The sequence below is a fragment of the Hemiscyllium ocellatum genome, chromosome 6, assembly GCF_020745735.1.
Source record: "Hemiscyllium ocellatum isolate sHemOce1 chromosome 6, sHemOce1.pat.X.cur, whole genome shotgun sequence".
In the NCBI taxonomy this organism is placed as follows: Eukaryota; Metazoa; Chordata; class Chondrichthyes; order Orectolobiformes; family Hemiscylliidae; genus Hemiscyllium; species Hemiscyllium ocellatum.
The window spans coordinates 14040821-14329178 of NC_083406.1; the positions used below are offsets into that span (position 1 = coordinate 14040821).

A 288358-nucleotide genomic window follows, 5' to 3' on the forward strand; every position below is an offset into this window, starting at 1 on the left:
TCTTTGCCCCAGGTTGGGAGCAATATTCACACGTATGGCTCCAAACGATTTTGACAGTTCAGAGATAGCCAGACTCCCACTGATTTCCGATCTCAGCCTGTCAAAGGAGAGGACAACCACCTAAAGAAGGAGCAGCACTCGGAAAGCTAGTGTGCTTCCAATTAAACCTGTTGGACTATAACCTGGTGTTGTGTGATTTTTAACTTAATCATTGTAAGATTGAGTAATACCTGTTTTAACAATATAATAGCACTCAGCCATGTGATGTTAAGAACTCTGTATTAGTCACACCCCAACAAGATATAAAATATACTGTTTGCATGTAATGTTCAGAGATTCAATGAGGGTTGCCACCACAAGGGGGCTATGAGACTCCTTTGGTGTTACCCAGAATCTCTCGCTGACCATTCAGTAATGAAGTGTCTATCTTTAAACAGAAATTTGTGTCATCCAGAGTTAAGAGTCAACAATAGTTCAAAGCAATGCCAATTATGTTTATCTGAGAGAGTAGCTCTATGGTCTGGTAAGGCTATGATGACTTTATCTTTATTCTCTGATTCAACCAGTCACTGATCACTGCCATAACTTTGGATGATCATCAGCCCCCAGAGCCCTCAAGTGGCCATGCAATGTCATGGCAGTTGAAGCAAATGTTATTTATCATTGGCTCTATAACAACAGTCACATATGCCATAGAATCCCTACAGTGTAGATACAGGCCATTTGGCCCACCGGGTCCACACCAATCCTCCAAAGAGCGTCCCACAATCCTAGCCCTGTAAACCTGCATTGCTCATGGCTAATCCACCTAGCCTGCACATCCCTAAACACTGAGCAATTTAACATGGCCAATCCACCTAAACTATACACTTTGGAATGTGAGGGGATACCGGAGCACAATCAGTCATCGGAGGCTGGAATTAAACCCAGGTCTCTGGTGCTGTGGGGCAGCAATGCAAACCTCTTTATGCATGTTCTCCCTGTGTCTATGCGGGTTTCCTCCAAGTGCTCTGGTTTCCTCCCACAATCCAAAGATATTCAGGTCAGATGAATTGGCCATGTTAAGTTGCCCATAGTGTTAGCTACATTAGTCAGGGGTAAATGTAGGGGAATGATTCAGGGTGGGTTACTCTTTGGAGGGTCGGTGTGAACTTGTTGGGCCGAAGGGCCTGTTTCCATACTGTAGGGAATCTAATCTAATCTAATTTAACCACTGAGGAGAAAGTGAGGTCTGCAGATGCTGGAGATCAGAGCTGAAAATGTGTTGCTGGAAAAGCGCAGCAGGTCAGGCAGCATCCAAGGAACAGGAAATTCGACGTTTCGGACATAAGCCCTTCTTCAGGAATTTAATCACTGAGCCAACATGCAGAAATTGTTGGGAAAACAAACTGAGTTCTATGATAGCTGAAGATGGAGGTATGGAGTCAATGTTTTTAAACTGATGTGAATATTCTTCATAACTGACAAGTTGCAAAGGTTTAGCAGGTTCCTTGGTTTAGTAAACAGGGAAGAACTGAAGATGCCAAAGGATAGCTATATGAGTTTTGAAATGCTAATTCTCGCTCCCTGGATGATCCCATAGCTGCTGAGTTTTCCAGCACTTTCTGTTTTTATTTCAGATTTCCAGTTCCACAATGTTTTGCTTTTTACAATGGATTTCCTTGTTCTGTCAGTTATAATGTAATATGGAGGATCTATATGCACAGAAACTGGCCATTTGGCCCAGCAAGTGCATGTTCCTGTATCTGAAACATAGAATCCTTGCGTCTTTCCAAATCTAATCCTATTACGCTTCTACGCTTTGCCTTCTTTAAGATATATCTTTTTTTCTTTTTCCTTATTCTTAAGTTATTCAAAATGGCAGAAAACATGGCAACAAATGAAAGCTTTTCACTGTATTTTGTTGTATTCTTACTGTAAAATACACATCATAATAAAATCATTCATTCTTTCATTCCTCACTCATGTGAAGAACTGCTTTCCCGTAAATACATCCACAATTTTCACCTCCCTTACTCCCCATGGTAGTAAGTCACAAATTCAAATTTCTTAGGGTAAAGAATTTTCTCTGCAATTCCCTTAGAAGAAAGAAACTGAACATTGGACGTAGAACATTACAGCACAGTACAGGCCCTTCGGCCCTCGATGTTGCACCGCCCTGTCATACCAATCTGAAGCCCATCCCACCTATGTCCATATGCCTGTCCAATGATGACTTAAATGCACTTAAACTTGGTGAATCTACTACCGTTGCAGGCAAAACATTCCATACTCTTACTATTCTGAGTAAAGAAACTACCTCTGATATCTGTCTTATACCTATCTTCCCTCACTTTAAAGATGTGTCCCCTCGTGTTTGCCGTTCCCATACTTGGAAAAAGGCTCTCCCTATCCACCCTATCTAACCCTTTGATTATCTTATATGCCTCTATTAAGTCACCTCTCAATCTTCTTCTCTCTAACGAGAACAGCCTTAAGGCCCTCAGCCTTTCATCATAAGACATTCCTTCCATACCAGGCAACATCCTAGTAAATCTCCTCTGCACCCTTTCCATAGCTTCCACATCCTTCTTATAATGCGGTGACCAGAACTGTACACAATACTTCAAGTGTGGCCGTACCAGAGCTTTGTACAGCTGCAGCATAACCTCCTGGTTACGGAACCCAATCACTCTATTAATAAAGGCCAAAACACTGTATGCCTTCTTAACAACCCTGTCAATCTGGGTGGCAACTTTCAGGGATTGTGTACATGGACACCGAGATCTCTCTGCTCATCTGCACTCCCAAGAATCTTACCATTAGGTGAACGGTGAACTATAGTCACAGAGGAGATGATTCAAGTACAGACGAGGGACATTACATTTGTTTGTCCTGCATTTCCTAGTTGAGGCTGAAGTTCCTGGTTACTAAGGAGAGAGAAAGTAAGATGAAAAAGAAAAAGTGTGCTTATGACAGGTATCAGATTGTTAATACAGTTAAGAATACCAAGAGGAATATGAAGATTCAGAAGGAAAGTGAAAAAGCAAATAAGAGAAGCAAAACAAAATTTTGAGAAAATACTCAGGCAACATAAAGGAATGTATTAAAGTCCTTGAACCCGCTGTGGATGCAGGCCATTCAGCCAATCAAGTCCATACCAACCTGAAGAAGAGCTACCCACCCAGACCCAACACTGCATATTCCTGTTAGGGTGAAAGGAAAGCCTGGTAGAAATAGGGAATTCTGGATGTCTAGAGAAATGGAGGGTTTAATTAGAAAAAGGAGGAAGTATATGTCAGGTATTGACAGGATAGATTGAGTGAATCCTTACAAGAGTATAAAGGCAGTACAAGTATAAGTAAGAGGGAAATCAGGAGGGCAAAAAGGGGACATGAGATAGATTTGGCAAATAAAGTTAACGAGAATCCAAAGAGTTTTTACAAATACATTTACTAGGGTCACTAGGGAGAGAATAGGAACCCTCAGAGATCACTAAGGCAGCCTGTGTGGAGCTGCAGAAGATGGGGAAGATACTAAATAAGCATTTTGCATCAGTGTTCACCATGGAAAGAGACATGGAAGATATAGAATGTAGGGAAATGGATGGTGATATCTTGAAAAATGTCCATATTACAGAGGAGGAGGTGCTGGATGTCATGAAATGCAAAAAGTGGATAAATCTCTCAGACCTGATCAGGTGCACCCTATAATTCTGTGGGAAGCTAGAGAAGTGTTTGCTGGGCCTCTTGCTGAGATATTTGTATCAACAATAGTCACAAGTGAGGTGCCAGAAGACTGGAGGTTGGCTATTGTGGTGCCACTATTTAGGAAACATGGCAAGGACAAGCCAGGGAACTATAGACCATTGAATCTGATGTTGGTGGTGGGCAGGTTGTTGGACGGACTCCTGAGGGACAGGTTTTACATGTATTTGGAAAGGCAAGGATTGATTAGGGATAGTCAACATGGCTTTGTGTATGTTTAGTGAACTTGACTGAGTTTTTTGAAGAAATAACAAAGTTGAGAGCAGAGCGGTAAATGTGATCTGTATGGACTTCAGTAAAGCATTTGACAAGGTTCCTCATGGGAGACTAGTTAGCAAGGTTAGACCTCATGGGATACAGGGAGAATTAGCATTTGGATACAGAACTGGCTCAAAGCTAGATGACAGAGGATGGTGGTGGAGGGTTTTTTTTAGACTGAAGTCTATGACCAGTGGAGTGCCACAATGATTTGGATGTGAGCATAAGAGATAAAGTTAGTAAGTTTGCAGATGACATCAAAATTGGTGGTGTTAGTGGACAGCGAAGAAGGTTACCTCAGATTACAACAGGATCAGGACCAGATGGGCCAATGGCTGAGGAGTGACAGATGGAGTTTAATTCAGATAAAATGTGAAACACTGCATTTTGGGAAAGCAAATCAGAGCAGGACTTATGCAATTAATAGTAAGGTCCTAGGGACCGTTGCTGAACAAAGACCTTGGAGTCAGGTTCATAGCTCCTTGAAAGTAGAGTCACAGGTAGATAGGATGGTGAAGAAGGTGTTTGATATGCTTTCCTTTATTGGCCAGAGTATTGAGTATAGGAGTTGGGAGGTCATGTTGCGGCTATACAGGACATTGCTTAGGCTGCTTTTAGAATATTGTGTGCAATTCTGGTCTCCTTTTGATCAGGAGGATATTGTGAAACTTGAAAGGTTCAGAAAAGATTGACAAGGATGTTGCCAGGGTTGGAGGATTTGATCTATTAGCAGAGGTTGAGAAGGCTGGGCTGTTTTCCCTGGAGCGTTGAAGGCTGAAGGGTGACCTTATAGAGGTTTATAAAATCATGAGGGACATGGATAGGATAAGTAGACAAAGTCTTTTCCCTGGAGTCCATAACAAGAGGGCATAGATTTAGGGTGAGAGGGGAATAATATAAAAGACACCTAAGGGACACCTTTTTCATGCAGAGGGTGGTGCCTGTGTGGAATCAGCTGCCAGAGGAAGTGGTGAAGACCAGTACATTTGCAACATTTAAAAGGCATTTGGATGGGTATATGAACAGGAAGGGTTTGGAGGGATATGGGCCGGGTAGTGGCAGGCAGGACTAGATTAGGTTGGAATAACGGGTCGGCATGGACAAGTTGGACTGTACTATGCTGAACTATGATTCTCTATGACTTTGAGAGGGTGGTTAGATAAGATATCACTAAGGGCAGATAACCATTGTGGCATTGATGTCAAGCAGTGGTTAGGGTGAGAGAAGGGGTTGTATGTGCGAGAGAGTGTCAACCATACCAGCTGTGTGCCTTAGTAGGACAGTTTGTGGCTGCTATGCCATAACATTGCAGTGAGTGACAATATCAAATGATAATGCTGCAGGTGCACAGCAGCCCTTCAAACCTGCTGACCTCTGAGACAGCAATGGTGACTGTGAAGTGGAGCCTCCTTTGTGACAGTCGTGGGACTGGCACCATGCCCAGCAGCACTGCCAAGCCCCTTTAGTAAAGTATTTGTGCATGCACTTGCACCCCGTGAGCCGCATAGTGAGGAAATTGGCGTCAGACACCCCAACACTCATTTTGGCCCCCTGTTCTGGGGCGTTTTGTTCTGGAATGAGACAGTGGGGGGTGGGGGAGGTGTTCAATGAAATGAAAGTCACTAGAACAGCTGTGAGTGTTGGTGAGGTGTCCTGAGTGAGATGGCACCACAGAGGGCATGCAGGATGAGTCAGCTGGGGGACTGCGGTGGGGGAGAGTGATTGAGGGAAGATGTTGCATGCAAGACTGAGTGCTGGCTTTGTGGGAGGTAAATGGAGTCCAGGGTAAGGGTAGTATCCTGCTAATGCACGCAAATAGGCCTCTCACTACTCGCAAATGTCTTGTCTTTGTAATTAAACCTCTGCTGCAGAATTGGACTTTTCTTCTCAGTTCTGAGAATCTAAACTTTTCTGAACTCACCGTATTCTTACAGCAGACTCAGCACTGCCTCATATTTCAGGGACTAGGAAAGACTGCTCTTGGCTCTTGGAATGGGTAGATCAGGTGACAGTCGGTGTTACATTTTGGGGAACTGGAATGATTGTATCATAAGGATTAGAATAACTGTGGAAAAGACTATGCAGAATAAGGATCAATTGAGGGAGTGTTGACTTCAAAGTAGCAAGAACAAAGTTTAGCCAAACAGACAGGCATGAAAAGTAGCTGCAGAAGAGGCTACCTTCAGAGGAGATAGTTCCAGCACAATTGAGCTGCATACCCTCAAAATGCAAAGCTGGTGCAAACAAATCCAGAGCATGCTGGATGAAAATTGACAGACACTAAGATAAAGATGAAAGTATGCTTAAGACAATTGTCAGATATGGAACACAAAAGAGAACCAGGATGAATGTAGAAGGTTCAGAAGGGAGATGAAACAGCAAATAAGTCGAGAGAGAGATTATGTAAAACCCTGGCTATTAGCTTATAAGGGATCTCAAAGTCTTCTACGGGACAAAAAAGATGTTAAAAAGAAAAGTAGAGACAATTGACACCACAAAGGTGATTTATACGTGGAGACAGAGACATAGCTGAGGAATTAAATTAATACTTTCCTCATCGTTGCCAAGGAAACAGGTCATGTGGCTGGAGCTAATTCAGTCTCAAAGGTCCACATTGATAAGGCAGATTGTAATTCAGATTGACAAGGGACTGGGACCAGACGCCATGCATCCAAGCAAACTGAAGGAAGTGTGAATGGAAATTGGAGGTGTGTGGCCATAATTATTTATATCTCGCCTCAATGGTGCGAGAAGTTTGGGAAACTGCAACATTTAACAATAAGTGTAAGGGTAAGCCCAGCAGCTGCAGAGAGCAGTCAGTTTAACTTCAGTGCGAGATAACATTTAGAAACAATTACCCAGATATTCTGATGATCAGACAGTCATTGAAGCAGCAAAGAGTGGAGGTGTGTATCAGGGTTATACAGAATCTCCAGCATAGCTGATGTGGAAAATACTCAGGAAATTAATGCGACCTCCCTGCATCTCCCCCCAGAGTCCATTCAAATAAGGGAAATTTAGAAAATACAGAGTCACTTAAGCTTAACAGAAAACATTAGAGTCCCACAGCCGGTCTAATTGCTGGTTAACTGAGGGAGGGCCACCATTTCTGGAAAAGGTTGTGGAGGAGTTCAAGAACAAGGAATGCTCCACAAATCCCAAAACTAAAGCCACTGTGGGAAATGAGGCAAATCAAAGAAGGTAGTGTTGAATGAGAGACCATTTTCAGCTGGGATGGGAAGAGAGTGCTGCTGGATCTGGATAGTTCAGCCTTCCACTTGAAGAAGTTGCTCAGATCAACCTGATAATGTATGGGGGTGGAAAGGGACTGGGTACACATGGTGAAGAGGTAGTTAGAGCCAGGAAACCAGAAACTATTGGAATACCATGGAGTGTCAAGAAGAATAACAGATGTATCCTGGAAGAGGCTGAAAAAGAGGGAGAAAAGTTAGTGAAGGTGTCAGGAAAAACGTTCAGTGAGGCATGAATATACCGAGGGAGGGGATGGTGGCATAGTTAGAGTGCTAATGGACAGTGATCCAGAGTCACAGGTAAAATTTTGAGGATGTAGGTTTAAACTCCATCATGGCAGATGGTGAAGTTTCAATTTAAAAATACAGAATAACAAACAAGTCTCAAGGCAACTGTGTAACCATTGATACCTGGTATATTAAAAAATTGTTTTACTGAAGTCCATTACGAAAGGAAATCTGCCCATCCTTACCTGGCTTAGTCTACAGGTGACTCCCAACCCACAACAATGTGTTGATACTTGGAGCTCGGTGGGATGGTTAACACGTGCTGGCTTAGCCAGTGGTGCACAAATCCTCTGAACTAATAAAGACAATGGATCTACTGGGGCAGCAGTGTTTGGGGAACTAAATAGAGGTGGGAAGTTGTGGGGGAAAGGCCTCCAGAGAAAACAAGGTCTGTGACAGTCTTGTAAAGAATGACTAGGGGCTCAGTAGTGGGATCATGGTCCGGGGGAAATTGGGAAAAAAGTATTTGAGAGTTTGTACTCACTCTTTTCAAGATAGAAGTCCAAATTCCACAGAAGATCACCCTTGTCGGTAGTTTTGACAGCAAAGTCAGGATAACACCCGAGGGAAGTGAGTGCAGGTGTAACTATGAAAGATAAGTGAGTGGGAAAGGGAATGCAGAGAAATGGTGGATGCTTACAACCTAGATGAGAAGATCAAGAGTGGGATCAGAGGCCAGAGGGAATGGTTCAGGGGTTTCAGAACAATCTTTGAAATGTGTATAAAGGTCTGTGGAACTTGATGAGGAGCTGCCCAATGAAAGAGGTGTTATGTTATTCAGGTGGATATCCTCAATAGGTATGGGTTACTACCGGATTAAACTACAGTACCTCGGGCATATACCTGAGGCCGTTACCTGTCAAGTTTACCAGTGGTCCCTATTGACTGTATGGTCCTGATAGCTACAAACTCGGCTGGGTTTATCGCAGGTCTCTAGGTCCCTTCAGTTTATCCTTTCACCTAGGAGTGAGAGGGATTCACTTTAAGTCAATCCTAATGCCTTCTCAGCTAAGTTCTAGACTTAACATACCAACACAAAGGTAAATATATCTTATCAAATAAAGGTTCGGCGAATACGAAGTGTGTGGTGTAAAATATAATAGAAATTTATCAATATAATAAGTTGAATACTCACAATCAGATGTTTTCAGTTAATCACAATCGTTACAGCCTTTTTGAATGTTCTTAAAAGATACCTAGGATAAAAGCAGAGCTTAATACCTGAGTGTCCCAAATGGGATCTTCATAGACTAGCGTGTATCAGCTAGTTGGTTCAGATTGTATCTTCTTCAGGCTAGAATGCAGTGCCTCAACCGAGAATCTTTTAGGCAGGCGTATTTCAGCAAGCTCTTAGCCGTCCGTATGTTTCATCCGATCGGTCCGTATTTTGCACAAATGTGTCTTTTCTGCAAGCCTGGTGGTTCAGAGGATGGTTGGGTGACTCATTGTCTGTGTTTCAAGACAAGAGTGAGTTCTGTCTGTTTTAGCTCTGCTTTATATCCCTTACAGTCTAAGTTAAGCAATTACATCATTTGTTTAAAGAACTGGAATCTCAAACTGTGCCTCGGTCAGCATTGTTTAAAGGTCGCGTTAAACACTTAATTAGCTGAGAAAACAATAAGTAGCTGATAAGTAGCTGGTAGAGAGCAGTTGCCACATAGTCATAGTTATACTTAATTGTTGCTAGGCTAAAATACAATAAAGAGTTAATAGTATCATTGTTGCTACAATCTAATATAATCAGGTAAAATTCCACAGAAGAATTGAGTCTTTTCATGAAGAAGTAGACAGATCCCATGACACTTAACGAGTTAATAGCATCATTGCTGTTAAGCTTAATCTTATACAATATAATATAATCAGGTAAAATTCCACAGAGGAATCGAGTCTTTTCATAAAGAAGTAGACGGATCCCATGACACTTAACGAGTTAATAGCATCATTGTTGTTAAGCTTAATCTTATACAATATAATATAATCAGGTAAAATTCCACAGAGGAATCGAGTCTTTTCATGAAGAAGTAATGGATCCCGTGACATCCCCCTCTTGAAAAGCGAGATTTCCCCATGTGTCTTTAAAAAGTTCAAATGATAGCTGAACAGAGTTCTACAACGATTGTTGTACCAATAGCAGCATGTATCAGGAGTTTTTCGTTTTTCTGCGCTCCATTATTATTATCTTCACTTTATTCATCAGCGGTGTAGTTTGTTGCAGTTGACGCTCTTATTATGAGAGCTATTGTGAGTAAAGCGGAAAAGGCAACATTAAATCAACGCATACATTTCATTTAATTATGCGAAATCATTCTGAGTCAGACTTCCCATGGCGGGTTTCATGATCAGATTCAGTTGTTGGGGTTCCGACGAATTTCATCAGTGGATTTCGTTTCCAATCATGTTGGTGGTCAAAGAGCCGGACCTCTGGTTTCCATGTTGGTTTTGGTTCGGGGCCTTGACAGCCATCGTGTTTCCAACTGTACCATGAAGTTTGTTGGACCATCCGTTTTGGTCTTTCATTCAGAATCCTCATTTTGTACTCATGGTAGTCTTTGAGATCCTGTTTGCGGTCTCTTTCGCATGCCATGTAGGGGGATATTTTGTGTTTTCTCCGGAGTTCCCTCAGGAGGCAGTCATTGTATCCAGGTGGGTTCTTATATTCTCTTTCCGTCCATTTCCAATCATGGGTCGGTGATGTATAAGTTACCACCGTTTCTATGGCTTTAGGTGACCATGTCCATTTTGACCATTCGGTTATCATATCGATTTGTGGATGAGGTAACGGTCTGTTGGCTTCTCTGGTTACGTAATTAAACTCGTCTTGTTTTATGTTGGATCGGAGCATGTTTAGGTCAGTTAGGTTTTCTTCATTCCGCTTTTGTAGTTTTGCAACATAGTTCAGACAGTCCACAAAGGTATATTTTCCTTTGGAGAGTATCATTAAGTGTTCAGCCAGGTTATGGCCTCTTCTACGGTCATACTGTACCATATATTCTTTTGAAAGGGGTGTTTGTCGAATGCGTTCCCCTTTGATCAAATCTGGGTCTGGCAACATCTTTGTTGGTTTGCATACAGAAAGTAATATGTTCATATTCAATTCTTCGAATAGCATTGAGCAAAATGTGCATATTAGTCTCTGTGCCTTTTTACGTCCATTACAATTTAAACATTGTCCAATGTTGTGTTCTTTTAGAACTGTTCTTGGCTCAGTCCACCATCCGTATTCCGTGTGGTGTTGGTTTCCTTCTTTCTAGTTACCCATTCTTTAATTTTTGGATATTGATAAAGGAATATTGAGGTTGTTTTTTTTTCGCATAGATGCAGAGGGTTTGTTGAGTTCCAGTAATGTAAGTTTTTGGTTCCATTTTGGTACGCAGGTTTTCTGTGGTTTTGGTTTCTTCCAAGGTGGTAGCTGCTTGGACTTATTTTGTTTTTCTGATTTAGCGTCACCCAAAGACGGGTCGCGTCTGTGTTTCAAAGGTTTGGTTTGGTTTTTGGTTTGGACAAACGAAGGTTTATCCTTGTTTGAGGTCTGTGTTAAGACCGAATGACAGACAATTAATGTCTTTAGAATCAAGTGAATGGTAGCACAAGAAATGGCCCATTCTGGTTCGTAATTAAAAGATATGATTATGGTTGAGGAGATCAGTGTTAAAAACGATCCCCATTCTCCCTTAGTAATTTCAAATTTTCTTCGTTTAAATTCAAAGCCAATCATAATTGTGAGAATTAGTCCTATACCTAGGGTCAAATGGACCCATTTATATTCTACCAAGCCCCAAAGGAGCTGGAGTCCTTTCAGAATGTTTCCTCCTATAATGGGTAGGTGGTGGCAGTAGGCGTCCCATAGACTTACGGGCATGACTACAGGGCTAAATTGTTCTTTCATGTGGGAGAAAATATCACATTGGTTCGAGAAATTCCCGTTCCTTCACAATAGTTCAGAGTCCCAAGTAAGTCTTGGTTTTGTTTTCCCAGGAAGTCTAGGACTTCTTGGTATTTGGTTGTGGTTTCATCCATGCTTGCCGGTCGAGGAAGCAGAATGTGGTTTATTTTCGTTCTGGAATCAATCCCTTGATTAATGGCTTGAGAAATGGCCAAATTACGACCACAAACACCCAGAGTAGGATAAGTCTCACTAAGAGCGGTGTATGTTGTTCTAGGCCAAGCCATGATAGAATCCAATAAATCCAATCATAGATTTGCACCCAAATGTTTGCAGTAGTTTGTAATACTGACATAGTCCCTGCATTAATATGCAAGTTATCATACCAATTTTTTCTTGATTCTTCTACACATATTTTTATCTCTTCCTGTAGAGTTTTTTGGTCAGCCTTCCTTTCTTTTGATATTAGGTTCTGGAGGGTCTTTAGCTTCTCGTCATCCGTTGGGCCCGAGAAGGTTATCTCCATCCATTGCTTTTCTGAATAGATGGTTAGCATTCTTTCAAAATGTTCTAGGTCAGGTTTGGGTTTTTCTATTTTTAGATTAATTTTTTCTGCCGGGTACTTATAAGTTTCTCTGTTTTGTCTCATAATTTTGCCATTACATCCGACATGTCCTGTCGTAACATTAAATTCTCCTGACTGGTTTGTTAGCCAGGTATTTCCAGATGGAAGTACTCTATCTGGCAATCTTTTTTAACATATTGAACCGTGTTATTATCACAGGGTTTTAATAGGATTAAATTAGAGAATTCGATCAGTTGAGGCTGATTGTTAATTTGAATACATTTTTCCTTTTTCAGCCACCCATTTTTTAGGCTTTGCCAAATTGGTTGTTTTATTTTAGTTTCGTAATTTTCGTTTGTGAGAATGGATTTGATCTCTACTAGTGAGATCTTTAGTTGCTGATCTTTGTTTTCCACGTGGGATCTGTATACCCTTGAGGTTAAATCAGCTATTGTCCTGTTTTCTGTTCTTACGGTGTTATGCAACCATCGTCTAGTTATTACATTTAATCGATTTCTAAGATCATTAAAGGCAATTTGCCAGGCTTGGTCTTTTTTGATTGTTATCACTTCTATTATTAGGTTTTTTGAGTTTTCCCATTGTATTTTCTGATTTTTGAATAAATCCTTAATATATGCTTCTGCCTGTTGTTGTCTATTATTATTATTATTATTATCATTATCGTTGCTGTTACTGCTTTTTTTGATTTGTGGTTATCACCAGCCATCTATCAGGAGAAGATTGTTCCCAAAAGGTGGCATTCTGCTTTGTTTTGTAGCAGTACATCCTGCCCCAATGGTAGCAGTACAGAGTTGTATTTTCTACTTTTATTTCAGTTCCCTGTCTTTGTGGGTCTTTTAAGAAGTATTTTAATTTTTTCCAGTCTTGATATACTGATTTCCATTTAGATGTTTGATTTCCATCTGGGTTTTCTGCCTCAGTGTTATACTTTTTGGTATTATTTTCATAGTAATTATCCTAAGGAACTTCATAAGTGTATCCACATTTAAATCTACCGTGTTCTATATATACTACTTTTCCTGAGTTGGGAATTTTGCAGGACCATGGTCCATGGGTTTCATTTCTTTTTGCTCTATTATCATTTGGGCAGTTTTGGAGGAGAGCGGTATTGTATCCTGATGGGCTATAACATTGTGTGGCTTTATCGGTGCATCCAATTATATGGGTGTTATTTTTATAATAATAGGATAGGAGCAGTTATAGTGGTTTTTTGATCCTGGATCTGATAGTCTGAACGGTTATACGTTTTGTATAAACAGTAGAGCCATCTATCTCTCTCTGAGGTTTCTTCATTTGTTGTAACATTTTGTATACTATAAGATAGTAATTCGTCTATCCAATTTTGTATAAGATTATCTATTCTTTGATCTTGTTCTTGGTTTTCATTCACAAGCTCCTGTTTTAAGACTATTATGTCTAAGGTGTATGTGTGTCCTATAATTTCTTCTCCTATTATTTCTGCTGAGGGTCTTGGATCTGTCCAAGTTTCATATTTTTGAGCTTGCGCAACATTTATCGTAATTAGTCCTAACATTACTAGGGCCATGTTGGATAGGGTTAATCCTCCTATTATTAGAGGCATTCCTGCTGAATTTGTCGAGTTACTGTTGCTGTCGGGGTTATTACCTGTGTTACATTCCAGGCTGCGCTTTATTACTGCCTGAAGTATCCATCCTATAGTTAGAAAGGCTAATACTATAAATAGTAGGGTGTGTTGAACTATATTACACTTAGAGCAGCGTTCTGCCGTGAGTTTCTTTTGTTTAATCGTCTTAGTCTCTTCTTTCTTGGTTTTTTTTTTTCTTTTTTTTGATTTAAGTTTAGGAGGGTTTCTTTACTTTTGGTATCCTTTTGCCTTTCCCTAATTGTCCTAACTCCATATTGTTCTGTTTTTGTTTTTTTTTTCTTTAAATATTTGTTTCCAATTTTTTTTTCATTTCTGCTGTTTACATCTCTCTTGGAGGTTAAAAATCCCTCCATTTGTTCCCTGTGTTTCTCTTCTTCTCCTAAATATACAGCCATCCAATCTGCCATGTTCTTAGTCTTTGTTAACTGGTCGTATATTATCTACAGATAAAGTCCTTTCTTTACCTTCCTTCCCGACTGTCACTGTCCTATTTCCTACTTGGATTATCTGTTGAGGCAAATGATAGCGGGCTTTAAAGGCTCTTCCTGATTTATTTTGTTTTTTCTCTTGTACCCAATCTCCTACTTTAGGTTGCCAAAATTTTCTGTCTTCTTGAATTTTCTGTTCCCTTTGTTGTCTTAATTCTTCTTTTTTAGTTTTTAGGAGATCTATCCATTCTTTTTTAAGTTTAGTTTGGGTTTCTATTTCAGGCTTATTTTCTGTATTCATTTGTACTCCATATCTCAAATAGTGCGGAGTTATATGGTTCTCTGCTCCTAAGAGATCTATGGGTGTGTTATTGATGGCCAGCTGCACCTCCTTCAACCATTGACTCCAACTACCACCGCGAGTGCACAATAATTTTGCCAAGGCTAGTTTGACATCTTGGTTTCTCCGTTCTACCTTTCCTGCCGATTCAGGATGGTAAGGTGTGCTAAACTCAAGCTGTATCCCATGAGCGGTACACCACATGTTAAAGTCCTGGTTTTTAAAGCCAGGTCCTTGGTCTGTATGAATTACTCTGGGAGGCCCGTTAGCGACCAGAATCAACTCACTAGCTTCTATAGCATCTTGTGTCCTACAACTCTTTGTTGGGATCAGGGTGGTGAATCCGGTACATTCATCAATACATACTAGGCAATATTTATTCGGTCTTTTAAATGGCTTTTTCCCGTGAGAGGTCGGCAATGGGCCGATAAAATCCATTATCCATTTATCCCCGGGCTCCATATTTTGTGACTGAATAATTTTCGGTTCTTTTTTAGTTCCTCCCTTGATATTATATTTTAGGCAAGTTTTGCATTCATTACAATATCTTTTAACTTCTGCATTCATCCCAGGCCACCAGTATTTCTGCTTTAGGTGTGACTGAGTGGTTTTTATTCCTGGATGCACGGCCCCTAAGCCTTCGTGGGCCGTCTTGATAAGTTCTCTTCTCCCTTTTCTAGGGGGTATTATCTTAGCCTGTTCTGTGGTTTGATCTTTAAATTTGGTTTTGACTACCCCATCAGATTCTTCCCAGTAGTCCTGATTTTTAGGGTATCCTTTTACTTCCTTGCCCTGAAGTAAGTCTTCCAATTCTTTGTCCTGATTCTCTTTTTGCATTTGCCTAGTTATTACTCTTATTTTATATTCTTTTCCCAAACTTGCGGCTTTGGCTGCTCGGTCAGCTAGATCATTTCCTTTTTTGTGTTCACCTTCTTTCTGGTGTCCTCTGACATGTATTACTTTTACATTTGGGAGGTTTTCTTTTAATCTAGCTATTTCTTCCCATATTTGTCTATATTGTATGGGGTGATTCCTACAATCATGGAATCCTTTTTCACTCCATTTATCTAGTTCCTCGTTATAGCCTCTACTGGCATAAAAGCTATCTGTACAAACGAGAATTTGGAGTTCTGCAGGAAATTGGCTTGCTTCTTTTAAGGCTAATTCTAACGCCTTTACTTCTGTTTTCTGGGCTGAACCTCCCAGTGGTCCTTTTATTTCTAAGACCTTTTCTTCTTGGAACTCATTGTTTAGTTTTGTACCGATTACTATTCCTATTCCTGTTAATTTTTCTTCTTTACCTTGTTTATCCAGGCCTCTTTGGGCACTACCATCTGTATAGATGTACATATCTGGATTGAATTCAGTTTTTTCTTCAGTAGCAGCTAGTTTATATTTCGGTGTCCACCAAGTATCTGTTTTTCCTGTAAGGGGCTGTATTTCTATAGTGGGGTCAGCTAGTAGGATATCCCATTTTTCATACCTGGCCGAGTGGACCCTTTGGCTCCTTTCTATTTTTTGTTGTTTGGATTGTAATTCTGCCAATTCCGTGAGGATAATTATCTTTCCTTCCCCTTGGATTTTTCTGATGGGTTCCACTGCTCTAGTTATGGCTACCCATGTTTTTTCTATTTTTGGGTATTTCCTCTCTGTTTCTGTAAAGTTTAAAGAGATATATTGGAAGGGTTTGTTCTGTCCTTGACTGGTTACTCTTACGGTGGCACTTTCTTGCCCTATAATTACTTCTAGTGTAATGTCTTTCCCTGGTTCATGCTTTCCCATGTTTTCTGCTTTATTTAATTGGTTGATTAGTTCATTTAGGTTATTTTGATCTTCTTCAGTCCATGAGAATACTTTCTCGGTTAGTTTTTTGTACAGGGGTTTAGATATTTCTGCATATCCTGGGACAAAGTCTCTGGCATAGTTACATAGGCCTAATATTGCTTGTAATTCTTTAATTTTGGTAGGAGGTTGAATATCAGCTATTTTTTCACTGTATTCTTCAGTTAGTCCTTTCCCTTCATTGGTTAGTTCCACTCCTAAGTATTTTACCTTTTCTCTGGCGATCTGGGATTTTGCTAGTCCAATTATATATCCCTTATGGTACAGGTGTTCCATTATTCTATGTAGGCAGGCAAAATGTTCTTCTAGGTCACCATGAGTGATATAAATATCATCTACATAGCATTCTATTTGTCCTGGCGGAGCTAAGTTTTGTACTGTTTTTCTGACTTCTGCAGAAAATATTACTGGGCTGTTTAGGTATCCCTGAGGGAGTCTGGTCCAAACTAATTGTCTCCCTAGGGTGTCTGTTATGGCTGTATATGGCCACTCTTCTTTTGGGATTGGATGACTCCAAAATCCATTTGATAAGTCTAGGGTAGTTTTATATTTCTCCCTTCTTAAGGTATTCAATGTAGTCTGAGCTCCTTTAAAGTATGACGAGAAGGGCACTGATCCTGAATTCAAGTCTCGGTAGTCACAGACAAGTCTGTACTTTCCTGGCTTATCAGGCTTTGGTATTCCAATTATGGGTGTATTGTATGGGGATCCTTTTTCTATTAGGACTCCCTGTTCCTCAAGTCTTTCTATGACTTTTTGGATTTCCCTAGCTATCTCTGGTTTGTTGATGCCATACTTCTTTTTGATTTTGAAGTGTCCCATTCCTGTGGGAGTGGGATCAATGTTTAGATTACCGCAATGGTATGAGTCTTTTTGCCAGATTTCCCAGTGAGTTTGCACTAGGTGTTTTATTTTTGCTCTGATTTTGGGGTTGCTTTCTTTATCTAAAATTTCTTTTAAGTCTTCTGTTCTTTTGTCTTCTGTTTGTTCTAGTAGTTTGTGTCCTTTAATGTCTTCCCATCCTAATATTACTGGTTCTCCCTGGTCTTTTAGACCTTCTATAATTAGAGCTTTAGTCTCTATTTGTTTTCCATTTTTTAGGATTAATTTGATTTTTCCTACATCTGCCCATTTTACAGGTGCTCCTATGCCCTGATAAGGTTCTGTTCCTACTTTTGGTATGTTTAGTTTTTCTGCCAAACTTTTGTCCATTAATGACATTTCTGCCCCTGTGTCTAGCATTATTGTGAGCCATTGCTGTCTGTGGGGTTTATACCCCTCTATTTTTCCTTGTTCTTGAGGGTAGCATGGTTCTGCTGCTGTCTGTCTGGGTTTTCTCACCATCCCTGTCTGGTGGATTCTTTGCCCTTCTGTATTCCTTTCGTCCCCTTGTGTTTGCACTCTGGCTGATCCAGAGGTTATTGCTTGTCCCTGACTGTTTCTGGGTCTCAGGTTGTATCGTTCTTGTTGAACTTGTCCATTTGGAGGCCTAGGTCTAAAATTTTGTTGGGGTGGCCTGTATTCCCGAGGTTGTTGTGGTTGCTGGGCTGGCTGTAGTGGAGGTTGGTATCCCCCTCTAGCTCTTGGGTCTTGATAATTCGGAATGGGGTTTCTCCCTAAATAGTTTGGGCTTACTCCTGGAATTGGTCTAGGAGGTAGCTGCTGTCGGGGAGGTCCCTGGTTTCTGGGTTGGACTTTTTCCACTACCTGAACCAATGGTTCATATTGGGGTCGGTATGTCCATGGTTTTCTTTGGTTTTGTTGGCGTCCTTGCGCCTTGGATTTCTGGGTTTCTGATTTAGGTTTTTCTGATTTCCTTTCCTTGGCTTCTGGTTGAGGTCCGTGGGGATTTTGTTTTCCTATTCTATCTAGGGATAGATTGAGGACTTCTCCTAAGTTGATTAATTCTTGTCTGAATACTTGCCATGGGTTTTGTCCCTGTCCTAGTGCTCTGTTTGTGGCTTCCCTGAGCCTGTTTGCATGGCCTTCGTTCTGGAATTGTCTGAATAATTGCGACCTGACTTGGACATAGTTTATTTCTAGATCTTCAGCGGATTGTGCTACCTGGAGCATTGTTCTCCCTGATTCCAGGAGTGTTTTGAATATCTTGTTGGCTGCTTCTGCTCTTTGGGTTCCATATACCCGGTTGTGGGCTTCATGGAGTATGGTAACTAGATTTATGGTGGTGTGCGGTTCCTGATCTAAAGCAGGACAATCCAGGGCTTTAAATAAATCTGAATTTTCTTGGGGGGTTAGTCCTTCCAAGAAGGCTTTTAGTTTTTCGAAATGTTGAATTATATATTTTATTGCTGCTCTGTCATCTGAGGGAAAGTCTAGGAAGCAGATTTTAAAATTCTTCAGTGAGGGATCACCGTACACACGGCGGGCTGCTACCGGTTGTGGTGCTTGTCCGGCTTGTCCGGGCCTGGGATTATTGATTAGCCATCGGGCTTTTTCTACAGCATGTTGCGCCACTAGGACTTGTGCTGCTACTCTATTTAGTTGGGGTATTTGGAGCACTCTGTCTGCTGCCACTATAATTTGCTGAGCTATATCTTCTGCCCAGGCATGTTCTGACATGCCTGGTACTAGCGGTACTTCTCTTCCCCTTAGGTCTGTTTCTCTTCTAATTACTGTTACCGTATGTTGAGCTGGTAGAACGCCAGTGGTATGCTGGTGGGCTGGTTCTAGGGGGTTTCCAGTTCCATCTGCTGGTATGCATCCATCATAGTGATGGTGAGTTCCATCTACATATTCTATTCTGAACCTGTATCGGAGTCTTGCTGCTATAGGTTCTCCATTGAGTCTGTTTAGTCCTTCTAGGACTGACTCATCTGCCCTCAGTCTTACCTCCTGACCTCTTAGGTTAGGTGGGGAGACTATATTGTCGTTTCCTGCTGCGACTATTTCTGCCCAATCATTTCTAAAATAACAGGCAGGTATATTGGCCATTTTCTTTTTCTTTTTGAGGGGCTTTTATTTTTTTTTGTACTATTCGCTATATCCCTACAGAAGGAGTTTATTTGGTGACAAAGATAATATTTACGCCGTGAGGTTCAAGATAGTGCAATCTCTCGAGCCCCACGTTGGGCGCCAATTGTTATGTTATTCAGGTGGATATCCTCAATAGGTATGGGTTACTACCGGATTAAACTACAGTACCTCGGGCATATACCTGAGGCCGTTACCTGTCAAGTTTACCAGTGGTCCCTATTGACTGTATGGTCCTGATAGCTACAAACTCGGCTGGGTTTATCGCAGGTCTCTAGGTCCCTTCAGTTTATCCTTTCACCTAGGAGTGAGAGGGATTCACTTTAAGTCAATCCTAATGCCTTCTCAGCTAAGTTCTAGACTTAACATACCAACACAAAGGTAAACATATCTTATCAAATAAAGGTTCGGCGAATACGAAGTGTGTGGTGTAAAATATAATAGAAATTTATCAATATAATAAGTTGAATACTCACAATCAGATGTTTTCAGTTAATCACAATCGTTACAGCCTTTTTGAATGTTCTTAAAAGATACCTAGGATAAAAGCAGAGCTTAATACCTGAGTGTCCCAAATGGGATCTTCATAGACTAGCGTGTATCAGCTAGTTGGTTCAGATTGTATCTTCTTCAGGCTAGAATGCAGTGCCTCAACCGAGAATCTTTTAGGCAGGCGTATTTCAGCAAGCTCTTAGCCGTCCGTATGTTTCATCCGATCGGTCCGTATTTTGCACAAATGTGTCTTTTCTGCAAGCCTGGTGGTTCAGAGGATGGTTGGGTGACTCATTGTCTGTGTTTCAAGACAAGAGTGAGTTCTGTCTGTTTTAGCTCTGCTTTATATCCCTTACAGTCTAAGTTAAGCAATTACATCATTTGTTTAAAGAACTGGAATCTCAAACTGTGCTTCGGTCAGCATTGTTTAAAGGTCGCGTTAAACACTTAATTAGCTGAGAAAACAATAAGTAGCTGATAAGTAGCTGGTAGAGAGCAGTTGCCACATAGTCATAGTTATACTTAATTGTTGCTAGGCTAAAATACAATAAAGAGTTAATAGTATCATTGTTGCTACAATCTAATATAATCAGGTAAAATTCCACAGAAGAATTGAGTCTTTTCATGAAGAAGTAGACAGATCCCATGACACTTAACGAGTTAATAGCATCATTGCTGTTAAGCTTAATCTTATACAATATAATATAATCAGGTAAAATTCCACAGAGGAATCGAGTCTTTTCATAAAGAAGTAGACGGATCCCATGACACTTAACGAGTTAATAGCATCATTGTTGTTAAGCTTAATCTTATACAATATAATATAATCAGGTAAAATTCCACAGAGGAATCGAGTCTTTTCATGAAGAAGTAATGGATCCCGTGACAGAGGCATGACCATGATGAAAGAAGAGTGGAGAGTGAAGTGCTAGAAGAGCACGGCAGGTCAGGCAGCATCCGAGATGCAGGAAAATCGACGTTTTGGGCAAAATCCTTTCATCAGGAATGGGGCTGGGAGGCACAGGGGTGGAGAGATGAAGGAAGAGTTGAACATTGTGCTTCTTCTGAAAACCATTGATAGGGGAATGTAAGGGATAAAACAGAACTCTTTGCTGAGCATAGACTATTCAGCCATCTCGTAAACTAAGCTAACCAAGGGAGAAAGGAATCACTTGAGGGGTGATTGGATAAAATAGAAAGTAAAACACAACAGAACAGTGTACAATGTTGACATTGATAACCCAGAATGTGTCAGGGTGTGCAAATTTAAGAGCACACCAGTAGATAGGGTCACAGATTTACAAATATTGAAACAAAAATACAGAAGTAAAGCCTGTGGCTTGGAATAGATGTAGAATTCCATCAGAAAGTGAACGTATTGGTAGGACAAACCGAAAATAATGTGTATGGACTTATAGCTATTTCAGAGAATGGTTGGTTGCAAGATGACAAGACTGGCCCCTAGATTGTCAATGTTATTTGCTATTTTGGAAGGAAGGAAAGCTTGGAAAACATGGTGGTGTAGCTCTGTTTATTAAGCATAACATTATTTAGTTTTGGGACCTTAGTTTAGAAAGTCAAGATGCAGAATCATTTGGATAGGGAGATCGGGACACTGAAGGATAGAGTAAAAAACTTCATAACAGGTGCTTTTAAGAAAGGTCAAAATCTCAAGCCCTGTGTGCTAAAGAAGAATCTCACTGAAGTCCAAACATTGGCTGTTTCTCACCCCACAGATGCTTCCAGACCTGGGGTTCTTCAACATGTCCTGCTTTTGTTTCAGATTTCTAGCAGCTGCAGTATTTTACTTTTACTTTTAATCTAGACTGCAAAAATCAGACAGACAATGGGCAAAGTATATACAGGACAACTTCTTAGAACAGCACAGTTTAACGCTAACCAGTAAACCAGCTAGTTTACTCACTGAATCCCTACAGTGTGGAAGCAAGTCATTTGGCCCATTAAATCTACACCAACCTGCTAAAGAGTACCCGACCCAGGCCCTATCCCTATTCCCCTACATTTCCCATTGCTAATGTGCCAAACCTGCACACGATGGGCAATTTAACATGGCCAATCCACCTAACCTGCATGCCTTTTGGACTATGGGAAGAAACTGGAGCACTTAAACAAAACCTGCACAGACACAGCGAGAATGTGCAACCTCCATACAGACATTGTCCAAAGGTGGAATTGAACCCAGGTCCTGGTGCTGTGAATCACAATAGTGCTCCACTATACCCTCATTAACCAAAGAAAACAAAAATGCACAGATATCAGGAGAAATGCCAAACTAGTTTTTCTGCAGAAATAAACTATTTGCCAAAGCTATCCCATGTCTACTTTTTGCCCTACCCTTATTTACTTTTATGCATTTAAAGACCTCCTGCACCTCCTCCTCTGTATAATGGACACTTTTCAAGATATCACTATTTACTTCCCCAAATTCTCGAGTCATAGAGTCATAGATATGTACAGCATGGAATCAGACCCTTTGGTCCAACCCATCCAGGCCGATCAGATATCCCAACCCAAACTAGTCCCACCTGCCAGCACCCGGCCCATATCCCTCTAAATTCTTCCTATTCATATACCCATCCAAATGCATCTTAAATGTTGCAATTGTACCAGCCTCCACCACTTCCTCAGGCAGCTCATTCCATACACGTACCACCCTCTGGGTGAAAAAGTTGCCCCTTAGGTCTCTTTTATATCTTTCCCCTCTCACCCTAAACCTATGCCCTCTAGTTCTGGACTCCCCGACCCCAGGAAAAAGACTTTATCTATTTAACCTATCCATGCCCCTCATAACTTTGTAAACCTCTATAAGGTCACTCCTCAGCCTCCAAAGCTCCAGGGAAAACAGTCCCAGCCTGTTCAGCCTCTCCCTGTAGCTCAGATCCTCCAACTCTGGCAACATCCTTGTCAATCTTTTCTGAACCCTTTCAAGTTTCACAACATCTTTCCGATAGGAAGGAGACCAGAATTGCACGCAATATTCCAACAGTGGCCAAACCAATGTCCTGTACAGCCACAACATGACCTCCCAACTCCTGTACTCAATACTCTGATCAATAAAGGAAAGCATACCATACGCCTTCTTCACTATTCTATCTACCAGCAACTCCACTTTTCAAGGAGCTATGAACCTGAGTTGGGTGAGGCTGATTTCCTGTTGCATGTCACATTGTAAATACAATGTAAAATCCCATATCAGTGTTAAATTAAGCTTCACAAAATGTATGCTGTTAAATTTTATCAGCTTATTAAACTTTGTTGTTCTCTTCAACTGAATCCCCCAAGGCACTGATGCATGCGTACAGGGGGTACTTCTTCCCTTTTACAGTTTAGGATCCTGTCACTTCCTGGTCTGTAGTTACCTGTGAAATACAGCTTGTGCTCAGCTTAGAATCATTAAATTATACAGTGTTAAAGAGGCCTTCTGGCCCATCACATCTGTACCACCAAAAATACATTGCTATGTACACCAGTCCCAATTTCATTCAATAGGCCTAGAGCTTTGAATGTGACAACACTTTAATGTTCATGCAAACAATTTTTAATGGTTGTGAGGTTTCCCTTCTCAACTACCCTCCCAGAGACTGCGTTCCAGATGCCCACCATTCTCTGGATAAAAATATATTTCCTCAAATTCCCTCTAAACATCCTGCCTTTCATTTTACCTTATTTTTGACATGACAACTTAGGGGAACAGCTACTTCATGTTTACCTTATCCATGCCCCTCATTACTTTGTATATCCTTATCAGGAACCCTTCAAACGTCTCTGCTCCAAAGAAAACAATTCAATTTTATCCATAGCTCTTGGTAGCTGAAATGAGCTATCCCAGGGAACTTCCTGATGAATTTCCTCTGTACCTTCTTCCTCAAGTGTAACCACATCCTCAAACTTAACTTCAAAAAGTGACTGGTCTTGTCCTGCATTCTAATTTACATCAGATATTTAAAGTGTTTCTTCTTCTAAAAGTTAATAGAATTTTTTTTCAGTTAGTGGTAACTCTTGAGGTAAAACTGTCTTTTCAAGCAAAGTTCCATCTTATAGGGTTAATTTTATTTTGTTTACCATTGGAATTCACCCTCTTACTCGAGTTTAGTTGTATGGTTCTGGTCTTACGCTGTGTACTCAATAACACTGGGCTAGTGTGTGCTATAATCAGGTTTCTTACCAAGACTCGCCAATATATGTATACTTACAAAACTGGCAAGGGCACTTGTAATGCAGTGGTAATGGTCTTGCATCTGGGCCAGAACACTCGGTATAAAGTCCTACTTGCTCCAGAAGTGGATAGTAACATCTCTGACTAAATTGATTAAAGACATTCAGAAGACAGGTCATTGGTTTTCCCATGTTACAAGTGTCCATCCTTGATTGGTCGAAGCACTGATTGAGACCTTTTCATGACTTCAATAGTTGACCAAACCACTTATTTCAAGCTCCTGTTTATAAAGTGAAGTATATTATGCATCACAGCCACTTCAGAATGTTAGAATTGAACCTTCAACCCGAAACAAAAATACCTTTTGCATTATCTTATTATTCAGGACTTCTTAAAGGTAAATAATTTCAATTCTTATCTGGCTTTGCCCACTGTTGTAGATCAAAAAGCATAAAAACATCCCTTCTAAACTCCTTGTCACCATAAAACACTCATAAATACACACACACACATGTGCACACGTGCACACTCACACACGCACACTTGAAGCTTTTATTTACTAGGACTCAAAACACTAAAAATTAATTTAAAATCAAAAGTGAGCTGATTTAAATCTTCCGTATGTAAATGATAAACATTAGTTTTTGTAAGTGACCGAGAGATGAATCTTACATTTTTTTTTGTGAAGTGTCATGGGGAGAATAGGGATTTCTCTTGTTTCCTGAAGAAGGGCTTATGCCCGAAACGTTGATTCTCCTGCTCCTTTGATGCTGCCTGACCTGCTACGCTTTTCCAGCAACACATTTTTCAGCTATTTCTCTTGTCATGTCTTATCAAACTTGTCTCATTAATGACTCACCCTCCCAATGGTGTCCCTAATGTTCAATTCTACCATCTAATCAATAACTATTCCTGCATATCTGCCAAAAAACATGTTTGAAGGGCTGCTGTGCATCTGCAGCATTATCATTTGATATTGTCATTCACTGCAATGTTATGGCATAGTAGCCACAAACTGTCCAACAAAGGCACACAGCTGGTATGGTTGACACTCTCTCACACATACAACCCCTTCTCTCACCCTAACTACTGCTTGACATTCACACCACAATGGTTATCTGCCCTTAGTGATATCTAACCACCCTCTCAAAGTCATAGAGTCAGAGATTCATAGTTCAGTACAGCATGGAAACAGACCCTTCTCTCCAACTTGTCCATGCCGACCAGGTATCCCAACCTAATCCAGTCCGACCAGCCAGCACCCAGCTCATTTCCACCTGGCACCACATTCCCTAATCCTATTCATATACCCATCCAAATGCCTTACAAATGTTGCAATTGTACTGGCCTTCACCACTTCCTCTGGCAGCTCATTCCACACAGGCACCACCCTCTGCATGAAAAAGTTGTCCCTTAGGTCTCTTTTATTCCTTTCACCTCCCACCCTAAACCTATGTCCTCTAGTTCTGGACTCTCCCACCCAAGGGAAAAGACCTTGTCTATTTACCCTATCAATGCCCCTCATGATTTTATAAACGTCTATAAGGTTACCCCTCAGCCTACTTCAACCTCTCCCAATTGCTCAAAACCTCCAACCCAGGCAATATCCTTGTAAATCTTTTCTGAACCCTTTCAAGTTTCATAACATCCTTCTGAAAGGAAGGACACCAGAATTGCACACAATATTCCAAAGACTGGCAAACCAATGCCCTGTACAGCCACAACATGACCTCCCAACTCATGTACTCAATACTCTGACCAATAAAGGAAAGCATGCCAAACACTTTCTTCACTATCCTTTCTAACTGTGACTCCACTTTCAAGGAGCTATGAACTTGTACTCTAAAGTCTCTTTGTTCAACAGCACTCCTGAGGACCTTTCCAGTGAATGTATAAGTCCTGCTAAGAGTTGCTTTCCCAAAATGCAGCACCAAACTCCATCGGCCACTACTTAGCCCATTGGCCCATCTGATCAAGGTCCCATTGTAATCCGAGGTAACTTTCTTCGCTGTCCACTGCACCTCCAGTTTTGGTGTCATCTGCAAACTTACTAATTATACCTCTTATGCTCACATCCAAATCATTTATATAAATGATGGAAAGTACTGGACCCAGCACCGATCCTTGTGGCACTCCACTGGTCACAAGCCTCAAGTCTGAGAAACAACCCTCCACCACTACTCTCTGTCTTCTACCTTTGAACCAGTTTTGTTTCCAAATGGTTAGTTCTCCCTGTATTCCATGAGATCTATGCTTGCTAACTAATCTCCTATGGGGAGCCTTGTTAAACCCCTTGTAGATCACGTCTACCACCCTGCCCCCATCAAGCCTCTTTGTTACTTCTTCAAAAAACTCAAATAAGGTTTGTGAGACATGATTTCCCACACACAAAGTCATGTTGACTATCCTAATCAGTCCTTGCCTTTCCAAATACATGTCCATACTGTCCCCCATGATTCCCTCCAACAACGTGCCCACCACTGACGTCAGGTTCACTGGTCTATAGTCCCCTGCCTTATCCTTACCACCTCTGTTAAATTCTGGCACTACATTCCCTAATCCAGTCTCCAATGCCCACTCTAGGCCCATCTTGTCATTCTGAAAAGGGGAATGTCAAACATAGACACCAATGGGCAAATGCAAACATTGAAGTTTTATTTGTAGTCAGCAAAAAGTGAAAATAAACAGAATGAACAGAGGCTGTAGTTCACCCTCATATTGCAAACCAAATGCTGGCGTGTTGGCCAGTGATTATATCATGATACATGATAATCTGCTGCACCCAGCTCTCATTTACTAGAATCGGGTGTCAATCAAGCCCTGTCTGTCTTGCAACATTTGACACAGCTGTACTCTGTCAGTGTCTTCATCCTACTGTTTGGTAAATGTTCTCATTCCAGAGTTATGGGGGATTATGACTTGTTCAGAAACATGGTAACTGAGAATCTGTGAAATCTTCCTTCTTCACCGTCTACCATGAGCAATCAACATGTTGAGAATTCTCAATTGAAAGTCTGAACAGGTACCAGGTGACTTCAGATTTCTGCTGGCTCTGAAGAGCTTCCATGCTGGACACTAGGTGACTCCCTGGGCACCAGCCAAATAGATCCACAGACATTGACATCTGACCTTTCAGCCTCTAAGAGCCTTCTTGACACATCACTGATTCACTTACGATGCTTCTGCATTTCAATGCTGTTTCATGGGTAGCACCAGTAACTATCACTGTAATGCAGAAGTAAGGACACTGTGTACTCAGAGACACACACCCAGCTCGTGGACTGTGGGGCTACATTTCTGGGTTCTTCACTTGCTGTCATAGCATTTACACACTCTCACCATCCCTGTATTGCCTTACCCTGTTTTTTTGCAATTGGCCCCTCAGCCAGGGAAATCAGACTCCTGGAACCGCAGTCTTGTCTAGATCCCTAGCTTTGATACAAATGCAGGAAGTATGTCATAATTGTCAGCAGTCTTCAATTATTTTAAAGGAGATAACCTTTTGTCAGAGAGTCCTGGCACAGTCTTATTGGAGGAGAAAGTGAGGACTGCAGATGCTGGAGATCAGAGCTGAAAATGTATTGCTGGAAAAGCGCAGCAGGTCAGGCAGCATCCAAGGAGCAGGAGATTCGTCGTTTCGGGCATGAGCCTTTCTTCAGTCTTATTGCAGTCTAATGGCTTGGACATGGTCATCAGCCACTCTGGGTGGTCAGAGTCAGGATCCTCTCCTCATAATGACTGAGAACCTAAATACTGGGTGGCTCACCACCTACCTTGACTCTTTCAGCCCTATTGTGGGCTTTTTCCGCATGGAATATGACAGCTACAGGGATTCTGGGACATGAAAGTGAGTAGCACATCTGTTACTGTTGGTGCAACTTGGTAGCGGCTCCAAGCAAATGGGCAGCTAGCAAAGAGGGCGTGCAGAGTTAGTAATGTCAGGGGTTGGTGTGAGTCACAGAAAGAGGAGGAAATTGTTACAGGAAACAGTAAGAGTGGTAGAGCATGAGCTTGGGAGGAGTTATACAGTTATACAACACAGAAACCGACCATTTGTTCTAACTTCAGACCAGGTTGCTTAAACTGAACTATTCCCATTTGACTGTATTTGGCCCATTTCTTTTGAAATATTTCCTATTCATGTACCTATTCAAATGTCTTTTAAATGTGTAATTGTACTCGCCTTTACAATTTCCTCTGGCAGTTTGTTCCAGATGTGCACCACCCTGTGTGTGAAAAAGTTGCTCCTCAACTCCCTTAAAAATCTTTCTCCTCTCACCACAAACCTATGCCCACTAGTTATGGATTCCCTTATCCTGTGGAAAATACCTTGGCTATTCACCATATCTATGCCTTTCATTTTATAAATCTCTATAAGATCAGCCCCCAGCCTCATACACTACAGTGAAGAAAGTCCAAATACATCCAGCCTCTCCTTAGAACTCAATAATTAGGTATTGGTGGGAATATGGTGGCTCTTACACTGGCTGAGTAGAGAAGGGGCCATTGAGGTACCTACTACACCATTGTGCATTCCTCCAGATGGCTAAGACTGCATTGACTTGGCAACCTCAGTGCAGGCTGCCGTAGTTTGGAGTTACTACATCCTCTGCTGGTCTTAGGGGAAAAGGTTGTCCCGCCTCTGTAGAAACAGGCCACGAGGACTAACAAGTCCTTATCCAGGAAGCAAGGTATCCATTTTCCTTCTTTTCATGCCCAGGACTAATGTTAGGAGCAAAGCATGGAAGCTCTGAACTAACAGAACCTTTTTGAGAGGTTGGTGCCAAGGATTCTGGTGATTTCAAGGATATCATTGGCGGGGGTTAGTTGTTCCAGGTATTGTACGTGGCAGAATGGAATTAGAATCACACAACAGCAGCACGGAGGCAAGTAGTGAACCAAGTCGAAAAGTGTGGTGCTGGAAAAACAGGAATCTTCCTGATGAAGAACTCTTGCTCAAAACATCGATTCTCCTGCTCCTCGGATACTGTCTAATGGGTCATGCTTTTCCAGCGCTAGACTTTTTGACTCTGATCTCCAGCATCTGCAGTCCTCACTTTCTCTGAGTTAATAATCTGAGTTTGGTGCTGTGAGAAAACTTGCCAGGCCTCCATGAAACTGACAATTAGAAAAAAAACACTGTAAAATTTAGAGTTATCTGAGTTTTTGAAAGGTCAAGAAGGAAGAAAGGTGTGATGGAGTAACTTTATTCACAGCAATGAGGAAGAATTGATGGAGTGTATTCAGCATAGTTTCGTAAACCAATACAATGTGGATCCAATCAGATTATTTCAATGAGGCAATGTGTAATGAGGCAGGTTTAGTAAATGATCTCAGACTAAAAGATCCCCAGGAAACTGTGGACATAACATCCTAGAACTTAGCATTCCCTCTGAGGGTGGGAAACTGGCTAGGAAACAACTGTGTTCAATTTAACTAAAGGTCATTACAAAGAAATGAGGCAGAAGTGGTTGGAGTGAACCAGGAAAGGAGTTTAACAGAAAAGGTGGTTGAGGAACAATGCCAGGTATTTAAGCAAGAGTTCATGACCCAGAATAATATATCTCAATGAGGAAGAAGGATTCCAGGAAGGGAAAAACTGACAGTGGTGAACCAAGGAAGCTAATTTTATACTAAATTGACAAAAAATATACAATTGGCAAAGACTAAATTCCCTACATTGTGGAAACAGGGCCTTCAGCCCTCCAAAGAGTAATCCGCCCAAACTCATTTTTCCCTCTAACTAATGTATCTAACACCATGGCAATTTAGCATTGCCAATTCACCTGTCCTGTGGGAGGAAACCCACACAGAGACAACATGCAAACTCTATGCAGACACAGAGAGAATGCACAAACTCTACACAGGCAGTCACCTGAGCTGGAATTAAACCTGGGACCCTGGTACTGGGAGGCAGCAGTGCTAACCACTGAGCCACCATGCCAATTAGTGGTAAGTGAAAAGACTGCAACCATGTTTTTAATATCAACAAAATGAAGAAGAAAATACATTCTATGAGTAAACCAGCAGCAATACGAAGAGACTCGGACTTGAGGATGCAGCGTGCGAAGTGAAGGGATAAACCCTTTAGAACTGAGATGACAAGGAATTTCTTCAGTTAGAAGGTGGTTAATCTGTAGAACTCATTGCCGCAAAAGATGGTGGAGGTCAAGTCATTGAGTGTATTTAAGAGAGAGACAGAATGGTTCCTGATTAGAAAAGGGATCAAGAGTTACAGGGAGAAGATAGGAGAATGAGCTTCAGAAAGACACTTGTCATTAACACACGATGAAGCATTCGATGGGTTGAGTGGCCTATTCTCTTGCAAATCATTGCAGGCATGAGGAGAAAGACCACAGAAAAGCAACATTCTCACCAGCACAACAATCTGGCAGCATCTGTGGAGAGAAATCAGAGGAAGGGTCACTCAACTCAAAACATTAATTCTAATTTCTCTCGCAACACAGGCTTAAATCCAACAGGTTTATTTGAGAACACAAGCTTTCAGAGACTATTCATTTCTTCTTCAAATGCTAGCACGAAGAAATAAAACTAAGCAGTACTAAGTAGGAATGACTATTTAGTTCAATTAATTAGGCTATAGGTACAGGAAAACAGTAGAACCAGACCCAACCCTAGACTTGTGCTGCCTACTTTGCCCAGGAGTTTATGGACTGCCCCCTGATATGCCCACTGATTATTAATGACCAAACACACACAAGTGACCAGGGCCCAAACCAGACTGACTTGATAGGACTGATCTGATCACCCTGGCCCTCTTCCAACAGCACCTTGAATAAATTAGATGTAAGCCCCTCTTTCTCTCCTAAGCACTGATTGCAGCCTCAACTCGGACTGCAAGGGCAGTAATCTCCCATCACCTGATCAATGGCCTGCACAATCATTGAGTGAGCTGCAACAAGTACTGATGATGTAAGTTGTCAGGTATGCTCGCTGTTTTACCAGTTGCATTTTCATACCATCAATTTGCTCAGTAGTGGAGATAAAGGTTGGATGTTCAATGTTGGGAATATCAAGATGGAAACACAAAGAAAAAAGCTTCTCATCGCCTGATGACAAGATTCTGAATTATTTTTCTAAAGTGTGAGGATTTAATTGGAAAAACCTTTCCTTGATATCAAGAATTTGATTTTTGACTCTTGCCCAAATAAGCTATCTCACAAACCATCATTCCCACCACCTCAGAGAATGTGAAGAATTACTTTCGAAGTATGAGTCCTGTTGGCTCAGCAAGGAATTCCAAAAAGAATACCGTGATCTTGGCATCCAGTTCACATTCAAAGAAGTTAACAAATTTGCAGATGGATTGAACATCATTTCAGTGAGCCATCCAGCACGGAAACAGACCCTTTCGCTCAACCAGTCCATGCCAACCATAATCCCAACCTGAACTCGTACCACCTGTCTGCCGTTGGCCCATATCCCATCAAACATTACTTATTCATATACTGATCCAAATGTCTGTTAAATGGTGCAACCTTCGCTGCGCACACCACTTCCTCTGGAAGTTAATTCCACACATGAACCACTTCGTAAAATCATTCCCCCACAAGTCTTTTTAAAATCTTTTTCCTCTCACCTTGAAAATAAACTTCCTAGTCTTGAAATCCCCAACCGAGGGAAAAGATACCTATTCCCCTCATGATTTTATAAGTGTCTATAAGGTCAACCTCCTATGCCCCAGTAAAAACAGTCCCAGCCCATCCAGCCTCTACTGAAATTAAAACCCAACATTCTCTGCAACATCGAGGTAAATCTCTTCTGAACTCTCTCCGGCTTAATAATGTCCTTCCTCTGACAGGGTAGATGGAACAGGACACATACCTCGAGAAATAGCCTCACTGTGGAGAAAGTGAGGTCTGCAGATGCTGGAGGTCAGAGCTGAAAATGTGTTGCTGGAAAAGCGCAGCAGGTCAGGCAGCATCCAAGGAGCAGGAAATTCGACGTTTCGGGCATAAGCCCTTCATCAGGAATGCCTCACTGTCCCAACTCCCATACTTAATGAACTGAGCAAGGAAAGCAATGCCTTATTAAACACCCCAACCGTATGTGACTCAGAATTATATGCCTGACTCCTCAGTGTCCTTATTCTATAACACTATCCACGCTTCAGCTTTTAATTATATAAGTCCTGTTCTTGTTTGTTTTACCCCACGTTTATCCACATTAATTACCATCTGCCACATCACTCTCAGAGACACTGGATTTCAAAAAGCCATATTCCAGACTGTGCAAATTTTATTTTTTGATTTATCCTATTTTTCTTATCAACCAGTTGAGGGATGTTATCAAACATTATCTCTGGGTCAGATGGGACTTGAACCTGACGCACACCAGCTGAAAACATAATGTCATGAGACTCGCTAGATTTCCATCAGTTGGAGCAAGTTTTCGAGGTGGAGCGAAGGGTCTGTTTGTGTGCTGCACATCTGTGTGACTGCACTGTAAATGCTGGAGATCATAGCGGGTCAGACAGCACCAATGGAGAGAGAGAGAGAGAGCTCACATTCAGGGTGTGAGCTCCAGCATTTGTTGTTTACTCTCAGTGACGTACAGACTGTGTTGGTGCTTTTCACCGCCTGGTTCAGTGGTTTGGAGAATACACAAGTGCAGATATGCTCAACAGAACTCTCTACAGAACATTAACAACCAAAACGAAACATGGGGAAGTGTTTTTGTACATGTTCTGCCGCTGAGAGTTTGGCTCGATTATCGCTTCATCCCTGCGAAAAGACAGTGTGTAATGGCGATTTGCAGGAGTTGGGTCGCTCTTGTTTTGCTGTTATTCGTGTGGAATCCTGGCTCCGAGGCTGCAGGTCTGTGGGGAAGCGGCGAGGGTGGAAGATGGGCAGTGTGATCGGGATAGACACAGCAAGATGTTTTATCTAATCTGATCTTTTTCTTTATGGACAATTAACGGTTCGTGTTTCTGGTTTACGACATTAATCTTCACTTTATGTGTGGAATAATTCATGCATGGAATAAACCAAACCAATTGAGATCAGGTCTCTGGTTGAAGAATCTGGGGGGAAAAAATGCAGCAATTTTACCTGGAAATTATGTCTCCTCCTCACATCTATCGGAGTCTCTTGTAATCAAAAAGTGTAAAAGATACAGGAGTGACGTGAGGAAGAATTTCTTCATTCACAAAGTGTGAACCCATGGAATTCTCAACCACAGAAAACTGTTGGGGCCAATTCGCTGGATATATTCAAGGAGGTGGAGGTGGTGAAAGGGATCAAAGGTGGTATGTAGGGAGCAGAAATTGCATAGTGATTTGTGGTGCGGGCTGGACGGTCAAATGGTACTTCTGTACAAATTATTTTGTATTTCTACACAAATTATTTTAACAAAGGAGACAAAGGGCCTGGGTGATAACTTTATTTCTGTTGGTTGCCTGTGCAAAATGGATTCAGGGAAAATGCAATTTCTGCAATTGTTTGTACCAACTTAACAGAAACAAAAAAAATTGTGCTGATGTAATGAAAAATTAACAGAATTTAACATTCACCGTGAAATCTGAAAGAGAATGCTTTGCTAAATTGAATACTTTGCTGAGCTTTGCAAACACTTTGCTGAATTCTGCAGTTGAGGAGACAGCTTATCTTTGTTGAAGTTCATAAACATTCAACTTGGCCTTGCCAGCAGCCTAAATCAGCAAAAGCTAAAGAATAACTAAAGACAGTTATGTCTACAGCAAGAGAATGAGAAACTAAGAATTGGAATATTCCCAGCCCTTGTCCTTGAGAGCGTGATAAGAAGGGTATAAGAAGAATAGGCGAATTACCCTTACATGCGGTATTTTTGCCAAGTGTATCAGGCCTGCACGCAGCTTTAATATAAAACTTTTTTCTTTGTACTTGCTAGCAGTTGAGTCGAGTCAATTTAGTTTCCACGACACTGAAGAAATCCAGTGATATCGCTATGCTCCAGAAAAAATTAATTACCGTTGTGATGTCCTCTGTTGTGCTTTGTTTGTAAGTTGTTGAGGAAGCCAACAATTTACAAACAGTTTTTTGCCAATATTTTTGAAATTAGCTCATTGTTGTAGTCGAATATAAATAGGAGATTGATCAGTGTATTTCAAAAATATTTTCTGCAATTTACTATTCCGTAGGTAAATAAGTAACCACAATGGAATGAGGTCGAGAAATAATGCCAAATATCTGTAATTCTGGCATTCAGAGTAAGAAATACTATTAATTTGGAGAGCTTAATTCTGTTAAACCCACTTTTAACTGTACTAATCAAGCTGAACCTGATGTTTAAAAATGGCCTGACAGTCGGAGACAGAGGGCAGTGTTGGAGGGTTGCTTTTTGGATGGGAGGTCTGTGACTAGCCTATTCCACAGGGATCGGTGCTGGGTCCATTGTTGTCCAATAACAAATGTCATTTGTATCAACAATTTGGATGAGAATTTAGGAGGCACGGTTAGTACATTTGCAGATTACACCAAAGTTAGTCATATAGTTGACAGTGAAGATGGTGATCTAATGGAAGTAAGTTTGCTCGCTGAGCTGGAAGGTTCGGTTTCAAACATTTTGCCACCATACTAGGTAACATCATCAGTGAGCCTCCAGATGAAACAATGTTAGTGACCTGCTTTGTATGTGTTTAGGTTTCCTTGTGTTGGTGATGTCATTTCCTGTTTTGTTTTCTCAGAGGGTTGTAAATGGGGTCTAAGTTAATGAGCTTGTTGAAAGAGTTCCAGTTGCAATGCATCTAGGAATTCTCGTGCATATCTCTCTTTGACTTGTCCTAGGATGGATGTATTGTCCCAGTCAAAGTGATGTCCCTCCTCATGTGTATGTAAGGATACTAATGAAAGAGGGTCATGTCTTTTTTTGGCTAGTTGATGTTCACTAACACCATCCGACAGCGCCACCGTGAACAGCTATACCCCCTGCATGAATGCCTGAGGAAACAGGTACTACCTGAACGTCTTAAATACATACCTCCCCTTAACACCCCACTAGGCAAAAGAATAGCAGAGCAAAACGGTGGCACCAACCCCAAACATTACAGTGACACCGACCCCAATCATTACAGGAACACCAACCCCAATCATTACAAGGGCACCAACCCCAATCATTACAGGGGCACCAATCCCAATCATTACAGGGACACCAACCCCAATCATTACAGGGACACCAACCCCAATCATTACAGGGACACCAACCCCAATCATTACAAGGGCACCAACCCCAAACATTACAGGGGCACCAACCCCAAACATTACAGGGGCACCAACCCCAATCATTACAGGGGCACCAACCCCAATCATTACAGGGGCACCAACCCTAATCATTACAGGGGCACCAACCCGAATCATTACAGGAGCACCAACCCAACAAAGCGAAGCAAAGAGGCACCAACCCCAATCATTACAGGGGCACCAACTCCAATCATTACAGGGGCACCAACCCCAAACATTACAGGGACACCAACCCCAATCATTCCAGGAACACCAACCCCACAAAGTGAAGCACAGATACAAAGCACAAACATTCACTTACCAACAAGCAAATGTGCATCCAAACCAAATCTCAAAGGACTAAGCTTTCTGCACGCAGCAGAGAGTTAGAGCTAAGTCTCTGTGTGCCTATCTCGGTTGCCCACTCGCTCTCTCTTGCTCTCTCTCTTTCTCTCTCACATATGAACAATAAGACTAATGATATCTGCGAAGCATTCTCGACATTCCAAAACTCGACAGTTTCTGTATTTAGTGCCTATTTAAATGATCTCATTTTGGCTTCCATCAGTGGACTGTGAGAGTGAAATGGGGGAAGCCAGACACAACGATACAGACCGAGAGCAATCAAGGTATAATCTTACATTGTGGGCCCATTGGTCTCAGGTCTGACCGTTAGGTGAAGCTCCTCTTTTCCAGTTATACTCCAACGTAGCCCTTGTTGGAACCCTGCTCGCCGCGCCAAATTGTTAAAGTACGGATTTCAGACGGCCCAAGGAATCCCTTGTGGACTCAGACCTGTAAAGCCTCTCTCTTGGTTCGTCCCGGAGATTGTATTGGTTGGAAGTCTGGAATAAGAACCTCTTGCAGACAGATTAGTTTAATTTTAGTTATCCCTTTTATTCACTAATAGCATCCCTGTTGCAACATAACACCGACACCAATAAGCCAAACTAACTAGGTTCTAATAACCTAGGAGAGTAGGTACCAGCTCTCCAAGTACCCCAGTAGGCTACTCTGATGTACTGATACAAAGTGGCTTCCTTTTGTACAAAAGTTTGAAAACAACATTGCATATTCTTAATTAGACAGATACCATGAAAGACAATAATTTGTAAGGAAGAAATATTAATTGACAGGTCTGTGTACGCTTGACTAATCACTCCTACAGGCCCAAAGCTCTTCATCAGGTGGGAAAAACATACCCAGCCTGCTAACGAGATAAACTGCTATCATAAAGAGGTACCAGTCTGAGCTAATTGAAGAGTTTATAAAGTAACCTTGCACAGCTCGCATGTCTGATATCATTGTTTTACAAATCTGCTTCTTAGAAAGGAGGGCAAACTTTTGACCATAAAATAGCTTCCTGACAGACTGTGTCAGAATCTCTTCAATATTAGGTTTAGAATAATTTTAAACTGGGAGCAGATTCCTGCTTTTTATCTTAAGCACAGAATCATTCTGTACCTGAGGCTGAAATGTTACTGCAAAGTTGTATTTAAAATGATTAATTAGTCTCAAATTAAACATGCCTTCTTTTCAAGTTTGTGATTCAAATTCAAATAAGACATAAGATCTGATTAGTTCAAGTTGACAGTGGGGCAGTCTGTAAGGTCTGTTGAGTGGTCTGCAAGAACAGCAAGTAAGTTAAGGCTTCATCAATATTACCTTCAGCATAGCTTGTATTTAATAACTGATAATGGCTACAGAATATCATTGTAAAGTCCCAAAATGCAATTAAATTCAATCCATAGCACATAAGCACTAAGAGTTAATTTTCTACTGGCTTCAACAGCCTCAGCATTAAAATGGTCTCTCTCTCTCTCTCTCTAGTGTCTTTTTGAACTGTCAAGTCTGGATTTTTTATCAACAAAGAATTTTTTGTCTCTGTGACTGCCCTGCTTGCAAGGAGCAATAAGAATCCATTATAATTGGCAGCATCTGACCATTAATTACAAAGTTTTTGATAGTACCGAGTTTCAGGGTCAGAATCAAACAGTGATATTAATTTCACAAGGGAACGGCTGCGAATGTTCACACTTGATGTCCTGTTCTCAGATTCACCGATGCTAAGGCAAATGTTCTTAATTGTCTTACAGCATCCTGTTATCACTTGGTGAGCTCAGATGTCGCTATCTATAAGATCCCCCCTTTTTTCAGAGCCTTCCAGCCTGTCTATTTTCTAGCGTAGTAAATGTGTCCTACAATTCGGCATTACATTTTAGTCTAAATGTTTAAAGGCGAGGTTTAAGGCTATGGATGTTCAGTCATTCTAAATCAAAGAGACTACATTGAGAAAGTGAACACACTGCTTGCAAATATCAACACTTACCAAGTGATGAGAGACCCGACCCCACATCTAGAGAACTGAATCAGAGCCCTACTCAAAAAACTTCAGAAATCTGGAGAAATAAATAAGACCAACTTCCAAAAATGAAAACAGATGCATCCAAAACACCACACTTCTACGGACTACCCAAATTCACAAACGATTTGGGTAGGTTTGTTTAGAGGTTTGCGTGCTCCCTGCAACACCTCTACTTTGTCTCTGCACTCTCCTGGTGTGGTCACAATGATTTTTGGTGCTTTCCTGAATGAGTCTTCTCCATTTTGGTTGGCTATAAGCCAAGTCCTCACTAAGTGAGCCGGGATGTTTAACTGTTGTGGTTCTGTTCGCCGAGCTGGGAATTTGTGTTGCAAACGTTTCATCCCCTGTCTAGGTGACATCCTCAGTGCTTGGGAGCCTCCTGTGAAGCGCTTCAAAGTAGGCTCCCAAGCACTGAGGACATCACCTAGACAGGGGACGAAACGTCTGCAACACAAATTCCCAGCTCGGCGAACAGAACCACAAAAACGAGCACCCGAGCTACAAATCTTCTCACAAACTTTGAACACCTGCGGGATGTTTAACTCTCAGTTCAGATATAAACCAATTGATTGGCAGAAGATTCTCGGGGCTGAATAGCCTACTCCTGTTCCTATTTCTCATGGCCGGTGCTTTGGAAACATTGTTCAAAATACTCCACTATCCTTCTGCGGGTCTCCTGCCAAGAGGTGCCTGCCCACAGCTATTGCCATTTTGTTAATGATGATTTGGATCTGTATTCCTAATCATCAGATCATGCATTGTTAATACAATCATGAATAGTGATGCCTTGGAACTACCAACATGATGTAAACATGAATGATTTCCAAATCAAATTAGTTTGATTTGAAATCTAATCTAATAGATATCATTGGAATCCATTCAACGGCATCAAGGGAAATAAAATTACAGGGAAGACAGCATGGGAATGATAATGACTAGATTGCCCCACAGAGAGGTAGAATAGATTTAATTGGCAGATTGGACTCTTCGTCCTGAATGGCTCTGACCAAGGTGAAACTTAACATTAGAAACAATCCTGCAGTTCTCTCCCATCGTCCAGCAGCAACTGTAACCCTTTTCCTTGTACTAAACAGTCATTCATCCACACAGTGCACCATCCCGGCAGATAATGACAATCATGCAACAAGGTGAAAGGTGTTGATAAAAGTAAAACAATAGGTAGGGGATGGAAGTGGTGCTAAACATTTCATTGAGATGTTATAAAAACTCAGAATCCTTTGTAAAAGCATGCATACTTATATAATGTCAACTGATGTTATTACCAGACAAGTAGATCCCAGACTGAAAATTTGGCTTGACAAATAAAAATGGTAACAAGATGATGTTTCATTCATAACAACTACAAACCAAGAGTTGGTTTTAACAATATAATATAATAGGAATCAATGTGCAAAAGAAATTATAACTAGAATAACTAGAAATTATAACGAGAACAAACCACTATTTTTACATAATTTGAAAGGTTTAAAAACATTCGAAGATGATCCTGTCTGTCACAGCACTATTACTTTACAGTACTTGAACACCTTGGAGGGAGATTTCCATTCCCTGTCACTCACAAAGAAATGATGTATTAGTTAATTTCAGTTCTGGTCTTGAGAGCTAATAGCCCTTGATTAGTCACACACTAAGCTTAGTTTCCATCAGCTTCAAATAACTCGTTCATGATTCCAACCAAATAAATCTGATCTAGAGCTTTCAACTCAAACCCTCACACAGAGATAATGTATTTAACTGTTTGACACTAATTCCTTTCTGCACACAAACATTTGACCTAACTTCAAATCAAAACTTCTGCAAATTGAAATGAAAAGCTTTTGAACAATAGGTCACCTCCGCCCCAACTGAAACACCTATTCAAACTACAACCAATCGTTCAGTTAAAACATAGGATCAGGGAAGTGATTATTTACAGATTGCAACCCACGACACGACATGACCAAGATTGAAAACTACTAACAGAATTAGATTTTATTGAAACATTATACTCAAGTACAGTGATACAGGAGTTCGGTGTAATGTTTACAATGTCACCATTCATGGTGCCATTTCAGGTACAAGGCCAGGACTGTGATGGAATACTCTCCACTTGTGAAGAATGGGTGTAACTCCGATAACATTCAAGAAGCTTGACACCATCCAGGACAATTTGATTAGCATCACATCCACATACACCCATTCTCTCCAGTAACAACACTCAGCAACAGCATGTACTGTCCACAAGATCCTCTGCAGAAATTCACCAAAGATCCCTCGACAACACCTTCCAAACCGACAACCACTTCTAACTAGAAGGACAAGGGTAGCAGATACATGGGAACATCACCTTGAGGTCCTGTCCAAGCCACTCACCATCCTGACTTGGAAATATATCACTGTTCCTTCACTCTCTGGATCAAAATCTGGAATTCCCTCCCTAACAGCATTTTGGGTCAATCTACAGCGTGTGAACTGTAGCAGGTCAGGAGGGCAGCTCACTACCACCTTCTCCACAGCAGGGTGGAGTCTAGAACAAAACTCTTGAAGGAAGGATGTTTGGAAAACTATTAAGCAAAAGGCTGACAAGTTTGTGGAGAATGTGGCCTATATCCTGATGTCTGCAGTGGCTCACAATTATAGATTTTTTTTTGAATTCAACTTATTTAGATGAGTTATGAGACACATCGGTAAGAGATGGCACCTGAACTCAGGACTTCTGGCCCAGAGATAGGGATACCACCCAGATCCATGCATACATCCCATGCATTGTATTATAATCTTCTAAAATTCTATAGATTCTAGAAGGATCACAGTGGATTGGATAAAAGTTGATATAACACCTTTATTCAAGAAATGATGGGACAGAAAGCAGACGGTAGGTCAGTTAGTCTAACAGAGGTAAGGCTGTCTTGCTGCCCTGGAAGGAAAAGAAAACAGGAAGTTATGCAAATGGTTTCTCCTGGTCTGGCTGTACACTTCAAAATAGAGCTCCAGTAAGCCCAATGCATCCATCATTAAGGTTTTATTAAAACTATGTTTCCTGCGATAGCTGTACATGTGTAGTCTTCCCAATGCCCTGGAGTATTATCTGGTGTTTTTATCTCTTCAACCAAGAAGTTACATATTAGTCGGAGAGGGTTCCAATGATAATTCACTCGGTAGATTGCTGAAATAACAGGCTTTTCATACCAGGAGGGATTGGGTTAACAAGGCTTGTAGTCACTGAAGATTGAGAGGGTATCTTGTTGAACTGTATAAAATTCTGACAGGGCTGGACTGATTTTATGCAGGTTGATGTTCTGGGTCATGGGGGTCATGGTGTCAGGACACAAGGTAGACCATTTGTATGTGCAACTAGGAGGAACATCTCTACTCAGGAGATATCCCTGGAAAATTCACAATCACAACAGGACAATATATTTAAGAAATAAATAGCTTTTTAGACACTGATAATGTCAAGGGTAGAGGAACAGAGCAGAAGTACAACCTGCACATTGATTTGGATGAAGGAACCAACAGCTAGATTTGCTGATGGCTTCAAGATAGCTATCAAAGTAAGTTGTTTGGGGAAGGTAGCCTGTCTGCAAAAGGATAGATGAAGTGAATGACCAAACAAATAAGTACATGGAGTACAAAGTAGGAAAAATGTGAACCTGTCCACTTTAACAAGAAGAATAAAAAAGCAGTATACTATTTAAATAGAAAGAGATTGTAGAAAAGGCAGAGGATTTTGGGTGCCCTGGTGCTATAAAATCACAAGATACTATGCAGATGTAACAAGTCATTAAAGACAAATTGGACAATGTCATTTATCACAAGCAGAATGGAACATATAAAGTACAGACATTTTTACTGCAGTTGTGCAGGCCTTGGTCAGACCACACCTAAGATGTGATGTTCCATTTTGGTTCCCTAATTTGAAAAATTATAGTTGTGTCAGTACTTCAGAGACAGTCTATTCCTGAGCTAAAAGGGTCATCTAGAAAAATGTTGTAAAAGTTGGGACAATACCTATTAGAGTTTGGACGATCAAGAGGTGATTGTAATGAAACCAGATCATGAAAGGACTTGATTGAGCAAAAACAAGATGGCTCCTTTATGGCAGACTCCAGAACCAGGAGAGCTGGAGATTAAAATAGTTTTCAGAGGATCGCTAGCCTGTAAAGTCTGCTTCCTAGTAAACAATACATGCTAAAATTTAATTCACAGCAGGATCAGATAGAATTTGATAGGACAAAGGAGTAGAGATTGTGAAGTGTAGACAGGAAGTTCGAATCGAGACCACAATCAGGTTATTAGCTTTTTGATTGGTCGAGTAGCATCTGAAGACCAAATAGCCAATTGCTGCTCGTGACCCATTTCTTATTGAAATGTCCCACATCTGTCAATTAGGAGAAAGACAAGCCTGATCAGATCATGCTGCCTTACATAGTCATGTGTGGGCCTTAAGGCATCACCTCAATACCTGTAAAAGGCTCACTACCTCAAACTACCCTGGAATAGGCGCAGTATTTCAAGCGACTGTCAATCCTGCTCACAAAGGATGCTATCTATTCCCCTAATTAAACAATCCCCTACAACTACCATTTGACTTTTTGCTTCCTTCTCTTGAATGGTCTCCTGTACCACGGGGGCACTGTCAGCTGGCTCATTCTCCCTTCAGCTCTGTTCCTCATCCACAAAGGGAGCAAGTACATTGTACCTGTTGGGCAAGGAAAAGAGCTGAGGCTTCTCTGTTCCTGAATATAGGATTTCTCTACCTGCCTCGTTTGCTTTCACACACTGCTGTCCCTGCCCACTGACCGAATCTGAGGTACTTAATCTGCCAGGTGTGACCGCCTCTTGAAACAAAGCATCCACGTAACTCCGGCTCTGCTGGATGTGCCACAGTGTCTGAAGCTCGGGCTCCAGCTTATCAATTCTGAGTTGAAGTTCCTTCAGCAACACATGCTTGCTGCAGATGTGGTCACTGCAACTCGCAACACGATCTGCCAGCTCCCACATCATACAGCTACAGCACATCATCTGCCCAGCCATCTCTACCTAGTTAATTTGGTGTAGTAGTTAATTAATCCCTCATTAGTAAATTAATTTATTAATTAGTTTTTCAGCATTTTTATTTCCAATTTATGACAGATTTCTTATCAGCCAATCAGAACACAGCTTTCCTGAGACTCACATTTTCCGTTTGGCTTCAGTTTCTCTGTGTGCTCCTCCCTCTAACTCCGCTCTCAGGCCACAAATCCCTGAGGTAAATTAGTTTTTAGACTCACCGCTTCATGTGCTCCTTTCTCTATTCCTCTCATTTGTTGGGCAAGGAACTCTTTCAGGACAATAAACTTGGAAATATTCTCCACATCATATCCCAACATGATAGCTTTTGTTTAACACCCCACACTCAGTGCATTCTTTCAATGGGTGTTTCTTCTTGTCTTCACTGTACTATTGGGCATAGATTCTCCATGAGGCATCAGCCTGTGGCCTTTTTCTGCCTTGGAGTGGGAGTCAGAAAGAAGAATAGCAGTGCAAAGAGGGATTCCTGGTCACAAACTGGACAGTAAGTTCAGTGATGACCTCCACTCATATATATTTTCCAGGTGAATGCATTGCCTGGACATGAGAGCGAGGTCACACATCAAATGTTCAGGATGATGACAGGTGAGACCGTGCAATTCATGTGTATGCCATAGCACAGCCGACATGATAAACAGGAGGAAAGTGACAGTCTATCAGTATTTGGGAATTCTTGTTCAGAAAGCAGGGCCCAGCTGGTACCAAATGGAAATGCATTGGGAAGAAAACGAAATGTTTTGGGAAGGCGGTTTTAGAATTCCATGGGAAGGAAAGCAAAGCTTAAATGTTCCAAGTAGAACCCAGATTCATACTGCTTCTACTCCTGACCCCAATCGATGTTTTTAAAATGTCTCTTCTCATCCTGTGTTATTCATAATCATTAGCAGCTGTGAGGAGTGAATGCCATCCTGTCTCAGACCACAATTAACATTACAGCACGGGATTGATGGTATCATCAAAGCCAGTATGAAAGAGGATTACAGTGAGTTCTTACCAGTGCCTGAGTCACCTGATCAGTCGTGTGGGTTACAGTCAATTTCAATCCAATACAGCAGAAAGCAGGAAAGGGGATATTTTAATTGTCTTTCATCCAGCCTTGCACCAAGATGTTGGGTTAAAAACCCTCTTCCTGCCTTTGATTTGCCACGATTCATTAATCCAATTTTTCTTTTTCAGATCCAAAAAAACTGAACGATCCCCAGATTTTGAGATCTGTAGGTGATGATGCCCTGCTGCCGTGTACAATTAATACTGAACAAACTGTCTCACAATTCATGTGGCAACACAGGCGTGGTCAACAACAATGGAACTTTTTCACAGCAATTTTCAAAAATGGAAAGGATGAAAGACCTGACGATATATTTGACGGCAGAATGACCTACGTTGGCCAAAGTTCCAAAAATGCATCGATGTATTTGAGAAATATTACCCCAAGTGATGAGGGGATATACAAATGTATTTTCACTTTATTCCCTGATGGGCCTGTTGAAGAGGACATACAGCTAATCGTAAGAGGTGTAGAACCTTTCCATTTTAATGTCTGACTTTTAATATCACTTTTAATGTTGCACGCTTTGCCTCTAAGTCAAAGTCCAGACTGGAACACAATTTTGATACTACAAAGTAGCACTGACAAATGTACATGGCAAGTGTTGTCTTTCAAAAGCACGTTGAGATTGTCCTGGGTGGGTGTAAAATATTTCATGTTACTGTCTCAAAGCAGAATCAGGAGTTCTCCAGCAACATCACAGACAAAAATCAGGTAACCTCTCTTCCTCCTTCTCTCCAGAGAGAAACATCCAAGCTTAGTCAACCTCTCTTCATAAGACTCGCCCTCCAGTTCAGGCAGCATCCAGGTAAACCTCCTTTGCATCCTCTCCAAAGCCTCCGTATCTTTCCTATAATAAAATGACCAGAACTGGACACAATATTCGAAGTGTTGTCTCATCAGTGTCTTGTAGAACTGCAGCAAAACCACGCAGCTCTTAACGAAAGCCAAAACACCATATGCTTTCTTAACAACCCTATCCATTTGGGCGGCAACTTTGAGGGATCGATGTACTTGCACACCCAGATCCCTCTGTTCCTCCACACTGCCAAGAATCCTGTCTTTAATCCTATATTCAGCATTCAAGTTCAATCTTCCAAAATACATCACCTCACATTTATCCAGTTTAACTCCATCTGCCATTTCTCAGCCCAGCTCTGCATCCTGTCTATGTCGCGCTGCAGCCTGCAATAGCCTTCAATACTATCAGCGGCACCTCCAACCTTTGTGTCATTGGCAAATTTACTAACCCACCCCTCAAACTCCTCATCCTAGTCCTTTATAAAAACTCCAAATAGCACAGACCCAAGAACAGAGCACTGCAGGACACCACTCACCACTGACCTCCAGGCAGAATGCTTCCCATCTACAACAACTCTCTGCTTTCTATCATCAACCACTTCTGAATCCAGACAGCAAAATCTCTCTATATCCCATACCTCCTGACTTTATGAATGGGCCTGCTATGGGGAATCTTATCAAATGCCTTGCTGAACCATACTACTAGCACATAGAGAAACTGATAAGACCAGAAAGAAATCCCTAGTCAAGATTCCACAGTTAATAACTGACCTTCCTCAGATTTCTTCATTAACAATGAAGGATGAGAATTGTTCTTTCTACAGATGACTTTGTGTTATGCAGTTATCATTGGACTATTCACTGTCCCTCCAACACAGTGTTGTCATGTGTAATCTTTATTTAGTTGTTCGTTTATAACAATTCATTTCCTGAATTTACTTTTTTCCTAAAAAAAACTAAAATTCTTTTCTGCAATTTTTCAAGAGAGTTAATTCACCTCCTCTCACTTGACCTTGAAACTGTTAAAATGTAAACTGCTGTCCTGATACCCAGGATGCTATTCATTAAAACACACTAATACAATTGCATGGTGAGTTTCTCCAGCAGAAGTTGAAGATCCCATTAGTCCATGCTGTACAGGACTGCCCAAAAACAGAGTGGTCTTGCAGTTTATTGGTATTTTACAACAGAGGTTTTCATTGTTATCTCCAGTCCTTTTACACCATTTCTTTCTGTGCTATCCTCAAGGTAAGTAAGAAAATTCTTTCATCTTTCATTTGGATAAACCTCTTTCATTTGACTGAGAGGATGGATTGCAAAACTTAGGGTGTCATTGTGATGTCTAGTTGAACTAGGTTCAGTGTTTGATGTTGGTGAATCATTCAGAAAGGATCATAACATCTGAATGTTCTAAACTACACTTCTTTGTCTCAATTTAGCTCCTCCGACTGTTACCATCAAAACATATCCAGACTTTTCTCTGATTGACTGCTGGAAACGCCTCGTTGTCATCTGTACAGCAGCAAATGCAAAGCCAGCCGCCAGTATCACTTGGCAAACCCCTTTTGTTGTACATACCAATGAAAATATTGGGCCTCCTGCTGAAAATGGGACTGTGACTGTCTCTAACAGGTTTCAACTGTGTCCGAATAAATCGCTTCATGGGCAGAAGATTGTCTGTGTTGTGGAACATCCAACCTTCATAGCTTCAAAACAAGTTCCTTATCAGCTGACCATTGACTGTAACTACAATTCTATCCTATTTTTCATTATATTTGTGTTATGTAGTAAATACACAATGAGGTGCGAGAGTGAAATAGAATTTGTTGTGGCTCCATTTTAGCTGTACAAATGTGGGGCTATTAAAAAAGCAGAAGCCACTTCTTTTACTCCTTCTTGTTGTGCCTCCACATTCATCTTTTTCGAACAGGCAAACAGGACACCCTCCAGAAGGAATCAGCAATCTGTTTGAAATATACAGCCTAGATTCGACAATGTTGTCAGAACCTATTCTGCTGTATTAACTGGGGCTTGAATGAGAAGGCGGCTTTGACAAATTTACTGTGAAGGGAAATCCTCAGTGAATTGAATCCTGAATTAAAAAAATACATTTTAAGCTAATATTGTAAAAGGACAGGCATGAATATTTTGGTGTTTTTACAAGCATATGACAAAACTCTGACATACTGCTCCCACCCTTGATATCAAATTTCCTTCACCTCTAACTGCCAGACTCCTATCACCATGTGTACATTTAACTACTCTCCTGCCAGTTACAAGATGCACTGCAGAAATTCACCAAAGATCCTTGGACAGCACCTTCCAAACCTGTCACTACTTCCACATAGAAATTTAAGGGCAGCAAAATATATGGGAACACAACGTCCTTAAAGTTCCCCTCCAAGTCACTCACCATCTTGATTTGGAAATGTATTGCAATTCCTTCACTGTCACTGGGTCAAAATCCTGGAATTCCCTCCGTACCGGTATTGTGGGTCACCTCATAGCAGGTGGACTGCAGCGGTTCAAGAAGGCAGCTCACCACTACCTTCTCAAGGGCAACTAGGGACAGGCAATAAATGCTGGCAAGCCAGTGGCACCCACATCCTACAAATGAGTAAAGAAAAACAAATGGTTTGTGCTGTTCCTGAATGTCTACCAGCTCCACTGTATTACAGACATCTGTAGTGTTTAATTTTGCTGAGGGTCTGTTGTTAAGCTCAGCAGTGCCTCTTGATCTCTGGCCTTGCTCGGTCCATGTACTGCTCTGCACACTTCCCGCTTATCCATTAACATCCGAGCCATAGAATAATGTGACGCCTTATTTCTGTATTATTTATTGAGAGACTTCCCACCCATTAAATTTTTTCCCACCTCTTGGAAAAAGTTACCCAAATTATAAGCGAGTAAAAAATACTCATGTCCTTTTTAATGGTTTTGCCAATTACCTGATGGATGTATCATCTTCAGTTCCCCTGCCAGAGGAAACATTCATCCCAATTGACCCAAATTAAATCTCCCCCAATTATTTTTAACATTTCTATTACATCTGCTCTCTGTTATAATCTCCATAGATGTGCAGCTTGTAAAAGGAGATTGGAATTTCAGTTGATAGTTGAAAAAAATGACATGACGTTACATTTTTGAACTTATATTATGCAACACATTGTCTTTTTGAGAGCAACTTACAATTTAAATTCTTGAGAGGAATATTTCTGTTTTCTACTTATAACTCATCACATTCTCCCTGGAATTACAGTCCCTTCAGCAGAATCTACGCTTGCTCCCAGATTCCAAAGTATTTTTGTATTTCTCTTTAGCTGACTAATAACTTCCAGGAACCATTTCCTGTGACTTTCTGCAGTTACTGCTGAGTTTCTATCTCCCACATGTGCAACATCATTGAAAGAAAAGAAACACTCTGAAAATGGCTGTCCAACTTTCTAACATTTGTTTGTTTATCTTTTCATTAAACACCCTTGACCTATGACATATGACCACACAAATTCAAAGCAGACGGTAGCTTCAAGTCTACTCCACCAAGATCATGACTGAACTGATTGTAGTTTCAATTACACATTCCCGCCTACACCCCAACCAAACATTGACTCCGTTGTTTCTCAACACATTCCACAAATACCATCTTAACTGCACTAATTAATAGAGGATTTTTTATATTTCATTCAGCATATGAGTATCCCTGACTAAATTGTCTGCCGTTGCCTTCAGGTGTAATTCATAGAAGGAGAGACAGAGAGAGAAGTTGAAATTAATCTTGGGTGTAGCACAAATCTGGTGATAGCAAGTTTGCAATATATTTTACACTCCATAAAAATGTTCTTTAAGAAAACGAAGATTAGGGAATATGGAAACTCGGGATTAGAATTGCATTCTTCATGTGGCAGATAACCTCTAGGACAATGAGCCAAAAAACATGTTCTGAAATGTTATTGCAGCCTGATAATCTTTCCTTAAATGTGCATGTTTGAATTACTGATTGTTTTTAGTCATTTCGAAAATTCAATTCTAATGAAAAATTTTTTTTTCAGACATGTCATCAGCTTTTATTGACCATCAGATGACTGAAGATGGCGGCTTATACCTGATTTGTATTGCAGACGCTAATCCACCTCCGACTGAATACATCTGGACAAAGTAAGAACATTTCTGTTTTATTACCCAAATACTAGGAGGAGCTAGCATTGCAGCATAAATACGCTACAGGCTTCACATTCATGTGACGATCAGTTCAACCAATTCCTGCCTTGTACGTTTCTCTAGCCTTTCAAATCACAAACCAGTAACTCGTGCAAATTCTGGAATGGGAGCACTGACCATTTGCAAATTTCCAACCTGAGCTTCCATTCGGCGAAACTCTGTCAAAGTACTCAATTGTAAACTTCACTGCAATGTATCTTGCACTTTGGAGCTGAGATTAAATTCATATGTAGTGAAATTCTGCTGCTCTCTGCTGAGTGCAATTGGTTTGCTCAGTCCCTACTTTTTAATGGATGAGAACTCCCAACATAAAATTCCACATAATTCGAAACTTGATAATCACAATAAAGATGGACATAGCTGACAGACAAATTAAAAGAATCCCATGGATCTGAAAATGCAGTTTTTTTTAGATTAGATTTCCTACAGTGTGGAAACAGGCCCTTCGGCCCTACAAGTCCACAACGACCCTCTGAAGAGCAAACCACCCAGACCCATTCCCCTACATTTACCCCTGACTAATGCACCTAACACTACGGGCAATTTAGCATGGCCAATTCACATAACCTGCACATCTTTGGACTGTGGGAGGAAACCCACGCAGACACAGGGAGAATGTCCAAACTCCACACAGACAGTTACCCGAGGTGGGAGTTGAACCCGGGTCCCTGGCGCTGTGAGACAGCAGTGCTAACCACTGAGCCACCGTGCTGCCCTTATATTTATGTTACCTTGTATAAAAATATATGGAATTTAGCTGACTTGGATTCTGCAATTATGAGAATGGGGTTAAGAGAATAGGAGATGAATGCTTATGTGAATCCCATAATAATACAATGTGTTTAGAGAGGTCATAAAGGTGGATAAAAGAGAAACTGAGGAAAAATACAAGTTTAAGGTTTGAGTTGAGAGAAGCCTGACATAAGTTAGGGCTGCTAGGTGAGGGAGAAGGAAGAATTGATGGATCAACTGGGAAGTTGGGGAGGATTAAAGATGGCGGTGATCTGAATAATCAGCCGTGCTGAACTCTGCACCTCAACCCAGGGTATTAATTTTTTTTATCCCTCCACCTTAGTTTTATTTGAAAAAGCTACCGTTTAAATTTTTAATTGAGCGTGCGAGGATGACGAAGGGGAAGCAAACGGCCAAGTCTTAACACTTGGGACACTCACCGAAAACATCAGGTGGGCCCGAGACTACAACTGCGGAAGCAGCTGGAGGTGCCTCGCCAGCTGTGAAAGAAATGCCTGCGCAGCAGAGCATCGTGGAGGAACCGGAGCAATCCAACAGCTGATCCAGGAGATGAGGGAAGAGATTCGTAATCAGCTGGAGCCAATGTCGGCCATGCTGCTAAAGCATGAGAAGGAGTTGGAAGGCCTCAGAAAGCGAGTTGAAAAGGATGAGCAGCAGACTGCGGCAGCGTCAAAGACCGAGTTCAAGTCCTCAGCAGGGCAGATCCATGCCCTTGAGAAACAGGGTTGGGCCCTGTTTGAAAAATATCAAGGTGGAAGAAAGAATATCTGGGCCGTCAGCCAGCCAGAGGGAGTAGAAGATGAGCAGCCAGCAAGTTATTTTTAAGATTGATTGCCACAATTTCTTGGCTGGGATGCCGAGGCCGTCGGAATGACGGTTGACAGAGCTCTCCGGGTTGCGGTGCACAGATCCAGTCAGGGCCAGCACCCCGCCTGATTCTGATACGATTTCAATGCTCCAGGGACAAGCAGAGAGTCATGGAAACTTCTAGAAGTTTAAGGAGAGATCCGCAGGCCCTGACCTATCAGGGAACTAAGATAATGTTTTTCCAGGACATTTCTGCGGCAGTGATTCATAAGAGGAATTGTTTGGTGAGGTTAGGAGAAGGTTAAAGGACCTTGGTATTCTGTATTTGACGAGATACCCAGTGAGGCTTTGTATTGCTTAGGAGGAGACTGTGCAGTCGTTTGATTACTCGAAACAATATCTTGGACACTTTAAAATAATGCAGAAGTATTTATGGATGTGGACAATGATGTCTGTGTTTTTTGTCTTGCTTTCATTTCTTGTTCTTTCACTCTTTCCCCATTGAAGTTGTTGGTGGGTTTTTTTCTCTCCGATCTGGAGTGGTATTGATATATTGTGGGGGTGGGCAGTGTACTCACTGTTTTTGTTATATCTTTGTGTTTACAATGTCCTTTTTTAGTTTCTTCCATTGCTTGGGTTTGGGGTGCGGTTCGAGTTGGAAGGGGGTCTGGAGGGATAAGTGGAAAATGTAAGTGCCCTCTGTGGGCAGCGGGTAGAGTCCCCAGTTAAGTATTGTTTGGGTTTTGTCGTTAGTTTACTTTTTATTTCGTTTTTTTTGTAAATAGACTCTGAGTCTTTTGAATATGCTCAACATGCTGCAAGACAAATTCTTTCTCTCAGCAGGTCAAAGGTGATTGTTAAGGATCATGGTTAGCAGCATGCTTAAATGCTGCACTTGGAATATCAGAGGGATTAATTCGCCAGTTAAAAGAAAAAAAGGTGTTGTTGAGGTTTGAAAAGGAGAGGGTCGATGTTGCCCTGTTGTAGGAAACTCACCTTAATGACAAGGAACACTTGAAGTTGAAGCAGGGTGGGTTTGATCAGGTATTTTTTCGTCTTTTAGTACTAGAAGCAGCGGAGTGGCTATACTCATCCAGAAGGGTCTCCCATTTTATTTAATAGATTTAATAGATGTTAAAGATGAGTATGGTCAGTTTGTTATTCTTAAGGCCCTTCTACGTGGTGAGGAATATGGTATTTTGAATGTCTTTAGTCCTCTGGCCCACCCTCTTAAATATCTGACTGATGTACAATCTAAGCTGATGGCTTTGGCATCGCTACACATTATGATCAGGGGGGTTGTTGTGGTTCTGTTCGCCGAGCTGGGAGTTTTTGTTGCAAACGTTTCGTCCCCTTTCTAAGTGACATCCTCAGTGCTTGGGATTCTCCTGTGAAGCGCTTCTGTGCTGATTCCTCCGGCATTTATAGTGGTTTGAATCTGCCGCTTCCGGTTGTCAGTTGCTGTCCGCTGCAGTGGCCGGTATATAGGGTCCAGGTCGATGTGTCTGTTGATAGAATTTGTCGATGAGTGCCATGCCTCTAGGAATTCCCAGGCTGTTCTCTGTTTGGCTTGTCCTATAATAGTGGTGTTGTCCCAATTGAATTCATGTTGTTTGTCATCTGAGTGTATGGCTACTAAGGATAGCTGGTCGTGTCATTTCGTAGCTAGTTAGTGTTCATGGATGCGGGTTGTTAGCTGTCTTCCTGTTTGTCCTATGTAGAACAGCCAGGGAATTCCTAGAAAGGGGACGAAACGTTTGCAACAAAAACTCCCAGCTCAGCGAACAGAACCACAACAACGAGCACCCGAGCTACAAATCTTCTCATAAACTTTGATCAGGTGGGTCTTTAACTGCCTTATGGATCTTGGGTAGAATGTGCAAAGGCACCCCAAAGCTTTCTTCACAATCTAGGCAGTTGGATGATTTATGTGTGGAACTAGAGTTAGTAGACATTTGGAGAAGTCTCCAGAGATCTTACGTTCTTTTCCAATCCTCATAAATGCCACACAAGGATTAATTATTTCCTTACTCCCACGGCTTTTTTCAGATTTGGTGGTATCCTGTTCAATTGTGAATATTGCCATCTCTGATCATGCAGCGGTGTATTTAATGTTAAAATTAAGGGTGATGCAAAGGGCTCACGGTACTGGAGAATGGATCCCTTCATCCTCAAGGACAGCAAGTTTGTAGAAAAGTTCTCCAGGGAATTTGAAGCTTTTTTGGCCACCAACTCAGGTACAACTAGTAATCCATCCATTCTTTGGGAGACTGCTATGGCCTATGCTAGAGGGATAATTATCTCATATTCTGCCAGTCAGAAGGGAGAGCAGCAGTGTCTGCTTCAAGTACAATTGAAAGCAATTGAGACGGTTTAAACAGTAGACAGTCAGTGACTAAGCTGCAGCGGATCACAGCTCTCCGATCCCCCTTAAACCCATTCTCACACATACAGCAAGGATGTGTGAAGCAGATGCTGTCTGATGATAAGCCAGGTAAATACTTGGCATATTTGGTCAGGAAGAAGAATGCCTCCTAGTCTATTGCTTCCATCAGGGAAGGGAATAGGACTCTTACCTATGATGCTAAAAAGATAAATGAGGCATCTTGGAGATTTTACTCTGAACTTTACCAGTCTGAACGCTGTGAGGACAGACTGGATAAGATGGAGTCTTTTTTAGGAAGTTGGATCTTCCTGATGTGTCTACTGAACAAGCGTCTCTCCTTAGTGCTCCGTTAACAGCTCAAGACATACAGGAGGTGGTGAGGCAACTTCAAAGTTGGAAGGTGCCTGGCCCTGATGGCTTGCCCAGTGAATTTTATAAAGAATTTGTAAACATACTGGCGGGGCTGATTCTAAATGCATGTAACTATTCGTATAACCAAAAGAGAAAATGCTGGAAAATCTCAGCAGGTCTGGCAGTATCTGTATGGAGATACTGATGCAAAATATTCATTTAGTATCTCCCCCATTTTCTGTGGCTCCACACAAAGGCCGCTTTGCTGACCTTTGAGGGACCCTACTCTCTCCCTAGTTACCCTTTTGTCCTTAATATGTTTGTAAAAATCCTTTGGATTCTCCTTAATTTTATTTGCCAAAGCTATCTCATGTCCCCTTTTTGCCCTCCTGATTTCCCTCTTAAGTATACTCCTACTTCCTTTATACTCTTCTAAGGATTCACTCGATCTATCCTGCCTATACCTGACATATGCTTCCTTCTTTTTCTTAACCAAACCCTCAGTTTCTTTAGTCATCCAGCATTCCCTATACCTACCAGCCTTCCCTTTCACCCTGAAAATGTGTTGCTGGTTAAAGCACAGCAGGTTAGGCAGCATCTCAGGAATAGGGAATTAGACGTTTCGAGCATAAGCCCTTCATCAGGAATGAGAGAGAGTAGCCAAGCAGGCTAAGATAAAAGGTAGGGAGGAGGGACTTGGGGGAGGGGCGATGGAGGTGGGATAGGTGGAAGGAGGTCAAGGTGAGGGTGATAGGCCGGAGTGGGGTGGGGGCGGAGAGGTCAGTAAGGAGATTGCAGGTTAGGAGGGCGGTGCTGAGTTAGAGGGAACCGACTGAGACAAGGTGGGGGGAGGGGAAATGAGGAAACTGGAGAAATCTGAATTCATACCTTGTGGTTGGAGGGTTCCCAGGCGGAAGATGAGGCGCTCCTCCTCCAGCCGTCGTGTTGTTATGTTCTGCCGGTGGAGGAGTCCAAAGACCTGCATGTCCTCGGTGGAGTGGGAGGGAGAGTTTAAGTGTTGAGCCACGGGGTGGTTGGGTTGGTTGGTCCGGGCGGCCCAGAGGTGTTCTCTGAAGTGTTCCGCAAGTAAGCGGCCTGTCTCCCCAATATAGAGGAGGCCACATCGGGTGCAGCGGATGCAATAGATGATGTGTGTGGAGGTACAGGTGAACTTGTGGCGGATATGGAAGGATCCCTTGGGGCCTTGGAGGGAAGTGAGTGTGGAGGTGTGGGCGCAAGTTTTACATTTCCTGCGGTTGCAGGGGAAGGTGCCGGGGGTGGAGATTGGGTTGGTGGGGGGTGTGGATCTGACGAGGGAGTCACGAAGGGAGTGGTCCTTGCGGAATGCTGATAGGGGAGGGGAGGGAAATATATCCTTGGTGGTGGGGTCCGTTTGGAGGTGGCGGAAATGACGGCGGATGATACATTGTATGCGGAGGTTGGTGGGGTGGTAGGTGAGAACCAGTGGGGTTCTGTCTTGGTAGCGGTTGGAGGAGCGGGGCTCAAGGGCGGAGGAGCGGGAAGTGGAGGAGATGCGGTGGAGGGCATCGTCGATCACATCTGGGGGGAATCTGCGGTCCTTGAAGAAGGAGGCCATCTGGGCTGTGCGGTGTTGGAACTGGTCCTCCTGGGAGCAGATGCGGCAGAGACGAAGGAATTGGGAATATGGGATGGAGTTTTTGCAGGGGGCAGAGTGGGAGGAGGTGTAGTCCAGGTAGCTGTGGGAGTCAGTCCGTTTATAGTAGATGTCTGTGTTGAGTCGGTCGCCCGAGATAGAGATGGAAAGGTCTAGGAAGGGGAGGGATGAGTCTGAGACAGTCCAGGTGAATTTCAGGTCGGGATGGAAGGTGTTAGTAAAGTTGATGAACTGTTCAACCTCCTCGTGGGAGCACGAGGCAGCACCGATACAGTCATCGATGTAGCGGAGGAAAAGATGGGGGGTGGTGCCAGTGTAGTTGCGGAAGATGGACTGTTCCACATATCCTACGAAGAGGCAGACATAGCTGGGGCCCATGCAGGTGCCCATGGCAACTCCTTTAGTTTGGAGGAAGTGGGAGGATTGAAAAGAGAAGTTATTCAGGGTGAGGACCAGTTCAGTCAGTCGAAGGAGGGTGTCAGTGGAAGGGTACTGGTTGGTGCGGCGAGAAAGGAAGAAGCGGAGGGCTTTGAGTCCTTCGTGATGGGGGATGGAGGTGTACAGGGACTGGATGTCCATAGTCAAAATAAGGCGTTGGGGACCGGGGAAGCGAAAATCCTGGAGGAGGTGGAGGGCGTGGGTGGTGTCCCGAACGTAGGTGGGGAGTTCTTGGACTAAAGGGGACAGGACCGTGTCGAGGTATTGGGAGATGAGTTCAGTGGGGCAGGAGCAGGCTGAGACAATGGGTTGGCCGGGGCAGGCAGGTTTGTGGATTTTGGGCAGGAGGTAGAAACGGGCGGTGCGGGGTTGTGGGACTATGAGGTTGGAGGCGGTGGATGGGAGATCCCCTGAGGTGATGAGGTCATGGATGGTCTGGGAGATGATGGTTTGCTGGTGGGAGGTGGGGTCGTGGTCAAGGGGGCGATAAGAGGAGGCGTCCACGAGCTGGCGTTTGGCCTCAGCGGTATAAAGGTCAGTGCGCCAAACTACCACCGCGCCTCCCTTGTCTGTGGGTTTGATGGTGAGGTTATGGATTGGAGCGGAGGGAGTGGAGGGCTGCACGTTTTGAGGGTGAGAGGTTGGAGTGGGTGAGTTTTCTCTGCACTCTTGTTATCTCATTTCTAAACGCTTCCCATTTTCCAGCCATCCCTTTACCTGCGAACATCTGCCCCCAATCAGCTTTCGATAGTTCTTACCTAATACCATCAAAATGTTCTCATTTTTCTTTTGAATCTAGTAGTTTTGGTGTCCTATTTGGTACAATGTATTAATTCATTTGGCTTTTTCTCAGTTAGAAGGTTAATTTTTCAAAATCAGAACCTTTGCCAATGTTGAAGGTGGGTTCCCCTTTAAGTGGGCACAGGGAGGTTTTCTTTATTTGGGCCTCTCTGTTACCCTAGTTTTGATCAATAATTTACGGCTACTTTTGTTCATTTGTTTGACAAGATTAAACAAGATCTTCAAATATGGGGGTCCTTCCAATATCATGACTCAGTCAAGTTGCTCTTTTTAAAATGTTCTTCATCACTTATTATACCTCCTTTGGATACCTCCTTTGCTTTTCCCTCGACAAACATTTTGGAAATTAAGTGGTTGGTTTAGTTCTTTTATTTGGCACCACAAGATGCCCCTTATCAAGCTTACAAAGTTGCAAATGCCCCAGGGGTTAGGCGGAGTGGATCTCCAGGCATCACAAGATATCAGTTGAGCTCTCTTCTATCTTTTGTGAGTGTTTGGGCCTGTAGGTACTCAGCATTGATATGGTTGGACATTGAAGCCTCCCAGGCAAAGTGTCCTCTTATTAGCCTGTTGTTTCTGGACAAAATGAGGACAGTTGCGGAACATTGCCGCAATCCAATATTTATTAATACTGTCAAAGCATGGAGGGCAATGAGACAGATGGAGAGTAATACATCTAAAACATCTTTCCATACTCCCATAGTCGGTATGCCAGGTTTTTGACCAAGAACAATGGATCCCAGGTTTAACTCCTGGGTGGATATGGGAGTCTCTTATTTAGATGATCTGTTTGAACATGAAACGTTGATATAATTTGATCAAATAACTATTTGATTATCGAGTAGGGACCTCTCTCGTTTTGTTCAGATCAGAGAGATTTTGTCTGAAAAGAGACTATACTTCTGACTGAGCATTATAGATCAGGTACGGAGTGGAGAGTGCTTCAGGCTAAGAGCACCCTTTCATTGCCCCAGATCTCTTGCAAATTTAAGCAGCGAGCATCTTCAATGTGGCCCAAATGTAAGATAAAAATGGGTACCCATACTCTTTGTTTGTGGTAATGCGCCAGGCTCTGTGCGTATTGGAGCGCTGTGGCAGGAGCAATAGAGAGGGTCTTGGGGACCGAAGTCAAGGTGGACCCAGTTTCTCTTTTCCTGGGTTCACCGAATTTATCTCCCTGAGATGTACATGGGGAAAAAGAGTGTTAACATCTCACTTTTTGTGGTAGGAAGAATATTCTGATGTTGCGGGTGTCTGAGAACCCCCTGGGTCTGTCGGGGTAGCATAAGTTAATTACAGAACATATTCCTTTGAACTTTCTTACAAACGTGGTGTACCAGAAAATGGACAATCTTTATAAGACATGGCAGCACTTTTTGAATTATTTGGAAGAAGATCTGCCCGCTATTTTAATTAGGGCTTTTGTCTAGCCATGATGGTTTGGTTTAATAAGCCTAATATCCTGAGAGGAAAAATTTCGAACAAGAGTGGGTTTAATAATCGATGCTGTCAAAGGTTGAGAGCTGTTGTCTTGTTTCGCTGAGTGGCATTATTTATTATCTATTTATTGATGTATAATGAGTGTAGTTGTGAGTTCTTTTGTAGAGTAGTATAGTAATTGGTTTATTGTTTATTGTTGTTTTTGTTATAATGTAATAGTTTTATATTTTTGTAATTTTATTATTTGATAAAGAAACATTTTTTCAATAAAAATATGTTTTTTTAAAAACTGGGTGGTTGAAAAACAAAGGCTTTTATACATAGACCATGTTTCATGATCATCAGATGTGTCAAAGCACTTGATAACCAAGGGAGTTCCTTTTGAAGTGTAATAATGAATATGATGGATGAAATATTATAGCTCATGTGCATTCAGCGAACACCCACAAGCAGCAATGTTATAAATGCCCAAATAATACTTTTTTTTAATATGATATTGATTGAGAAATACATTTTAGCCAAGACACCAAGGATAACTGTCCATGGAATAGTGGCATTGGATCTTTTACATTTGTAGAATAAAGGCCTAACTTTTATGCTCTTCTTAAAATAGCTACTGAGTATCTACATAAAGGAGGTATGTCATATTGTGCTGATGAGAATCAGGAGAATCTCATCAAGGAGCAATGACTGTGATAACCTTGTGCTTAGTAAATCTCTATATCATTATCAGTGTTTCACTTCAAAGGTTACTTTGAAAATATCTTTGCCTCTAGTCAGATCTCTTGCTAAAAGAATGGTACCCAACATCTTCGATATGAATGTAGGAGGTAAGGTTAGTAAGTTTGCTGATGACCCTAGAATTGGTGGTATAGTGGACAGCCAGAAAGATTATCTCAGAGCACAACAGGATCTTGATCAGATGGGCCAATGGGCTGAGGAGTGACATATAGAGTTTAATTTAGGTAAATGTGATTTTCTGCATTTTGGAAAGGCAAATAAGGGCGGGACTTATACACTTAATGGTAAGGTCCTGGGGAGTGTTGTGGAACAAAGAGACCTTGGAGTGCAGGTTCATATTTCTGATAAGTAGAGTCGCAGGTAGACAGGATAGTGAAGAAAGTTTTTGGTGTGCTTGCCTTTATTGGTCAATGCATTGAGTACAGGAGCTGGGAGGTCATTGTGGCTGTATAGGACATTGGTTAGGCCACTTTTGGAATACTGCATTTAATTCTGGGCTCCCTGCCATTATGAAGGATATTGTGAAAAGGTTCAGAAAAAAAATCATAAACGTGTTGCCAAGGTTGGAGAGTTTAAACTATAGGGATTACCATTTGAAAGGCATCTGAATTGGTATATAAAGAGGAAAGATGTAGAGGGATATGGGCCAAGTGCTGGCAAATAGCACTAGATTCATTTAGGATGTCTAGTCAGCGTGGACGAATTGGACCGAATGGACTGTTTATGTGCTGCACAGCTCTGTGACTCTATGATCCGAGGACAACATCAAACTATTCATAGCCTCTGGTTTAACATCTCAGTCTCGGTGACAAATTGATCAAGGAGCTCCTCAAACTTGTCAGAGGGGAGAGTTGGGAAGACAGTGAGCATGCTTAAAATAAATGCAATTTACCTTTGCATTCTCGGATAATCTTAGTGGACAAGAGCAAGACCCACTGGTGCTTTGTGTTCTCTAACCTGATATGGAGAATGGCTAAACGACATATCTGCAATACCATTTCAAGTCTGCTCTCCTGGACAAAAAGAAGTGGGATTAAGAGACTGTTTCCGCAAAAGAGTCAAGTGGAAGTGAATAATGATTTTAAAATGGGATGAAGAAATAGAAATTACAGGTGAGGGTTTGTTGAGACTGGAGAAATGTGGTGAATGGAGGGCCAACCGTAATATGCCTTTGAGATGGCAGTGAGTTTGATATTGGCTATTTACATCTAAATCTGGCTTACAATTCAGTCTGGATATTCTCCATATGCCAAGATTACTAAACAAAGTAAATTTCGAAACAAAATAAACAGAATACTGCAAATATTTAAAATCTGAAAGAAGCAGCATTCGGACTTCAGGTCAATGACCCTTCATCAGAACTAGGAAAAGCAGAAGTAGTAAGATTTGAGTGAGGGATGAGTGTGAGGTTCTTAGCCAATGTGAATGTCATGAGACTCAGCTGTGTATAACATTAGCTGACACTTGGTTACTGGACCATGGTCAGGGAATTCTTGGTCAGGGCGGCCTGTGCCTCGACATTCCAGGAATTGAGTCGGTCAGTCCTGTGGCACCATAATGGTCAGTTTGGGGTTTGTAGGGTGAACACAGTGGGGGAGATATCCTGCCATCAGTCAGGGATGTGGACTTTTCATGTGCAGGCTATTTCATTAGGTCACTGAAGAAGGTGCACCAAAATCAGTCTGTTTAGTCCATCCACAGGAACTAATAGGAACTGATGGACAGTGTATGACCGCACCCGGCATTGCCATTTCTTATGGCAGGGGCTGTGGTGGAAGATTGAACACATGAAGGTTTGTGTGGACGTGTTAAGAGGAAATCTGGGAAGTTGCAAAGCGTGTGAAGCTGATTGGAAAAGCTCTGATACCGTGGAGCTGGACGTTCACGGTCTCACCAACACATAGAGGGTGAAAGCTGGCAGTGAGTGACCAAAGATTGCACACTGCACACCCTCACTTGTGTTGTGCTGGAAATTGAAAATGCTCAATGGAGAAGAAAATGGCTGTGCCTGCACTGGGAGTGAGTGGTTAAATGACTCAGCGTGTAAGTGAGAGGGGCTGCAGGACCGACTGATTTAAAGCCCTTGAAATGGAAACACTAATACACACAAATACATGCACTATGGAGGACAAAGACTGATGTGGTCCCTAATCCCTGAGTATCTGAAGGCAGTGGCTCCCTGTTTGCTCTCCACCTCCCTGCCCTACACATTGTAGACCATCTCACTCACACCAACAGTGTTGGACATAGATGCCAGTGATTGTGTAGGAATGTTGTAGGGTGAAGGGCAGATGTGCCATCAGGACCCATTGTTGAAGAGTGTGGTGCTGGAAAAGCACAACCTGTAAGTCAGCATCCGAGGAGCAGGAGAATCAACGTTTTGTGTGTAAGCCCTTCATTGGGAATGAGTCTTATTCCTGATGAAGGGCTTATGCCTGAAGCATCAATTCTCCTGCTCATCGGAAGCTGCCTGACTGGCTGTGCCTTTCCTGCACCACACTCTTCAGCTCTGATATCCAGCATTTGCAGTCCTCACTTCCTCCATCAGGATCCATTGCCTTGCATAAGCCTTGGTTTTGTAGTTTCCAAATATTGCAGCAAACTGTCGACACAGACGTTGATCCATGATACATCAGGTGTCATCATAAAGTTAGGCATCATGCCGACGCAATTATATTCAGTGCTACAGTGTGGGTCAAACAGCCACATGTAAGGTCAAAGCTGTTAACCTGATAGAAAGTAATCAAAAATGTATAGTGATTTGTCACCTATACCAACAAAGTGCCCTCAGTACGTTTCTTTCATCCTATCTCACCCACTAGGTATTAGTGTAATCCCAAGTTCTGTAGATGGGTTGCAGAGATCCTTTTGGGTCTGGACGTTTGGCTCTAGGTTAGAGTGGTACTGGAAAAACACAACAGTTCAGGCAGCATCCGAGGAGTAGGTAAATCGACGTTTCGGGCAAAAGCCCTTCATCTGGATGTTTGGTTGGATGAGTGCAGGAGCATTTGTGTCTTGATGCTTCCAAGTGACCCTTCTGTGGATGCAACTTGCAAGGATTATGGGAGGACAGGTCGTGTAGCATTGGAGGACCTGGCCATCTCCCAGTGTCCTGAGAGAATGTTTCTAAGGGGCGTTAGTTCATCCTCTAGCTACACTGTCTTGTCTCCTTGTGTTCATGGGACACCTGGAATGTCCGCCAGTTCCCTGTGTTCTTGTTGCTGTGCCTTTAGTTCAGAGGACCAGTACCTCGGGTGACGCAGTGGAGGTTTGTGCCTCTCCAGCAGACCTGAAGATGCTGTATCTGGGTCTCATGACAGTCCCAACCTGTCCCTGGTAACAGCTTCACGGGTTACATGTCTTGTCACATTGCAACAGCTTCTGGGCAATAAGGACCATTGCATTCCACATACCTGCTGCTCCTGTGCGTGCAGATGAAGTTCCTTATTCCAGGCACCACAGGGTCCTCTCTGGCTTGGGCTCAGCAGCTGCCTGGCCTCTGGCAGCCTTGGAGTAGCAGCAACATGGGCTGTTTCTTCCTTGACTAGCTGAGAATCTGTTCCTGCAAGGTGCTCTCACAATTATGTGCTCCCTGACGTTCCAATACCAACATTCCCATTGAGGATCAGTATCTGAGCCTGCAGGGACACCTTTGCCGATACTTCCTCGGAGATCTTGTATTTTCATTCTCAGGGGACCAGCGGATGGTTTCTGGGGAGTTGGCCATTTCTCCAGAATGGTGGTGATCCAGATGCTGGCCGTACATGCAAAACAAAGAAAAAGATAAGGCCAGTGGTTAGAAATGGTGTGTGTAAAATCAAACTGATAGTAAGATTAAAATGAGAGATGTAGCAGATTGAAGAGTGGTGTTGACGTGGTTAGCAGGACAGGTATATCACGGCATTTCTGCAGGGGCAGACCCAGTCTTCTGTGAAAGACAGGATTCTCTCCCCATTAGGGGTGAGGAGCTGAATGTCGAACAACCTTCCTTCAATGGGAATGAGATAAAGGGAGACATCGAATGAGATGAAAGTCATTGGCTTGGCTATTAGAATAGGTGCAGGTCAAAAGATGAGGAGGTGACTCAGACGAGTGAGTACCCAATGCAGAAGCCATGCAGGTTAAATAGTTTGAGAGTTTGCTGGGGGGAATACAAAGATGGACATAGATATTGCATGAAAATAATGAAGGTGATACAAAAAGGTCCTGATGAAGGGCTTTTGCCCGAAACGTCGATTTCACTGCTCGTTGGATACTGCCTGAACTGCTGTGCTCTTCCAGCACCACTGATCCAAAAAAGTCCACCAATGACTCAGCAACACGGCTTATCAAGTAATCAACACATCACAGGCATTAGAGACTGGCAGAGCATGAGCCTGGTGGTGTGGGTGCAGTTTCAGAGAGAGAGAGTGAATGTGAAGTTGGAGGGAGAAGAGTGTGGTTCTTTGCCTGATAAACCGGAGAAGCTAATTGACTTCCTAAGTTACTGTTGGTTGCTCCTCCTCACCATTTAGATAGCACTGACCCAGGTGATGACCTCAGACTGGGCTGCCAAGATCTGGTGGCATGGGCTCTTCTCCCATTTCTCTAGGAGGAGGACTCCTCTCCTTTGTGCCACCCCACTGGTCAGGCCTTTTGGGTTCTTGTTGGAGAATTGCAGCACTATCTTACCTTTCTCAATCATGTTCAGATTTCCTCCTTGACCAAGCGGAGCACCTCTGGAATGCCAATGTCAGTCTGGGTACATAAAAGCTTTTAAAATAGGACGCAAGTGCCAAGGGATACCAGTCTGTCAGCGGATCTTTGGTGAGTCATGAGTTAGACAGAAAACCGGAGGTGTTAAGATGGGAATAGTTTTGAATCTGAGGAGTGGGGGTAGGTAGTTAATAAGTGTGTAAGGTAAGATATGATGTGAAATCTCGCTGGGTTCCAGAGCAAACGTCCCTCCAAAAAATCAATTGCTGCTTGCACAATTTTACTAAATATATAGCCTGTGGCATAATGGTAGTGTCCCTACTCTGGACTCGGTGATTTGGGTACAACCTGACCAGAGTTGTGTTGTAACAACCCTGAAGATGTTGATTAGTAAATATTTATAAACTGCATGCAATTACCACAAAACCTTATGCCATTTGATTGAAGCAAATGGAATATTTTATTCTCACTCTGCAATTGAACTTTTGTTTTAATTAGGAAGAATGACTCTATTCCAGAAGGTGTGATAATACAAAATGACAAAATTAAATTCTCCAAGTTGACTCCTGGACTTAATGGGCTTTATATATGTGAAGCAAGCAACACCGCTGGGACTGCATCAGGATCCTTTTATTTTTTTCCAAGTAAGAATCTTTTACTCTGATCGACATGAACATATGAAGGAGCAGCAAGAGTAGGCCATTCGGCCCCTCCAGCAATTCAGTCATACAGTGATTCATATGATTGTTCCTAATTTCCATTTTTCTCCCAATGCCTGATAACCTCCTAATTAGTCAAGAATTGATCTACCTCTGCCTTAAAAATACTCAAGGATCCTGCCCGTGGTGGAGAGTTCCAAACAATCATTACCCCCGGAGAAAATGATCCTCGCCTCCCTCGTCAGTGAGGAAACCCCTTTTTATAAACTCTGTCCCCTAGTTCTTGCCTCTCCTCAAGTACGGGATACATGAACGCTGTAGTGGTTTTTAAGCTCAATTTCAAATTGAACAATAAACACATTTTGCGACTAACCATTGTCAAAATCACAACAATTCACAACTGAAAAATTAAACTCATATATTACAATGTGTCTATACTTGGAAATTTATCTAACACCAATTGCCAATATTATTGCAAAAGTGTCTTGCTGCAAAATTATATTTATTGCTTATTATGGCCTTTTCAAAAAAAAGGAGTTTTTTTGTCAATATTGAATGTCTGTTTAAAGCCATGTGTTTAAAGCCAGCTTGTTCAGTCTCTCCCTATAGCTCAAATCCTCCAACCCTGGCAACATCCTTGTAAGTGTTTTCTACACCCTTTCAAATTTCACTACATCATTCTGATAGAAAGGAGTCAGACAAGAATTGCATGCAATATTCCAAAGTAGCTGAACCAATGTCCCATCCAGCTGCAACATGACCTCCCAACACCTGTACTCAATACTCTTGCCAATAAAGGAAAGCATACCAAACGTCACTTTCACAATGGGTTAAGTGTTGGAAAAGGTTACAAGAGATAAGATTTATAATCATCTGGAAAGGAATAAGTTGGTTAGGTTTAGTCAACATAATTTTGTGAAGGGTAGGTTGTGCCTCTCAAACCTTATTTAGTTCTTTGAGAAGGTGACCAAACAGGTGGATGACTGTAAAGCTGTTGATGTGGTGTGTATGGCTTCAGTAAGGCATTTGATAAAATTCCCCATGGTAGGCAATTGCACAAAACATGGAGGCATGGAATTGAGAGTGATTTAGCAGTTTGGATCAGAAATTGGCTAGTTGAAAGAAGACCGTATGGTGGTTGATGGGAAATGTTCATCCTGGAGTTCAGTCACTAGTGGTCTATGGCAAGGATTTGTTTTGTGGCCACTGCTGGTTATCATTTTTATAAATGACCTGGATGACAGCATAGAAGGATGGGTTAGTAAATTTGCAGATAACACTAAGGTCAAAGGAATTGCGGATAGTGCCAAAGGATGTTGCAGGTTACAGAGGGACGTAGATGAGCTCTAGAGCTGGGCTGAGAGGTGGTAAATAGAGTTTAATGTAGAAAAGTGTGAGGTGATGCATTTTGGAAGGACTTAATTAAAACATATAAGATAATCAGAGGGTTAGATAGGGTGGACAGTGAGAGCCTTTTTCCTTGGATAGTGATGGTTACCATGAGGGGACATAGCTTTAAATTGAGGGGTGATAGGTACAGTATAGACGTCAGAAGTAGTTTCTTTATTCAGAGAGTTGTAGGGGCGTGGAACTCCCTGCCAGCATCGGTAGTAGACTGTCTAACTTTAAGAGCATTTAAATGGTCATTGGATAAACATATAGAGAAAATGGAATAGTGTAGGTTAGATGGGCTTCAGATTGGTTTCACAGGGCAGCACAACAACAAGGACCAAAGGGCCTGTACTGCGCTGTAATGTTCTATGATCTATGATGCTCTTTCCCAGGACTAATTATCTGCAGAACCTTGATCAGGAACCAACCTACAATTAGCTTCCAAATGTGGCTTTATGAATCAAGGAAAGCTTGTTTGGTCTGTTTTCCTTTTCCCACAAGCTGTTGTTTACAGTCCACAAGTCACGTTTAGGTTACCATATCTAGTTATAGAGTCACAGAGTTAGAGATATCCAGCGTGGAAACAGACTGTTCGGTCCAACTTGACCAGATATCCTAAACAAATCTAGTCCCATTTCCAGCATTTGGCCCATATATTCTCTAAACCCTTCCTATTCATACACCCATCCAGATGCCTTTTAAATGTAGTTCCACCAGCCTCCACCACTTCCTCTGGCTGCTCATTCCATATACTCACCACCCTCTGTGTGAAACAACTGCCCCTTAGATCCCTTTTAAATCATGCCTCTCTCACCCTAAACCCATACTCTCTAATTTTGCATTCTCCATATCCTGGGGAAAAGACCTTGCCTACTTACCCCATAAATCTCTATAAGGTCACCCCTCAGTCGCAGATGTTCCAGGGAAAGTAGCCTCAGTCCATTCAGCCTCTCTCTATAGCTCAAACCCTCCAACTCTGGCAACATCTTTGTAAATCATTTTTGAACCCTTTCAGGTTTCCCATCATCCTTTGTAAAGCAAGGAGACTAGAATTGCACGTGGTATTCCAAATGTGACCTAACCAATGTCCTATACAGCCGCAACATGACCTCCCAACTCCTATACTCAATGTACTGAACAATAAAGGGAAACATACCAAACGCCTTCTTCACTATCCTAACTTACAACTCCACTTTCAAGGAGCTAAGGACCTGCACACCAAGATCTCTTTGTTCAGCCACACTTCCCAGGACCTTACCATGAAGTGTAGAAGTCCTGCCCTGATTTGACTTTCCAAAATGGTGCACACCGCACGTTTATCTAAATTAAACTCCATCTGTCACTCCTCGGCTCATCAGCCCAAATGATCAAGATCCCGTTGTACTCTGAGCTAACCTTTTTCGCTATCCCCCACATCACACAATTTTGGTGTCACCTGCAAACTTCCTAACCATACCTCCTAAGTTCACATCCAAATCATTTATATAAATGATGAAAAGCAGTTGACGCAGCACTGATCCTTATTGCACACCAATGGTCACAGGCCTTCAATCTGAAAAACATCCTCTATCACAACCCTCTGTCTTCTAACTTTAGCCAGTTTTGTATCCAAATAGATATTCCATGAGATCTAACCTTGCTGACCAGGAAACCATGAGAAACCTTGTCGAACGCCTTACTGAAAAACATTTTGATCAGACCCACCACTCTGTCCTCACCAATCCCCTTCATTACTTCTTCAAAGAACTCAATTAAGTTGGTGAGACATGATATCACCATGCACAAAGCCATGTTGACTATCCCTAATCAGTCCTTGCCTTTCCATTTCATGTAAATCCTGTCCCTCAGGATCCCCTCCAAAACCTTGCCCACCACTCAAGTCAGGCTCACCAGTCTATCATTCCCTGGTTTTTCCTTATCCCCTTTCTTAAAGAGTGGCACCACATTAGCTGACCTCCAGTCTTCCAGGACCTCACCTGTGACTATCGATGATCCAAATATCTCAGCAAGGGGTCCAGTAATCACTTCCCTAGCTTCCCACAGAGTTCTAGAGTACACCTGATCTGTTCCTGGGGATTTATCCACCTTTACGCGTTTTAAGACATTCGGACCTCCTCCTCTGTATTATGAATATTTTTCAAAATGTTATTATTTATTTCTCCATGTTATTCATAGCTCTAAGCCAAAACTGATACAAGAATAAAATACAAATAATGAAAAAAACTATCGTGGGCTCTAATAGTGATGCTATGTTGTTGTTGGTATAGCATGATAGAATCTTTTAATGTGTTTAGTTGCAGATGATCAGCAGCCACGTCATTACAAGGTGCCCTTCATCATCGTAATCCTGATGCTGATAATTCTGCTCGGCGTTCTCAGCTATCTTTATCATAGAGCACGTAAAGAAACATACACAAAGAAATAGTGACAAAGAAACTTCCCCAGAAATGTAAGTATTTTCATCGAATATATACCCTGGGATTTAACATGTTGATATTATTTAATACTGTTGGTTGAAATGTTTCAGTCTAGTTTTTTTGCTATCCATACAACCAGAACACACTCTGGTCAAAATCACGAATGGGTAAGACCACAGCAAACTATCCTTGCTTATTCTGTTTGATTTGTTCATGGCTTTAAACACAGTTCTTTTTAGTGCCTGTCTTCTGTGTTTCATCTCCTTGGCATCAACTCGTCCTGATTCCAGATCATCTTGAACCAACAGAGTATTTTCCCTCTTTTGGTGACTCTTCACTTGCCTCATTCACCTCTGACAGAGACATACTTAATGATTTAGTCAGCTCAGTTATTAATGGTGCAACTGAACCATTCCTTATGACTGCCATTGAAGTCACTGAGTATATTCTAAATCCCAGCAACCATCAATCTTTGTTCAAATGCTATTCACAGAATTCCTGCAGTGTGAAAACAGGCCATTTGGCCCATCAAGTCCACACCAAAACTCCGAAGAGCATCCCACATGAACCCTAACATTGTGTCAAATACGATTGATTCAGAATATGTCTAGTAGTTCAAAACTAGGTATCTTTGAAACCCTGTGGTCTAAATGCAGAGACAAAACCACAATCTGCAGGATAATGTCCAGCATTATAATGATTTTATTCTCTCCGTGCATGTCAGAGTCACCGGTAAGGCCAGTATTTATTGTCTTTTCCTAATTGCCCTTTATAATTTGGTACCTTGTTAAACCAATGCAGTCCATGTGCTGTATGTACAGGTGTAATGTTATGAGAAAGTGAGTTCCAGGATGTTTCTGTATCCTCTGTGTCATATTTGCTCTGCTCAGGACACTTTCTTCCCAAATTAAAGAGGACTAGATTTTACCCTCCCGAACGGGTGAATTTAAAGGGGGTGATGCTCACACAATTCAGCTTGTGACCTACTAACCATCTGTCATTTGCTTTCAACTTATTAATATATACAGGGTGTAATGAGGTGTTGAGACCTTTCTGTGACAAAATAATGCCCACTTAATGGACTTCTCCTGTATCCACTGCACTTTCTCCTACAGCAAATGGAGTCTCATGCTTTTTGGGAAGTCCAACAACTTTAGCTGTGCAGTCTGGAGTCATGCATGTAGAAGCGACCCTCCTTTAAGGGTTCCCTATGGCCTCCACCTCCAAGAAGATGCTCCTCTCCCATTTAACACTACTCACCAGGCCCCTCAAACCTAGCCCCTTATCTACCTCAGGCCCCTGATATCCCTCAGGCCTCTTGTCAGGACTACCAGCCTAGCCATGCTGACAGCTCGAACAATAAGAATTTGTCTTCATGCTGTGGAATCCACCGTACTGACAGTTAATTGTTGGCGTGGGGGAATTTAGTGCAAGTCCAAATTGTAATAAACCTTGAATCTCTGAACTACAGTAGATCAAGTACTTTTGAATGAGTTGTAAAGGCAGTTTAGCAAAGGCCATACAATTGAGGCAATCTAAGTTTCAGAATTTGCAAACAGCATGAGTCATAGGTGGGACATTACAGGCAATGCAGATTCTGAGAAAATCGAAGAGCACCTGCAATTGAACAGCTTAAATCTATTGATATAAATTCATAGTGCAATGCAATCTTCATTTGCTGATTTCTACACTACATTAAGCATGTTCTGGAGTGGACACTGGCCAGATGCTTTTCGGAATGCCTTTTTTTCTGGTTGGGTCTAACCTATTTGTCTGTTAAACATATCAGACCTGATGATTAACCAAGCTCTCTCTCTCCTGTTTTCCACAGTGTATGGAGTTAATATTCTCACCAATGTCTCCACATTTTAGTGTCTAATTTTCCTGATGCTTCTCAGGATGCTTTTTCACATCACTGAGCTCATTACCAACTGACAGACACTTTTGTCTTTCTGTTTATTAGAAACAGGATTTTTGTGTTTTGCAAATTGTTTGCCTTGCACTTCTGTGTGGAATCTCTTCTTATTCATGCCTAATGACATAATATTGGGTAGCTGCTATCCTGTGGTAGGTGGCTAAAATATTGAATTGGATGAAAATATGCAATGTTAATGTTACAGAATTTAATTATCAGTCTTGTAATTTCTTTCCCCCCATTCCCAAAGGGATGTCCCTGAGACGTTCCCAAGGCTCCAAACAGAACGTGGTGAGGTAAGAGCTGAAATATTCAAAAGATGTTTTAGACATATGCTCAATATTTTCAGCTTTAGACACAATGCTGCCAAAGATGTTAGGAAATTGTAAATTCCACTGATGTTCCCAACAGTTCTTGTCATACTGACTTGGCCTCATGAATTCCATTTACGGCATTCCTGGAAATTGGATTCTGCAAAATTTATCTTTCAACCTTCTTTCAAAATTTTATACATTCTACACAGTTTTCTGCAGATTGAGATATTGTAAATGTAAGCCCCCATGATTTAAGAATGGAGGGAGAGACAAAATGGAGAACTACAGACCTGCGTGACTTTAGTTTTAGAGAAAATGTTGTATAGAGTGTGATAACTAGACACTGAGAGAATAATTATATGATTGTACAATATCAGTCAGAATTTAGACAATAGGTGCAGGAGTAGGCCATTCTGCCCTTCGAGCCAGCACCACCATTCATTATGATCATGTCTGATCATCCACAATCAGTATTCTGTTCCTGCCTTATTCCCTGAACCCTTGATTCCACTAGCTTTAAGAGCTCTATCCATCTCTTTCTTGAAAGTATCCAGAGACTTGGCCTCCACTGCCTTCTGGGGCAGAACATTCCATATATCTACCAATCTCTGGTTGAAGAAGCTTCTCCTCAACTCTGTTCTAAATGGCCTATCCCTTATTTTTAAGCTGTGTCCTCTGGTTCTGGACTCATCCATCAGCGGAAGCATGCTTCCTGCCTCCAGAGTGTCCAATCCTTAATAATCTTCATGCATCTCAATGAGATCCCCTCTCCTCCTTCTAAACTCGTGTGTGCAAGCCCAGTCACTCCAATCATTCAAAATATGATAGTCTCACCATTCCAGGAATTGACGTCATGAACCTACGCTACACTCCCTCAATAGCCAAATGTCCTTCCTCAAATTTGGAGACCAAAACTGCACACAGTACACCAGGTGTGGTCTCACCAGGGCCCTGTACAGCTGCAGAAGGACCTCTTTGCTCAATTCCTGTTGTTGTGAAGGCCAGCATGCCATTAGCTTTCTTCACTGCCTGCTGTACCTGCACGCTTGCTTTCATTGACTGATGTACAAGAACACCTCGATCTCATTGTACTTCCCCTTTACCTAACTTGACTCCATTTAGATAGTAATCTGCCTTCCTGTTCTTGCCAACAAAGTGGATAACTACACATTTATCTACATTAAACTGCATCTGTCCACTCAGCTAGTTTGTCCAAGTTATGCTGTATTCTCATAACATCCTCTTCATGTTTCACCCTCCCACCCAGCTTTGTGTCATCAGCAAATTTGCTAATATTACTTTTAATGTCTTCATCTATATCATTGATGTATATTGTAAATACCTGCGGTCCTAGCACCGAACCTTGTGGTACCCCACTGGTCTCCGCCTACTATTCCGAACGGGACCCGTTTATCACTACTCTTTGCTTCATTTATGAAAGGGAAATCATGTTTACTATTCTGTTGAGGCTTTTTGAGAATTTTACTTATTACATAGATGAAGGAAAACTCATGGATGTAGTGTATTTGGATTTTCAAAAAGCAGAAAGTTAGGAAATAAAATTCCTAACAGCTCATTCCTCTGGGTGAAAACATTTTCCCTTAGGTCCCTTTTATATCTTTCCCCTCTCACCCTGAACAAATGCCCATTTGTTCTGGATTCCTCCCCCACCCCACGGAAAAGACCTTGTCTGTTTATCCTTTCCATGCCCCTCGTGATTTTATAAAACAGCCCCAACCTATTCAGCCTCTCCCTATCGCTCAAATCCTCAAATCCTGGCAGTATCCTTGTAAATCCTTTCTGAACCCTTTCATGTTTCACAATCTCTTCAGGGCCCTCTGTCAAGGTTCCTGATTGTCCTCAGGGTCCTCTGTACAGGCTCCGGACTGTGCTCAGAGCCCTCTTTACCAGCTCCCGATTGTGCTCAAGGCCCTTTGTACCTGTTATAGATTCATAGAGATGTACAAAATGGAAACAGACCCTACAGTCCAACTCATCCATGCCGACCGGATATCCCAACCCAATCTAGTCCCACCTACCAGTACCCGGCCCATATCCCTCCAAACACTTCCTATTCATATACCCATCCAAATGCCTTTTAAATGTTGCAATTGTATCAGCCTCCACCACTTCTTCTGGCAGCTCATTCCATACACGTACCACCCTCTGCATGAAAAGTTGCTCCTGAGGTCTCTTTTTATCTCTTTCTCCTCTTGCTCTAAATCTATGCCCTCTTGTTCTGGACTCCCTGATCCCAGGGAAAAGACTTTGTCTATTCATCCTATCCATGCCCCTCATAATTTTGTACACCTCTAAAAGGTCACCCCTCAGCCACTGACGCTCCAGCCTGTTCAGCTTATCTCTATAGCTCAAATCCTCCAACCCTGACAACATCCTTGTAAATCTTTTCTGAACCCTTTCAAGTTTCACAACATCTTTCCAATAGGAAGGAGACCAGAATTGCACGCAATATTCCAACAGTGGCCTAACCCATGTCCTGTACAGCTGCAACATGACCTTCCAACTCCTGTACTCAATACTCTGACCAATAAAAGAAAGCATACTAAACACCTTCTTCACTATCCGGTCTAACTGTGACTACACTTTCAAGGAGTTATGAACCTGCACTCGAAGGTCACTTTGTTCAGCAACACTCCCTCGGACCTTACTATTAAGTGTATAAGTCCTGCTGAGTTTTGCTTTCCCAAAATACAGCATCTGGCATTTATCTGAATTAAACTCAATCTGCCACTTCTCGGCCCATTGGCCCATCTGATCAAGATCCTGTTGTAATCTGAGGTAACCCTCTTCACTGTCCACTACACCTCCAATTTTGGTATCATCTGCAAACTTACTAACTGTACCTATTATGCTCGCATCCAAATCATTTCAGTAAATGACAAAAAGTAGAGGACCCAGCACCGGTCCTTGTGGCACTCCACTGGTCACAGGCCTCCAGTCTGAAAAACAACCCTCCACCACCACCCTCTGTCTTCTACCTTTGAGCCAGTTCTGTATCCAAATGGCTAGTTCTCCTTGTATTCCATGAGATCTAACCTCGCTAATCAGTCTCCCGTGGGGAACCTTGTCGAACACCTTACTGAAGTCCATATAGATCACATCTACTGCTCTGCACTCATCAATCCTCTTTGTTAATTCTTCAAAAAGCTCAATCAAGTTTGTGAGACATGATTTCCCACACACAAAGCCATGTTGACTATCCCTAATCAGTCCTTGCCTTTCCAAATACATGTACATCCTGTCCCTCAGGAATCCCTTCAACAACTTGCCCACATCGACATCAGGCTCACTGGTCTATAGTTCCCTGGTTTGTCCTTAGCATCTTTCTTAAACATTGCTGACTCTTCACTGAAATCTTGGTGAATGTATATCACTGTTAATCGCTGTTCAGCTTCTTGAGCCTTTACTGTATTCCACTAAATTCTGCATTATCCGTATTTCTGTTTACCCACAGGTGGAAGGAAATGAATCATCTGTTTAATCAAATTGATGACAGATTCAACTGGAGCATCAAAGAACAAAGAAAGAACAAAGAAAATTTACAGCCCAGGAACAGGCCCTTCAGCCCTCCAAGCCTGGGCTGATCCAATACCACTGGCTAAACCTGTCGCCCAGTTCCTAAGCACCTGTATCCCTCTGCTCCCCACCTAGTCATGCATCTGTCCAGATGCATCTGAAATGAATCTACCATGCCTACCTCTACCACCTGCGCTGGCAACGCATTCCAGACACCCACCACCCTCTGTGTAAAATACTTGCCACATGTATGCCCTTTAACCTTTCACTTCTCACCTTGAAAGCGTGACCTCTCGTTATTGAATCCTTCACCCTGGGAAAAAGCTTATGTCTATCTATCCTGTCTAATACCCTTCATGATTTTGTAAACATCAATCTCCTTTTCTCTCATGAAAACAAACCTAACCGACACAACTGCTCTTCATAGCTAGCACCTTCCTTACCAGGCAACATCCTCGTAAACTTTCTCTGCACCCTCTCCAAAGCATCCACATCTTTTTGGGAATGTCGCAACGAGAAATGTACACAGTATTCGAAATGCGGCCGAACTAATGTCTTGTACAATTTTAATATGACCTGCCAGCTCTTATTCTCAATACCCCGTCCGATGAAGGCAAGCATACCATATGCCTTCTTGACCACTCTATCCACCTGTGCAGCAACCTTCAGGGTACAATGGACCTGCACTCCCAGATCTCTCTGCTCATCAACTTTTCCCAAGGCTCTTCCATTCACTTTGTAATTCGCTCTAGAACTAGACTTGCCTAAATGCATCACCTCACATTTGTCTGGACTGAACTCCATCTGCCACTTCTCCGCCCAACTCTCCAGTCTATCTATATTCTCCTGTATTCTTTGACAGTGCCTTATGCTTTCTGCTACTCCCCCAATGTTCGTGTCATCTGCAAACTTGCTCATCATACCAACAGTGTCTTCTTCCAAATCATTTATGCATATCACAAACAACAGCGGCCCCAGCACCAATCCCTGTGGAACACCACTGGTCAGCTTTCTCCATTCCGAGAGACTCCCTTCAACTACTACTCTCTGTCTCCTGTTGTTCAACCAGTTCTTTATCCACCTAGCTGGAACACCATGCACACCATGTGACCTCACTTTCTCTATTAGTTTACCATGGGGAACCTTTGTCTTATCAATGAGTCTGAAGACCAAACCACTGTGACAGTCAGCCTTCCAGAGTCAGAATTCCTACAGTCTAGAAACAGGCCCTTTGGCCCAACAACTTCACACCAACTCTCTGAAAAGTATCCCACCCAGACCCATTACCCTACCTTGTTAGTGTACATCTCCCCTGACTAATGCACCTAACCTACACAACCCTGAACACTATGGGCAATTTAACTTGCCCAATACACCTAACCTACACATGTTGGAGTGTGGGAGGAAACTGGAGCACGAGATGAAATCCACACAGACACGAGGAGAACATGCAGACTCCACACAGACAATCACCTGAGGCTGGAATCGAACCCTGGTCCCTGGCAATGTGAGGGTACAGAGCAAACCACTGAGCCACGGTGCCTCACAGTTATCCTGACATTGCTTTTGATTTGTTTGTATGTGAATTTCTTAACTGTACAGTCAATTTTATTTATAATTTTGTGTACATTTTTTGGACATCAAAACATTTAGTTTTCTGTTTTAAATCTGACACTAGATATTTTAAAGAAATATCACATTATCTGACATGCAAAATTAGTTACTGAATAAGATCATAATCACAGTGCAAGATGAGTGTTAACTTGAGCTGCAGCTCTGAAAGCACCCAGGGCGAAAATCAACCAGACCCCATGAATGACCCAAAAACACTCAGGAAAATTCAATTAGAAAGTGACCATTGGGAGAAAAGTTGTGCTTCCCACTCCAACACAGATCAAGCAGCTTGAGTTCCTCTGCTCAGTGCTCTCTCCCTATTGACGCTCAAGAGACAGTGTGTGTTTGGAGCTGGGGAGGAGAAGGAAGGTTTGTTTGTTTTCTCCAGAAACACACAAACTAAGATAGAGATGGACAGCAAACTAACACTTGAGTTGGTACATCGGTAGCGGTAGGAGGAAAGGCAGGTGGGGTTGTAGTTGTAGGGAGGGTGGAGTGGATAGGTTGGAAGGAAGATGGACAGTTAGTACAGGTCAAGAGGGTGGTGCCAAGTTGAGGGTTGGATGTGGGATGAGGGTAAGGGGAGGGGAGGTTTGGAAATGTGTGAAGTTGATGCCATGTGGTTGTAAGGTGCTGAGGAGGAAGATGAGAAGTTCTTCCTCCCAAGATGGAGGTTCCATACAGAGAGCTGCTCACATACATTGTTTCTTTTAAACATATTGTGTTGAATTTAATTCTGTTCATAAGTATATTTTCAACCTACATTCAGGCTTTGCTATATTTTACAGTCTAAACAGTAGTTTTAAGATGGCTGGATTCCTGGACAACTTTCGCTGGCCGGAGTTTGAATGTATTGACTGGGGAGAAAGCAGAAATGCAGTTGCTTCTATAGTAGCTGGGGTGTTGTTCTTTACTGGTTGGTGGTTAATTATAGATACTGCAGTGGTTTACTCAAAAAATGGAGAATTGGATCCTGCTTTTCACACATGTGGAGTTATGGTCAACTGTAGCTTTTTTCATGATAAATGCTGTGTCTAATGGACAGGTCCGAGGGGATGGATACAGTGATGGCTGTTTGGGAAGAACAGGTGCACAAATCTGGCTTTTTGTTTGCTTCATGCTAATGTTTGGATCTCTCATAGCTTCCATGTGGATCCTGTTTGGGGCAGATGTTGTACTTAAGGTTAATGTGTATCCAGGCCTGGCTGTGTTCTTTCAGAATGCATTAATATTTTTTAACAGCCTAATCTATAAGTTTGGAAGAACAGAGGAACTCTGGGCATAACCTGTATCATCTCTGCACTGACTCAGGATATTCTGCACATGAACGATAACTGCAAATACACATTGCTTCTAATTGGCCAAATATTAATTCAAGTTGATTTTAGATAAAATGTAATGTATTATTAAAAGATAATTTTGAAAGACTTATCTTTTTATTTTATGAACATTTTAGTATTTTATATTCCAATACTGCTTTGCGAATACTAGTTATATTGAGTCATATAAACAGAAGATGATGCGCTGTTTGGGCTGATAACTGTCATATGACCTCTGTTAAATTCAGTGTAAAATATATGGATAATATATCAGATATGTTGCTAATATTATTATTATTGCTCTAATTATTGCAGCTTTGCATTTTGTAAAAGAAAATCAAATTCTCTACACCCTCAAAGCAGTATAAGCTTGTAAACTTTGGATTTGTGCAAAATATTTGTAAGGTTTAGAATCATAAGATATAATCATAGTTGTCTGTTAAATTCTTTTAAATTTCAAAATCACTTCATGCATATTGCTTTGAATCAGAATGTTTGCTGCAACTCTGTTGTGAATTGTCTGAGGAGGGATTGCCACCATTAGCTGGGTTTACTTTTTCCTTTTGGTTATTTATGAAATAAACCTCCTCAACAGTGTATTTTATTGTGAATTTCACTGTTCAACAAAATTTGTGAAATAAACATATCTGTTTTCCACATATGGAGTCAGATATTACGAGAGGGCATAGCTTTAAGTTAAGGGGTGGTAGGTATAGGACTGATGTTAGGGGTAGATTCTTCACTCAGCGAGTCGTGAGTTCATGGAATGCCCTGCCAGTAACAGTGGTAGACTCACCCTCTTTATGGGCATTTAAACGGGCATTGGATAGGCATATGGAGGAAAGTGGGCTAGTGTAGATTAGGTGGGCTTAGATCGGCGCAACATCGAGGCCGAAGGGCCTGTACTGCGCTGTATTTTTCTATAATACCTTTATCCCAATCCTCTGGACAGCCTTGACTAAATACCCTCAATATGGTATTTCAAGTTTGATGCCAGAGTTCCATTTCTCACTCTGATTCTGTATAGTATGCATTGAATTTGAATTGTTTTATTTCTAAGCTATCCATGATTTCCTTGAATGATATTGATTTCAAATTTGACCCTCCTTCTGATTGTTTCCCTTTAGGTGGCCTGCATCTCGTAAAACATTTGAGGAGCTGTTCTACTGTGCTTTAATCATGATACTGTGTAATGGAATGGTCTCTGTAAATCTGGTAGGCATTTCTATTATGGTCAACAAATACTGATTCACACTTATTGTTTTATGTAGGAGTCCAATGCAATCAATTTCACTCTTGTAAAAGGTTCTCCAAGTGCAGGAATAGATATTAGGTTTGCTGGTTTTATTACTCCCTGAGGTTTTCCAATTACCCGATATGTAAGACATGTCCATCAAAATTCAACCTCCTCAGTTTGCAGTCCAGGCCAATAAAAATGTTTTTGTTTTTTGACATTCAGTTTTCCTTCTTCCCAATTACCCTCCTACTGTTAATTCATGAGCTACCTGCTTCACCTACTTTCTATAACCCACCAGTAATACAAGTTGATGAACCTCTGCCCATTTCCCATCTGGTTGAATATATAATAGTCTCCATTTTAAGGAATAACATTCTAGAATATACTCTGTGCTTCCACATGATTTTTCATTACTTCAGGAAGTGAAATTTTGAACTCCTTCAAAATAATCATCTTTCTTAGAACATCATGTGTTTGATCAATTTTCAATGTCCTTATCCACCTATCAAAATTGCTTTGTTTGATCCGTTCAAGCTCAATGCACATTTGACCAGGTTCCCTCTTTAGATTCCTAAAATATTGCAGGTTTCTAGTACGAGCCCATTTACACTGAAGATGGAATTTTTTCATGTCATCACTTTCCTCAGCTACCTCCTCTGATGCCGATGCAAATACCTCACGAGCTCTATCTTCCACCTTTGCCTGAATCAACAATACTCACACGGCCACTGGCCATTTCATTTGTTTAACCACTTTCTCAAATGAAACGAAAATGTTTTCTTTCTCCTTCTCATTGAACTTAGGCAATACATGGACATATTTAAACAGATATCTATCAGGCCTTTGGCCAAGATGAGATTGCTCTCCATCACTGTTCTTATCACGTTACTTTTCACCTCTACCTCTGCCATTTTAAGTAAACTTTGAAAGCTCAAAAACTCTCTCTTTTTCCCTTTCTTCTGCCAGGGCCTTTAATTTTCTTTTTCCTCTGCTTTTCATCATAATTCCAACTGTTTTACTTGCAATTGAAGTTAGCCACCTCTGATGATTCCGATGGCATTCCTGGCAATACTGCGCAGTTGCCCATCCCTTTCTTCACAGATTCAGGCAACCCCAACTCCATCTTGTTTGCCAACACCAAAAGCTTTGCCTTACTCACTTTCTGTAACGCTACTGAAGTAACTTCTTCCACTCCCAGAAGAAATCAAAGTTAACTTTTTGGTTCTGAAGAAGGGACACTGCACCTGAAATGTTAACTCCGGTTTCTCAGCGCAAATGCTGCCAAGATCTGCTGAATTTTTACCGCAATTTCTGTTTTTAGTGAAAATGGATTGACTGTGCTGAAAGCAGCATGTCATGACAGGTCTGGCGTGTTGGGGTGGGTAAAGGACATGGAAGAAGGTATTCAGGACCTCAAATCACTAACCTTGATATTGATCCTGAAAGCTGCAGAGTTCCCAAGTGGACAATGAGATGCTGTTCTTTCAGCTTTACTGAACCTCGCTGGAGCACTGCAGCAGGCCCAAGACAGAGAACATGGTAATCCTGAAGAAGGGTTACACCCAAAACGTCAACTTCCCCACCTCCTGATGCTGCCTGGCTTGCTGTGTTCTTCCAGCCTCCTGCTGGTCTACCTTGGATTCCAGCATCTGCAGTTTATTTTCCCTCTAACAGGGTGTGTTGAAGTGGCAGGCAACAGGAAGCTCAGGGTCATTTTTGCAGAGAGAAGATGGATGTTCAATAAAGTGGTCACTCACTCTACATTCTGTCTCAGTGGTGTACAGGAGATCACACTGTGAGCAGCAAATACAGGAGACTAGATTAAATGAAATGCAGGTAAATTGCTACTTTACTTGGAAAACGCATCTGGGGCTTTGGATAGTGAGGAGGGAGGAAGAAACTGGTACTTACTGCACCTTCTGCAATTTCATGGGAAGGCGCTGTGGGAATGTGGGTAGATGCTGACAGTGAAAGAGAAGTGGGCCAGGCTGTCCATAGGGAATGGTCCCTGTGGAATGTTTACAAGGAAGGAAATGGGAATATCCGTATATGTCCACCACCTCCAGCTGGCTGCCACAACTATACACATACCAGTCAAGACATGGGCTACTTTCAGCACAGCCAAACTATTTTCACCTACCTATGGCTCCCATTATCAGCTTTTCCTTCTCCCCGGCAGACTATCATTCATTTCTTTGTCTCACTAACTGTCATTCCCTTTCTCTTTGAGTTCGATCACTACCTTTCCACTCACTCCATCCTTGTCAAACCCGTGTCTTCAACATTGAACACATTTGCTTGGATGCTCTCAGTTCTGAAGAAAGATCACTAGACTCAAAACTCATTTGAATAGTGCACCTTCTAAACATCTTTTAAGATACCACACAACAGATTTAGAAATATTGAACAGATTTTAGTCTGTACTTTTCACATAGGCCCAGTTTTCTGGGTCAAAATGCAAATTGTTGGATATGATTTCAGAATTGCAAAAATACCTCAGCAGATGGGATGTCTCCATAGTTGATCTGTCAGAGATTGCTTTCAAATGTAACTGCAAGATGGAATGAGGTTTTGAGAGAAACTGCAGATGTAGTCCCTTTAAAGCCTGGTTGATTATGTCAGTCTGATAGATGGCAGTCTGTCAGGGAGGAAGAGTAGCTGATAATGAGGACCATAAGTAGGTGAAAGTGGATTGGCTGTGCTGAATGCAGCCCATGTCAAGACTGGCATGTGGCTGGCAGTAATTGCTTTTTCTGTCCCTGAAATGTCGAATAACATTGAATTCGTGTGGAACCAGGATCATTCAAAGTTATAGTAGTATCCAGCTGGACGAGCTGACAGCCCTGGGTAGATTAACTGCCACCAACCCTTCTTACTGTTAAAAAGTCTATTGATAAATTGATGATACAATGTAGGAAAGAATGCCCGTATAGAATGCTCAGAAGATTAGCCCAATCTTGATAAACAGTATGATATATTTATTAAATTGCACTTAATAGCTCTTTACGTTGCATCTGATATACATGAGAGTCCTTGGTACAACCTCATGCTTCACTTTACAATAAGTAGACATTACTGCTACTGAAACATCTGAGACAAATCAAAAGCTGCAGATGCTGGAATCCAAGGTAGACAAGCAGGAGGCTGGGAGAGCACTGCAAGTCAGGCAGCATCAGGAGGTGGAAAAGTTGACATTTTGCGTGTAATCCTTCTTCAGGACTGTGGTGGGTATTAGGGGAGCTGTAGAAAAAAGGGGTTTTGGTGGCCGGGTGGTGAGGTGGGGACAGGTGAAGACTGGTAGTGGGTAAAACCTGATTGGTCAATGGGAGGGATGAATCCAGTACATGGCTGAGAGGTATGGAAGGGAGGGGCGTGGGCTGGGAAGGGATTCAGGGGATGGGAAGGGAGGATATTTGAAATTGGAGAACTCAGTGTTGAACCCTCAGGGCTATAGGTTGCCCAAACAGAAGATTGTGTTTTTCCTCCAATTTGCGGTCTGATTCATTTCGGCAACAGAGGAGGCCAAGGATGGTCATGTCAGAAAGAAAGAGAGTGGGAAGGGGAATTAAAATGGGCAGTGACTGGGAGGTCCAGGTGGGCATGGCTGAGATGCTCAGTGAAACATTCCCTTAGTTTACATTTGGCCTCCCCAACATAGAGAAAACCTGGAAGAAACATCTGGAATACTTTATATTCAGATGGGCAGAGCTTACTTCATGGTATCACTTAACCCTTTTAGATACTGTCTTATACAACATGGAGGAATTCAGTCGGCTTGGAGTATCTGTCAGCGTGGAGTACTTAAATGGTTAAAACATTTCAGAACAGTTTAAGGGCCATGGTACAAAAACAGAAATTGTTGGAGACGTTCAGCAGGTCTGGCAGCATCTGTGGAGAGAAAAACAGAGATTAATACTTTAAATGTAGTGACTTTGACATAGTTTATCAAAGTTTTTCATCTTGAAATCATGAAGATCTCTGACACTCCCAGTTATGTCTGTCAGCTAGGGCTCCCTCATTGGACCAGATTAACAGCCCAATCATGGAGCTCATAAATGATGAGGTCCACCTGGCTGGCCTCATTACAATCACTGCAGAATACTTCACAAAATTTTCAATAAAGGGAAGCCAAAATTTATGCTGTATGAAAGGACAGTGCTGACAGGCTGGCAAGTGGTCTCTGGTTGAGACATTGCCATGGAGATTGTTGCTTGGTAACTGCCAAGTTTGGTTTAGATTTTAAAACTGACAGGTTGATCTTGATTGGTCAGTGTGTTGCCATGAGAAATGAATCAGCAGGTATATGTTATTTATTTTGTTGAGCTGAAACAAGTATGGTATATGCACATGTTCTTTTTGTCTACACAAAACATGGCCCTGTGTACTGACTGAACCATGTATCTTGCAGTCCACTGTGAAAGTGACTGACAATCCTAAATTGTTTGCCAGTACAATTCTTCACACATTTACGGTTGTCCTACAAACCTTGTCCAATCGAAGAATCATTTCTAATATTGGACACAACTGTTGCTGATTTTGCAAGCAAGGAGTGGACAGTCTATGTGATGTATCTATCCATGACAGTATCCATAAGTAAAATAGACTGTCTCACATGCAATTCTAGAAGCAGGAAGAGAACCCCAACTTTTAGCTGAGCAGAGAGAAGAATAACACCTTCTACATCTAGCTTCAAGACTCCAGCAACAGCGACTGAAGGCTAAAACTGAAAGAAGTTCAAGTTCTTTGGGAGCTAGACCTCACTCATTCAGGCTGTTTTTATTTTTCCAACTTTAAAAAATAAAACCCAAGGCCCCACAGGGCTGTTTATTACATTGGCTTTGAGAAGACTGCTTGACACTTCTTTTTCTGTTTGGCTTGCCCTAGAACGGATGTGTTGTCCCAGTCGAGTGGTGTCCTTTCTCATCTGTATGTAAAGATGCTAGTGAGAGTGGGTCATGTCTTTTTGTGGTTATTTGATGTTCAAGTATCCTGGTGGCTAGTTTTCTGCCTCTTTGTCCAATGTTATGTTTGTTACAGTTCTTGCAAGGTATTTTGTAAATGACATTAGTTTTGCTTGTTGTCCTTATAGGGTCTTTCAAGTTCATTAGCTGCTGTTTTAGCGTGTTACCCAGCATGGTGATGAAACGTCTGAAAATGAACCTTCCAGCTCAGCGAGCAAACTTACATCCAGAACCTGAGCTACAAATCTTATCAAAATTCGCTACTCCTCTTAAAGCTACAATATTGTCACATCCTTAAACAGAGATCACCGATTCATCCAAGTCGGTATGAATATTTAAAGTCAGAGATTTGTCAGGAGAGTGGATACTGGTAAACAATATATTCCTGAATTCAGTAGATTAACTATACAGAAACAAAGGGTTGGGGGGAGGGGAGATGCTGTGTAAGATTGTTGCCATGAAAAGTTTGTAAAGACTGGATGTTTTTATTGTTCTGTATTTTTCATTGTGGACTGAAAGAGGAAAGACTTAAAACTAGAATGGTAGAAGGGATTGCTGTACTTCTTAAAAGTAATTTACTGACACTGAGTACAAGTTACTTGTCGAAGCAGTGGGCTGAGTTACTGCAGATAGGCTGGAACCTCAGTGTGTCTACGAAGGGAGATTTTGCAAAGAACAAATAGCTGATTGGTGACCAGTCTTCAGTGATAAACGTCTTCGTCCACCAAGCAGATGTGATATACAGATAAACTAAAGTGAGAAACTTTCAGACGTGCAGAAAAGGCAGGTGGTCTCTCTCTCTCTCTGCTTCTTTGCAGCAAAACAATACCTGAAGCCTCAAGAAAGCCAGAAACTAAAACATAAATAGCTGTAAAAGCTCAGCAGGTCTGGCAGGATCAGTGCAGAGAGAGCAGAGTTAACATTTCAGGTCCAATAACCCTTCTTTCCTCGTGAAGAAAATCCTGTAAAACAAACAGGAAAATATCTGGATACTGGAAATAAAAACAGAATAAAAACTTCATGAGGACAGAATGTGCTGGAGAAATTCAGCAGGTCTGAAAGCAATACATCCAACAGGATAAATAAGACAAAACATTTACCAATGGCAGAAAAGTTAAAAACTAGAGGAGCCAGTATTAAAGTGTTTAGTAAAAGAACCAGAGACAGCACAAGGAAGAAAAATATGTAGCGAGTTATCATAAATCATAAGATTACACAGTATAGTAGAGAACCTTCAACACTTGACCACCATGCTATAGTTTGAATGCATTGCCTGAGATGGTGGTGGAAACAGATTCAAGTATTAGGTTCGAAAAGAATTTGAATATTTGCTTGAAATTTGAAAGAAGTTTTTGTCATTAGCAATAGAGCTGGAGAATGAAAGCAATTGGGGAGCTGTTTCAATGAGCCACAAGATGGCATGATGCACTCACAAGCCTCACTCTGTGCTGTGTTACTCATATCTTCTGGGGCGTTCAGTTAACTCTGTACATTGGATAATTAGTTTGTGATGAAAATGTGTTGCTGGTTAAAGCACAGCAGGTTAGGCAGCATCCAAGGAATAGGAAATTCGACGTTTCGGGCATAAGCCCTTCATCAGGAAGGGCTTATGCCCTGCTGTGCTTTAACCAGCAACACATTTTCAGCTCTGATCTCCAGCATCTGCAGACCTCATTTTTTACCCCATAATTAGTTTGTGATGCATAGTGATGCTAACAGCTTGGTTTCAATTCCTGTATTGGATGAAGTTACTTTAATGGACTCTCCTTTTCTCCTTGCCTGAGATGTGGTGACCCTTAGAAATCTCCTGAGGTTAAAGGAAGCCAATCATCTGTCTCTGATGGAGGAGAAAGTGAGGACTGCAAATGTTGGAGATCAGAGTCAAAACGTGTGGCGCTGAAAAAGTGCAGCCAGTCAGGCAGCATCAGAAGAGCAGGAGAGTTGATGTTTTGAGCATAAGCTCTTCATCAGGAATTGGGGGGAGGCAAGGGGGCTCAGAGAGAAATGGGAGATTGTGGGGCTGTGGGAATATGATAGGTGGATGAAGATGAGGGGTGATGGTGATAGGTCGGCGTGGAGGGAGGAGTGGATACGTGGGAAGGCAGATGGACAGGTAGTTCAGTTCAACAGGGTGGTGCCAAGTTGGAGGGTAGGATCTGGAATAGGGTGGGAGACATTGATTTCATGTGGTTGGCGGCTCCCAAGGCGGAAGATGAGGTGTTCTTCCTCCAGTCGTCGAGTGACTAGGACTGGTGTTGGAGGAGATCCAGGGCTTGCATGTTCTTGGTGGAGTGGGATGGGGAGTTGAAGTGATCGGCCACAGGGTAATGGAGTTGTTTAGTGCAAGTGTCCCAGAGATGTTCTCTGAAACGTTCCACAAGTAGATGTCCTTTCTGCACAATATCGAGAAGGCCACATCGAAAGTAATGGACACAGTAGATGAGGTGTTTGGAGGCGCAGGGAAATCTCTGCTGGATATGGAAGGATCCCTTGGGACCTTGGATGAAGGTGAGGCGTAGGTTTTCCAACTCTTGTGGTGACTAGAGAAGGTGCCGTAAGTGAATTTTGAGTTTGTGGGGGGTGTAGACGTAACGAGAGAGTCACGGAGGGAATGGTCTCTGCGGAATGCTGAAATAGGCGTGGAGGGGAATATATTTCTGGTGGTGGGGTCTGATTGTAGGGGGTGGAAATGGCAGAGGATGATGCGTTGTATCTAGACGTTGGTTGGGTAGAAGGGGAGGAACAGGAGCAGGGCAGTTCTGTCGTTGTTGCAGTTAAAGGTGGAGTTCAAGGGCGGAGGAGCAGGAAGTAGAGGGGAGCCAATAGACCAACGATGAGTTTTGCTTTTTTAAATTTACACTTGGTTCAGTACAGTTACAAAAACAAAATGCAGAGAGGCATAGACATCAGGAGAAACACCCAACTCGTTTCTATGCAGAAATGAATAACCAATGTGAAACACAAGGAATTCATTCTTGTTATACAATACATTCGTTCATTGGGAGTCTGAGTCTGGATTGGAGTCAGGATCATTTGTCGTTTAATCTCAGCGCGGAGAAGGACTGTGTCTGATGCTGAGTTTTAGGAGCCGTGCGGTCTTGTTCTTACTCTTCTACTGTGGGGAATCAGGGGCTGCAGGTTTGTAGGGGGCGGGGGGAGCACCGTGGGACCAGGACCAGAATGAGTGCACCCTGGGATAGACAAAGCATTATTTCTTTTATTTAACGTGAACCCTTTCTTTACTGACAATTAACAGTGCTTTTTTTGAAAAAAAAAGGTGCTGTTTGGTTTATGAACAGATAAGGGCAAGAAAATAGACGAGAGTGAAAGTTTAATTTAAAGAGGGAATAAACCAAACCAATTGAGAACTGGTTTGTGATTTAAGAATCCGGAAAAAGAAATGAAGGAAATTTACCTGGAAATTAAATCTCCCCCTTACATTTTTCAGAGAAATAGCAGAGCTGTTGTAATCAAAAACTCAAAGTTCCAATTTGTTTATAACAAAGGTAACAGAGGTTTGAATGATTGCTTTATTTCAGGTAGACAAACAGGAGGCTGAAATAACACAACAAGCCAGGGAGGATCAGGAAGTAGAGAAGCCAACATTTCGGGAATAGTCCTTCTTCAGGATTGGATATGGGCTAGGGAGGATATGGGGGTAGGAGGAGCTACAGAGAAAGGGGAGGGTTGGTTAGGGAGAGTAGCAGAGGTGAGGTAGTGATAAGTGGACACAGGTAGTGGGTACGACCTGGTAGGTCGATGGGAAGGATAAATCTAGTTAGTAGCTCGAAGGAATGGTCAGTAAGGGGAATGGAAGGAAAGAGACGGGGCTGGAAATGGATCCAGGGGATGTGTGGGAAGGTAATTTAAAATTAGAGAACTCACTGTTGAGTCCTCCAGACTGCAGGCTGCCCAGGTGGAAGATGAGGTATTGTTCCTCCAACTTGCGGTCTAATTCACTGCGACAATGGTGGAGGCCAAGGATGGACATGTCGGAAGGGGAGTGGAAGTGGGATTAAAATGTGCAGTGACTGGGCGGAGAGGTTGGTCAGGAGTGTGGTGTAAACCAAGGAGTGGTGAAGGGAATGGTCCTTGAGGAAGGCAGAGAGGGGTGGGAAGAGGAAGGTGTTCTGGGTAATGGGTTTAATTGGAATTGGTGGAAGTGTTTCAGGATGGTACGTTGGATGCAGAGGCTGGTGGGGAGAATGGTGAGGACAACGGGAATCCTATCTTTACTATGTTTGGGCAGTCGAGCAGAGATTGGAGGAGGTGCAGTGGAGGGCTGGATGACACGGGGAGAAAAATGTGATTGGAAACAGAAGGTCATCTGGAATGCTTGGGAGTAGAACATCTCATCAGAGCAGATGCAACGGAGACGGAGGAATTAGGAAAATGGGATGGAGTCTTTGCAGGATACAGGGTGTGAGGAGGAATAGTCCAGGTTGTTATGGGAGTCCGGTTTATGCTAAATGTCCGTCCGTAAACCTGTCGCCAGAGGTAGAAATGAACAGGTCAAGAAAGGGAACAGAGGTGTCCGAAATTGACCTAATGAATTTGAGGGTGTGTTGGAATTGTGAACAAAGTTGATGAATTGCTACATTTCTGCTGATTGCCTGTTCATAATGAATTGAGGGGAAGTACAATATGTACAATGCTTTGCCCCAGTTTAACACATTTTTTAAAAATAGACATTGTGCAGAACTAACTCACTAACGTCTTCATGCTCCAGAAGGAATTAAACTTAACAAAAGTTTGGAGGCAGTATGTTCCTGTTAATTTGAAGTGCAAGGCTGGTAGGGAATCTTGGATGTTGAGAGAAATTGAGGCTCTGGTGAAGAAAAAGAAGGCATTTGTCAGGTACAGAGATCTGGGAATGAGTGAATCCCTGGAGGGGTGTCAGGGCAGTAAGAGTATTCTTAAGAGGGAAACCAGGAGGGCAAAAGGGAACATGAGATAGCATTGGCAAATATAGTTAAGGAGAATCCTAGAGTTTCAATAAATACATGAAGGCAAAAGCCTAACTAGGGAGAGAATAATGCCCCTTAAAGATCAACAAAGCTCATCTATGTGGGGAACCACAGGAAATGGGTGAGATATTTCATGTCAATATTTACTCAGAGAAAATTGAAGCTCGAGAATTTGAGGAAGTAAATAGTGATATCTTGAAAAGTTTCCGTTAAACAGAGGAGGAGGTGCTGGAGGTCTTAAAATGCATAAAAGTAGATAAGGGTGATAGGAGTATATTTACGAGGGAAATCAGTGGGGCAAAAAAGTAGACATGGGATAGCTTTGGCAAATAGTTTATTTCTGCAGAAAATTTAGTTTGGCATTTCTCCTGATGTCTGTGTCTGTGCATTTTGTTTTTTTGGGATTAATGGGGGTATAGTGGATCACTCTCGTAATGCATGGTTGCCTCACAGCCATCTCAGACTCCTCCCTCCCCTTCCTAGACCTTTCCATTTCTATCTTGGGCGACCGAATCAACATGGACATCTACTATAAACCGACTGACTCCCACAGCTACCTAGACTACACCTCCTCCCACCTTGCCCCCTGTAAAAACGCCATCCCATATTCCCAATTCCTTCGTCTCCGCCGCATCTGCTCCCAGGAGGACCAGTTCCAATACTGTACAGCCCAGATGGCCTCCTTCTTCAAGGACCGCAGATTCCCCCCAGACATGATCGACGATGCCCTCCACCGCATCTCCTCCACTTCCCGCTCCTCCGCCCTTGAGTCCCGCCCCTCCAACCGCCACTAGGACAGAACCCCACTGGTTGTCACCTAAAACCCCATCAACCACCGTATACAGCGTATCATCCGCCGTCATTTCCGCCACCTCCAAATGGACCCCACCACCAGGGATATATTTCCCTCCCCTCCCCTATCAGCGTTCCGAAAAAACCACTCCTTCCATTACTCCCTCGTCAGGTCCACACCCCCCACCAACCCAACCTCCACTCCCAGCACCTTCCCCTGCAACTGCAAGAAATGCAAAACTTGCACCCACACCTCCTCCCTTACTTCTCTCCAAGGCCCCAATGGATCCTTCCATATCCGCCACAAATTCACCTGCACCTCCACACACATCATCTATTGCATCCCCTGCACCCGATGTGGCCTCCTATATTGGGGAGACAGGCCGCCTACTTGCGGAACGTTTCAGAGAACACCTCTGGGACACCCGGAGCAACCAACCCAACCACCCCGTGGCTCAACACTTTAACTCCCCCTCCCATTCCACGAAGGATATGCAGGTCCTTGGACTCCTCCATCGCCAGAACATAACAACACGACGGTTGGAGGAAGAGCGCCTCATCTTCCGCCTGGGAACCCTCCAACCACAAGGGATGAACTCGGATTTCTCTAGTTTCCTCATTTCCCCTCCCCCCCACCTTGTCTCAGTCGATTCCTTCGAACTCAGCACTGCCCTCCTAACCTGCAATCTTCTTCCTGACCTCTCCACCCCCACCCCACTCCGGCCTATCACCCTCACCTTGACCTCCTTCCACCTATCACATCTCCATCGCCCCTCCCCCAAGTCCCTCCTCCCTACATTTTATCATAGCCTGCTGGACACACTTTCCTCATTCCTGATGAAGGGCTTACGCTCAAAACGTCGAATTTCCTGTTCCTTGGATGCTGCCTGACCTGCTGCGCTTTTCCAGCAACACATTTTCAGCTCTGATCTCCAGCATCTGCAGACCTCACTTTTTCCTCACAGCACCAGGACCGGGGTTCATTTCCACCTTTGGACAATTATCTGTATGGAGGTTGCAAATTCTCGCCGTGTCTGTGCAGGTTTTGTTTAAGTGCTCCAGTTTCCTCCCATCGTCCAAAAGGCATGCAGGTTAGGTGGATTGGCCATGTTAAATTGCCCATAATGTGCAAGTTTGGCACATTAGCAATGGAAAGTGCGGGGTTATGGAGATAGGGTCTAGGTAAGGTACTCTTTAGCAGGTTGGTGTAGACTTAATGGGCCAAGTGGCTTGCTTCCACACTGTAGGGATTCAGTGAGTAAACTAGCTGGTTTACTGGTTAGCGTTAAACTGTGTTGTGCTGAGAAGTTGTCCTATGTACACTTTGCCTGATTTATGTAGTCTAGATTAAAAGTAAAAGTAAAATACTGCAGATGCTGGAAATCTGAAACAAAAGCAGGGCATGTTGAAGAACCCCAGGTCTGGAAGCATCTGTGGGGTGAGAAACAGCCAATGTTTGGACTTCAGTAAGATTCTTCTTCAGCACACAGGGCTTGAGATTTTGACCTTTCTTAAAAGCACCTGTTACGAAGTTTTTTACTCTGTCCTTCAGTGTCCCGAACTCCCTACCCAAATGATTCTGCATCTTGACCTTCTAAACTAAGGTCCCAAAACTAAATAATGTTATGCTTAATAAACAGAGCTACACCACCATGTTTTCCAAGCTTTCCTTCCTTCCAAAATAGCAAATAACATTGACAATCTAGGGGCCAGTCTTGTCATCTTACAACTAACCATTCTCTGAAATAGCTATAAGACCATACACATTAGTTTTGGTTTGTCCAACCAATACGTTCACTTTCTGATGGAATTCTACATCTATTCCAAGCCACAGGCTTTACTTCTGTATTTCTGTAAATCTGTGACCCTATCTACTGGTGTGCTCTTAATTTTGCACAACCTGAAACATTCTGGGTTATCAATGTCAACATTGTACACTGTTCTGTTGTGTTTTACTTTCTATTTTATCCAATCACCCCTCAAGTGATTCCTTTCTCCCTTGGTTAGCTTAGTTTGAGAGATGGTTGAATGGTCTATGCTCAGCAAAGAGTTCTGTTTTATCCCTTACATTCCCGTATCAATGGTTTTCAGAAGAAGCACTATGTTCAACTCTTCCTTCATCTCTCCACCCCCGAGCCTCCCAGCCCCATTCCTGATGAAGGGCTTTTGCCCAAAATGTCGATTTTCCTGCGTCTCGGATGCTGCCTGACCTGCCGTGCTTTTCTAGCACTTCACTCTCCATTCTTCACTCTTCACTCACAGCGCTAGGGACCTGGGTTCAATTCCCACCTCAGGCGACTGACTGTGTGGAGTTTGCACGTTCTCTCCGTGTCTGCGTGGGTTTCCTCCGGGTGCTCCGGTTTCCTCCCACAGTCCAAAGATGTGCGGGTCAGGTAAATTGGCCATGCTAAATTGTCCTTAGTGTTAGGTAAGGAGTATATGTAGGGGTATGGGTGGGTTGCGCTTCGGCGGGTCGGTGTGGACTTGTTGGGCCGAAGGGCCTGTTTCCACACTGTAAGTAATCTCATCTTCTTTCATCATGGTCATGCCTCTTTCATTGGGCAGCTCCTCATCAAGTTCCACAGACCTATATACACATTTCAAAGATTGTTCTGAAACGCCTGGACCATTCCCTCTGGCCTCTGATCCCACTCTTGATCTTCTCATCTAGGTTGTAAGCATCCACCATTTCTCTGCATTCCCTTTCCCACTCACTTATCTTCCATAGTTACACCTGCACTCACTTCCCTCGGGTGTTACCCTGACTTTGCTGTCAAAACTACTGACAAGGGGTGATCTTCTGTGGAATTTGGACTTCTATCTTGATAAGGGTGAGTACAAACTCTCAAACACTTTTTTTCCAATTTCCCCCTGACCATGATCCCACCACTGAGCCCCTAGTCATTCTTTACAAGACTGTCACAGACCTTGTTTTCTCTGGAGGCCTTTCCCCAACAACTTCCCACCTCTATCTAGTTCCCCAAACACTGCTGCCCCAGTAGATCCATTGTTTTGATTAGTTCAGAGGATTTGTGCACCACTGGCTAAGCCAGCACGTGTTAACCATCCCACTGAGCTCCAAGTATCAACACATTGCTGTGGGTTGGGAGTCACCTGTAGACTAAGCCAGGTAAGGATGAGCAGATTTCCTTTCGTAATGGATTTCAGTAAAAGTTTTTTAATATACCAAGTATCAATGGTTACACAGTTGCTTTGAGACTCGTTTGTTATTCTGTATTTTTAAATTGAAACTACACCATCTGCCACAATGGAGTTTAAAACTACATCCTCAAAAGTTTACCTGTGACTCTGGATCACTAGTCCATTAGCACTCTAACTATGCCACCATCTCCTCCCTCGGTATGTTCATGCCTCAGTGAACGTTTTTCCTAATACCTTGACTAACTTTTCTCCCTCTTTTTCAGCCTCTTCCAGAATACATCTGTTATTCTTCTTGACACTCCATGGTATTCCAATAGTTTCTGGTTTCCTGGCTCTAACTACCTCTTCACCATGTGTACCCAGTCCCTTTCCACCCCCCGTACATTATCAGGTTGATCTGAGCGCCTTCTTCAAGTGGAAGGCTGAACTATCCAGATCCAGCGGCACTCTCTTCCCATCCCAGCTGAAAATGATCTCTCATTCAACACTACCTTCTTTGATTTGCCTCATTTCCCACAGTGGCTTTAGTTTTGGGATTTGTGGAGCATTCCTTGTCCTTGAACTCCTCCACAACCTTTTCCAGAAATGGTGGCCCTCCCTCAGTTAACCAGCAATTAGACCGGCTGTGGGACTCTAATGTTTTCTGTTAAGCTTAAGTGACTCTGTATTTTCTAAATTTCCCTTATTTGAATGGACTCTGGGGGAGATGCAGGGAGGTTGCATTAATTTCCTGAGTATTTTCCACATCAGCTATGCTGGAGATTCTGTATAACCCTGATACACACCTCCACTCTTTACTGCTTCAATGACTGTCTGATCATCAGAATATCTGGGTCATTGTTTCTAAATGTTATCTTGCACTGAAGTTAAACTGACTGCTCTCTGCAGCTGCTGGGCTTACCCTTACACTTATTGTTAAATGTTGCAGTTTCCCAAACTTCTCGCACCATTGAGGCGAGATATAAATAATTATGGCCACACACCTCCAATTTCCATTCACACTTCCTTCAGTTTGCTTGGATGCATGGCGTCTGGTCCCAGTCCCTTGTCAATCTGAATTACAATCTGCCTTATCAATGTGGACCTTTGAGACTGAATTAGCTCCAGCCACATGACCTGTTTCCTTGGCAACGATGAGGAAAGTATTAATTTAATTCCTCAGCTATGTCTCTGTCTCCACGTATAAATCACCTTTGTGGTGTCAATTGTCTCTACTTTTCTTTTTAACATCTTTTTTGTCCCGTAAAAGACTTTGAGATCCCTTATGAGCTAATAGCCAGGGTTTTACATAATCTCTCTCTCGACTTATTTGCTGTTTCATCTCCCTTCTGAACCTTCTACATTCATCCTGGTTCTCTTTTGTGTTCCATATCTGACAATTGTCTTAAACATACTTTCATCTTTATCTTAGTGTCTGTCAATTTTCATCCAGCATGCTCTGGATTTGTTTGCACCAGCTTTGCATTTTGAGGGTATGCAGCTCAATTGTGCTGGAACTATCTCCTCTGAAGGTAGCCTCTTCTGCAGCTACTTTTCATGCCTGTCTGTTTGACTAAACTTTGTTCTTGCTACTTTGAAGACAACACTCCCTCAATTGATCCTTATTCTGCATAGTCTTTTCCACAGTTATTCTAACCCTTATGAGACAATCATTCCACTTCACCAAAATGTCACACCGACTGTCACCTGATCTACCCGTTCCAAGAGCCAAGAGCAGTCTTTCCTAGTCCCTGAAATATGAGGCAGTGCTGAGTCTGCTGTAAGAATGGTGAGTTCAGAAAAGTTAGATTCTCAGCGCTGAGAAGTCCAATTCTGCAGCAGAGGTTAAATTACCAATACAAGACATTTGTTTGCGAGTAGCGAGAGGCCTATTTGCATGCATTAGCAGGATACTACCCTTACCCTGGACTCCATTTACCTCCCACAAAGCCAGCACTCAGTCTTGCATGCAACATCTTCCCTCAATCACTCTCCCCCACCGTAGTCCCCCAGCTGACTCATCCTGCATGCCCTCTGTGATGCCATCTCACTCAGGCCACCTCACCAACACTCACAGCTGCTCTAGTGAGTTTCATTTCATTGAACCCCCTCCCCGTCTCATTCCAGAACAAAATGTCCCAGAACAGGGGGCCAAAATGAGTGGTGGGGTGTCTGACGCCAATTTCCTCACTATGCGGCTCACGGGTTGCAAGTGCATGCACAAATACTTTACTAAAGGGGCTTGGCAGTGCTGCTGAGCATGATGCCAGTCCCACAACTGTCACAAAGGAGGCTTCACTTCACAGTCACCATTGCTGTCTCAGAGGTCATGACCCAATGACTCATGCGGTCACCATTGAGGAACCCTAACGTAAAGTATACTGCAAATAATCATCCCAATGTATATCAGGTGAATGTAGAAAAAGTTGCAAATTTCATGTATAAGATTCACTGATGACCAGAGTCTTCTCTCTGGCCTACGTATGACTCCAGACCCATGGTAACCCATCATTGGCGAACATCTCCACTTTTGACCTTATGATGGAGGGAAGATCATTGCTGAAGCAGCGAAACATGGTTGGGCTTAAAGCACCATCCTGAGGAACCACTGCAGAAGTGTCCTGAAGCTGTGGTGACTATGGTGGGATTTGAACACAGGTCAGCAGAACATTACCTGGGTCCCTGGATAAACAGTCTGGTGATAATACTGGGCTATCACCATCTCCAATATCTACCAAAAAACAGGCATCCTTGTCACCTGTGTCATTTTAAATGCCTGCAGTGCTCCCAGACAAGGGCTATCATTCCAGAGTTTCCCTGTGTGCCTCATATGCAGCAGACATTTATGTCAGCCAGATCTCCTTGATTGAAGCAGATTGACAGCTCGATTCAAGGAACTTATGCTATGATGTGCAACTGACCGACCTCATCACAATCACCACACTCTCCATCCCAGAAATCTTCATTGAGCTGATCTGAATGCAAGCTTTCCCTTCTCCAGCAGGCATATTGAAACTGCACTTTGGTTGTGGTGTCACTATGCTTGTACAGTTCCATCAGCATTTATAGTCATACAACATTGCTGGGAAAAAACAATTATTTAGAGAGTGGCTCGCACACAACGGTCAATTTAGAAAGTAACACGCACGCAAGCCTTGAGTATTGACACGTTTATTCGTGACATCTTGGGATGAAACAAGGAGACCAGCTCAATGGGATGGTCCAAATCACTCCAACGGGTTACAGAGATTCGTGCGACTTTGTGGGTTACAATTAGCTGACTGTTGATGACAGACTAATGGGTAGGCATAGGGCAATATGCCCAGCATTGGCTCCAGTCATGTAGCATCTGGACAGAATCGGTTAGAAGATGATAAGCAGGTGTTAGTATACAATAGGTTCTTGCAAACAGAAGAACAGCTTCATGCAAAGAGAAGAACTCGTTTATCAAGTATTTGCACAGCTGCAAGGCAAACCGTTTCTCAGGCAGACATGGGTAAACAAGCTTTCTCCAGAGCAGGCACGGAATGTGAGGCAAAATGGTTTCCACACATTGTATGTGACAAAAGGGTTTCCACAAACATGGAAACAGGCTGTTTGGTTCAACTCATCCATGCCTACCAAATTTCCCGAACTAAGCAAATCCTATTTGCCTGCATTTGGCCCATAACCCTTTAAACCTTTTCTATTCATGTTCCTGTCTAAAACGTCTTTTGAATGTTGTAACTGTACCTGCACCTACCACTTCCTCTGGCAGTTTATTCCACACATGAACCATCCTCTATGTGAAATATTTACCCCCCACGTTCCTTTTAAATCTTTCTCCTTTCACTTTAACATTTTTCCCCTCGAGAATCATAGAATCCCTATGGTGTGGAAACAGGCCATTCGGCTCATACTGACCCTCCAATGATCTCCCCACCCTATCCCTATAACCCTGCATTTCCAATGGCTAATCTAGCTAGCCTGCACATCTCTGGACACTATGGCTAATTCAGCATGGACAATCGAATTAACTTGCTCATCTTTGGTCTGTGGGAGGAAACCGGAACACAAGGAGGAAATGCCCACAGACATTGGGAGAATGTGCAAACTCCACACAGTCATCCAAGGAAGATATCAAACTGAGATACCTGGCACCGAGAGACAGTAGTGCTAACCACTGAGCCACGGTGCCATCCTCTAATGTTGAATCTCCCTGCCTTAGGGAACAGACCATTGCTATTTACTTTATCCATGTTCGGTATAATGTTATATATCTCGATAACCTCAATCTCCTGTGCTCTAGTGAGAACAATCTCAACCTCTCCTGCCACTCCTCATAACTCAAACGCTCCTGTCCTGATAACGTGCTTGACAAAGCTGCTCCTTTAACAAGGCTATGGCCTCACCAACATTCTGTACAACCGCAACATGACGTCTCAACTTCCATAACTCAATAGTCTGAGCAATGGAGGCAAGCAACCTACCTTACCACTCTGTGTACACTTTTGAGTAATGTGTACAGTGTTATGGACCAGGCCAGACCACTCAAAACATTTCAAGAAGGTATCCCAGACCATAACTTTGCTAGTTGTTTTAAACAGATGTAAAGTGGATATTCCAGAAGAGAATCAGCTGGTCAAACCACTTAGTTTTAAACAAAACAGAATTTATTTCCAAGATTACTGAATGAAACACAAACAACAGAAAACAACATACCCAATACCTTAACCTCTCCGAAAACCTAACAGATCAGCCCAACTGAATGATGCTGTTCCAAATACTTGCATCAATCCCATGAAAGCACCTTAGCACAAAAAGGTAAAATCAAACCCAAGTTCTTACAGAATAGAAATCAGAGAGAGAGTACCAGCCTGGACCTGCTTCTGTGTGTCCAGCAGCTTCTTTTTCACACAACTACTAAAAAAAGAACCAACCAGAGCAAAGCTGAGCTTGGAGAACTGGCCACTCCTCTTTCATTGTCCAAGTTTTTTAATTAAACTTGAAAGCCTTTGCATGAGGCAGTATCTGTTAGCTATTATCAAACAGGCCCTAAACACTGTACACCCCAAACTTTTTGGTATCTGTGTCATTTACAACCTCAAAAAAAACCAAGAACTCATAGTCTTGTTAAAGGAGCAGTTTTATCACAATCTTGTTATAGAAGTGGTATTATTAAATTGGAAAGGGTGCAGAAAAGATTTACAACAATGTTATCAGGACTGGAGCATTTGAGTTATATGGGGAGGATGGATAGATTGGGATGTTTTTAACTGAAGCATAGGTGATTGAGGGAAGACCTTATAGAGATTTATAAAACCATATGGGACATAGACAAGATGAATAGCAATGGTCTTTTCCCAAGGGTAGAGGAGTTCAAAACTAGAGGGTGGCACTGTGGCACAATGGTCAGCTCTCAGAAGGTTGTTAGTGTTTGGAAATCTCTTCCCTCACGAGCAGTGAAGACGGATTATCAAATATTTTCAAGGCTTTTTGACCAATGAGAAGATAATGGGTATGGAGATTTTACAGGAAAGTAGAGTATAAGTCTTAATGGAATCAATTATTATCTTAGCAAATGGCTGGGCAGGTTCAATAGGCTGAATGACTGACTCCTGTTCTTAATTTTTGTGTTTTTGTGCTAAGTTTCTGTTTTTATTTCAGATTGACAGTATTTTTGTGTCATATCATGAACACCAGCTAATGTAGTGCTTATTGACTGTAGGTCCTTGTGAGCAAAATAATTGACATGTTTGCTTTCTTCTGATGGCAACAAAGTGGCTGTTTTTGCAACTTCTTTTATATTCATCTTATGTTAGTTGTCCTGAAGTGTTAAATTGACAAGGTCTTCTTATCCTATAAAAGTCTCTCCTAAAGAAAAATTAGTGCATTGAACTGTACGTTTGAACCATGAAGTGAAATTCCTACATGAATTTATCAGTATTTCATCGGTCTCTGTTATCTAAAATGCACAGACATGCCTTCCTTGACTTATTCGCTTTCCCTTAGTCATTTGGTGGGCCTCACAGCCAGAATTCATATGGTTCTTCCTTCATGAAAAGGCACCTTACAGATATTTTTATAATTTTTGGCCTTACAAAGTAGGTTGTTTAATAAAATTTATTCAGCCTTTATGTTTGGATTAATTAATAGCCAAGTATTTTAGTTCATCTATAGCAAGCATTCCTCCCACATTTAATTTGAATATATTAAGCTGTTGATTTATCAAGCTTACACATCCTGTGCACAAAGCTGTCATTATCTTTTATCTGACTTTAACAGTCTATGGGTTCCGTTACATGCAAAAATTTGCAACATGCTTAGAGAACGGAAAAGTATCTACACTTGGAAATGAATACTGATCAATATTCGATCTCTGTATTAAAGCGTATAAGATGAGTCGGATTAGTGTAACTCATTCATCACTTGTGCTGGTTTTTCCTTCTAGATTGTATCTTGGGGATTTATTTTCCTGTGTTTAGATCTCATAGTTCCATTTGTACTAACCATATTGTCTGTTTTATTAGTTGCGTCAAATAATAAGCTTAATATTTCACAATGCAGCAATTTAGCAAGTTTTACAAAAAAGTTACCAAACAATGTTATCTGAAACCACATGATGGACATACACTCCCTACAGTCTCCTGAGCCACATGCGTAACGTCATGTTGTCCTGTCCAGATTCCCCTTATTCTGTATTGGTGTCAATCTATTTGGGATTCCTCATCTGCTGTCCAAAAGCCCCATGAAGTTCCTCAAAATCTTCTGAATTTCAATAAGATCGTTATTTTTTTGTTGATTCACAGGATGTGGGAGTTTCTGGCTAGGCCAGCATTTGTTGCCACCTCTAACTGTGAGTCTGGAGTCACATGTAGTCCAGACGAGCTAAAGATGACAGATCTATTTCCTGATTCGAGAACCAGATGGGTTTTTCCCTACAATTAATAATGGATTCATGGCCATCATTATGTTGTTAATTTCAAATTTTCATCCATTCAAATTCCACCATTTGGAATACTGCAGTATTCAAACCCAAGCCCAGAGTGCATTATCTGGGCCTCTGTTTCAACAGTCTAGTGAGAATACCATTAGGCTCTAGCCTTCCCATAAATCAGACTAGTGAATCTCTTTGAATTGCCTGCAATGCCAGGATATTCTTTCATAAATACAGTGACTGAAACAGTACACAGTACTCCACCGTGGGCTCGCCATCACTCTACAGTTGTAACAAGACCTCCTTATTTTCAAACTCGTTCCATTTAGCATCTAATTACTTGCTTTGCCTGCATGCTAACATTTTGAGATTCGTGCACAAGAACACTCAGATCACCCTGTGCTGCAATTTTTAATGTCCTTCGCCATTGAAATAGGGTCAGTCTTTTGATTATTCCTACCAAAGTGCATGACCTCACATTTTCTGAGCTTAAACTCAATCTGGTTCATTTTTGCCGAATTCACTGAAGTCCTGTCTGATGTCTTGAAAGTCATACCAGTAGATCAGATGATTTGGATTTGGTTGGAGATATATACCATAGGTTCTGAAGAAGGGTTACACCTGAAACGCTGACTTCTCCACCTCCTGAAGCTGCCTGGCTTGCTGTGTTCTTTCAGCCTCCTGCTTGTCAACCTTGCAGTCCAGCATTTACAATCCATTTGTCTTTCAGAATGATACAACTGGCCTCCCGTTTTAATGCCATCTAGAAAGCAATGGATAGGAATATGCCCTTCTCTTTAACATCTCAAATGCTTCTATAAAATTATCAAATTTCTGCATTGGATTATTTTTTGTAACTTTGTATTTATTTATGTACAGGCCTACACACCAGTTTTTTTTATTTTGTATAATAATTCATTCTTTTTACATTTTTGGTCTGTCATTAACTTTGGTTGATTTTCTCCGAGAGCAGTAAATTAAACTCTTCTCGGTTTACTGATAGGTGTTTGCCACCACCATAATATGTCTTCCCATTGTCTTCTGATTCCCATAATTATATTTTAGACTTAGAAAAGTCAAAGCTCTTTGTTTTTAAAAACAATTTGCTATGCTGTTTGGTAAGAATGCTTTAGACATTTTCCAGATCAACTTGTTCAGAGATGTTATGACACACTGCTGACGAAAGATTAGTGAGGCTGGTCTCCTGTTACATATCACACTGTCAATAAAATGTAAAATCCCCTATCAGTATTAAATTAAGCTTCTCAAATTTTATCAGCTTATTAAATTTTGTTGTTCTCTTCAACTGAATCCCCCAAGGCACTGATGCAGGCGTACAGGATGGTACTTTTTTCCTTTTACAGTTTAGGATCCTGTCTGTAGTTACCTGTGAAATACAGCTTGTGCTCAGCTTAGAATCATTAAATTATACAGTGTTAAATAAGTCCTTTCACCCATCACGTCTGTACCACCAAATATACATTGCTATGTACACCAGTCCCAATTTCCCACAATAGGCTGAGAGCTTTGAATGTTGTGACATTTCAATGTTTATCCAAACAATTTTTAATGGTTGTGAGGTTTCCCATCTCAACTACCCTCCCCGAGACTGCATTCCAGATCCCCACCATTCTCTGGATAAAAATATATTTCCTCAAATTCCCTCTAAACCTCCTGCCTTTCATTTAAAAATTTGACCCTTTGTTTTTGGCACGACAACTTAGGGGAACAGCTACTTTGTGTTCACCTAATCCATGCCCCTCATTAGCTTGTATATCCTTAACAGGAATCCTTCAAATGTCTGTGCTCCAAAGAAAATAATTCAATTTTATCCATCGCTCTTGGTAGCTGAAATGTTCTATCCCAGGGAGCTTTCTGATGAATTTCCTCTGTACCTTCTTCCTCAAGTGTAACCACATCCTCAAACGTAACTTCAAAAAAAGTGACTGGTCTTGTCCTGCATTCTAATTTACATCAGATATTTAAAGGTGCAATAATGTGTTTCTTCTTCTAAAAGTTAATAGAATTTTTTTTCAGTTAGTGGTAACTCTTGAGGTAAAACTGTCTTTTCAAGCAAAGTTCCATCTTATAGGGTTAATTTTATTTTGTTTACCATTGGAATTCACCCTCTTACTCGAGTTTAGTTGTATGGTTCTGGTCTTATGCTGTGTACTCAATAACACTGGGCTAGTGTGTGCTATAATCAGGTTTCTTAACAAGACTAGCCAATATATGTATACTTACAAAACTGGCAAGGGCACTTGTAATGCAGTGGTAATGGTCTTGCCTCTGGGCCAGAACACTCAGTGTAAAGTCCCACTTGTTCCAGAAGTGGATAGTAACATCTCTGACTAAATTGATTAAATACATCCTGAAGACAGGTCATTGGTTTTCCCATGTCATAAATGTCCATCCTTGATTGGTCGAAGCACTGAATGAGACCTTTTCATGACTTCAATAGTTGACCAAACCACTTATTTCAAGCTCCTGTTTATAAAGTGAAGTATATCATGCATCACAGCCACTTCAGAATGTTAGAATTGAATCTTCAACCAGAAACAAAAATACCCTTTGCATTATCTTATTATTCAGGACTTCTTAAAGGTAAATAATTTCAATTCTTATCTGGCTTTGCCCACTTGGCAATAAGCTGTTGTAGATCAAAAAGCATAAAAACATCCCTTCTAAACTCCTTGTCACCATAAAACACTCATAAATACAAACACACACACACACACACACACACACTTGAAGCTTTTATTTACTAGGACTAAAAATTAATTTAAAATCAAAAGTGGGCTGATCTAAATCTTCCGTAAGTAAATGATAAACATTAGTTTTTGTAAGTGAGCAAGAGATGAATCTTACATGTTTTTTGTGAAGTGTCATGGGGAGAATAGGGATTTCTCTTGTTTCCTGAAGAAGGGCTTATGCCCGAAACGTTGTTTCTCCTGCTCCTTTGATGCTGCCTGACCTGCTGTGCTTTTCCAGCAACACATTTTTCAGCTATTTCTCTTGTCATGTCTTATCAAACTTGCCTCATTAATGACTCACCCACCCAGTGGTGTCCCTAATGTTCAATTCTACCATCCAATCAATAACTATTCCTGGATATCTGCCAAAAACATGTTTGAAGGGCTGCTGTGCACCTGCAGCATTATCATTTGATATTGTCACTCACTGCAATGTTATGGCATAGTAGCCACAAACTGTCCAACAAAGGCACACAGCTGGTATGGTTGACACTCTCTCATACATACAACTCCTTCCCTCACCCTAACTACTGCTTGACATTCACACCACAATGGTTATCTGCCCTTAGTGATATCTAACCACCCTCTCAAAGTCATAGAGTCAGAGATTCATAGTTCAGTACAGCATGGAAACAGACCCTTCTCTCCAACTTGTCCATGCCGACCAGGTATCCCAACCTAATCCAGTCCGACCAGCCAGCACCCAGCTCATTTCCACCTGGCACCACATTCCCTAATCCTATTCATATACCCATCCAAATGCCTTACAAATGTTGCAATTGTACTGGCCTTCACCACTTCCTCTGGCAGCTCATTCCACACAGGCACCACCCTCTGCATGAAAAAGTTGTCCCTTAGGTCTCTTTTATTCCTTTCACCTCCCACCCTAAACCTATGTCCTCTAGTTCTGGACTCTCCCACCCAAGGGAAAAGACCTTGTCTATTTACCCTATCTATGCCCCTCATGATTTTATAAACGTCTATAAGGTTACCCCTCAGCCTACTTCAACCACTCCCAATTGCTCAAAACCTCCAACCCTGGCAACATCCTTGTAAATCTTTTCTGAACGCTTTCAAGTTTCACAACATCCTTCTGAAAGGAAGGAGACCAGAATTGCACGCAATATTCTAAAAACTGGCAAACCAATGTCCTGTGCAGCCACAACATGACCTCCCAACTCATGTACTCAATACTCTTACCAATAAAGGAAAGCATACCAAACACTTTCTTCACTATCCTATCTACCTGCGACTCCACTTTCAAGGAGCAATGAACTTGTACTCTAAGGTCTCTTTGTTCAATAGCACTCCCAAGGACCTTTCCAGTGAATGTATAAGTCCTGCTAAGAGTTGCTTTCCCAAAATGCAGCACCAAACTCCATCTGCCACTACTTAGCCCATTGGCCCATCTGATCAAGGTCCCGTTATAATCCGAGGTATCGTTCTTCGCTGTCCACTGCACTTCCAATTTTGGTGTCATATGCAAGCTTACTAATTATACCTCTTATACTCACATCCAAATCATTTATATAAATGATGGAAAGTAGTGGACCCAGCACCAATCATTGTGGCACTCCACTGGTCACAAGCCTCAAGTCTGAGAAACAACCCTCCACCACTACTCTCTGTCTTCTACCTTTGAACCAGTTTTGTTTCCAAATGGTTAGTTCTTCCTATATTCCATGAGATCTATGCTTGCTAACTAATCTCCTATGGGGAACCTTGTTAAACCCCTTGTAGTTCACGTCTACCACCCTGCCCCCATCAAGCCTCTTTGTTACTTCTTCAAAAAACTCAAATAAGGTTTGTGAGACATGATTTCCCACAAACAGTCATGTTGACTATCCTAATCAGTCCTTGCCTTTCCAAATACATGTCCATACTGTCCCCCATGATTCCCTCCAACAACGTGCCCACCACTGACGTCAGATTCACTGGTCTATAGTCCCCTGCCTTATCCTTACCACCTCTCTTAAATTCTGGCACTACGTTCCCTAATCCTGTCTCCAGTGCCCACTCTAGGCCCATCTTGTCATTCTGAAATAGGGGAATGTCAAACATAGACACCAATGGGCAAATGCAAACATTGAAGTTTTATTTGTCGTCAGCAAAAAATGAAAATAAACAGAATGAACAGAGGCTGTAGTTCACCCTCATATTGCAAACCAAATGCTGGTGTGTTGGCCAGTGATTATATCATAATACATGATAATCTGCTGCACCCAGCTCTCATTTACTAGAATCGGGTGTCAATCAAGCCCTTGCAACATTTGACACAGCTGTGCTCTGTCAGTGTCTTCATCCTACTGTTTGGTAAATGTTCTCATTCCAGAGTTATGGGGGATTATGACTTGTTCAGAAACATGGTAACTGAGAATCTGTGAAATCTTCCTTCTTCACCGTCTACCATGAGCAATCCACATGTTGAGAATTCTCAATTGAAAGTCTGAACAGGTACCAGGTGACTTCAGATTTCTGCTGGCTCTGAAGAGCTTCCATGCTGGACACTAGGTGACTCCCTGGGCACCAGCCAAACAGATCCACAGACATTGACATCTGACCTTTCAGCCTCTAAAAGCCTTCTTGACACATCACTGATTCACTTACAGATGCTTCTGCATTTCAATGCTGTTTCATGGGCAGCACCAGTAACTATCACTGTAATGCAGAAGTAAGGACAGTGTGTACTCAGAGACACACACCCAGCTCATGGACTGTGAGGCTACATTTCTGGGTTCTTCACTTGCTGTCATAGCATTTACACACTCTCACCATCCCTGTATTGCCTTACCCTGTTTTTTTGCAATTGGCCCCTCAGCCAGGGAAATCAGACTCCTGGAACCGCAGTCTTGTCTAGATCCCTAGCTTTGATACAAATGTGGAAGTATGTCATAATTGTCAGCAGTCTTCAATTATTTTAAAGGAGATAACCTTTTGTCAGAGAGTCCTGGCACAGTCTTATTGGAGGAGAAAGTGAGGACTGCAGATGCTGGAGATCAGAGCTGAAAATGTATTGCTGGAAAAGCGCAGCAGGTCAGGCAGCATCCAAGGCGCAGGAGATTCGTCGTTTCGGGCATGAGCCTTTCTTCAGTCTTATATCAGCCACTCTGGGTGGTCAGAGTCAGGATCCTCTCCTCATAATGACTGAGAACCTAAATACTGGGTGGCTCACCACCTACCTTGACTCTTTCAGTCCTATCGTGGGCTTTTTCCGCATGGAATATGACAGCTACAGGGATTCTGGGACATGTAAGTGAGTAGCACATCTGTTACTGTTGGTGCAACTTGGTAGCGGCTCCAAGCAAATGGGCAGCTAGCAAAGAGGGCGTGCAGAGTTAGTAATGTCAGGGATTGGTGTGAGTCACAGAAAGAGGAGGAAAATGTTACAGGAAACAGTAAGAGTGGTAGAGCATGAGCTTGGGAGGAGTTATAGAGTTATACAACACAGAAACCGACCATTTGTTCTAACTTCAGACCAGGTTGCTTAAACTGAACTATTCCCATTTGCCTGTGTTTGGCCCATTTCTTTTGAAATATTTCCTATTCATGTACCTATTCAAATGTCTTTTAAATGTGTAATTGTACTCGCCTTTACAATTTCCTCTGGCAGTTTGTTCCAGATGTGCACCACCCTGTGTGTGAAAAAGTTGCTCCTCAACTCCCTTAAAAATCTTTCTCCTCTCACCACAAACCTATGCCCGCTAGTTATGGATTCCCTTATCCTGTGGAAAATACCTTGGCTATTCACCATATCTATGCCTTTCATTTTATAAATCTCTATAAGATCAGCCCCCAGCCTCCTACACTACAGCGAAGAAAGTCCAAATATATCCAGCCTCTCCTTAGAACTCAATAATTAGGTATTGGTGGGAATATGGTGGCTCTTACACTGGCAGAGTAGAGAAGGGGACATTGAGGTACCTACTACATCATTGTGCATTCCTCCAGATGGCTAAGACTGCATTGACTTGGCAACCTCAGTGCAGGCTGCCGTAGTTTGGAGTTACTACATCCTCTGCTGGTCTTAGGGGAAAAGGTTGTCCCGCCTCTGTAGAAACAGGCCACGAGGACTAACAAGTCCTTATCCAGGAAGCAAGGTATCCATTTTCCTTCTTTTCATGCCCAGGACTAATGTTAGGAGCAATGCATGGAAGCTCTGAACTAACAGAACCTTTTTGAGAGGTTGGTGCCAAGGATTCTGGTGATTTCAAGGATATCATTGGCGGGGGTTAGTTGTTCCAGGTATTGTACGTGGCAGAATGGAATTAGAATCACACAACAGCAGCACGGAGGCAAGTAGTGAACCAAGTCGAAAAGTGTGGTGCTGGAAAAACAGGAATCTTCCTGATGAAGAACTCTTGCTCAAAACATTGACTCTCCTGCTCCTCGGATACTATCTAATGGGTCATGCTTTTCCAGCGCTAGACTTTTTGACTCTGATCTCCAGCATCTGCAGTCCTCACTTTCTCTGAGTTAATAATCTGAGTTTGGTGCTGTGAGAAAACTTGCCAGGCCTCCATGAAACTGACAATTAGAAAAAAAAACACTGTAAAATTTAGAGTTATCTGAGTTTTTGAAAGGTCAAGAAGGAAGAAAGGTGTGATGGGGTAACTTTATTCACAGCAATGAGGAAGAATTGATGGAGTGTATTCAGCATAGTTTCGTAAACCAATACAATGTGGATCCAATCAGATTATTTCAATGAGGCAATGTGTAATGAGGCAGGTTTAGTAAATGATCTCAGACTAAAAGATCCCCAGGAAACAGTGAACATAACATCCTAGAACTTAGCATTCCCTCTGAGGGTGGGAAACTGGCTAGGAAACAACTGTGTTCAATTTAACTAAAGGTCATTACAAAGAAATGAGGCAGAAGTGATTGGAGTGAACCAGGAAAGGAGTTTAACAGAAAAGGTGGTTGAGGAACAATGCCAGATGTTTAAGCAAGAGTTCATGACCCAGAATAATATATCTCAATGAGGAAGAAGGATTCCAGGAAGGGAAAAACTGACAGTGGTGAACCAAGGAAGCTAATTTTATACTAAATTGACAAAAAATATACAATTGGCAAAGACTAAATTCCCTACATTGTGGAAACAGGGCCTTCAGCCCTCCAAAGAGTAATCCACCCAAACTCATTTTTCCCTCTAACTAATGTATCTAACACCATGGCAATTTAGCATTGCCAATTCACCTGTCCTGTGGGAGGAAACCCACGCAGAGACAACATGCAAACTCTATGCAGACACAGAGAGAATGCACAAACTCTACACAGGCAGTCACCTGAGCTGGAATTAAACCTGGGACCCTGGTGCTGGGAGGCAGCAGTGCTAACCACTGAGCCACCATGCCAATTAGTGGTAAGTGAAAAGACTGGAACCATGTTTTTAATATCAACAGAATTTATTTTCTTCTTCATTTTATGAGTAAACCAGCAGCAATACGAAGAGACTCGGACTTGAGGATGCAGCATGCGAAGTGAAGGGATAAACCTTTAGAACTGAGATGACAAGGAATTTCTTCAGTTAGAAGGTGGTTAATCTGTAGAACTCATTGCCGCAGAAGATGGTGGAGGTCAAGTCATTGAGTGTATTTAAGAGAGAGACAGAATGGTTCCTGATTAGAAAAGGGATCAAGAGTTACAGGGAGAAGATAGGAGAATGAGCTTCAGAAAGACATTTGTCATTAACACATTATGAAGCATTCGATGGGTTGAGTGGCCTATTCTCTTGCAAATCATTGCAGGCATGAGGAGAAACACTACAGAAAAGCAACATTCTGACCAGCACAACAATCTGGCAGCATCTGTGGAGAGAAATCAGAGGAAGGGTCACTCAACTCAAAACATTAATTCTGATTTCTCTCGCAACACGGGCTTAAATCCAACAGGTTTATTTGAGAACACAAGCTTTCAGAGACTATTCATTTCTTCTTCAAATGCTAGCACGAAGAAATAAAACTAAGCAGTACTAAGTAGGAATTACTATTTAGTTCAATTAATTAGGCTATAGGTACAGGAAAACAGTAGAACCAGACCCAACCCTAGACTTGTGCTGCCTCCTTTGCCCAGGAGTTTATGGACTCTCCCCTGATATGCCCACTGATTATTAATGACCAAACACAAGTGACCAGGGCCCAAACCAGACTGACTTGGTAGGACTGATCTGATCACCCTGGCCCTCTTCCAACAGCACCTTGAATAAACTAGATGTAAGCCCCTCTTGCTCTCCTAAGCACTGATTGCAGCCTCAACTCTGACTGCAAGGGCAGTAATCTCCCATCACCTGATCAATTGCCTGCACAATCATTGAGTAAGCTGCAACAAGTACTGATGATGTAAGTTGTCAGGTATGCTCGCTGTTTTACCAGTTGCATTTTCATACCATCAATTTGCTCAGTAGTGGAGATAAAGGTTGGATGTTCAATGTTGGGAATATCAAGATGGAAACACAAAGGAAAAAGCTTCTCATCGCCTGATGACAAGATTCTGAATTATTTTTCTAAAGTGTGAGGATTTAATTGGAAAAATCTTTCCTTGATATCAAGAATTTGATTTTTGACTCTTGCCCAAATAAGCTATCTCACAAACCATCATTCCCACCACCTCAGAGAATGTGAACAATTTCTTTCGAAGTATGAGTCCTGTTGGCTCAGCAAGGAATTCCAAAAAGAATAATGTGATCTTACATCCAGTTCACATTCAAAGAAGTTAACAAATTTGCAGATGGATTGAACATCATTTCAGTGAGCCATCCAGCACGGAAACAGACCCTTTCGCTCAACCAGTCCATGCCAACCATAATCCCAACCTGAACTCGTACCACCTGTCTGCCTTTGGCCCATATCCCATCAAACATTACTTATTCATATGCTGATCCAAATGTCTGTTAAATGATGTAACCTTCGCTGCACACACCACTTCCTCTGGAAGTTAATTCCACACATGAACCACTTCGTAAAATCATTCCCCCACAAGTCTTTTTAAAATCTTTTTCCTCTCACCTTGAAAATAAACTTCCTAGTCTTGAAATCCCCAACCGAGGGAAAAGATACCTATTCCCCTCATGATTTTATAAGTGTCTATAAGGTCAACCTCCTCTGCTCCAGTAAAAACAGTCCCAGCCCATCCAGCCTCTACTGAAATTAAAACCCAACATTCTCTGCAACATCGTGGTAAATCTCTTCTGAACTCTCTCCGGCTTAATAATGTCCTTCCTTTGACAGGGTAGATGGAACAGGACACATACCTCGAGAAATAGCCTCACTGTGGAGAAAGTGAGGTCTGCAGATGCTGGAGATCAGAGCTGAAAATGTGTTGCTGGAAAAGCGCAGCAGGTCAGGCAGCATCCAAGGAACAGGAAATTCGACGTTTCGGGCATAAGCCCTTCATCAGGAATGCCTCACTGTCCCAACTCCCATACTTAATGAACTGAGCAAGGAAAGCAATGCCTTATTAAACACCCCAACCGTATGTGACTCAGAATTATATGCCTGACTCCTCAGTGTCCTTATTCTATAACACTATCCAAGCTTCAGCTTTTAATTGTATAAGTCCTGTTCTTGTTTGTTTTACCCCACGTTTATCCACATGAAGCACCATGTGCCACATCACTCTCAGAGACACTGGATTGCAAAAAGCCATATTCCAGACTGTGCAAATTTTATTTTTTGATTTATCCTGTTTTTCTTATCAACCAGTTGAGGGATGTTATCAAACATTATCTCTGGGTCAGATGGGACTTGAACCTGACGCACACCAGCTGAAAACATAATGTCATGAGACTCGCTAGATTTCCATCAGTTGGAGCAAGTTTTCGAGGTGGAGCGAAGGGTCTGTTTGTGTGCTGCACATCTGTGTGACTGCACTGTAAATGCTGGAGATCATAGCGGGTCAGACAGCACCAATGGAGAGAGAGAGAGAGAGCTCACATTCAGGGTGTGAGCTCCAGCATTTGTTGTTTACTCTCAGTGACGTACAGACTGTGTTGGTGCTTTTCACCGCCTGGTTCAGTGGTTTGGAGAATACACAAGTGCAGATATGCTCAACAGAACTCTCTACAGAACATTAATAACCAAAACGAAACATGGGGAAGTGTTTTTGTACATGTTCTGCCGCTGAGAGTTTGGCTCGATTATCGCTTCATCCCTGCGAAAAGACAGTGTGTAATGGCGATTTGCAGGAGTTGGGTCGCTCTTGTTCTGCTGTTATTCGTGTGGAATCCTGGCTCCGAGGCTGCAGGTCTGTGGGGAAGCGGCGAGGGTGGAAGATGGGCAGTGTGATCGGGATAGACACAGCAAGATGTTTTATCTAATCTGATCTTTTTCTTTATGGACAATTAACGGTTCGTGTTTCTGGTTTACGACATTAATCTTCACTTTATGTGTGGAATAATTCATGCATGGAATAAACCAAACCAATTGAGATCAGGTCTGTGGTTGAAGAATCTGGGGAAAAAAATTGCAGCAATTTTACCTGGAAATTATATCTCCTCCTCACATCTATCGGAGTCTCTTGTAATCAAAAAGTGTAAAAGATACAGGAGTGACATGAGGAAGAATTTCTTCATTCACAAAGTGTGAACCCATGGAATTCTCAACCACAGAAAACTGTTGGGGCCGATTCGCTGGATATATTCAAGGAGGTGGAGGTGGTGAAAGGGATCAAAGGTGGTATGTAGGGTGCAGAAATTGCATAGTGATTTGTGGTGCAGGCTGGAGGGTCAAATGGTACTTCTGTACGAATTATTTTGTATTTCTACACAAATTATTTTTAACAAAGGAGACAAAGGGCCTGGGTGATAACTTTATTTCTGTTGGTTGCCTGTGCAAAAATAGATTCAGGGAAAATGCAATTTCTGCAATTGTTTGTACCAACTTAACAGAAACAAAAAAAAATTGTGCTGATGTAATGAAAAATTAACAGAATTTAACATTTACCGTGAAATCTGAAAGAGAATGCTTTGCTAAATTGAATACTTTGCTGAGCTTTGCAAACACTTTGCTGAATTCTGCAGTTGAGGAGACAGCTTGTCTTTGTTGAAGTTCATAAACATTCAACTTGGCCTTGCCAGCAGCCTAAATCAACAAAAGCTAAAGAATAACTAAAGACATTTATGTCTCCGGCAAGAGAATGAGAAACTAAGAACTGGAATGTTCCCAGCCCTTGTCCTTGAGAGCGTGATAAGAATGGTATAAGAAGAATAGGTGAATTACCCTTACATGCGGTATTTTTGCCAAGTGTATCAGGCCTGCAAGCAGTTTTATTATAAAACTTTTTTCTTTGTACTTGCTAGCAGTTGAGTCGAGTCAATTTAATTTCCACGACACTGAACAAATCCAGTGATATCGCTACGCTCCAGAAAAAATTAATTACTGTTGTGATGTCCTCTCTTGTGCTTTGTTTGTAAGTTGTTGAGGAAGCCAACAGTTTGCAAACAGTTTTTTGCCAATATATTTGAAATTAGCTCGCTACTGTAGTCGAATATAACTAGGAGATTGATCAGTGTATTTCAAAAATATTTTCTGCAACTTACTATTCCGTAGGTAAATAAGTAACCACAATGGAATGAGGTCGAGAATTAATGCCAAATATCTGTAATTCTGGCATTCAGAGTAAGAAATGGAGTAGAATACTATTAATTTGGAAAGCATAATTCTGTTAAACCTATTTTTAACTGTACTAACCAAGCTGAACCTGATGTTTAAAAATGGCCTGACAGTAGGAGACAGAGGGCAGTGTTGGAGGGTTGCTTTTTGGATGGGAGGTCTGTGACTAGCCGTATTCCACAGGGATCAGTGCTGGGTCCACTGTTGTCCAATAACAAATGTCATTTGTATCAACAATTTGGATGAGAATTTAGGAGGCACGGTTAGTACATTTGCAGATTACACCAAAGTTAGTCATATAGTTGACAGTGAAGATGGTGATCTAATGGAAGTAAGTTTGCTCGCTGAGCTGGAAGGTTCGTTTTCAAACATTTTGCCACCATACTAGGTAACATCATCAGTGAGCCTCCAGATGAAACAATGTTAGTGACCTGCTTTGTATGTGTTTAGGTTTCCTTGTGTTGGTGATGTCATTTCCTGTTTTTTTCTTTCAGAGGGTTGGAAATGGGGTCAGTTAATGAGTTTGTTGAAAGAGTTCCAGTTGAAATGCCATGCATCTAGGAATTCTCGTGCATATCTCTGTTTGACTTGTCCTAGGATGGATGTATTGTCCCAGTTGAAGTGATGTCCTTCCTCATGTGTATGTAAGGATACTAGTGAGGGAGGGTCATGTCTTTTTTTGGCTAGTTGATGTTCACCAACACCATCCGACAGCGCCACCATGAACAGCTATACCCCCTGCATGAATGCCTGAGGTAACAGGTTCTACCTGAACATCTTAAATACATACCTCCCCTTAACACCCCACTACTCAAAAGAACAGCAGAGCAAAACGGTGGCACCAACCCCAAACATTACAGTGACACCGACCCTAATCATTACAGGGACACCAACCCCAAACGTTACAGGGGCACCAACCCCAATCATTACAGTGACACCAACCCCAAACATTACAGTGACACCGACCCTAATCATTACAGGGACACCGACCCCAAACGTTACAGTGACACCAACCCCAAACGTTACAGTGACACCGACCCTAATCATTACAGGGACACCAACCCCAAACATTACAGGGACACTGACCCTATTCATTACAGGGACACCAACCCCAATCATTACAGGGACACCGACCCCAAACATTACAGGGACACCAACCCCAATCATTACAGCAGTACCAACCCCACAAAGACAAGCACAAGGGCACCAATCCCAACATTACAGGGGCACCAACCCCAATCATTACAGGGACACCAACCCCAATCATTACAGGAACACCAACTCCAAACATTACAGGGGCACCAACCCCACTCATTACAGGGGCACCAACCCCAAACATTACAGCGGCACCAAACCCACAAAGCCAAGCACAGGCGCACCAACCCCAATCATTACAGGGGCACCCACCCAATCATTACAGGACCACCAACCCCATAAAGCGAAGCACAGGGGCACCAACCCCAGTCATTACAGGGGCACCAACCCCAATCATTACTGGGGCACCGACCCCAATCATTACAGAGGCACCAACCCCACAAAGCCAAGCACAGGGGCACCAACCCCAAATATTACAGGGGCACCAACCCTAATTATTACAGGGACACCAATCCCAATCATTACAGGAATGCCAACCCCACAAAACGAAGCACAGGGGCAGCAACCCCAATCATTACAGGAACACCAACCCCAGTCATTACAGGGGAACCAACCCCAATCATTACAAGGGCACCAACCCCAATCATTACAGGAACACCAACCCCAATTATTACAGGAACACCAACCCCAATCATTACAGGAACACCAACCCCAAACATTACAGGAACACCAACCCCAAACATTACAGGGACACCAGCCCCAAACATTACAGGGGCACCAACCCCAAACATTACAGGGACACCAACCCCACAAAGTGAAGCACAGATACAAAGCACAAACATTCACTTACCAACAAGCAAATGTGCATCCAAACCAAATCTCAAAGGATGAAGCTTTCTGCAGGCTGCAGAGAGTTAGAGCTAAGTCTCTGTGTGCCTATCTCGGTTGCCCGCTCGCTCTCTCTTGGTCTCTCTCTTTCTCTCTCACATATGAACAATAAGACTAATGATATCTGCGAAGCATTCTCGACATTCCAAAACTCGACAGTTTCTGTATTTAGTGCCTATTTAAATGATCTCATTTTGGCTTCCATCAGTGTACTGTGAGAGTGAACTGGGAGAAGCCAGACCCAACGATACAGAACAAGAGCAGTCAAGGTATAATCTTACATTGTGGGCCCATTGGTCTCAGGTCTGACCCTTAGGTGAATCTCCTCTTTTCCAGTTATACTCCAACGTAGCCCTTGTTGGAACCCTGCTCGGCACGCCAAATTGTTAAAGTACAGATTTCAGACGGCCCAAAGAATCCCTTGTGGACTCAGACCTGTAAAGCCTCTCTCTTGGTTCATCCCGGAGATTGTATTGGTTGGAAGTCTGGAATAAGAACCTTTTGCAGACAGATTAGTTTAATTTTAGTTATCCCTTTTATTCACTAATAGCATCACTGTTGCAACATAACACTGACACCAATAAGCCAAACTAACTAGGTTCTAATAACCTAGGAGAGTAGGTACCAGCTCTCCAAGTACCCCAGTAGGCTACTCTGATGTACTGATACAAAGTGGCTTCCTTGATACAAAAGTTTGAAAACAACATTGCATATTCTTAATTGGACAGATGCCATGAAAGACAATAATCTGTAAGGAAGAAACATTAATTGACAGGTCTGTGTACGCTTGACTAATCACTCCTACAGGCCCAAAGCCTTTCATCAGGTGGGAAAAACATACCCAGCCTGCTAACGAGATAAACTGCTATCATAAAGAGGTACCAGTCTGAGCTAATTGAAGAGTTTATAAAGTAGCCTTGCACAGCTCGCATGTCTGATATCATTGTTTTACAAATCTGCTCCTTAGAAAGGAGGGCAAACTTTTGACCATAAAATGGCTTCCCGACAGACTGTGTCAGAATCTCTTCAATATTAGGTTTAGAATAATTTTAAGCTGGGAGCAGATTCCTGCTTTTTATCTTAAGCACAGAATCATTCCGTACCTGAGGCTGAAATGTTACTGCAAAGTTGTATTTAAAATGATTAATTAGTCTCAAATTAAACATGCCTTCTTTTCAAGTTTGTGGTTCAAATTCAAATAAGACATAAGATCTGATTAGTTCGAGTTGACAGTGGGGCAGTCTGTAAGGTCTGTTGAGTGGTCTGCAAGAACAGCAAGTAAGTTAAGGCTTCATCAATATTACCTTCAGCATAGTTTGTATTTAATAACTGATAATGGCTACAGAATATCATTGTAAAGTCCCAAAAAACCCATAAAGTCCCGGGTTTCAGGGTCAGAATCAAACAGTGATATTAATTTCACAAGGGAACGGCTGCGAATGTTCACACTTGATGTCCTGTTCTCAGATTCACCGATGCTAAGGCAAGTGTTCTTAATTGTCTTACAGCATCCTGTTATCACTTGACGAGCTCAGATGTCACTATCTTTAAGATCCCCCCTTTTTTCAGAGCCTTCCAGCCTGTCTATTTTCTAGCGTAGTGAATGTGTCCTACAATTCGGCATTACATTTTAGTCTAAATGTTTAAAGACAAGTTTTTAGGCTATGGACATTCAGTCATTCTAAATCAAAGAGACTACATTGAGAAAGTGAACACACTGCTTGCAGATATCAACACTTACCAATAAGTGATGAGAGACCCGACCCCACATCTAGAGAACTGAATCACAGCCCTACTCAAAAAACTTCAGAAATCTGGAGAAATAAATAAGACCAACTGCCAAAAATGAAAACAGATGCATCCAAAACACCACACGTCTACGGACTACCCAAATTCACAAACCAGGAGCCCCACCCAGACCCATAGTCTCACTGCCTGGAACACCAATGTACAGATTAGCCAAGGAGCTACTTCACCCAAGAATTCCTGAACACCATCAAAGATACCAAGAAAGAAGAGGATGATATAATGGTCTCCTTTGACGTAACAGCCCTGTTCACATTCATCAGCATCAACCTGGCCAAGGAAACACTGACTACACGATTAGAAGAACCAAAGACATACACCAAGAGCCATGTACTTCATCAGCAAGGACAGTATCCTCAAGTTCGTGAACTTATGCCTTACCACCCACTTCACTTTCAAAAACAAAACTTACACACAAACCAACAGAACACCCGTGGTATCTCCAATATCAGGGTTCTAAGCAGGGACAATAATGCAGAGACTTGAATGAATAGCTCTGCCAACCATTTAACCCAAACTTTGGTCCGCTACGTGGATGACACATTTGTTCCAAAGTGTGTAATAACATCTTTGAACAGATTGTTTAGGAAAAGAAAATAGGAAAGCATCTCTCATGGTAGTGTCCCCACCTCTGGCTCAGTGGTTAGCAGTGTTGCTGCACAGCGCCAAGGACCTGGGTTCGAATCCAGCCTTGGGCAACTGTGTGGAGTTTGTGTGTTCTTACTGTGTCTGAGTGAGTTTCCTCTGGTGCTCTGGTTTCCATCCAGAGTGCAAAGATGTGCAGGCTAGGTGCATTAGCCCTGAAAATTTCAGGATTACAATGATAGGGTCAGGGAGGTGGATCGGAATGGGAAAGTCTTCGAAGGATTTGAATGGCCCGCTTCTGCACTGTAGGGATTTAATGATTGTATAAAAGAGCCAGGTTCAAGTCCCACCTGCTGCAGAGGTAAGTGAGGCATCTCTGAATAGGTTGATTAGAAAAATACAAAAACACATGTTGGGGGTTCTCTTGTGATAGTGTCCCTCCCCCTGCATGGGGAGGATCGGGTTCAAGTTCCACCTGCTCCTGTGGTTAAATAATATCTCTGAACAGGACAATTAGAAAAATAGGTTAAGTTGGAAAAAAAATGTGAAAATGCCTATAGCAAAGCCAGTACGTAATGGCTAAATTACTATTTAACTTGTTGGGAATTTGTATTTGCATCTTATATTCAACTGATTTGCATGAAAGTCCAAATTTAAACAGCTCATGAAAATACTTGCCTGAATCATTTTTTTGTAACCTTGTTATTCTGAATTTAGCACCCCAGATGTTACTGCTTTGCATGGTTGAAACATTGCAAAACCAGAGGCTAAAGAAGCAAGTGCAAAGAGGCAATTAATGTTGACCTCTTTGCCTTGAACCAGACATAGGAGACAGTTTTTTAAAAAATTTATTCTGCTCAAACCCTTGTAAACACCTATTAAAATTATTAACTTGCTGTATCCAGGGCAACCAATTATGTTTCATATTCAGATCAGACAAAGATGTTTAAAAAGACTCTATCATTGCTCTTTAGACAGTCCCTCAGGATCAGGGATGGCCTACTTCCATTTGGGTTCTGGAATGGCTGATGTTTGGATTTAGACTTGTCACATGTCAGGCTTGACGATTTGGGTAGGTTTGTTTAAAGGTTTGCGTGCTCCCTGCGACACCTCTACTTTGTCTCTGCACTCTCCTGGTGTCGTCGCAATGATTTTTGGTGCTTTCCTGAATGAGCCTTCTCCATTTTGGTTGGCTGTAAGCAAGTCCTCATTAAGTGACGGCACGGTGGCACAGTGGGGCGGCACGGTGGCACAGTGGGGGCGGCACGGTGGCACAGTGGTTAGCACTGCTGCCTCACAGCGCCAGGGACCTGGGTTCAATTCCCGCCTCAGGCGACTGACTGTGTGGAGTTTGCACGTTCTCCCCGTGTCTGCGTGGGTTTCCTCCGGGTGCTCCGGTTTCCTCCCACAGTCCAAAGATGTGCGGGTCAGGTGAATTGGCCATGCTAAATTGCCCGTAGTGTTAAGTAAGGGGTATATGTAGGGGTATGGGTGGGTTGCGCTTCGGCGGGTCAGTGTGGACTTGTTGGGCCGAAGGGCCTGTTTCCACACTGTAAGTAATCTAATCTAAAAGTGAGCCGGGATGTTTAACTGTTGTGATTCTGTTCGCCGAGCTGGGAATTTGTGTTGCAGACATTTCATCCCCTGTCTAGGTGACATCCTCAGTACTTGGGAGCCTCCTGTGAAGCGCTTCAAAGTAGGCTCCCAAGCACTGAAGATGTCACCTAGACAGGGGACGAAACGTCTGCAACACAAATTCCCAGCTCGGCGAACATAACCACAAAAACGAGCACCCGAGCTACAAATCTTCTCACAAACTTTGAACACCTGCTGGATGTTTAACTCTCAGATCAGATATAAACCTATTGATTGGCAGAAGATTCTCGGGGCTGAATAGCCTACTCCTGTTCCTATTTCTCATGGCCTATGCTTTGGAAACATTGTTCAAAATACTCCACTATCCTTCTGCGGATCTCCTGCCAAGAGGTGCCTGCCCACAGCTATTGCCATTTTGTTAATGATGATTTGGATCTGTATTCCTAATCATCAGATCATGCATTGTTAATACAATCATGAATAGTAATGCCTTGGAACTACCAACATGATGTAAACATGAATGATTTCCAAATCAAATTAGTTTGATTTGAAATCTAATCTAATAGATGTCATTGGAATCCATTCAACGGCATCAAGGGAAATAAAATTACAGGGAAGACACCATAGGAATGGTAATGACTAGATTGCCCCACAGAGAGGTAGAATAGATTTAATTGGCAGATTGAACTCTTCGCCCTGAATGGCTCTGACCAAAGTGAAACTTAACATTAGAAACAGTTCTCTCCCATCATCCAGCAGCAACTGTAACCCTTTTCCTTGTATTAAACAGTCATTCATCCACACAGTGCACCATCCCGGCAGATAATGACAATCATGCAACAAGGTGAAAGGTGTTGATAAAAGTAAAACAATAGGTAGGGGATGGAAGTGGTGCTAAACATTTCATTGAGATGTTATAAAAACTCAGAATCCTTTGTAAAAGCATGCATACTTATATAATGTCAACTGATGTTATTACCAGACAAGCAGATCCCAGACTGAAAATTTGGCTTGACAAATAATGGTAACAAAATGATGTTTCATTCATAACAACAACAAACCAAGAGTTGGTTTTAACAATATAATATAATAGGAATCAATGTGCAAAAGAAATTATAACTAGAATAACTAGAAATTATAACGAGAACAAACCACTATTTTTACATAATTTGAAAGGTTTAAAAACATTCGAAGATGATCCTGTCTGTCACAGCACTATTACTTTACAGTACTTGAACACCTTGGAGGGAGATTTCCATTCCCTGTCACTCACAAAGAAATGTTGTATTAGTTAATTTCAGTTCTGGTCTTGAGAGCTAATAGCCCATGATTAGTCACACACTAAGCTTAGTTTCCATCAGCTTCAAATAACTCGTTCATGATTCCAACCAAATAAATCTGACCTAGAGCTTTCAACTCAAACCCTCACACAGAGATAATGTATTTAACTGTTTGACACTAATTCCTTTCTGCACACAAACATTTGACCTAACTTCAAATCAAAACTTCTGCAAATTGAAATGAAAAGCTTTTGAACAATAGGTCACCTCCGCCCCAACTGAAACACCTGTTCAAACTACAACCAATCGTTCAGTTAAAACATAGGATCAGGGAAGTGATTATTTACAGATTGCAACCCACGACACGACATGACCAAGATTGAAAACTACTAACAGAATTAGATTTTATTGAAACATTGTACTCAAGTACAGTGATACAGGAGTTCGGTGTAATGTTTACAATGTCACCATTCATGGTGCCATTTCAGGTACAAGGCCAGGACTGTGATGGAATACTCTCCACTTGTGAAGAATGGGTGTAACTCCAATAACATTCAAGAAGCTTGACACCATCCAGGACAATTGGATTAGCATCACATCCACGTACACCCATTCTCTCCAGTAACAACACTCAGTAACAGCATGTACTGTCCACAAGATCCTCTGCAGAAATTCACCAAAGATCCCTCGACAACACCTTCCAAACCGACAACCACTTCTAACTAGAAGGACAAGGGTAGCAGATACATGGGAACATCACCTCGAGGTCCTGTCCAAGCCACTCACCATGCTGACTTGGAAATATATCACTGTTCCTTCACTCTCTGGATCAAAATCTGGAATTCCCTCCCTAACAGCATTTTGGGTCAATCTACAGCGTGTGAACTGCAACAGGTCACTACCACCTTCTCCACAGCAGGGTGGAGTCTAGAACAAAACACTTGAAGGAAGGATGTTTGGAAAACTATTAAGCAAAAGGCTGACAAGTTTGTGGAGAATGTGGCCTATATCCTGATGTCTGATGTGGCTCACAATTATAAATTTTCTTTTGAATTCAACTTATTTAGATGAGTTATGAGACACATCGGTAAGAGATGGCACCTGAACTCAGGACTTCTGGCCCAGAGATAGGGATACCACCCAGATCCATGCATACATCCCATGCATTGTATTATAATCTTCTAAAATTCTATAGATTCTAGAAGGATCACAGTGGATTGGATAAAAGTTGATATAACACCTTTATTCAAGAAATGATGGGACAGAAAGCAGACGGTAGGTCAGTTAGTCTAACAGAGGTAAGGCTGTCTTGCTGCCCTGGAAGGAAAAGGAAAACAGGAAGTTATGCAAATGGTTTCTCCTGGTCTGGCTGTACACTTCAAAATAGAGCTACAGTAAGCCCAATGCATCCATCATTAAGGTTTTATTAAAACTATGTTTTCTGCGATAGCTGTACATGTGTAGTCTTCCCAATGCCCTGGAGTATTATCTGGTGTTTTTATCTCTTCAACCAAGAAGTTACGTATTAGTCGGAGAGGGTTCCAATGATAATTCACTCGGTAGATTGCTGGAATATTCACTGAAGATTGAGAGGGTATCTTGTTGAACTGTATAAAATTCTGACAGGGCTGGACTGATTTTATGTAGGTTGATGTTCTGGGTCATGGGGGTCATGGTGTCAGGACACAAGGTAGACCATTTGTATGTGCAACTAGGAGGAATGTCTCTACTCAGGAGATATTCCTGGAAAATTCACAGTTTTTCAGCATTTTTATTTCAAATTTAGAACAGATTTCTTACCAGCCAATCAGAACACAGCTTTCCTGAGACTCACATTTTCCGTTTGGCTTCAGTTTCTCTGTGTGCTCCTCCCTCAAACTCCGCTCTCAGGCCACAAATCCCTGAGGTAAATTAGTTTTTAGACTCACCGCTTCACGTGCTCCTTTCTCCATTCCTCTCATTTGTTGGGCAAGGAACTCTTTCAGGACAATAAACTTGGAAATATTCTCCACATCATATCCCAACGTGATAGCTTTTTTTTAACACCCCACACTCAGTGCATTCTTTCAATGGGTGTTTCTTCTTGTCTTCACTGTACTATTGGGCATAGATTCTCCATGAGGCATCAGCCTGTGGCCTTTTTCTGCCTTGGAGTGGGAGTCAGAAAGAAGAATAGCAGTGCAAAGAGGGATTCCTGGTCACAAACTGGACAGTAAGTTCAGTGATGACCTCCACTCATATATATTTTCCAGGTGAATGCATTGCCTGGACATGAGGGCGCAGGTCACACATCAAATGTTCAGGATGATGACAGGTGAGACCGTGCAATTCATGTGTATGCCATAGCTCAGCTGACATGATAAACAGGAGGAAAGTGACAGTCTATCAGTATTTGGGAATTCTTGTTCAGAAAGCAGGGCCCAGCTGGTACCAAATGGAAATGCATTGGGAAGAAAACAAAATGTTTTGGGAAGGCGGTTTTAGAATTCCATGGGAAGGAAAGCAAAGCTCAAATATTCCAAGTAGAACCCAGATTCATACTGCTTCTACTCCTGACCCCAATCGATGTTTTTAAAATGTCTCTTCTCGCCCTGTGTTGTTCATAATCATTAGCAGCTGTGAGGAGTGAATGCCATCCTGACTCAGACCACAATTAACATTACAGCACGGGATTGATGGCATCATCAAAGCCAGTGTGAAAGAGGATTACAGTGAGTTCTTGCCAGTGCCTGAGTCACCTGCTCAGTCGTGTGGGTTACAGTCAATTTCAATCCAATACAGCAGAAAGCAGGAAAGGGGATATTTTAATTGTCTTTCATCCAGCCTTGCACCAAGATGTTGGGTTAAAAACCCTCTTCCTGCCTTTGATTTGTCACGATTCATTAATCCAATTTTTCTTTTTCAGATCCAATAAAACTGAACGGTCTCCAGATTTTGAGATCTGTAGGTGATGATGCCCTGCTGCCGTGTACAATTAATACTGAACAAACTGTCTCACAATTCATGTGGCAACACAGGCGTGGTCAACAAAAAAGGAACTTTTTCACAGCAGTTTTCAAAAATGGAAAGGATGAAAGACCTGACGATATATTTGACGGCAGAATGACCTACGTTGGCCAAAGTTCCAAAAATGCATCGATGTATTTGAGAAATATTACCCTAAGTGATGAGGGGATATACAAGTGTATTTTCACTTTATTCCCTGATGGGCCTGTTGAAGAGGACATACAGCTAATCGTAACAGGTGTAGAACCTTTCCATTTTAATGTCTGACTTTTAATATCACTTTTAATGTTGCACGCTTTGCCTCTAAGTCAAAGTCCAGACTGGAACACAATTTTGATACTACAAAGTAGCACTGACAAATGTACATGGCAAGTGTTGTCTTTCAAAAGCACGTTGAGATTGTCCTGGGTGGGTGTAAAATATTTCATGTTACTGTCTCAAAGCAGAATCAGGAGTTCTCCAGCAACATCACAGACAAAAATCAGGTAACCTCTCTTCCTCCTTCTCTCCAGAGAGAAACATCCAAGCTTAGTCAACCTCTCTTCATAAGACTCGCCCTCCAGTTCAGGCAGCATCCAGGTAAACCTCCTTTGCATCCTCTCCAAAGCCTCCGTATCTTTCCTATAATAAAATGACCAGAACTGGACACAATATTCGAAGTGTTGTCTCATCAGTGTCTTGTAGAACTGCAGCAAAACCACGCAGCTCTTAACGAAAGCCAAAACACCATATGCTTTCTTAACAACCCTATCCATTTGGGCGGCAACTTTGAGGGATCGATGTACTTGCACACCCAGATCCCTCTGTTCCTCCACACTGCCAAGAATCCTGTCTTTAATCCTATATTCAGCATTCAAGTTCAATCTTCCAAAATACATCACCTCACATTTATCCAGTTTAACTCCATCTGCCATTTCTCAGCCCAGCTCTGCATCCTGTCTATGTCGCGCTGCAGCCTGCAATAGCCTTCAATACTATCAGCGGCACCTCCAACCTTTGTGTCATTGGCAAATTTACTAACCCACCCCTCAAACTCCTCATCCTAGTCCTTTATAAAAACTCCAAATAGCACAGGCCCAAGAACAGAGCACTGCAGGACACCACTCACCACTGACCTCCAGGCAGAATGCTTCCCATCTACAACAACTCTCTGCCTTCTATCATCAACCACTTCCGAATCCAGACAGCAAAATCTCTCTATATCCCATACCTCCTGACTTTATGAATGGGTCTGCTATGGGGAATCTTATCAAATGCCTTGCTGAACCATACTACTAGCACATAGAGAAACTGATCAGACCAGAAAGAAATCCCTAGTCAAGATTCCACAGTTAATAACTGACCTTCCTCAGATTTCTTCATTAACAATGAAGGATGAGAATTGTTCTTTCTACAGATGACTTTGTGTTATGCAGTTATCATTGGACTATTCACTGTCCCTCCATCACAGTGTTGTCATGTGTAATCTTTATTTAGTTGTTCGTTTATAACAATTCATGTCCTGAATTTACTTTTTTCCTAAAAAAAACTAAAATTCTTTTCTGCAATTTTCCAAGAGGGTTAATTCACCTCCTCTCACTTGATCTTGAAAGTGTTAAAATGTAAACTGCTGTCCTGATACCCAGGATGCTATTCATTAAAACACACTAATACAATTGCATGGTGAGTTTCTCCAGCAGAAGTTGAAGATCCCATTAGTCCATGCTGTACAGGACTGCCCATAAACAGAGTGGTCTTGCAGTTTATTGGTATTTTACAACAGAGGTTTTCATTGTTATCTCCAGTCCTTTTACACCATTTCTTTCTGTGCTATCCTCAAGGTAAGTAAGAAAATTCTTTCATCTTTCATTTGGATAAACCTCTTTCATTTGACTGAGAGGATGGATTGCAAAACTTAGGGTGTCATTGTGATGTCTAGTTGAACTAGGTTCAGTGTTTGATGTTGGTGAATCATTCAGAAAGGATCATAACATCTGAATGTTCTAAACTACACTTCTTTGTCTCAATTTAGCTCCTCCGACTGTTACCATCAAAACATATCCAGACTTTTCTCTGATTGACTGCTGGAAACGCCTCGTTGTCATCTGTACAGCAGCAAATGCAAAGCCAGCCGCCAGTATCACTTGGCAAACCCCTTTTGTTGTACATACCAATGAAAATATTGGGCCTCCTGCTGAAAATGGGACTGTGACTGTCTCTAACAGGTTTCAACTGTGTCCGAATAAATCGCTTCATGGGCAGAAGATTGTCTGTGTTGTGGAACATCCAACCTTCATAGCTTCAAAACACGTTCCTTATCAGCTGACCATTGACTGTAACTACAATTTTATCCTATTTTTCATTATATTTGTGTTATGTAGTAAATACACAATGAGGTGCGAGAGTGAAATAGAATTTGTTGTGGCTCCATTTTAGCTGTACAAATGTGGGGCTATTAAAAAAGCAGAAGCCACTTCTTTTACTCCTTCTTGTTGTGCCTCCACATTCATCTTTTTCGAACAGGCAAGCAGGATGCCCTCCAGAAGGAATCAGCAATCTGTTTGAAATATACAGCCTAGATTTGACAATGTTGTCAGAACCTATTCTGCTGTATTAACTGGGGCTTGAATGAGAAGGTGGCTTTGACAAATTTACTGTGAAGGGAAATCCTCAGTGAATTGAATCCTGAATTAAAAAAATACATTTTAAGCTAATATTGTAAAAGGACAGGCATGAACATTTTGGTGTTTTTACAAGCATATGACAAAACTCTGACATACTGCTCCCACCCTTGATGTCAAATTTCCTTCACCTCTAACTGCCAGACTCCTATCACCATGTGTACATTTAACTACTCTCCTGCCAGTTACAAGATGCACTGCAGAAATTCACCAAAGATCCTTGGACAGCACCTTCCAAACCTGTCACTACTTCCACATAGAAATTTAAGGGCAGCAAAATATATGGGAACACAACGTCCTTAAAGTTCCCCTCCAAGTCACTCACCATCTTGATTTGGAAATGTATTGCAATTCCTTCACTGTCACTGAGTCAAAATCTTGGAATTCCCTCCGTACCGGTATTGTGGGTCACCTCGTAGCAGGTGGACTGCTGCGGCTCAAGAAGGCAGCTCACCACTACCTTCTCAAGGGCAACTAGGGACAGGCAGTAAATGCTGGCAAGCCAGTGGCACCCATATCCTAACAAAGAGTAAAGAAAAAAAAATGGTTTGTGCTGTTCCTGAATGTCTACCAGCTCCACTGTATTACAGACATCTGTCGTGTTTAATTTTGCTGAGGGTCTGTTGTTAAGCTCAGCAGTGCCTCTTGATCTCTGGCCTTGCTCGGTCCATGTACTACTCTTCGAGGAGAAAGTGAGGACTGCAGATGCTGGAGATCAGAGCTGAAAATGTGTTGCTGGAAAAGCGCAGCTGGTCAGGCAGCATCCAAGGAGCAGGAGAATCGACGTTTCGTGCATGAGCCCTTCTTCTGCCCTTTCCTCCCAATTGATCCAATTTAAATTTCCTCCAATTATTTTTAACATTCCTTTTACATCTGCCCTTTGTTACAATCTCCATAGAGACCTACAACATGTAAAAGGAGATTGGAATTCAAGTTGATAGGTTTAAAAAAAAGACACTACTTTACATTTTTGAACTGATGTACTGCAAAACAACGTCTTTTTGAAAGCAACTTACAATTTAAATTCCTGAGAGGAATATTCTGTTTTGTACTTGTAACTCATCAAGTTCTCCATATAATTACGGTCCCTTCAGAAGAATCCACATTTGCTCCCAGATTCCAAAGAATTTCCATATCTCCCTTTTGCCAAATAATAACTTTGAGGAACCATATCCTGGGACTTCCTACAGTTCCTGTTGAGTTTTTCAACCTATCAACAACATTAATACTTTTTCTGAGAACTATTCCTACCCTGATCATGCTAGAATACATCTCTTAGAGTTTCTGCAATGGTGTAGTAAGTTTAACTCAAGACCATCTCCCTCACATAACAGGCTGTGGAAGCTTGCAAAGGCAGGCTGCCTATACTCTCATCTGACCATATAGAACTGGAGATGTCCTGGGATATTCATTGGTTGATGGAGAAGCTTATAACCTCAGCTCATGAATGGTTTCCTCTGCTTTCTTCCACATGCCAACAGGAAACATATTAACTGGGTATCTTGTGAGCAGTGAGAACTAGCTCCTTGAGAAACTGCCTTGCTTCGATTTGGAAACAATTAAACAGCTATGGCATAATTATAAAATCATAGAGATGTACAGCATGGAAACGGACCCTTCATCCAACTTGTCCCTGCCGATCAGATATCCTAAATTAATCCAGTTCCTTTTGCCAGCACTTGGTCCATATCCTTCTCAACTCTTCCATTTAGTATGCCCATCCAGATGCCTCTTAAATCTTGTAATTGCACCAACCTCCACTACCACCTCTGGTAGCTCATTTCATACATGCACCACCCTCTGTGTGAAAGAGTTGTCCCTTAGGTCCCTTTTAAATCTTTACCCACCCTCTAGTTCCAAAAGGTGTTTTAAATTTGGTGTCTTCAACACCTTTCTGTGATGTTTTGAAATCCAAAAACTGCTTATTGTAAACTCAGAAGTGTCTGCTATTGGTTCGAAGCATAAATAGGTTACACCTTCTCAGTAAACCATCTGAGCATTCCTTTGATCTCTAACAGTAGAAGCTTTGATGGTCAAATTCACTTCAGAATAAGAGACCTTCATTTGCTAGAAATTTAAAGCTACACTCCCAAAGTATTATAAGTTTATATCTCTTAAATCATATTGCCTTGTACTGTTGCAGCAAATGGAAACAGCCATAATCTCATCACTCTCTGCCTGATTTAAGATCCTCATCCTTGCCCTGTTCTGATCAATCTCCTTTATGTGCTGTCTCAAGATTTCCTCGGGTGAGGGACCGGACATGAGAGTCGTTCATCAGCTGAGGTTTCAATTGTGTTTTGTAATGATTTGTGTTAGCCTCTAGAATCTTATAATCAGTGTTTTTTCTGGAACAAAGAACTAAGGATTCCATGGGCTAGAAATTGGGTTGCCTTGGTCTTGGTTGCAATTTGTACCCTGTCTACATGCAATCAGATCAAGGTGATGGACACATAATTCACAACTAGATCATGACATGGGCAGATATTTCCTGTGTTGTGAAATATCCAACCCTTAATGTTTCAAAATAAATTTCTTGTAAGCCGAATGCTTGCTCAAATTACACCTTCCCTCCATGACTAGCTTTTGGCTGTGTGGGTCTCACACTACCTCTACTGACAGCAGGGGCGAAGGCCACATTGTTCACTTATTGTGTCGTTAACTAGCCTTTGCTAAAAGGCAATCTGTGATGAGAGTTAGGTTCAAAACAAGATGAGTGGAAACTACTTTTCTCAGTGTTGTGAATCTGTGGAACTCACTGCCCCAGAGTGCAGTACAGGCTGAATTAATCGACAGATTTAAGAAAAAATAGTTATGTTTCTGATGAAAAGTGGGATAAAAGGCAATGGAGAGCAGGCAGAAGATTGGAGTTGAGACTAGGATAAGATCAGTCATGATCATGTTAAATGGCAGGGCGGGCTTGAAGGGTTGAATTGCCTCCTCCTCCTAATTCCTATATTCCAGTCTTGTCATGCTGTTCAACTAACCACACTCCCATCACTTGCCCAGCAACATTTCCTGGCATTTAGGAATCTCATCCAACTTCCAGATGCCTCATCTCACACATCAGTCTTCACCTTCTGTGTTCCTGCTTTCAAATACCCAATGCTTAACACCTACACAATCTCAGCAGTCCATGTTCTGATCCCAGTTCTGCATAAGCTTCAATGGAAATGCTTAGAGCATGAGCTGGATTTGCTTTTGCAATCCTTCTGGCAGTGTGTCTATCTTGTATACATCACTGAAATTTCCAAAAAGCAAATGCAGCAGTTCAACTGTAGAGGTCTGCAACTTCATGAAAATTATTGTTGTAGCAATGTACAATGGGGATTTGAAATGTCCAGCATAATTAACCCTTGGGATGTGGGTGTTGCTGGTGAGGCTAAATTTATTGACATCTCTTGTTAATCTTGAGAAGGTGTGGTGAGCCACCTTATCGAAACCGCTGCAGTACAAATGGAAAAGGTGCTACATTGATGCAACTAACTGACAGGATTTTGGCACAAAGACCAATAGCAAAATGTTGAAACCAAGATGGATCAGTTGTTCAGATTAAGTTTTCACTTTTATTGGATTTGCTTCACTCATTGAAAAATGTTGGGGTTAATTTTCAACTTCATCACCAAACCATATTAAACGTTCCTGTTTTTAATTAATTTGCACAGAACAGAAGAAAAATCGAGTCACAGTAACATTGGCAACTGCAATTCTTTCGGTAATTTTCAAAGAAATATTGACAATTTAAGTATGTAAAAACATGTCTTGATTTTTTCTTATTTCAGATTTGTACAATGTTTTGCTTTTGTTACTAAAATAGGGGAAGTGTGATTGTGACTTCCCAGCATTCACTGAGTGGGCGATACTGTGCAGCAAGAACTTACAGTATGTTTTATTATTTCATCTGTGACAATACTATGACTTTAAGAGGTGTGTTTTATCCTGGTAATTTGCTGAAGAGAAGTTTTAAGACCAAAGTACTGAGTTGTCTATTTGGATGCACAGCTTGTGAGACCTTGGGGTCCTTCTTAAAGTTGGAACATTAGTATCAGCCTAAATGGATGGGGTCAAGCTCCCACACTGCCAAGACTTTTAGGTTTTCAGTAGCAGATGCTGGGTCTTGAAACTGGGTGGATGCTCTCGTACATCACTCCTGCTACTCTCTGAGATTTCTCTCAGTGCTTTTTCCTCTTGAGACTGGAGAATTGCCCGTGAGATAATTAATTTTTCTTAACTTGCGTTGGCCAGGGGTGTTAATTGTATGTTCCTATATTGGACCAGTTAATTAGTAGTTAAGTGATCTATTATTTGTGAAGTTTTCTAATGGAGTTAAATTATTCCAGTCTGGTAGCTTGACCAATCCAACTGCATCTGGAACACAATGCCTGACACTTTCCTTTTAAAATAAGAAAATGTTAGGCTCGAGTCTATCTTCTGAATATATTTTGAGGGGTTTGGTCTGGTGCATAACACGTCCCATTGTGAAACTCCAATCCATTATGAGCCAAGTCAATCACAGCTTTCATAACTTAATCCTGGTTTTATTCTGTGCTTCATGTGCTGTCTTGGTTTCTTACCACTCGTCAAACATTGCAATTTATCAGAGACTGGTCAATTGACAGTTTCCTGTAATTCTGGAATTATTCAGCCTCTAAGTAATTATGCCTCTGCTGCAATATTAGCAATTGAATGAGATTTTTGAAATTGACATTCATGTTCACAATTTCTGCATCTGTTACTTCTATTGCTATTTCATTTTTGTGCCTTTTGTATTGCTCTTTAATTCTGATTGTCTTCTGTAAACGAATGCAAGTTCCAGGGTTGCTGTGTCTCCTCTATTTTAGCATGGAAGGATAGAAGCCTTCTGATCATTTGTTACACCAGCCAAGCCCCAGGGTTATTTCAGTTTCTGAGCTCTGAGCTTTACTGTCTCCCCTATCTCCTCCCACATGTGCCACAGCACTCCACTAGGCCAGAACCCTGTTGCTAAGCAGAAATGTATTGAAGGAAAAGATATGCTCTGAAAATGCCTGTTCAACTTTCTAACACTTGTTTATCATTATAACTTTTCATTAATCATCCTAGACGCATGGCAACATGTGACACACAGATTCAAAGCAGAAGGCGGCTTCAAGTCTACTCCACCAAGATCATGACTGAACTGATTGTAGTTTCAATTACATATTCCCGCCTACACCCCAACCAAACATTGACTCCGTTGTTTCTCAACACATTCCACAAATACCACCTTAACAGCACTAATTAATAGAGGATTTTTTTATATTTCATTCAGGATATGAGTATCCCTGACTAAATTGTCTGCTGTTGCCTTCAGGTGTAATTCATAGAAGGAGAGACAGAGAGAGAAGTTGAAATTAATCTTGGGTGTAGCACAAATCTGGTGATAGCAAGTTTGCAATATATTTTACACTCCATAAAAATGTTCTTTAAGAAAAAGAAGGTAAGGGAATATGGAAACTCGGGATTAGAATTGCATTCTTCATGTGGTGGATAACCTCTAGGACAATGGGCCAAAAAACATGTTCTGAAATGTTATTGCAGCCTGATCATCTTTCCTTAAATGTGCATGTTTGAATTACTGATTGTTTTTAGTCATTTCGAAAATTCAATTCTCTTGAAAAATCTTTTTTTCAGACATGTCATCAGCTTTTATTGACCATCAGATGACTGAAGATGGCGGCTTATACCTGATTTGTATTGCAGATGCTAATCCACCTCCGACTGAATACATCTGGACAAAGTAAGAACATTTCTGTTTTATTACCCAAATACTAGGAGGAGCTAGCATTGCAGCATAAATACACTACAGGCTTCACATTCATGTGACAATCAGTTCAACCAATTCCTGCCTTGTACGTTTCTCCAGCCTTTCAAATCACAAACCAGTAACTCGTGCAAATTCTGGAATGGGAGCACTGACCATTTGCAAATTTCCAATCTGAGCTTCCATTCGGCGAAACTCTGTCAAAGTACTCAATTGTAAACTTCACTGCAATGTTTCTTGAACTTTGGAGCTGAGATTAAATTCATATGTAGTGAAATTCTACTTCTCTCTGCAGATAGTAATTGGTTTGCTCAGTCCCTGCTTTTTAATGGTTGAGAACTCCCAACATAAAATTCCACATAATTCTTCACATGATAATCGCAATAAAGATGGAGTTCATAGACATTTGGAGACGTCTCCATCCTACAGGACAGAGATTTTACATTATTTTCCAATCCTCACAAATGCCACACAAGGATTAATTATTTCCTTACTCCCGCAGCTTTGGGTTTGGTGGTATCCCGTTCAGTTGTGAATATTGCCATCTCTGATCATGCAGTGGTGTATTTAATGTTAAAATTAAGGGTGATGCAAAGGGCTCACGGTACTGGAGAATGGATCCCTTCATCCTCAAGGACAGCAAGTTTGTAGAAAAGTTCTCCAGGGAATTTGAAGCTTTTTTGGCCACCAACTCAGGTACAACTAGTAATCCATCCATTCTTTGGGAGACTGCTATGGCCTATGCTAGAGGGATAATTATCTCATATTCTGCCAGTCAGAAGGGAGAGCAGCAGTGTCTGCTTGAAGTACAATTGAAAGCAATTGAGACGGTTTAAACAGTAGACAGTCAGTGACTAAGCTGCAGCGGATCACAGCTCTCCGATCTCCCTTAAACCCATTCTCACACATACAGCAAGGAAGGAACTGTCCTTTGTGAAGCAGATGCTGTTTGATGATAAGCCAGGTAAATACTTGGCATATTTGGTCAGGAAGAAGAATGCCTCCTAGTCTATTGCTTCCATCAGGGAAGGGAATAGGACTCTTACTTATGATGCTAAAAAGATCAATGAGGCATTTTGGAGATTTTACTCTGAACTTTACCAGTCTGAATGTTGTGAGGACAGACTGGATAAGATGGAGTCTTTTTTAGGAAGTTGGATCTTCCTGATGTGTCTACTGAACAAGCGTCTCTCCTTAGTGCTCCGTTAACAGCTCAAGACATACAGGAGATGGTGAGGCAACTTCAAAGTTGGAAGGTGCCTGGCCCTGATGGCTTGCCCAGTGAATTTTATAAAGAATTTGTAGGCATACTGTCGGGGCCAATTCTAGATACGTAGAACTATTCATATAGTCAGAGTTGCCTGCTGAAATCCTTGAGAGAGGCTAATATCTCTCTTATCCTCAAGAAAGGATAGAGCCTGGAAACTGTGCTTTTTGCTGATCCATCTCGCTTTTAATCTCTGATTATAAAATTTTGTCTAAGACTGTAGCATTGTGGTTGGAAAGTGTGTTGCCTTCTATCGTTAAGGAGGATCAGACGGGCTTTATAAAGGGTCACAGATCTTCTAATAATGTTAGGAGACTGCTTAACATGATTCAAGTGTGTCAGCAACAGTCAGTTCAAGGGTTGGTGGTTTCCTTCGACTCTGAGAAGACATTTGATCAGTTGGAATGGCTGTATCTTTTTTATACGCTGGAACAGTTTGGCCTGGGTGAAGTGTTTACTCGATGGGTAAGAGTCCCTTACAGTAATCCTCTGGCAGCTGTTCTCACTAATGGTATACGGTCTGATAATTTTAACATCGATAGGGGCAGTCAGCAAGGCTGTCCCCTCTCATCTTTACTCTTCACATTGATGATTGAGCTGCTGGCAGAGGCCATTCGTGGGGACCCCAATATAACTGCCCCAAAGGTAGGGTCGAAGGTGTATAAGATTACATTATATGCTGATGATGTTCTCATTTATCTTTTGAATTTGGCAGTTCGGTGCCCTATTTGGTACAATGTATTAATTCATTTGGCTTTTTCTCAGGTTACAAGATCAATTTTTCAAAACCGGAATCTATGCCTCTGGGAATGGTCTTAGGGGAATACCGGGTATTGGAGGTGGGTTCCCCTTTAAGTAGGCTCAAAGAAGCTTTCTTCATTTGGGTCTCTCTGCTACCCTTGTTTTGATCAGTAATTTACGGCTACTTTTGTTCATTTGTTTGACAAGATTAAACAAGATCTTCCAAGATAGGGGGCCCTTGCAATATCATGGCTCAATCAAGTTGCTCTTTTTAAAATGAATGTTCTTCATTGCTTATTATTCGGTCTGTAGATGTTTCCCTTTTTCCTTGACAAATGTTTTGAAAGTTAAGTGGTTGGTTTAGTTCTTTTATTTGGCACCATAAGATGCCCCTTATCAAGCTTACAAAGTTGCAAATGCCCCAGGGGTTAGGCGGAGTAGATCTCCCGGACATCACAAGATATCAATTGAGCTACCTTCTATCTTTTGTGAGTGATTGGGCCTGTGAGGACTCATCATCAATGTAGAACATTGAGGCCTTCCAGGCAAAGTGTCCTCTTATTAACTTGTTGTTTCTGGACAAAATAAGGACAGTTGCGGAACATTGCCGCAATCCAATATTTATTAATACTGTCAAAGCATGGAGGGCAATGAGACAGATGGAGAGTAATACGTCTAAAACATCTTTCCATATTCCCATAGTTGGTATGCCAGGTTTTCGACCAAGGACAATGGATCCCGTGGTTAAATCCTGAGTGGATACGGGAGTCTCTTGTTTAGGTGATCTGTTTGAAAATGAAACATTGATGTAATTTGATCAAGTAACTCGTAAGGATGGATTATCAAGTAGGAACCTGTTCCATTTTGTTTAGATCAGAGATTTTATCCAAAAAGAGACCATACTTCTGACTGAGGGTTATAGATTTGATATGGAAAAGGGGGTGCTTCATACGAAGAGCCCCTTTCAGTGAGTACTCTCTGTCATTTGTTGGCAGGAGGTTCCTTGGTATAGGAGAGAGAGTCGGGGTGGAGATCACTCCGGAAACTTGGGAGGACATTTGTGAGAATGTGAGGAAGATTTCAAAATGTAATAGGACCCATGCTATGCAGTTAATGATTCTTCAGAGGGCTCAGATATCTTGCAAAATTTAAGCAGAGAGCATCTTCAATGTGCCCTAAGTGTAAAATAAATGCAGGTGCCCTCACTCTTTGTTTGTGGTATTGTGGCAAGCTCAGAGCATATTGAAGCGCTGTGGCAAGAGTAATAGAGAGGGTCTTGGGGACAGAAGTCAAGGTGGATCCAGTTTCTCCTGGGTTTACCGAATTTATCTCCCTTAAATTTACATGGGAAAAAGAGTTTTAACATCCTTAGTTTTTGTGCAAGTCTGAGAACCCCCCTGGGTCTATTGAAGTGACATAAGTTAATTATGGGACACATTCCTTTGATTCCTGAAGAAGGGCTCATGCCCGAAACGTCGATTCTCCTGCTCCTTGGATGCTGTCTGACCTGCTGCGCTTTTCCAGCAACACATTTTCAACACATTCCTTTGGACTTGCTTACAAACATGGTGTACCAGACAACGGACAATTTTTATAAGACGTGGCAGCACTTTCTGAATTATTTGGAAGAAGATCTGTCTGCCATTTATATTAGGGCTTTTGCCTAGTCATGATGGTTTAGTTTAATAAGCCTAAAGACCTGGGCGGAAGAATTTCGAACAAATGTGGGTTTAATAATTGATGCTCTCAAAGGTTGAGAACTGTAGTCTCGTTACGCTGAGTGGCATTATTTATTTAATTAATTATTGATGTATATTGAGTGTAGCTGAGAGTTTTTGCAAGGTTTGTGAAGGTTTATTGAGAGTTCTTTTGAAAAGTAGTATAGTAGTTTGTTTATTGTTTGTGTTGTAATTATATTATATTTTCATATTTTTGTAATTCTATAATTTTGGAAAGAAAAGTTCTTCAATAAAATTATTTTTTTTAAAAACTGGGTGGTTGAAAAACAAAGGCTTGTATACATAGACCACATTTCATGATCACCAAATGTCTCAAAGCACTTTATGGCCAATGGAGTACCTTTTAGAGTCATAAAGATGTACAGCATGGAAACCGACCCTTCGGTCCAACCTGTCCATGCCGACCAGATATCCCAATCCAAATCAAGTCCCACCTGCCAGCACGCGGCCCATATCCCTCCAAACCCTTCCTATTCATATACCCATCCAAATGCCTCTTAAATGTTGCAATTGTACTAGCCTCCACCACTTCCTCTGGCAGCTCATTCCACACATGTACCACCCTCTGTATGAAAAGGTTGACCCTTAGGTCCCTTTTATATCTTTCCCCTCTCACTCTAAGCCTATGCCTTCTAGTTCTGAACTCCCCCACCCCAGAGAAAATACTTTGTGTAATTATCCTATCTATGCCCCTCATGATTTTATAAACCTTTATAAGGTCACCCCTCAGCCTCCGACGCTCCAGGGAAAATAGCCTCAGCCTATTCAACCTCTTCCTATAGCTCAAATCCTCCAACTCTGGCAACGTCCTTGTGAACCTTTTCTGAACCCTTTCAAGTTTCACAACATCCTTCCGATAGGAAGGAGACCAGAATTGCATGCAATATTCCAAAAGTGGCCTAACAAATGTCCTGTACAGCCGCAACATGTCCTCCCAACTCCTGTACTCAATACTCTGACCAATAAAGGTTACTAAAGCCTTCCTAAAATGCATCCTTCACTATCCTATCTATCCGCGACTCTACTTTCAAGGAGCTATGAACCTGTTCAGCAACGCTCCCTCGGACCTTACCATTACGTATATAAGTCCTGCTAAGATTTGCTTTCTCAAAATGCAGCACCTCGCATTAATCTAAATTAAACTCCATCTGACACTCCTCAGCATATTGGCCCATCTGCTCAAGATCCTGCTGTAATCTGAGATAACGTTCTTCGCTGTCCACTACACCTCCAATTTTGGTGTCATCTGCAAACTTACGAACTATACCTCTTATGCTCGCAACCAAATCGTTTATGTAAATGACAAAAAGTAGAGGGCCCAGCACCAATCCTTGTGGCACTCCACTGGTCACAGGCCTCCAGTCTGAAACACAACCCTCCACCACCACCCTCTGACTTCTACCTTGTAAGGTCAAAGCAGTTAAACTGACAGAATGTAATCAAAAATGTATAGTAATTTGTCAGCTGTGCCAACAAAGTGCCCTCTATATGTTTCCTTCATCCTCCCTCTCCCACTATGTCTTAGTGTAGTCCCAAGTTCTGTAGATGGGGTGCAGAGATCCTTTTGGCTCTGGACATTTGGTTGGATGAGTGCAGGAGTGTTTGTGTCTTGATGCTTCCAAGTGAGCCCTCTATGGATGCAACTTCCAAGGATTATGGGAGGACAGACAGTGTGGTGTTGGAAGGCCTAGCTATCTCCCAGTGTCTTGAGAGAAGGTTTCTAAGGGGTATTAGTTCATCCTCTAGCTACACTGTCTTGTCTCCTTGTGCTCATGGGACACCTGGAATGTCCACCCAGTTCCCTGTGTTCCTGTTGCTGTGCCTTTAGGTCAGAGGGCCAGTACCTTGGGTGACACAGTGGAGGTTTGTGCCTCTCCAGCAGACCTGAGGATGCTGTATCTGAGTCTCCTGACAGGCCCAACCTGGTAACAGCTTCACAGGTTACATGTCTTGTCACATAGCATTCTGGGCAATAAGGACCATTGCATTCCACATACCTGCTGCTCCTGTGCATGTGGATGAAGTTCCTTATTGCAGACACCACAGGGTCCTCGCTGGCTTGGGCTCAGCAGCTGCCTGGCCTCTGGCAGCCTTGGAGTAGCAGCAACATGGACTGTTTCTTCCTTGACTAGCTGAGAATCTGTTCCTGCAAGGTGCTCTCACAATTATGTGCTCCCTGACGTTCCAATACCAACATTCCCATTGAGGATCAGTATCTGAGCCGGCAGGGACACCTTTGCCGATACTTCCTTGGAGATCTTGTATTTTCATTCTCAGGGGACCAGCGGATGGTTTCTGGGGAGTTGGCCATTTCTCCAGAGTGGTGGTGATCCAGATGCTGGCCGTACATGCAAAACAAAGAAAAAGATAAGGCCAGTGGTTAGAAATGGTGTGTGTAAAATCAGACTGATAGTAAGATTAAAATGAGAGTTGTAGCAGATTGAAGAGTGGTGTTGATGTGGTTAGCAGGACAGGTATATCGTGACATTTCTTCAGGGGCAGACCCAGTCTTCTGTGAGAGACAGGATTCTCTCCCCATTGGGGGTGAGAGGAGCTGAATGTCGAACAACCCTATGTCCCCATCTCAGCCCTTTCAGCTTCCTTCAACGGGAATGAGATAAAGGGAGACATTGAGTGAGATGAAAGTCATTTGCTTGGCCATTAGAATTGGTGCAGGTCAAAAGATGGGGAGGTGATTCAGACAAGTGAGTACCCAATGCAGAAGCCATGCAGATTAAATGGTTTGAGAGTTTGCTAGGGTGGATGCAAAGATGGACATAGATATTGCATGGAAATACTGAAGATGGGACAAAGAATTCCACCAGTGACTCAGCAACTAGGCTTATCAAGTAATCAACACATCACAGGCATTAGAGACTGGCAGAGCCTGAGCCTGGTGGTGTGGGTGCAGTTTCAGAGAGAGAGAGTGAATGTGAAGTTGGAGGGAGAAGAGTGTGGTCCTTTGCCTGATAAACCGGAGAAGCTAATTGACTTCCTAAGTTACTGTTTGTTGCTCCTCCTCACCATTTAGGTAGCACTGACCCAGGTGATGACCTCAGACTGGGCTGCCAAGATCTGGTGGCATGGGCTCTTCTCCCATTTCTCTAGGAGGAGGACTCCTCTCCTTGGCGCCACCCCACTTGTCAGGCCTTTTGGGTTCTTGTTGGAGAATTGCAGCACTATCTTATGTTTCTCAATCATGTTCAGATTTCCTCCTTGACCAAGCAGAGCACCTCTGGAATGCCAATGTCAGTCTGGGTACATAAAAGCTTTTAAAATAGGACACAAGTGCCAAGGGATACCAGTCTGTCAGCAGATTTTTGGTGAGTCATGAGTTAGTCAGAAAACCGGAGGTGTTAAGATGGGAATAGATTTGAATCTGAGGGACACCATTGGAGTGGGGGGTAGGGAGTTAATAAATGTGTAAGGTAAGATATGATGTGAAATCTCGCTGGGTTCCAGAGCAAAAATCAATCGCTGCTTGCACAATTTTACTAAATATATAGCCTGTGGCATAATGGTAGTGTCCCTACTCTGGACTAGATGGTTTGGGTACAACCTGTACCAGAGTTGTGTTGTAACAACCTTGAAGATGTTGATAAGTAAATATCTATAAACTGCATGCAATTACCACAAAACCTTATGCCATTTGATTGAAGCAAATGAAGCATTTTATTCTCACTCTGCAATTGAACTTTTGTTTTAATTAGGAAGAATGACTCTATTCCAGAAGGTGTGATAATACAAAATGACAAAATTAAATTCTCCAAGTTGACTCCTGGACTTTATGGGCTTTATAGATGTGAAGCAAGCAACACCGCTGGGACTGCATCAGGATCCTTTTATTTGTTTCCAAGTAAGAATCTTTTACTCTGATCGACATGAACATATGAAGGAGGAGCAAGAGTAGGCCATTCGGCCCCTCCAGCAATTCAGTCATACAATGATTCATATGATTGTTCCTAATTTCCATTTTTCTCCCAATGCCTGATAACCTCCTAATTAGTCAAGAATTGATCTACCTCTGCCTTAAAAATTTTCAAGGATCCTGCCCGTGGTGGAGAGTTCCAAACACTCATTACCCTCGGAGAAAATGATCCTCACCTCCCTCGTCAGTGAGGAAACCCCTTTTTATAAACTCTGTCCCCTAGTTCTTGCCTCTCCTCAAGTATGGGATACATGAACGCTGTAGTGGTTTTTAAGCTTAATTTCAAATTGAACAATAAACACACTTTGCGACTAAACATTGTCAAAATCACAACAATTCACAACTGAAAAATTAAACTCAGATATTACAATGTGTCTATACTTAGAAATTTTTAACACCAATTACCAATATTATTGCAAAAGTGTCTTGCTGCAAAATTATAGTTCTTGCTTATTATGGCCTTTTCAAAAAAAAAAGTTTTTTTTGACAATATTGAATGTCTGTTTAAAGCTGTGTGTTCAATTCAGGAATCAATAGAAGCTGATAATGGCCTATGTGATCCACAAGTTTGGCTGAATGATGGGAGACCGAGTGTAACGGGTCAGTGGATATTTTTTGGGCTCGAGGCATGTTTGTAGTGGAGTTCCTGCTGAGGCAGTCCATGTTGCCACCAAGGTCTTAAAGCTCACCACACCGAGTGAATAAATTATTCTTAAGTTCTTTATTTGATTTATTAGTAGCTTTCAACATTTGCAACCTCTTTTTCTGGATTTATGCAGTTTACCTGCATCCATACTTATTGAAGTACTTCAGAAATTCCTCGGCTCATCACTCCTCGGCTCATCAACCCAAATGATCGAGATCTCATTGTACTCTGAGCTAACCTTTTTCGCTATCCCCTACATCTCCCAATTTTGGTGTCACCTGCAAACTTCCTAACCATACCTCCTAAGTTCACATCCAAATCATTGATATAAATGTTGAAAAGCAGTTGACCCAGCACCGATCCTTATGGCACACCAATGATCACAGGCCTTCAATCTGAAAAACATCCTCTACCACAACCCTCTGTCTTCTAACTTTAGCCAGTTTTGTATCCAAATAGATATTCCATGAGATCTAACCTTGCTGACCAGGAAACCATGAGAAACCTTGTCAAACGCCTTACTGAAAAACATTTTGATCAGATCCACCACTCTGCCCTCATCAATCGCCTTCATTACTTCTTCAAAGAACTCAATTAAGTTAGTGAGACATGATATCCCATGCACAAAGCCATGTTGACTATCCCTAATCAGTCCTTGCCTTTCCATTTCATGTAAATCCTGTCCCTCAGCATCCCCTCCAAAACCTTGCCCACCACTCAAGTCAGGCTCACCAGTCTATCGTTTCCTGGCTTTTCCTTATCCCCTTTCTTTAAGAGTGGCGCCACATTAGCTGACCTCCAGTCTTCCAGGACCTCACCTGTGACTATCGATGATCCAAATATCTCTGCAAGGGGCCCAGTAATCACTTCCCTAGCTTCCCACAGAGTTCTAGAGTACACCTGATCAGTTCCTGGGGATTTATCCACCTTTACGCATTTTAAAGTGTTCGCACCTCCTCCTCTGTAATATGGACATTTTTAGAAATGATATTATTTATTTCTCCATGTTATTCATAGCTCTAAGCCAAAACTGATACAAGAATAAAATACAAATAATGAAAAAAACTATCGTGGGCTCTAATAGTGATGCTATGTTGTTGTTGGTATAGCATGATAGAATCTTTTAATGTGTTTAGTTGCAGATGATCAGCAGCCACGTCATTACAAGGTGCCCTTCATCATCGTAATCCTGATGCTGATAATTCTGCTCGGCGTTCTCAGCTATCTTTATCATAGAGCACGTAAGAAACATCCACAAAGAAATAGTGACAAAGAAACTTCCCCAGAAATGTAAGTATTTTCATCGAATATATACCCTGGGATTTAACATGTTGATATTATTTAATACTGTTGGTTGGAATGTTTCAGTCTAGTTTTTTTGCTATCCATACAACCAGAACACACTCTGGTCAAAATCACGAATGGATAAGACCACAGCAAACTATCCTTGCTTATTCTGTTTGATTTGTTCATGGTTTTAAATACTGTTCTTTTTAGTGCCTGTCTTCTGTGTTTCACCTCCTTGGCATCAACTCGTCCTGATTCCAGATCATCTTGAACCAACAGAGTATTTTCCCTCTTTTGGTGACTCTTCACTTGCCTCATTCACCTCTGAAAGAGACATACTTAATGATTTAGTCAGCTCAGTTATTAATGGTGCAACTGAACCATTCCTTATGACTGCTGTTGAAGTCACAGAATATATTCTAAATCCCAGCAACCATCAATCTTTGTTCAAATGCTGTTCACAGAATTCCTGCAGTGTGAAAACAGGCCATTTGGCCCATCAAGTCCACACCAAAACTCCGAAGAGCATCCCACATGAACCCTAACATTGTGTCAAATACGATTGATTCAGAATATGTCTAGCAGTTCAAAACTAGGTATCTTTGAAACCCTGTGGTCTAAATGCAGAGACAGAACCACAATCTGCAGGATAATGTCCAGCATTATAATGATTTTATTCTCTCCGTGCATGTCAGAGTCACCGGTAAGGCCAGTATTTATTGTCTTTTCCTAATTGCCCTTTATAATTTGGTACCTCGTTAAATCAATACAGTCCATGTGCTGTATGTACAGGTGTAGTGTTATGAGAAAGTGAGTTCCAGGATGTTTCTGTATCCTCTGTGTCATATTTGCTCTGCTCAGGACACTTCCTTCCCAAATTAAAGAAGACTAGATTTTACCCTCCCGAACTGGTGAATTTAAAGGGGGTGATGCTCACACAATCCAGCTTGTGACCTACTAACCATCTGCGATTTGCCTTCAACTTATTAATATTTACAGAGTGTAATGAGGTGTTGAGACCTTACTCTGTGACAAAATAATGCCCACCTAATGGACTTCTCCTGTTTCCACTGCACTTTCTCCTACAGCAAATGGAGTCACATGCTTTTTGGGAAATCCAACAACTTTAGCTGTGCAGTCTGGAGTCATGCATGTAGAAGGGACCCTCCTTTAAGGGTTCCCTGTGGCCTCCACCTCCAAGAGGATGCTCCTCCCCCATTTAACACTACTCACCAGGCCCCTCAAACCTAGCCCCTTATCTACCTCAGGCCCCTGATATCCCTCAGGCCTCTTGTCAGGACTACCAGCCTGGCCATGCTGACAGCTCAAACAATAAGAATTTGTCTTTATGCTGTGGAATCCACCGTATTGACAGTTAATTGTCGGGATGGGGAAATTTAGTGCAAGTCCAAATTGTAATAAACCTTGAATCTCTGAACTACAGTAGATCAAGTACTTTTGAATGAGTTGTAAAGGCAGTTTAGCAAAGGCCATACAATTGAGGCAATCTAAGTTTCAGAATTTGCAAACAACATGAGTCATAGGTGGGACATTACAGGCAATGCAGATTCTGAGAAAATCGAAGAGCACCTGCAATTGAACAGCTTAAATCTATTGATATAAATTCATAGTGCAATGCGATCTTCATTTGCTGATTTCTACACTACATTAAGCATGTTCTGGAGTGGACACTGGCCAGATGCTTTTCGGAATGCCTTTTTTTCTGGTTGGGTCTAACCTATTTGTCTGTTAAACATATCAGATTTAATGATTAAACAACCTCTCTCTTCTGTTTTCCACAGTGTATGGAGTTAATATTCTCATCTATGTCTCCACATTTTAGTCTCTAATTTTCCTGATGCTTCTTAGGATTTTTTTTCAAATCACTGAGTTCATTACCTGCTGACAGACATTTTGTCTTTTCGTTGATTAGAAACAGGATTTTTGTTATTTGCAAATTGTTTGCCTTGCACTTCTGTGTGGAATCTCTACTTATTCATGCCTAATGACATAATATTGGTAGCTGCTATCCTGTGGCAGGTGGCTAAAATATTAAATTAGATGAAAATATGCAATGTTAATGTTACAGAAATTAATTATCAGTCTTGTAATTTCTTTCCCCCCGTCCCAAAGGGATGTCCCTGAGACGTCCGCAAGACTCCAAACAGAACGTGGTGAGGTAAGAGCTGAAATATTCAAAAGATGTTTTAGACATATGCTCAATATTTTCAGCTTTAGTCACAATGCTGCCAAAGATATTAGGAAAATGTAAATTCCACTGATGTTCCCAACAGTTCTTGTCATACTGACTTGGCCTCATGAATTCCAGTTACTGGCATTCCTGGAAATTGGATCCTGCAAAATTTATCTTTCAACCTTCTTTCAAAATTCTATACATTTTACACAGTTTTCTGCAGATTGAGATATTGTAAATGTAAACCCCCATGATTTAAGAATGGAGGGAGAGACAAAATGGAGAACTACAGACCTGTGTGACCTCAGTTTTAGAGAAAATGTTGCATAGAGTGTGATAACTAGACACTGAGAGAATAATTATATGATTGTGCAATGTCAGTCAGAATTTAGACAATAGGTGCAGGAGTAGGCCATTCTGCCCTTCGAGCCAGCGCCACCATTCATTATGATCATGGCTGATCATCCACAATCAGTATCCTGTTCCTGCCTTATCCCCATAAATCTTGATTCCACAATCTTTCAGAGCTCTAGCCATCTCTTTCTTGAAAGTATCCAGAGACTTGGCCTCCACTACCTTCTAGGGCAAAGCATTCCATGTATCCACCACTCTCTGGGTGAAGAAGTTTCTCCTCAACACTATTCTAAATTGCCTACCCCTTATTTTTAAGCTGTGTCCTCTGGTTCTGGATTCGCCCCTCAACAGAAACATGCTTCCTGACTCCAGAGTGTCCAATCCTTTAATAATTTTATACGTCTCAATGAGATCTCCTCTCCTCCTTCTAAACTCAAGTGTATGCAAGCCCAGTCACTCCAATCATTCAAAATATGATATTCCCACCATTCCAGGAACTGACCTTGTGAACTTATGCTACACTCCCTCAATGGCCAGAATGTCCTTCCTCAAATGTGGAGACCAAAATTGCACACAATACTCCAGGTGTGGTCTATCCAGGGCCCTGTACAGCTGCAGAAGAACCTCTTTGCTCCTCTGCTCAATTCCTGTTGTTGTGAAGGGCAGCATGCCATTAGCTTTCTTCACTGCCTGCTGTACCTGCATGCTTGCTTTCATTGACTGATGTACAAGAATACCTCGATCTCATTGTACTTCCCCTGTAATATAACTCCTTTAGAGAGTAATCTGTCTTCCTGTTCTTGCCACCAAAGTGGATAACCACACATTTATCCACATTAAACTGCATCTGCCATACATCTGTTCACGCACCTAGCCTGTCCAAGTCACGCTGTATTCTCATAACATCCTCCTCACGTTTCATCCTCCCACCCAGCTTTGTGTCATCAGCAAATTTGCTAACATTACTTTTAACGGCTTCATCTATATCATTGATGTATATTGTAAACACCTGCAGTCCCAGCACTGAACATTGTGGTACCCCACTGGTCTCCGCCTACCATTCTGAATGGGACCCGTTTATCACTACTCTTTGCATCATTTATGAAAGGGAAATCATGTTCACCATTGTGTTCAAGCTTTTTGAGAAAGTTACTTGTAACATAGATGAGGGAAAACTCGTGGATGTAGTGTATTTGGATTTTCAAAAGGCAGGAAGTTAGGAAATAAAATTTCTAACAGCTCATTCCATACACGCACCACCCTCTGGGTGAAAAAGTTCTTCCTTATGTCCCTTTTATATCTTTCCCCTCTTACCCTAAACCTATGCCCACTGGTTCTGGACTCCCCCACCCCACGGAAAAGACCTTGTCTGTTTATCCTATGATAAGGTCACCCGTCAGCTCCAGGGGAAACAGCCCCAGCCTATTCAGCCTCCCTCTACAGTTCAAATCCTCCAATCCTGGCACATCCTTGTCAATCTTTTCTGAACCCTTCCAAGTTTCACAATCGGAAGGAGGCCAGTTTTGCATGCTAATAATATTCCAAAACTTGCTCAACCAATGTCCTGTACAGCTGCAACATGACCTCCCAATTCCTATACTCAATGATCTGACCTAGAAATGAAAGCATACTAAACACATTCTTCACTCTCCTATCTACCTGCAACTCTACTTTCAAGGAGCCATGAACCTGCACTCCGAGGTCTCTTTGTTCAGCAACATTCCCTTGGATCTTACCATTTAGTGTATAAATCCTGCTCTGATTTGCTTTGAGGTATACATTCATCCTCAAACCTCCATTCCCTAATCTTCACCTCTTTTTTTCAAGCATTCCATTCCTCTTCCATAACCTCTATGTGTCCATCTGAGTCATGATTCCTCAATCCCCAATTTTCTTTCTGCACCTATTGTACAATCTCCTCTTCCTGATACCCTTCCTATTCTTCAGTCTCCTCAGTCTTCATTCCTCAGAATCCCCTTCTCAGCTCCTCAATCTCCAGTCTTCAATTCTCTCCAAATGCCCACTCACTAACTGTTGTAACCCTGAGGACATTCAAATTCTCCCTAAACTCAACACAATATTCTAGTTGTTGCCCAGTTTATTAAAGGTTCAGTGGGACCTTCATTTTTTCATAACCAGTACCTTTGTTTATAAAGCCCAAGGTACCATACATTTTGCTAATTAAGGTATTAATCCATTTTGCCACGCCCAGGTATCTTAGCAAATAAACCCTCAGGTCATTCTGTCCTAACTATTCCACTATGTCTTCTTTAATTCTCCACATCCCCTCTGCCAAATGCATTGCCTCACATTTCTCCGCACTGAATTCAAGCAGCAACTTCTCTGTCCATTTTACTCGCCTGAAATATGTCCTGCTGCAGTCAATTGGTATTATTATCTCTTTATCAGACCCTCGACAATTCATTTATAGGTCTTCAAAACAGCAGTGAATGTGGCACTGAACCTTGGAAAACAGTGCTATCAATCTTCATCCAGTCTGAAAAACCATCATTTTCCATGACATTCTGGTCTTAGTCATATCTTAATTCAAACAGTCGGTGACACTTTTTTTTCCCCAAGACATTCAGTTCTATTGACCTGTCTTTTGTGTGCTACTTTGCCAAATACTTGCTTAAAATTGACATGCATAATACCCACTGCATTCTCCTCATTAGCCTTCCCAATTAGTTACTCAAAAATTCAATTAGATTTTTCAAGCATGTTCTGCCTTTTACAAATTAGTGTTAAACCTCTGACACTGCAAATAGATGGCTTAGATCATCTGAAGATAAGCTCGAAATTGCAGCCATTCAGACAGGAGTTCCAAACTGGGATCATGTAGACGTCCTTAAGCCTACTTCTTGGGTATTGTCCAGGAGGTTGAAATTTTTAACAGTTAGCCAGTATCCAGATACCTTCAAATAAGCCCCTAGCTTTGGAGGTAGAGTCAGAAGCTGCTGAGGGTTCCGAATGACTTAGCTTAAAGTCACTCGAGACAAGTTAAAGGAACCCATCAAACTTCTCAAAGGAGGCAATGGTGCAGTGGTAATGTCACTGGGATTGTAAATCAGATACCAGGCTCATCATCTGGTGTTGCAGGTTCAAATCTGATCAAGGAAGATGGTGAAATTGAGGGCAGCACGGTGGCTCAGTGATTAGCACTGCTGCCTCGCGGACCCAGGTTTGATTTCAGCCTCGGGTTGGAGTTTGCACATTCACTCTGTGTCTGTGTGGGTTTCCTCTCAGAGTCCAAAGATGTGCAAGCTAGGTGAATTAGCCTTGCTGAATTGCCCATAGTGTTCAGGAATGTGTAGGTTAGGTGCATTAGAGGTAAATGTTGAGTGATAGGGTAGGGGACTGTGTTTGGGTAGGATACTCTTCAGAGGGTTGGTGTGGACCTGTTGGGCCAAATGGCCTGTTTCCACAATATAGGGATTCTATGATTCTACCTTGGGATAGCTTTTATCACTGGTCCAACTGGCAATGCTGCATCCAGCAAATAAATAAAGAGAAACCTGCTCTAACTCCTGGTGAACTATTAAACTGACCAACTTCACCTCCACTCAACTCACTTCTTACACCTTCTTTGACCACTTTCCTGTAACAACCCAATCCTTGACTTCACCTAACTGCCCACAGTTATGCACGTAGAACAACGTAGTCCACTGCTGGTCCTGACCCATCACCAATTTTCAAGGACCCTTGGACCCTCAACCAACCTGTCTGTCCCCTTGCAACTCCACCTGATCCCTTCTGACTATCCATAGACCCAATTCCCATCACCCAACCTGACTCAGACTCGATCCTCATAATTCCTGAGGTCCACTACCCAGACCAGGCCCACAGTACAAAACTGTTATCTCCTGATATCCCTCCCCAACTCCGACCTATACTAAGCGTCTACCTACTCACCTGCTTCTATTATTCTCTGAATCAGCTGTTATACTACTTCCTCATTGGCTTGACACCCCAACACCTTACCTAGGTGCCATCCTACTTCCTTCATCTGCCAGTCACCCCAATCCCCATCCACTTGGTGTTCCAACCCCTCACCGGCCTAGCACTCCAATCCTTCATCCCTAATTGCTCAATGCAGCAATCCATGCAGGCAAGCGTGGAGAGTGTCAGCATGGAAAGTATTGGGCAGCGGAATAACACCCAGGAAGCTATTGCACTCCATGTGACAGCCTAAGGTGGTGTGCCAACTCCTGTGGCAAGTCAGGACAGATTGTTGCCATCTATGACAGTCCAGGGCAGGCAGCACAACGTCACCTTCAAGTATGTGACTTGATTCAAAACATAGTCTTCACAGATTGAAGAATAATTTCATTAAGCTGCTAAACGCAAACAAGAAATGAAATCTAGACAGCCTTAAATAAAACTGTGCTGTTAATTTGTTAGTTGCCAAAATATTGTTGTTGAGAAAACATGGTTGCTTCATGATCAGGAATCTCTGTGTGAACGGATTTTTCAGTGCCCTCTGTACTGCTCCGGACTGTGCTCAGGGCCCTGTGTACCGTTTCCTGGCTTTCCTCAGGGTCCTCTGTACAGACTCCTAACTATCAACAGGGCCCTGTGTACTGATTCCTAACTGTCCACAGGGCCCTCTGTACCAGTTCCTGACCCTGCTCAGGGCCCTCTATACCAGTTCCTGACTGTCCTCAGGGCCCTCTGTACAGGCTCCTCACTGTCCTCAGGGCCCTCTGTACAGGCTCCTCACTGTGCTTAGTGCTCTTTGTACAGGCCTCTGACTGTGCTCAGGGCCCACTGTACCAGTTCCTGACTGAGCTCAAGGCCCTCAATACCGGCTCCTGTCTGTGCTCAGGGTGCTCTGTACCGGCTCCTGAGCATGCTTAGAGTCCTCTGTACCAGTTCCTGATTGTCCTCAGGGTCCTCCCTACTGGCTCCTGACTGACCTCAGGGCCCTCCGTACCAGTTTCTGACTGTGCTTCGGGTCCTCTGTACTGGCTCCTGACTGTGCTCAAGGCCCTTTATACCAGTTGCTGGCTCTTCACTGAAATCTTGGTAAATATATATCACTGTTAATAGGCTGTTCAGCTCCTTAAGCCTTTACTGTACTCCACTACATTCTGTGTGATCTGTATTTCTGTTTACTTACAGGCATCAGAAGACATGGAGGAAGGTGAACTGTCTCTTTAATAAAATTGATGACAGGCCCTGCTTGTTCTAAGATTGAGATGGACAGCAAGCTAACACTTGAGTTGGCATATAGATAGCTGTAGGTGGGAAGGCAGGTGGAGTAATTGTGGAAGGTCAATTGGGAGGGTGGAGTGGATAGGTTGGAAGGAAGACGGACAGGTAGTACAGGTCAAGAGGGAAGTGTCGAGTTGAGGGTAAGGGGAGGAGAGATTTGGAAACGTGTGAAGTTAATGTCATGTAATTCTAAGTTGCTGAGGCGGAAGATGAGAAGTTCTTCCTCCCAATTTAGATTTACTTCTGTAAATAAAGTATTTTTTCTCTACGTTCAAGCTGTGTTGTACTTTGTTTTAGACTTTTGGGTAATTTTTAAGTGAACATGAGTGATATTTTTTATTGGTCAGCCCCAAACCCCACTTTTCTCATAGCCCCCATTATTTCTATTAAGTGATGTTTCCCTGGAATGCAATTATGGAGTTACAGGAGAACTACCTGTACTGGATAGTAACTATTCCAATGCAGTAACATCACATAAACACACCCTTAGCAAATTTACCGAACTTATCTCCATGTACTTTGACATCGTCCTGTTCCCCTTAGTCCAGGAACTCCCCACCTATGTTCAGGACACCACCTACATCCTCCACCTCCTCCATGACTTTCATTTCCCCAGCCCCTAATACCTTATCTTCACCATGGACATCCAGCCCATGTACACAAATATCCGCCATGACGAAGGCCTCCAAGCCTTCCGTTTCTTCTTCTCACGCCTACCCAACCTGTACTCGTCCACTGATACTCTCATTCGACTGGCTGAACTGGTCCTTACGCTCAACAACTTTTCCTTCCAATCTTCCCACTTCTTGCAGACCAAAGGGGTGGCCATGGGCATAGGCCCAGCTATGCCTGCCCCTACGTCATTTACGTGGAACAGTGCATCTTCCACAGCTACACCTGCATCATTCCCCACCTTTTCCTCCACTACATTGATGACTGTATCAGCGCCACATCATGCTCCCATGTGGGGGCTGAACAATTCATCAACTTCCCTAACACCTTCCACTCTGACCTCAAGTTCATCAGACACAACCCTCCCCTTCCTGAACCTCTCCATCTCCATTTCCGGCGACCAACTCAACACAGATATCTACTACAAACCCATTGACTCTCACAGCTATCTGGACTACACCTTCTCCCACCCTGCCTCCTGTAAAAATGCTATCCCGTATGCCCAATTCCTCCACCTCCACCACATCTGCTCCCAGGAGGACCAATTCCACCAGAGAACAAGGTCTCCTTCTCCAGAGACTATAATTTCCCCTCACACAAGATCCACAATGCCCTCCAGTGCTATTTCCCATACCTCCTCCCTTGAACTCCACCCCTCCAACCACAACAAGGACAAAACTTCCTAGTCCTCACCATCCACCGCGCCAATCTCCAGATACACTACCTCCACCATTTCTGTCACCTCCAAACAGAGCCCATCACCAGAGATATATTTCCCTCTCCATCCCTATCTGAGTCCTCTCTTGTCAGGTCGATGCCCCCCACCAACCCACCATCCCTTCCTGGCACCTTCTCTGCCATTGCAAGAAGTGCAAAACCTGTGCTCACACCTCCCCCCCCCCTTACCTCCAACCAAGGCCCCAAAGAATCCTTCCACATCCAACAGATATTTGCCTGTACTCCCACGCACCATCTATAGGATCCATTGCAGCCGATGGGGTCATATCTACATTGCGGAGACAGGACGCCAACTTATAGATCGTTTCAGAGAACATCTCTGGGACACCCTCACCAACCAACCCCACCGCCCTGTAGCTGAACACTTTAACTCCCAACCCATTTTGCCAAGGACATGTAGGTCCTGGGCCTCCTCCATCGCCACTCCCTAACCACCTGACACCTGGAGAAATAATGCCTCATCTTCCGTCTTGGGAACCTTCAACCACATAGAATCAACGTAGATTCACCAGTTTCCTCATTTCCCCTTCCTCTTATCCCAGTCTAACCTCCCAACTTAGCACCCCCACTTGAACAGTCCTACCTGTCCATCCTCCTTCCCACCTATCTGCTCCACACTCCTCTCCCACCTATCACTTTCACCCCCACCTTCATCTACCTATTGCATTCTCAGCTATCTTTCCCCAGCCCTACTCCTCTCTCATTTATCTCTTAGCTCCCTTGGCCACAGGCCTCATTCCTGATGAAGGGTTTATGCCCGAAACATCAACTCTCCTGCTCCTTGGATGCTGCCTGACCAGCTGTGCTTTTCCAGCGCCACACTCTTCCATCCTTGGCAAAAGTAACTTCAGTAAATTGATTGTCTCACGTGAAATTCTCCAGTTCATGAGGAAAATCACAAAGACAAAACTCTGGGCAAGAGAGTAATAGGAATAGATGTACTGCGGCTTCCACCCAGCCTCAAGACTCCAGCCTCTGCTACTGAAAAACTAAAATTAAAAAGCCTGGTTCTGTGGGAGCCTGACTCCACCCACTCAAATACTGCTTATACTGTTCCAACTTTTAAAAAGGCCCCACAAACTCTTTAATGGCTCTGAGTAGTCTGATTAGCGCCTCTGCTGCAACCTTTCTTCTTAAAATAAACAGGACAGACTCTACCTCTTAAAGCCCTAGTATTGTCACACCTCACTCCATTAAAAACAAACCATCAATATACAATGATGGCTTCATTTTTATAAACCTTTAATCCTATGCAAAATCTTATGGAAAAAATGGACTGAAATGTTTGTATACATTAGATTGATTCCAAGTATGCAAACATTTCAGTCCATTTTTTTCCCATCACTGAACGCCTCTGTGTTCCTTCATCATTTACGATAATGTGTTGGATAACCCTCATCCTACCACGTGTGTCACTTTCAAGTTGAATGGCTGCAATAATAAGCTCCATTTAAACAGTTTGGAAGTTTTATCCTTATTTCTTTCAAAGACCTTAAGCTGTTATGATCAGTACATACAATTGACTCAGACACATTCCTGAAGAAGGGCTTATGCCCAAAACGTCGATTCTCCTGCTCCCTGGATGCTGCCTGACCTGCTGCGCTTTTCCAGCAACACATTTTCAGCTCTGATCTCCAGCATCTGCTGTCCTCACTTTCTCTTGGACACATTACTGGCAAGATAAATGTTGAAATATTGCAATGCCACCACCAAGGTCAAGATCTCCATCTCAATCCTCAAATATTTCTATGTTGATATTGATTCCATTTTCTGGAAAAATACTCAGTAGGTTTTACTGTCTTCTTGTCGTCGTCTTCCAAAATACAGCACCAACACCCACATCACTTCAATCAATAGCTACCTTGAATGGCTAATAACATGTGGCTAATACTGGGGCAGTGGTTAACACAGCTTTCAGATTGTCAGATGCCAACTGACATTTCTCTGTTGACTGAAATTTTCTGTACTTCTTCAACAAGTCAGTCAGTGGAACAATCACACACATAAAATTTGGGACAAGCTTCCAATACAAATCACATAGTACCAGGAATTATAGTACGTCCCTCTTCTTCGATGGTATGGGAAACTCTGCAATAACCTTTGTTATAACATACCATGGTGCCATCGTTCCATGTCCAATGATATGGTCCAGGAACATGATTTGGATTTATGCAAACCGACTCTTCACCAGGTTTATTATCAAGCCGTCCTCTCAAAGTCAAACAGTTCCAATGGAAGAAACATTTGAAGCATCTGTGCATGACTAAAAATCACCCGATTGCCAAACAATGTGATAATTCTGAAATGGCATTATTGGTTGATCTTTGAAATATGCCTGACACGTTCTTCATTCCAAATTGCATAACTTTATGTCACAAAAGCTCTTTGTATAAAGATGCCTGCCAGCATCCTCTGAATAAGTTCAACTTTGAAATAGAAGTTGCTTGCCCCACCTCAACACAGTTTTCCAAATGTGGAATAGGATATGAATCAGATTTTGTAGCTGCATTGATTTTGTGATAGTCCAAACATAGTCAGTGAGTACCATCTGACTTTGGCACCATTACTCACTTTGATTACCATGTCTCTGAGTATACATTCAATCTCTTCTTGAACCTTTGCCAACTTCAGAGGGTTAAGTCTATAAGGATGTTGGTTAATTGGAATATTTCTTATGTTTACATCATGCCTAATTAGAATAATCCTTCCTAGCTAATTCCCATACCTCCTCATATGATTGCAATAACTCTTCTAGGTCATGTCAGTTTTTCTCTGGAAGGCATCTCATTAATTTATCCCAACTGTTGAGAACCTCCTCATTATCCAATTTAATTTGAGGGATGTCCAATTCAGAATCATTTGAATTTGGTTATTTCCTCATGTTCTAACCAGTACCACATTCGCCTTTTGCTTTGCTTCCCTATCAAAATAATTTTTGAGAATAGTCAAATGACACACTCTGAGAATCCTGCGAATCTGGCATTCTTATCAAATCGTTCTTCTCATCCAATTTCCTTTGATTTAATAAGGCCTATTAAACCTTGCCTTTAACAGTTCACCTACCACTGGAAGTAAGTCTAATTCTTTATCTCCATAGCAAAGTTACAATGCTTTGATTTGTCTGCTTCCTGTTTCACCACGTACTGTACACCTTTCAAATGCTGTCTAGTCGACTTGCTTGCTCGAGTTAATCTTTCCCTAAAATTTGATATGTCTAGATATGTGGAGTTTAACTTTGGGCAAAACAATTTCTCAATTAATTTCAGTAGTCCTCTCACCTCATGCCAAAACACTAATGCAAATGAACTTAATTTGGTAGATTCATTAAGTGCATCTCCAATTGCAAAAAATACAAATGGAATTTCTTCATCCCAATCCTCTGGACAGCCTTGACTATAAGCCCAGAACATGGTCTTTCAAGTTTGATGCCAAAGTTCCAATTCTCACTCGGATTCTGGATAGTCTGCAGTGTATTTGGATTGTTTTATTTCTAAGCTTCCTTGAATTTAAAATTTGACCCTTGATCTGATTGTTTCTCTGTGGGTAGTCTGCATTTCGTAAAACATTTTAGGAACTGTTCTATCCTTTAATCATGATGCTGTGTATTGGAATGGTCTCTGTAAATCTAGTAGGCATACTGATGTTTAGCGCTGCTGCCTCACAGTTTGATCCTTTCAAACTCAATGCACATTTGATATGCTCCCTCTTTAGATTGATAAAACATTGTAGACTTTTGGTACTGTATAAGAAAATTTTCTGATTCAATATGTGGATGTACCTACTAGAGAAGGTGCAAAACTTGACTTACTCTTGGGAAATAAGGCAAGTCACTGAGCTGTCAGTGGGGGAGCAATTTGGGGCCAGCAACCATAATTCTATTAGTTTTAAAATAGGGAAAAGGATAGACCAGATGTAAGAGTTCTAAATTGAATTTGGCTAATTTTGATGGTTTTAGGCAAGAACTTTCAAAAGCTGATTGGGGGCAGATGTTTGCAGGTAAAGGTATGGCTGGAAAATGGGCAGCCTTCAAAAATGAGATAACGAGAGTCCAGAGACAGTATATTCCTGTCAGGGTGAAAGGGAAGGCTGATAAGTGTAGGGAATGCTAGGTGACCAAAGAAATAGAGGGGTTGATTAAGAAAAAGAAGGAAGCATATGTCAGGTATAAACAGGATAGATCAAGCGAGTCCTTAGAAGAGTATAAAGACAATAGGAGTATACTTAAGAGAAAAATCAGAAGGGCAAAGAGGGGGCATGGGATAGCTTTGGCAAATAAAGTTATAGTGAATCCAAAAGGGTTTTACAAATACACTAAGGACAAAAGGGAGAGAATAGTGCACCTCAAAGATCAGCAGTGTGGCCTTTGTGTGGAGCCGCAGGAGATAGGGGAGATACTAAACGAGTATTTTGCATCAATGTTTGCTGTGGAAAAAGACATGGACTGTATAGACTGTAGGGAAATAGATAGTGATATCTTGAAGAATGTCCATATTACAGAGAAGGAAGTGCTGGATGTCTTGAAACGCATAAAAGTGGATAAATCCTAGAACTCTGTGGGAAGCTAGGGAAGTGATTGTTGGCCCCTTGCTGAGATATTTGTATCATCGATGGTCACAGGTGAGGTGCCGGAAGACTGGAGGTTTGCTAACGTGGTGCCACTGTTTAAGAAGGGGGTGGTAAGGTCAAGCTAGGGAACTATAGACCAGTGAGCCTGATGTCGGTGGTGGGCAAGTTGTTGGAGGGAATCCTGAGGGACAGGATGTTCATGTATTTGGAAAGGCAAAGACTGATTAGGGATAGTCAACATGGCTTTGTACATGGGAAATCATGTCTCACAAACTTGATTGAGTTTTTTGAAGAAGTAACAGAGGATTGATGAGGACAGAGTGATAGATGGTGATCTATATAGACTTCAGTAAGCCGTTCGGCAAGGTTCCCCATTGGAGACTGGTTAGCAAAGTTAGATGTCACAGAATACAGGGAGAATTAGCTATTTGGATACAGAACTGGCTCAAAGGTAGAAGACAGAGGATGGTGGCGGGGGGTAGTTTTTCAGACTGGAGGCCTGTGACTAGTGGATTGCCACAAGGATCAGTGCAGGGACCACCAGTTTTCATCATTTGTATAAATGATTTGGATGTGAACATAGGAGGTATAGTTAGTAAGTTTGCAGATGACACCAAAATTGGAGGTGTAGTGGACAGCAAAGAAGGTTACCTCAGGTTACAACGGGATTTTGATTAGATGGGCCAATGGGCTGAGAAGTGGCTGATGGAGTTTAATTTAGATAAATGTGAAGTGCTGCATTTTGGAAAAGCAAATCTTGACAGGATTTATACACTTAATGATAAGGTCCTGGGGAGTATTGCTGAACAAAGATACCTTGGAGTGCAGGTTCATAGCTCCTTGAAAGTGGAGTCACAGGTAGATAGGATAGTGAAGAAAACGTTTTGTACGCTTCCCTTTATTGGTCAGAGCACTGAGTACAGGAGTTCGGAGGTCATGTTGTGGCTGTACAAGACATTGATTAGGTCACTGTTGGAATATCGTGTGCAAATCTGGTCTCCTTCCTATTGCAAGGATATTGTGAAACCTGAAAGAGTTCAGAAAAACTTTACAAGAATGCTACCAGGGTTGGAGGATTTAAGCTGTAGGGAGAGTTTGAATAGGCTGGGGCTGTTTTCTCTGGAGCATCAGAGGCTATGGGGTGACCTTATAGAATCATGAGGGGCATGGATAGGGTAAATAGACAAAGTCTCTTCCCTGGGGTAAGGGAGTCCAGAACTAGAGGGCATAGGCTTAGGATGAGAGGGAAAGGATATAAAAGAGACCTAAGGAGCAACTTTTTCACACAGAGGGTGGTACGTGTATGGAATGAGCTGCCAGTGGAAGTGGTGGAGGCTAGTATGATTACAACATTTAAAAGGCTTCTGGATGTGTATATGAATAGGAAGGGTTTAGAGGGATATGGGCTGGGTGCTGGCAGGTGGGACAAGATAGCAATTTCTGTTTTTAGTGACAATGGATTGACTGTGCTGAAAGCAGCATGTCATGACAGGTCTGGCATGTTGGGGTGGGTAAAGGACATGGAAGAAGGTATTCAGGACCTCAAATCACTAACCTTGATATTGATCCGAAGGCTGTAGAGTTCCCAAGTGCACAATGAGATGCTGTTCTTTCAGCTTTACTGAACCTTGCTGGAGCACTGCAGCAGGCCCAAGACAGAGAACATGGTAATCCTGAAGAAGGGTTACACCCAAAACGTCAACTTCCCCACCTCCTGATGCTGCCTGGCTTGCTGTGTTCTTCCAGCTTCCTGCTGGTCTACCTTGGATTCCAGCATCTGCAGTTTATTTTCCCTCTAACAGGATGTGTTGAAGTGGCAGGCAACAGGAAGCTCAGGGTCATTTTTGCAGAGAGAAGATGGATGTTCCATAAAGTGGTCACTCACTCTACATTCTGTCTAAGTGGTGTACAGGAGACCATGAGGACTGCAGATGCTGGAGATCAGAGCTGAAAAATATGTTGCTAGAAAAGCGCAGTAGGACAGGCAGCATCCAAGGAGCAAGAGAATCAACGTTTCGGGCATAAGCCCTTCTTCAGGAACTACACTGTGAGCAGCAAATACAGTAGACTAGATTAAATGAAATGCAGGTAAATTGCTGCTTTACTTGGAAAATGCATCTGGGGCTTTGAATAGCGAGGAGGGAGGAAGTAACTGGTACATACTACACCTTCTGCAATTTCATGGGAAGGCGCTGTGGGAATGTGGATAGATGTTGACAGTGAAAGAGAAGTGAACCAGGCTGTCCATAGGGAATGGTCCATGTGGGAAGATGGGAATATCTGTATATTTCCACCACCTCCAGCTGGTTGCCACAATGATACACATACCAGTCATGAAGGGCTTTTGCCCGAAACGTCGAATTTCCTGTTCCTTGGATGCTGCCTGACCTGCTGCGCTTTAACCAGCTTTTTTCAGCTCTGATCTCCAGCATCTGCAGACCTCACTTTTTACCCAGTCAAGACATGGGCTATTTTCAGCACAGCCAAACTATTTTCACCTACCCATGGCTCCCATTATCAGCTTTTCCTTCTCCCCAGCAGGCTATCATTCATTTCTTTGTCTCCCTTACTATCTTTCCCTTTCTCTCTGAGTTCCATCACTACCTTTCCACTCACCCCATCCTTGTCCAAACCCCTGGCTTCAACATTGAACACATTTGCTTGGATGCTATCAGTTCTGAAGAAAGATCACTGGACTCAAAACTCATTTGAATAGTGCACCTTCTAAACATCTTTTAAGATACCACACAACAGATTTAGAAATATTGAACAGATTTCAGTCTGTACTTTTCACATAGACCCAGTTTTCTGGGTCAAAATGCAAATTGTTGGATATGATTTCAGAATTGCAAAAATACCTCAGCAGATGGGATGGTCTCCAAAGTTTATCTCCCAGAGGTTGCTTTCAAATGTAACTGCAAGATGGAATGAGGTTTTCAGAGAAACTGCAGGTGTGGCCCCTTTAAAGCCTGGTTAATTACGTCAGTTTGAGAGATGGCAGTCTGTCAGGGAGGAAGAGTAGCTGATAATGAGGACCATAAGTAGGTGAAAGTGGATTGGCTGTGCTGAATGCAGCTCCCTTCCTGATGAAGGGTTTATACCTGAAATGTCAATTCTCCTGCTCCTCGGATGTAGCCTGACCTGCTGTGCTTTTCCAGCACGACACTCTCTACTCTGATCGCCAGCATCTGCAGCACTCACTTTCTCCCCTGAATGCAGCCCATTCAAGACTGGCATGTGTCTGGCAGATCTAGTTTTTTCTGTCCCTGAAATATCTAATAAATTTGAATCCAAGTACAACCAGACTGTTATCGTGTCCACTTGAATGATCTGACAGCCTTGAGTAGATTAAATGCCACTAGTCCTTCTTACTGTTGCAAGACTACTGATAAGTGGCTGATACAATATGGGAAAGAATGAGCACATAACATCTATGGAAGATTAGCTCAATCTTTATAAACCATTCAACAGGTTTATTAAATTGCACTTAATGGCCATTTACATTGTATCTGGGGTACATTACAGTTTCTGGTACATCCTCATGATTCACAAACAGTGAGGAGACATTACTGCTACTGAACATCTGGAACACACAAATCACAACTGGAGGGCTAGTTATCTACTCTCAGGAACAATCCTTTATATCCGGATTGGTGCAGCTTATCTCATGATATCAGCTAAGCATTTCAGATACTAACTGTCTGATACATCATGGTGTAATTCTGTCTGCAGAGAGAATCTGCCAAGTTGAAGCAGTCTGCAGTATTTAAATAATTTAAAAATTTCAGAACAGGACAAGCTCTCACGATACAAAAACAGAAAATGCTGGAGAGATTCAACAGGTCTGGCAGCACCTAGTCATAGAGTCATAGAGATGTACAGCATGGAAACAGGCCCTTTGGTCCAACCCGTCTATACCAACCAGATATCCCAATCCAATCTAGTCCCACCTGCCAGCACCCGGCCCATATCCCTCCAAACCCTTCCTATTCATATACCCATCCAAATGCCTTTTAAATATTGCATTTGTACCAGCCTCCACCACATCCTCTGGCAGCTCATTCCATACACGTACCACCCTCTGTGTGAAAAAGTTGCGCCTGAGGCCTCTTCTATATCTTTCCCCTCTCACCCTTAACCCATACCCTGTAGTTCTGGACTCCCCGACCCCAGGGAAAAGACTTTGTGTATTTATCCTATCTATGCCCCTCATAATTTTGTAAACCTCTATAAGGTCTCCCCTCAGCCTCTGACACTCCAGGGAAAACAGCCCCAGCCTGTTCAGCCTCTACCTGTAGCTCAAATCCTCCAACCCTGGCAAAATCCTTGTAAATATTTTCTGAACCCTCTCAAGTTTCACAACATTTTTCCGATAGGAAGGAGACCAGAATTTCATGCAATATTCCAACAGTGGCCTAACCAATGTCCTGTACAGCTGCAACATGACCTCCCAACTCCTGTACTCAATACTCTGACCGAGAGAAAAACAGAGATGAATGTTTTGAATCCAGTAACTTTCCCAATTGATATAGTTTGCCAAAGTTTTGTGCCCTGTAATCATGAAGATCGAAGATTGACAGATTCTTGTTGTCTCGAGGAATTAAGGGCTACAGGGAGAACGCTGGTAAGTGGAGTTGAAATGCCCATCAGCCGTGATTGAATGGCGGAGTGGACTCGATGGGCCAAATGGCCTTAATTTCACTCCTATGTCTTATGGTCTTATCAAAATAACTCCACAGAGGTTGGTATTCGGTCACCAAGTAAACCCTTTATTTTAGGTGGAGAGCTTAAAAATGTGTTGCTGGAAAAGCGCAGCAGGTCAGGCAGCATCAAAGGAGAAGGAGAATCGACGTGTCGGGCATATGCCCTTCTTCAGGCTTATGCCTGAAACGTTGATTCTCCTTTGATGATGCCTGACCTGCTGCGCTTTTCCAGCAACACATTTTTAAGCTCTGATCATCTGCAGTCCTCACTTTCCCTTTATACGTGGAGAGACCTTAATATCCAGCTTGCTCAGAGCCTGCTCTTCAAGTGAACAGGATATCTGATACTCCCTGTTTATATTATTTTATTAAACAAATTACAAAACAGTTTACAATAAACATTTACAGCTGTACAAGAGACAGCAATTTTACAAGGGAGAGGAGCAGCAAAGCTAGGCCCCAAACCCTATCGTTTGACCATTTTACAGGGAGATGAGGACAACCCTCAAATCCCAGTTCCACATTTAACAAGACAGTGACAATGACATTTGTACATTAAACAATACGGTTACATACAGAAGTGCAGACAATACAGACCCAGCAAGCCCCCACCCCTCCCACCTTTCGACCACTCTAAGGCAGCCCGCCCCTACCCACCTTCCAGTTCTCGGTCCACCCCGTGCCCCTTCCAGTTCTCGGTCATACTCCTGTTTATATCCATCAGCCAAGGCTCCCTGATTGGACCAGATTAACAGCCCATAGTTGAGAGGTGAAATTTAATTTCACAGTTGTATTTACTTGAAGAAATTTCACAAGGTGTGAAGATGCTGTGAATTCAAAGTGGCTGATAATATACAAGATGATTCAAGATTTAAGCTTACCTGCATTTGCTAAAGTTCAGCTCTGAGTCTGAAATGTGTAGCAGTGAAGCAAATCACAGTACAGCAAAAAAACACAACGGAAATCTCCTGCGTATCTAAACTTTGAACAAACCAACACATACGACCATTAGAACTAAAGATATTCTGAGCAATATTAAAATGATCTGATATAGGGCGGCACGGTGGCACAGTGGTTAGCACTGCTGCCTCACAGCGCCAGGGACCTGGGTTCAATTCCCGGCTCAGGCGACTGACTGTGTGGAGTTTGCACGTTCTCCCCATGTCTGCGTGGGTTTCCTCCCACAGTCCAAAGATGTGCAGTTCAGGTGAATTGGCTATGCTAAATTGCCCGTAGTGTTCGGTCAGGGGTATGTGTAGGAGTATGGGTGGGTTGCACTTCGGCGGGTCGGTGTGGACTTGTTGGGCCACACTGTAAGTAATCTAATCTTAAACCAACTGACTAATGTGTTGCTGCCTGGATTGGATAAATTTGAATTAAATGACCTACCCACGTGTCCACAAGAAAACAGTTATCAATCACACTCTTAGATTGTTTATATTGTTACTTCCTTTGAAGCAACATATATCACTGAGTAGCATTCAAACTCTGTGTAAAATGTATCATCTGTTTCTTTCACTTTGCAAGGAGGGTGCTGTTTTATTTGCACAAAATTATATGTAAGGGTGGAGTCCTTCATGGTTTCCGTAACTGGAAAGGAAATGGGCAAGCCAATGTTCAGTTCTCGGAAATTTAAAAAGATGCGAAGCAATCTGATAGCAAGTGTCGGTCATGTTTTTTGCATATACTTGCCTGGCATAAATGCTCGTTAATCATTCATAAAGGTGACTGCTTGTCAGAATTGTTCTGAGTAAGAAAGATTCTAAATATCTTTCCTCAAATCCTGACAGTGAGCCCTGAAGGTTCGATTCGAGGACTGGGAGCAGAGGGTGCAGTACCTATCAGAGTGGACAGCTGGATCCGGTAGGGTGGTAGGTCTAGGTTTATGGGGGGGTAGGCAATGGTCTCAAGGATGTGGGTTGCGGAAAATCGGGGCACAAATGGAATTGCAAAGGGGATGAGTCAAGGGGAACATGGGCATGTCAGTGGGTACGGCCTAGGGAAGGACAGCAAGAATAACTACATAGGGTCCATGGTCAAGAGTGGAGAGGGGCTTATGAAGAGAATCTTTGCTTTTTATTCATTCATGGGATGTGGGCATCATTGGCTGGCCAGCATTTATTGAGCATCGCTAGATGCCATTGAGAAGTTTGTGGTGAGCTGCTTTCTTGAGTTGCTGCAGTTCATGTGATGTAGATTGACCCACAATGGATGGAATTCCAGGATTCTGATCCAACAGCAGTAAAGGAATGGTGATATATTTCCAAGTCAGGATGGTGAGTGCCTTGGAGAGGAATCTGCAGGTGCTAGTGTTCTCACATGTCCCATGTCCTTTTAGATGGCAATGATTATGGTTTTCCAAAGTGCTGTCTAAGAATCTTTGGGGAATTTCTTGTAGACTGTATGCACTACTGCTATTGAGTGTCAGTGTGGAGAGAGGTGATGCTTGTGGATGTGGCTGGGGCCACCTAATTGGGCTGCTTTGTCCTGGATGGTGTCAAGCTTCTTAAGTAATGTTGGAGTTGCACCCATCCAGGCAAGAGGGTGGTATTCCATCACACTCCAGGCTTGTGCCTTGTAAATGGTGACAGCTTTGGTGACTCAGGAGGGAGTTACTCGCCACAGCATTCCTACCCTCTGACTTGCTCTTGTAGCCACTATATTTATGTGGCGAATCCAGTTGAGATTTTGGTCAATGGTAATGGGTGTCAATGAATGTCAAGGGATAGAGATTAGATTGTCTCTTATTGGAGATGATTTTTGCTTGGCATTTATATAGCATAAATGTTACTTGTCACTTGTCAGCTCTTGAGTATAAGAGCGGGCAAGTCATGTTAAAAATGTCCAAGACATTGGTTCGGCTGCATTTAGAATACTGTGTACAGTTCTGGTTGCCGCATTACCAAAAGGTGTGGATGCTTTGGAGAGGGTGCAGAGAAGGTTTACGAGGATGTTGCCTGGTATGGAAGGTGCTAGCTATGAAGAGAGGTTGAGTAGGTTAGGTTTATTTTCACTTGAAAAAAGGAGATTGAGGGGGAACCTGATTGAAGTTTACAAAATCATAAAGGGTATAGACAGGGTGGATAGAGCCAAGCTTTTTCCCACAGTGAAGAATTCAATAACAAGAGGTCATGCTTTCAAGGTGAGAGGTGGAAAGTTTAAAGGGCATACACGTGGCAAGAACTTCACACAGATGGTGGGGGGTGTCTGGAACGCATTGCCAGCAGAGGTGGTGAGGCAGGCACGGTAGATTCATTTAAGATGTGTCTGGACAGATGCATGAGTAGGTGGGGAGCAGAGGGATACAAATGCTTAAGAATTGACCGACAGGTTTAGACAGTACATTTGGATTGGCTCAGGCTTGGAGGGCCGAAGGACCTGTTCCTGGGCTGTAAATTATCTTTGTTCTTTACCCAGATCTAGTTGCGTTAGAACATGGACTGCTTCAGTATCTAAAGTGTTGTAAAGGTGCTGAAGGTTATGCAATCATTGATGAACATCCCCACTTCTGACTTTATATTGGAGGGCAGGTCATTGATGAAGCAGCTGAAGATTTGTTCAGCAGCTTAGCACCTTACCCTGAGGGATTGCTGCAGAGGTATCCTGGAGCTGAAATGACTGACCTCCAACAACCACATGCTTGTTTCCATGTATGACTCCAATCAGCAGAGAGTTTGCCCCTGATATGAATTGATTTCAGTTTTGCTAGAGCTACTTGATGCCACACTTGGTCGGATGCAGCCTTGAAGTCACTCTCATCTCAACACTGGAATTCAACACTTTTGTCCATGTCTGAACCAAGGTGGTGAACGATGATGAGGAAAATTGTCGGGTGACAGGGAGGGATTGGAAGATGTTGGAACCACATACAAAAATCATATGTAACAATGTTCAACTTGCAAGCTGGTTATGACATTTGTAAAAACTAACCAGCAGTCAAAGTGTCTGAGTGGATTTACTGATTTTGTTTTGGGCTAAATAAAAGGATAGCTTATCCTAACAACTGTGTCAACGGTGTATTTTTTTAAAATATATTTTTGATTGTAGACAATTGGGGAAAGTACTGTTTACAAAACAAGGAATTGTTCAAGTATTTCAGCCCCTCTCAAGCCTCTGAGAGATGCTGAGAGACCAGGTTGAGAGTCATAGGAGCTGCCGAGAGACCAGACTGAGAGCCACCATGCCATTGAGAGACCAGTTCTGGGAACGATTTCAAGCTACTGGAGACCAGGCTGAGAGCAGCAATGCTGTCGAGAGACCAGGCCTGGAACCACCAGGAGTTGACAAGAGGCTAAGAGCCACCACACCACCAAGAGAGCAGGCCGGGACCCACCAGGAGTGAACAAGAGACCAGACTGAGAGCCACAACACCACCGAAAGACCAGACCGGGACCCACCACGAGCAGGATCCAATTCAGGCTTGCAACTGTAATATATTGGATGCTGCTTGGTATCTTATGTTGTCTGAGACACCAACAGAGGGAGAAGGGCACTGATAAAGGCTAGCAACAAAGTCCTGTAGATATACCTATTTCCCGGGTCAATGCTGAGGGCTGACAAGGGGTAAAGAGGCACATGCATGATGCCAATGACAAAATCTTTCATAGCTCTTTAAATGTGAGGAAGGGCTCAGTAGAGTCTGAAGGAGGATGCACAGACATAACTTTTATTACTTTTATACATATGCAGTGTCTTCATAAACATTGAGCTATGATTGAGAATTCTACTCATTTGTGACCCTCCAGAATATTCTTCAATACATTGTGCAGGAGCAGAAGGCCGGGGCGACAGCTACTTGGTACAAAGCTTAACAAGAGCTTAAAGATTCAGGTTTGTAGGGAAGCTGAAAATAAATGCTAACCAGAAGGATCACTGCAGTGTGTTCACAATTCAGTCCAGGCCTGTATATGGTGATGGTGAGAACTCTTGAACCACAATGGTAATCTCCCTCCATCTAGACCAGGTGACTCCAGTTCAAATCCCAAGTGCTCCAGCAGTGAAAAATAACATTTCTGAAGACATTGATGATAAAATATATCTGTGGTGGTGGTAGAAAATGATAATGCCCTGCTATTGGAATTGATGCAGCAGATTCCCAAGACAGAAGCAGCAACAGCCTGAGACAGCAGAGGCAGTGGAAGGACAGCCTTCTGGTGCTGGTATCTAGGATCCTCGGTGGCACCACACATTAGTATGAAACCAGATAAGCTGCAGGATCTGCAGCTCCTTGCAGATGAATTAGAGGTAATGCACAAGGGGCATTCAAATGTCCTGGAAATTGTTTACTCACATCTGTCGGCTGCTGAATGAAGGCCGGCAACTACAAGGTCTATGAGCCAATTCCTATCCCAATGCCTTTTTGGATACCCAATGGCATCAAAGGTGACAATAGTCCTAAACATCTTACCCCTTCCAGAGCTCTTGTATGGACCCTGTGTGGGATTTTCCAGGCAGCCACGTTCAAAGTACATTCAGAAATTGACAGATCACTTCACCAGAAAGTCCCATGATTTTGTGTAATTGCAGATGCATCTCAAGAGTCAGCTGGCCAGAGCATTGATTATGCTGCAATCCCAGGATTCCCACAGGCACAAGAACTATTGGCTGCACATGTGTGACCCTGATAGCTCTCTCTAGCAGGAGCCAGCTACACTCATTAATAGGGAACGTATTCACTCTATGAATGTGGAGTTGGCCTGCAATCACAAAAGAAAGGTCATTCAGATTTGTTCCTACTACTCAGGGTGCTGCCATAATACCTGCATCCTGACCTACTCAGAAGTGCTACCAGTGTTTTAGCCACTTCGATGAATACAGTCCTAGTTTAATGGAGACAGGGGGTGCGGCAGAAGATCTAGCTGAAGACACTCATTTGGAACCTGCAAAATGCCACTGAAGAGAGGTACAGTTCCACCCCAAGCTCAGGAAGGCTCATAGTACAGCAGATGAAGAGTCTACTAAAGATGAGCTTCTGCAATTTTACCACCCAGGTGAGGCACTTCAATATTCACAACAGAGACTCTCCAGGATCATTGTGCTCTGGGGCACCCTACAAAATGTCACCTTCTAAAGGGAGGATGTATTTGCAGAGATGAGAATGGAGGAACCAATTGTCTCCTTAGATGAAAGGTAGGAAGATGATGATCATACTGATGATATAGGCATGATGTTGCAAAAGAGGGCTGGTATAAAAAGGCAAATCCACCAATGAACATCTTAATGTCACCAAATTCCAGGCTAAGCGACATTGATCTCAGCGTTCCACAATTTGGCTTTGAATGCTATGATGAATATAAAGATGGACCTCTCCTATGCATGGAAATTGTTCCTTTTCATTTATGTAACTTTCTGGCTGTCCACATCAAAACTTGTCTTTTCATGTTAAGTTTGATGGCACAGTGATCCTCTGCAAGCACTAATCTATAATGGAGTATGCTCATCCTGCATGCAAAGTTTTGTTCAGCCAATGCTGTGCCCTCAGAAACAATGACAGTAATAGATTACCAGTTTAAGTAATAGGCCACAACCGAACGTAACTAGATTCCTTCCAACATCCTTTATAAGGTTGGAACTAAAATAACAGGGCCCACTGCATAAGTGTTGGGAAGAACTCCAGAGGTCCTTCACACAACCTCTCTGGTTGCAGTGTCTCTTCTGATCCTAGTGCTTGCTAAAGTTATGTTAGAGTAAATGGACCCCAAGGCTTTAGTAGTGTAATTGGTTCTTTTAACCCCCAGGTACCTGAAATTGTGACCAAATGGTTGGCACCCAAATTGATACATCAATCAACCTCAATTTTCTGAATGAGGTGGAGCCATCTTCCCATGTCATTGTTAGGTACCTGCCTGGTATTGTACCTGCATCAGCTCAGGACCTACAGGCCATCCAGAATCAAATAACAGAAATGTGTGAAAACCAAGAATACAGGTAGATTTTCTCAGAGCCCCTCTCTCAGTTTGCTTTTGTTATGGTTGTGGTAACATCATTTACACACATGATTCAGTTTCCTTGATCATAGTAATATAGAAAATAGGAGCAAGAGTAGCCCATTTGATCCTTCGAGTCTTCTTCACTATTCATTATCATCATAGCTGATTCTCCAACTCAACAGCCTGTTCCTGCTTTTCTCCTATACCCTTTGATCCCTTTATGCCCAAATTCTTTATCCAACTCCTTGAGATCATCCAGAGGTTTGGCCTTGACTGCGCTCTGTGTCAGAAAATTACAAAGGCTCATCATTCTCTGGGTTAAGAAATTTCTGTTTATGTCAATCCTAAATGATTTACCGTGCATCATAAGACTGTGACCTCTGGTTCTGGACCTTCCTGTCATTATGAACATCCTTCCTGCATCTACCCTGTCTAGACCTGCTAAAACTTTATAGGTTTCTTCAAGATTACCCCCTCATTCGACTGAACGCCACCAAAAATTATCCTAACTGAGTCCCACCATCCCAGGAATCAGGTGGTAAACCTTCTGCTGAACTTCCACCATACCAAAAACATCTACCTCAGATAAGGAGATCAAAAGATCAAAACCATGCCAGTATGGTCTCAGGCAGTGAGAATTGCAACAAGACATCATTGTTCCTGTATTTGATTCCTAAGTAGTCCAACATTTGCTTTCTTTACTGCCTGCCCCACCTGCATGTTTTCCTTCAGTCGAGAGTGTGGTGCTGGAAAAACACAGCAGGTCAGACAGCATTCGAGGAGCAGGATTAGATTAGATTCCCTACAGTGTGGAAACAGGCCCTTCGACCTAACCAGTCCACATCGACCCTCGAAGAGTAACCTACCCAGACCCATTTCCCTCTGATAAGTGCATCTAGCACTATGGGAATTTAGCATGGCCAATTCACCTAGCCTGCACATCTTTGGACTGTGGGAGGAAACCAGAGCATCAGGAGGAAACCCGCAAACTCGGGGAGAATGTGCAAACTCCACACAGTCACCCGAGGCTAGAATCAAACCTGGGACCCTGGTGCTGTGAGGCAACAGTGCTAACCATTGAGCTACTGTGCTCCGAGAGTTGACATTTTGGGCAAAATCCCTTCATCAGTTTCCTTCAGTGACTAGTTCAAAATGATACTCAGATATCATTGTACATTCCCTTCTCTCAATATATAGCCATTCAGATCGTAATCTGCCTTCCTGTTTTTGTTTCCAAAGTAGATGTTACGTTTGTCTACATTTTCCATCTGCCACTCACTCCACTTGTCCAAATCACGCTGAAGCATCTCTGCATTGTCCACACACCTCATTGTTACAGCAGCACCAAAATAATTAGCTGCATTCTGTGTGACAAGGCGAAGGAACAGAAAATGAAACATTACCATGTATGTTCAAAATTACAAGAAACTTAGAAACTGTGTAGAAATATAGCTGTCAGACCGAACAAAACCACACATTTATCACATGATAGTTTCCTCCACTATGATGTTTACTTACAGATTCTGTTGTAAATATTCAGACTAAAGCTTTTTTTTTCCATTTATCAGGCCTAATCGATGATTAAAGTGAACAATTTGAATTTATAGTGTCTTGAGACACTCAAAGTTTTTCACAACTAATAGAATGCTTGAATAATGCAGTTGTTCTTCTTTTGAACATCAATTTGGACTGAAAGTCACTTTTATAATTCATCACATGATAAATATTGCAATTCCCAGTATATCATGAGTTGAACTGATGTCAGCAAATGTTTAAAATAAGGTACAATTAGTTTCCAACTCCCGGACACTTTCATAGAGATATAGAGTTGCACAGTACATAGACTCATAGAGTCATAGACATGTTTCACATGGAAACAGTCCCTTCAGTCCAACTTGTCCATGCTGACCACATATCCCAAACTTATTTGGTTCCATTCCCAGCACCCAGCCTATATCCTTCCAAACCCTTCCTATTCATTTACCCATGCAGATGCCTTTTAAATGTTGCAATTGTACCAGTCTCCACTTCCTCTAGCAGCTCATTCCATACATGCAACACCCTCTGCATGAAAAAATTGCCCCTTAAGTCCGTTTTGTATCTTTCCCCTCTCACCCTAAATCAATACTCTGACCAATAAAGGAAAGCATACCAAATTCCTTCTCTTCTCCTCTCCCACCCCCCCACCCCCTTAACTTTCTAGTTTAGCATCCTGTTGACTACCCTATTTACTCTTTCCATTAGAACATCGGACCCAACTCAGTTCAGGTGAACACCATCCCAACAGTACAGAACCTTCCTGTTCCAATACTAATTTTATTGCCTGAAAATCCCCCTGTCATTGTGAGATAGGGAGACCTTTGCTTTGCATGCTCCTGCCAGGTCACTTTTGACATGGGGACAAACAGCCATTTCCTCTGTCAATTGGGGATTGGTTTAGTTCAGATGGCTGGACAGTTGGTTTACAAAGCAGTGTGATGCCAACAGCCTAGTTTCAATTCCCATCACTGATTTGAGGTTATCATGAAGGACTGTCCTTTTCAACCTCTTCCCTCACCTGAGGTCTGGTGGTCCTCAGGTTAAATCACCATCAGTTGCTTCTCTCTAATAACAGAGGAGTTCCTATGATCTGGTAAGACTATGGTGACACAACACAAGTTGCATCTTATATCTCTTCACTCATTTCTTCACACTCACTGACATTGTACTTACTTGGAGACTGCTTGCATCTGTAGATTGCATGGCCATTTTAGTCAGCGGGCCAGAAGGGTTAGTTATTGGAGAGAATGAGGTAGGTGACGAGAGAAGGTACAAAAATTGACGTACTCTTGGAAAATAAAGCAGGGCATGTGATTGAGCTGTCTCCCCAGGGCCCTAACATTAATTGTGTAAATCCTGGCCTGATTTGCCTTCCCAAAATGCAACACTTCACATCTATCAAAATTAAACTTAATTTACCATTCTCAGCCCATTGGCCAATCTGATAAAGGTCCCATTGTACTCTGAGATAATCTTTTTCACTGCGCACTACACCATCCATTTTGCTGTCATCTGCAAACTTGCTAACCATACCCCTTGTTGGGGAGAATCTGCTATCGGGGTACCTACATTGGGGCTAGGGAGGGGAGCACCATTATTAAAGCAGACACTGTCAGGTACCAGCTAAAACACAGCCATGTAAAGTAAACCCAGCCACTGCAGGACTGACTGCCTGAGGCCACATTCCTGGGGGATTAGAACATGTCCGTCAGTTTCAGATCATCCTGTTACAATCTCATTGTTAATAAAGGAAACCGGTAACTATCGGATAGTGTAAATCACACCGATACTACACTTGATTGATAAAGTACTTGCTAATGCCTCCGCTGGCGTCAAACTCATTCGGGTCCTGTGTTAAATGATAATACCTGTATATTCGACTATGGAGAACTATTGTGAGCGCCCAGACAGCCAGACGCATGGCAATGAGGAAACCCTTCCAAACAATAAACTTTTAATTTACAAGATCGGAAACTGCTGAACCCAGGATGTCTGCCCATTGTTCAGCACAGCAGGAGCTGGACAGGTATCTCGGGGCAGCCAATAGAGACACTAATCCCTTCACAGACAGGTGAACCAACCAATGAGAGAACCGAACGAGGGAAAACTGACCGGGAACTTGAGGAAGCGCGAAGTATAACTGCACCAGATCCGAAGGGAAAGACAGAACGCCTTCTCCAACGAATTTGCATGCTTTTGAATTCGTTGTATAGTTTGCCAGTCTTGATTCTGTAATAAACGGTGTTTTTGCTCCAAACTCTAGCCGGTTTGATCTCTCCTTCCAACGAACACGTGGAGACGAGACCATTCGGTTTCCGTCTCAACACCCTATACTCTCATCCAAATCATTTACATAAGTGATGTCAAGCAGTGCACCAGCACTGACCTTTGCAGCATATCACTGGTCACAGACCTCCACTCCAAAAACAACCTCTACCACCACAGTTTATTCTCCTACCTTAAAGCCAATTTTGTATCTAATTGACCAGCTCCCCTGGATTCAATGTGATCTAACCATACTAACCAGCCAGCAACACGGAAACTTGTCAAGCACCTTGCTGAAATCTATATAGACAACGTCTACTGCTCCACCGTAATCAATCTTCTTTGTCACCTCAAGTTAGTGAGACACGATTTCGCATGCACAAACCTACACTGAATATCCCTAATCAGTCTTTGCCTTTCCAAATGCATGTAAATCCTGTCCCTCAGAATCTCCTCCAACAACTTTCTTACTACTGATGTCAGGCTCATCAGCTAATAATTCCCTGGCTTTCCTTAACAGCTTTCTGCAGCACAGGGTCCTGCTGATCTTGCTGGAGTCACGCAGACTCCAGAAGGTGAGTGCAGCGTAATATGGGGCCACACCTAAGTCACGCAGGCCCCACCATGTTCGATTGTGCCTCATCACAGTATGTGAGCAGGCCCATAGTGTTGGCAGGAAACAAGAGAGTTGCATGAGCTCATGGTGTGATTAGATCTTATCAGGATCCAGTAGGCACTAGCAGAGTTGAGAAGGTTCCAGCAATGTCAGCTCATTGTGGTTCAGTGACTGGGTCACTGTTAATCAGAGCGGCCTGCCAAGAACCAGCACAGCCCATAAGAGTCAGTGATTTCTGCGGAACAAGATCTCAGGTACTCATCCACATTAATGCTATTGTTCCACACCATCTCTATATCCCTTCACATCAATGGAAATCTGTCAATCTTTACTTTAAACCTACTCAGTGCCTAAGCCTCCACAGTCCCTTTTATGTAAAAACAGTAACATTATAAAATTTAAATTAAACAATAAACTAAAGTAAGTTCAGAAATTTCTTTTCAGTTATCATTTTGCAAACTTACAAGTTCCACAAAGACATAATAATTGCCCAGATAATCTGTTGAAATTACTTAAGGAACAAATGCTCATTGAGGGACAGGGAGAACTTCTTGCTCTTTATTGGCACCATAGTATCTATTCTGTCAATATAAACTGTCAGACACAGAATAAACTTTCAACTTAGCTGAAAGTAGAAATCACACAATATCAGGTTATAGTCCAACTGGATTATTTGTCCAGTTAAATCTGTTGGATTATAACCTTGTGTTGTGTGATTTTTAACTGTGTCAATCCCAATCCAACACCGGCACACCTGGAAGTAGTAAGCTCTGGCAATCTGGACTCCCACAGAACTCTGTTGAAGTGTTGAACTGAATTATGGGCAGAATTCTCTCAGTCCTTGAGTGACATGGACAATGAAAGAAATTTGAGAAACTAGCTGATTCTCAATGGCGAGACAAAAGTGCTATTCACTAGCTAATACTTCAGTGGTGAGCTCTGAATCACAGTAATAAGCAGCGACTACCCTATTTCCATGCACTTGCATCTGATTTTCAGCTAATCTCACTTCAATTATACGTAGCTCGTGATTCTCCCATGCACTGCAGAAGACCTAGATGGCTCTAATTCCCAAGTATAAAACCAAAGAGGTTACCTGGCAAATTCAGCTTGCCGATTGTTTCTTGAGCTTCCACCTTATGGCCCATACACTAAAATTCCATTGCATGCTCCATGGAAGCCTTCACACTTCATCCAGGGAAGTTTGTATTAGCTAAACACCAACCTCACTACACCAACATGGTAGACAGAAATAATACATGACTCACTTCAACATTTCAAACTACAATTTGGAATTCAATGATATCTTATATTTGATTGTCACTGATGCATGGTTGAGAGAGTGGCAGGATTGGCAAATCAATATCCCAGAATATGGGGTCTTCAGACAAAGCGGGAAGGAAAAGAGGCAAGTGCTATGAAGATCTGGGTGTACTATATACCTTTAAGAGAGTGAAAGCTAGCAGTGACAGCATCAAGTGTTCTCAATAAGACACAATGTAACATCTGCTTCAGCTACTGGGGTAGCTGGTAACCGGTACAAGATTAGATTAGACTACTTACAGTGTGGAAACAGGCCCTTCGGCCCAACAAGTCCACACCGACCCGCCGAAGCACAACCCACCCATACCCCTTACCTTACACTTCGGGCAATTTAGCATGGCCAATTCACCTGAACTGCACATCTTTGGACTGTGGGAGGAAACCAGAGCACCCGGAGGAAACCCACTCAGACACGGGGAGAATGTGCAAACTCCACACAGTCAGTCGCCTGAGGCGGGAATTGAACCCAGGTCCCTGGCGCTGTGAGGCAGCAGTGCTAACCACTGTGCCACCGTGCCACCCACCTGGAAATGATTCCAATTAGGCCAATCATTTTAAATTATACCCCAAAAATACCAAGTTCCAATCAAGTTTGAATTGAGTATATTGACAATCTTAAAAGCCAATAACACAATCTGATGCTTTAGGGGTATAAGACCAGGGAAAACTGAACAGTTGAGAGGAGAACTGCCAGCCCAATGACGTGCACACTGCCAGAAAAATAGGTCTCTTAAAAGTACCTTTATTCATCAATATCCCCAAGGAGAAGAAAAGAAGACCAAAATACAAAGGAGAAACTAAAGCTGCCTGTGTCTGTGTCTTATGAGTTTATATTCCACAACCACCTGATGAAGGAACAGCGCTCTGAAAGCTAGTGCTTCCAAATAAACCAGTTGGACTATGATCCGGTGTTGTGTGATTTTTAACTTTGTATACCCTAGTCCAACACCGGCATCGCCAAATCATGGTTTTGAGATAAGAAGTGTTGTTTTGTAAACCTTAATTGGGAGTTTTATCAAACTAGTATTATTGAAGGGAAGGTAAAAGATAGGTTAGAGGAAGGAATTGGAAATAGTTGTGAGTTAATTATTCTCTGTTATACTTTAAGAAATAAAGTTGCTAATTTTTACTTTAAATAGTCCTTGGCCTTGCCAACTTGCACCCATTACTGCACGGGATAAATCTTTTCTGGGTTGCTGATTTGCATTAAGCAGGAGAGTTTATTCTGTGACATAACAAAAGGATGTTGCAATATTAATCAGGAAATCAATTACAGCAGTAAAGAGGGATGACACCTTAGAAGTCTTCTTAATTGAATCAATACGAGCAGAACTTAAAATCCAAAAAGCAGCTACTATAGGACCCTACATATTATAGTCAGAGAGAAACAGAAGAGGAGATGCATAGGCATATTTAAAATAAGTGCGTAATTAATAGGGTAGTGATTGGGGAGAAGGGGGTTTCATTTTTCCAACATTAAACGGTGTAGTCATAACATGAAAGGTTTAGGAGGGAGCAGAATTCTTAAAATGGATCCAGGAGACCATTTAAGCTATTAAGTAGAAGGTACAAGAGGTAGTCCAAGACTTAATTTTAGGTAATGAAGCTAGACAACTGATCAATATATCATTGCTCCATTAGTTTCAACAATATTATAGTTAAAAATCACATAACACCAGGTTATGGTCCAACAGGTTTATTTGGAAGTACAAACTTTCAGAGCACTGTTCCTTCATCAGGCATCCGAACAGTGGGATGCATTGAAGTAGGAAACAGGGAGAGTACCAGACCAATATGTTCGATTAAAGATAAAGGTTGTACCGACAAATCCAGCAAAGCCTGGATATCAAAGGATATATCACAAACCAGCTACCAAGCTAACTGAAGCAGAGACGCTAGGAAGGGTTTGTTTTTTTTTTGCAGAATGAGATGTGTGAAGAGTATGTGAGTGGAAATGCTGCATGCAATAGTAAGAAATGTAGACCACACAATCTGGTGATGTTTCTGCACTGTGATACAGTTGCAGTGAGAGTGAGGAAGCAAAGAGAAAGTGGTAGCCTTTACCCTTGCAGAGTGAAATGATTTTTAACCTTCTGCTGCATGCTTCTTTGGATAAACAAAACAGCACTGACCAGGGTCGCAATCTGCGTCCAGCCTGGCTGTGATTGGTGCCTGTGATTCTTTTGATGGCCCACGGTGAAGAGAATAGCCCTTCTGTCCATCATCCCATTCACCAGCACCGCCTTTAGCTGAAGCAAGTGCCACTTTCCCTTTCTGAGACATGGCCTTTGCAAAATGGTGAAATTACAGGTTATAAGGGCTCGTTCTGAGCTTACAGTATTTGAAGAGGCACTGGGATTGAACTATGGCACCAGCAGCATGAACACTAGAAGAGCCCAGAGGCAGCAAGTACGTCTTCTGCTACCAAATGATTGATTAAAAAGTGCTATAGTGCCCAAACATATATCTAATGAGGTGAGCGGCTGAGGATTGTGTGAGAAAGGTCGATGTGAACCATGACCGAAAACCCTCCATGAAACTACCTGAAGAAGCACAGCCAAAAACATAAGAAAAGTCAGCCCAATTCCGAACTTGAACCTCTCAGAGCAGAAAGCCCATTACTCCCAGAAGGAAGAGATGGCTTAGAAAGTGACTGAAAGGAGCCTGAACTGCCAAAACATGACTATGCCCAATGAGCTCAAGAACTTTAGCAAGAGAAACACAATGTTATTTTATTCTTAGCACACAGCATCTCCAGCTTCACGACTTACAATATTCCATTTTCTTTCACCCACCTGCTACCATACCATATGTCAGGTTCTCCTCACGGTCAGGCACTCCCACTACTGCAACATTCTCTTCATCAGACCTCAAAACATTCTCCATACTCCAGACACCTTCTATACAGTTATCAGGAATAGTTGTGCAGCAATAATTGGCCCACAATCTCAGCCAAGAGGCTGGTACCAGAAGGAAGTTTGGCCAGGATGAAAGGACTTCTAATTTAGCTAGCAGTGTCTGAATGAAAGACTTCATCAAATGCTCTGGAAATCCATATAGCGAGTATGTATTGCTTGTCAACTACTGAAGTCACCTGTTCAAAGAATTCAATTAGTTTTGTGAAGTGTGACCCACTGTTTAAATACCCACATTGACTCTCCCTGATCAGTTGAAAAATTTCAAGATTTTCAATCAGTTTATCCCTAACCTTTGACAGTACACATTGACCTAACTGGTTACTGATTTCCTGATTTTTCTCTATCACCTTCGTTAATTACAAAGAGACCTTGGAGTGCTGGTTCATAGTTGTTTGAAGGTGGAGTGGCAGGTAGTTTAGTAAAGAAGGTATTTGGTACACTAGCTTTTATTGGTCAGTGCATTGAGTACAGTAAGCCCCTCGTACCCACAGGGGATACGTTCTAAGACTTACCGCGGAAGCCCAAAACAATGGATATGTTCGAACCCATTCATTTAAATGGAAAACATACCTTCCCAGCAGCCTCCGGATTCTTGGTTCTGGAACGTTCCCTTTTATATGTTCAGGCAGTAGTAAATTGTGGGTAAGTGAAACCGCGGTAGCTGGACCCGCAGATACAGGAGTCGCCCTGTATAGAATTTGGGATGTCATGTTGTGGCTATACAAGACATTGGTGAGGCAACTTTTGTAAAACTGCGTTCAGTTCTGGTAACCCTGTTTTAGGAAAATGTTCAACTTGAAAGAGTTCACAATAGATTTTATAAAGATGTTGCTGTGGTTGGAGAGTTTGAGATAGAGGGAGAGGCTGAATAGATTGGGGTTATTTTCCCTGGATCATTAGGTGCTAAGAGGTGACCTTATAGGCGTTTATAAAATCATGAGGGGCATGGATAGAGTGAATAGACAAAGCAGTTTCCCCAAGGTGTGGGAGTCCAAAACTTGAGGGCATAGGTTTAAGGTGAAAGAGGAAAGATTTAAAAGAGATCTGAAGGGCAACCTTTTCACACAGAGGGGTGTGCAGGTTTGGAATGAGCTGCTAGAAAAAATGATGGAGGCTGGTACATTTATAACATTTAAATGCCATCTAATGAGGTGTCTTCTGGAAAGCTGTGTCCAATTCTGGTCACCGGAGCGCAGGAGGTTGAGAGGCAACATGATAAAAGTTTATAAAATAATGAGGGGTACAGATAGAGTTAATAGTAGTTGTCCTTTCCCTAGGATGGGGGATTTCAAGACTAAGGGGCAAATCTTTAAGGTGAGAGAAGAGAGATTCAAAAAAGACGTGAGTAGCAAATGTTTTACACAGCTACACAGAATGAACTTCCTGAGCAAGTGGTGGATGTGGACACAATTACAATGTTTAAAGACATTTGGATAATTTCAGGTTTGGGGACACGGACCAGGAGCAGGCAGGTGAGACGAGTTTAGTTTGGGATTATGTTCAGCATGGACTGGTTTGACTGAAGGGTCTGATTTGTGCTGTATGACTCTATGACAAGAGCTGGGAGAATTGTATCTGCAAGGCAATGTCACCTTTGTTTTCTTCATTGGCCGGCAGCAGATGTAACTGCAGGAGAGGGGCTCCCCACTGCAACCATTACAAACAATACCATGGGTTTTCTCACATTACCTTTAACTACGTGTAGTGACCCTATGGTGTCCCTCTCATCCAACGCTTGATTGATTCTATCACTCACTGTTTCAGAAAAATGTTCGACGACCCAGATATTCCAAAATACATCGTCCTGATAACAGCACCATCTTGAAAAGGCCATTGTGCTTCCGGACTAGCACTGTTGGTCCAGAACTCCCCTGCAGTTGCTGGCTTTTTGTTCCAGACAAATGCAACAGATAAGTGGTATGTTGCACCCACTTGGTAGACAGGAAGGTAGAGAAGAGGGATATCCTCTTTCTCCAGGATCATCAGAGGATGCCACAAGACCAGATCATGGCATACTGTCTGGAGAAGTACACAGCAATACAGGAAGAAGTGCAATCACCTTTTCCATTCACCAGATTGTAACTTACACTCATTCTGTCTCTGCCACTGTATCCATCTCCTACCAAGGCCTACGTTCTACCACTTTCATTGTTTTATGCATCAAATATCTTGCATTTGCTCTCATCAACCCAATTACTGCATACTACAAACCTTGCTTTGCTCTGCGCTGCCTACTCACTCCAACTATACCAACAGTAACAATTGTGCCATCCATTTTTATCTCCCTTAGCACATCTCTCTCAGCCCAGGAGGAAATAACCCATCATAGTGCAGAATGAACAAAGGGGTGACATTCAGCTCTTTACCCCTCACAAGGAGAGATTCCTGACCCTGACCTCCTCGAGCATCTAACTGACCATGTCCAAGTCCCTCCACTTATATCTAACATTGCCCTTAGACCTAATGAGCTAGGAACCCCACTCTGAAGGTTATCTCCCTTGACTTGACCAATCACTGCTGACAATCATGTCAAGCTTGCTGGCTTGGTATCTGCACTAAATAACACGGCATTACAGAAGTAATGTCAGAATGGTACCTCTGACTGAGGGGACATACTCAAAGAGGATACTGTGTGCATTCAGATAAGCTCGAATAAGAGAACAGATTCTGAATTGGAGCCTGATCCAATTTATGAAGGGCTGGGTGTCTGTGCCCGAACACAAAGTGTAATTGCAGCAGTCTTTCAATGATGATTACTAATGCTCCCTGAGGTACAGCACTGAAGCTCAGAAGCATACTGTAAGTGGATCAGTGATATGCCATGTGATGTGGGAAGGCTGGTAAATGTCAGATACCAGTGTTCAGGGATATGGCATGCATTGGACCTTCACGACAATGAAGGATCTGTCTAGTACAGTCATTCTTATTCAAGTGTTTATTGCAAGTCATTTTAGTAGCTCATCACATGAATAAATGTTGCAATTTCTATGAAAACATGAGCTGATCTCATGACTAACAACTGACAAAGTCTGAAATAAGTCATAATCGACTGCATGGGTAATAGGCCATAGTTGATAGAGGTCGAGAGTGTGATGCTGAAAAAACACAGCAGGCCAGGTGGGATCTGAGGAGCAGGGGAATCGACGCTTCAGGCATAAGCCCTTCAGGAATGAGGCATGTGGGCTGGCGGACTGAGAGATAAATGGGAGATGGGTGGGTTTTGGGGGGAAGGAGGCTGAAGGTAGATGAAGGTGAGGAAGTAGGTGATAGGCTGGAGAGGAGGGTGGAACAGATAGATAGGAAAAGTGATAGGCAGGTCATGAGGGCAGTGCCAAGGCTTGGGACTGGGATAATGTGAGGGGAGGGGAGGGAAGGAGAATTGGGGAAATTGGTGAAATCCACATTGATCCTGAGTGGTTGCAGGGTGCCACCACTGGAATATGAGGCGTTCCTCCTCCAGGCATCAAGTGGTAATGGTTTGGCGGTGAAGGAGACCTGCATGTCCTTGACGGAGTGGAAGGGGGAGTTGAAGTGTTCAGCCACGGGGCAGTGGAGTTGGTGGGTGCGGGTGTCCCGGAGTTGTTCTCTGAAACGATCAGCAAGAAGATGTCCTGTCTCCCCGATGTAGAGGAGACCAAATCTGGCGCAATGGATACAGTAGATAACATTGGTAAAGGTGCATGTGGAAGGACCCTTTGGAGCCTTGGATGGAGGTGAGGGGAAGGTCTGGGTGCAGGTTTTGCACTTTGTGGGGTAGCAGGGGAAGGTGCCGGCAATGGGGTGTGGACTGGTGGGGGACGTGGTTCTAATGGGGGAGTCACAGAAGGAATGGTCTCTCCAGATAGGGATGGGGATGGAAAATACATCTGGTGGTGGGGTCCATTTGTAGGTGGCAGAAGCAGCAGAGGATGATGTGATGTAAGCAGAGGTTGGTGGGGTGGAAGGGGAAGAACCGGGGAAGTCTGCTCTTATTGCGTCAGGAGGGGTGGGGTTCAAGGGCAGAGATGTGGGAGGTGGAGGAGATGAGCTGGAGGGCATCAACGATCACGTGGGAAGGGAAATTGCGATCTTGGAAGAAGGAGACCATCTGGGATTTTCTTAGGTGGATTCGGTCATCCTGGGAACAGCTGTGGCAGAGGTAGAGGAATTAGGAATAAGGGATCGTGTTTTTACAGAAGGTAGGGTGAGAGGAGGTCTAGTCTAGGCAGCTGTGGGAGTCAGTGGGCCTGTAGTAGATGTCCGTGGTTAGTCAATTGCCAGAGATGGAGACGGAGAGGTCCAGGAAGGGGATGGAGATGTCCGAGATGGTCCAGGTGAATTTGAGGTTGGGGTGAAAGGTGTTGTGAAGTTGATGAACTGTTCAACCTCCTCTTAAGAACACGAGATAGTGCTGATACAGTCATCGATGTAGTGGATGAACAGGTGGGGAGGGTGGTGCCAGTGTAACTGCGGAAGATGGATTATTCCACGTACCTGACAAAGAGGTAGGCATAACTGGATCCCATGTGGGTGCCCATGGTTTGGAGGAAGTAGGAGGATTGAGTGTTGTTCAGGGTGAGGACCAGTTCAGCCAGGTGAATGATATTGTCAGTGGAAAGGTACTGATTGGGATGGTGTGAAAGGAAGAAAAAGAGGGCTTGGGGGCCTTTGTCATAGTGGATGGATGCGTACAGGGACTGGATGTCCATGGTGAAGATGAGGCATTCAGGGCCAAGGAATCGAAAATCTTGAAGGAGGTGAAGAGCATGGGTGGTGTCCTGAATGTAGTTGAGGAGTTCCTAGACTAAGGGGGACAGGACGGTGCCAAGGTAGGCAGAGATGAGTTCATTGGGGCAGACGCAGGCTGAGACAATGGGTCGACTCAGAAAGTCAGGCTTGTGACTCTTTGGTAGGACATAGAATCCGGCAGTGCGGGGTTGCCCGATGATGTTAGAGACAGTGGATGGGAGATCCCTAGATGTGATGAGGTTGTGCATGGTCTGCGAGATGATGGTTTGGTGATGGGAGGTGAGATTATGGTCAAGGGGGCAGTAGGAGGAGATGGCTGTGAGTTGGCGCCTGGCTTCAGCAGTGTAGAGGTCGATGCGCCAAACTACCACAGTGGCCCTCTTATCTGCGGGTTTGATGGTGAGGTTGAGGTTGGAACAGAGGGAGTGGAGGGCTACGTATTGTGAGGGTGGGAGGTTGGCGGAGTTGATGGAGTTGACAGTTTAAGATGGTCAATGTCATGGCAGCAGTTAGAAATGTAGAGGTCAAGTGCAGGTAACAGGCCAACATGGGTGTCCAAGTGGATGGAGTATTTTGGAGGTGAGAGGAGGGGTCCTCAGTGGGTGGACAGGAGTTTTGATTGGAAAAGTGGACCTGGAGGTGGAGGCTGCTGAAGAAATGTTAAAAGTCGTGACGGGTGTCAAACTCAATGATCTGGGACCATAGAGGGATGAAGGTGAGGCCTTTGCTAAGGACAAAACTTTCATCCTCAGTGAGGGGGAGGTCTGGGGGAATAGTAAAGGCACAACAGGGCCAGGAGCTAGGATCTGGAGTGGGGCTGGAGTTGGGTGTGAGGGTGGAGACAGTCAGTTGAGTGGGCATGATTATAGGGTGAGGAGTGATGTCACCAACAGAAGTGACATTTACAGTGGGGGTTGAAGTGGGTCCATGGGGATGGGAAGTGACATCACGCATGATGGCATGACATTGCGGACTGGTTTTCGGCGAGTGACATCACTGGTGGCAGAAGTGATGTTGGTGATGGAGTCATCCCATGTTCAAGTGAGTGATGTCTTCAGGGGAGGAAGTGGCTGCAGTTGCAGCAACTGTGGGAGTGGAAGTGATGTGCAGATTGGGTATCGCATCTGTACCAGAGATGATGAATCTGGCAGTGGCCATGGATCCTGCTGCGATAGGGGAGGCGGTTGCCAAGGTCATTGACTGAATGGCGATTGTGGAGGTAATATAGCCAGCTGTGGTCCGTGCGGCGGTGGGGACAGAAGTGATGTCATCATTCGCCACAGCAGTCCTGGAAGTAGCGGCTGCGTGGCTAATCACGTCTGAACAGTGCCAGAGGAAGGCTCTGAAATGGCCGAGGAAACCCATGTATTGAGGTAAGTACATGAAAGGTTGTTTAACTTATGTTGTTTTATGTCTAATATGGTGGAGGAAAACCATTTGTTGAGGGTGTGAATTCTTCTGAGGATGAAGAACAGCAGAGGTCCATTGCAGGCCTGCGAGAGAGAGTGGCTCTGAGCTGGGGCAGGGCTGACTGCAGGTAGAGGAGATGGTGGCGCATGGCTGCTAGTGTGGAGCGGAGGATCCAGAAAGAGAATCATTGCTGAGGTTTTTGGATTTGCAGTAACATACTGGTTATCCTGTTCAGGTCCAAATTGTGTTGGTCTGAATGTAGTCCGGAGTCCATGTGGGATCAGATGGTTCCATAGGCAAGCACTGAGGAAGGAGATGTGGCTGTGGTAGCGAGTATGCTTCAGGACATGGCTGAAAAGCTTCAGGGCAGAGGAGACCTACGCCCACTTCCTTCCTCACCTCCATCCAAGGCCCCAAAGGATTCTTCCACATCCAACAGAAATTTACTTGTACCTCCACCAACTGTATCTGTTGTACCTGATTTGGTCTCCTCTACATTGGGGAGACAGGACACCTACTTGCAGATCGTTTCAGAGAATGTCTCTGGGACACCCGCACCAATCAATCCCATGGCTGAACACTTCAACTTCTACTCCTCCAAGGTCCTGGGACTCTTTCATCCCCAAACCCTTACCACCCAACGCCTGGAGGAAGAACACCTCATATTCCACCTTGGGACTCTGCAACCACACAGGATCAATGTGGATTTCACCAGTTTCTTCATTTCCTCTTCTCCCACATTATCTCAGTCCCAAGCCTCCGTCTCGGCACCACCCTCCTGACCAGTCCATCACCTTTCCCATCTATCCACTCCACTTTCCTCTCCAACCTATCACCTTCTCCCTCACCTTTATCTACCTACTGCATTCTCAGATACCTTCCTCCAATCCCACCCCCTCACATTTATCAGACAACATATACATTTGGCTATCCACAACAAGCAAGGTGCTGAATATACTTAACCAGTCCATGTTTCCAAAATGTACAAAGTAAAGTGTTCAACATTCAATGTCAGTCTACAATTTGACAACATTTTCTGTCAACTTGACTGGTTTAAAATGTAAACAAAGTCTGCTTAGTAACATACAATCATTCTCATTTGGCAAAGCTTTTGACCAGTTACAGCTAACTTGCTAACCAATCAGCAATCTGCTCTTTTCACTATAAATATTGTGTTTCTCCTTGGATTAAAATTCTTGCAAAATGTTATGACGAGTATTAAAATATGCCTTTTTTCAGGAAATATCTCCACAACAACTGTTCTTCATTGAGCAGTGCAGCTATGGAATTCTCATCCATGTGCACAGCACTGAGTGTCTCAATAATAGCACAAGTTCTCAAAAAATTATCAAGTTATGTTCCAGAGGAAAATCAAAATGACCTGAAAGAATTAATGCAATCATGTGGGGAGATATGTGGGAATAAGCTGGGAAGCACTAATCTAATTATGAATGATATAGATATAGGAAATACTGTTCCAATTAAGCAACATCCTTACAAACATAACCCCCCCAAAGTTGGCACAAGTTCAAGACAGATTGAACAAATGCTAAAGACAATACGATCAAAGTGAGTTGCAGCGAATGGAGTTCACCCGTCATAATATGCCAAAACCAAGCAGTACCCAACAGTTATGTGTGGACTTCTGCAAAGTCAATCACAAAATCTGATTCATTTTCTATTAGTTATCATCAATGCTTTATTGCATAAGATCAAAAATTTTAATGAAGGAGAGGTAGCAATTAAAGGTATTTGAACTCAAGATGTCATCCACCCCATATGTGATATCTTCAGTGAGCAATGTGAAAAACGTGATTGACAAATTGATTGCACCAAAATTGAAATATGAACTCAGCGCTGCTCACAATGAATGCACTCGCGAGTCTCAGGGTCCCAAACAATTGGTTTTCTGGGCTTCACTACCAGCAACCTGCAGGTGGTGTGGTCTTAGAGACAGCTTGCAGGTTTCAGGATACACCAAGGTTGGATAGCGGCTCAAGACATCAGAAAAGTGTAGGGGGAGGGTAGTCACTGGTAATAGCATGCAGGTTAAATTAGGCGTGAGTGAAACACTCTGCAAAATAACTGAGAATATTTGATGCAATACAAATACAAAAAGTCCCTAATTTCCTGTGGGGAAATTCAAATGATTACACTTAAGGGGAATTCAAGACTAGAGATTATAGATATGAGTATCATAAATTACAAGGCGGCACGGTGGCACAGTGGTTAGCACTGCTGCCTCACAGCACCAGAAACCCGGGTTCAATTCCCACCTCAGGTGACTGACTGTGAGGAGTGTGCACATTCTCCCCGTGTCTGCGTGGGTTTCCTCCGGGTGCTCCGGTTTCCTCCCACAATCCAAAGATGTGCAGGTCAGGTAAATTGGCCATGCTAAATTGCCCATAGTGTTAGGTAAGTGCCAAATGTAGGGGTATGGGTGGGTTTCGCTTCGGCGGGTTGGTGTGGACTTGTTGGGCCGAAGGGCCTGTTTCCACACTGTAAGTAATCTAATCTAAAAAAAACCAATAGCGGTCTGTTTATTATGAATTTATAAAGCTCATTATGTCCTAATTTTGTTTTTTTCTGAGTATTCTATTTTAAAAATAACCAGCGCCAAAGCTTTAATCTTTAACTATTGCTATTCTCAAGTAAAAGTGATAAAGCTATTTGCTAAAAACACAGGCCCAAAGTTTAAAAGTAAGCATGGATAACACATAATTGGGCAGCACGGTGGCTCAGTGGTTAGCACTGCAGCCTCACAGTGCCAGGGACCTGGGTTCAATTCCAGCCTTGGGTGACTGTGTGGAGTTTGCATATTCTCCCCGTGTCTGCTTGGGTCCCCTTTGGGTGCTCTGGTTTCCTCCCACAGTCCAAAGATGTGCAGGTCAGGTGCTAAATTACCCAAAGGTTAGATGCATGAGGTGGATCTTGGGGGCTAACTCTTCAGAGGGTTGGTGTGGACTTGTTGGGCCGAAGAGCCTGTTTCTACAAAGTAGGGAATCAAATCAAATCCAGCTTGACAGCAATGAAAGCAATTTCAGTATGAGATGCAGAGAAATCTACCTCACAACTGTCTGAGTTATGGACTTTCAGAAACACTCAAAATTATGAAAGAAGAAATTTCTCCTCAGCACAGTCTTAAATTGGCTTCCCTTAATTCTGAGACTACACCCTCTAGTCCCAGATTCTCCCATATGGGGAAAAAGGCCTCTCAGTATTGCCCCATCAAGCCCCTTAAAGAATCATGAGTTTCATTGAGATCACTTTCCGTTCTTTTAAACTCCAGTGAGTAGAGTCCCAATCTGTTTAGCCTTTCCTTGTAAGATAGTCCCTCAAAACATGTCCCTCCATACTGGGGATCATTCTAGTGAACCTTCTCCGAATTACTTTCAATGAAGTGATATATTTCCGTAAAACTGAGGACCAAAACTACTCACAGATCACCAGATGTTGTCTCACCAGCATCTTGTACAGTTGTAGTCAGACTTCCATACTCTTACACTCCAACCACCTTGAAATAAGGGCCAACGTTTTGTTAGCCTTCCTGATTACCTTCTGCACTTGTGTGCTTTTATTAATTATACACCTCTGGGACATGGGCATCACCGGCTGGCCAGCATTTATTGCCTGTACCTACAAATAGCTAGCTTTCTGTGTTTCGTGCACAAGTACCCTGAAGCCCCTTTGTATTGCAACTTTCTGTATTTTTTCTTCATTTAAATAGTACTTTGAAACCCAAGTACTTGGACTGGTATCGAAGGTTGTTCTTAACTTTCTGTACTGGGAACCCTGACTGAAGGTTGTGCCCCTTGACCAGACTGATGACTGCTCACAATCATGCATCCTGGCATTGGGTCTGTGCTAAGTGGCACGGCAAGACTGTGAACATGGCTAGGGGTGGCAAATTGCAAAAGGGCAAAGTAAAGCAAGTCACGACAAGGCAGGAATACTGTGAGCATCTAGATCGGCCCAAGGTGGGTGAGTATTTAGAAAGTAAAAGAGCACCTCTGATACAGCCTAGTGCAGCACATGGGCAGCAGCATTTCAATATTGCTGGTGCACCCGAAGTTTGGAAGTGTTCTGTAAATGTATCAGAGAGTTGCTATGGGGGTTCTGAGAGGCTGGTAGGTATCTAATGTCAACACGCTGTTTTTGACACTGAAAAAGGTCTCCTCTCGCGTTTACAATAAAAGCTGGTTCTTCTTATGTACGCTTGTATTTGTAGCAGCAGGTGCATGTATTTATACAAAATACTGAAAACATATGTGTTGTGGGCGTCATTGTGGCTAAACTGTCACTTTACTGATAAAGCTCCATCTGTCTGAGTTTTTTTCTTGTGTTGGGGAGGGGAAATATTATCTCCCAAACCAAATGCGATCAAATCATCTCTATGAGAATCACAGCCTTGTCACGACGAATGAATTAAAGCACTTCAGCAGTTTTAATCCTTCAGAATTGTCATTCACTTCCAGTATAAATTGCGTAGAATCATAGTATGTAAAACAATCCATTCAGAACATCTTCTTTGTGTTAATTCTAAAACTGGTGCCAATAATTCACCTCCCCATTATGAAGTACCACAAGTATTTGACCAACATCAGCAGGCACACCAGCTTCTTGGTGACAGGTTTATTACAGGAAACCTTAACATTGAGATTATTTTAGAAACCACATGCCAAGGGTCAAAAAATAGCAAAACTGGTTTCAGAACAAGAATTAGGCACTGTTGTGTGTCTGTATGTTGGGCTAGATATTGGAGACATTAAAACCCACATTTGGAAAATGATATTGAGGATAAAAAGGACCTGTTAAGAATAGTCAGTGTGGGTTTGTGCAGGAGAGGACTTGTCTCACAAATCAGATTTTTGTTTGAGGAAGTGAAAAAGTGATTAGTGTAGGGCAGTGAATATTGCCGCCATGGACTTTACTAAAGCATTTGACAAGGTTCCACCTGGTAGCTTGGTCCAGAAGATTAAGTCACGTAGGATCCACGGATACCAAATTGGCTTGGTCATAAACCATCAAGGGTGTTTTTCTTACTGAGGTCTGTGACCAGTGGTGTTCTGCAAGGATCAGTGCTGGGGCCTCTGTTGTTTATAATATATAAATGATTTGGATGAAAATATAAATAGTCTGATGAGTAAGTTTACACATAACATGAAAATTGTTGGAGGTGTGGATAGTGAGGAAGGTTGCTAAAGGATATAGCAGGACATAAATCAGTTGGAAAGTTTGAACAAAGAACAAAAGAACAAAGAAAATTACAGCATAGGAACAGGCTCTTCGGCCCTCAAAGCCTGCACCGATCCAAATCCTCTATCTAAACCTGTCACCTATTTTCTAAGCCTCCCTGCCCATTAATGTATATGTCTAGACACATCTTAAATGATGCTATTGTGCCCGTCTCTACCACCTCTGCTGGCAACGCCTTCCAGGCAAACACCAACCTCTGCATAAAGAACTTTCCACACGTTTCTCCTCTTAACCTTTCCCCTCTCACTTTGAACTTGTGACCCCTAGTAATTGAGTCCCCCACTCTGGAAAAAGACTTCTTGCTAGCTACCCTGTATACACCTCTCATGATTTTGTACACCACAATCAGGTCCCCCCCCCACAACCTGCATCTTTCTAATGAAAATAATCCAAATCCACTCAACCTCTCTTCATAGCTGGCATTCTCCATACCAGGCAATATCCTAGTGAACCTCCTCTGTGCACTCTCCAAAGCATCATCATCCTTTTGGTAATGTGGCGACCAGAACTGTACGCTGTATTCCAAATGTGGCTGAACCAAAGTCTTATACAACTGTAACATGACCTGTCAACTCTTGCACTCAGTACCCCGTCTAATGAAGAAAAGCATGTTGTATGCTTTCTTGAACACTCTATTAACCTGCATCCCCACCTTCAGGGAACAATGGACCTGAACACCTAGATCTCTTTGCACTTCAATTTTCCCCAGGAGTTTTCCATTTATGGTATAGTTCGCTCTTGAAGTGGATCTTCCAAAAAGCATCACCTCGCATTTATCCAGATTGAATTCCATCTGTCATTTCTCTGCCCAGCTCTCCAATCTATCTACATACTGCTATATTCTCTGACAGTCTCCCGCACTATCTGCAACTCCACCAACCATAGTGTCATCTGCAAACTTGCTAATCAGGCCACCTATACCTTCCTCCAAATCATTTATGTTTATCACAAACAACAATGGAACACCACTGGTCACAGGTCTCCATTTTGAGAAACTCCATTCCACTACTACTCTCTATCTCCTGTTGCCCAGCCATTTCTCTATCCATCTAGCCAGTACACCCTGGACCCTTGCGACTTCACCTTCACTATCAGCGTACCATGGGGAACCTTATCAAATGTCATGTATATGATATCTACAGCCCTTTCCTCAACAATCAACTTTGTCACTTCCTCAAAGAATTCTATTAAGTTGGTAAGACATGATTTTCCCTGCACAAAATCATGTTGCCTATCATTTTTAAGCTTATTTTCTTCCGAATGAGAATAGATCCTATCCCTCAGTAGTTTTTTCAGCAGTTTTCCTACCACTGATGTCAGGCTGGTGGAGAAATGGCAGATGGAGTTTAATCTGGACAAGGGTGGGATGATGCATTACGGGGGGGGAGCGCGAAATGCAAGATGAAAGTATCAAGTAAATGGCAAGACCTTTAGGAGCATTGATACACAGAAGGATGCAAGTGCATAGCTCCCTGAAAGTGGCAACACAAGTGGGTAACATGGTAAAAAAGGCATAAAACATGCTAGCCTTCATTGTTTGGGGCATTGATTATAAAAATTGGCAAATCAAATTACAGATGTATAAAACTTTAGTTGGGCCATTTTGGAATATTGCGTGCAGTTTGGGTCGCCCACACTGCAAGAAGGGTGTGGACGCATAGGAAAGGGTGCAAAAAAGGTTTATCAGGATGTTGCCTGGATTGGAGTGTATTAGCTATCAGGTGAGATTGGACAAACTTGGATTGTGTTTAACGGAATGTTGGAAGCTATGGGGTGACCTGACAGAAGAATATAAAATTATAAGAGGCATTATTAGGACAGATAGTCTGAGTCTTTTTCCCTGGTGGAAATATCACATTCTTGAGAGCATATGTTTAAGGTGAGAGTGGAAATATTAAAGGAGATGTACAAAGCACAACCACAGGAGGTGGTAGAAACAGATACAATAGCAACACTTACGAGGCAATTGGACAGATGGGTGAACAGGCAGGGAATAGAAGGATATGGACCTTGTGCAGGCTGATGGAACTAGTTTCTATGCTATACAGTTCTATGTTTTGCATGCATACATCCAGAAAATCTGCATATATAGCTGTTTAGAATTATCTACAGCTATGTAACTGAAATCTTATTTGAATAGCTTTGGTTACGGGTTCAATAAACCATCAGCGAACAATGATTTGGAGATGCCGGTCTTGGACTGGGGTGTACAAAATTAAAAATCACACAACACCAGGTTATAGTCCAACAGGTTTAATTGGAAGCACACTCGCTCCGAAAGCTAATGTGCTTCCAATTAAACCTGTTGGACTATAACCTGGTGTTGTGTGATTTTTATCAGGGAACTATGTAGCAAGAAATCTGGCCTTACGTACATGTGACTTCTTCAGGTCTTTGTAATAAAACGTGGCTTTATTATGCAAATATATCATTTTTTGCAAATTTCAATGACGTCCATGATTACTGTGGCCAGTTTTGAGTTTTGAATTTTATTGTTGGTATTGAATCACAAAGATAACACAAAAGCAAATTTATTACATTGTACAAAGAATGAAAATTATGCCAGAGACAACTCTGTCAATGAAACACTGCATCAAGAGACAATATGACGGGGACTGGTGGTGATGGTGATGGTGAGGAGGGGGGTGGCTGGGTGGGTGAATGAGTATTTTCTAGTGATGGAGACTGTCTGTAATCAAGATTACTTTATTAACTCAACTACAACTTAAACTATTTAATTAAAAAGGCTATTAAATGTGGATAAATCATTGAGATATCTGTGCAAAGAATTTTGACAAACAAAATGAATGAATGAATTTTTGGTAACACGTCAAAAAAAGCAATGCAAACAAGAAATAGTACTGAAAACTGTACCCTAATAAACCAGGGATGTATCTGTGAAACAATGAATGTCAGGACAACAAATAATGTAGAAGCTCCGTATGGTTATTAGGCTGTGCTGTCAACACAACTATATAGAAGCAGAAACATCATTCTGCTCCTTTGCCTCTGTAGAGACATATTTCCATTGTTGTAAAAAACAGTCTGGTTCTCTAACGTATTTTCAGGAGGAAAGTTTCCAATCTGGCCCATGTGAATCCAGACCCGCAGCAATGTGCTTATCTCTTAACTACCTTAGACACACCCCTCCCCTTTGAGAGCAACCAGTTCAAAGGCAATTATCAATGGGCATCGAAACCAGCCTTTCCAGTAATGTCCACATGGCATGTAAGAATTTTTTAAAAGCATTAAGCTCCAGTATTCTCAAACCTCTCCTCATAGAGTAGGCCTGCCAGCCACAGAATTAATTTGGCAAAATCCTGCAATCTTCGTTTTCCTTTGGCGCCCTCTAGATTCTCAGGAAAGAAGAGACTGGTAACTCTATAGAAATAGAGTCATAGAGTCATAGATGTACAGCATAGAAACAGACCCCTCAGTCCAACCCGTCCATGCTGACCAGATAGCCCAACCCGATCTAGTCCCACCTGCCAGCATCTGGTCCATATCCCTCCAAACCCTTTTTGTTCATATACCCATCCAAACGCCTCTTAAATGTTGCAATTGTACCAGCCTCCACCACTTCCTCTGGCAGTTCATTCCATACCCATACCACCCTCTGTGTGAAAAAGTTGTCCCTTAGGTCCCTTTTATATCTTTCCCCTCTCAGCCGAAACCTTTGCCCTCTAGTTCTGGACTCCCCGACCCCAGGGAAAACACTTTGCCTATTTACCCTATCCATGCCCCTCATAATTTTGTAAACCTCTATAAGGTCACTCCTCAGCCTCAGATGCTCCATGGAAAACAGCCCTGCCTGTTAAGCCTGGAAACATCCTTCTAAATCTTTTCTCAACCCTTTCAAGTTACACCACATCCTTCCAATAGGAAGGAGACCAGATTGTACGCAATATCCTGTACACCCACAACATGACCTCCCAACTCTTGTACTCAATACTCTGACCAATAAAGGAAAGCATACCAAATGGTTGATTTCTTTTGAGTTATTTGAGATGGTGACCAACAGCTCAATGAGGGTAAAGTGGCTGATGTGGTGTGTATGGATTTCACTATCCTATCTACATGCGACTCTACTTTCAAGAAACTATGAACCTGCACTCCAAGGTCTCTTTGTTCAGCAACACTCCCTTGGACCTCACCATTAAATGTACAAGTCCTGTTAAGATTTTTTTTCCAAAATGTAGCACCTCACGTTTATCTGAATTAAACTCCATCTGCCACTTCTCAACCCATTGATCCATGGTGGCACAGTGGTTAGCACTGCTGCCTTCCAGCACCATAGATGTGGGTTCAATTCCTGCCTCAGGTGACTGACTGTGTAGCATTTGCACATTCTCCCCATGTCTGCATGGGTTTCCTCCCACAGTCCAAAAATGTGTAGGTTAGGTGAATTGGCCTTGTAAGTGTTAGGTGAAGGGGTAAATGTAAGGGGGTGGGTTGCGGGTCAGTGTTTTCACACAGTAGGTAATCAATCCTTATTTGTTATTCAATCTCTATCTTCCAAGATCCCACTGAGGTAACCTTCTTCGCTGTCCACTACACCTCCAATTTTGATGTCATCTGCAAGCTTACTAACTATACCTCTTATTTTCACATCCAAATCATTTATATAAATGTCGAAAAGTAGTGGACCCAGCACCAATCCTTGTGGCACTCTACTGGTCACAGGCCTTTAATCTGAAAAGCAACTCTCCACCACCAGCATCTATCTTCGACCTTCGAGCCATTTCTGTATCCAAATGGCTAGTTCTCCTTGTATTCCATGAGATCTAACCTTGCTAATCAGTCTCCCATGGGGATCCTTGTTGAATACCTTACTGAAGCCCATATAGATTATAACCACCACTCTGCCCTCATCAATCCTCTTTGTTACTTCTTCAAAAAACTCAATCAAGTTTGTGAGACAGGATTTCCCACACACAAAGCCATGTTGACTATCCCTAATCAGTCTTTGCCTTTCCAAATACATGTCCATCCTGCCCCTCAGGATTCCCTCCAACAACTTACCCATCACAGACGTCAGCCTCACCAGTCTGTAGTTCTCTGTCTATTCCTTACCACCTTTTTTAAAGAGTGGCACCACGTTAGCCAACCTACAGTCTTCCGGCACCTCACCTGTGACTATTGATAAAACAAATATCTCAGCAAGGAGCCCAGCAATCACTTCCCTAGCTTCCCACAGAGTTCTTAGACCATAGGACCATAAGACATAGGAGTGGAAGTAAGGCCATTCGGCCATCGAGTCCACTCCACCATTCAATCATGGCTGATGGGTATTTCAACTCCACTTACCCGCATTCTCCCCATAGCCCTTAATTCCTCGAGACATCAAGAATCTATCAATCTCTGCCTTGAAGACATTTAGCATCCCGGCCTCCACTGTACTCTGCGGCAATGAATTCCACACCTTTATGCAATTCAAGACATCTAACACTTCCTCCTCTGTAATATGGACATTTTTCAAAATGTCACCATCTATTTCCCCACATTTTATATTGTCCATGTCCTTCTCCACAGTAAATGCTGATGCAAAATACTTGTTTAGTATCTCCCCATCTCCTGTGGCCCCGCACATTGGCTGCCCTTCTGATCTTTGAGGGGCCCTATTCTCTCCCTAGTTACCTCTTTGTCCTCAATGTAATTATAAAAATCCTTTGGATTCTACTTAACCCTATTTGCCAAAGCTATCTCATGTACCCTTTTTGCACTCCTGATTTCCCTCAAGTTATACTCCTACTGCCTTTATATTCTTCTAAGGATTTCCTCCAATCTTCTGGCACTATTTCTGTAGAAAATGAAGACATAAAGCTCCAAGCCAAAGGTTCTTCAATCTCCTTCCTAGGTTGCCAGAGAATCCTAGATAAATCCCATACAGCCCAGGGGACTTATTTATTTTCACATTTTCCAGAATTGCTAACAACTTGTCCTTATAAACCTCAATTCCATTCAATGTAACAGCCTGTATCTCAGTATTGTCCTCGACAGCATTGTCATTTTCCAGTGTGAATACTGATAAAAATATTCATTCAGTGCCTTTCCTAACTGCTCGGACTCCATCCACAACTTCCCAGTATTGTCCTTGTCTGGCCTGAATCTTAGAGGAGAAAGTGAGGTCTGCAGATGCTGGAGATCAGAGCTGAAAATGTGTTGCTGGAAAAGCACAGCAGATCAGGCAGCATCCAAGGAACAGGAAATTCGACGTTTCGGGCATAAGCCCTTCATCAGGATTCCTGATGAAGGGCTTATGCCTGAAATGTCGAATTTCCTGTTCCTTGGATGCTGCCTGACCTGCTGCGCTTTTCCAGCAACACATTTTCAGTTCTGGCCTGAATCTTACTCTATTCATGACATACCTATAGAAAGCTTTAGGGTTTTTCTTGATCCTACCTGCCAAAGACTTCTCATGTCCCCTCCTGGCTCTTTAACTCTCTCTTTAGATCCTTCCTGGCTAACTTGTATCTCTCAAGTGCCCTAACTGAGCCTTCACATCTTATCTTTACATAAGCTTTCTTCTTCCTCTTGACAAGAGATTCAACTTCTTTAGTAAACCATGGCTCCCTCGGTCAACCACTTCCTCCCTGCCTGACAGGTACATACTTATCAAGGACACACAGTAGCTGTTCCTTGAACAAGCTCCACATTCCAATTGTGCCCATCCCCTGCAGATTTCTTCTCCATCCTGTGTATCCTAAACCTTGCTGAATCGCATCAAAATTGCCTTTCCCTAGCTCTAACTCTTTCCCTGCAGTATACACAAATCCCTTTCCATTATTAAAGTAAAGGTAACCAAATTGTGGTCACTATCTCCAAAGCGCTCAACTACCTTCAAATCGATCACCTGGCCTGGTTCATTATCCAGTACTAAATTCAATGTGGCTTCGCCTCTTGTTGGTCTATCTATATACTGTGTTAGAAAACCCTCCTGCACCGATTGGACAAATACTGACCCATCTAAAGTTCTCAACCTGTAGCGGTTACAGTTAATAATTGGAAAATTAAAGTCATTCATAACAACTACCCTGTTACTTTCGCTCGTATCCAGAATCATCCTTGAAATCCCTTCCCCTACATATCTGGAACTTTTTGGAAGCCTAGAGAAAACTCCCAACAGGGTGACCTCTCCTTTCCTGTTTCTAACCTCAGCCCATACTGCCTCAGAGTTGAATAATAGTTATTGGAAAGCTTATTTGTCTGCTCAACTCATTTTTTGCTGTAATATCAAATTAGTACAACTTAGAGTCATAGAAATGTACGGCACGGAAACAGACCCTTCGATTCAATTCGTCTATGCAGATCAGATGTCCTAAATTAATCTAGCTCCATTTGCCAGCACATAGCCTATAACCCTCAGAAAAAAACAATGACTGCAGATGCTGGAAACCAGATTCTGGCGTAGAGTGGTGCTGGAAAAGCACAGCAGTTCAGGCAGCATCTGAAGAGCAGGAAAATTGACATTTCAGGCCAAAGCCCTTCATTAAGAATAGCCTTCTTATTCATGTGTCCATCCAGATACCATTTGAATGTTATAATTGTGCCAACCTCCACTACTCCCTTTAGCACTGATTCCATACATGCAACTTTTAAACAAACAAATCCACTCATTTAAATGCTATAATTAGATATTCTTCAGAGGTGTCAAATTACTTTTGGTGGAAGCCAGCTGATCACAAATTGGATACATTTCTTAAATTAAAATAGTGACAAGACTTCAAAAGTAAGTAATTACCTGTAAGATATTTAAGGTTATGCATGATGCTATATAAATCTTTTTCTGATGTCTGGAAATCTGTATTTGACTACCCATTTAACTACAGGTAAAACTTAAACTAAATTATGTAAGTTCTACAAATACAAACTCTGTATCCCTTAGAAACACTCTCATACACACGCAGAGAGGGATAAATGTAAACAGAGAAAAAATATTGCAGAGGAAAAATTAGAGAAACCGTTCCATAGTCTTTCTTCACAAACCCTGTTGGCGATGGATCTTGCAGAATCGAAGGTTTCTCCTCAATCTTTCATTTTCTGAATGCTTCCACTATTTTGCAAAAGGCACAAGGTGATATTGATGAAAGGTCTCTGTTGGATCTGAATTCGAAGTTAAAAATGCATTGACTGCTACAGGAAAGATAAGTGAGTCTGCTTCAGGTTTAATGCATTAAACTATTAAACTAAGGCAAGGCAATTAGAGAAGTGTAAACATCATAAAATTGTTTTAATGGGGGGGGGGGGGGTGTCATATATAAACCGAATAGTGGTAGTGTAGGTAGCAGTGAGGAACAGATGTTCAGGTGTGTTCAGGTAAATTTCCGACAGCTGTGTTTGGTCAGTGCAACATGTGAAGGGCACTGCAGACCTGGTTATTGGAATAAGGTGTGCCAAGTAGATCAAGTGAAAGCGGAGGACCATTTAGGGGACAGTGATCACTGCATTGTAAGGTTTAGGATGGCGATGGAAAACAGCATTGATTAGTCTAGAGTAAGAATTTCCTTTTGGGAAGATAATTTGCTGTGGCCTGCATATGACTCCGTACCCAGAGAAGTATGATTGATTCTTACCTCCTCTCTGACATGCCTTAGCATGATACTCAGTTGCACTGAAACACTACAAAAATATTCAGTGAATAACATTGGACAAATCTCTCCACACCACCCCCTCAGCAATGGAATTGACAAAAGCACAGTCTGCCTGTCAATTCCACAAAGTTCTCCTGATCAAGATTTGGGAATATGTGTCAAAATTAGGAGATGTGTCCTGCAGACAAAACAAGCAAAAGCCTGGCATAGTAATACAAGTGTGCTAGATGGAGTAGCACAGTAGTATATAGTCACAAGGGCGTAACCATGGAAGTAAAAAATGAGGTCTGCAGATGCTGGAGATCACAGCTGCAAATGTGTTGCTGGTCAAAGCACAGCAGGTTAGGCAGCATCTCAGGAACAGAGAATTCGACGTTTCGAGCATAAGCCCTTCATCAGGAATAAGAGAGAGAGCCAAGCAGGCTGAGATAAAAGGTAGGGAGGAGGGACTAGGGGGAGGGGCGATGGAGGTGGGATAGGTGGAAGGAGGTCAAGGTGAGGGTGATAGGCCGGAGTGGGGTGGGGGCGGAGAGGTCAGGAAGAGGATTGCAGGTTAGGAGGGCGGTGCTGATTTGAGGGAACCGACTGAGACAAGGTGGGGGGAGGGGAAATGAGGAAGCTGGAGAAATCTGAATTCATACCTTGTGGTTGGAGGGTTCCCAGGCGGAAGATGAGGCGCTCCTCCTCCAGCCGTCGTGTAGTTGTGTTCTGCCGGTGGAGGAGTCCAAGGACCTGCATGTCCTCGGTGGAGTGGGAGGGGGAGTTAAAGTGTTGAGCCACGGGGTGATTGGGTCCTCCCTACCTTTTATCTCAGCCTGCTTGGCTCTCTCTCTTATTCCTGATGAAGGGCTTATGCTCGAAACGTCGAATTCTCTATTCCTGAGATGCTGCCTAACCTGCCGTAACCATGGAAGACCTCCTCGTAGACTGCAGACTACATTAAATCAGAAGGGTCAAACAAAATCAAGTAGATTACTGCATCCTGCATTCTCTCAGGTACTTCTCCAAAGAAGCACTGAGAATCACCACTTTGTCCATCACCAGGACTATTATGGGGTGGAGAAGGAAATAAAATTCACTGAAGCTATTATGATCTACTGGGAGTATGGACTTTTCTCAAGCCCAACTACTCCCCAAGTTAGCATAAAAGTTAATGATTTAACCAAAGTACAAAGTTCCCAGTTTACCTGCCTGATGGAATCAGGTTAACAAAAGACATTGACCAGGCTCCCATAAGTAAAGGGAACTACTGTTCATTATAAATAACAATTCTAGCCACAGGCAAACAAAGCTTTGAACTATCAGCATGTAACTCCACTAGTTGAAACTCTAACCCCCTTTTAAACCCCTATGTACACATGCAGAAAGACACAGTTACACAAATAAAATGTTGTTATGTGTGGAGAAAAAAAATAACTGGAGAAACATCATTCAATGAGGAGAAAGTGAGGACTGCAGATGCTGGAGATCAGAGCTGAAAATGTGTTGCTGGAAAAACGCAACAGGTCAGGCAGCATCCAAGGAACAGGAGAATCGACGTTTCGGGCATGAGCCCTTCTTCAGGAATCAAAAGAAGGGCTCATGCCCGAAATGTCGATTCTCCTGTTCCTTGGATGCTGCCTGACCTGCTGCGCTTTTCCAGCAACACATTTTCAGCAAACATCATTCAATGGCAACACCCTACAATTTTAAATGAATTGTTCCTTTTACTTAAAACAACATCTCTTCTTCAGTCTCTTTCTCCAGATTCTTTCACTTCTTCATAGGAGATATAGGGCAATTGGTCCACTAATGACAAACTTTCTTACTTAGTGGCAACTGCTTACAGAAACTAGAAAAATAACTGCCTTTCTAATACTTCAGATATTTTTACTGCAGAGAGCTAAAGACACAATGCAGTCTGGAGGCTTCTCCCCAGTCTGGAAAATTTATGCCACTGTCATTCACAGAGACTGGCTGTTCAGGAGCCCAGGACCAGGAATTGTCAAGCTCATGACTTTTGGAATCCATGACTGTGTCTGAGGAGCATTTCCCTGAACATACACATGATGCTGATATGTGTAACATTCTCCCCACAGTTCAAATAAAGCAATATTCCATATAAAACACGTAATGTTCCAGGAATTTGCTTTTAAAACTATAAACAACTTCTTCTACAGTTTCTCCTTGGTTTAAATCAGTATTTTTTTTTTCCATTTCCTAGCCCACAATCCATTGCCCAATGTTCTATTTTCTATCATTTAAAAATCATTACTAAAACGTTCATTAGTACAACTCCCTTTCAAGTGTGACAGTCTGTATTTAAAAACAGCACTGGTAGTACCATTTACTCTCAATACAACAATGGTCAGCTTCCTACTGAGTGCAGAGGCAGCTGGCAATAGCAGTGGTGAAGCCACTTGGCTTCGTGATATGGTCATGATATTGGATATGGATCAGCAGATTTGAGTGCTGCTGAAGTTTCACGGAACCATACAGACAGGTTACGAATTGTGAATAGTGGCATCCAGTTTATAAGGCTGATGATGTTTAACCCTGTGTTATCTGGGAGAAAGTGAGGACTGCAGATACTGGAGATTAGAGCTTAAAAATGTGTTGCTGGAAAAGCGCAGCAGGTCAGGCAGCATCAAAGCAGCAGGAGAATCAATGTTTCGGGCATAAGCCCTTCTTCCGGAATGAGGAGGATGTGCCAAGCAGGCTAAGATAAAAGGTAGGGAGGAGGGACTTCGGGGAGGGGTGTTCGGAATGCAATAGGTGGAAGGAGGTTAAGGTGAGGGTGATAAGCCGGAGAGGGGTGGGGGAGGAGAGGTCGGGAAGAAGATTGCAGGTCAAGAAGGCGGTGCTGAGTCTGAGGGTTGGGACTGAGAAAAGGTGGGGGGAGGGGAAATGAGGAAGCTGGAGAAATCTGCATTCATCCCTTGAGGTTGGAGGGTTCCTAGGCAGAAAATGACGCACTCTTCCTCCAGGCGTCATGTTGCCTTGGTCTGGTGATGGAGGAGGCCAAGGACCTGCATGTCCTTGGCGGAGTGGGAGGGGGAGTTAAAGTGTTCAGCCACGGGGCTGTTGGGTTGGTTGGTGCGGGTGTCCCAGAGGTGTCCTCTGAAATTCTGCAAGTAGGCGGCCTGTCTCCCCAATGTAGAGGAGACCACATCGGGTGCAGCGGGTGCAGTAGATGATGCCTGTGGAGGTGCAGGCGAATTTCTGATGGATAGAGAAGGCCGTGAACCATGATGTCACTTCTGCCCCCACCAACCATACAGCCTCCGCGATCGCCGCCCAGCCAACCGCCTCCACTATCGCCAGGAAGACCATCGCTGACATATTTGTGGCCTCGCGGGATCCACAACCACTGGGAACAAAACCATTTCTGCATTCGCCGCAGCCACTTCCGTTCCCAGAGATGCCATCGCCGCATCTACTTCTGCCCCCACGCCGATCCCCGCCCCCATGCCGATCCCCACCCCCAAGCCGATCCTGCCCCCACGCCAATCTCCGCTCCCACGCCGATCCCCGCCCCCATGCCGATCCCCACCCCCAAGCCGATCCTGCCCCCACGCCAATCTCCGCTCCCACGCCGATCCCCGCCCCCATGCCGATCCCCACCCCCAAGCCGATCCTGCCCCCACGCCAATCTCCGCTCCCACGCTGATCTCCACCCCCAAGACTAACTCTGCCCCACGACTAACCCCATTCCCACGACTAACCCCGCCCCCACTCCCAGCTCCAGTCCCACATCAGGCCCCTACACTCCTGCCATATTTTCACCATCCCTCCAGACCTCCCCCTCTCTGAGAATGAAAGAACAGTCCTCAGTAGAGGCCTCACCTTCATCCCCCTATGCTTCCAGATCAACGAATTCAACACACGGCGAGACATCGAACAATTCTTCCGCTGCCTTCACCTCCGCGCCTACTTTTTCAACCAGGACTCTCGCGCACCCTATGACAACACCTTATCCCGCCTCCAACACATCCCATCCACCTGGACACCCCATGCTGGCCTCTTACATGCCCTCGATCTCTTCATAGCCAACTGCTGCAGCATCTTGATCGCTTCAATCTGTCTACCCCTCTCACCCACTCCAACTTCTCACCCTCGCAACGTACAGCCCTCCACTCCCTCTGCTCCAACCCCAACCTCACCATCAAACCTGCAGACGAGGGAGTGCGGTGGTAGTTTGGCACACCAATCTTTATATTGCTGAGGGTAAACGCCAGCTCGCAGACACCTCCTCCTACTGCCCCCTTGACCATGACACCACCTCCCCACCACCAAACCATCATCTCCCAGACCATCAATAACCTCATCACCTCAGGGGATCTCCCATCCACTGCCTCCAACCTCATCGTCCCACAACCCCGCACCGCCCGTTTCTACCTCCTGCCCAAAATCCACAAACCTGACTGCTCCGGCTGACCCATTGTCTCAGCCTGCTCCTGCCCCACCGAACTCTTTTCTGCATACCTTGTCACGGTCCTGTCCCCCTTAGTCCAAGAACTCCCCACCTACCTTCAGGACACCACCCACGTCCTCCACCTCCTCCATGATTTTCGCTTCCCTGGCCCCCAATGCCTTATCTTCACCATGGACATCCAGTCCCTATACACCTCCATCCCCCATCACGAAGGACTCAAAGCCCTCCGCTTCTTCCTTTACCGCCGAACCAACCAGTACCTTTCCACTGACACCCTCCTTCGACTGACTGAACTGGTCCTCACTCTGAACAACTCTTTCCAATCCTCCTACTTCCTCCAAACCAAAGGAGTAGCCATGCGCACCCGCATAGGCCCCAGCTATGCCTGCCTCTTCGTTGGATATGTGGAACAGTCCATCTTCCGCAGCTACCTGGCACCACCCCCCATCTTTTCCTCCGTTACATCGATGACTGTATCGGCGCTGCCTCGTGCTCCCATGAGGAGGTTGAACAGTTCAATCACTTTACCAACACCTTCCATCCTGACCTCAAATTTACCTGAGCGTCTCAGACTCCTCCCTCCCCTTTCTAGACCTCTCCATTCCTATCTCGGGCGACTGATTCAACATGGACGTTTACTATAAACCGACTGACTCCCACAGCTACCTAGATTACACCTCCTCCCACCCAGCCCCCTGTAAAAACACCATCCCATATTCCCAATTCCTTCGCCTTCGCTGCATCTGCTCCCAGGAGGACCAATTCCAATACCGAACAACCCAGATGGCCTCCTTCTGCAAAGACTGCAATTTCCCCTCAGATGTGGTTGACAATGCTCTCCACCACATCGCCCCCATTTCCCGCTCTTCCACCCTTGAATCCCGCCCCTCCAATCGCCACCAGGACAGAACCCAACTGGTCCTCACCTACCACCTCACCAACCTCCAGGTACATCGTATCATCCTTCGTCATTTCCGCCAACTCCAAACGGACCTCACCACCAAGGATATATTTCCCTCCCCATGATAGGGGAGTCAAACCATGATAGGGATCTTTTTTCAGAATCACTCTTGTGAACCCCAGTAAGCCCCATGTGTTTACCATAGATGCTAACAGCATTTCTGCCTTGCATTAACTGGGCTTGCTTTTTGTGCTTTGCTCACTCAGTTAGAGGTACCTCAGTACTACTGTCTGGTCATGCCACTTAGCACAGGCACCAAGTCAGAAAGATTGTTGTACTTGTCAACAGACCTGAAGCAAGTCATGGGAGTCTGATACAGTAAGACAAGGGCAGCCTCCGGTACTAATCCAGTGGCATAGACAGAGTCAGTCAGCCACTCAGAGTGGTCACAGTCACAGTCCTATCCTCATAAGGAATGAGGGAATGGATAACAGGCAGCCCATCACCCGTCTTGACTCTTTCTGTCTTATTGTGGGCTGTTTTCCTCCCTGAATGAGAGAGAGAGAGAGAGAGAGAGAGACATATTAAAGAAGATTGAAGTGGGTGGCACAGTTGTTATTCTTAGTGCAGATTGGGAGATGTGCTGATGAATGAATCAGCAACACAGAGGGTGTGCAGGATTAATGCTGTTGGGAATTGGAGTGAGTGACAGTGAGTGGAAAAGATGCTGCAGGCAGTCGCTAGAGTTGTAGAACATCTATTGCAGGGAAGTGAGTGCAGTGTCATAGAACATAGAACAATATAGCGCAGAACAGGCCCTTCAGCCCTCAATGTTGAGCTGACCTGTGAAGTATTCTCAGCTCGTCCCCCTACACTATCCTAAAAACATCCATGTGCTTCTCTAAGGATTGTTTAAATTTCCCAAATGTGGCTGAGTTGACTACGTTAGCAGGCAGGACATTCCACACCCTTACCACTCTCTGTGTAAAGAACCTGCCTCTGACATCTGTCTTAAATCTATCACACCTCAGTTTAAAGTTATGCCCTCTCATACATGCTGACGTCATCATCCTAGGAAAAAGACTATCACTGTCTACCCTATCTAAAGCTCTGACCATCTTGTATGTCTCTATCAAATCCTCTCTTAGCCTTCTTTCCAATGAGAACAGGTTCAAGTCTCTCAGCATTTCCTCCATAACAGGCAACATCCTTTCCAATGCTTCCACATCCTTCCCAAAATATGGGGACCAGAACTGGACACAATATTCCAAGTGTGGTCGCACCAGCGTTTTGTATAGCTGCAGGATGATATTGCAGTTCCGGAACTCAATCCCTCCAGAAATGAAAACGAACACACAGTATGCCTTCTTAGCAGCACTATCCACCTGGGTGGCAACTTTCAGGGATCTATGTACATGGACTCCAATATCCCTCTGTACATCCACACTACCAAGAATCTTTCCATTGACCCAATATTCTGCCTTCCTGTTATTCTTTCCAAAGTGCATCAGCTCACATTTAGCTGCATTTAACTCCATTTGCCACCTCTCAGCCCAATTCTGCAGTTTATCCAAGTCCCCCTGCAACCTGTAACATTCTTCCACATTGTCCACTATTCCATCGACTTTAGTGTCATCTGCAAATCTACTAACCCATCCACCTATGCCTGCGTCTAAGTCATTTATAAAAATGACAAACAGCAGTGGTCCCAAAACAGATCCTTGTGGTACACCACTAGTAACAGGACTCCAGGTTGAAAGGTTTCCATCAACCATCACTCGCTGCCTTCTTTCAGAAAGCCAGTTTCCAATCCAATCTGCTAAATCACTCTCAATTCCATGCCTCTGCAATTTCTCCAACAGCCTACTATGTGGAACCTTATCAAAGGCTTTACTGAAGTCCTTGTATACCATGTCAACTGCCCTATCCTACATGCTTGGTCACTTTCTCTAAAAGCTCAATGAGGTTTGTGATACATAACCTGCCTTTGACAAAACCATGTTGACTATCTGAAATCAAATTGTTGTTTGCTATACTCCTTTCCAAAACCTTTCCTACAACAGAAGTAAAGCTCACTGGTCTATAATTACATGGGTCATCTCTGCTGCCCTTCTTGAACATTGTCACAACATTTTCAATCCTCCAGTCCTCTGGTACCAAACCTGTTGACAATGACGACTCAAATATCAAAGCCAAGGGCTCTGCTGTCTCCTCCCTAGCTTCCCAGAGAATCCTCGGATAAATCTCATCCGGCCCAGGGGATTTGTCTACTTTCACTCCTTCTAGAATTGATAACACATATTCGTAACTAACCTCGATCCTTTCTTGTCTAATATCTCATACCTCATTCTTCTCCTCTAGAATATTCTCCTTTTCCTGAGTGAAAACCAATGAGAAATGTTCATTTAGCACCTCTCCGATCTCCCTAGGTCTACACTCAACTTCCCACTTCTGTCTTTGACTGGCCCTATTCCTACTCTAATCATCCTTTTATTCCTAACATACCTATAGAAAGCTTAAGGGTTCTCCTTTATTCTATTTGCTAAAGACTGCTCGTGTCCTCTCTTTGCTCTTCACTCTCTCTTTAAATCCTTCTTAGCTGATCTGTAACACTCCATCGCCTCATCTGTACCATCTTGCCTCATCAACACATAAGCCTTCTTCTTCTTCTTAACAAGAGATGTAATTTCTGTTGTAAACCATGGTTCCCTTAACTTATCAGTTCCTCCCTGGCTGACAGGGACATACCTATCAAGGACACGCAATATCTGTTCCTTAAACCAGCTCCACATTTCCATTCTCTGCATCCCCTGCATTTTGTTACCCCATTCTATGCATCCTAATTCTTGCCCAATCACATTATAATCGCCCTTGCCCTATCAATAACTCTTGACCTGTGGCATGTACCTATCCCTTTCCATCACTCAACTAAATGTAACTGAATTGTGGTCACTCTTTCCAAAGTGCTCACCTACAACTAAATCAAACACCTGGCCTGGTTCATTACTGAGCACCAGATACAGTGTGGTCTCCCTTCTTGTCGGTCCTTCAACATACTGTGTCAGGAACCCCTCCTGTACACATTGGACAAAAACTGATCCATCCGACGTACTAGAGTTATAGCATTACCAATCAATGTTGGGGAAGTTAAAGTTCCCCATAATGTTAAAGTCACCCTGGTCCTTTCACTCCTACCCAGAATAATTTTGCTAATCCTCTCTTCCATCTCCCGGAAACTCTGCAGAGGCCTACAAAAACTCCAGACAGTGTGAACGCTCCTCTCCTGTTTCTAACCCCAGCCCACACTACCTCAGTAGACGAGTCCTCATCAAAAATTCTCTCAGCCACCGTTATACTATCCTTGACTAACAAGGCCACGCCTCCACCTCTTTTACTGCCTTGCCTGTTTTTAATGAAAGATCTAAATCTTGGAACCTGCAACATCTATTCCTCACCCTGGCTCTATCCATGTCTCCGAAATGGCCACAACATCGAAATAGGTACCTATCCATGCTGCAAGCTCACCTACCTTATTTCGGATACTTCTGACGTTTAAGTAGACACACTTCGCCATCTGTTTGGTTTTCCTTCATCTTTCCAGCTGTCTGAACGTGCCCCTGTCCTTCCTATTCTCATCCTCCTGTGCACTGCAACTATACCTCCAGTTCCCATCCCCCTGTTGAGCTAGAATGAACCCACCTGAATAGGACCAGCAAATTTCCCACCCTGGATATTTGTACCCCTCTGGTTCAAGTGAAGACTGCCCTGTTTGTGTAAGTCCTACCTTCCACAGAATGAGCCCCAATTATTCAAGAACCTGAAACCCTCCCTCCTGCACCATCCTTGCAGCCACGTGTTCAGCTGATATCTCTTCCTATTCCTTGCCTCGCTATCACGTGGCACGGGTAACAAACCAGAGATAGCAACTCTGTTTGTTCTAGCTCTCAGCTTCCACCCAATGCTCCTTGAAATCCTGCCTTACATCCAATGACTAACACTCTCCTCCTTTCCCTCCTTCCCTTCTGTGCTACAGGGACAGGCTCTGTGCCAGAGACCTGGGCCCCACTGCATACCCCTGGTAAGTCATTCCCCTGAACAGTATCCAAAATGGTATACATGTTTTTCAAGGAAACGACCACGGGGGGGGGTCCCTCCATTGACTGCTTTCTCCCCTTCGAACAGTCACCCAGCTTTCTTCGTGTCTAGGAGTAACTACTTCCCTATAACTCCTATCTATCACAGCCTCTGCCTCCCAAATGATCCGAAGTTCATCCAGCTCCAGCTCCAGATCCCAAACACGGTCTTGGAGGAGTGAGAGTTGGGTGCATTTCCTGCAGATGTACTTGGATGGGACACTAATAGTGTCCTTCATCTCAAACATCATGCAGGAGGAACATTGCTCTCCCTGCACTGCAATCTCTGCTAGTCCCCTTATCACAAAGTAAAAAAGAAGAGACGCTTACCTGGTATGTCCCTGGTCTTTAAGGTTAGAGGAGGTGGTTGGGTGGGAGGCCCTACAAAGGTAGGGTCTGAGGTTGAGGAAACACTGACTTATATTGCTGGATGGAAGTAAAAATAAGAAGTCCCTCCTTTCCCAGAAACCTCTGCTCTCTGATTTCAAATTTAAAAACACAAATCAGTGACTCACTGCTCTCGGCAGGCCCCTGTACAAACTCCCACTTCTAGTTGCTGCTGCCGTTGGGAAACAGAACTGAAGGACTCCCGTACTTGTAGTAAGTTTTTAAAGATTTAAATCAGTGACTCACCGCTCCCAGGAGGTCCCTGGTGCAAGCTCCCACCCTTCGAGTTACTGCTGCTGCTGAAAAACTGAGATAGACTGAATGAGACGTACATGAGAGGAAAGGGTCACACTTTTGCTGACAGACCGGCGAAGGTCATTGACTGTTTCCCTACATTCTTCCAGACGGCTGAGACTGACTCGTTCAGTTGGAAATCTTAGACTGTGCTGGTGAACCATGTCTGCACCATCCCATTCAGCAGGACCTGCAGATTCCTGACAGAAAGCAGGACGCCAATTTCTGTCTGCTGCATGTGGCGAAAATGTCAGGAACCGTGCAGGAATTATCCGGGTGCAGGGCAACCAAGTACAAATATCTTCATTAAATGGATGAGAATGTAACCACCCTGAAGAGCTATAGGAAGTAACAGGTTTGGTTCCTTTCACATATGAGGAATAGAAGTGGAAACTCCAGTGTACAGGATAATTTCTGGGTGTGATGTTAAAAGGCAAACTGCAGTCCTGATTATGCCAAGGACACCTGTATTCCAAACCAATGCTTGTATGTTGAGCTTATTTGAGAGGCATTGCAAATCCTATTTGCCAGTGGTTTACAGAGTCTCTACAAGCTTGTCAGGGCTGAATGACTCGTTCATTGTATTATTTTTACCTGACCATTTCCAGGTTTTATCCACTTTTTATTATAGATTATATTGGTCCGCTACAGTAGGAGATTGAGAGATCCAGTGCAGAATATAAACGTACTTACAATTAGGTCTAAATCTGAATAAGATATTGTGTCGCCTTATTTAAGCCTTCAATAAAAAGAATAACCTTTCTGAGCCACCAGCATGGTGTTAGCACTGCTGCCTTCTGGCACCCAAGACCTGGGTTTGATTCCACCCTGGGGCAATTGTCTGTGTAGTGTCTGCACATTCTCTATGTGTCTGCGTAGGTTTCCTCCAGTTTCCTCCCAGAATCCAAAAATGTGCAGGTTAGGTGGATTGGTCATGCTAAATTGCCCATAGTGTCCAGGGATTGCTGGCTAGTTGGATTAGCCAATGGGAAATGCAGGATTATAGGGTAGGAAGTGGATCGGAGAGTCAGTGTGGACTCAATGGATTGAATGGCCTGCTTCTGCACTTCTTATAATTCTAATTTCAATGTTCTGAACTACACTATTTTTTCTTTCAGTTTAGCTCCTCCAACTCTTATGCTACATCCAATGATCTCTCTGATTGACTACAGTGAATGCCACATTGTCATCTGTCCTGCAGCATTTGCCAAACTAGCTGCCAGTATCACTTGGGAAGGACCTTTCATTATAACTGTTAGTCAAAGCATTGGACGTCCTGCAGCGAATGGGACTGTGACCATCTCCAGTCAGTTTCATCTATGTCCAAATAAATCGCCTCGTGAACAGAATATTTATTGTGTGGTGGAACATGTCGCCCTCAACACTTCAAAATGAGTTCCTTATCAGTTGAATATTCACTGTAACTACAATTATGTACAATTTTGTCATTATACCTGTTTACATGTTTTAGGTAAATACACAATGAGGCACAAAGAATGAAATAGAACCTCTTATATAACTTTAATGGGTTCTAAATGGGCAGCCCTGTAGTATTTAAGTCCTGGGCCTTTTTCCATGTTTATGCCTAGAACAATTGACTGAATGGATTACCATAAAATGCCTGTACACTGGCATAACAAGACTAAGTTAAAAAAAATCACACAACGCCAGGTTATAGTCCAACATGTTTAATTGGAAGCACACTAGCTTTCGGAGCGACGCTCCTTTATCAGGTGGTTGTGGAGGACACAATTCTAAGGCGCAGAATTTATAGCAAAAATTTTCAGTGTTATGTAACTGAAATTATGCATTGAAAAATACCTTGATTCAATGTTTCTTGAGTGCGAACTTTTAAACCATATTTAGGCTGTAATGTGATGACATTGCCAACACTTTAAGCACTGTTTCTAAAGTGCGATCTTGCTGTAATGCCGGGTTGCACAAGAACGCAACCATCATGTTATAGAAAAACTACCTCTATTATCATGAAGAACACATTCTGAATCACTTGTATACACGTTAACCCCTTGAACTGTATTTCCATTGTATTTACATTTGAAGTGTCTTGATGAAGGTTTGTATATTACAAGCTCTGTTTAAACACAGTGCACTGCTGCATTAGTTGTATGATTGTACCTACCTTCAGTAGATGTGAACTGAAAAAAAATCAAGATCAAGATGGCGGCAGGGTAAGATGGAGCTCCTCTGCTTGCCATTTCCTTTTCCTTTCCTTTTTATTTCTACTTTTTGCAGAACTTATTTTCTCCACTCCTCCGCCCCCTCCCCACCCAACCTTTAACCATACCTACCCGGAGAAAGGAGTCAAGGGAAATGAGTCGCGACCGGATATTGGGTGGGAGCTGAGCACGCGGGCCGTGCATGTTTTTGCTTCACTTGCCCCATGTCGTGGGTACTGGAAGTTCTTCCAACGTACCATTCTAACAGCGGAACAAGGTTAACATTGAATCCTTCAGGTTTGTTAGCGCACTTCACACAGTGACATGCTTCTTTTACCGAATGGGTTTTTCCATCACAAGTGAGGGGTTGCATAAGTGGGTGAGTCCTAATTATACACTGTACATCAAAATGATGGAAGAGTGAGCAGATAACACATGGATCAGAGGGAATAAAGAAAACATTGGTAACAGAAGGAGGATTGGGAGTGCATAGTATCTTTGGTTTTTCTTCATCTTTCCAGCTTGTCTTGTTAATTACTGTGGTAAAATCAATGAGGTAAAAACAATGACTGCAGATGCTGGAAACCAGAGTCTAGAACAGAGTGGTGCTGGAAGAGCACAGCAGTTCAGGCAGCATCCGAGGAGCAGTAAAATCGATGTTTCGGGCAAAAGCCCTTCATCAGGAATACAGGCAGAGAGCCTGAAGGGTGGAGAGATAAGTGAGAGGAGGGTGGGGGTGGGGAGAAAGTAGCATAAGAGCTTCAGGGCAGAGGAAATGATCTGGGAGTTGCAGTGGGAGAGGGACTCCCTGAGATTCTTGAAGAGAGAGAAGGAAAACTTCTTCAAGGCCGGCATCCTTACAAGAGGATTCACAGTAGGGTTAAAATCAACCAGGTAAAAACAATGACTGCAGATGCTGGAAACCAGATTCTGAATTAGTGGTGCTGGAAGAGCACAGCAGTTCAGGCAGCATCCAAGGAGCAGTAAAATCGACGTTTCAGGCAAAAGCCCTTACTGTAGCTACTGAATACAGGAAACGTGTAAAGGTATTTCTGTCAGTGGCAATAGATCAGATAGGAGAGGATCCCATCGAGAAGGTACAGGCGGTCAGTCTCATGGCAATAGGTGCCTTAGGGTTTGATGATTTCAGTACTACATGCTCAATACTGCAATACATACGGTTCATTTTGAGAGGGGAACAGACAAACATTTCAAAGTAACAGTTTTCGGTTGACAAAGCAGATGAGATTATGGAATTGTGCCATCTCATGATGACTGGCATAGGAGTGTTGTGAGGGTGACAATATGGTCGAGAGTGGTTTGAATATGCAACGTGAGTAGTTTAAATGAGTTTCAGCTGGGCAGCTGCATTCATAACTTCCAATGTGATTAGTACAGGTTTCATTTGTACAGTCACATTGGCGTTTTAGCCAGCCTGAGATATCACAGATGCAAGTACTTGAGTTGGGTTTTCATCGGATGCCTGTATCAGTACAACTGTGAGGGGGCTACAAACGGTCAATGTCCTTTGTAGACCCATATTGAACGTCCTTCTAGTTTTATTGCAGTTTCAGTCGTCAGAAGAATTTGATAAGGGCTTTTCCAGCAGGGGCCCAATTTTCCACGATTAAAGACTTTCAAAAGCACATAGTCACCAGGGTTAATGTCTTTAAATGTTGGAGTTCTTTCTTCTTCCTTCCCTGGTACTCTGTTGATGATAAGGCTGCAATGCTTTGGTTAGCTTAATCATGTATCTGTGCATCTCTTCTGCCGTGACATGCACATCAGCAGGGTGTTGGGCAGTTAATGGTACAGACCAGGGAGTCCTCGGGGCTGTTCATAAAACAGTTCAGCGCCGAGAATCCCATCTTGTTCTGTGTCATAGTTCTCATATTAAAAAGGGCAGTTGGGAGTACTTAGAGTCATAGAGTCATAGAGTCATAGAGATGTACAGCATGGAAACAGACCCTTCGGTCCAACCTGTCCATGCCGAACAGATATCCCAACCCAATCTAGTCCCACCTGCCAGCACCCGGCCCATAGCCCTCCAAACCCTTCCTATTCATATACCCATCCAAATGCATCTTCAATGTTGCAATTGTACCAGCCTCCACCACATCCTCTGGCAGCTCATTCCATACACGTACCAGCCTCTGTGTGTAAAAGTTGCCCCTTAGGTTTCTTTTATATCTTTCACCTCTCACCCTAAACCTCTGCCCTCTAGTTCTGGACTCCCTGGCCACAGGGAAAAAGACTTTGTCTATTTATCCTGTCCATGCCTCTCATAATTTTGTAAACTTCTATAAGGTCAGCCCTCAGCCTCAGACGCTCCAGAGAAACAGCCCCAGCCTATTTAGCCTCTCCCTTTAGCTCAAATCCTCCAATCCTGGCAACAGCCTTGAAAATCTTTTCTGAACCCTTTCAAATTTCACAACATCTTTCCGATAGGAAGGAGACCAGAACTGCATGCAATATTCCAACCATTGGCCTAACCAATGTCCAGTACAGCTGCAACATGATCTCCCAACTCCTGTACTCAATACTCTGGCCAATAAAGGAAAGCATACCAAACGCCTTCCGCACTACCCTATCTACTGCGACTCCACTTTCAAGGAGCTATGAACCTACACTCCAAGGTCTCTTTAAGGCCTGTTTCTTTTACCAATTTGCTTAGCTGACCTTTTAGGGTACCATTGGCTCTTTGCACAATTCCCGCTGCTTGGGGATGGTTGGCACAATGGAACTTTTGATTCACATTCAAACTTTTACATAGTGCCTTGTCTAACTCTGCACAGAAGTGGGGGCCATTATCAGAAGAGATCGTTACTACTGTACCAAATCTGGGTATGATTTCCCATAACAGAATTTTCCAAGTGGTTTTTTTGTGCAGTCAGTACAGGGATAAGCTTCAATCCATTTACTAAATACATCGATTATTACTAAGCAATGCTTATAACAATGGCATCTTGGAAACTATAAAATCTAAATGGATAGTATCAAAATGTGCACTTGGCTAAGGAGTTTCACTTGGTGGACACTTTACTCCTTTTCCTGGATTATGCTTTTGAGAAACTAAACAATTTGCAGCTGCTTGTTTTGCTTTTTCTTGCAGGTGGGAATTCCACCAAGTTTGGAGAATTCTGTCCACCATTCCCTCCTTACCTATATGATTATGCGCATGAACATACTCAACTAGAATAGGCAAAAGCAAGTTGGGCAGACATGTCTGTCCTATTAGCGTAACAGAAAGGTTATTGTAACTATTTATATAACAACCATGATACATCCATCTTTGTTTTTCCTCATCAGAGGCGTCCCCCTGATGGGTCTGTATTTGCTCTAGGTCAGGCATTGTCGGGGTGTCAGAAGAGAAAAAAGGAAAGTCTCCTTTTGGTTTCCTATTTGTCATTTGAGTAACCATATCCTTTTACTCAAAAACTACTTTCTTAGCAGCTGCATCAGTGGTGTTGTTGCTTTTAGTGACATCGGAAGCATCAGAGGAGTGAGCAGAACATTTGGTAACTCCTGATTGAGAGGGAAGTTGAATAGCCCTGAGGAGATGAGCAACATAGGCAGCATTGAGGATAGGGGTTTGTGATGAGGTATGGAAGCCACCCTTCTGCTGCAGTTGACCAAAATCTTGGGCACATCCAAAGGCGTAGCCGGAATCAGTATAGATATTAGTTGACTTTCCTTTAGCAAGTATGCAGGCACAGGTGAGAGCAAGGAGCTTGGCTTGTTGGATGGAACAGGTTGGATCGACGGAATAGGCTTCTATTTTTTGGAACAAAATGACAATCGCATATCCTGACATGCCTTTACCCTTTGGAGAGATAGAAGAGGAACCATCGACATAAAGTGTAAGGTCTGGGTTAACAGGAGCCTGATCTGTAAGATTAGGACATGGTTTAGTAACTAGGTCATTTTTGAAAGCACAATCATGGGGAGGATCAAAGTTAAAAATCGCACAACACCATGTTATAGTCCAACAGGTTTAACTGGAAGCACTAGCTTTCAGAGCTCCTCCTTTTGTGTCCTCCACAACCACCTCATGAAGGAGCATCGCTCTGAAAGCTAGTGCTTCCAATTAGACCTATTGGATTATAACCTGGTGTTGTGTGATTTTTAACTTTGTACACCCCAGTCCAACACCGGCACCTCCAAATCATGGGGAGGATCAGGCAGTTCAAGAGGTTCTTCCTGCAGCAATGTATCTGGGTTAACGTTGGAGCATTATTTAAAGGAGAGAAGTGGATTCCGAAGTAATGAAATCTCATAACGACTCAAGACGAGCTGCGGTGAGGTGTTGAGTATATTTGGAGTTAAGCAAGGACACTGCAGAATGAGAGCTATAGACTTTTACGTTTTGATGTCAAGTTATATTAGAGGCAGTATGGATGGCGGGGAGAATCTGGGTGCATGGAGGCAGACCTGGAGCAACAGGGTCACGTCTAGTGGAATAATAGGCAACAGGGTGCCATGGGGAGCCGTGTTGCTGGGTGAGAACAGCTGTAGCACAGGATTCAAGGATGGCAACATAGAAAAGAAAAGGGCTAGCGCAGGTGCCAGAGAGAGGATAGTATTAAATTCTGTAAAGGCTTGTAGTTGTTTGGGGGAGAGTTCATACCGTTGAGGTGCATTAGATGAGGACAGGGAGATAATATTTGGGTCAGAAGAGCACAATCGGGAATCCATTGTCAGCAATAATTGACAAGACCTAGAAACGACCTCATCTCTTTGGGAGTGGTTGGAGGAGCAATACAAAGAATAGGATCAATACGTTCAGGTGTCAAGCATTGATTGAATTCAGATATGAGAGTATCTAGGAATTTAACTTCTTTTTGATTTGTCTTAACCTGACTGGGGGGTACAACATAGCCACATTGAAGTAGATGGTTTATTAAGGTAGTGGAGTCAATGTGATTGGACACTTGATCAGGGCTAGCAAGGAGGAGGTGATCAACGTACTGCACCAGGGTGGAGCCTCCAGGAAATTCAAGTGATTCAAGCTGGGTGTGAAGAGTCTCTGAAAAGGGTGTGGGGAGTGAATAAACGCTTTAGTAAGTAAGTCCATGTATCTTGATGGCCCTTAAGAGTGAAAGCAAAAAGCTACCGGCTATCTGGATACAACAGAAGACAAAAAGAGTGCATGTTGGAGGTCAATGATCATAAAAATATTGACATTAGCTGGAACTTGGTTGTGGATAGTAGTCCGGTCTTGCGAAGCTGCAGTCAGTTGTTTTTTAACTGGTTTCCCTTTCCTTTGGGGCCCCTGACATTTCAGTGTAGGTTGTGATGCTTTGCCTTCTTTATTTCTTTCTATTTTCTCCCGAGTCAATTCCAATTCTGCTCCTAAATCATGTGCCTCACATTTGCATTTTAGTTCTGTCCAATCTAGCTCAGATCCTTCCTCAGTTAATAGACTAATTCCCCTTTCAATGATGGATGATGGATTCTTCCCTTGCTCCCTTTTCCCACGCTGATATGGTTTCTTTCTGTTTACTTCCATTTCATTTTTTCCAAATCCCTTGTTCCATTTTAATGAGTAGAGTTAAATCACATGTGCTTCCTTGAGGCCAATCCTTATTTTGTTGAGCAGCTGCAGCCAATATTCTCCTTAATAATTTCTCATAATTAAGATACAGACTTATTATTTCTGTTAGGGGACATTTGTCTTGCATTCTATCTCGGGTCTCACCCATATTTATCTTACTTGCTTTAAACCTTCACAAAACTACTGATCAATGGGGGATTTGAACCTCAATAACTACAGGGGCCTCTAACCCCACAAAACACAGGAGACTCTAACCCCACAAAACACAGGAGACTCTAACCCCACTAAATACAGGGGCCACTAACCCCATAAAATGCAGGAGACTAACCCCACTAAATACAGGGGCTTCTAACCCCACAAAACACAGGGGACTCTAACCCCCACGGAACACAGGGGACTCTAACCCCCACAAAACACAGGGGACTCTAACCTGATTTCTTGGAACAGTAATTACTGTTTTATAAGGTGTCACATTGTTTCGGAACTTTGGAAAAGGGAAGATCAAAACAACAGTACTTTAAAACGTACGGAAAAAGATAGCAGGCGCCATGTGGGAGATGAAGAAAAAGGAGCAGTGAACGTTCAGTGAACTTTCACCTGTGCTGTGTAATTATAAGCATTTCTGGACATCGGAGTTTAGTCTACAAAAAACAAACAGCAAAATTCATAGCTGACCTTAGAGAGATTTCAGTATTGGAAACTGCTCACAGCAGGAAACAGCTCAAGGTTTGTTTTAAGTCAAATCTTACTCTTTTTCATATTGAGTAGGACTTTTGCTTTGTTCGTATGTTTTATTGAGATCTATCTCTTGATTAAATGTTTTTAAAATATAAAATATAAGTACCAAGTTATCCTAGAGCAGTAAGACAAGGCTATTTTCTGGATCTGTAGATTGTTTAGGTGCAAGGATGGCCGAGGAGTGATGTGCTTTTCCTGTCAGATTAGGGAGAATTTCAATGTTCCTGATGATATGTCTGCAGGAAATATGTTTGGTTAGAAATCCTATTGGATTGCAGGCATAGGTTGGAGTGGTAATTAGAGACAATGAGGAATTTACAGGAGCTAGGAGTGTGATGGATGGCAGTTTCAGGAAGGCAGAAAAACCACATATACATTCGGGTGGATTATAGGAAAGTGAGGAAAGGCAGCTGTGTGGGAGCCTCCTATGGTTATCCCCACCTCAAACAAGTAGCTGTTTTTGAAAATGTTGGGGATGATGGACTCTCAGGGGAATGTAGCACTGACAGCCATGTTTCCAGTATTAAGACCAGCTCTACTGTAACAAGAAGTATGTCAGGTTTCAAGTGATCAATTGTAATAGGGGGGTCTCTCATCAGAGACATAGATAGACATTTCTGTAGCCGACAATGAGACCACTGTATTCCTGTTTACCCACAGGTTAAAGACTACCTCTTTCGGAGGAAGTGGAAGAATTCGAAGGAGAAATTGTTAAGGGTACCCTTCCAGTGACACTCTCATTCATTTGGCTGAACTGGTCCTCACCCTTAACAATTTCTTCTTCAAATCCTCCCATTTCCTCCAGACGAAAGGAGTAGCCATGGGCACCGTTATGAGCCCCAACTATGCCTGTCTCTATGTCGGCTACGTAGAACAGTCCATCTTCTGTAATTACACAGGCACCACTCCCCACCTCTTCCTCCGCTACATTCATGACTGCATCTGGCACCACCCCGTGCTCCCGAGAGGAGGTTGAGCAGCTCATCAACTTCACCGACACATTCCACCCCGATCTTAAATTCACCTGGACCATCTCGGACTCCTCCCTCCCCTTCCTGGACCTCTCCATCTCCATCAACGACCGACCGGGTCAACACTGACATTTTTTACAAACCCACTGACTCCCACAACTATCTGGATTACACCTCTTCCCACCCTAACTCCTGCAAAAATGCTATCCTGTATTTCCAATTCTTCTGCCTTCGTATATCTGCTCCCAGGGGGACCAGTTCCACCACAGAACACGCCAGATGGCCTCCTTCTTTAAAGACCGTAATTTCCCCTCTCACACATCTCATGTGAGAGATGCCCTCCAACACATCTCATCCACGTCCAGCACCTCTGCCCTCAAACACCACCCCTCCAAACAAAATAAGGACAGAACCCACCTGGTCCTCACCTTGTACTCCACCAACCTCCACATAAACCGCATCATCCGCTGACATTTCCGCCACCCACAAACGGACCCCACCACCAGGGATATATTTCCCTCCCAACCCTTATCTGCTTTCCACAAAGACTGTTCCCTCTGTGACTACCTGGTGAGGTCCACACCTAATAACTCACCCTCACCAACTGGCACCTTCCCCGCCACCACAGGAATTGCAAAACCTGCTCCCACACTTTACCGCCCCCCTCACCATCATCCAAGACCCCAAAGGAGCCTTCCACATCTATCAAAGTTTCACCTGCACTTCCACAAATGTCACTTATTGTATCCATTGCTCCTGATGCGGTCTCCTCAATGTTGGGAGACCGGACACCTTCTCACAGAGCTCTTTAGGGAACATTTCCCGAACAGCCGCACCAATCAACCCCACTGCTCTGTAGCTGAACATTTCAACTCCCCCTCCCATTCTGCCGAGGACATGCATGTCCTGGGCCTCCTCCACCACCACTGCCTCACCATCTAACGCCTGGAGGAAGAACGTCTTTTCTTCCGCCTCGGAATACTGCAACCCCAGGACATCAATGTGGACTTCACCAGCTTCCTCATTTCCCCTCCCCCCACCTTACCCCAGTTCCAACCTTCTAGCTCAGCACCTTCCTCATGAGCTGTCCTACCTGCCAATCTTCCTTCCTGCTTATCTGCTCCACCCTCCTATCACCTTCATCCTCACCTCTATCCACCAATTGCACTCTTAGCTACTTTCTCCCTTGCCCCACTCCCCTCCCATTTATCTCTCCACCCCAGAAGCTCCCAGCATTGTTCCTGAAGAAGGGCTCCTGTCTGAAACGTTGATTTTCCTGCTCCTCGGATGCTGCCTGGTCTGCTGTGCTTCTCCAGCACCACTCTAATCTTGACTCTGATCATGGAGATCCTCTCTTAACCTCTCCTGAGGCATTGTTACCCTCAAGTTAAATCACCTCCAATCTTTCTCTCTCATGAGTGTAATCCAGCCCATAGTTCGCTAGGACAATGACACTATTATAAAGAATGGTTAGTATGATGTAATTAAACAATTTCTTATTGCAGCCTTCAAGGTGCTAGGGAGACCACATCTGGAGTACTCTGAGCAGTTTTGATCTCCCTTATCATCTCTTTGGAGTCAGTCTGGAGAAGGTTCATGGGTATGGACGAATTGTCTTATGAGCAAAGGCTAGTCAGGTTGGGACTGTACTCACTGGAGTTTAGAAGAATGAGAGGTGATCTAATTGAAACATAAAGGATTCTTAACGGTCCGTCTGCAGCTCAGACTCCAGCTGCTCAGCTCAGATTTGAAGCTCCTTGAGCTGCAAATACTTAGTAGAAATGTGTTCACTTTGGATCACATCGTTATCCAGCAGCTTCCACATGTTGCAGCTGCAACACATCACCTCTTCTGCTATCATTAACATTTAATACACATTAATTACTTAAAATTCCTGCTCTTTACACTTCATAGTAGCGATATGTTGTTTCTATAAACCAAAAACTAAACATGGTGTCAATCTAATATTTAATTAAGCAGCCATTTTTAAGAAAAGAAAGAAGAAAATCACTGGAAACCTAAACAGAAAATAAGACATTACTTGTATGTTAAAGATGAGAAATATTCACCTGTCCTACACTAAATAGGACTGAAGTGTCCTTGAATCACAAAGCTTAGCAACAAATAATTACGAAAGTAATTGGAATGGTGGCTTTTATTTTAAGGGGAAAGGAGCTTTCTTTTATCAAATGTATTCATTACTTGGGAAGGCCAGTTTTTATTATGTAGCCCTAAAATTCCTGAGAATTGATCTTCTACAGTCCATTTGGTTTAGGTACACCCATAATGCTATTAGAGATGGAGTTCTATGATTTTGACCCAGCAACAGTCAAGTAACAATGATATGGGGCTGAATTTTCCCAGCCACTAAACAATAGGGTCAGGGGTGATTCAATTCAGAAAGTATGGCACGATCAGAAAAATGAAATTCTTAATGTAATCAGTTTTTAAATGGCAAGATGAGAATCTTCTCTGGAAGTGGCAAGAGGCCTATGTGGATTCTGTTCGTACCTACATTATTTCAATGATATTCGTCTCTTTCACATGTTGGAGAGAATATAGATGGTACCGATTCCTGACATGAAGGGCACAGCATGTACCTCGCAACTCCAGCTCACAGCTCACTACGGACAGATATTCTTACAACTGAGGCAGGAGGGCATATTGCCCTAGGGCTGCTAGTATATAGGTTATAACATAATTAACATTTTTTTTTCCCAGTTACCTAGATGATCGATGAAATACATTTTTATGTTAGATTTTTAATTTTTTAAAAAATCAACAAGTTTCTTTAATAAACACAAAATTATCCATTTATTGTATTACAAAGCGTATTCAATAAAAAGCAGAATTAGCTAAAATATAGTCTGTAATATGAAAGCATAATTTTTTATCCCTCTAAATAACCTAAAACATACACATCGAAACACAGACAGGCGCAGAAACATCGGATAAAGGATAAAGAATAGATTTCCCTGCAGCGATTGACTTTCTGAGAAAAAATACTTTAGGCCAATACATTTGAATGGCTTGAACTGGATAAGGAGCAGGTGTGGAATATTCATACCATCTTCCAGCCCAGTGGTCTGCTATTTGAAGATAGGTCACCAAACGCATGCAGTAGTAAGTGAAGCCTTGGCAAACACAACTTGCTCAGGAAACACAATATTATGAAGGTTTTGTGTTTAGTTACAATTTCCGGAACAAATACATTTCAACCTGTATTCATGACAAGCTTGTTTTTCAGAAACAGGAGAGGTCAGCTATGTAACCCTTTCCTCACTGGTTTGTTCTTTATGTGAAAACCAGAAGAAACTCCAAACTTAATACTGTTCAAACAACCCCAGAGGAGGGCTTCAGCAACAAAAACAATTATTACAAGTTATGTCATTGCTAGGAGCCTTTTTTAAAAGGTCCAATGTGCACAGTAATATTTCAATTACTTATTTTGGAGAAACTAATCGAGGTGTCTTCATGATAATTCATAAATTAATTTTTCCACAAAAGTCCAAAGCTCAGTCCTCAAAACATTAAGTATGAAAGCCCTTCACAATCTCCATCCTTGAAAAAAAAATGAAACGTTGTTTTTGAATGCACTTTTTTGCAAAGTATGACATAAGTAATTTTTTAAAAACTAAGACATTTACATACCCATTATCATTCATTCTTTATAGCTACAGTTATAGCTGATGCCTTCCTGACATTCAGATAACATTTATATTCTTGACAAAGTATCAGTGATTTCAATGTTTTCCCCACAAAAATGAAGGGTGTGCACCAAAGGTTTAACAGACTGATTCCTGGTATGACAAGGTAGATATATTAAGAGAGGTTAGATTGATATTCATTGGAGTTTAGAAGGATGAGTGGGGATTTCACAGAAACCTATAAAATTCTAACATGAGTAGATAGGTAAATGCAGGCAGGATGTTCCTGATGACCAGGAATCCAGGACCAAGAGTCCCATGTTAAGGATACAGAGTGGGCCATTTAATGAGGAGAAATTTCTTCAGTAAGAGCCTGTGGATTTCTTTGCCACAGAAAGCGAGTGAGACCAAAACATTGAATGTTTTCAATCAGGGGTTAAAATGGTTCCAAGAGCTAAAGGATCAAAGGGCATGGAGAGAGAGCAGGAAAACTGTACTGAGTTGGATGGTCAGCCATGATCATACTGAGTGGTTGAATAAGTTCAGAGTGCCAAATGGCTAACTCCTACTCCTATTTTCGATGTTTCTAAAACTGTATGATCTTTAAGTGAGAAGGTTACAATGGCAAACTGTATTAAAATAATTGAGCATTTGGGTTTTGAATTTTTCCACAAAGGCAAGGTGGTTATGATTACGCTTGTACCAGTGTCTTTGTAGCTGTGACGGGCATATGATTCAAAATCTTTTAGAACCAGCAGTAATCATAGGGTTTCTTTTCACACTACCATGTCTCTTTTTCAGTTGATTTCGCTTTTTGGAAAAAATATCCATTGACTTCTCTTTACCCAAACACTCCAAATCATAAGCAACAATTGTTACCTTGATGGACCTTGTGAATTTTGGCACAACCAACACATCATTCATCAAATTAGCTTTCGGTTTCTGAAAAGATGCTTGGCACTCACCTGACGATACTATCCTGGCTTTCCTTTGGACAAATCCATCAGTGAGCAGCTACGGTACTGAAACTTGGTACAAATGTATAACATTAATAAATAAAAAGCCTCCCCCCATCTTATTTATTCACATTTAATTTTATGGGAAGGAACTTCTCTAATACTTGTGCTTCTGCTGTTCTTGCCAGCACTGGTTCTTGGCTTACTGTTTACCCTAAGTATGTTCCTGGTAGCTTTGCAGGAAGTTACTTAGCTAATTGTTTCCTCAACAAAGGTTCTAATTGTTCCAAGCAGTCTTTTCAAATATCATTATGTCAATGCATCACCTAGGTAATCTACACAGTTAGGATCATTGGCTACTACTTGAATCATTGGCTTTTGGAAAGCCATATTTCATCTAAATGACAGCACTCAGCATTGGATAAACTGACTGATGTGACAAAGGCCAATATTTCTTCAGCACTGGATGTTAAAGGAGCTTGCCAGTATTCCTTTAACAAATCTATTTTGGTAAGAAATCTGGCACGAACAGTCCTATTAATCTACTTTATCATCACTATTCTTTTATAACTGTACTGGCTTATTTTTTCTTCCAACAGTAATATTACTTCAGTATATTGATGCAATATAGCTGATGTTTTTTAAGCCCATCTAGAGTGTTAATCAAATAATTTGCCAAGTCATTTAACTCTCCTGCATGGCTCATTGACCTGTCCTTTCAATAGCGCATCCATAATTTTCTTGAGGGCTGTTTAGAGTCAACCACATCACTGTGGGTCTGGAGTCACATGTAGTTTAGATTAGATTCCTAACAATATGGAAACAGGCCCTTTGACCCAACAAGTCCACACCGACCCATTCCCCTACCCTGCATTTACACTTGACTAATGCACCTAACACTATGGGCAATGTAGCATGGCCAGTTCACCTAACCTGCACATGTTTGGACTGTGGGAGGAAATCAGAACACCTGGAGGAAACCCACACAGACACGGGGAGAATATGCAAACTCCACACAGTTACCTGAGACAGGAATTGAACCTGGATCCCTGGCACTGTGAGGCAGCAGTGTTAACCACTGAACCACTGTACTGCCCCAAGGGTGTTGGCCAGACGAGGTAAGGTGAAGAGTTTCCTTCCCTAAAGGACGTATCTTGAATTGGAATCCCACTATCTGCCACTGCAGGATTCAAACCCAGGTCCCCAGAACATTGCTTGGGTCTCTGGATTAATAGTACGGTGATAATACCTCTAGGCCATCACTTCCTCATGAAAATTCTCATGACTGTATGCCCTGATATTGTTTTGAGAGTTTGATTGTATTTGTTTATGGGAGGAATGCTTAACACTTCCACTATATTCTACCCAGACTGCCCATAACTTATTGAAAAGTTCTGAAATGAAATTTGGAACCTCAACGTATCAGCATGTAGCAATATCCCTGTTAGTACGTATATATTGGTGTCCCATTGGTGTTTTTGTTAAAGGTCCCACACAATCTAGCAATACCTTGATATGGGAACAAAATGTGCCAGATTTATTGTATGCAATGGCTTTCCCACAACTTGGCATGTATGGCATGCTTCATAAAATTGCACCACTTCCCTGTGAAGACCTGGCCATTAAAAACTGTTGACTTAAGCATGCTGGTTCTTCTATTTCTTACATGTCCTGCTCCAGGAAGTTCATTGGCTATCTTTGATATCACCTGATATTTAGGTGACACTATCAATTGGTGCACACTTCACACACAGGTCTCCAACACTTTATCAGAATCCCATGTTTCACATAATAGCAATAAATGCTGACCCATGAGTGAATGAAATTCCAGAACTCCCTTGACTTCAATTTCAGTTTGAGAAAATTGTGTTATTTTACTTTGAATTAGTTTGCTTAACTCCAGAGGGGATTTATTGAAAATTTTCTTTCAATTCTTTAAATCCAAAAGAAAGTTGTAGAATGCTAAATTTCTGTTTTTTTCTTCTGATGATAGACATTATTTAGCCAATACTTAGGTTGCGACATCGAAAGGAAAAAAATCCTGCAAATTTTTATTAGTAATTGCTCTATTTCCATGGTTTCAGATGACCTTTCCTACTTTAGAAGTGACTGTCCTCTCTCCTGTCAAATTGTGCCCTAGGTACACACCAACTGTATTTCAAGGTAAGCTGTGGACAACCCCAATTGGTACCTTTCTGGGCATTAGGTCACATTCCAGGTGTACCCAACACAAAGGTGCGTAGCCAGTAACATCCTTTCCTCGCCTCGATGTTCATGTCACTCTCTGGTGGGTATCTCATAAGTTAATGCAGCAAAGAGTATCCCAAAATTAAATATAGGATTACTTGCTTCATTTGAGAAATAAATCCCATTTCCTTTTGAAGAATTCCCTGTAACTCTTCCCAACTTGTTTACTTGTCCCACACTCAATGTTTGTACTTGGCCTCACAGATCCAGTCAGAGCAACATGTTGGATTAGGGTATAGGCTTGCTCGCTGAGCTGTAGGTTTGATATCCATACGTTTCATTACCTGGTTAGGTAACATCATCAGTGGCGACCTCCAAGTGAAGTGAAGCTGTTGTCTCCTGCTTTCGATTTATATCTTTCTCTTGGATGGGGTTCCTGGGGTTTGTGGTGATGTCATTTCCTGTTCGTTTTCTGAGGGATTGATAGATGGCATCTAGATCTATGTGTTTGTTTATGGTGTTGTGGTTGGAGTGCCAGGCCTCTAGGAATTCTCTGGCATGTCTTTGCTTAGCCTGCCCCAGGATAGATGTGTTGTCTCATTCGAAATGGTGTTTTTTTTTCATCCGTGTGTAGGGCTACGAGGGAGAGAGGGTCGTGTATTTTTGTGGCTAGCTGGTGTTCGTGTATCCTGGTGGCTAACTTTCTTCCTGTTTGTCCTATGTAGTGCTTGTGGCAGTCCTTGCATGGAATTTTGTAGATGACGTTGGTTTTGTCCATGGGTTGTACTGAGTCTTTTAAGTTTGTTAGTTTTTGTTCGAGTGTTGGTGGGTTTGTGTGCTACTAGGATTCCGAGGGGTCTTAGTAATCTGGCTGTCATTTCTGAAACAACTTCACAAACCTTGCAACATGTTGGTTTGGCTGACGTTAACCTGCATTCTCCACATCAATGAAGGGACTAATCAAGTACAGTCAGCATGGTCTTGTTGGGGGTGTGGGGATGTGGTGCCATGCTCATTTCTGAACTTTTTGAACACGTTACCAGTTGTGCAGATGTGAACAATGCTTTTAACGTACTCAATTTAAGCTGAAGCAAGGCCTTTGGTAAGGTCCCACGTCGGAATCCAACAAAATTTCACTAAATGGATACACAACTGGCTGAGTGGCAGGAAGCAGAGGGTGATGGTCAAGGGGCGAGGGATGGTCAACTAGAAGTCTGTGTCCAGTGGGGTCCCACAGGGTCAGTGTCAGGGCTCCTGCTGTTTGGGGTTTATATACATGATTTAGACTTGAATGTAGGAGGGTTGATTAACTGGTTTGCAGATGATACAAAAATTGCTGGAATGGTAAATAGTAAGGAGAATAGCCTTAAGCTATAGAAGGATACAGATGGGACTGGTCAGATGAGCTGTCAGTGGCAAATCTAATCTAGACTGAGCAAGGCAAGGGAATACATGATGAATGGTAAGACCCTGGAAAACTCAGAGGATCAGAGGGACCATGATGTGCATGCACACCAATTTCTTAAAATGTCAGGACAGGTGTAGAAAGTAGTTAAGACACATGGCATACTTGCCTTTATTAGCCTCAACATAGAGTTTAAGAGCAGGGAGGTTATGCTGACATTGCCCCAAATGTTGGTTAGGCCACAGTTGGAAAATTATATGGAATCTACATTAAAGGACAGATGTGAGTGTGCAGAGGAGATTTACCAAGATATTGCTTTGGCTGGAGAGTTTCGATTATTAAGAAAGATTGGAGAGACTGGTGTTGTTTTCCTTAAGAGTAGAGGAGATTGAGAAGGGGTTAAGATACATGAAATTAAGAGCTTGGGTAGGGTATACAGGAAGAAACGTCTCTCCTTAATGGAGGTATTGATGACAGGGAGCATAAGTTTAACGTAAAGGGCAGGTTTAGAAGAGAAGTGAGGAAAGGGTTTTTCATTCAGACAGTGGTGGGAATCTGGGATTCACTGCCTGGAAGGGTGGTGGAGCCAAGAGCCCCCATGATATTTTTAAAAAGTATTGAGATGTATACCTTGGCATTGCAAGTGCACACAGCTAGGGCCAGATGCTGAAGTGGTGGTAGTTTTCGATGAATTTGCACACAATGGGACAAAATGCCTTTTACTATGCTGTAGATCTTTATGTCTCTAAAACCTTGTGACCTATTGCTTTATGTTGCATCTTTTAGCAATCTAGCTGAAAATGTGACAATGGAAACACCTTGGCCTTTGGATATCACTTACACCCGGACACCTCCTTTTTGGAACCTAGGAAGAGATCATAGGGCATTTCCAGCTGCCCTTTCTCACCTCCAGCTGCTTACCTTCATTTCATCCCCTCACCATCTATTCCTGGATTTTCGTAGGTGATGGAAACATTTGCGGATCAGCTCATTAGCCACTCTCTCTTGCTGCTAGAAACCTCGTTAGTTTTCTGTGACCTTGTCATTAGTGTCTATGACTAAGCCACCCTGGAAACAGCTCCTTAAAATGCCGAATGACAATCCAAGTAAAGTACGTCTTTTGAAATATTGTTTATGAACTGAATATTTTACATAAAAGTTAAATATAGGAAGCTTTATTAAAGGAACAGAATATAAAGTAACATTAATATACATATCAGTTGCTGACAGACTTTCCTTTTGTTGATGCTGCTTTGCTAATACTTTGATGATCGGTTTGCTGGATGTCACATGATTTTAGTATTACTGGATAACAAAGTAGCATCATAAGGAATACAGTAGTCATGTAATAGTACCAGTCACACAGTACCAGACTGTGCCTTAACTTTGACTTCAGCACATGGGACTCGCTGTCCAGGAAGAATGCAGGATGTCTTATTCAAGTCTCAACGGAGGATAGTTGAAACAGTGGAGTCCAGAAAGACTTAAGTTTTTTGTACAATAATCTTTCAAAAACAGGAGTCATCAAACTCAAAACCACAGGATTCAAATGTAATGCTCTGTCAGCTAGACTGTTGTTTCCAAACCTGATGGAACAAAAATGCAGCGAGCATTGGATGGATAATGGTTACCAGAATAGTCAAATAGTGATGGATTATTACAATAATCATCCTCTGCCCAATACGTATGTGTCACCTTCCTGGAATCTGAAGAGATCGACTTTGATTGTTGATGGGATCGATAAATGTTGTTTGTGTAGGTGGAACTCGGAGGAGGAGCCAGTGGGCTGAATTCGGATACACGATCCTTCTTGGATTGCCTAAGGATATCCTGCCACCAAACAAAACCAGTTATTAGCTTTGTCAAGAACAAACTTAATGTTGGAAATTCTCCAAATCACAACTATAGATGACTGGATTTTGAGTGTTATGGAGAATGCAAGACTGTGGGAGTATTGTGGAATGGTGGACACTGGGGAGATTGGGGAAGGAAAGGTTGTGGGAGAAGGTAGAGCAGGAGAAACATTGGTTGATTTAGTGCCATAAAGCAGACTGGGTGAGTAAAATTATGACTCATGGAATAAAAGAGACAATAGCAATGTGGATATGAAACTGGCTGAGTAACAGGCAACAAAGAGTGTGAACAAATGCTTATCGCTTTGAAAGAAGAGCTGAAATAGTATTCCCCAGGGGTCAGTGTTGAGTCCTTGCTTTTACTAATATACATTAATGATATAAACCTTAGTGGACATGGTAATGTTGTAAAATTTGCAGAAGATGCAAAACTTGGAAGCATTGAGCACTCAGAGGACAGCGTAGAACTTCAAAACGATTGAAACAAGATGATGGAATGGTCAGAGGACAGGTATTAGATGAAAGTCAGTGCATTGATAGGTGAAGGGATTTATTTAATACAAAGAACATAGCGTATAAAATATAGGGCATAATTCTAAAGAGCAGAAGGACCTTGGTGTATGCGTGCATAAGCCACTTAAGCTTGCCAGACAGATTGAATGGGTGATTAACAAAGCATTTAGTATCCTGGGTTTCACTAATAGGGGGATTAAATATAAAAGCACGAGGGTAATGTTGAATTTATATAAGACACTATTCTGGCCTCAATTAGAGCACTAGCCCTAGGTCTAGGCACCATACTTTATGAAGGATGCGAAAGCCATGAGAAAGGGTTTAGAAAAGATTCACAACAATGCTTTTTGGGATGAGGAAATGCAGGTGTCAAGATCGACTGCAGAAGTTATGAACACTTATATTTGCAGAGAAGAAGAATGAGAGGAGATCTGCCAGAGGTATTCCGAATCAGGAAGGGTCTGCACAGAGTAAATAGAGAAACTAATCCTAATTAGAAAAGAATTGGAACGAGAGGCCACAAATTTCAAATATTTGGCAGAAGCAAAAGCGACAGGAAGAACATTTCTTCACATACTGAGTGGTTAAGGTCTGAATTGCAGAGCCTGATTATGTGCAGGTAGAGTTGCTTGATGCATTCAAAGAGAATTAAAATGCTAGCTGAAAAGGAAAAATGAGCAGGACTACAGGGAGGTAGCCGGAGAATGATACAAATGCTTATTCAAAATGTTTGCCGAGATAAAATCGGCTGAACAGCCTTCTGTTAAACTTCAACAAATCTGTGATTCTGAGACTGTGGGACTTTGAGGAACAAGACTGGAGACTGTTGGAGGGAAGGCAGGCTATGGGTGTTTAGGAGATTAGGGAGTTTGGGAAAAGGAACATTATGAAGTGTCAGGGAATGAGAGACTGGAGGAGGGTAAATTATGAGACTACAGGATTGGTGGGCAACAGGAGATCTGTTCAATTTAATTTAATTGAAATGCTCCTTGATGATCTGGTCTCTAGTAGCTCGAGCAGGTAGAAGCACTGCTGGCTACTGCCTCTCCTCCCTCCTGTTCTCTGTATTTCTTGATATTCAGATGGTAGTAAGGGCTGGTCCAATATGGTGGCAAAACTGTAGATCAAGCAGCAAGTGACATATCTGATAACACATGCAAGAATGTGTTACAAAGCTCCTCCAAATAGTACAGACAGAGGAATCATTGCTGAGCACACCGATTGCTTGCTCGATGATGTTCCTGGCAGCTTGGCTCTCGGTGTGATCTGTTCCTGTGATCAGGTTTCTGACAGGAATCAAGGGCCCCATCCATAGACTATATATATTATCTCCCAATAGACATGTCATAATTTAGAGGTCTGATTCGAACAAAGGTGGCACAGTTGGAATTAAAATTATATCTAGGATGGGGGCAGGGAGGTTAGTGAAAGAGAAATCCTCCCTAAAGACATGTTTTGTGTCTAGACAGTTGTTTGATGTATTTGCCCCTCCCTTTTGCTTTGTACTTGTTTGCCTTTCTTGCTGAAATCCCTTCCCGGATTCGGGTTATGTTTGAATACTGCAACCAATTTATTACTGAGGCAGTTAACAACACTGTCAAACCAGGATATCCTTTTGCTTGGCAAACAAAGCAGATTTTCATGAATCAAAAGTCCACAAGTTAACCAGCAGACTAGTCTATTCCTGCTGCTATTTAGTTTCCAAAACACAAAAATGTACACTCCAATACCTCCTTTTTGAGGTGCCAGACAATTACACTTTGCAGCTCCTGGGGTTCAGGCTCTGAACCTGAACCATCAGTGAGATCTACGTTCATTCTCTGGTGGTCTGATCCTTTGATGTATCAACAAGTGCAGAGTACTTCAAATGGAGAAAGTGGCTGGCCATACTCACTGGTCCAATTCTCTTGCAACAATTTCCTATTGAGGTGTGCATGCACTGATAGGTGGCTTTTTTGGATTCAAGACTTAAATTCTGACTCTTCTGATGCAGTTTTGCTCAAGTCATGGTGCAATTTTTGTAAAATTGAGTTTTTGACGCATTGATCTTTCAATTTGCTCAGAACATGGTTAAGCTTCTTTTACACCAGAGAGTATAAAGCAAGATATGCAGAGAGAAGCAAGCAGAATGGAAATCAAATATGACCAAACGATGTGTGGCTATTACCTAATCTTTTACATTACGCCTCAGCTGTTGACTGCATTCTCCAAAGAAGTGGTTGTACGTTGTTTTCAGAGCCTGTTATTACATTGCCAGCTTTATCTTTGAGCATCTCCTGCAATGATGAGGAGAAACTCCTTTTAAAGCAAATTATCTATTTAACAGAGGAGAAAACATTCTCCACAATAGGTTTCTCTTTTTAAACATCAGTTAAATGCTTGTTTTTCTTAAACTAAATGTTCAGTGTGAATAAGCATTTGATTTATTAACCCAGTTTAGAGCACTTGAACTTGGATCTGTATTTCAGTTAAATGAAGTAAAAGCACTGAAATTGCTGGAAATGTGGTAGAGACAGACTTTCTTTCACCGCAGTGCCTTCAGCGACAACTTCAACTTCCAGACATTCCTTTTCCAGGGAACTCCAATAATGCTGCACAGTTTGCACAATAATTACACACAAATTATATGACGGAGCAGACTAGAGCACACCCATCTGTATCCAATTCTACACTATACACAAGGTATATCTCCTTTTTTTTAGCTGAAAATGTGTTACTGGAAAAGCGCAGCAGGTCAGGCAGCATCCAAGGAGCAGGAGAATCGACGTTTCGGGCATAAGCCCTTCTTCAGGAATCAAAAGAAAGGCTCATGCCCGAAACGTCGATTCCCCTGCTCCTTGGATGCTGCTTGAGCTGCTTTGCTTTTCCAGCAACATATTTTCAGCAAACATCATTCAATGACAACATTCCACAACTTTAAATGAATTGTTCCTTTTACTTACAACAACATCTCTTCTTCAGTCTCTTTCTCCAGATTCTTTCACTTCTTCATGGGAGATATAAGCCAATTGGTCCACAAATGACAAACTTTCTTACTTAGTGGCAATTGCTTACAGAACCTAGAAAGAGAAAATAACTGCCTTTCTAATACTTCAGATATGAAATTCCTGATGAAGGGCTCTGGCCCGAAACGTCGAATTTCCTGTTCCTTGGATGCTGCCTGGCCTGCTGTGCTTTAACCAGCAACACATTTTCAGCTCTGATCTCCAGCATCTGCAGACCTCACTTTTTACTCGAAGATTTTAACCTACTGCGAATCCTCTTGCAAGGATGCCTTCCTTGAAGAAGCTCTCTTCCTCCCTCTACAAGGATTTCAGTGAGTCTCTCTCTCACTGCACCCCCCAGGTCATCTCCTCTGCACAGAAGCTCTTCAGCCACGTTCTCAAACAGACTCGTTACCACAGCCACATCTCCTTCCTCAGCACCTGCCTACGGAACCGACTGATCCCACACGGACTCCGAACTACATTCCAACCAACACAATTTGGACCCAACCAGGACAACCAGTACCTACAACAAATCCGAAGCCTCTAGCAACAGACCTCCCTCTGGATCCTCCGCTCCACCCTTGCAGCCGTGCGTCGCTACCTACATTCCCTGCAATCAGCCCTAACCCAGCTCAGGACAACACTCTCACAGACCTGCAAAGGACCTCTACTGTTCTTCATCTACAGAAGAATCCACACACTAAACAAACAGTTCTTCCTAGCCATATCAGAAATTAAAGACAGTAAGTACCGAAAACTTTCATGTACTTACCCCCACACTCGTGGTTCCTCAACTGTTCCAGAATCTTCTATCAGCCTGTTGGACGCCATTACACATGTGGCCGCTACAGCGCCTGTGGCACCAACGGCCGCCGTCGACCGTGACGTCACTTCCGCCCCCACCGACCTCGGAGATTCCGCGATCACCGCCGAAACAACCGCCCCGGCGATCGCCGCACAGACAACCGCTTCCACGATCGCCGACGGACTCGCGGCCCCCGCGGCTACCGGGAATGACAACGGTTCTTTCGTCGCCACAACCATTTCCGCCCCTTCGGTTGCCGTCGCCACAACCACTTCCACCCCCACTGACATCACTAACCTGCACGACCACAACGCCTCAGGTGTCTCCGCCCCCACGCCGTCTTTCATCACTACACGTAACCCCGCCCTCACGCAAACCTTCGTCACCACGCATAACCCCGCCCCCACGCCGACTTTCACCACCACACGTAACCCCGCCCCCACGCTTACTTCCGTCACGACGCATGACCCCGTCCCCACGCTTTACCCCGCCCCCACACCGAGCAACGTCACCACGTCTAACCCCGCCCCTACGTTGATCTCTGTCCCCACCCCTAACCCCGCCCCCACTCCCAGCTCCAGTCACACACCAGGTCCTAGCTCCCAACCTTGCCGGATCTTCACCATCCCTCCAGACCTCCCCCTCTCTGAGGATGAAAGATCAGTCCTCAGCAGAGGCCTCACCTTCATTCCCCTATGCCCTCGGATTAATGAGTTCAACACGCGGCGAGATATTGAACAATTCTTCCGCCACCTTCGCCTCCGTGCCTACCTTTACAACCAAAACTCCCGCCTACCCTCTGACGACCCCTTCTCCCGCCTCCAACACACCCCATCCACCTGGACACCCCGTGCTGGCCTCCTACCCGCCCTCGATCTATTTATAGCCAACTGCCGCCGCGACATCAACCGACTCAACCTGTCCACCCCTCTCACCCACTCCAACCTCTCACCCTCAGAACGTGCAGCCATCCACTCCCTCCGCTCCAACCCCAACCTCACCATCAAACCCGCAGACAAGGGAGGTGCGGTAGTAGTTTGGCGCACCGACCTTTATACCGCTGAGGCCAAACGCCAGCTCGCGGACGCCTCCTCTTATCGTCCCCTTGACCATGACCCCACCTCCCACCACCAAACAATCATCTCCCAGACCATTCATAACCTCATCACCTCAGGGGATCTCCCATCCACTGCCTCCAACCTCATAGTCCCACAACCCCGCACCGCCCGTTTCTACCTCCTGCCCAAAATCCACAAACCTGACTTCCCCGGCCGACCCATTGTCTCAGCCTGCGCCTGCCCCACCAAACTCATCTCCGCGTACCTCGACACGGTTCTGTCCCTCATTCCTGATGAAGGGCTCTGGCCCGAATCGTCGAATTTCCTGTTCCTTGGATGCTGCCTAACCTGTTGTGCTTTAACCAGCAACACATTTTCAGCTCTGATCTCCAGCATCTGCAGACCTCACTTTTTATTCTAATACTTCAGATATTTTTACTGCAGAGAGCTAAAGACACAATGCAGTCTGGAGGCTTCTCCCCAGTCTGGAAAATTTATGCTGCTGTCATTCACAGAGACAGGCTGTTCAGGAGCCCAGGACCAGGAGTTGTCAAGCTGATGACTTCTGGATCCATGACTGTCTGAGGAGCATTTCCCTGAATATACACATGATGCTGATGTGTCTAACATTCTCCCCACAGTTCAAATAAAGCAATATTCCATATAAAACACATAATGTTCCAGGAATTTGCTTTTAAAACTATAAACAACTTCTTCTACAGGTTCTCCTTGGTTTAAATCAGTATTTTTTTTTCCATTTCCTAGCCCACAATCCATTGCCCAATGTTCTATTTTCTATCATTTAAAAATCATGACTAAAACGTTCGTTAGTACAACTCCCTTTCAAGTGTGACAGTCTGTATTTAAAAACAGCACTGGTAGTACCATTTACTCTCAATACAACAATGGTCAGCTTCCTACTGAGTGCAGAGGCAGCTGGCAATAGCAGTGGTGAAGCCCCTTGGCTTCGTGATATGGTCATGATATTGGATATGGATCAGCAGATTTGAGTGCTGCTGAAGTTTCACGGAACCATACAGACAGGTTACGAATTGTGAATAGTGGCATCCAGTTTATAAGGCTGATGATGTTTAACCCTGTGTTATCTGGGAGAAAGTGAGGACTGCAGATACTGGAGATTAGAGCTTAAAAATGTGTTGCTGGAAAAGCGCAGCAGGTCAGGCAGCATCAAAGCAGCAGGAGAATCGATGTTTCGGGCATAAGCCCTCCTTCAGGAATGAGGAGGATGTGCCAAGCAGGCTAAGATAAAGGGTAGGGAGGAGGGGCTTGGGGGAGGTGCTTTGGGAATGTGATAGGTGGAAGGAGGTTAAGGTGAGGGTGATAAGCCGGAGAGGGGTGGGGGAGGAGAGGTCGGGAAGAAGATTGCAGGTCAAGAAGGCGGTGCTGAGTCTGAGGGTTGGGACTGAGAAAAGGTGGGGGGAGGGGAAATGAGGAAGCTGGAGAAATCTGCATTCATCCCTTGAGGTTGGAGGGTTCCTAGGCGGAAAATGACGCACTCTTCCTCCAGGCGTCATGTTGCCTTGGTCTGGTGATGGAGGAGGCCAAGGACCTGCATGTCCTTGGCGGAGTGGGAGGGGGAGTTAAAGTGTTCAGCCACGGGGCGGTTGGGTTGGTTGGTGTGGGTGTCCCAGAGATGTCCTCTGAAATTCTGCAAGTAGGCGGCCTGTCTCCCCAATGTAGAGGAGACCACATCGGGTGCAGCGGGTGCAGTAGATGATGCCTGTGGAGGTGCAGGCGAATTTCTGATGGATAGAGAAGGCCGTGAACCATGATGTCACTTCTGCCCCCACCAACCATACAGCCTCCGCGATCGCCGCCCAGCCAACCGCCTCCACTATCGCCAGGAAGACCATCGCTGACATATTTGTGGCCTCGCGGGATCCACAACCACTGGGAACAAAACCATTTCTGCATTCGCCGCAGCCACTTCCGTTCCCAGAGATGCCATCGCCGCATCTACTTCTGCCCCCACGCCGATCCCCGCCCCCATGCCGATCCCCACCCCCAAGCCGATCCTGCCCCCACGCCAATCTCCGCTCCCACGCCGATCTCCACCCCCAAGACTAACTCTGCCCCACGACTAACCCCATTCCCACGACTAACCCCGCCCCCACTCCCAGCTCCAGTCCCACATCAGGCCCCTACACTCCTGCCATATTTTCACCATCCCTCCAGACCTCCCCCTCTCTGAGAATGAAAGAACAGTCCTCAGTAGAGGCCTCACCTTCATCCCCCTATGCTTCCAGATCAACGAATTCAACACACGGCGAGACATCGAACAATTCTTCCGCTGCCTTCACCTCCGTGCCTACTTTTTCAACCAGGACTCTCGCGCACCCTATGACAACACCTTATCCCGCCTCCAACACATCCCATCCACCTGGACACCCCATGCTGGCCTCTTACATGCCCTCGATCTCTTCATAGCCAACTGCTGCAGCATCTTGATCGCTTCAATCTGTCTACCCCTCTCACCCACTCCAACTTCTCACCCTCGCAACGTACAGCCCTCCACTCCCTCTGCTCCAACCCCAACCTCACCATCAAACCGGCAGACGAGGGAGTGCGGTGGTAGTTTGGCACACCAATCTTTATATTGCTGAGGGTAAACGCCAGCTCGCAGACACCTCCTCCTACTGCCCCCTTGACCATGACACCACCTCCCCACCACCAAATCATCATCTCCCAGACCATCCATAACCTCATCACCTCAGGGGATCTCCCATCCACCTCCTCCAACCTCATAGTCCCACAACCCCGCACCACCCGTTTCTACCTCCTGCCCAAAATCCACAAACCTGACTGCTCCGGCTGACCCATTGTCTCAGCCTGCTCCTGCCCCACCAAACTCATTTCTGCATACCTTGTCACGGTCCTGTCCCCCTTAGTCCAAGAACTCCCCACCTACCTTCGGGACACCACCCACGTCCTCCACCTCCTCCATGATTTTCGCTTCCCCGGCCCCCAATGCCTTATCTTCACCATGGACATCCAGTCCCTATACACCTCCATCCCCCATCACGAAGGCCTCAAAGCCCTCCGCTTCTTCCTTTCCCGCCGAACCAACCAGTACCTTTCCACTGACACCCTCCTTCGACTGACTGAACTGGTCCTCACTCTGAACAACTCTTTCCAATCCTCCTACTTCCTCCAAACCAAAGGAGTAGCCATGCGCACCCGCATAGGCCCCAGCTATGCCTGCCTCTTCGTTGGATATGTGGAACAGTCCATCTTCCGCAGCTACCTGGCACCACCCCCCATCTTTTCCTCCGTTACATCGATGACTGTATCGGCGCTGCCTCATGCTCCCATGAGGAGGTTGAACAGTTCAATCACTTTACCAACACCTTCCATCCTGACCTCAAATTTACCTGAGCGTCTCAGACTCCTCCCTCCCCTTTCTAGACCTCTCCATTCCTATCTCGGGCGACCGATTCAACATGGACGTTTACTATAAACCGACTGACTCCCACAGCTACCTAGATTACACCTCCTCCCACCCAGCCCCCTGTAAAAACGCCATCCCATATTCCCAATTCCTTCGCCTTCGCTGCATCTGCTCCCAGGAGGACCAATTCCAATACCGAACAACCCAGATGGCCTCCTTCTGCAAAGACTGCAATTTCCCCTCAGATGTGGTTGACAATGCTCTCCACCACCTCGCCCCCATTTCCCGCTCTTCCGCCCTTGAATCCCGCCCCTCCAATCGCCACCAGGACAGAACCCCACTGGTCCTCACCTACCACCTCACCAACCTCCAGGTACATCGTATCATCCTTCGTCATTTCCGCCACCTCCAAACGGACCTCACCACCAAGGATATATTTCCCTCCCCATGATAGGGGAGTCAAACCATGATAGGGATCTTTTTTCAGAATCACTCTTGTGAACCCCAGTAAGCCCCATGTGTTTACCATAGATGCTAACAGCATTTCTGCCTTGCATTAACTGGGCTTGCTTTTTGTGCTTTGCCCACTCAGTTAGAGGTACCTCAGTACTACTGTCTGGTCATGCCACTTAGCACAGGCACCAAGTCAGAAAGATTGTTGTACTTGTCAACAGACCTGAAGCAAGTCATGGGAGTCTGATACAGTAAGACAAGGGCAGCCTCCGGTACTAATCCAGTGGCATAGACAGAGTCAGTCAGCCACTCAGAGTGGTCACAGTCACAGTCCTATCCTCATAAGGAATGAGGGAATGGATAACAGGCAGCCCATCACCCGTCTTGACTCTTTCTGTCTTATTGTGGGCTGTTTTCCTCCCTGAATGAGAGAGAGAGAGAGAGAAAGAGAGAGACATATTAAAGAAGATTGAAGTGGGTGGCACAGTTGTTATTCTTAGTGCAGATTGGGAGATGTGCTGATGAATGAATCAGCAACACAGAGGGTGTGCAGGATTAATGCTGTTGGGAATTGGAGTGAGTGACAGTGAGTGGAAAAGATGCTGCAGGCAGTCGCTAGAGTGGTAGAACATCTATTGCAGGGAAGTGAGTGCAGTGTCATAGAACATAGAACAATATAGCGCAGAACAGGCCCTTCAGCCCTCAATGTTGAGCTGACCTGTGAAGTATTCTCAGCTCGTCCCCCTACACTATCCTAAAAACATCCATGTGCTTCTCTAAGGATTGTTTAAATTTCCCAAATGTGGCTGAATTGACTACATTAGCAGGCAGGACATTCCACACCCTTACCACTCTCTGTGTAAAGAACCTGCCTCTGACATCTGTCTTAAATCTATCACACCTCAGTTTAAAGTTATGCCCTCTCATACAAGCTAATGTCATCATCCTAGGAAAAAGACTATCACTCTCTACCCTATCTAAAGCTCTGACCATCTTGTATGTCTCTATCAAATCCTCTCTTAGCCTTCTTTCCAATGAGAACAGGTTCAAGTCTCTCAGCATTTCCTCCATACCAGGCAACATCCTTTCCAATGCTTCCACATCCTTCCCAAAATATGGGGACCAGAACTGGACACAATATTCCAAGTGTGGTCGCACCAGCGTTTTGTATAGCTGCAGCATGATATTGCAGCTCCGGAACTCAATCCCTCCAGAAATGAAACCGAACACACAGTATGCCTTCTTAGCAGCACTATCCACCTGGGTGGCAACTTTCAGGGATCTATGTACATGGACTCCAATATCCCTCTGTACATCCACACTACCAAGAATCTTTCCATTGACCCAATATTCTGCCTTCCTGTTATTCTTTCCAAAGTGCATCAGCTCACATTTAGCTGCATTTAACTCCATTTGCCACCTCTCAGCCCAATTCTGCAGTTTATGCAAGTCCCCCTGCAACCTGTAACATTCTTCCACATTGTCCACTATTCCATCGACTTTAGTGTCATCTGTAAATCTACTAACCCATCCACCTATGCCTGCGTCTAAGTCATTTATAAAAATGACAAACAGCAGTGGTCCCAAAACAGATACTTGTGGTACACCACTAGTAACCGGACTCCAGGTTGAAAGGTTTCCATCAACCATCACTCGCTGCCTTCTTTCAGAAAGCCAGTTTCCAATCCAATCTGCTAAATCACTCTCAATTCCATGCCTCTGCAATTTCTCCAACAGCCTACTATGTGGAACCTTATCAAAGGCTTTACTGAAGTCCATGTATACCATGTCAACTGCCCTATCCTACATGCTTGGTCACTTTCTCTAAAAGCTCAATGAGGTTTGTGATACATAACCTGCCTTTGACAAAACCATGTTAACTATCTGAAATCAAATTGTTGTTTGCTATACTCCTTTCCAAAACCTTTCCTACAACAGAAGTAAAGCTCACTGGTCTATAATTACATGGGTCATCTCTACTGCCCTTCTTGAACATTGTCACAACATTTTCAATCCTCCAGTCCTCTGGTACCAAACCTGTTGACAATGACGACTCAAATATCAAAGCCAAGGGCTCTGCTGTCTCCTCCCTAGCTTCCCAGAGAATCCTCGGATAAATCTCATCCGGCCCAGGGGATTTGTCTACTTTCACTCCTTCTAGAATTGATAACACATATTCGTAACTAACCTCGATCCTTTCTTGTCTAATATCTCATACCTCATTCTTCTCCTCTAGAATATTCTCCTTTTCCTGAGTGAAAACCAATGAGAAATGTTCATTTAGCACCTCTCCGATCTCCCTAGGTCTACACTCAACTTCCCACTTCTGTCTTTGACTGGCCCTATTCCTACTCTAATCATCCTTTTATTCCTAACATACCTATAGAAAGCTTAAGGGTTCTCCTTTATTCTATTTGCTAAAGACTGCTCGTGTCCTCTCTTTGCTCTTCACTCTCTCTTTAAATCCTTCTTAGCTGATCTGTAACTCTCCATCGCCTCATCTGTACCATCTTGCCTCATCAACACATAAGCCTTCTTCTTCTTCTTAACAAGAAATGTAATTTCTGTTGTAAACCATGGTTCCCTTAACTTATCAGTTCCTCCCTGGCTGACAGGGACATACCTATCAAGGACACGCAATATCTGTTCCTTAAACCAGCTCCACATTTCCATTGTCTGCATCCCCTGCATTTTGTTACCCCATTCTATGCATCCTAATTCTTGCCCAATCACATTATAATCGCCCTTGCCCTATCAATAACTCTTGACCTGTGGCATGTACCTATCCCTTTCCATCACTCAACTAAATGTAACTGAATTGTGGTCACTCTTTCCAAAGTGCTCACCTACAACTAAATCAAACACCTGGCCTGGTTCATTACTGAGCACCAGATACAGTGTGGTCTCCCTTCTTGTCGGTCCTTCAACATACTGTGTCAGGAACCCCTCCTGTACACATTGGACAAAAACTGATCCATCCGACGTACTAGAGTTATAGCATTACCAATCAATGTTGGGGAAGTTAAAGTTCCCCATAATGTTAAAGTCACCCTGGTCCTTTCACTCCTACCCAGAATAATTTTGCTAATCCTCTCTTCCATCTCCCGGAAACTCTGCAGAGGCCTACAAAATCTCCAGACAGTGTGACCTCTCCTCTCCTGTTTCTAACCCCAGCCCACACTACCTCAGTAGACGAGTCCTCATCAAAAATTCTCTCAGCCACCGTTATACTATCCTTGACTAACAAGGCCACGCCTCCACCTCTTTTACTGCCTTGCCTGTTTTTAATGAAAGATCTAAATCTTGGAACCTGCAACATCTATTCCTCACCCTGGCTCTATCCATGTCTCCGAAATGGCCACAACATCGAAATAGGTACCTATCCATGCTGCAAGCTCACCTACCTTAATTCGGATACTTCTGACGTTTAAGTAGACACACTTCGCCGTCTGTTTGGTTTTCCTTCATCTTTCCAGCTGTCTGAACGTGCCCCTGTCCTTCCTATTCTCATCCTCCTGTGCACTGCAACTATACCTCCAGTTCCCATCCCCCTGTTGAGCTAGAATGAACCCACCTGAATAGGACCAGCAAATTTCCCACCCTGGATATTTGTACCCCTCTGGTTCAAGTGAAGACTGCCCTGTTTGTGTAAGTCCTACCTTCCACAGAATGAGCCCCAATTATTCAAGAACCTGAAACCCTCCCTCCTGCACCATCCTTGCAGCCACGTGTTCAGCTGATATCTCTTCCTATTCCTTGCCTCGCTATCACGTGGCACGGGTAACAAACCAGAGATAGCAACTCTGTTTGTTCTAGCTCTCAGCTTCCACCCAATGCTCCTTGAAATCCTGCCTTACATCCAATGACTAACACTCTCCTCCTTTCCCTCCTTCCCTTCTGTGCTACAGGGACAGGCTCTGTGCCAGAGACCTGGGCCCCACTGCATACCCCTGGTAAGTCATTCCCCTGAACAGTATCCAAAATGGTATACATGTTTTTCAAGGAAATGACCACGGGGGGGGGGGGGTCCCTCCATTGACTGCTTTCTCCCCTTCGAACAGTCACCCAGCTTTCTTCGTGTCTGGGAGTAACTACTTCCCTATAACTCCTATCTATCACAGCCTCTGCCTCCCAAATGATCCGAAGTTCATCCAGCTCCAGCTCCAGATCCCAAACACGGTCTTGGAGGAGTGAGAGTTGGGTGCATTTCCTGCAGATGTACTTGGATGGGACACTAATAGTGTCCTTCATCTCAAACATCATGCAGGAGGAACATTGCTCTCCCTGCACTGCAATCTCTGCTAGTCCCCTTATCACAAAGTAAAAAAGAAGAGACGCTTACCTGGTATGTCCCTGGTCTTTAAGGTTAGAGGAGGTGGTTGGGTGGGAGGCCCTACAAAGGTAGTGTCTCAGGTTGAGGAAACACTGACTTATATTGCTGGATGGAAGTAAAAATAAGAAGTCTCTCCTTTCCCAGAAACCTCTGCTCTCTGATTTCAAATTTAAAAACACAAATCAGTGACTGACTGCTCTCGGCAGGCCCCTGTACAAACTCCCACTTCTAGTTGCTGCTGCCGTTGGGAAACAGAACTGAAGGACTCCCGCACTTGTAGTAAGTTTTTAAAGATTTAAATCAGTGACTCACCGCTCCCAGGAGGTCCCTGGTGCAAGCTCCCACCCTTCGAGTTACTGCTGCTGCTGAAAAACTGAGATAGACTGAATGAGATGTACATGAGAGGAAAGGGTCACACTTTTGCTGACAGACCGGCGAAGGTCATTGACTGTTTCCCTACATTCTTCCAGTCGGCTGAGACTGACTCGTTCAGTTGGAAATCTTAGACTGTGCTGGTGAACCATGTCTGCACCATCCCATTCAGCAGGACCTGCAGATCCCTGACAGAAAGCAGGACGCCAATTTCTGTCTGCTGCATGTGGCGAAAATGTCAGGAACCGTGCAGGAATTATCCGGGTGCAGGGCAACCAAGTACAAATATCTTCATTAAATGGATGAGAATGTAACCACCCTGAAGAGCTATAGGAAGTAACAGGTTTGGTTCCTTTCACATATGAGGAATAGAAGTGGAAACTCCAGTGTATAGGATAATTTCTGGGTGTGATGTTAAAAGGCAAACTGCGGTCCTGATTATGCCAAGGACACCTGTATTCCAAACCAATGCTTGTATGTTGAGCTTATTTGAGAGGCATTGCAAATCCTATTTGCCAGTGGTTTACAGAGTCTCGACAAGCTTGTCAGGGCTGAATGACTCGTTCATTGTATTATTTTTACCTGACCATTTCCAGGTTTTATCCACTTTTTATTATAGATTATATTGGTCCGCTACAGTAGGAGATTGAGAGATCCAGTGCAGAATATAAACGTACTTACAATTAGGTCTAAATCTGAATAAGATATTGTGTCGCCTTATTTAAGCCTTCAATAAAAAGAATAACCTTTCTGAGCCACCAGCATGGTGTTAGCACTGCTGCCTTCTGGCACCCAGGACCTGGGTTTGATTCCACCCTGGGGCAATTGTCTGTGTAGTGTCTGCACATTCTCTATGTGTCTGCGTAGGTTTCCTCCAGTTTCCTCCCAGAATCCAAAAATGTGCAGGTTAAGTGGATTGGTCATGCTAAATTGCCCATAGTGTCCAGGGATTGCTGGCTAGTTGGATTAGCCAATGGGAAATGCAGGATTATAGGGTAGGAAGTGGATCGGAGAGTCAGTGTGGACTCAATGGATTGAATGGCCTGCTTCTGCACTTCTTTTAATTCTAATTTCAATGTTCTGAACTACACTTTTTTTTCTTTCAGTTTAGCTCCTCCAACACTTATGCTACATCCAATGATCTCTCTGATTGACTACAGTGAATGCCACATTGTCATCTGTCCTGCAGCATTTGCCAAACTAGCTGCCAGTATCACTTGGGAAGGACCTTTCATTATAACTGTTAGTCAAAGCATTGGGCGTCCTGCAGCGAATGGGACTGTGACCATCTCCAGTCAGTTTCATCTATGTCCAAATAAATCGCCTCGTGAACAGAATATTTACTGTGTGGTGGAACATGTCGCCCTCAACGCTTCAAAATGAGTTCATTATCAGTTGTATATTCACTGTATCTACAATTATGTACAATTTTGTCATTATACCTGTTTACATGTTTTAGATAAATACACAATGAGGCACAAAGAATGAAATAGAATCTCTTATATAACTTTAATGGGTTCTAAATGGGCAGCCCTGTAGTATTTAAGTCCTGGGCCATTTTCCATGTCTATGCCTAGACCAATTGACTGAATGGATTACCATAAAATGCCTGTACACTGGCATAACAAGACTAAGTTAAAAAAAATCACACAACGCCAGGTTATAGTCCAACATGTTTAATTGGAAGCACACTAGCTTTCGGAGCGACGCTCCTTCATCAGGTGGTTGTGGAGGATACAATTCTAAGGCGCAGAATTTATAGCAAAAATTTTCAGTGTTATGTAACTGAAATTATGCATTGAAAAATACCTTGATTCAATGTTTCTTGAGTGCGAACTTTTAAACCATATTTAGGCTGTAATGTGATGACATTGCCAACACTTTAAGAATTTTTTCTAAAGTGCGATCTTGCTGTAATGACGGGTTGCACAAGAACGCAACCATCATGTTATAGAAAAACTACCTCTATTATCATGAAGAACACATTCTGAATCAATTGTATACACGTTAACCCCTTGAACTGTATTTCCATTGTATTTACATCTGAAGTGTCTTGTTGAAGGTTTGTATATTACAAGCTCTGTTTAAACACAATGCACTGCTGCATTAGTTGTACCATTGTACTTACCTTCAGTAGACGTGAGCTGAAAAAAAATCAAGATCAAGATGGCGGCAGAGTAAGATGGAGCTCCTCTGCTCGCCATTTCCTTTTCCTTTCTTTTTTATTTCTCCTCTTTGCAGAACTTATTTTCTCCACTCCTCCGCCCCCTCCCCACCCAACCTTTAACCATACCTACCTGGAGAAAGGAGTCAAGGGAAAGAAGTCGCGACCGGATATTGGGTGGGAGCTGAGCATGTGGGCCTTGCACATTTTTGGTTCACTTACCCCATGTCGTGGGTACTGGAAGTTGTTCCAAAGTACCATTCTAACAGCGGAACAAGATTAACATTGAATCCTTCAGGTTTGTTAGCGCACTTCACACAGTGACATGCTTCTTTTACCGAATGGGTTTTTCCATCACAAGTGAGGGGTTGAACAAGTGGGTGAGTCCTAATTATACACTGTACATCAAAATGATGGAAGAGTGAGCAGATAACACATGGATCAGAGGGTTTAACTTGAATAAAGAAAACATTGGTAACAGAAGGAGAATTGGGAGTGCATAGTATCTTTGGTTTTTCTTCATCTTTCCAGCTTGTCTTGTTAATTACTGTGGTAAAATCAATGAAGTAAAAACAATGACTGCAGATGCTGGAAACCAGATTCTGGATCAGAGGTGCTGGAAGAGCACAGCAGTTCAGGCAGCATCCGAGGAGCAGTAAAATCGACGTTTCGGACAAAAGCCCTTCATCAGGAATACAGGCAGAGAGCCTGAAGGGTGGAGAGATAAGTGAGAGGAGGGTGGGGGTGGGGAGAAAGTAGCATAAGAGCTTCAGGGCAGAGGAAATGACCTGGCAGTTGCAGTGGGAGAGGGACTCCCTGAGATTCTTGAAGAGAGAGGAGGAAAACTTCTTCAAAGCCGGCATCCTTACAAGAGGATTCGCAGTAGGGTTAAAATCAACTAGGTAAAAACAATGACTGCAGATGCTGGAAACCAGATTCTGAATTAGTGGTGCTGGAAGAGCACAGAGGAGCAGTAAAATTGACATTTCGGGCAAAAGCCATTACTGTAGCTACTGAATACAGGAAACGTGTAAAGGTATTTCTGTCAGTGGCAAAAGATCAGATAGGAGAGGATCCCATTGAGAAGGTATAGACGGTCAGTCTCATGGCAATAGGTGCCTTAGGGTTTGATGATTTCAGTACTACATGCTCAATACTGCAATCCATACGGTTCATTTTGAGAGGGGAACAGACAAACATTTCAAAGTAACAGTTTTCGGTTGACAAAGCAGATGAGATTATGGAATTGTGCCATCTCATGATGACTGGCATACGAGTGTTGTGAGGGTGACAATATGGTCGAGAGTGGTTTGAATATGCAACGTGAGTAGTTTAAATGAGTTTCAGCTGGGCAGCTGCATTCATAACTTCCAATGTGATTAGTACAGGTTTCATTTGTACAGTCACATTGGAGTTTTAGCCAGCCTGAGATATCACAGATGCATGTACTTGAGTTGGGTTTTCATCGGATGCCTGTATCAGTACAACTGTGAGGGGGCTACAAACGTTCAATGTCCTTTGTAGACCCATATTGAACGTCCTTCTAGTTTTATTGCAGTTTCAGTCGTCAGAAGAATTTGATAAGGGCTTTTCCAGCAGGGGCCCAGTTTTCCATGATTAAAGACTTTCAAAAGCACATAGTCACCAGGGTTAATGTCTTTAAATGTTGGAGCTCTTTCTTCTTCCTTCCCTGGTACTCTATTGATGATAAGGCTGCAATGCTTTGGTTAGCTTAATCATGTATCTGTGCATCTCTTCTGCCATGACATGCACATCAGCAGGGTGTTGGGCAGTTAATGGTACAGACCAGCGAGTCCTCGGGCTGTTCATAAAACAGTTCAGCGCCGAGAATCCCATCTTGTTCTGTGTCATAGTTCTCATATTAAAAAGGGCAGTTGGGAGTACTTTGAGTCATAGAATCATTGAGATGTACAGCATGGAAACAGACCCTTCGGTCCAACCTGTCCATGCCGACCAGATATCCCAACCCAATCTAGTCCCACCTGCCAGCACTCGGCCCATAGCCCTCCAAACCCTTCCTACTCATATACCCATCCAAATGCATCTTCAATGTTGCAATTGTACCAGCCTCCACCACATCCTCTGGCAGCTCATTCCATACACGTACCAGCCTCTGTGTGTAAAAGTTGCCCCTTAGGTTTCTTTTATATCTTTCTCCTCTCACCCTAAACCTATGCCCTCTAGTTCTGGACTCCCTGACCACAGGGAAAAAGACTTTGTCTATTTATCCTGTCCATGCCTCTCATAATTTTGTAAACCTCTATAAGGTCAGCCCTCAGCCTCAGACGCTCCAGAGAAACAGCCCCAGCCTATTTAGCCTCTCCCTTTAGCTCAAATCCTCCAACCCTGGCAACAGCCTTGAAAATCTTTTCTGAACCCTTTCAAATTTCACAACATCTTTCCGATAGGAAGGAGACCAGAACTGCATGCAATATTCCAACCATTGGCCTAACCAATGTCCTGTACTGCTGCAACATGATCTCCCAACTCCTGTACTCAATACTCTGGCCAATAAAGGAAAGCATACCAAACGCCTTCTGCACTACCCTATCTACTGCGACTCCACTTTCAAGGAGCTATGAACCTACACTCCGAGGTCTCTTTAAGGCCTGTTTCTTTTACCAATTTGCTTAGCTGACCTTTTAGGGTACCATTGGCTCTTTGTACAATTCCCGCTGCTTGGGGATGGTTGGCACAATGGAACTTTTGATTCACATTCAAACTTTTACATAGTGCCTTGTCTAACTCTGCACAGAAGTGGGGGCCATTATCAGAAGAGATCGTTACTACTGTACCAAATCTGGGTATGATTTCCCATAACAGAATTTTCCAAGTGGTTTTTTTGTGCAGTCAGTACAGGGATAAGCTTCAATCCATTTACTAAATACATCGATTATTACTAAGCAATGCTTATAACAATGGCATCTTGGAAACTATAAAATCTAAATGGATAGTATCAAAATGTGCACTTGGCTAAGGAGTTTCACTTGGTGGACACTTTACTCCTTTTCCTGGATTATGCTTTTGAGAAACTAAACAATTTGCAGCTGCTTGTTTTGCTTTTTCTTGCAGGTGGGAATTCCACCAAGTTTGGAGAATTCTGTCCACCATTCCCTCCTTACCTATATGATTACGCGCATGAACATACTCAACTAGAATAGGCAAAAGCAAGTTGGGCAGACATGTCTGTCCTATTAGCGTAACAGAAAGGTTATTGTAACTATTTATATAACAACCATGATACATCCATCTTTGTTTTTCCTCATCAGAGGCGTCCCCCTGATGGGTCTGTATTTGCTCTAGGTCAGGCATGGTCGGGGTGTCAGAAGAGAAAAAAGGGAAGTCTCCTTTTGGTTTCCTATTTGTCATTTGAGTAACCATATCCTTTTACTCAAAAACTACTTTCTTAGCAGCTGCATCAGTGGTGTTGTTGCTTTTAGTGACATCGGAAGCATCAGAGGAGTGAGCAGAACATTTGGTAACTCCTGATTGAGAGGGAAGTTGAATAGCCCTGAGGAGATGAGCAACATAGGCAGCATTGAGGATAGGGGTTTGTGATGAGGTATGGAAGCCACCCTTCAGCTGCAGTTGACCAAAATCTTGGGCACATCCAAAGGCGTAGCCGGAATCAGTATAGATATTAGTTGACTTTCCTTTAGCAAGTACACAGGCACAGGTGAGAGCAAGGAGCTTGGCTTGTTGGATGGAACAGGTTGGATCGACGGAATAGGCTTCTATTTTTTGGAACAAAATGACAATCGCATATCCTGACATGCCTTTACCCTTTGGAGAGATAGAAGAGGAACCATCGACATAAAGTGTAAGGTCTGGGTTAACAGGAGCCTGATCTGTAAGATTAGGACATGGTTTAGTAACTAGGTCATTTTTGAAAACACAATCACGGGGAGGATCAAAGTTAAAAATCGCACAACACCATGTCATAGTCCAACAGGTTTAACTGGAAGCACTAGCTTTCAGAGCTCCTCCTTTTGTGTCCTCCACAACCACCTGATGAAGGAGCATCGCTCCGAAAGCTAGTGCTTCCAATTAGACCTGTTGGATTATAACCTGGTGTTGTGTGATTTTTAACTTTGTACACCCCAGTCCAACACCGGCACCTCCCAATCATGGGGAGGATCAGGCAGTTCAAGAGGTTCTTCCTGCAGCAATGTATCTGGGTTAACGTTGGAGCATTATTTAAAGGAGAGAAGTGGATTCTGACGTAATGAAATCTCATAGCGACTCAAGGCGAGCTGCGGTGAGGTGTTGAGTATATTTGGAGTTAAGCAAGGACACTGCAGAATGAGAGCTATAGACTTTTACGTTTTGATATAAAGTTATATTAGAGGCAGTATGGATGGCGGGGAGAATCTGGGTGCATGGAGGCAGACCTGGAGCAACAGGGTCACGTCTAGTGGAATAATAGGCAACAGGGTGCCATGGGGAGCCGTGTTGCTGGGTGAGAACAGCTGTAGCACAGGATTCAAGGATGGCAACATAGAAAAGAAAAGGGCTAGCTCAGGTGCCAGAGAGAGGATAGTATTAAATTCTGTAAAGGCTTGTAGTTGTTTGGGGGAGAGTTCATACCGTTGAGGTGCATTAGATGAGGACAGGGAGATAATATTTGGGTCAGAAGAGCACAATCGGGAATCCATTGTCAGCAATAATTGACAAGACCTAGAAACGACCTCATCTCTTTGGGAGTGGTTGGAGGAGCAATACAAAGAATAGGATCAATACATTCAGGTGTCAAGCATTGATTGAATTCAGATATGAGAGTATCTAGGAATTTAACTTCTTTTTGATTTGTCTTAACCTGACTGGGGGGTACAACATAGCCACATTGAAGTAGATGGTTTATTAAGGTAGTGGAGTCAATGTGATTGGACACTTGATCAGGGCTAGCAAGGAGGAGGTGATCAACGTACTGAACCAGGGTGGAGCCTCCAGGAAATTCAAGTGATTCAAGCTGGGTGTGAAGAGTCTCTGAAAAGGGTGTGAGGAGTGAATAAACCCTTTAGTAAGTGAGTCCATGTATCTTGATGGCCCTTAAGAGTGAAAGCAAAAAGCTACCGGCTATCTGGATGCAACAGAAGACAAAAAGAGTGCATGTTGGAGGTCAATGATCATAAAAATATTGACATTAGCTGGAACTTGGTTGTGGATAGTAGTCCGGTCTTGCGAAGCTGCAGTCAGTTGTTTATTGACTGGTTTCCCTTTCCTTTGGGGCCCCTGACATTTCAGTGTAGGTTGTGATGCTTTGCCTTCTTTATTTCTTTCTATTTTCTCCCGAGTCAATTCCAATTCTGCTCCTAAATCATGTGCCTCACATTTGCATTTTAGTTCTGTCCAATCTAGCTCAGATCCTTCCTCAGTTAATAGACTAATTCCCCTTTCAATGATGGATGATGGATTCTTCCCTTGCTCCCTTTTCCCACGCTGATATGGTTTCTTTCTGTTTACTTCCATTTCTTTTTTTCCAAATCCCTTGTTCCATTTTAATGAGTAGAGTTAAATCACATGTGCTTCCTTGAGGCCAATCCTTATTTTGTTGAGCAGCTGCAGCCAATATTCTCCTTAATAATTTCTCATAATTAAGATACAGACTTATTATTTCTGTTAGGGGACATTTGTCTTGCATTCTATCTCGGGTCTCACCCATATTTATCCTACTTGCTTTAAACCTTCACAAAACTACTGATCAATGGGGGATTTGAACCTCAATAACTACAGGGGCCTCTAACCCCACAAAACATAGGAGACTCTAACCCCACAAAACACAGGAGACTCTAACCCCACTAAATACAGAGGCCTCTAACCCCATAAAACACAGGAGACTCTAACCCCACAAAACACAGGAGACTCTAACCCCACTAAATACAGGGGCCACTAACCCCATAAAATGCAGGAGACTAACCCCACTAAATACAGGGGCTTCTAACCCCACAAAACACAGGAGACTCTAACCCCACTAAATACAGGGGCTACTAACCCCATAAAATGCAGGAGACTAACCCCACTAAATACAGGGGCTTCTAACCCCACAAAACACAGGGGACTCTAACCCCCACGGAACACAGGGGACTCTAACCCCCACAAAACACAGGGGACTCTAACCTGATTTCTTGGAACAGTAATTACTGTTTTATAAGGTGTCACATTGTTTCGGAACTTTGGAAAAGGGAAGATCAAAACAACAGTACTTTAAAACGTACGGAAAAAGATAGCAGGCGCCATGTGGGAGATGAAGAAAAAGGAGCAGTGAATGTTCAGTGAACTTTCACCTGTGCTGTGTAATTATAAGCATTTCTGGACATCGGAGTTTAGTCTACAAAAAACAAACAGCAAAATTCATAGCTGACCTTAGAGAGATTTCAGTACTGGAAACTGCTCACAGCAGGAAACAGCTCAAGGTTTGTTTTAAGTCAAATCTTACTCTTTTTCATATTGAGTAGGACTTTTGCTTTGTTCGTATGTTTTATTGAGATCTATCTCTTGATTAAATGTTTCAAAAATATAAAATATAAGTACCAAGTTATCCTAGAGCAGTAAGACAAGGCTATTTTCTGGATCTGTAGATTGTTTAGGTGCAAGGATGGCCGAGGAGTGATGTGCTTTTCCTGTCAGATTAGGGAGAATTTCAATGTTCCTGATGATATGTCTGCAGGAAATATGTTTGGTTAGAAATCCTATTGGATTGCAGGCATAGGTTGGAGTGGTAATTAGAGACAATGAGGAATTTACAGGAGCTGGGAGTGTGATGGATGGCAGTTTCAGGAAAGCAGAAAAACCACATATACATTCGGGTGGATTATAGGAGAGTGAGGAAAGGCAGGTGTGTGGGAGCCTCCTATGGCTATCCCCACCTCAAACAAGTAGCTGTTTTTGAAAATGTTGGGGATGATGGACTCTCAGGGGAATGTAGCACTGACAGCCATGTTTCCAGTATCAAGACCAGCTCTACTGTGACAAGAAGTATGTCAGGTTCCAGGTGATCAATTGTAATAGGGGGCTCTCTCATCAGAGACATAGATAGACATTTCTGTAGCCAACAATGAGACCTCTGTATTCCTGTTTACCCACAGGTCAAAGACTACCTCTTTCGGAGGAAGTGGAAGAATTCGAAGGAGAAATTGTTAAGGGTATCCTTCCAGTGACACTCTCATTCATTTGGCTGAACTGGTCCTCACCCTTAACAATTTCTTCTTCAAATTCTCCCATTACCTCCAGACGAAAGGAGTAGCCATGGGCACCGTTATGAGCCCCAACTATGCCTGTCTCTATGTCGGCTACGTAGAACAGTCCATCTTCTGTAATTACACAGGCACCACTCCCCACCTCTTCCTCCGCTACATTCATGACTGCATCTTGCACCACCCCGTGCTCCCGAGAGGAGGTTGAGCAGCTCATCAACTTCACCAACACATTCCACCCCGATCTTAAATTCACCTGGACCATCTCAGACTCCTCCCTCCCCTTCCTGGACCTCTCCATCTCCATCAACGACCGACCGGGTCAACACTGACATTTTTTACAAACCCACTGACTCCCACAACTATCTGGATTACACCTCTTCCCACCCTAACTCCTGCAAAAATGCTATCCTGTATTTCCAATTCTTCTGCCTTCGTATATCTGCTCCCAGGGGGACCAGTTCCACCACAGAACACGCCAGATGGCCTCCTTCTTTAAAGACCGTAATTTCCCCTCTCACACATCTCATGTGAGAGATGCCCTCCAACACATCTCATCCACGTCCAGCACCTCTGCCCTCAAACACCACCCCTCCAAACAAAATAAGGACAGAACCCACCTGGTCCTCACCTTGTACTCCACCAACCTCCACATAAACCGCATCATCCGCTGACATTTCCGCCACCCACAAACGGACCCCACCACCAGGGATATATTTCCCTCCCAACCCTTATCTGCTTTCCACAAAGACTGTTCCCTCTGTGACTACCTGGTGAGGTCCACACCCAATAACTCACCCTCACCAACTGGCACCTTCCCCGCCACCACAGGAATTGCAAAACCTGCTCCCACACTTTACCGCCCCCCTCACCTTCATCCAAGGCCCAAAAGGAGCCTTCCACATCTATCAAAGTTTCACCTGCACTTCCACAAATGTCACTTATTGTATCCATTGCTCCTGATGCGGTCTCCTCAATGTTGGGAGACCGGACACCTTCTCACAGAGCTCTTTAGGGAACATTTCCCGAACAGCCGCACCAATCAACCCCACTGCTCTGTAGCTGAACATTTCAACTCCCCCTCCCATTCTGCCGAGGACATGCATGTCCTGGGCCTCCTCCACCACCACTGCCTCACCATCTAACGCCTGGAGGAAGAACGTCTTTTCTTCCGCCTCGGAATACTGCAACCCCAGGACGTCAATGTGGACTTCACCAGCTTCCTCATTTCCCCTCCCCCCACCTTACCCCAGTTCCAACCTTCCAGCTCAGCACCTTCCTTATGAGCTGTCCTACCTGCCAATCTTCCTTCCTGCTTATCTGCTCCATCCTCATATCACCTTCATCCTCACCTCTATCCACCAATTGCACTCTTAGCTACTTTCTCCCTTGCCCCACTCCCCTCCCATTTATCTCTCCACCCCAGAAGCTCCCAGCATTGTTCCTGAAGAAGGGCTCCTGTCTGAAACGTTGATTTTCCTGCTCCTCGGATACTGCCTGGTCTGCTGTGCTTCTCCAGCACCACTCTAATCTTGACTCTGATCATGGAGATCCTCTCTTAACCTCTCCTGAGGCATTGTTACCCTCAAGTTAAATCACCTCCAATCTTTCTCTCTCATGAGTGTAATCCAGCCCATAGTTCGCTAGGACGATGACACTATTATAAAGAATGGTTAGTATGATGTAATTAAACAATTTCTTATTGCAGCCTTCAAGGTGCTAGGGAGACCACATCTGGAGTACTCTGAGCAGTTTTGATCTCCCTTATCATCTCTTTGGAGTCAGTCTGGAGAAGGTTCATGGGTATGGACGAATTGTCTTATGAGCAAAGGCTAGTCAGGTTGGGACTGTACTCACTGGAGTTTAGAAGAATGAGAGATGATCTAATTGAAACATAAAGGATTCTTAACGGTCCGTCTGCAGCTCAGACTCCAGCTGCTCAGCTCAGATTTGAAGCTCCTTGAGCTGCAAATACTTAGTAGAAATGTGTTCACTTTGGATCACATCGTTATCCAGCAGCTTCCACATGTTGCAGCTGCAACACATCACCTCTTCTGCTATCATTAACATTTAATACACATTAATTACTTAAAATTCCTGCTCTTTACACTTCATAGTAGCGATATGTTGTTTCTATAAACCAAAAACTAAACATGGTGTCAATCTAATATTTAATTAAGCAGCCATTTTTAAGAAAAGAAAGAAGAAAATCACTGGAAACCTAAACAGAAAATAAGACATTACTTGTATGTTAAAGATGAGAAATATTCACCTGTCCTACACTAAATAGGACTGAAGTGTCCTTGAATCACAAAGCTTAGCAACAAATAATTACGAAAGTAATTGGAATGGTGGCTTTTATTTTAAGGGGAAAGGAGCTTTCTTTTATCAAATGTTTGCATTACTTGGGAAGGCCAGCTTTTATTATGTAGCCCTAAAATTCCTGAGAATTGATCTTCTACAGTCCATTTGGTTTAGGTACACCCATAATGCTATTAGGGATGGAGTTCTATGATTTTGACCCAGCAACAGTCAAGTAACAATGATATGGGGCTGAATTTTCCCAGCCACTAAACAATAGGGTCAGGGGTGATTCAATTCGGAAAGTATGGCACGATCAGAAAAATGAAATTCTTAATGTAATCAGTTTTTAAATGGCAAGATGAGAATCTTCCCTGGAAGTGGCAAGAGGCCTATGTGGATTCTGTTAGTACCTACATTATTTCAATGATATTCGTCTCTTTCACATGTTGGAGAGAATATAGATGGTACCGATTCCTGACATGAAGGGCACAGCATGTACCTCGCAACTCCAGCTCACAGCTCACTACGGACAGATATTCTTACAACTGAGGCAGGAGGGCATATTGCCCTAGGGCTGCTAGTATATAGGTTATAACATAATTAACATTTTTTTTTCCCAGTTACCTAGATGATCGATGAAATACATTTTTATGTTAGATTTTTAATTTTTTAAAAAATCAACAAGTTTCTTTAATAAACACAAAATTATCCATTTATTGTATTACAAAGCGTATTCAATAAAAAAGCAGAATTAGCTAAAATATAGTCTGTAATATGAAAGCATAATTTTTTATCCCTCTAAATAACCTAAAACATACACATAGAAACACAGACAGGCGCAGAAACATCGGATAAAGGATAAAGAATAGATTTCCCTGCAGCGATTGACTTTCTGCGAAAAAAAACTTTAGGCCAATACATTTGAATGGCTTGAACTGGATAAGGAGCAGGTGTGGAATATTCATACCATCTTCCAGCCCAGTGGTCTGCTATTTCAAGATAGGTCACCAAACGCATGCAGTAGTAAGTGAAGCCTTGGCAAACACAACTTGCTCAGGAAACACAATATTATGAAGGTTTTGTGTTTAGTTACAATTTCCGGAACAAATACATTTCAACCTGTATTCATGACAAGCTTGTTTTTCAGAAACAGGAGAGGTCAGCTATGTAACCCTTTCCTCACTGGTTTGTTCTTTATGTGAAAACCAGAAGAAACTCCAAACTTAATACTGTTCAAACAACCCCAGAGGAGGGCTTCAGCAACAAAAACAATTATTACAAGTTTTGTCATTGCTAGGAGCCTTTTTTTAAAAGGTCCAATGTGCACAGTAATATTTCAATTACTTATTTTGGAGAAACTAATCAAGGTGTCTTCATGATAATTCATAAATTAATTTTTCCACAAAAGTCCAAAGCTCAGTCCTCAAAACATTAAGTATGAAAGCCCTTCACAATCTCCACCCTTGAAAAAAAAATGAAACGTTGTTTTTGAATGCACTTTTTTGCAAAGTATGGACATAAGTAATTTTTTAAAAACTAAGACATTTACATACCCATTATCATTCATTCTTTATAGCTACAGTTATAGCCGATGCCTTCCTGACATTCAGATAACATTTATATTCTTGACAAAGTATCAGTGATTTCAATGTTTTCCCCACAAAAATGAAGGGTGTGCACCAAAGGTTTAACAGACTGATTCCTGGTATGACAGGGTAGATGTATTAAGAGAGGTTAGATTGATATTCATTGGCGTTTAGAAGGATGAGTGGGGATTTCATAGAAACCTATAAAATTCTAACATGAGTAGATAGGTAAATGCAGGCAGGATGTTCCTGATGACCAGGAATCCAGGACCAAGAGCCCCATGTTAAGGATACAGAGTGGGCCATTTAGGACTGAAATGAGGAGAAATTTCTTCAGTAAGAGCCTGTGGATTTCTTTGCCACAGAAAGCGAGTGAGACCAAAACATTGAATGTTTTCAATCAGGGGTTAAAATGGTTCCAAGAGCTAAAGGATCAAAGGGCATGGAGAGAGAACAGGAATACTGTACTGAGTTGGATGGTCAGCCATGATCATACTGAGTGGTTGAATAAGTTCAGAGTGCCAAATGGCTAACTCCTGCTCCTATTTTCGATGTTTCTAAAACTGTATGATCTTTAAGTGAGAAGGTTACAATGGCAAACTGTATTAAAATAATCGAGTATTTGAATTTTTCCACAAAGGCAAGGTGTTTCTGATTACGCTTGTACCAGTGTCTTTGTAGCTGTGACGGGCATATGATTCAAAATCTTTTAGAACCAGCAGTAATCATAGGGTTTCTTTTCACACTACCGTGTCTCTTTTTCAGTTGATTTCGCTTTATGGAAAAAATATCCATTGACTTCTCTTTACCCAAGCACTCCAAATCATAAGCAATAATTGTTACCTTGATGGACCTTGTGAATTTTGGCACAACCAACACTTCATCAAATTAGCTTTCGGTTTCTGAAAAGATGCTTGGCACTCACCTGACGATACTATCCTGGCTTTCCTTTAGACAAATCCATCAGTGAGCAGCTACGGTACTGAAACTTGGTACAAATGTATAACATTAATAAATAAAAAGTCTCCCCCCCTCCCAATCTTATTTCTTCACATTTAATTTTATGGGCAAGGAACTTCTCTAATACTTGTGCTTCTGCTGTTCTTGCCAGCACTGGTTCTTGGCTTACTGTTTACCCTAAGTAGGTTCCTGGTAGCTTTGCAGGAAGTTACTTAGCTAATTGTTTCCTCAACAAAGGTTCTAATTGTTCTAAGCAGTCTTTTCAAATGTCATTATGTCAATGCATCACCTCGGTAATCTACACAGTTAAGATCATTGGCTACTACTTGAATCATCGGCTTTTGGAAAGCCATATTTCATCTAAATGACAGCACTCAGCATTGGAAAAACTGACTGATGTGACAAAGGCCAATATTTTTTCAGCACTGGATGTTAAAGGAGCTTGCCAGTATTCCTTTAACAAATCTATTTTGGTAAGAAATCTGGCACGAACAGTCCTATTAATCTACTTTATCATCGCTATTCTTTTATAACTGTACTGGCTTATTTTTTCTTCCAACAGCAATATTACTTCAGTATATTGATGCAATATAGCTGATGTTTTTTAAGCCCATCTAGAGTGTTAATCAAATAATTTGCCAAGTCATTTAACTCTCCTGCATGGCTCATTGACCTGTCCTTTCAATAGCCTATCCATAATTTTCTTGAGGGGAGTTCAGAGTCAACCACATCACTGTGGGTCTGGAGTCACATGTAGTTTAGATTAGGTTCCCAACAGTATGGAAACAGGCCCTTTGACCCAACAAGTCCACACCGACCCATTCCCCTACCCTGCATTTACCCCTGACTAATGCACCTAACACTATGGGCAATGTAGCATGGCCAGTTCACCTAACCTGCACATGTTTGGACTGTGGGAGGAAATCAGAACACCTGGAGGAAACCCACACAGACACGGGGAGAATATGCAAACTCCACACAGTTACCTGAGACAGGAATTGAACCTGGATCCCTGGCACTGTGAGGCAGCAGTGTTAACCACTGAACCACTGTACTGCCCCAAGGGTGTTGGCCAGACGAGGTAAGGTGAAGAGTTTCCTTCCCTAAAGGACGTATCTTGAATTGGAATCCCACTATCTGCCACTGCAGGATTCAAACCCAGGTCCCCAGAACATTGCTTGGGTCTCTGGATTAATAGTACGGTGATAATACCTCTAGGCCATCACTTCCTCATGAAAATTCTCATGACTGTATGCCCTGATATTGTTTTGAGAGTTTGATTGTATTTGTTTATGGGAGGAATGCTTAACACTTCCACTATATTCTACCCAGACTGCCCATAACTTATTGAAAAGTTCTGAAATGAAATTTGGAACCTCAACGTATCAGCATGTAGCAATATCCCTGTTAGTACGTATATATTGGTGTCCCATTGGTGTTTTTGTTAAAGGTCCCACACAATCTAGCAATACCTTGATATGGGAACAAAATGTGCCAGATTTATTGTAGGCAATGGCTTTCCCACAACTTGGCATGTATGGCATGCTTCATAAAATTGCACCTCTTCCCTGTGAAGACCTGGCCATTAAAAACTGTTGACTTCAGCATGCTGGTTCTTCTATTTCTTACATGTCCTGCTCCAGGAAGTTCATTGGCTATCTTTGATATCACCTGATATTTAGGTGACACTATCAATTGGTGCACACTTCACACACAGGTCTCCAACACTTTATCAGAATCCCATGTTTCACATAATAGCAATAAATGCTGACCCATGAGTGAATGAAATTCCAGAACTCCCTTGACTTCAATTTCAGTTTGAGAAAATTGTGTTATTTTACTTTGAATTAGTTTGCTTAACCCCAGAGGAGACTTATTGAAAATTTTCTTTCAATTCTTTAAATCCAAAAGAAAGTTGTAGGTTGCTAAATTTCTGTTTTTTTCTTCTGATGATAGACATTATTTAGCCAATACTTGAGTTGCGACATCGGAAGGAAAAAAATCCTGGAAATTTTTATTAGTAATTGCTCTATTTCCATGGTTTCAGATGACCTTTCCTACTTTAGAAGTGACTGTCCTCTCTCCTGTCAAATTGTGCCCTAGGTACACACCAACTTTATTTCAAGGTAAGCTGTGGACAACCCCAATTGGTACCTTTCTGGACATTAGGTCCCATTCCAGGTGTACCCAACACAAAGGTGCGTAGCCAGTAACATCCTTTCCTCGCCTCGATGTTCATGTCACTCTCTGGTGGGTATCTCATAAGTCAAAGAGTATCCCAAAATTAAATATAGGATTACTTGCCTCATTTGAGAAATAAATCCCATTTCCTTTTGAAGAATTCCCTGTAACTCTCCCCAACTTGTTTACTTGTCCCACACTCAGTGTTTGTACTTGGCCTCACAGATCCAGTCAGAGCAACATGTTGGATTAGGGTATAGGCTTGCTCGCTGAGCTGTAGGTTTGATATCCATACGTTTCATTACCTGGTTAGGTAACATCATCAGTGGCGACTCCAAGTGAAGCAACGCTGTTGTCTCCTGCTTTCTATTTATATCTTTCTCCTGCATGGGGTTCCTGGGGTTTGTGGTGATGTTATTTCCTGTTCGTTTTCTGAGGGGTTGATAGATGGCATCTAGGTCTATGCATTTGTTTATGGTGTTGTGGTTGGAGTGCCAGGCCTTTAGGAATTCTCTGGCATGTCTTTGCTTAGCCTGCCCCAGGATAGATGTGTTGTCTCATTCGAAATTGTGTTTTTTTTCATCCGTGTGTAGGGCTACGAGGGAGAGAGGGTCGTGTCTTTTTGTGGCTGGCTGGTGTTCATGTATCCTGTTGGCTAACTTTCTTCCTGTTTGTCCTACGTAGTGTTTGTGGCAGTCCTTGCATGGAATTTTGTAGATGATGTTGGTTTTGTCCATGGGTTGTACTGGGTCTTTTAAGTTTGTTAGTTTTTGTTCGAGTGTTGGTGGGTTTGTGTGCTGCTAGGATTCCAAGTCTGGCTGTCATTTCTGAAACAACTTCACAAACCTTGCAACATGTTGGTTTGGCTGACGTTATCCTGCATTCTCCACATCAATGAAGGGACTAATCAAGTACAGTCAGCATGGTCGTGTTGGGGGTGGGGGGAGGTGGAGCCATGCTCATTTCTGAACTTTTTGAACAGGTCACCAATTGTGCAGATGTGAACAATGCTTTTAACGTACTCAATTTAAGCTGAAGCAAGGCCTTTGGTAAGGTCCCATGTCGGAATCCAACAAAATTTCACTAAATGGATACACAACTGGCTGAGTGGCAGGAAGCAGAGGGTGATGGTCAAGGGGCAAGGGATGGTCAACTAGAAGTCTGTGTCCAGTGGGGTCCCACAGGGTCAGTGTCAGGGCTCCTGCTGTTTGGGGTTTATATACATGATTTAGACTTGAATGTAGGAGGGTTGATTAACTGGTTTGCAGATGATACAAAAATTGCTGGAATGGTAAATAGTAAGGAGAATAGCCTTAAGCTATAGAAGGATACAGATGGGACTGGTCAGATGAGCTGTCAGTGGCAAATCTAATCTAGACTGAGCAAGGCAAGGGAATACATGATGAATGTTAAGACCCTGGAAAACTCAGAGGGTCAGAGGGACCATGATGTGCATGCACACCAATTTCTTAAAATGTCAGGACAGGTGTAGAAAGTAGTTAAGACACATGGCATACTTGCCTTTATTAGCCTCAACATAGAGTTTAAGAGCAGGGAGGTTATGTTGACATTGCCCCAAATGTTGGTTAGGCCACAGTTGGAAAATTATATGGAATCTACATTAAAGGACAGATGTGAGTGTGCAGAGGAGATTTACCAAGATATTGCTTTGGCTGGAGAGTTTCGATTATTAAGAAAGATTGGAGAGACTGGTGTTGTTTTCCTTAAGAGTAGAGGAGATTGAGAAGGGGTTAAGATACATGAAATTAAGAGCTTGGGTAGGGTATACAGGAAGAAACGTCTCTCCTTAATGGAGGTATTGATGACAGGGAGCATAAGTTTAACGTAAAGGGCAGGTTTAGAAGAGAAGTGAGGAAAGGGTTTTTCATTCAGACAGTGGTGGGAATCTGGGATTCACTGCCTGGAAGGGTGGTGGAGCCAAGAGCCCCCATGATATTTTTAAAAAGTATTGAGATGTATACCTTGGCATTGCAAGTGCACACAGCTAGGGCCAGATGCTGAAGTGGTGGTAGTTTTCGATGAATTTGCACACAATGGGACAAAATGCCTTTTACTATGTAGATCTTTATGTCTCTAAAACCTTGTGACCTATTGCTTTATGTTGCATCTTTTAGCAATCTAGCTGAAAATGTGACAATGGGAACACCTTGGCCTTTGGATATCACTTACACCCTGACACCTCCTTTTTGGAACCTAGGAAGAGATCATAGGGCATTTCCAGCTGCCCTTTCTCACCTCCAGCTGCTTACCTTCATTTCATCCCCTCACCATCTATTCCTGGCTTTTCGTAGGTGATGGAAACATTTGCGGATCAGCTCATTAGCCACTCTCTCTTGCTGCTAGAAACCTCGTTAGTTTTCTGTGACCTTCTCATTAGTGTCTATGACTAAGCCACCCTGGAAACAACTCCTTAAAAAGCCGAATGACAATCCAAGTAAAGTACGTCTTTTGAAATATTGTTTATGAACTGAATATTTTACATAAAAGTTAAATATAGGAAGCTTTATTAAAGGAACAGAATATAAAGTAACATTAATATACATATCAGGTGCTCACAGATTTTCCTTTTGTTGATGCTGCCTTGCTAATACTTTGATGATCGGTTTGCTGGATGTCACATGATTTTAGTATTACTGGATAACAAAGTAGCATCATAAGGAATACAGTAGTCATGTAATAGTACCAGTCACACAGTACCAGACTGTGCCTTAACTTTGACTTCAGCACATGGGACTCGCTGTCCAGGAAGAATGCAGGATGTATTATTCAAGTCTCAACGGAGGATAGTTGAAACAGTGGAGTCCAGAAAGACTTAAGTTTTTTGTACAATAATCTTTCAAAAACAGGAGTCATCAAACTCAAAACCACAGGATTCAAATGTAATGCTCTGTCAGCTAGACTGTAGTTTCCAAACCTGATGGAACAAAAATGCAGCGAGCATTGGATGGATAATGGTTACCAGAATAGTCAAATAGTGATGGATTATTACAATAATCATCCTCTGCCCAATACGTATGTGTCACCTTCCTGGAATCTGAAGAGATCGACTTTGATTGTTGATGGGATCGATAAATGTTGTTTGTGTAGGTGGAACTCGGAGGAGGAGCCAGTGGGCTGAATTCGGATACACGATCCTTCTTGGATTGCCTAAGGATATCCTGCCACCAAACAAAACCAGTTATTAGCTTTGTCAAGAACAAACTTAATGTTGGAAATTCTCCAAATCACAACTATAGATGACTGGATTTTGAGTGTTATGGAGAATGCAAGACTGTGGGAGTATTGTGGAATGGTGGACACTGGGGAGATTGGGGAAGGAAAGGTTGTGGGAGAAGGTAGAGCAGGAGAAACATTGGTTGATTTAGTGCCATAAAGCAGACTGGGTGAGTAAAATTATGACTCATGGAATAAAAGAGACAATAGCAATGTGGATATGAAACTGGCTGAGTAACAGGCAACAAAGAGTGTGAACAAATGCTTATCGCTTTGAAAGAAGAGCTGAAATAGTATTCCCCAGGGGTCAGTGTTGAGTCCTTGCTTTTACTAATATACATTAATGATATAAACCTTAGTGGACATGGTAATGTAAAATTTGCAGAAGATGCAAAACTTGGAAGCATTGAGCACTCAGAGGACAGCGTAGAACTTCAAAACGATTGAAACAAGATGATGGAATGGTCAGAGGACAGGTATTAGATGAAAGTCAGTGCATTGATAGGTGAAGGGATTTATTTAATACAAAGAACATAGCGTATAAAATATAGGGCATAATTCTAAAGAGCAGAAGGACCTTGGTGTATGCGTGCATAAGCCACTTAAGGTTGCCAGACAGATTGAATGGGTGATTAACAAAGCATTTAGTATCCTGGGTTTCACTAATAGGGGGATTAAATATAAAAGCACGAGGGTAATGTTGAATTTATATAAGACACTATTCTGGCCTCAAGTAGAGCACTAGCCCTAGGTCTAGGCACCATACTTTATGAAGGATGCGAAAGCCATGAGAAAGGGTTTAGAAAAGATTCACAAGAATGCTTTTTGGGATGAGGAAATGCAGGTGTCAAGATCGACTGCAGAAGTTATGAACACTTACATTTGCAGAGAAGAAGAATGAGAGGAGATCTGCCAGAGGTATTCCGAATCAGGAAGGGTCTGCACAGAGTAAATAGAGAAACTAATCCTAATTAGAAAAGAATTGGAACGAGAGGCCACAAATTTCAAATATTTGGCAGAAGCAAAAGCGACAGGAAGAACATTTCTTCACATACTGAGTGGTTAAGGTCTGAATTGCAGAGCCTGATTATGTGCAGGTAGAGTTGCTTGATGCATTCAAAGAGAATTAAAATGCTAGCTGAAAAGGAAAAATGAGCAGGACTACAGGGAGGTAGCCGGAGAATGATACAAATGCTTATTCAAAATGTTTGCCGAGATAAAATCGGCTGAACAGCCTTCTGTTAAACTTCAACAAATCTGTGATTCTGAGACTGTGGGGCTTTGAGGAACGAGACTGGAGACTGTTGGAGGGAAGGCAGGCTATGGGAGTTTAGGAGATAGGGAGTTTGGGAAAAGGAACATTATGAAGTGTCAGGGAATGAGAGACTGGAGGAGGGTAAATTATGAGACTACAGGATTGGTGGGCAACAGGAGATCTGTTCAATTTAATTTAATTGAAATGCTCCTTGATGATCTGGTCTCTCGTAGCTCGAGCAGGTAGAAGCACTGCTGGCTACTGCCTCTCCTCCCTCCTGTTCTCTGTATTTCTTGATATTCAGATGGTAGTAAGGGCTGGTCCAATATGGTGGCAAAACTGTAGATCAAGCAGCAAGTGACATATCTGATAACACATTCAAGAATGTGTTACAAAGCTCCTCCAAATAGTACAGACAGAGGAATCATTGCTGAGCACACCGATTGCTTGCTCGATGATGTTCCTGGCAGCTTGGCTCTCGGTGTGATCTGTTCCTGTGATCAGGTTTCTGACAGGAATCAAGGGCCCCATCCATAGACTATATATATTATCTCCCAATAGACATGTCATAATTTAGAGGTCTGATTCGAACAAAGGTGGCACAGTTGGAATTAAAATTATATCTAGGATGGGGGCAGGGAGGTTAGTGAAAGAGAAATCCTCCCTAAAGACATGTTTTGTGTCTAGACAGTTGTTTGATGTATTTGCCCCTCCCTTTTGCTTTGTACTTGTTTGCCTTTCTTGCTGAAATCCCTTCCCGGATTCGGGTTATGTTTGAATACTGCAACCAATTTATTACTGAGGCAGTTAACAACACTGTCCAACCAGGATATCCTTTTGCTTGGCAAACAAAGCAGACTTTCATGAATCAAAAGTCCACAATTAACCAGCAGACTAGTCTATTCCTGCTGCTATTTAGTTTCCAAAACACAAAAATGTATACTCCAATACCTCCTTTTTGAGGTGCCAGACAATTACACTTTGCAGCTCCTGGGGTTCAGGCTCTGAACCTGAACCATCAGTGAGATCTACATTCATTCTCTGGTGGCCTGATCCTTTGATGTATCAACAAGTGCAGAGTACTTCAAATGGAGAAAGTGGCTGGCCATACTCACTGGTCCAATTCTCCTGCAATAATTTCCTATTGAGGTGTGCATGCACTGATAGGTGGCTTTTTTGGATTCAAGACTTAAATTCTGACTCTTCTGATGCAGTTTTGCTCAAGTCATGGTGCAATTTTTGTAAAATTGAGTTTTTGACGCATTGATCTTTCAATTTGCTCAGAACATGGTTAAGCTTCTTTTACACCAGAGAGTATAAAGCAAGGTATGCAGAGAGAAGCAAGCAGAATGGAAATCAAATATGACCAAACGATGTGTGGCTATTACCTAATCTTTTACATTACGCCTCAGCTGTTGATTGCATTCTCCAAAGAAGTGGTTGTACGTTGTTTTCAGAGCCTGTTATTACATTGCCAGCTTTATCTTTGAGCATCTCCTGCAATGATGAGGAGAAACTCCTTTTAAAGCAAATTATCTATGTTACAGAGGAGAAAACATTCTCCACAATGGGTTTCTCTTTTTAACATCAGTTAAATGCTTGTTTTTCTTAAACTAAATGTTCAGTGTGAATAAGCATTTGATTTATTAACCCAGTTTAGAGCACTTGAACTTGGATCTGTATTTCAGTTAAATGAAGTAAAAGCACTGAAATTGCTGGAAATGTGGTAGAGACAGACTTTCTTTCACCGCAGTGCCTTCAGCGACAACTTCAACTTCCAGACATTCCTTTTCCAGGGAACTCCAATAATGCTGCACAGTTTGCACAATAATTACACACAAATTATATGACGGAGCAGACTAGAGCACACCCATCTGTATCCAATTCTACACTATACACAAGGTATATTTTTTTTTAGCTGAAAATGTGTTACTGGAAAAGCGCAGCAGGTCAGGCAGCATCCAAGGAGCAGGAGAGTCGACATTTCAGGCATGAGCCCTTCTTCAGGAATGAGGAAAGTGTGTCCAGCAGGCTAAGATAAAAGGTAGGGAGGAGGGACTTGGGGGAAGGGCGTTGGAAATGCGATAGGTGGAAGGAGGTCAAGGTGAGGGTGATAGGCCGGAGTGGGGCTGGGGGGGGGGGGGGGGGGGGGGGGCGGAGAGGTCAGGAAGAAGATTGCAGGTTAGGAAGGCGCTGCTGAGTTTGAGGGATTTGACTGAGACAAGGTGGGGGGAGGGGAAATGAGGAAACTGGAGAAATCTGAGTTCATCCCTTGTGGTTGGAGGGTTCCTAGGCAGAAGATGAGGCGCTCTTCACCTAAAATATGTCACCCTGACAGTGCATCACTCCCTTAGCACTGCACTGAAGTCTACCTTATGTGCTTAAATCTCTGGAAAAGGACATGAACCAAAAACCATCTGACGCTGAATTAAGAACTTGACCCACTAAATCAAGGATGACATTTCCTTACCTTTACAAATTATTATGGGCAATCCATCATTAGTGCAAGACCCAGACTTATACAGCAATTCAGTTGAGGATATAAAATACAGTACAATAAGAGGTATCGCTTTTTTTTGTGTCCTCCTGGTACAGTGTGACGACCTACGTTCTATCTCCTTGTCAAAAATCTTAGTTCCTGTTCATCACTTCACATAAAAAAACTTCACAAACTTTTCCACAAACAATGTCGGTGCATTCAAATTCACTGCGACCACAGCGTGTACGAAAATGTATCACAAGTTTCTGCGTTTTTAAAAATCTGCATCCTTCTCCTTGTTGTCAGGGTATGAAGAATGATGTTCTTATCCATGGGCTTGTGCTTCTTCTCATTGCAGATGAGTGAAATGGCTGATTGCTGTGTTGCTGCTGAAGATTCCTGGAATTGAGACATCCTTCCTTCGTTATGGCTCAAAATTGCAAGCAATGTGGTTAAAGGGGAACCAGTGGATGTGCTGTATTTGGATTTCCAGAAGGCATTCCACAAGATGCAACAAAGGTTACAACACAAAATAAGATCTCATAGGTAGCGTAACATATTAGGATGGATAAAGGTTTAGTTAGCCAACAGGAACTGGGGGTAGACATAAATGAATTGACAGGATGTGGTGAGTTAAGTGCCACATGAATCAGTGCTGAGCTTCAATTATTGACAATTTGTCTCAATGAATTGGATGAGTGGACTAAATGTATGGTTACGAATATGACTTGAAAAAAAAACTAGGAAAGTAAGTTCTGACGAGGACAGAATAACTCTGCAAAGGTATGTGGAGAGGTTAACTAAGCAGGTAAAAATCTGGCAACATATACTTTGAGAAAAGGTACACTTGTTGAATTTAGCAAGAAGAATAGTAAAGCAGCATATTATTTAAATAGGGAGAGATTGCAAAATTTTGCAGTTATTATGGTAAATGAATCAAAATATAGTATGTTGAGAGATTATGGTAAATGAATCATAAAAAAATATAGTAGGAGCAAATTGCAGCAACTGCTGGAACCTGTGCTGAAAGCAAAAGCTGCTGGAGATCACAGCGGGTCAAACAGCATCCACGGAGAGACAGCAAGCTAATGTTTCGAGTCTATAAGGTTCTTCATCAGAGCTGACGTAAAGTATGGCAACATTTATGCAATAGTGCGGGTGGGGGGGGGGGGGGGAGAGGGGGTTGGGAAGATGGGGTTTTGAGAGAATGTAACAAGGAAAGCTAAATGAAAGGAAAGAAATGGGAGCAAGCTCACAATTTGAAGATGATGAACTCAATATTAATTCCAGAAGTTTGTAAAGTGCCTTGTCTTAAGGTGAGATGTTGCTCCTCTAGTTTGCGTTGTGATTCACTAGAACATTGCAGCCTGCCGAGGATAGACAAATAAGCACTCAAGCAGGACGCTGTGTTGAAATGATCAAGTTATGGGAAGTTCAGGGTTATGCTTGCTCTTGGTGTTGGTGGTCAAGCAATGGACTAGGGGGTTCCAGAGGGAATGATCCCTGCAATAAAGATAGTATGTAGGTTCAGCAAGTGATTAAAAAGGCAAACTGAATTAATTTGTTTATTGCAAAGAGAATTAACTATAAAGGTAGGAATGTCATGCTACAGTTGTACTGGGTCTTGATGAGACCATATCAGAAGCACTGTTTGATTTCCTTAGGAAGATATATGAGAAGCAGTTCAGAAAAAGGTTTATTTGACTGATTCCTGGTATGGGAATGAAGAAAGTTTGGATAGATTTGTCTGTATTCACTGGCGTTCAGAAGTATGAGATATGATCTTAAGTAAGTTACAGGAATATATAAAAACCATGTAGGGATTTGCCCAAAAAATAAGGGGTTGCACATTTAAGTTTCAGCTGAGGAGATTTTTTTTCTCGCTGCTGTAAGCCTTTGGAGGTCTTTCTCTACACAGTAGTGAAAGCAGGATCACTGAATATTTTTAAGGTAGGGTCAGACAGATTCTTGATTAACAAGAGTATCAGGGTAGATCGCAATAGTTACCGCCAGGAATATATCACCATGATCTTTATTGAATGATGGATTTAGGCCTAAGGAGATGAATAGCCTATCCTCCTCCAAATCTCATGTAAGAAGAACGGCCCTCAATATGGCACTCAACCTTCAATGGCAGTAGCCCAAGAAATTATAAAAGGCAGACACTGCAGGGTATCAAGGAAAGGGAGAATTAGACACTTTGTCCAGGGAGATGACCACATCCCTTAGATTAGGATGAATTTGGTTAATTGTTGGACAGGGGAGAGGGACTGAGAATCGAGCACATGTGGAGATCCAGGAAGTAGTAAATGAAGGAGCTTCAGCTCTTGTTTTTGACTAAGTACAAGGTACCTGCTACCTGTGTAGGTAATACCAAGGACTGCAGCATGAATGGGAAAACACGCATGGCACCACAGGATAGGAAAGGACTGAGTGGGGAAGAGTGAAAAGGAACGTGACAGAGTCAGGAGTCAGTGACGGAAATAGATAATATCGTGCAGCTGCAACCAGGAGCTCCAATGCCATGCCCGCGTGACACCAAGATTAAAGCCATCTTCTGTTTGGGTAGAGAAGGATTTGGAAGGGGAAGGATCCATTAGCTGTGGTCCATGTAGGAGCCAACATGTAGAACTAGGAATGATGTTCTGCTGAAACAATTTGAAGAGTTAGGGTGCAAATGAAAGAACTAGAATTAAACATAAAACAATGTTACCTGAAGACGACACAAACTGACAAGTAAATTAGAGAATGGGATGTGTGGCTCAAATAATAGAGAAGATGGATTTCAATTCATATGACATTGGCATCAATACTGGGGTAAGACAGACCTGTTCCATTGACATGGCCTGTACTTAAATTAAGACTTTGAATTAAAAACTGGGCGAGGTGGGAGTATGATAGATAAGATCAAGTGAAAAGAGTTTTAGAAATCTAAACACAACAAAAACAGAAGGCAATATAGCAGTGTAGTGTGGGAAAATGTAGTGAGGCTAAAAATGAGGGAAAATGTGCAGAGTTGGAATTGAGAAGAAATGAATGGCAATTTGAAAGGCAGAATGAAAGGCAGGGTGGGGGTGGGGCGGTTGGAGGGGGAATCCTTATCTTTATTTAAGGTTAAGATAGATAGATTTTTGATTAGTAGGGGAACAAATGGTTACCAGGAAAGGGCAGAAGTGGGAAGGTAGAATGCTGAATTAATCATGATCCCATTGAATGACCAACCAAAGTAAAGGAGCTAAATGGCCAATTCCTGTTCCTATTTATAATGGTCTTAGCTACAATGGAAAGGTGGGAGAATTGTAGCAGGTCAATTGCTTCTGTATAGAGCCAGCAGGGGCACCAAGGGCCAAGTGGTCTCTAATTGTCTTGTAACCATTCTATGATTACAATCAGAGTAGGTCAGAAAGATGTAGGGTTTGACGGTAATACTGCACAAATAGAGCCTATGCAAAAAAAAAGTGGTAAGAAGTAAAATTAATGGTTCTTTATAGCATGCATGAAGTATTCATAATGCAGTAGAAGAACTGGTTATACTGTCACAGACAAAATTGAGAGGGGAATTGAATTATTTATGGTCCTGTCTTCTATCCATAACAGAGGTGGTTTTTAAATCGTTTATTTTGATTTTTTTTCAAAGGGTTCCTCGCACACCCTCTGTTTGTGAAGTTAAATTTTTAAAAAGACCTACAACAAACTCTATTTTAGGGTTAAAACCAAAGGATGGTTTTATACATGTACTGAACCCAGTGATTACTTGCAGTAGACATGCAGAAGCATGCAAGGAAGAAAGAAGAGAGAAAACAGAAAACAAGTTATAATCACATATAATTTGGAAAGAAGATACGGGAAGTGAGTCATATGAATTGGAGGCCAGTAATTCAATGTGCCGTGAAGTTTCTTGCAGTTGGCTGCTCTGCCAGAATTCTTTTTCATGGGATCTCAGATGGCATGATATTATGATTCTTGTAGAATGGGTTCATGTGAAATAGAGTAACCTTCATGGATATTACAGTTTTGAGAGATGCTAAAATTAGAGTGAGACTTTAGTTGAAACTGGAGGTGCTTGTTGTCAATTCCAATGTTAAATTGCAGCCTGACAAAAATGCTCAGAGCTATATATAGAACATAGAACATAGAAGGATACAGCGCAGTACAGGCCCTTCGGCCCTCGATGTTGCGCCGACCGAATCCTACCTAACCTATACTAGCCCAATAACTTCCAAATGCCTATCCAATGCCCGCTTAAATGACCATAAAGAAGGAGAGTTCACCACTGATACGGGCAGGGCATTCCATGAACTCACAACCCGCTGTGTGAAGAATCTACCCCTAACATCTGTCCTATACCTACCACCCCTTAATTTAAAGCTATGTCCCCTAGTAACACCTGACTCCATTAGCGGTAAAAGGTTCTTAGTATCTACCCTATCTAAACCCCTAATCATCTTATACACTTCTATCAGATCTCCCCTAAACCTTCTCTTCTCCAATGAGAACAGCCCCAAGTGTTGAATTAACGTAATTCAAAAACCATAAGTTTCCTTCATATAAGAGCTTGTTCAGTTAAAGAGATGGCTTCAATACATCTGGTCAAAACCATTACATACTGTGAAAGATCACTACAGAGCTATTAGCGTAATTTCAATTATAATGTTTCATTAGCCTTCCCCTTTTTTCGTAACTGGCTGACGTTTAAGAAGACATCTCGTATGCTGGTCCTTTGTGTTCGTTTCACTGGAATGTCTACTAATGCAAGAGCATGAAATTTCCAAGAGAATGATGAGTTAGTTTTTGACCACTGGGCGTATCTGAGGAACACAATCTGTGGTCAATAGCTGCCAGCTTAAGTCTGGCAAATGTCCATTTTTGAGATAAAAATTAACAACAGTATATTGTTTAAAATATTTAGGATTTGTCTTCACACTTTCTGAGAATGAGAGGTACAAATAAAGGTGCATATCTTGATATAATCTTGGAAAGCTATAGTCACAAGGTGACCAAGACTGGGAATTAAATATTCCAGTGTACAACATTTCAAAAAGCTGTTTGAAAATAGCCCTGAATACGACTGTAATAAGAAAGGATTTTGGCTCAGAATATAAGGAAATAAACTGAGTATGGGTGTAGATGAGGAACAACATGGATTAGAAAACAATGATGGGAGTAGTTTTTGCTTCCCTAATTAGTTATACCACTGCACAAAGCATAGGCAAGAAATAATCACAGGTTGCAATAAAGGACATGTAATATCTTGAGGGAATAGATAATTCAAATGAACAAAGTTAGTCTGAAGATGAGCTTCCAGACTGTTTCTGTGACAGCTTCTTAAAACAAAACTATAAAAAAAATTGAAAAGAAATAAATCTATTTTAGACATAGTACTATATAATTAGTCAGAGTTCATAAATAATTTCATAGCAAGTGAACCTTTGGGAAAAGTGATAATAAATTGCATAATTCCATAGAATGTTTGAGAGCAAGATAATATATTTGAAAAGAAGAATATTTAACCTGAACAACAAAGGGCAAAAGTGGGTGTGATTAATAGCATTAAAAAATGTAAAAGATACAGTGAGAAACATTTAAAGAAATAGTTCACAACCTTCAAAAAATATATTCAAGTAAGAAAGCTTAGTGAGAAAGATCCATCCCTACTTTACATAGAAATTTAAAGATGAGATAGTTTTAAAATAAGACATTTATAATGTTGAGAGGAATAAAGCAATTTATTTGGTGGGCGGCACGGTGGCACAGTGGTTAGCACTGCTGCCTCACAGCGCCTGTAGACCCAGGTTCAATTCCCGACTCAGGCGACTGACTGTGTGGAGTTTGCACGTTCTCCCCGTGTCTGCGTGGGTTTCCTCCGGGTGCTCCGGTTTCCTCCCACAGTCCAAAGATGTGCGGGTCAGGTGAATTGGCCAAGCTAAATTGCCCGTAGTGTTAGGTGAGGGGTAAATGTAGGGGTAAGGGTGGGTTGCGCTTCGGCGGGTCGGTGTGGACTTGTTGGGCCGAAGGGCCTGTTTCCACACTGTAAGTCTAATCTAATCTAAAAAGCCTGAGGATTGAGAGTGTGTTAGGAATTAACAACAGGTGACCAAATAGTTGATAAAAAGAACAAAATGTGAAAGAAACTAGTCAGGAATATAAAAATGCACTCTAAGTATTTTTCTAAGTATTAAAAATTACAGGATGAGGTAAAATAAACTTTTGTACCTTTGAGACACAGACAATAAATTATCACAGAGAACAGGAAATGAAAAACGTAAATCATTTAGTGAGTTATAGAAATGACAGGCATGAATTATTTAGCAAAGAAAGAAGGTGGACAAAAGGTCCATATAAGTGAAGTACTTAAAGTAAATAATATTAGCAGAAAAGAAATGTTGGAGAAAACTATGGGATTAAAAGCTGACAATTGAAGGAGTTCTGACATTTTAAATCCCAAAGTTTGAAAGAAGAAAGCTGTACAGAAAGTGAATGCACTGGTTATGATATTCCAAACTTGCCTAGATTCTGGCTCAGTGTTTAGAAGCTAGCAAATGTGGAACCACCGATTAGGAACAGAAGGAAAGATAAAACATGGAACTAGAGGCAAACTGGAATGCATTAGTTCGTTATTAAGAAAATGCTTGAATCTATTATCAAGGACGTTTTTAACAACCGATTTGCAAAATCAAAGTATGGACAATCAAAATCAACATGGATTTAGGAAAGATAAATCATGTTTCACAAAGCTGTTGAAGGTTAGTGAGGTTGTAACTAGCAGGGTAGGTAAAACGGGAGCCAGTAAATACAGTATGCTTGAAGTTTCAAAGGTATTCTATAATGAGACACACAAAATGTTAATTTGTAAAATAAGTGTGCATAGATTTTGGGCTAGTATATGAACATAGATGGAGCATTTGTTAATAACAGGAAGCAGAGTGTAGGGATAAATGGAATATTTCCATGTTGGCAAGCCCCCATTACAAGTGGCATGCCACCAGGATCAAAGTTGAGGCCTCAATGATTTACAATCTCTATTTATTACTGAGAAGAAAAGAGTGAGAGTAGTACTCCCTAGTAAAAGCTAGCTGGGGATGTAATTTATGAGATATAAAGAAGATGCAAAGACATTTGAAAGGTTAAATGAGTGAGTAAAATGTAGCAGATGAATAAAATGTGGTAAAATGAGAGGTTAGTTACTTTGATAGTAACAGGAGAGAAAAAAATTACAAGGAGTTCAGAGAGACTTGGGTGTACTCATACAAGAAACACAAAGTTAACATGCAGATTCTGAAGACAATTTAGAACAGCAGTGATATATTGGCTTTTATTGTAACTGAACAAGAGTTTAAGAACACCAAAGTCTTCCTACAGTTGTATAAGGCTTAGGGAAGACCACATTTGTGGTACTATCCAGAATAATGGGTTCAAGATTTATGGAAGGAGGTACCTCATCTGTTTGGCTCCTAGGATGAGAAAATTATGTTATGGTGAAAGGTTGAGTAAACTACCTAAACGCTCTGGACCTTAGAAGAATGCAAAGTGGTCTTATTGATACACTTAAGATTCTGAATCAGCTCAACAGGGTAGATGCTGATATGTTGATTGCCATGGCAAGACTCTGAAGATTAGATTAGATTAGATTACTCACAGTGTGGAAACAGGCCCTTCGGCCCAACAAGGCCACACCGACCCGCCGTAGCCCACCCACCCAGACCCATTCCCCGACATTTACCCCTGCACCTAACACTACGGGCAATTTAGCGTGGCCAATTCACCTAACCTGCACATTTTTGGACTGTGGGAGGAAACCAGAGCACTTGGAGGAAACCCACGCAGACACAGGGAGAATGTGCAAACTCCACACAGTCAGTCGCCTGAGGTGGGAATTGAACCCAGGTCTCTGGCGCTGTGAGGCAGCAGTGCTAACCACTGTGCCACCATGCCGCCCAGTAGTATCACATAATTTGGTGCTGACTGGTCAATTAGGATTTAGGCATGGAGGAATTTCTTTATTCAGCGAGACCGTGAACCTATGGAAATCTAACCTAGACGGCTATGATTACTTACTCAACGATACATTCAAAGTTGATGTTGCTAGAATTTTGGTGGAAGGGATATCATGGGATATGGGAATCTGAAAGGAAAGTGGAATTGAATTCGCAGGGTGGTGGAGGTCAGCTATGATCTTGTTCACTGACAAAATGGCTTTGCTTGCCATCATAGTTCTGAATTGTTCTGTTCTTATGCAAATTTAAAGGGTGAAAAATTGAAAGCAGAAGAACATGAAAATCAGGAGTGGAAAAGGCAGGATAATCAGATTCTGTACTTATTAACAATTGCACACTCCTTGCAGAGAAAGCAAGGATTTTACAAATTTTCTGGGAGATTTTGGGAAATAATGAAGTATAGGGAACCTGTTATTGCTCCTAACACTCCTGACCTACAAAGGGACTATCAGATAACTACTTCTTTCTTTTGTTGTCTTCTGTATATAATATCTCTTGGATTGCTATTTTAACAGCTACAAAGAAACAAAAGAGCAACAAGTTCATATTAATCCATCACCTCCACAAACAGAAGATTGAAGAGTCATGTGTAACAGTGTGCCATCACAGTAGTACAGACAATAATCTGTAATGGCTCCCTAATTTCAATACAGGTGCCCATGTGCACAAGGACTGTAGCAATGCAAGGAAAAAGCCTGCCATCACCTTAGAACAGGACCTAATCTTGTGCAACATTTACGTCCCTTTGAGTGCACCCTCTGCAATCAGTTCCTAGGAATTTTCCTTCAACCAAGTGAGAATGTTAAAGTTGAGCAACTTCGACCACTGTTGTAGAAACTGCATAATCTCTCATAACCCATAGATTCTCAAACATTAATTTCTGAATCACATTGCTTTAAAGGTCAAAGGTTACCTGTTTGATTTGCTTATTAACAGAACGGAATATAATTGGAAGCCTCGGCGCTCATCAATTTGTTTTCCTGATAGCATCCTTTAAAAGGGACAGGTTTTTATACTTTTAAATATCCACTGATAGTCGTAACCACAATGACATGGAAAATCCAGCTCTCACGCACCTTAACATTAGAGACAAGAAGTATCACCTTTTTTTCCGTTAGAAACTTAGACTACTGGATGTCTGGGAAAGCATAAAGATGGTGGACTGTTCAGCTGAAATGTACTTTCGCTTGGTCTGTGTTTTTCCAGGTGAAAGTAGGACATGGGAGCCCAATATTCATTTACAAACAGCGAAGGATGAGTATTCAGGAACAGCAGAGGTAGGGCAGAAGGAGAGAGAAACACAAGGGATTAATCTGGTTAAAGGCAATATAAAGAGAAAGCTGTTTAAATACATACAGAAACTTGTGTACAGAGCGTGCTGGAAACAATGCACACAGCACAGCTGAAAATTATGCACAGTGCATGCTGAAGGTCATGTACATGCAAGCTGATGGTCATGTGTAGCGCATCCTGAAAGCTGTGTATATACATGCTGGCAGTCATGCACAGCACATGCCGATAGTAGTGCACAGCACATGCTGAAAACCATGCACGGTGCATGCCAAAAACCGTACACAGCGCATGCTGAAAGCATGCGCACACAGCACATGCAGCTAGCCGTGCACACAGCATGTGCCGATAGTTGCATACAGAGCATGCTGATGGTAGTGTACAGCGCATGCCGATAGCTGTGTACAGTGCGTGCCAACGGTTGTGTACAGTGCATGCTGACGGTTGTGTACAGGACATGCCAACTGTTGTGTACAGGACATGCCAACTGTTGTGTACAGTGCATGCTGATGGTAGTGTACAGCGCATGTTGAAAGCATGCACACACAGCACATGATGAAAGCTGTGGACAGTGCATATTGAAAGCCATGCAAGGTGCATGTTAAAAGACATGAGCAACATACGTAGAAACCTTTAACACATGCAGAAATCCGTTCACAATTGCTTGGCAAATTTAACAATTCCCCAAGATGAATACGTGAAACTTTTATGTGTTTTAAAGATAAATTTAGGTCGAATGCAGACTCAAAGAAACAGATCTTTAAAAACAATGTATCTCACTCCCTGTGAGAAAGAGATCACACAATGAAATGTACACTGGTTTGTTAGAAACCATTGGTTAAATAGAAGCTCAAAAATTTGAACACTGCAGGCATCAGGGAAAAGTTGGCATTGACGAGCTGAAAGGAGTTTGAAAACTGTGAAATGTGCCTGCACATGACAGAAACACTCTGTATATATGAAATATGTTTTTGCGTGGATGAAATGTACCCACTGCATGGCCAAGCGTGCTTATGCAAAATCTTTCTTTGCCTGAATGCTGCAAGACTAGGATATTAACCAGGACAGGCTGCTAAATAGCAAGTAACATTCATACCCTATAATTGCCAAGTAATAATCATCAACTCTGCCTTAACAGGTTCTCAAATGGATGATAAATGCGATGTTCAAGCTCTGTTACAAGCATGGCACATGGTGTGGAAAGGGTCTGTAAAGCATTGATATGAGAGTTGTGTGGTCCATCTAGTACCAGGATTTCTCCTCTGCATGTTCCTAGCGAAGCTCTCAATGCTGCTGGTGCCACCCCAAACCAACCTTTTCGATTTTGGTGGATCACATCACCATCTCCCATGAGTGGGTGGGGAGATAACTGTTGAGAATATCCCCGAGGTGCGTTTGCAGTCCTGCTGTGAGCCTCTTGCCACACCCTAGGTCCAAGAAGAGTAGCTGCTTTGGGATCCTGATGTCAGGCAAATGATCATGTGAAAATCTGATTTTGAGTGAACAACACATCGAAGCTGGACAAATTATCTGTAAGTTGGCTTCATGGCATCCTGCAAATCCATTGGCAAGGCAATCCAATAGCAGCGTCATTTCCAACCAGAGAGAATGTAACAATATTCTTTTGACATTGAATGGTCTTACCTTTGTTAAATTCCCTCCTATCAACATTCTGGGGGTTTATTATTGATCAAAAATTTTACTGATCCAGCTACATCAATACGGTGGATACAAGAGCAGGACAGAAGCTGAGTATTTTCAGAGTGTAACTTCTCTTGAGTCCCATAGCTTTTTCACCCTCTGCAAAGGCACATGTATGTGATGGAAGACTCCCCACTTGCCAAAATGAGTCAAAATTCAGGAATTCCCCTAGATAACAGCACTGTTACCTCTACCTCACCAGTGCAATGGTTCAAGACACAGTGGTTCACTGTCAGCTTCTCAAGTACAATTAGGGATAGAAAACAAACACAAGCCATGTCAGTGAACATCAGATCCCATGAATGGAGTGGGCTGGCAAAGAGAAGTTGATGAGAAATTCCTGAGTTGATGCTGTGGGCTGAGAGGGGAATGTAATGCTGAAGATGGTCCGATGAACATAGGTAAGATCAGTAACTCTGTGAGGGTGGTCCCATGGAACTGAATACCGAAGGAGAGGGTCTGAAGAACTTGGCTGATCATGCCCTAACACTGTGGAATCATCCAATAAAGAAAACATCAGTGTTGTCATGGTCAGGAAGCACATGTTTATGATTGAGTCACCATTTTGGCAGAAAGCAAGGCTTTGTAGATCTGGTAGCAGAGGTTTCAGGAATCCTTGGGTAATTGGTTGGGTAACTGGCATGAAAAAGTTGTTGAAGAGATTAACTCTAGCAACCATGTTGAATGAGATGGCCATTAAAAGAGTTGAATGGGTCACTTGGGTTTTCTGGCTCATTAAAGGAATGTTAGCTTTCACAACAGACAGATTCCAAGATGGGTCGAAAGAAAGAGAATAAAAATAGGTAGCTCACTGGCAAAGTATGATGCAAAACCTTTTCTCAAGTAACAGAGATTTACATACAACAAGGTTTTAAACTGAGGGGCAAGACGATAGGATGCAAAGGAGTCCCCATAAAAATGGGAGTGCAGGAGATGTGAAAATGATTTGTAGATTGTTACTTCAAGCTGTTCAATGATAAGCCATGAGAAATGAGGCCCAGTTTGGAGAGAGTAAAGAAACAAAGATTGCAGACAATCAGGAAAGACACCTGGAACTAACAGAATTCAGACAGCAAATACAAAGAAAAGCAAGTTGACCTATAAACACTAACAACTGATCCTGTAGATCTATGTTTATCAAAGCTACAAGTGGCAACATCTGTTTAAAAAGGAGATAGGCAGACAAGGAGGCATGAAAATCGAGAGCCTGGACTATCAAAGCAGGATAAAGTTCATGGTCACAAGAGCTGAATGGAGTGGCACAACAAACATCGTGAACAACATCAGCAGTTCAGCAGAAGTAAAATCTGTAGCTCCAGCACTGAATAAAAAAACACTAGTATGTTGGAAACAATTTGTGAGGCAAGAAGGTAAGGTAAGATTGGTGGGAATGTTGTTTCTAATAAATATATTAGAAAATATATGCAGCAAACATAGTGAATTTCTTGAATAGCTGAAGTTAGGGATCAAAATACACAAAATGAAAAAGGAGAGTTTAAATTCCATGTGCATTTGAACCTACTTTCAAAGAATATTTTAAGAAATTGAGATGTCCCCACACCCCAAAAACAGGAGGGTTTCAAGAAGGCAGTTTAGCACCACCTTCTACAGGGAAATAAATGCTGACCCAGCCAACAAAACCCATCTCCCACAAATGAATAAAAAAGTTATTTAAAAAGGAATCAGGTCCTCAATATGGCTGTGTAACCTCAGCTTGGAACAAAATTTATTGTTTCACGTAACTGACAACCAGTGTATCGCTGGCACATAATTCATTTGGAACAGAAACAGAAGCAGCTTACTGGCTCCTTGTCATTTTAATGGCAAGTGAAAGTATTGTCCACTCCATACTTCCCTCCTTTCAGTTTCACCACTTAGATCTGGTTTCACTGCATGCCATTCCACTTACCACCCCATACCTGACCAAATTATGCCTGAAGAAATTTGGAGCCAAACTGCCTGAGCTGCAGTTATCTGCCAATCACAGAATGAATGGGCTTTTTTTTCCATGACTGTCACATTCTAGAAGTAACATCTTATTCAATATATGTGTACACTTTATTAAATTTTGCAATTAATCAACCTGTTGTGAACCAAACAACTGTGAATTTAGTCAGACGCAATTCGAAATTTCCTCCACAATCTATTTTTCTGCCAATGATCCAAATAAAGAACAATAATACAATCATAGCCGATTGCGATGTGTTACACATTCAGATAGCAATTGATATTGTTATTTACTGATAATTTTTGACGCCACACGCTGTTCATTACTAGTACCTGAAGTTTCTGTGTTGCTGTTGGCCAAAGTTGCCTGCAAAGTACTTTTTTAACTACATCTGGAAGGAGGCTGATTGTTATTAGCATGGTGATCCCTAACCAGGCCGGCCCTGTTGAAAGCATCTGCATGAAGACATAGTACATTCGCTGGTAATTCAGAAAAGGCCTGAGAAGAAAATAAATATCATGAAGGAAAAGCAAGGGCAGAATAATTTGATTCAAAGACAAGAGAATTAAATTAATTTGAAAAGTACCCCTCAAGAACTGCAGCAAGTCAAAAATGCAGCTCATCATCAGTACCATCTTAAGGTCAATTAGGAATAGATAGGCAATAAATGTTGGCTCAGCCTAGCAATACTCACATCCCATAAACACGTGGAACATAGATCAATATAGCGTAATACAGGTCCTTCGGCCCTCAACATTGCATCGACCTAAAGCCCATCTAACCTACCCTATTCTATTATCATCCATATATTTATCCAATGACCATTTAAATTCTCTTAAAGTTGGTGAGTCTTGCAAGGAGAGCATTCCATGTTCTGACCACTCTTTGAGTAAAGAACCTACTAAAACATAAAAAGAGAAGCCTAAAGCGAGATGGGAAAGAGTCAGCCAACCTGACTGATAAATCGATGTGTGCAAGCTCTCAGTTTGCGTAGAGTTGGAGTTTGCATCAATTTGCATAAGACCAAGGGACTGGTCCCAGGGCAGGGGATGTCTATTGACAGCCGACCTTCTGCCGTCATTTCAGACCCCATCACTCCTCTCTGAACTCAAACTCCAGAGATCGCCACTGTGTTCACCCCCAAAAAAACCTTTCCCAATGTCCTCCATTCTGGGAGTACACAGAGGTGCTGAGGTTATGGAGCTGCCAGCCTTAGATTGGCCAACAGCTCAAGGTCGACAGGACATTCTGACCTCAGCAGAAAGCTCTCTAGTAACCAATCAGCTGCCTGACTGCTGCCTTCCTCACGCTGGTAGCTAAGGGTTTCCCTCTGAGAAATTCTCCTGCTTTCAGACTTAGTCCAAACTGGAAATCCTGACATGTTGCTATCTCACATCTCGGAATGAAAAAAAAACTTTTATTAAACAAATACTTTTTTTTAAAAAATGTGAGCCTTTTTCTCTATCCTTCTGAAAACATTCATTATATTAAAGGGAAACATTCGTTCAAAGGTTTTGTTTTACATTCAGCCTGTGTTTTACACACACTTACCAGATAATGCCTCCCCATAGGAAAGAGAAGATGATGTAAAACAGCAGCGAGCCCCATATTACAAAGTGGTTTACCCATGTCCAATTATGAGTGTCTAGTGCAAGCTGTGAAAACAAACATCGCACATTTGTAACCAGCCATCTGTCAGGATACAAGTTGAGACATAAAACACGAGCAAGGCAAAGGAAAGGATAAAGCTGAGACATATAACATTAGCAAGGCAAAGGAAAGGCACAGAGACAGATTCCTATATACAGCCTATATTGCCTTATCGGAAAGCATTTAGCTGACTAAGTTGAGGAAATATTGAATTTTGATGAGGTTTTCATTTCTCATCTTCACTCAGTAAATGATTAGGTTAGATTAGATTACTTACAGTGTGGAAACAGACCTTTTGGCCCAACAAGTCCACACCGACCCTCCAAAGAGCAACCCACCAAGACCTATTCCCCTACATTTACCCTTTCACCTAACACTGCAGGCAATTTAGCATGGCCAATTCACCTAACCTGCACATTTTTGGACTGTGGGAGGAAACCAGAGCACCCGGAGGAAACCCACGCAGACACGGGGAGAATGTGCAAAATCCACACAGTCAGTCGCCTGAGTCGGGAATTGAACCTGGGTCTCTGGTACTGTGAGGCAGCAGTGTTAACCACTGTGCCACCACTGACTGAACTAAAAATCTATCAGAACACAAAACATAAGGGAAATTGGTAATAGTTCACCGTTACACATTTGACAATTAGCTGAGTAGAAGCCAAACAAATCCACTTGGAAAAGGCCTGTGGACATTTTGAAAATTATTTTTTCAGAAACAGATCTCCCATCACACGACACGAGATGTTGCAATGACAGGATGTATAAAGGAAATTAATGTGGACATAATTTAAAAGTTAGCAGATGGCACAAATTCAGACACATAATAAACAATTTGGTTATCAAAAGGCTTTAGGACCACATAGGCCAGCTGATAAAATCAGCATGCAAATTTATGGCATGCAAATTTAATGCAGAGAACTGTGACTTGTAATACATTTTTGTGGAAAGAAAGAGGAGAGGCAATATAAAACAATACTACTACTTGTAAGGGAAATGGTATTCTTGTGACCTATAAATGTTTACACCCAAATATTTGAAGTAGGTAGGGCATGCAGAGAGGATTGTTAAGAAAGCCGTGTAGGATCCTTTGCTTTATAAACACAGAATGAATTATGATAAACTTTGGCAATAGGCTGATTATAGATAAGCTGGAACACTGTGGTCAATTTTTGGCACTACACTAGAACATTTGGCAATCTTGGAGAGGGAGTGGATGTACAAAAGTTCAGCTCCCTCAGAAGGTGCAAGACGCAGCAGCTTTTCTGGTGTCCAGTGCCACATTCTCAACTTGATTCTTCACCAACTTCCCTATTCTCCGCCAACACTCACCCACTACCCCATTCTCTCCTACCTTCTGCCCAGAGCACTATTCTGCCCCGTCTCTCATTCAATGCTTCTTCCCAGAGCCTCCATTCACCATCCCACCCTCTTAATGAGTTCAAAAATTGGTCTCCTGAAAACTAGGCATGCTGAGGTGTTTGATTCTTGTCATGCAATAGCTACAGCAGTAGGTTGGAATTGTGCAGTTTCTTTCAGATAATGCTTAACTCAGTGAGTTTCTTAGATCAGCTCTATTTGCTGATCTCTCTACCAGTAAATAGAACTCTAGTTGCGTCTCTGATTCATTTCTCCCTGCATATCTCTGTGCATTTCTACTCTCAGCTGTCAGTGTCAGTGATCATGTCAGTGCTCCTCCTCAGTCGGGTCTGATCCTCAAGTTAACTGCTTGTGCAGTCTTTTATTTACATGGAAGCTCCAAATGGAAGAAGAGAGATCTTGGGTTTGGCAACATATAGGAGCAGATTTGCTGTGGACATTTGTTCCTCAAGACAGTACTGAGGGCACATTTCCTCACTGTTGGAAAGATACTAAACTGGTGAGGCAAAATATCTCAGCTTTACAAATGCAGGAAAATAGAACAGCAAGGGAACACATCGAGAGGTTCAGTTTGGTATCTACTCTGTACATTTATAATTTTCCCCAGCCCTTTGTGAACAGTACATTTCCTGCAGACAGATGGAAAATGGAATAAGTAGGAGCTGTACAAAGCAGCTATGATAAGACTATGGGAGTAGAGATGGGGCACTGGCCACAAGACATAAGCCACAAATCAGGCATTATCTTACTGAATGGGGAAGCAGTCTAACAGCCTATACTTGCTCCTATTTCTTATGTCTTTTTTTTAAAGTTTTCAGGCTCATGAGCAAATAATTAAAAACAAACATACCTTAAGAGTTACTGTAAATACCAAAACAGTGAAAACTAAGGTTCCAAATGTCCAATTTCCAAACATCTGAAAAAGTAAGTTTTACAAATTTAGAATAAATCAGTCAGCAAAAAAGTTATATAGTGAACTGCAGCATGCCCACTCATGATACACATCAAAAACTAGTGGACTGTTTCAAAGTAGTCCATGCACTGCTATTACAAAGCCAACAATTCTACATCAACACATCAATAAGCATTTGAAAAGTTGTGGGTGGTGATTGTAAACTTGGGAGATGCTTTTGATTGGGCAGAGAATGAGGTCACCATAAAACTAGTCTGACATCATCAATTCTTGGCCTAGATCATATTATCTCTTGGCCGTTATTCACATCCTATGGGAAATTAATGCAGAGGTATAGAGGTGGCTAAATTGCTGCCCACTCGAGACAGGCGAAGGAAGGGCAGGTAATAAAGTTACGGACTGACTACAGCACAGGACACATTCAGCTCATTGTGATATTCTGACCCTCTGTGGGAGCAAATCACCTTATACCATTGCTTCCTTTTCCAATTAGCTTAAATGTGTGCCCTCTTGTTCCTGACCCTTCCACTAATGATCCTCCTCCTACCTTCTGTCAAGACTCCTTATGCTTTTGAATACCTCTACCAAATCTACCATCAACAAAAAACAGTCCCAATTTGTCAAGTTATGTAGATAACTGTAATTCCTTATCTCTGAAACCATTCTTATGAGTCACTTCTGTGTTCTGCCTTTCTATCCTTCCTAAAGTGTGGCTCCCAGAACAGGTGGGAGGCTAACCAGCAAGGCCATAACTTATTATTTGTTTAGTATTCATGTAGCCCCACACCCATGTACTTTGTGTCAGCTATTGCTGACAACAGGGTCCTAATAAAACCATTGGTGCACAATACTGCCTTATTAAGTAGGATTGTAATAGAGTATGGTGGTGCCTTGTCTCCCTAAAAATCACAGGTCTCACTAAACAGTCAGGCAGAAATGGAGCAGGAACAAAGCATTAAGTTTTCCTGTTGGTAGTGGGTGGGAATTGGGGGAAAATGAGTGAATATTGACCATCTCTCACTGTAGGAAGATAACTTAGCTTGAAATGTAGCCCTGTGTTTTTTTATGAAGAGCATTTGGATCGTAGTTCACTGCATAACTTGAATGAGGTACTTAGTCCAAAGTCAGTACAGAGGAATGTCCTGAATTACCGTCTTTCGGGTGTGTGGAGGAAGATGGTCAAGGTTTCATCTAGTTTTCTATTGTTTCAAACTCTGGAATTGTAAGCACATATTAAGGGCTTTAATCTCACCCCACCAAGAAATTAACCTTTTCTTGTCCATTTCTCTTAGCCAAAGCTTCTCTTGCTTTGTCCCTGACAAGCAGCTGGAAAATACCTTTGCATCAAATTGGATAATCTACTTAACTAATGCTCAGTATTATTAAGGGAGAAAATTAAATATTTATGTGAAAAAAAGATTACAACCACTACCCAGCCCACTAACACCTTTAAGAAACAGAGTTTACTCAGAAGTAATCACATCAGTCAGAAAGTGTCCGATGTATTTTGTCCAAAAATGAGATAAAGACAAGGTGAAAGAAGGATCTTACCATGTTCAAGTTGGCCCTCAATAGCTGGTGTTAGAAAGAGAAGCAAAAAGCAAAAGCAAAAAAATACAAGACAGAAAGTAAACAAACAAGGCAAAAAAAAAGCACAGAATTGTTTAAGTAAATCAATAGGGCATCAAAGCCAAAACAGAAATATTACTGAGTGACTAACGGAGCAAAAAAGAGAGCAGGTAATGATCAGAGTAAATCATATACTCCTTGGGCAAGTATAAAACCATCTTAATGTCCACACAAATGTGTAAATTGTAAAATTGAATGTGTCATTAAATAGGTAAAAACAATGACTGCAGATGCTGGAAACCAGATTCTGGATCAGTGGTGCTGGAAGAGAACAGCGGTTCAGGCAGCATCCAACGAGCAGCGAAATCGACGTTTCGGGCAAAAGTCCTTCATCAGGAATAAAGGCAGTGAGCTGGAAGCATGGAGAGATAAGCTAGAGGGGGATGGGGTGGGGAGAGGAAGGTGTTAGGTCAGGGAGGAGAGGGTGGAGTGGAAAAGAAGATAGGCAAGTTGGACCAGTCCGGACAAGTCATGGTGACAGTGCTGAGCTGGAAGTTTGAAACTAGGATGAGGTGGGGGAAGGGGAAATGAGGAAACTGTTGAAGTCCACATTGATGCCTTGGGGTTGAAGTGTTCCGAGGCGGAAGATGAGGCGTTCTTCCTCCAGGTGTCTGGTGGTGAGGGAGCGGCGGTGAAGGAGGCCCAGGACCTCCATGTCCTTGGCAGAGTAGGAGGGGGAATTGAAATGTTGGGCCACGGGTCGGTGTGGTTGATTGGTGCAGGTACCTCGGAGATGTTCCCTAAAACGGTCTGCTAGGAGGCGCCCAGTCTCCCCAATGTAGAGGAGACCGCATCAGGAGCAATGGATACAATAAATGATATAAGTGGATGTGCAGGTAAAACTTTGATGGATGTGGAAGGCTCCTTTAGGGCCTTGGACAGAGGTGAGGGAGGAGGTATGGGCACAGGTTTTACAGATCCTGCGGTGGCAGGGGAAAGTGCCAGGATGGGAGGGTGGGTCGTAGGGGGGCATGGACCTGACCAGGTAGTCACGGAGGGAATGGTCTTTGCGGAAGGCGGAAAGGGGTGGGGAGGGAAATATATCCCTGGTGGTGGGGTCTTTTTGGAGGTGGCGGAAATGTCGGTGGATGATTAGGTTTATGCGAAGGTTGGTAGGGTGGAAGGTGAGCACCAGGGGCGTTCTGTCCTTGTTACGGTTGGAGGGATGTGGTCTGAGGGCGGAGGTGCGGGATGTGGACGAGATGCGTTGGAGGGCATCTTTAACCACGTGGGAAGGGAAATTGCGGTCTCTAAAGAAGGAGGCCATCTGGTGTGTTCTATGGTCCACATCCTGCACCTCCGCCCTCAGACCACATCCCTCCAACCGTAACAAGGACAGAACGCCCCTGGTGCTCACCTTCCACCCTACCAACCTTCGCATAAACCTAATCATCCGCCGACATTTCCGCCACCTCCAAAAAGACCCCACCACCAGGGATATATTTCCCTCCCCACCCCTTTCCGCCTTCCGCAAAGACCATTCCCTCCGTGACTACCTGGTCAGGTCCATGCCCCCCTATGACCCACCCTCCCATCCTGGCACTTTCCCCTGCCACCACAGGAACTGTAAAACCTGTGCCCATACCTCCTCCCTCACCTCTATCCAAGGCCCTAAAGGAGCCTTCCACATCCATCAAAGTTTTACCTGCACATCCACTAATATCATTTATTGTATCCGTTGCTCCCGATGCGGTCTCCTCTACATTGGGGAGACTGGGCGCCTCCTAGCAGAGCGCTTTAGAGAACATCTCTGAGATACCCGCACCAATCAACCACACCGCCCCGTGGCCCAACATTTCAACTCCCCCTCCCACTCTGCCGAGGACATGGAGGTCCTGGGCCTCCTTCACCGCCGCTCCCTCACCACCAGACGCCTGGAGGAAGAACGCCTCATCTTCCGCCTCGGAACACTTCAACCCCAGGGCATCAATGTGGACTTCAACAGTTTCTTCATTTCCCCTTTCCCCCACCTCATCCTAGTTTCAAACTTCCAGCTCAGGACTGTCACCATGACTTGTCCGGACTGGTCCAATCTGCCTATCTTCTTTTCCACTCCACCCTCTCCTCCCTGACCTATCACCTTCCTCTCCTCCCCCACTCACCCATTGTACTCTATGCTACTCTCTCCCCACCCCACCCCCCCTCTAGCTTATCTCTCCATGCTTCCAGCTCACTGCCTTTATTCCTGATGAAGAACTTTTGCCCAAAATGTCGATTTCGCTGCTCGTTGGTGCTGCCTGAACTGCTGTGCTCTTCCAGCACCACTGTGACATTAAATAACCTATTATAATATTAGCAATAGATTGCTCCACTGATTAAAATCAACAAATAAAGGGAACAGTAGACTCTTACAGCTAGATCAACTTTTACCTACATATTTGAGGTGGTATACTAACCTGCCCATTGCTTGTCATGGTCGAATTATCAAATATAAAATAAGCACCAAAGAAAAACACCACAGCATCAAATACTCCCAGGAAAGTCCAGTAAATGAATGATTTCCAACTCAGTAAGGAATTCTTGGCAACGTCCCTGGTAGTTGAGAAGAAAAGCATTAAACTGGCAGTTCTTTGTTCAGGAAATTCAGCTGAATTGTACATTTCACTGTACTTTTGTTTTCAGCAGCCCCTATTCAGCAGTATTTTAATTTGTTCATAAGTAAGACTGGCAAAGCCTCTATTATTGTTTGGAATAACTGCATAGTTTCCTAAGGATATTAAAAATCATTGACATTGTTTCAAGGGTAGCCCAGACCATTTTAAGTTATGGGAAAGCCCCATCTTTAACAGGCATTAATTAACCAGGTGGCTATTAATAAAAAACTCAATTAAAAGGGTCTTAACGATCTGTATGAGAGGGGCGGCACAGATGGAGGGAGTAGATAATGGTAAGGACAGGATATGCCTAACAATGACCCACAGCAGGATGAGGTCAAACGGCCTTGTGAGGCCAGAAATAAGCATTTTGTCACAGACAAGGCTGGATAAGGAAAGAGACAAACAGGAGTAATGGGTACCGGTCTTAGGGAAGTGGAAGATGTAAACAGGGGAGGAGTAATGAAATAAAAAAATATATAGGAACCAAATTATATAAATATCGAGTATTCGTTGAATTCAGTGTGTGAGTCCCTTGCCTTATAGACAGACAGTGAACATCACACCCTCTTGCAAGAGTAAAATAAAGGACGCTACTGATTCAGATCTTGTCTCGGACTGAAATTATTGAAGTGTGTGAGCTTAGCTTCTCACACTCTTGAGGAAGAAGCAGCAATAGCCATGCACTCCAACTGAATGAACAATTGTAACGCAGCTTCAAATCCTCACAGTGTTTAAAATTGGTGGCATGACCTAAGTGACTCAGCATTGAGGCCTTACTCCTGCAGAAGTAAAAACAACAGGCCTTAGGTGTTTTTATTTTTTAAAAAATGATGGAATCTCCCCAGAACTATCTATTCCATACACTTTCTTTACTGTTAAATCTCTGACCCTTCATCCTACAGCTTATTTGTACAAGAACTGCTCCCAGTCCTCAGCTCTCTCCAGCTCTGCCACAACTCCTAGACAATTATAGTGGATACTGCAACACTAACATTAATTAAGTGATGTAAGTGGCTGATTAAAGTACAATTCTTTTTGAAAACATCAAATCCACATCGTTAGATCATGCCACTGTATTTCCAGCTCGATAAACAAAACATAATGAAAAGTAAAATTCATTACACCATCGTTTCACAATTCCTTAACTCAATTATATTTCACCTGGAGCTGCAGAAGGGAAAAAAAAGTTGAAAGAATCCAGAAGAGTTAAGCTTCCTCCTTCGCATGGGTAATTTTGAAAAGAAATTTGTGTTGCATATTTGTTTTCAGACAGTCTATTCTTACCAATACAAATGCATCACAGCCAAGTCAGATGGAACCTTAAGATTTTTTTGTGGCACTCTCCCCAGTCTACCTATACTGGTTAGATCTAACTTTACCACAAATAGCAGGTATTCACTCAAAATTTAAGATTTCACTCAGCCTTTCACTCTATATTTGTCACTAACTCTTCATTTGAAGATGTCTATGCAATTCCATTTCTGCAGTATTCTTTCTAATTCCCCCTCCATTTATCCAGTAAAAATTCTCAATGTGCTCACTTATTAGTCTCTCACCAGCTAATGAAAATAATCTTTTTGCTGTTTATATGCTCAAAGTTTAAAAGCCTAAGCTTTAAAAGTATTATTTTGACATACAATATTTCAATTGTCATGACAGTTGCAAAATATGGTCTTGTTGCTGACATCCATCATCTTATTCGAATACCTGGGACTTTCACAGACGGAAATAATTTTGAAAATGAAAGACACGGACTTAAAAATAGCAACAGTGATCACCTGCCAATAAAGTTAATTCTGACCACAGATTGAGCTAAACTTCACAAACCAATGTGGAATAAATAAAATCATCTGAATTGAAATTCACACTTGTATCAAAAGAGATTGAAATCAGACTGGTTTGAAGAAAATTGCATCTCTTTTCCTTTAATTTCCACCTGTATGACAAGTTTCAGATATTGGAGATGAAGCCTTGTCTGCTATTATCCACCTTAGAAACAATGACCCAGACATGGGAATACACGAAACCTATTCCAAGCAATGGCTTTAGCACAGCAGATGAGATAGATTTGTATTTGGCTTTCTCTCAACCTCTCAAAGAACAAAGCATCTGGTGATCAAGCAAACTGGTCAGAGACATCCGATCACTAAGGGCTCAAAGATATCTCCAATATTCATGGTTGCCGTTGATCTAGCATGTCTAAACTAACCAAAAAAATCTGTCATCCTCACCTGGTCCAGCCAGGTAATGCCAGACCCACAGCAATGTGGTCAACTCTTAAGACTTCTCCAAATTTGCAATTAGCTACAAAGTTTGATAAAATAAAAAGATTGCATCCAGCAAGGCAGTGGAAATGACAATGACACACAGTCCTGTTGATGCTTTAAAGTCCTTCTTACTGTCATCTCAAGACTTGCGCTAGAATTGGCAAGCTGTACCACAGACTAGTCAAACAACAACAGTCATGTTCATGGCATCGTACCGAAGAGTACTATCACCTCATCCTAAACAGTTATGCAAAATTATGTCAAGTGCCTTCATCCCTTTCTCCATTCTCTCTTGGGATTCTGGGACTAGATAATAGTGGAGTCTGCTGATTTTGCTATATTAATGAAGCTTTATTTTGAATGTTCACTTCTGCTTCTCCTACTCTTATTATCACCTATTGTGCTCTTGTTTTACTACAGCAAGCAGAGAAAATCTATAGCATGTTTCGGGTAGGAAATAAGAGAAGGCAGTGATTTGGTATTTGCATTTGAAAATCTGAACATAATTCTTTAGAATTATGAACACTTGAATAATCATAACATTCAAACCTATTGGCCAAGTGCTGGAGAATGGGACTAGGGCAGTTTTGGTGGTACGGACTCAATGGACTAAAGGTCATCCTCTGTACTGTATGATTCTATAAATTATGAGGAAACTTGCAAATGACCTGAGGGATGGCACAGTGACTCAGTAGTTAGCACTGCTACCTCACAGAACCAGGGACCCAGGATCCAATGCAGTTTTCAGTGACTGTCTGATTGGAGTTTACACATGCTTACTTAATCAGTGTAGGTTTCCACTGGGTGCTCCGGTTTCCTCCTACAGTCCAAAGATGTGCAGGCTAGGTGGATTAGCCATGCTAAGTTGCCCTGTAGTTCCGGGAACATGCAGGTTGGTGGGTTAGCCGTGGTAAAGGCCGGGTTATGGGAATAGGGTGTGGGGTGATGAGTTTGGGTGGGATGCTCTTCAGTGGGTCAGTGCACACCAGATGGGCTGAATGGCTTCCTTCTGCCCTGTAGGGATTCTATGACTATATGATGCTCAATTTGAGAGTCCTTCATCAAAAAAAACCTGCACCGCAACATATTCGCCAGTTATCTAATTTACAATTCATTCAATATTTGAAGTTCACCAGTGAGCCACCTTTCAACTTTTGATCGATTATTTCACTTCAGCTCATTTCACCTGTAAACTCAATAGGTTTTCTTTGGGAATTCAATACATCGGAGTAAAGATCAATTAGCCAATTGCACACTCTGGTGGTGGAGCTGCACTTGCATGATTGCTTTCAACATGCTTCCCCTTAACATTATGGCTTGCTGAATTTAATCCATTAGAACAATATAATAATTGTAACATAAACCGTATGCTCAAAGCCCCATACCTACCTGTACAAAGATGGATTTCTTCTCAGAGTATCAATGCTAACATGTTGTTCCATAAGGCTGTACAACAGGATGGGGAGAGAGGTAAAGCTGATGTTGTACAATGTAAGGTATGCAGTGTCATACAATGGCTGGAAAGAGAGAAATTCCTTCATTATTTTGCATTCTCCTAAAGTAACAATGTTGACCCAGAATTTCAAACCCTGACAGACCAGTCTGAGTTTGCATCACCACTAGAATTATAAGCAGCAAACCTATTGGAAGGAAGCTCAGCTTTAACTCAGCAACTGCCCCAACAGCTTATTTCCACCCATAATTCAACCTTTAGAGACACTAACCTGTTCTTAACACAATGGCATGAATTACTGCTGACTTGATACAAATCTGATAGCAAAAAGTGCAATCATACAATTTAAACAAAGTTACTGAAACACCTATGCTCGTTGCTGACATTTCTTTCTCCTCATCAACAAAGACTGCAATTGTGCTCCTCTTCGTTATGATCAGTTATATTCACAGCATTATACTTCATAAGAAACTAAATGACTTGACCATAAGAAGTTCAGTTGTGGAGAAGAGTACTAACCTGTTGAGAAAATCCACAAAAGAACTGGTACAAAAACTGAGGGAATATGAAGCAAACATTCTGGAAAACAACACAATTATGTGATTAATGATAAAACATCACAAGTATATGATCACAGATTATTTACAAAACAAAAGGTGACCATTCATCGAGTGCCACCCCTCCATCTTCTTCCCAGTGTTGTGCATTCTTCCTTTTCAGATAACCTGATACCTTCTTGAATGCTTGGATTGAACCTGCCTCCACCACATTCTCAGGCACTGCATTGCTGACCCTAAATTCTCATTGCATGGAAACACTTGTTGTCGTGTTAACATTGCAACATTTGCCCATTACCTTAAATTTCTTCCCTTTTGATCCTTCCAAAAGTGGGAACAGCTTCTCCCCTATGTACTCCATCTCGACACCTCATGATTTTCAATATCTCAATTAAATCTCGTCTTCTTTTAAAACAGTCTCGATCTACCTTAAGAAATGGAGGTTATCTCTGGAAATATTCTCATGGATCTTTTCTACACTTTTCTAATGCCTTCACATCTTTCCCAAAGTATGCTGTCCATTCCTAAATTCACTATTTCTCTTGAGGCCATATTCAATACAGCTTCGACCAAACTTGCTTACTTTTGTACCCTGGGTGGAATCTTATAGGGGTCCAAGCAATGTGAGCTCCGTGCTGGTATCAGGTAACAAGTGCAGCAAGGTCCAACATAACATTAGTGACAACCTGCACTGTCTTCATGCTTTTCACAAGCGGCATAGTCAGACTCTTGTTAAGCAGTTGTAAGATGACAGTTGACAGTGATTAATACTTGTTAAATACTTAATAAAAGGTACAACATCACATCATTAATATTCAGACAATTATCTTAACAAACAAGCTGGACTTTGGGAAAACTCGACAAGGAAACCAGGGTGATAACTTGGCGGACTCAGCTTACTGCTTGCTCTAAAAAATCTCCTTGTTGTAAACCGGGCACTCCTATCTCAGGGAAAGCTCCATGGCCACAGTCCACAGACACTGGCATCAGATAAAAAGTTCCAAGACCCTTCGGGCACATCTCTAATCCACTAATAGGATGGTGCTGCATTTCAATTCTGCACTGGCAACTGTCATTTTAATATTACAGCAAGGAGACTACGTGCTCAGAGACATACAACTAGCTCAAGGACGCAATGTTTAACTTTGAATCAACTTATTGATTCCATGATTGAAGTTGAAGCCTTTACTATGTTTAGTGTGGGATAGATCTGATGATGCTTCAATTAGCAATTATAAATGTACTTTAATCAGAGACTAAAAAGCTAATTTGTTTTCCTTAACAAGAAAATAAAATTTGAATCACCTACCTTATAGAAGAAATATTGGACAAGTTGGGCAATTCTTATGTAGTAATAATGACCATGAACAAGCAACAACTTCTTCAGATGTTTAAACTTGGGAATACAATAATCACTGTTTCGAGCAGCCTGACGACCTTCCTTGCCCAAAATACCTGGAGAAACAAAACCACAGGTTGTCAAACACTTAAAGAATGACTACAGTCACAAAATAAATGTGGATTTAAAAATATGCACATTGTACCTACATGCCGTTTCCCTCAATATAACTTTCCCACTGTCTTCGGCCTATTTGTGATACAGAATTTGGGTAGGTATATTGGGTCAGGATTAAAATCAGCGTCCGGTCACAACAGCTGCCTGTCCATGAGATATTGAGCCTGGCATTCTTTGAATTCATAGGGCTCAGCTCAGTTACACATAGGGAAGCAGCCTCGCAATGTAAAATGTGAAGAGTAGTCTGGTAAGGAGTTGAGGAAACTTGTTGCTTAAGGATTTGAACGCAAAACCTCCTTAGGAGATGCCAGCAATGCCTTCCAACATTGATCAGCGTGTTATGTATCATTTGCGTATACCTCAGTTACGTTAAGGAGAATATTGAAATTTTTCAATGCACTGTTAATTTAGTGGAAGCCCTATACAAAATAGGTCAGATGGCTCAATTCATTTTCCAGCACAAAATCACAGATTACAGGGGCGCTGGATAGGGTAAATGCAAAGAGGCTGTTTACCCTTGTGGGAAAATCTAGAACCAAATGGGCACAATCCCAGAATAAGCGGTTGTGCATTTATGACAGAGAGGAGGAGGAAACTTTTCAGAAGGCAGTAAATCTGTGGAATTCTTTACCACTGAGGGGTCTCGATGCTGGCTCATTAAATATATTCAGGGATGAGATACAAATTTTTAATCAGTAAGGGAATCATAGGTTGTGGAAAGAAGGCTAGAAATTGGATTTGAGGATTCTGAGATCAACCACGATCTCATTGAATGACTGAGCCACCTCGACAGGTCAAATAGTTCATTTCTGCCCCTAAATTATATGGTTCTTGTGGTTTTAAAAGATTTTCTCACCAGGGAGGTCTGTTTTGACAGCTGAAGAAAATTGTTGACTTTTCTTGACTGACAGAATTAAATGGCTACAATGAATTGTCAGGTCACTATCTCTTTTATCAAGGAAAAGATTTATGAATGGATGATTTTTCTGAGTAGTTCCACACATGCCATTGTTACTGTATCGTTCAATGTTGCTGTACATAAAATAAACGAATAGAATGGATGAATACAGCATGCATTGGTATGAATTTGGTATGGGCAGTGGATGAGGTGATATAAGTGAGTTGAAGACTAGAGGACCTTACAACCTATAAAGCAATTGGGATAGCCTCAAAAAACTAAGGCACCTGGTCTAATAGCCTGCCTTGGCAATCACCCATCCTCGAGGCTGCATATGTTCTGGGTCTGGGGTTGGTCAGCTGAAGTCCATTGGACACCTGCATCCTGCAGTGAAGACTGTGACATTTTGGGTGTCTTTCTGCCAAGACAGAAGTAGTCAGTAAGTTTCCCAACTCAAGCTCCCCTCCTTGGAAACAAATTCTGGGCCAAAGCGATCGAATGCAGAATAAATATGAAGTGGCAAAAGAGTCAGTCCATGTCTGACTTATCTGGTTGAAGGTTTCTAATGAGATCTAAAATGTGGCGAATATATGATTGCCTAAAAATGGTATCTACAAGGATTTCCAGGAGGCATTCAGGAGATACAATATTGGGAACATTTTCTGATGTTGATTGTGAAGAGTGGTGCTCCCTCTGGTGCAAGTTCTGGAACTTGAAATTTTCACCATAGATATAAAAGTCTGCAGGACTGTCATGTGAAGGCTAATGGTTTTCTTCTGTTTATGCACCTCTTCTGATGTACTCAATGTGATTACAAGTTCTATTGGCACTTGAAAGTTGAATGGCTGAAGTAGATTCTGAGCAACAGTGCATAATGAGACAGGTATTAATTAAGTCACAGAGACACACAGATGAGGACATATTTCAGCCTAAGATCAAACTCCCATAGATTAAATGGTTTCTAATTTCTACCTTCACCAAACACTGTAACAGTGAGATCCTACTGGGTATTAATCACAAATCAAAATATAGAGAACATATGTTTTAAAACGAATAGATCATTTTACCGATTCCGACATGGGCTTCCAGAATCATACTGACA

General features: G+C 42.6%; 2 protein-coding genes and 1 pseudogene across 10 annotated transcripts in view; 2 read left to right on the forward strand and 1 right to left on the reverse strand.

The window, feature by feature from the left end:
- The first annotated feature begins 32212 nt into the window (after window positions 1-32212).
- On the forward strand, window positions 32213-146553 carry LOC132816360 (nectin-1-like). 8 transcript variants are annotated; one of them, XR_009644794.1, is made up of 11 exons: window positions 32213-32746; window positions 43740-44078; window positions 45852-46154; window positions 48462-48567; window positions 63177-63322; window positions 67024-67178; window positions 69312-69357; window positions 72851-74489; window positions 76973-77060; window positions 82172-82368; window positions 120373-120454. XR_009644794.1 is itself a non-coding variant. In XM_060825819.1 (8 exons), exons 1-8 carry the CDS (start codon window positions 108778-108780, stop codon window positions 146229-146231), a joined length of 1206 nt encoding a protein of 401 aa, XP_060681802.1. In that variant the 5' UTR covers window positions 108398-108777; the 3' UTR covers window positions 146232-146553. The 8 variants fall into 8 exon arrangements, 3 of the variants coding, with proteins under 3 accessions (XP_060681802.1, XP_060681804.1, XP_060681805.1); XR_009644793.1 differs by lacking the exon at window positions 120373-120454 and adding an exon at window positions 107836-108255; XR_009644795.1 differs by lacking the exon at window positions 82172-82368 and having other exon boundaries at window positions 120373-120451.
- On the forward strand, window positions 75112-76141 carry LOC132816361 (transmembrane protein 50B-like; annotated as a pseudogene).
- Window positions 146554-255003: 108450 nt separating the features above from the next.
- Window positions 255004-288358, reverse strand: part of atp11a (ATPase phospholipid transporting 11A) — a 139754-nt gene continuing 106399 nt past the window's right edge. Inside the window, exons 21-30 of one of the 2 annotated variants that reach the window (XM_060825824.1) lie at window positions 288324-288358; window positions 286152-286297; window positions 284805-284864; window positions 284222-284349; window positions 280365-280500; window positions 276277-276342; window positions 273948-274051; window positions 272729-272894; window positions 258373-258481; window positions 255587-255674 (exon numbers count right to left, since the gene is read on the reverse strand). The exon at window positions 288324-288358 is cut by the window's right edge and continues 68 nt beyond it. In XM_060825824.1, the coding sequence (XP_060681807.1) occupies window positions 258386-258481; window positions 272729-272894; window positions 273948-274051; window positions 276277-276342; window positions 280365-280500; window positions 284222-284349; window positions 284805-284864; window positions 286152-286297; window positions 288324-288358 (937 nt within the window). In that variant the 3' untranslated portion in view covers window positions 255587-255674; window positions 258373-258385. Of the gene's footprint in view, window positions 255675-258372; window positions 258482-272728; window positions 272895-273947; window positions 274052-276276; window positions 276343-280364; window positions 280501-284221; window positions 284350-284804; window positions 284865-286151; window positions 286298-288323 lie in introns of both variants that reach the window. The other variant, XM_060825823.1, reaches the window with a different exon arrangement.

Bases quoted from the DNA above. Each gene is read 5' to 3' on its own strand.
- LOC132816360 (XM_060825819.1), top strand. From the start codon at position 108,778: ATGGCGATTTGCAGGAGTTGGGTCGCTCTTGTTCTGCTGTTATTCGTG. The intron at 108,851-120,372 runs GTCTGTGGGGAA...TTTCTTTTTCAG, and splicing joins TCCTGGCTCCGAGGCTGCAG to ATCCAATAAAACTGAACGGT. The intron at 128,892-136,372 runs GTAAGAACATTT...TGTTTTAATTAG, and splicing joins ACTGAATACATCTGGACAAA to GAAGAATGACTCTATTCCAG.